Raw genomic sequence first — 288,358 nt, 5'->3', positions numbered from 1 at the left:
AGCTAGTTTGGTTTGGTTTACGCGATAACGGCAAAGGCCGAAGGGCTATCTGCCTAAGGAGAGGGTTGTCTTCGTGGAGGACTTTCTAAGGAAAACTGTCTCGTATACACGTTACATATCTCGAGGAAGATAGATAATTTATCATGTTTTCCGTAAGCCATTTAGTAGCCTGACTCTCACTTTCTTGTCCTAATCATCCTTTAAGTATGTGCTTATGTACAAATTTAAGGAATATTTCCCATGTGTCCTTGTGGTGCAGTGGTTTGTACATATAGCCTTTTCAGGCAGAATGTTCGTGGCTCGATTACCACATAGTCTATTTTTCAAATTTTTGGATTCGAAAACCTAATTGTGTCTTTAAATTTACGGGTTTCACAGGCCATATATTTCTAAGTGCAGTTTATATATATATGGACAATTAACAAGAAATTATCGCTTGAAGATTGTTTTAAAAGCGAAACTAAAAGTAAGATAAATAAGTTTTTTAAGACTTGAAATTAGGAACAACAGAGCTGACGCACGCAGACATTTCTGAGTGTTCATTTCCACGAAGCTTCACAAAATTTGTACCATGAATAATTTTATTCTACTAAAAATTGTCAGAAACTAAATCATTGTTGTTGGTAGAATAGTAAAAGTGACTGGCTAGTTACAAAACTTGCAAGTGAAACTGATTGATGGAGGATTTATTAAAAAGGGAAGCTGACTGATAAATAAACAAAATCAAGTTTTACTTCAATAAAGTACTGAATCTCAAAATATTTAAACATTTGCCAGTCAGAATTTCATTTTTTGAAGCCTGTAAAGATTTAATTAAGATTTTAGAAACATTCTGCGTATGGTACTGATTCAACAAATACAAATTTAAGGGATCTGAAACTTTCCTAAACAGTTAATTTACCCGACATATCGTTGATCCAATGAATGCGGAATGTATGTAATTTTAAACTTCACGCCCTTTCTAGATGAAATGCGCAAACAGAAAAATGCTTATTCACGAGTGGGCTCTGAGCAGGTTATATAATTTATCATTTAGTCATTGGAAAGTTGTGTATACGTTGAGAAAAGGAATCTTCCCTTTCTCTTGCAAAATGGAATGAAAATCATTCAAAATATTGCGTATAAATCATTCAAAATATTGCTTTAAGTTAAACAATTTTGATTTGAAATCAATACAATTATTTTCCTTAGATTGCTTAATGAGACTATTATTTTCTGAAATTTTTTAGGACGTTGATACTCGATGCCGTACAATACACATAGAAATCCCTATGGATAATGATTTCTTCCGAATATTCTGGAATTTTTTTATTTCAATTTGCTAGTGAAAATTTGCTATTTCATAGCATCTTCTCTATTTTAGTAATTTCTCACGTATGCAATCCAACTAGTTTCAGGTATCAGTTGGACGCTACCTCAAAGTTAATAAAAGGAAATAAATATGTATTTCCTAAACTTCTTTGTATATATAATCCTACAAGAAATACTTTAGACTTAAATTATGCTACATCTTATTTAGTTGCGACAGTATATTTTTTTTGTTTAAGAAATTTGTTTACGCCATTTTCACTTTGCCATAATTTAGTAAAATCAAATCCAAATACTTCACGTTTTCCTATTTATATTTCTCGCTCGTATGCTAAGTCATTTTGGAATTTCCTTGTTTATCGTGCGATATCAAATATCAGTACGTGTTCAAAATAAATACGTGTGGTATCGTATCGAGTTTTTCCTTCTTGCCCTGGCCAAAACTGAGATTCTCTTTTTCGGTTAATTCGTTTTTCTATTTTTTAATTAATAAACATTTTGCAAGTGAATAATCCCTTATAGATATTTATCAAACATATGTAAATCCCGATAATAATATACTCAAAAAATTAGAAATTATGCTTATTTTCTATCTGAAATACAAATTTTGATACCTATAAGAAACTTCTCTTGGCTACACTTCCCAGTTCACACATACTGACAGCTAAAGGTTAAATTTTCAAACTGATATCCATTTCCATATTTTTTAAACAATTTTAATATATTTAATTAACACTTAAATAATGCACTTAAACTAGAACCTAAACAAAGTTTTATGAAACTTTTCCAAATTTCTAGAGAAAACTTTGGAATGGAAACTTGGGGAAAACTTGAGAATAAATAATCATAAACCTCTTATTTTATGCATTAAGTTTTTATTCGATACATGCAGAGAAAAATACACATCGTTTTAGTTAAATAACGTCTCCGTACTCACTTTTAATTATAAACTTCTTTATTTCTTACTACAGCTTGACGTTTGATGATATTTCGATTTGGTTAACGTTTGTAGTCTTGGAGAAAAATTACTTGAAATTTTTTTCATCAAGCATTGTAGATGTTCATCGGTTATTGGAAATCTTTTACTCAGATTTATTGATTTTCTACTGTGAAAAAAACTGCTTATTTATAAATGTGCTCTCAAGCAAAGCAATTATTACAATTGCAGAAATTTGGAGCTGAGTTTAGGTCCACCAGCGGCCGAATATCGGTAGTTCGACCTGGTTTGATTCCAGACGAACGGGACAGCTGCATGGGCATTTTCGTCGCTTTTTACGTGTATAAAAATAAATGTGGATACCAGCCAATTTCCGCTATAAAGTCCTTTATGAATGCGGACTTCCACTAAAGCAGATAGCTCTCGAGTGCTCTACCATAATCAAATAAACCAAACTCGGACTAAAACGTAACTGATGGTAAATATCTTTTGACAAGTGCGAATAAAAGTTAATCAAATATATAGCTTCAAATCCTTGATTAAGATTTGTATCATACTGGTAAGAAAATTAGCTTTGTTTGTATACTTTCTAATGCGTTACTCAGTTTTTTTAATTTTAAAGAAAATTATGTGAAATTCGACTGCAAATCATCAAAATCAATAAATCTTTCTTTAAATTCTTGTCGTAATAATGCAATAATTCTTCCATCAGATTTTTCATCTGAAACAACACGGAGAAATTTAAGAGGAAGGGAATGTACGATTCAATTTGTTTGCCGAAATTGAAGTTTAATTCTAAAAAGTTTATTACAAGCATACGTGTCAATGATGAGTTCAATCTTTGCTTGCAGCTCTTTATTGAGAATATTTAAATGTCCGGTTACGTCAACAAGAAATGCTAAATCTGTTATCCATGTATCATTATGTAGTTCGTCGATAGTTTTATTCATTTTCTATTATGAAAATTTTGATTTCATTTATTGAATCGAATATTGTTTTAATAGAGCTCCTCAACATAACTATTTCAGCTCGTTATAATGCATAATTTCTCTGTACTCACTTTTTATTTCTTTAAGCAATGCAACAAACTTGATGATTCAGAGCTCGTCCGTGGATAAAGTTTACTGTTTTAGTTATTTTTTCAATAACTTTATCAATTTAAAAGCTTTTGACATCATATTTGCAGCAAACGCATAACTAAACTGTATTCGCTGGCAGCCAGTTTGAGACCAATGCTTAAAATTAAAGCAAGATTCATCATGAAGGCGTTATAGGCGTCGTAGCAGTGTACATACAAGTGCCTGATATTATGCAGCACAACAAGTTTCCTAATTCAGGATACGTGAAGTGGTTGTACGATAATTAACAACGGTACAGACAAGTTATCTATTGTCTGGAGACACTGATGAGGTTGTTGAGATTCTGCATCGCCTTCTACATCTTTCTGGACCAATAGATGACAAATTATAAAAACGGTTATTGGATCTCAACTAACTTTACCAAAGTTGCGCGACACGATAACCGCAGTCCCGGTAGGGTGTAATTCTCTCGTGATCGAAGTCCGGCACGAGGTGTAATGAGTTCATTTTTCTTACACGAAGCATAGTAAAAGTTTCAACACAAAAATAGACATGTAAGCGGGATTCCCGAGCAAAAATTGGCATTTCAGTTTGCTTTTTTCATACTGCTTCGAAGTGTCATTAGTCTTGAGTATAATGTGCTCATATGGATAACAAATGTATAAAAGCAACTAAAAAATTTATTATATTTTAGTTTAAAATTAGGATTAGGCGATTAAAAATACTTAAAATTCTGCTATTATTCCAGACGAATATTAGAATCTTTATCTTAGTTCAAAATAAAAGATGGTAGAAGACAAATTGTCTTGATGAAAATTAGGGCTAGTTTGCATAGTTTGGGTCCTGCGTCTAAGATATTTTCTCCGAAGATTGCTTGATATTTCAAATTTTAGTTTAAAATTAATAAATTTTTACTCCCCATAAAATAAATGTCTCTATTACAATTCTACTTAAAAAATAAGCAACAAAAGCAAAACATGGAATAAAAGAAAACTATCTAATGGAAATGCTTGAAATTGATCCAAGAAGTTGGCGTGTCATTACTAGATCACATAGCAAACAATAAAGCAAAGACATACGGAAATGCATATATTAGGATCATCACATTTCGAAAGACTAAATGGGTCGGAAGAATTTGCAATGGAAACATCACGCTAATAATGGGTATTATACTCTCTAGCTGAAATGCATGCTTGACAACGGCGAAGTAAGCTGGCAATAGTGTCGTTGATCGCTTGTTATAGCAGACTGATCATTTCTGTAGTAACGCATGTCGGAGTCCAAGCAGGGTGCCTGGCGGCACACTAAGACCTGCTTTCCGTCGCCCCAACATGTCTCACACATGCTCTATGGGATTCATGTTCGGTGATCTGATAAGCCACCGCAGATGTGGACCGGTTTCATTCTTCAGATGACTCCACACCACTCGAGCTCTACGCGGGCTGGCGTTATCGTCCATAAGAAACGTGATGGCATCCAATGCAGCGACAAGAGGATGTAGAATTTCGTAGCGATATCGGATGGCTGTGACGGAGGGAATCACCGGGAATCATGTAGAGGTCGATACGGCCGTTTGTTGCTATCCCATACCATACAAGCAAGCCTCCTCCTCTTAATGGTCTTTTTCGACGGTGTTTGGCGCTCGATAGCGTGTGCCTGGCTGTCGCCTTATCATTGCCCTCCAGGAATCGTTCTGGATGTTAAATCGAGACTCATCTGTAAAGTGCACGGGGCCCCATAGCTCTGGTGTCCAACTGCGATGTTCACGAGTCCACTTCAACCGCGTTCTGACATGCGATGGGACAAAGAAACACAAATCTCAGATCGTCGGGCGTGCAGTCCACCTTCATACAGTGGACGCGACACAGTTTTGCGGAATATGGGCAATCCTGCAACGACAGAGAAATGAAGTCAGCTGTCTTGCTGTTAGTGATCTACGACTTCCTGTACATAGCAATTGGAAGCGATCGTCTGCTGTTGTGGTATTTCCTCTGGCGTTCAGACTCACGTCTTCTGCAGGGATTTTGATCCGTTTGGTAGCGATTAAACAGCCTATTGATGACACTACGATACACATTCAGCTCTTTTGCAACAGCAGATTATCTTGCCCCTGCTTGCAATATCATGGTCTAAATGGTGTCTTCGGCTCATGCTTTCCGCTGGCTATCTCGGATTAGAAGCAACTATCGCAGCTTGCGAACTGAGGCATAAAACTGGCGGTGTGGTGAGACTGCGGGATACCGTTTTATGCTAATTTTGTTTTGGCGATGCAACCTCTACCTTATATGCAGATTATATGCTTTAATTCACCTTTTTACGTTCATACCTTTTCTTTTAGCGTTTGGTGCTTATTTTTTGAAAATGAGTGTATATCACAAAAGCGTCATTAGAGGGATTTTCCCCCCCAGAAGCGTTGAGTATGCTAGCACTGAAAACCAGACAGTTGCTGAAAGATGCAAGTTAAACATCCTTTCCTTAATATTACATCCACTGGTTCACTTCAGTTTTCATAAATGCAGTTTCAAATGATCATGTTGTCCGTTTATGAGCCAAAGCTTTCTTTGGGCTTGAAACTGATTAGCAACTGATCATATTCTACTAACGAAAGTAGTTTAACTAGAAAACTTCTCATTATTCTGAATTTTTAATTTTTTCTTCTTTTATAATTTGTTATTCATTAGTTTTAAATCTTATGATTTCAAAACGTAATATTTTCCATGATATTTATTATTTACTTTTTATCTTTAAATGGTTAATTATTTATTTTATTCAAATATAATCACTGAAGTTCACAATTGAATGGTAATTTGGAAAATTCAGCATACCTTTTAGTGTATGAAAAAAAAGGTTCTACATTTTTTGCATAAACTTTATATAAGTTTGCATTTCATACTAGAAGTTGTTAAAGATACGTAATACATTATTTACATATATATTTGCACATTAAAAATTTGTCGAATAAGTATATATAATTAAAGTATTAACCTGGCTACAAACACCTATTAATGTATGTGATTACCATAAATTAATATGCAGGCAATGCAACACCTTTCTGGAATATGGCGGATTAATATTTATTGTTCTAGATCAGGAAATCGGAATTCTGAAGGCTCAGGTCTAATGTGCCCACACTCGACTTTCAAAGGCAATCCAGGCGTGTTCGGCAGAACCTATCAGCGGTCGAATGAGTAAAATTGCTGAACATTAGCAGTTCACCACTGGAGTTCAGATACCGACGAATGAGCTGCTATATACGCTTTTTTGTGTTTTTCCTTATATGTACGTGGATATGAACCTGCTTCTTTAAAAGATCCTTCTTGAGGATATATCCGATGTCAGGCCAGACTTTTTTTGCGGCCTTTGGATAATCGGTTAACAAACAAACATTTTCAGCAGCTTAAGTTGATCAATCCAATTGAAGGTTATGCTCACTTCCTTAGATATTCAAAAGCCAGATAATCTCGATTAGGTCTGTCATTATCATACACCAAGTAAAATTCTAGCAGTTTTACAGGAAGATGTGGGACCTGGTCTATGAACCTCCGACCATTAGATTCGACAAGCAAGATTATCCAGATAAATGTTACTTTTAATAATCAGTATTTAAAATAAATCATCGTTCTTTATGGAAAACAGCTAGAATCCAATCATGTGGGGCTTTCTAACAATATACCTTACATAACTTTATGCACTCCTCCTGAGAAAGAAATAGATACAGACGCAATGCATTTGCCGCCTTACAAAAGACCCACTTCAATTCGTCTTATATAAGCAAAATAATCTTATTCCTGTATATGTACTCGCTTCGAGGTCAAAAGAGAATCGTCTTACACTGAAATGATGGTTTCATTCGTTAAATAGAGACAGATCATGGTTTTTGTATGCTTTATAAAACTTCGGACAATTACGGTCTTTCCTTCTGCTAACCTTTCCAGGGCTAGCAAATCTATTCATGTACCTGAAATAAAGTTTCGTGTAATATACAAATCTTTGGAGACATTTTTTTGCAGTCAAACAGTTTGAAGTGTACAAACCACTTACCTGCACTGAAATTATTATCGGAAATTTCGTTATTTAGCACTTTGAATTTTATTGAAATTACATTCCATGAAAAAAAAAAAAAAAAAAAAAAAAAAAAAAAAAAAAAACACCTATCAATGTCCACTGAAATTAAAAGAAATCTTTTAAGCCATGAAAAAAATATTAACTGTGTGTTTTTTTTTAAATATTTAATGAATAATATTACCGGCTGCATAAATGCATTTAAAACAACTAAACAAGGTACTGTAAATGAATTACCCACCTACGTTCAATGTGCAAAATATCTGAAAAAATGTAGTCTAGGAATCTTGTTAAAGAAACTCGTTCTCTTTGTTCTGCTATCTATAAAATGATCTGAAGCGAAATTGATCTTTATGGGAAAAGAAATGAGCGCTTGTTGCCTTGTTACCACTATCCTCAAACCACCGTTACCTACTCACCATAGAATTCAGTCTAAAAAAAATAAGAAAAAGTCTTTCCTGTACCACGACAATCATCGAATTCGATAGACATCAACAATCTCGAAGAACAATATAATAATTGCATTTTCTAGACCAACTCCTCAATAACTACTCACCAACCTTGAAATATAACCTTGGATATTGGATAATTCTTGGCTTATGAACTCTGAATGGTCAGCGCTATGCATTCAAGCGTTTACGTCCGAAGAGCTTAGGTACTTCTTTTTCCTTCTCGACTCAACCCCGATTGCTCTTCGTAATAGCTTATTACGAAAGAGAAATCTGAAGTTCTAAGTGGGATGAGATTTTGCAACCTTCTAGATGCGCTCAAGTATTGAACATTTAGAGTAAAGACAAGCGTCAAAGCTAAATTTTCGTTGTTTTTAAACTGTTTTTTTTAATATTTGATGTAAAATTAATTCGGATGCTTATTAGAAAATTTATTTCGGTATATGAGTGGTACTAGTGAATATCAATGGATCTCAACCCTTTCCGCCCCATGAACCTCTTTCACCACTGGTGGATCACTCTGTCTCTCCTTTCTAAAACTCGAAAAAAAAAAATACATACATTTATAAATTAAACCAGAATTAAGCATAGAAAATGTTGTTACATACCAAAGTAGTTTTTTTTATATTTATAAGCTAAAATTAGATATTTAAAATCTAAATAAAAGGCTGTCCGCATTCCTCCTTGAAACTATGAATTCCCCTTTCCCCCAAGGGGCAATTCATTCCTTTTTTCGAATCCCTGTATTATACTTCAAAACATTAAGTAACTCAACGAATTAACTCGAATTACCAATTAAACAAATCTCGTGGTGTCAGTCACGGTAAGATGCAAATCGAACTCATGGGAAATAGGTAAATTATAATCTTAAACAGTTAAACATTTTATAAAGAACAGTATAGTACAGATTTAAAACTTTATGCTTTTTACCTGTGAGGTATTTAAATCCAGCTGGCTGCTGTCTCGTACATTTTTCATTCGGTGATAAATCTCGGATGATTTGATCGTGATTTAAGGAAGTGGGCATTAAGAAGTTTTCTACCACTTGCTGAGGGGTCTTTTAATTATTTATAAGGTATTTCTCCCGCCTTCTCAGCGTGCCTTCGTGGTGTAGTAGTCTGCATGCTGGACATGTATTCCAGAGGTCCGTGGTTCGATTCCCGGAGAAGGTGTTGCTCATTTTTCAAGACTCCTGACTTAAAAATAATAGCGAATGTTTCTACAGTGGCGCCCGAACTAATAAAAGTGATGGATGACGATTCTCCACGCCCAGGATTTGGCGATTGGGTCTCCTACTCTAGTCGCCCTTTAAAAGGGGGAGTATATAAGGTATTTCTCCCGCCTTCTTTGCGTACCTTCGTGGTGTAGTTGCACGCTGGAAGCGTATTGCAGAAGTCCGTGGTTCGATTCCCGGCGAAGGCGTTGCTCATTTTTCATCTCTCCTGCTTTGAAATAACTTAATGCCTACATACTTAATAGCGATATTATCTGTTGAACAAGGTTTTAATAAAAATACGTTTCATTGAACAGAAGGTTTCCAAGCACGTAATCTGGAATATAAGAAATGAGAATAGGAACAACTGTGTAGTGATGTTCAAAATCAGGAAATTTCAAACAGAAACATAGTTCCATTTAAAAATTTAAAAACTTATGCTGAGGATTTATTGTACATTTTAACTAAACAATTCAGTTATTAACTATGTCCTTTTTAAATTTTTTTTATGTCATAGATCACGTTCGGTACTTCCTTCTACAAATGTCTATCTAATTTTCTTTGTATTTAATTCTGGTAAGAGAGACATAGCTTCTCTTGAGAAAACACTGGCTGTGAGAGCAAAATGTCCACATTACTGAAGAGCCATATACATTAATTGCAAGACAAATAAAAAAGGCGGACAAAGATGAGTAGTTAATAATAAGTTTTCATTACGTAGAAGAACTGATTGGATTGGACTGGATATCTGATTATGGCAAAGCACACTTAGACTATCTGCAAAAAAAGGGAGGGGTGCCTTTATCGAGGATGTTTTAAGAAAACTTAAGTCCTTATTCTCGTTACATAAGAGGAAAACCGCGGAAACTCATGCAGGCACCCCATTCACCGAGATAGAAATCCGTGTCAAATTAGCAATGTTCGGCTACTTATTGCTGGACTGCCAGCGAACAAAAAGAAGAAGTATAAACTGCTAATAAGGAATCTAATATACGAACGGGAAGCAAAAATATTAAGGTTTTGGTTTGGCTTGTGTGATTATAGCAGAGCTTTGAGGGCTATCTGCCTAAGGGGAGGGATGCCTTCGTGGAGGATCTTTCTAAGGAAAACCAAAAATATTAAGGTAAGAGAGAAATCAAATTTAAGAAATTGGTCCATTTTCCCGTAATCAGCAGAGAATAATAAAAAGTAAAGAAATAAGAAATAATAAAAAATGTTATTCCGGTTAAAAATGGTAACAAATTTCAAATTCTGGGCATCGTATAATGAACGAAAGCATATCGAGAGTAAAGTAGGAGAGAAAGAGCAATTTTAATTGCCTACCACTACTGTACCCATGGACTTTCTCTGTCTACCCATGGACTTTCTTTTCGCTATCGACAGAACAGCTGGCCCACTGGGTTAGGTGCTCTTCAGCCTGTTGGATCTCCCGTCGATGGACTAGTAATATAAAAATAAAAACATAAAGTAAACATTTAAAAAAAAAACTATAACTTAGTATGTTGTCCTCTGGGAACTAACTACGTAAAGTGAGGGACACTGAAAGAAGGACCAGAATATGGGTGGGGATTAAGGGGAAAGTGCATGGTGGGGAATGTTGAGACTAAAAGGAAAATGCTAATGACCGCTTATCTTGAGCACTGCAAAATTGCTGCTACTTGCTAGGAGATACTAATATTTTCGAGTACAATGTCTTCATAGTTGTAATTCGTACTCACAGTTATACAATTAAATTTTAAAAAATTGATGTTGTAGATGCTACACTACTAAGAGCTTTGCAAATCTGTAATATGTTACGTACTTTTGCTAATTCAGTACATATTTTAGTTACTTCTCACCATTATGATATATGTTAGGCATACAAATATAACAAGGTCACGGCATACATACAGGTACAAATGAAAAGTTGAAATCTATGCGAATATTTATACATTACAAATCATGAAGCAAAAGAAATTACAGATTAGGTTAATAAAAATGAGCATGAATACATGTAGCATTTACATTATGTAAACACTAATGGCAAGTTATACTGGCAAATTGCAGATTTGATATATCAATATTATGTACTAACAGTAATTACAAATGCATTAAATGAACACTGTATGATCAGCATTTGTAGCTTTACCATCTGTAGATCCGGATTTATTTATCTAGTCAGTTGGACTCACCTGCATTCGAGCGTTAAAGTGGCTGTATAGTAACAGTTCGGTCTAAGGTTCGAAACCCGGCCAACGGGATAGTTGCAGGGGCGTTTTCGTGGTTTTCCCTATGTGTAACGTGTATACGAGTCAGTTTTCCATAGAAAGGCCTTCGCAAAACATCCCTCCGCTTAGGCAGATAGCTCCCGAGTGCTTTGTCATAATCAAAATAAACCAAATCTCCTCTCCAGACCGTTATAAAGTTATTTGCGAATAGAAATTGCTTTTCAAAAGGCAACTTGTTTGTTTAGCAGTGGCCAGTGAACGTATTAGGCACCTTTCGTAGTTGTATCTGCCTCAATCAAAACAGGAAAGTATGTAGGTAGTAGTGGAGAAAAAAAAAAAAAAAAAAAAAAAAAATTCTGCGATAGGCAAATATTTTCTTGATAATTTACTAACCACCTTCATGGGATTAGAATATGCTACACTATTTTTATATCAAGAATCATTTCCTTAAGTTCATATCAAAGCATTCTCAAATCATGTTTCGCAAAGACAATGTACGGTTAATATGCAGCATGTACCTCGCAAAAAAGTTTTCGTAAAGCGGATACATTCTTCTAATTAGATGATGAATCATCCGATCTCTTCCGATCGAGAATGTTTCAGCCCATGATGGGGTGAGAAATACTCAATGAAGACAAAGTGGAAGTACAACATACGGCTTCTTTGGAACTTTGGAACTTTGCGGTTATACTGGCTTTCAGCAGGAAATTAAAGTCCTGCTCTTGCCAGTTCCTGATGTGATCCCATGTGGGGCCTGACAGAGTAGAAACCTGAAAGAAAATTTTCTCTCGTGGAGGTAGAAGTGTGCTGGAGAGAGGAAAAGAGAAAAAGAAGCACTTTGCTCCTGTACTGCTACATCTTGGATGGAATCCGCCAAGCAGGGGCCGAAGAAAGAAACTTCGGATGACCTGTGTAGGATAGCCCGAATACTAACTGTTCATTCGTCGGAGCCAGTCACGTGGGAGGTCACCCTCCCAGAAACTGACCCCGATCGATGCTGCTTGAAAACCAGAAAACTGGAACTTAGAATTCTGAACTCAAGAATACGGCTTCTATATTTTACATTCGAATATATAACCCCCCCCCCAGTGCCCGAGAGGTCAAAGACTGTTGATTACTGGTAGTCGCCTTAGGCTCAAGCTCAGGATCACTGGCTGGCTGCACGGTTGGTTTTCGAGGCTTTTCCCATATGTAACGTGAACACAGCCAGTTTTACTTAGAAAGCCATCCACGAAAAATCTCTCCTCTTACGTAGACAGCCCTTATGTACCTTGCCATGTTCAAATAATCAACCAATCCAAATATATTTCAAGCTATCTTATTATCATAACAATTTCTTTAGTTATTCATTATCCGTTTGCATATTTCCTTCCTAGAAGGCTTCATATTTTTGATTTTCTATTTACTTTATTTTGTCTTTATTACTTAATTTTGTCAAAGAATATGTGCATATTGATGTATATACAGTGTGGAGCGCGCACGGAATGCCATACCGCTCAATCATCTCATAAAATTTTGAATACTGCGCATTGAAAGTTAAAAACGCGTATGCGGGAGCTTTCCGTCATGGGAAATATTTAGTTGTCGGTAGAAGTTAGTGTTGGATTTTAATGTGCTGAGAAAGAACAGTTTGCAAGTTAGCGGAAAATGGCCAGTTGAGTGTTGAGCAAAAGTTGTAATGTTTTTTGAAGAAAGAGTTTGATGGAGTCACAAAGACGTTTTCATGTGGACTTTGGTAGTCTATTAACTGATAACAGTGCTTTAGCGTGGGGTCAATAGGTGCTGCCCTACGATTGCAACTTTCTCTAAGTTAGATGTTTTTTTAAGATTTGGTACGTCTCCCAACTATATTGGGAATTTTTGTTTGATTTTTAACTGTATTTTTGTTTTAATTTGTGTTGGGTGTGCTGCTTTAACCATAAGACTAATTATTACCGACCAAGAGGGTTGCAGCACCACTCGTATATTACATTACTTCTCCATCATTGATGCTTGAGCACATTTGTTTAAACAAATTCCTATTAGTATATGTCTGGCTCTTGCTGTTATAACGATGAAATGTTTGGTATGATATGTGCTTGTCTGGAATGTAGCTTCTATGAGATCTTGTAAAATGAAAGCTAACGAATTAATTCATTGGGTATTTGTGCAAATACCCGAAGAGAAAATAAAGAATGGCAAATAAAACTTGACGTAATGGTGCTTTTCAGATGTAAAAATTCTTCATCAGGGATGACATAAATCTGCACCTATGTTTGCTGCCATATTCATTATTTTGATGCTGTTTCTTCTGTTTCGTTCCCTTTTCATAAGAAAAACTATATATTTTGAAGTTATTTGTGATGAAGGAAGAATGTAGAAATCTTCTGTTATTGGGTATTTGAATAGATAATGCACCCTTTCCTAGAAGATCAGCTCCATGCAAACCGACTATTCACAGATTGACAGCAACTGGAAGCCACTGGATTTGTGTTGAAGAAGAATCGACGGTGCTCATCAAGTATCCGAATATCTGAAAAATGGCAACAGCTCACCCTTTATACACAAAAAAAAATGATTTAATGTTTCATGCAGGACAGGGCCTCACAGCCACACCTACTGCAAATATTAGTTTTTCTATGTCATTGTAATGTCATTTTTATTTCTTGAACGTTACGAAAGTGAGAGACAGTGGCTCCCGCATTGGCCGAATATTAATCCATATGATTCCTTTTTACGGGCTTTTTTTTAAAAGGTAAGCTATTCACTTGGAAACCTGCAAATATAGCGCTACTAAAGCTTCAACTGTGCATGCAATTTCAAAAGACGTATTTCCATGCTTAGACAGTTACCTATGCATTCCTTTGGTAATATTTCTGTGATAGATAAATAAGTAGTAAACAAACCAAATGGTGTGTAATTTCATGTTCCACCATGCACCATATCTACATACTACCTACACCACCATACTACCTTTCTCGATTGAGAGCAAACTTACCAACCCAATTTCATTTCTAGATGACAAAGTGGAAAGTTATGTAAAATGCTCCATGGATTACGTTCGAATATTTTGTAGCAAATGTTTTCTTGTTTTAATTATGAAGACAGTTTAACGTAAAGGTCTGAAAAACGTAGTATAAATTTAGTTTTTTACCAAACTCAGTTTATCATTTCCTAACGCTGAATAAAATAATATTAGATTAAGTTCAAACAGAGGCCGGATTTCATTCTTCATGGTGAAGATGACAACCTCGGGAGTCTTTTATGACATCTTCTGCAACTGAAAGCTTTGTTTTTTTTCTCAGATGAGTAGTATAGTATAGTGGCAGTTGAAATTCAATGCTATTGAACAAGGAAAAACTTCTAGGAATGTCGAGGATGCCATTGTCTTTACCCGTCTTCTTTTCGATAATTGGTGATCTTTGTCGAACAAGTAGTCACGGGAAGAGAACATATGTTCGTTTATGTCGATGTGGCATTTTGGACACTCTCTTTCGGACGGTGTTATAAATTACAGAGGGCAGCGGTAAATGTTAGCAGTTAGTTGGCCGCGCAGTCCGCATTTCCGATCATCCATCACGATACCTTCCTTTTGTTTGCGGGCGAAAAAGGAGATGAAAATATCGCTTCCTGCGTAACGTTCAAATCAAATAAACAATTCAAGATACGGTATTGTTCTAGTAATCGCCGAAATTAGTCGAAGTAGTGAATTTAAGCGCGTGTCGACCTTGAACCGATCCCGTGGTCTCTGAGGGCACCTTGCGACGTATCACGCGATGTCGTAAAGGGATATTTTCCGGCTTGACCACGGTTTTACAAACATACGAAAATTATATATATGTACATACTAATACTTTTTTTTCATAAACCTGGGGTATACCTTTTTATTCCTTTTGCTATTGAAGGAAAACAATCAAAGAATAAAGGCATTCTTAGGAGCTCTTTACGCTTGATAAAATAAATCAAATCAGATATGTTCATACCACAAAATAGCCTCTTTATTATATTTCGGTTGTTTCAAATACTAGGAAAAACACATTTAATGAAAAGAAGGAGGTTGAAGTAGTTATTTAAGATGTTAAGCAATGTGTATAATAAAAGAGGGGCAGAGAAGCATGTCTAATATAAATTTTTTGGAATTTAGAATAATTTCAAGTTTATGCGCGAAGTTGAAGGCAAATGAGAGAAAAAGATTTCCTGAAAATACAACCTTCATTTAAATGGTTTCCATACATTGATGGTTATCAAAAGATTTCGATTTTGACATTTCTGTGGAAAAAAAAAGTCTTTTCAGTTCCGCTTTTTTTTAACTATTTATTTTTAATGAGAGTCACATAATGGTCATCTTTTTTAAACCAATACTACTTCTAAGGAGTTCAGCGCCTTAAATAATAAATATGGCGCAGACGTTCTGCCTGTTTTGGAAAGCTTAAAGGAAAAACGTCGTAATTAATAACGGTTTTTTAAGAGTTAAAATTTTCTGTGTGTAAGTATGTAAGGCTAATATCCTGCTACTTAGTAACCAAAAATGCGATTGCAGTTGATAATAAAATAGCCGTAGAAACAAGTATGCACTTTCAATCTGCTGCTGATAATTTAATTATTTATATATTTCATTATGTGGAAATCATAATTAATTCAGATATTCAGCGTTCGTTGTAGTATTACTCATCTTACATAATTTTTAGTATCTGAAGAATTCTACATTATGCTTGTGCACAACGTAGAAGGATTTAGATGTTAAGCATTTATTGAAACCTTTACAATGGAAACTCTTATCTATCGCTGTCTTATACATAAGCTTTATAATCCATCCGTTACAAAGACCACTCGATAAATGAAAGGAATCCCTCCCCCCTTATAAAAGAAAGAAACAAAGAATAAATACAAAAATTGTAATTTAAAACAAACGATATTGTTCAATAAAATATAATCTTTTTGTTACCAAATTTGGAATAAAAAGTTAAGTTACTGTTTCAAAGTATACAACACTAACTGCATATGTTTCATTTTTCATTACTGTTATGAGTTAGACTCCCACAACCATTCTCCTTAGCATTGTCTCTCCTGCTCACGAGTGACCTCTTAAGTGATAAGTTTCTCCGTCCTGTTGTGAAATAAAATTACATATAAAATACATATTAAAAATGCTGTGTAAGTTTGGTATTGAGAGGCATTATTTTCATTAAGACTAATAAGTCGAGATACTATAACCCAAGGGTATGTAACCAAGAAAGTTCGCGCGATTTTTTTAAAACAATTTACTTAGTGTGGTCAAATTGATTTTGATGACGTCATATGTTTACATTCCTTTCAAATCTTATTCAACAGAGAGCTGTTAAGTGCATCGCACGTTTCGCTATCGTTTTGTAGGAAGCGCAGTCTTCGAAAAAACGTGTAGTTGGAAAAGGAGACTTTGAGGCCCGTTTTCGCTTTACAAGTGCAAATTAGGACACAAAGCTGCAGAAGCCGGGAGAAGAATAAGAATATGCTCTGCATTCTGAGAAACGTCGGTGAGTGAATGGACTGTTCAAAGGTGGTTCAGCCGATTTTCATCCGGAGACGAGAGCCTTGAAGACAAACTTTGTGTTGGTCGTCTAGCAACCCTCAATAAATTCCACCTGTAGGACGAAATCAAGCAGAATCCTCATCAAACCTGGCAGGAGGTTGCACACACATCTGGCGTATCTGATGAAACCATTCGATAAGATCTTCATAACTTGGAATAACAAGGGAACTAAATAAGTGGGTTCTTGATATCCTATCCGAGCAAAAAAAATCTCTAATGGTCGAACATCTGCTTCTCGTTTTTGTCGTGCTATAATAAAACTTCGTGCCTGTACAAATATTTATATGTGACAGAAAATAGATATGTATGATAACCAGAAGATGAAACATCATTGGTAGATGTCTGGTTCGGTCTCATTGGCAGCTAAACCGGACATTCATCAAAAGAAGTAATGCTGTGTGTTTGGTGGAACAGTGCTGGCATAGTCCACTATGAATATCTAGAAAGCGGAAAAACCATAACAGTCGAGGTCTACTCTTCACAACTGCAAAGAGATTCAGCTGCACTGCATCAGAAACTGACAGCACGGGTCAACAGAAACGGAGTTCTCCTCCACGATAATGCCAGAATTTATACAGCAAAAGCGACCAAAGAGGCCATCAAAACACTGGACTAAGAAGTCCTGTCTCAGCTATCCTATTACCGCCCCATCAAACCATTACCTATTTTTGACCCTGGATAACCAGTGGGAACAGCAGTTCCGAAAACGCGACGATGTCACAAGGCCTGCATCACGATTTTTGGAGTCCCGAAAAAAGGAGTTTTGCAAAAATGGTATTTATAAGCTTGTGCCTCGTTGGAAACATGTAATTGAAGCCAATTGTGATTGTTTCGAAGAGTAAAATGGCTGTTTAAGATTTTTTGATGAGTACCGAAAACCGCACGAACTTTCATGGTTACCTGGTAGTACGTGAAACTTTTGCTGCTTCTGTGACAGGTATAAAAAGCAGTGTTTACATTTTATTTTGAATTAAGTCAAAGCGTGCTAAGGAACTAGAAACATTTGTTATATAGCTTATTGTAGGTAGAAAATATTTTGGATTTCTTTTAAATATTATATTTTTACTGTATATAATAGTAAACTCGTTAAAGAGTCATAAGGTGACAAATTTTCAATTCTTATCTCGATTTTTAATAGTACTGTACAATGTGCTACATTAAAATTGTATCTTCGTCATCGACTGCCCGTATGTGGTAACTAATTGCAGAGGAATACGCTAATCACGATCTAAGCTATAACCGCAAAGCATTAATGAATTATTAATCAAATCATGTATGGCAAATACGCAAAGAAACTTGTATTATTAATTTGTTAATTATAACACTTTACTATATGAAACGTTTTCATCATCATAGAAAGATACAGGAAATACCATAGGAAGACAGAGCTGTTGTAAATTCAGATATTAATGACTTAGAAAATCAGCATCTCAAACAAGATTATGCCTTTTTATTGTGCAATATCTTGATCCGAACCTGCGTTGTTACTGCAGGGTATTTGGTTGGGTATAGAAACAAATAAGCTGAACAGTATATTTTAATTTGGCTTTCTCTTGATTAATTTCGCTTTTGGGAACAGCATAAGTCTGCAGATGGTCATCTGAAGTACAGGATTGAAAATATCATCTCAGACGGATATTCACGTCTGTGCAGCAGAGCGGGGAAGTTTCTCATGTTATACTACTAGAATTTTAACAGCAATTATTTTGCACTAATCACATTAAATGCAAATATGAAGTATAAGCTGAAACTTGAAGTGAATCATTCGAGTTCCTAATCTATATGTGCATGTTTAGAGAGCCAACTGCAATTGTTAATTCTAGAACCTATTTTGGTTCGTAAATTATCTGTAAATTTGATAAAAATTCAGGTGTTTGTCAGTATAGGCAGACTTTGAACGTGAACTTTAATTGAACATGTTAATATATTTAATGGGGCAAATAAGCAAATTTGACATACATATTGCATGAAACTGAAATGATAAAATAAGCTGTGTGTGGAATGAAATAGGTATGACTAATGTTTCATGGAGCCCGATTATGAGAAAAAAATGTTCATACGTTGGTTTATGTATATGCTGTATTGTGTTATTATATCATATTGTTAATTTATATTGATTGCTTTGTATAACTTTTTAAGTATAAGTTGTTTGCATGTCAAGTTGTACGCTTTGTTCATTAATTAATAACATTTTGGCAGCCCCAGGGGATTTTCCGGTCTTTCAAAGAGAGTTTGAGGTACGGTGGTAGTACTTTAATTCAATTTACTAGAATTGTTCCAAACCAGTCTTACCGTTTAATATGTTTTTAGGAATGAAAGCTTGTAGAAATGAAACGTTTACAATTAGGGAGAATAATATCGGCAAACAGATTTACTGGTAAGTCTCAAAAGATAGCCTAAAGATTTTAAGGATAAATCGATGGGTTTTATGGGCACTACGGTAGATAACATGTGTCAATCTGATAAACATGTAGATGCCTTTTTTCCGGTGCCGATGCTCACCATATGTGGATTTTATGACCTTAAGTTAAATATTCACAAAAATTGGAATGATGATCACAATAATGTAATGATCTTTATAAAAAAAATTAAAAAAAATCTGAATTGAATCAAATTATCGTCTCAGAAAGTGGAAACATGAATATTATGGAGTTTTTTAATACAATTTCTTTATAATTGTAGTAAATCTGCTCTTTTAAAATGTTTCTTTTTTGATGATGTTGAGCGTATTTGCATAGTATGAAACGTGGTTGCCTTACCAGAGGAGCATTTCTTGAGCTTTACGAAAAAAGATGAACAGGGTAAGTCAATCTATGACATGTGAAATTAGGTGAGACTCAGTACTAGGGACACTCGTGGAGGGCTCTTGAACCACCTTTTTTAACCTCTGCCCTTTTTGTGAATGTAGTATATTTATTTCTAAGATGCATATTCAATGTCGTGTCGTTCTTTTATTTCTGGTGCTTTATGTATGCATACATATGCCATTTCTGACCCCACACAGCTATCTGATTCCGTGTCGGGTGGGTCTCCCACAAGTTTGTAATCCTAGTTGTGAGATACCCTATAAATAGACTACAAATACGAAGTCATCTTGTGACATTCATGATTACGTTTCACTAACAGTTAGCTTTATGGCAATTTTTATCCCATGTTCCTTTTCTCGTCACGATATTCATTCAGGTCAAAGTTTTATACAAATTGTACGGCAAGGACTGGGGCAGGCAACAGGGACAGAGCACCAGAACGTCACCGATGAATTCCCAGGTATTGCTCCGCCGCACTGTGTACGTTCTGGACGAGCAATAATCCCGTACCAGAAGCCGGAATATCAAGAGATTCGCTACACAATGCGCAGCGCCCTCCACATTCCCCCATTGGGCCATTTTTCAACATTGGCTCGATTGTCCTTGTGGTTTGGGGTCATTGGAACTTTAAAATCTGAGCATATAGTACATATACAATTGTTCTACATTTAGTTTACATTATGACATCTGCCATTCGCTATTGTATTTGACAACGCTACATCTTGCACTGTTAAATACTTACACATCGGAATACATCATTGCAGATGTTGCTTAATTATTATAAAAAATATAATATTTAGCCATGCAGCTTTATTTTGCGCTATGCATTGCTAATTTACATTAGTTTTCCATATAGTCCTGTTTTTCGTTGATATTGTATTAATTTTGTTCATGAGTTGAAGAGTTCTTTTGGCTACTTTTCGCAGCGTGCTTTACAAATTTCATATGCAATTACAGAGTTCTGGAAAATTCTTTCAAGTTAACATTTTTCTGTTGTCGCAGATCTGCAGTCTATTTAAGTTAATCTATTCACATTTGTACTTTTCTGTATTATATACCATCATTATATTTGACATTTTACAATTAAATAATACGGCATTTATACAGATATGTACACAGTAATACCGACACGAAATCTATCCATAATTGGCTTACTATTGCAATGGCTTACACACATAAAGGCATAAGCATAATGGCTAACAGCATATCATAAATAGATAGCATATCATATAAGATAGGCCGTAAGCTGCTTAAGGTTAATACTAGAACGTAATCTTAAGCTTGAGATGTTTGGAACACATTTCATTGCTGAGAAAGGTGCTGGCAGAGCAATAATAGAGCTACCCAAGTTTTGACAGAGCTCGTTAAGTATTAAGAAATCAACTAGTTTTCCATTATGAGCTCTATTATTTGTAGATGTACGTAGGATTTATTACTGCAACCAGTCTTAGCATCTCGGCAAGTAGCTATTGTTGTAAGTTGACGAGAAGTCTTGAGTGTTTATTTTCATTTTAGTTGTAACTTCCACAAATCCTGGCTAATAAGTTTCGCTTAAATTATTTTAGTATAGCTAAGAGTACTATGACTATTTGTCCAAGGGTAGGTATGCCTTCGTGGAGAACTATCTATGAACAAAATGACTCGTATTCCTATTACATGTGGAGAAAACTATGAAAACCAACCATTACAGCCAGCCTGTTTGCTTGAGTTCGAACCCTGGTCAGACTACCAGTATTCAGGCTTCTCAGCCACTCCGTCACTGGGGAGGGCCGTGGCCGATAAAGTTTATGTTAGATTTCACTTATGAGTTTTATCTTGTGTGACAGCAGTTAACGGCATCAGAGGCGATTATTCGCCAATCAATGTAAGTAACATCTGTGGATAGGCATTAGTATTGGTATCTTTAATTATGGGAGAGTACGCGAAGGCTAACTGTTTTAGGGGAGGGTTTTCTAAGGGTGGTAGTCTTCACATTGGAAGGTAATTTGTCTCAGCTAAACACCTAGAGAGCATCGTTCTCTCCTCTGAACTGTGAGACCAGAAATACATGAGGTCAATTGATTCGGTGAAGCGTTTTGGTCATTCGTAGTGCTTGTCTCGATATAATGAGCCACAATGCTATCGTATCGAAATTCAACCGACTGTTGTTGCATCGTATCAACGGAAATCCAGTGGGTTGTTGAATGACATATCGAGGATATTTTCACTCCTCATTTTTTATTATGATATGGTAGGACGTAAAAGTTATTCTTGGCAAAGTTGGAAAAGTTACCTTAACACATTAGCACTTTCTTATCACATTTCAGAATGATGATGAAGTAAAACTGCGTAATATGAGTTTCTAAAGTTAGCCTGAAATTCGCGTAATGCCACAGCTAAAGTTTCAAATTTTCTGTGCTTAGTAACGCTAAAGATAAAAAGGAATAGGTTATGATAGCATGTTTAAAGACGAAAGTCCAGCTAACGCGAAAATGTTTTAATAATATCCAAGATATACAAATCACTGTGGGAATGATTGACAAAATATCCATAGAGTAGAGGTGAACAAATTACAAAATATTCCTTACATGAAAATTAACATAGAATTCAACATATCTTTAATTTGCTGAAATTGGATTATAGGACGAAAAATGGAATTGCTTCTTTATATTATATTTTAATTGCTATTATTGGATGTCATGTACTATATGCGATCAAAATAATGCTATAAATCATGCTATATTATGAAAGAGAGTCATTCTTTAATCCTATAAGGCTGCTAACTGAAGATCCATCAAAATGTAATAACGTGTATGTTTCATAAATTTTCCTGTCATTCCAATGTAAAAATCTTTATTAAAATCTACTTTTCGACAAGTCTTATTTTTATTTTCAAGTTAGGAGAAGACGACAATGCGAGTCGAAAATCCTGGCGAAATAACTGCTTCCGTTGACAGCTAACTACTCCATATAGAAAATTAATGACATCGAAAGCCGAGAAAAATGCATTTGTCCTGCTGAGCGTATGTCCCTGATTTTGCAACCTTGTGCTATATCATGACCGGAAAGTGTAATTCCATTGTAGATTTTCTCGTAATTCCTATCTTCTGTTTCTGAGAAACAAACGCATTGTTTGAAAGGCTTTTAAATGATAAGAAACCTCCAGTTTCAGTATTTCAATGTTAAAACTTTTAAGTCTTCTTTCCTTTCTTTGGAAATACTTGCATCTAAGAGGGATAGTTCTGTATTTTAAGTTGTAGTGAAATCAATGCCATTGGTGAACAATCAATTCAGATGCTAGCTGAACTCTTTGCTTTGATTCTAGTTAATACATTTTGAAAATATTAATAAATCCATTCACAACCGTTTTCTGCAGAAGGAAAGGCGCTCATGTTGTTTTAATGAAAATCTTTAATATTTATTTATTTAATTAGTTCTGACAAAGCACACGATGGCTATCTGCCTGAGGTAAGGTCATTCTAGAGGACATTTTAAGCGACACTGGTTCGTAACAGGAAAAACTGCCAAAGATTAATGAAGATCAATCTTTTTTTCTGGGATTTGAATAGAGATGAGTTACCAGTGTTCAGAGATCTTATCCATTCGGCTTTTGAAAGCCCACCATCGGCCAAATAGTAAACTTCATAGAAACTTGTAATTCGGTCTAGGGTTTGAATCGTGGCCAACAGGTTGGCTGCATGGGCGTTTTCGCGCTTTTTCCTATATGTAACGTGCATACAGACCACTTTCCCTTACAAACTCCTCCACGGAGGCAAACTTCTTCTTAGGCAGATAGTTCTTTGTTATTGTTAAATTAACCAAGCCAAACCATTCGGCCTTTTCTGAGCTCAATTAAAACGGCCCCTTGTGGCTGAGAAGTGACTATAGAATTGATTCAGAGTAAGATTTTAAGCATTTGTGCAGTGAAATTAAAAAAAAATGAAGAACTTTCACATCACAGAAGTCACAAAGGTCTATACAAGCGCGAGCTAGACAAGTTTTCTTACTAAATCTTAAGATAAAATTATAAACTTATGATTATACTTATATTTGTCTAATAAATAACATGTCGGTCGTTAACAGAACTCTACCCAAACGCTTCACTTGTACTGTCCTATTTGAAATAGTCACATATGACAACTAGAAAAGCGTAACCACATACTCTTTTCATCTAAAGTATTTAATAATTTAATTTTTGAGTAAAGTTTCTGTAATATCTGCAGAAAAATACCGAAGTTTTGGCCATTTCCAAAACTAGAACTTTTAAAAGTGTTGTTTAAAATATTTTTTGGTCAAATTTGGTTTTTAATCCGTTTATTTTAAGTAAATATTTTCATTTATATATATAGTGAACTAAAGTTTCGATAAAGGTAAAATAATCAACGAATAAGTGAAAAAAAACACATTGAATAAATAAATAAAAAATCGGAATTGTAATCAAAATAATTCAGGAACTAAAAACAATGATGAAAGTTGAAAACTTTGTGAAGGCTGAAAATATACGTTTATTTTGGTACAAACGTTAATTAATAATTGGGTTGATTAAGGCAAAGTACAGAACGGTTGTCTGTGTAAGTGAGATTTGCTCTGGCTTTCTATGAGAAAACTGGCTCGTATTTGGTGAAAAGTAAAAGGAAGTGATAAATTTGTAATGACGTTGTAGGGTTTCTGTTGTAAATGGAAGCTAAAGGCGCTGCAGACCTTGCTAGACTAATAGCGAATTATCGCTACATTTTAAACAACTCACAAAATACTGAAGAAGGTTAAAATAACCTTTGTATTTAGTCTTAATGTACAAATAAAACAGACACAACTTGTGCTACTATTGAAAAAAATAAAGAACTTTCACATTACTACTTGTGGTTACTTGTGGTTAAGTAAATTAATATAACAAAGTTAAATTGAAACTTAGAAACGTAGGCTAAGAGTACACATAAAATAGATTAATATAAGCTATTAATTAGCTATTAATACAAGATAAATTAATCAGATATTTCATCGGCGGCTATTTTAAAACATTGGTTAGCGATATGCTAAAGCCAGAATGTAACTTTCAAGCGGAGCTGGCAAGATACTAACTGCAAGACGCGGTTGCTAGAAGTATTCAAAACCATCAGCTTAAATATACACAAACTTAATTTCGTTCTGGTGAGATTACGGAAAGAAGTTATAGTAAATACTTGATTTATAATAACTGGTTAATTAACATAAGATACCTTACAAAGTAATTAATAAACATTAGTTGAGCATATGGATATTTAACAAAAAGTTAACATTGAAAAATAAATAAATGCAATTTATTAACCTTAACGAAAGGGCATGACTGTTTCGTTCAATAAAACATTAGAAACAACACCTGTTCTCGGGTTTAAATGCTTCTATACAAAATTAACCCATTTACAACATTTAATAGGTCATACGTATAATAATATATTTGAGTGTAATATTTTTGTCTGTGAAAGATATGTAGTGGAAAATCACATATGATTAATGCCCAATGTAAGCGTGAGAAATAAAATTTTCATAATAATAATTTTTAATAATAAATTCTAAGGCTTTCGTTTTTAATTTGGAAGAAAATAAAATTAGTTTCAAAAATAAGAGAGTCGCATAAATTTATCGAAGCTCTAATTTTAAGTACATTCATACAAAATCATAATAACTTATTATTTTTGCTTGTTCAGTTACGTTGTTTTATTTTCTTTGAAATAGTAGTGTAGTTATAAGAACAAAAGACACTCTTACTTTCTCTTATAGAAACAGAATCTCTCTTCAAATACAAGAATTCATCCGATAATAAGAGTGAATTTTATTTTTTGTAACAAAAAACTTAAGCTTTGTGCTTGTCATATTTTACAATAGATTTCTATATAAAAAAATTCAGTTTCTAGGTACCATAGTAAATTTCATGAAGATTAATTAAACAGTACTAAGTAAAATGTTGTAGTTATACCTGAATCGGTATTTAATCAACATTTAGTTCAGTGACATGTATTAATTTATATTTCCAACAGTACTTCTCTGGAAACATGTATATACTACAGTTGAGGTACTATCAGTGAGAGATCTGTTCAAGACTGCTGAATGTTGGCAGCTCGTTTCAGATTCAATTTTAATTTATTTAATTATGGCCAAGGACGTGAGGACTATCTCTCTAAGAGCAGGACTTTCTAAGCTTTTGTGGAGGACTTACTAAGAAAAATTGGCTCCTATCCACATTACTCATGGAGAAACGGTGAAAACGCCCATGCAGCCAGCCCGTTCGACTGGAATCGAACCTAAGTCAAATTACCAGTGTTCCGAGACTTTGTGGCTCTACCACGTCCCGGGTTCGGATTCAGACGAACGGGATGGCTACATGGTTGGTTTTCCCCATGCGTATTCAAGCATCGATCCCTTCATGTGTTCCTAAGCGCTTCGATATAACGAAATAATCTAAATTTAACCTATATTACAATTGTTGATGAAGATAAGTGAAAATCGCATTTGTACACTTGCCTTAAAAATAAGTTACAAAGGCATCTCACTCTCTTTTTTACCGATTGGTCTTGTACAGTTTTTTCTATACAGTACAGTTTATGTTATTGTATTTTTGCTTTCCATCAATTACGAAGTAAGTATTCTAAACGCACAGATGAAGAAACATATGATGGTTGAACCATGAAAAGGAAGTTTACATCATGCGCTTCTATTTTACTTATATCTTAGACTTTAGAAAGTTCATTTAATTTTAACTGTTTCGTGAAAAAAAGGTCCACCTTGTTGTAAGCTGTTAATACATAGATTATTCTTAAACAGAAATTCTCAACTTTATTTTAAAGCTATAGGATATAAAAGTCAGGGATTTCATGTAAAGTTATTTCCCCTCTTAATTAACTGCATAATTATTTGAGCATTTCCGACGCATTATATAAGTATTATATAAATGTACATATATAATATAAAATAATTATTATATAAAGCATATATTTCTGACTAAGATATAAATCAAGTGATCTATTAAAAGATATTCATTTAAGACTGACTATTTTCAAAGTTCTCTTATTTATAAAAAGCCTACCAGCGGGCGAGCGCTAAAGTCGCTGGTAGCTCGGTCGGGCTGGCTGCATGGGCGTTTTCGTGGTTTTTCCCCATGTGAACGTGCAACGAGTTTCCCTTAGAAAGTCCTCCACGAAGGCATCCATCCCCTTAGGCAGATAGCCCTAGTGTGTTTTGCCATAATTAAATAAACCAAACCAAACCTTATGTATAAAAGAGAGAAGGGAAACCCTAAGCTAGACAAAATGTAAAAGGCAAAACAGAGTAGTTAAAGATGTTACGTATTATTTTTAAGGAAATTCGTAAATATGGGGTTGATGACTTTAACGAAGTATGTTAATCTTACAGCACAAACGTTAAACTTCTCAGGGAAATCTTTCTACCGCATTTTAAGTTATTTACGTTAGAAACAAATTTAATTAATATTGAGGCGGCAATTTATTAAGCTAGCATGGAATTATTTTGTCGTAAGTCTTTCGCCTCATATTATCCATATTTAGATCAATCCGTTCCTTTTAAATTCTTATTTTTATTCTTAGCAGTTCACTCATTGTCTCCATGATATTTCACCTTGTCTGATAATTCAGAGCAACAACAACTTAATGTCGTTTATTTTTTTACACAATTATGGTGATGCTTATTTCTACTTGGATAATGCATTATTCCTCCTTAAATATTCATTAAAACAAACAACGCGCATTTTTCTGCATTACATGCTTTTGCCTAAAATGCTGCGTGCAAGGAATTCAAAATAATTTTACATTACACAAACCGATATAACTTTTAGAATTGCTTCTTTATTAGATTAAATCAAAAAGAGCGAGTTTAAATCCAGAAGAAAAAGGAAAAGTACCAATAATAAAACAGGTGACAGCAGGACAGGGCACCCGGACGGCTTTCTATGACTACTCGGGTATTACCCTGGCCCTGCAACCATCTAGAGACTTCACAGTTGTAAGACGCTTTTATGCCAATTGTGTTTTATGACTTTTATGCCGCTTTTATGTCTTTTATGCATGTGCCCTATTCCGGCCTGCAGAGGTCTATGCCCATTTTTTCTAGTTTGTCCATTATGCTTTTAAGCTTTTGCCGCGTGCCTCGATGTTTTACGAGAAGGCGTTTGAAAGGAAGAACATTGGTAGTTGGGAATTTGATGTGCCATTCTGCTGTTAAGGGGCACTCCGTGACATAATGGTCTGGTGAGCCCACGTTGTCACAAACACACATATCAGTTGTTGCTAGACCCCTTTCTGCAAAGTACGTCGGAAAGGGGCCGTGGCCTGTTATATATCGCGTGAGGTAGGGCGCTGAGATGAGCCGGTCCACCTCTACCTTGGGCAGGAACTCATATGCTCTGCGGCCTTGCGGGATTTGGTCCCATTCATTCTGCCAGTTTCCAATGGCGGACTCCTCTATTTGCCTCTTTAGGCATGACCGGGCAGGGGCACCTGAATCTGCTCCGTTTCCTCATTTTGGGCTGCTTCTTGGCAAGAGCGTCTGCTGCTTCATTTCCCTGGATTCCGGCGTGCGCCTTCACCCAGGAAATTTGGATTCTCATTGACTTTTCTTGTAGACGGAGGACTTCTTGCAGGTGCGAGATTAGTGCGGAGCGCTGGAGAGGGTTGTTGATAGCATAAATGCTTGACAGACTGTCAGTAAATATCGTAGCTCGACTCTGCCGTGTGTCAATTGCCCATTTCACTGCCTTTGTGAGGGCAACTACTTCCGCTTGGAACACTGAGTTCTGTGCGCCCAGACGGCCCTTCCATTCCTTTGCTATGTTTCCATTTATATAGGCTATATAGGCACTGCCTACAGCGTTATCAATTTTTGACCCGTCTGTATAAAGCACGGCCCCTGGTCCGTCTAAGCGCGGGGTTAACGCTGGTGAGTGGAAAGTCCTTATGCCCAGTCCGTATTCCGACGGATGTGTGCTTAGTTTGGACCTGCGTGTTTCGTAGACTACTGGAAGATAGCATGTATCCCCATATGTGCATGTCTTTTGGAGTTGCGTCACATTTGCAATTGAGGCTTCTTGCTGCGCTTTGATTGGGAGCGGCATAAGCCCTGCTAATACCGAAGCGGCCGCAGTCGACGTTGTCCTGTAGGTCTTCGTTATGGCAAGGACAAATGGTCGCTGTGCACTACTTAGCAATTTTGCCTTTCTGAATATCATCGGGGCTGCCCAGATGGCTGCTCCATAGGTTAAGACCCTCTCCAGACAGTGGAGTAAAGTATCTTGTAGATATTGGGCCGAAGGCCCCAGTGCGGGCCTTGCATTTTTTGCAGATTGTTTGCGATTCGGCGAGCCTTTTCTCTTTGGGCTTTAAGGTGAGGCAGCCAGGTGAACTTTTCATCCAATATAATACCCAGGAGTTTTAGTTCTCAATAATAATTTTTTCAATAATAAAACAGAGATTAGATATTTTTTCTCAGTCTAGACCAGGCATGGGCAAACATTTTCGGTCGTGGGCCAAAAATCGAAAACAAAACGTTTGGCGGGCCAAGATATTTTTCTAAAATTTTAAGAACAATATACAAGTATTACAATTTAATTATGTTAATGAGATAACTGAAATTGCGATTTCATTTTTAAAAGTTACTTATATTGAGGTTCGAGGCGTGATGTACTGATTCTAAGGAACGAAGCTAAATGCGCATGTGTCAATCTACTTCTGAAATACTTCTTTCTAAGGTTTATGGTTGAAAACACTTGTTCACATATCTAAGATGAAGCAAACATAGCACTGATTTTCTGGGCGTGAGATATTAAATTCGGGAAACTTACTTTCGATAATGATTTGTAAAACTCTAACTTTGGCATATTTAGAAACAGCTGCTTGAGATGATTGTCAGATTGCAACTCGATTCAAACTGCAAATCTGACCTCACTGCTCCCCAGTTTACGTTGAAAGGCATGGTAAAAAATCCAATTCTGTTTGAATGGTATTGAAATCTTGACATCTTCGTTCGAACTCAAAATGCAGTTTTTTCAAGCCATCTTCATAATTCTTAAGCTTCTCTTCAATTACTGAGGGTATTGAATTTAACCTCAAACGAGACTAGCTAGCTGCCCAGCAAACATATTAAGATTTACTAAGTTAAGATTAAGTTCTTTCTAAGAGGTCTAATTCACCTATAATTGGATTCCTATATGTCTGCTCCCCGAGAAAGAGATAACGCTTGTTGACGTCAATCTATAGCTATAACTAACAAAGAACTTCCGCTGCTCACACTTTACGGATTAAAGGCTGTCTGTGCTTGCTATTTCTGTCATTTTATGTTTTGTAGATCAAAAATAGAGAGAGTAAAAAGATCATCAGTCCTTTGAAAAAAGGAAGAAATAAATAATATTTAAACAAAATAGAAAAGGAGATGGATATATAATACATATCTCTTTTAATTTGCCTCGGACGGAAAAATTTAAATTCTCTCCTTGGGCCGGATAGAACCTTCCGGCGGGCCGTAGTTTGCCCATCCCTGGTCTAGACGATGCGACAATTGCTGAAACTTAAAATTATATGAAAGGTTTTGATTGGAAGGAAGAAATTAAGTACACTGTAAAAAAAAAAAAAAAAAAAAAAAAAAAAAAAAAAAAAAAAAACCTCGAAGTTTACAGACAAAAGTCTTGTATAGTTACAGAAATGCGAACAATTACGAAGGAAATACCTGTAACGAACACAGAAGCAAACGAAACTGTAAACTCTACAGGAATGTTTCAAGAAGTTTTGCTTTGATTTTGTCCGTAGCGTGTGATCACGTGGCTTAAAACGGCTGAGAGAGAAGAACCAATCAGGAAGAAGGTGGAAAAAGCGTTTTAGCGGGAGAGTTCAACGATAGTCGCCATGTTAGCCATTATTTTTGCTATGGTCGAGGTAAGTTCGAAATCAGTGTTTGACGTGTATTTTATTAATTTTATGTAATGTATTTGTTATGTTCTTTACACTATCTATAATTAAATTCTTTTAATGTTTAGCTTATAATTCTAATGCTCCTAAATAAACCTGTGTTGAATTATTGTTAAAGTTCAAATCACAGAGCTTGTGTTCCATTTAGTAAAATAACAACTTTTATTCGTTACATCTGCAGATGTCTGCAGTTAAACTGCTCATATTTATAAACAGAAACAAATTTGTTAATATGTTAGTTTAAAAGCAAATAAGCTTAATATTAATGTTCTATCTATAGTCTAATAATTTCTCATGTTAAATATTTATGTATCTTTTAAAACATATTACGTTAGAATATTCATATTTTTCATTTTGTGGACAGATGTAACATTATTATTCCATACATGTTATCATTAATCCCAGCGTGAACTGCTTTAGAATATTTTTCAGAGCATTATTACACTATGTATGTTATTATTAATCTCAACGAAAAAAAATAAATGTAATATATTTAAAAAATTCGACAAAATAACTTAACATACATTAAAAATGGAATATTATTTCATTAATACATGCGATAAGTTCGCCTTGAAAGATTATATAGTCGGATAGCAATATTTTTTGTGTTAAGATAGTTTTAATCCAGGACAGTCTTTACCAACTTATAAAGCATCTATTAAGTTACATTATAACCAACATTTACAAAAGGCAATAATCGAAATGCCACGACTTTGACATATTTTTAACTATGATGTAACATACTAGGAATATTAAAGAAAAAAATTCTATTTTTCTTCTTTATGCTTGTTGAAAAGTAAAATATTAATAAAATGGTACAACATTCATTCTAGTATTTACAATGTAAATTTACATATAAATTTACTATAAGTTTACTATAAATTTTGGTGCAAAGTTCATTATAAAATGCATTTGCTAATATTTAATAGTTATAGCATTCAATATCAGATCATGGAAATTTAAGTAATGATACGTTAGTTGCATATATTAATTTCAATACTCAGCTCAATGCCAAATTTCTTCTATATCTGAGATAACATGTATTTGAGAATAATTCTTTTGTGTCATCTTTTCATTTAAAAATCTCTTTCAGATATATTTTAATGTGAATTATTTTCAAAATTATCCTCATTAGAATGAATGTTGTTCTCTTTATTATGTTTGAAACTGCCGTTACGCTAAAAAATATATTCAGAAAACTATTTATTGCTGAATGTTTAAAATAAGTTCTACTGCTCCTTTTTGACAAAGAGTATCCATTTGAATTGCAGTTGGTTTTAATTAATCGTTGGTTGTATTTTTAAGAACTACTTGATAAAATTCAACAAATTAGTTCAATCTATGAGTTCATCTGAAAAACCTAAAATTTTTATTCCAATTCTGTCATGTGTATATATTTCAAGAATGAAAAAGAATTACAAATTCACTATCCAACAATACTGAGTAATATGTTGTTGATATAGCCAAACTTAAAATGACCCATTTTAAAACCAGATTAAATAAATAATCGCGTATTTTCGGTCATCGAATTTCTTTGGCGTTAAAAGTGTCATAGATTTAGTAAATCCAAGGGTCAAGGTAAGCTCAAATATTTTTTTTCATAGTTCATATTTGCTAAGTTATAAATTTTGCTGATGCAAAAGTTATGTAACTTATGCAAACATATGCTTAGAGTATTTGAACTAGTGTTGAAAAATCACTGGAATTTAAAATGTAATTGACAGTATGCCTTAAAGCTTGTTTTGGTAAAAGCATATTTATGGGTGCCCCTTGGCAAAATTTGGCGATTTTTGGCAGTACATGGATACCGAGTTTGTGCAATTATTTGACCATGTTATTTTGGCTTGTGTAGCGACGATTTGTGTGCCAAAAACCGCCGCTACACGAAGACAGATTGCACATACTCGGTATCCATGTACACATCGACCTATTTTCACTTAAAAAAAAATCTGTGAATTGTACAAACTAGCATCGCACACTCCCTTAACTTTATCCATGTGCACATCGACCTATTTTCACTTAAGAAAACATCAGAGAATTGCACAAACTTACGCTCCTTTGATAATACAGGGGACACCCTTCAATATACTCTAACTGCTGTTTTTCATAAATTAAAACATTTTTGGCATTTAAGATATCTTCCTGTAAGTTACAACTAAATGAATGACTCTTAAGCATAAAAATATAAAATTTTTATGCTTAAGAGTAGAAGGAGTTATACACTTTTTAAATAATAGTGCCAGAAAAATATACTTTTTAAAATATGTAAACCATTGTTTGAAGTACAGAAAAACCTTCCTTAGCAACTATACCTCTTTAAGTGACTATGTCAAGTATTCTGGTGATACAAACATTGATATTAATTATCACTAAGAATCATGCTTTGTGAAGTAACCACCTCCATTAAATTGTACAAAATTATGGAAGGTTATAGAGAGGTTTTACTGTATACTTAAAGTATATCATATCACTGTTAGATATTGATGATGTAAAAGATATTATCTAATCATAAATATTTCAAGCATTAAATAGCTTAGTGTAAGTCAATAAGTTTTCAGATTCTGACTTTGTACCCTGTCTTTCACTATGTAATATTTTTCTAGCAACTGTGTTAAGTACCAGTAAGTAAGTTTCTGTCTTAAATACCAGTTAATCTAATCAGGTATCATTTGTTCTGTCTGTAAAACTTAATCGTAATAAGTAAAAAAAAAAAAAAAAAAAAAAAAAAAAAAAAGACTTTAAACGTATGCGAAAGAATGTAATAAATTTTCTTGAAATATACAAAAGAAGGAAATACATTTACAATTGTCGTACACGTGCCTGAAAATGCAAATCAATTCCACGGTGCAAAATCCATTAATGCCTGGATTCTTATTCCTTCTTTCTGCAATTATGCATTTGTTTCGGTGACACTTCATGATGATTATGTGACAAAGAAAGTGAATGGATGAGTTTCGAAAGCAATCTCTAAACTAGTAGAGGGTCAAACCTATACCGAGGTGTTCAGAATTTCAAGTGTTTTTTAAAGGCTTGGAAATACTTTTAATAAAAAAAGCTCTTTTGCGAAACATTTTAAAGCCACAATTTCTAGATTGGCTGGTGTTGTATGTCTCCTACTATAAGCCCTATATCTCATGACACTAAACCATTCTTTCCTGAGCTTGCAAGATATACAAGAATGAATTGGATTCAAGAATTTATTGCACATTTTGTTCTAATAGAAACGATATGAGAGTTCAGTGTTTTCACAATTTCCTCATTAAGCAAGGTTATTTAACAAAGATTAGCTAGTAATATAGATAATCCTTTTTAAATAGCCTTGCTAAAGCAAATCTAAGAGGAATAAAGCAGCGTACTCCTACCTGTTTAAAAAGATAATTTGCGATTCTGTGAAAAGTTAGATCAAAAGGTATTCCGAATGCTATAAAGAGCAAGATACCCTTTTTCAATGGGCTCTTTGATTGCCTTGCTGTTGCAGGCAGATTGCTTTATCGCGCAATCAAATAAAACCAAACCAAACCTTTTCTATTGCAAATAAAAGAGATTATATGACAATGTCTTTTTCTCAGAAGTGGAAACAGATATAGTAATTTGACTCAATCACTGACTGAGCTTATTATGAAACAGAATTTCGTTATTTAAAGACTTCTTCATCTTTTAATGGCCCACCAGCGGCCGAGTGGTAAAGTCGCTGAACACTAGTAGTTTGGTCCGAGGTTCGAATCCCGCGAAAGGGATGGCTGCATGGGTGGTTTCGTGCTTTTCCCCATGTGTAACGTGTATACGAGCCAGTTTCGCTTAGAAAGTCCTCCACGAAGGCATCTTTCTCCTTAGGCAGATAGCCCTCGAGGCTTTGCCGTAATTAAAATAACTTAACCTAATCATCTTTTAATGTTCTCAAAAGCTCGTCTCGAGACTGATGTAACAAGGTTATATAAAATTACTGTAGCACTTTTGTACTGTCATTTACGTCATAAATCTTTCTTAAGTTCGCCAAGGTTTTTCATTTATGGTAACCTGAGCAGTTGAATGTTCCGTAAATATACTTTTACCTAGAAATGGGTGCTTCTTTGACTTTTTAAGTGAAAATATATCGATGTGTACAAGGGAATCAAGGGAGTGCACAATGCCAAGTTTGTGGAGCTCTCTGATGTTTTTTTAAGTGAAATTTGGTCGACGTGTACATGATAAAGGCAAAGGAGTGCGCAATGCCTAGTCAAAGAATTGCACAAACTCGGTATCCATGTACCGTCAAAAATCGCCAGTTTTCGCCAAGAGGTTATCCGTAAATATACTTTTACCTGTTTCTTATTTATATTCTACATATTTTGCTCTTAATTGTTGTAAGTTTCCATACAGAATAAACTCTTAACAGAATTTGCTTAAATTCAAATTTGGCGAACAGCTATAAAATCTGATATTAATTAATCACAAACAATCCTTTATCACACTCCTGGATTTTGCATTACATCGAGATATAGGCTGAAATTGGCAGAAGTGAAAAACGCGTAGTTGATAACGTTTTGTAGAGAATCAGCCAGTGCCGATCGGATAAAACTGTTGAACATTAGAAGTTCAACTCAGGTTCGAATTCAGGCAAAAGGGTTGGTTGTTATGATCCTTTCGCGGATTATTCCAGGTTAACAGAAATAAACACCGGTCTGTTCTAGAAATTGCTTCACCAAAGCATCTCCTCTCTCATGCAGAAAGCCGTCGTTTATTGTGCCATAAATGAGCAAACAAACAAAATTTTCAGAATATTCGACTTTTGTTTCATAAAGGAAATATGAAGAAGAAGAAGAGCATTTTGGGATTCATTGCAATGCGGATTGTCGTTCAAGTTGATGACGGTGCCCTAAAAGTCAATAAAAACTTATTGCGTCATGCTCAAATTATAGAAATGGGCTACGCGGAAGGGCCTGTATTCAGGGCAGAAACTGAAGAGATCGGCAAAGAAACGAAGAAGACAATTATGGCTTGGACATCACTTTGTAGAAATTTAGTAAAAAAAGAAAATAAAAAAACAGAAGCCAAAAAGAAAAAGAAGGAGGAAAAAACTTTCATATTCTGGAAGCAGAAATTGTGTTCTGGTCGAGTTCAAAGGGCGAAGGTTGTTGTCTGAGGAAACCTGCTACTGAGAAATGTTCCAGAAATCATTTCTTTATGGCGAAAATAATAGGTTACGTATAAAAAGACAATCTTGTTATTGTCGTCTCTGCATTTAGTGGACATGGGGTTCATATCAGCAACGGAGGTTTTGACTCTGTTTCAGAATTCAAGCCAAGCTTTCCTAACAGTCGTTTTCCCGATTCACTTTAAATAGAAAGAATGTATGAAAAATCCTTCTTTCAAACATGCTGGTGACTCAGGCAACATTTTACTTTCTCGAATGCAAAATATAAACAAAATACAATAACACACTGTCGGACTGAAAACTGTATTTCGGATTTAATTTCAAGTAAGAAGTCAGCTTATAGGAATCCCGTGAAATCAAGGAGAAAAACGTCTTTTGAAATGTAAATAATTTAAACACAAAACTTTAAATGATTTAAACGTTAAATAATATAAAATTATGATAAATTATGACAAAAATATTACCTTCTGAAAATAATTAAGAACATCCCGGTAAATTTTAAAGATCCGTGCATTGTTTTCTAGAGAGGGTTCAATTGATTGTTTACGTTTCTCGCTCCGGAAGTTTCAAGTCGAACAATATAATCTCTGTTATAAAGAATGAATGATCACTAACTACTTTAATTATTCAGTTATAAAATCAGATCATAATTACTAGTTGGCTGATTCCTGATTTCTGCTAGCCTTTATTGAAAACAGTTTGCTTCGCATCGCATTTCTTCCGTTCTCTGTATTTCTACATTATGTTCTGCTAACTTTTTACTTTCTCCAAACCAAACCTGTATATGGCGAAGAAGGGTAAAATTTTATGCTAATAGATACTTTGTGGAATTTAATTAATTGGATGCGTTTTTTTTTTCATTGAAAAACCTTCCCTTATTGCATTTAGCCTTAGACTCTTGTAATGGTATTATTTTCTCGTCGAATCCATTTTATGAATGTTTGCTGAATATTTACAGAATGAAATTTGTGAATTTTGTATAGAATGCAATTTGTGATTATGTAAAAATTTTAGGATAGACAAATAACTAAATGTAATTTCATTGTAGAGTCATTAGGTTAATTTGTAGCAGGGGACTTGAAAAATGAGCAGTGCCCTCGCCGGAACTCGAACCCTGGAACTCAGATATACTCGCAGAGTGTGCTACCGTTATACCACGAATACATGTTGGAATGAGATAGAAAATGCCTTATATATTTCCTCTTTTTTAAAGGGCGACTTGGGATGAAGGGTGCCAATCGTTAAATCTTAGTGGTAACGACTTATCGTCCACCACCTTTTAGTTCGGGCGCCATCGTAGAATCATTTTAGGTTATTCTGAAGCAGGAGACGTGAAAAATGAGCAATGCCCTATCCGGGAATCGGACCCTGAACATCTCGAGTACGCGCCGAGTGTGCTATCATTACACCACGATGGCATGCTGGGAAGAAGCTGAAAATACCTTACAAGCATTTAATCTACGATTTTTATTAAATGATTAAATCTCTTTTTATGTATTATAAAATCGACATATTTAAGATTGAAAATAGTGCCTCTTACTGGTTGATTAGTAAATATTGTTCATTCTCAAAGCAGGACTACTAGTTTCTCAACTGATGACACTGGGTTTGAACGTAAAGAGTGGCTCTGGCTCTAGGAGGAATGCAGGATAAGTCTTTAGTTTACAGTTTCAGCGCATCGTTACAAGTCAATGTAAAACCATTTCATTGATCATGCCATTGGTAACTTTTCTCCAGCCTGTGTATCTCTGTCTCTCCAGTGTATTTCTATACTTTCTGCAATTTATCTTTTCTATACTTTCTCCAGTGTAGTACCTTAGTCTCTTATAAGTGAATTATTTCGAAAATAAACGATGATATAAATTTGCATTTTAATGTTTGGGTAATTTTGTAAAACATTAAATTCTTGCCATGTACAGCTGGAGAATAGTCAGCATTTTAGTGAAGTGTTAAAGCCCGCAGCTTGATATCTGGAGAAGGCACAACTTATTTTTATGAATTCTTCACTCTAAAAGTTCTGTTGTTTATGTAGTGGTGTCCGAACTAAAACGTTGTGAGTAATAACTTGTTAGATTCGACGACTTGGTGTCGTTATTCCCAACCAATCGTAGGGGGGCTTAATTAAATAAAAATATTTCTTCCGGAGGCCCTTGTGATGTATTTTCAGTATTTCAGTGGATTATATTTAAAACACGACTTCGATTTCAAGAAATCTTGCTTTTCCAAATACTAATGTCTGTTAATCTTCTAAAACCTATTCAGTAAAAATCCAATATTAGTCAGACAGGGCACTGAGGTAGAACAGATTATTTTGCAATGCAATAATAACATCTAAGGAAACTATAATACAGATATTTAAATTCATTAAAGGTGAAGCCCTTTCACAGGTTTTGACTGTCTTGCTTTCTTCGGCTGCAATAAAATAAAAGACAAGCCCCCCCCCCCAAATACTTCTGCTTACTTCCTTGTTTTTATGGTTATATTCCCGCTCATTATATATTTAGCACAAGCCCGAAAGTGCTTCTGCTTTAATTAGTCCATATGCTTACTTCCTTGTTTTATAATTGTATTAATTTTACTTCTCGTGTCATTCTCTATCAAATGGATTAAATAATTTCATTACGATTGTTACGTCGTAAGCAAAATATTCTTACTTTTCACACCTGACTGCAACTGGCTCCGACATGGCAACGAATACTCAACATCTACAAATTTAAATACCATTCCAGTTTTTTTTAAATGTATTTAATAGAATTCTAATCATATTTATATTTGCAAACTATATATAACCACACTATTATAAAATCTCACTTATCTGAACAACGAGAATAAGCCCAGCGTAACTTTTCTAAACTTGAGACAACTTTTGTAATTTGAATATCGCAAAACTTAAACATAGGGGTCCTCATCTTCTCAAACTTAGCCAATTTGATAAATATCACTAATAGCCACAACAGATTCCATTTCGTTCACAACCCAAAACTCAGTTTTGTAACGCAATCGTCTCGCCAGAAGAATTGGCCGAAATCCAAAAACAAAATGTGTAAAATGTTATGCGCTGTTTCCATTCAAACGATGCACAAATTTTCTACTACAGTTGTTGTCAGACTTATTCTGGATGTATGTGAGAGGCAAAGCAACGATAAAGCATTCCATGCGAAGAAATGTCTTCGTGGATAAGTTTATAGAGGAAAATGGCCTTCATTTACACTTAACAGCAGGAAAAGCAAGAAAATCTCTTGCAGCCAAAGAATTCAAATGCTTTCACTTCTACTTTCTCAGTTTCCACCAGAATTCAAATTAGTTAATGTATTCTGGCCGTAGTGCTCCTTTTTCTTCAACGTTTGAATTATTTGAATTGGCTTTAGCTCCACTATCTGTAATTCCTCGCGAAAGTTCAGGGCCTGAGCCAAGATTTGCAGGCGAGCTTTGCCTTGCAAATTTAATACTGAATTTTACTTTGACATTTTTCTGTTTTCCCGCAAACTGCGAAGACTGTTCTTGTTACTTTACAGATTATGTAACTGTTAGGCTCATTAACTAATAAAGAGGTTTATTTTAAATCTTATTTGTGTTGCAGTTATTTTATTTAGCGATTAAGACGGGGCGACAAGTCACTGACTGTCTGCATGGATCCAGGGATTAGCATTTAAAGTAGTTAGGATCCGTACATGACTAGTTCTTAACAATTCGGCCACTGGTCGGCTTATAGTTTACATAAAATTTTCATCTGGAAAGAAAGGCTGGAAGATAAGAAATTTAGCTGCACAGTTCAGTTCGATTTAAGCATAGAACAAACTTCATATACAGTTTGTTCGATATAAATACGGAAATTTTACGCCAATGAGTACTTAGCATTTCAGAGGGAAAAATGATATAATACATAAACGGCCAATGGCCCATTTTGCTGGTGGTTCCCCCTCCCCCAAGCGCATCAGCATCAATTGAATCTAGTTCTTTTGAAACCTTTAGGAAATTCCGGGCGATAAGAATATTTTTACAAGCAATGGAACAAATTACACTATTGACTCGATTTTATAACTAGTGTCAGGAAATTTCGACATAATTTAGAACAAATTACTTGCATAGTGTACCGTAGTGAACAAGTACCATCATAAACAGTTATCATGGAAGAAATAAGTTTCTAACTAAATGAATATGGTTCCTTAAATTTGTAAAGATTTGCTTATTGTCTAAACAAGTAAACCTTTTAATTTATTTTGTTCCTGTTGAGTCTCTACGTTTTAGATACCTGCCCTCTCCAAAGGTCTGCATCACCATTCATAATGAAATCTGATTCAGTGTGAAGTTGATTTAGTGTTGAAACTGGCCATTATTATTAGGTATAGTTAAGCTCTGGAGAATACTTTATTTTAGATGATATATCTGATTTTGGAGAAGTACTAGCTCTAGCTTTGCAAATATATGATCGTCTTGGAATAAACGTGTACAATGTTTACAGCTAAATTTAAGTTAGTAAATATTGCAATGTTATGTGTACCCAAGAACACAATTAACAGAATTTTAGTTTGTAATTTTTTATTTCCGCGTGAAGTTATGTTCAAATTAGGTTCTAATAATAATATTGTCCCGGCTTCTGTCAATCCGGATTCACTGTAGCCCGTTTTGAACATTTCAAAACATTTGGGTAAAATGAAAATTCCCAAAAAATTAGTTCGCACACAAAATTAGTTTTAGTACTTAAATGATGGGTTTATTCTCTTCATATAGTAAAAGTATCTTTCTGCAAGCTTTTATTTTTATGTGGTTTTAAAATTATGCGATGGGATATATATTTCATTTTTTCCCGAGGTTCCCCGTTGTATGTGTATGTCAGTATGCTTGGACCGTTCGTTCTCGAGCTGCACAAGAATTAATAGCTGAGTGTGTGTGCGATTATGGCAAAGCCTCGAGGGCTATCTGCTTAAGGGAAGGGATGCCTTCGTGGAGCACTTTCTAAGGGAACTGGCTCGTATACACGTTACACATAGGGAAAACCACGAAAACGCCCATGCAGCCAGCCCTTTCGCGGAATTCGAACCTCGGACCGAACAACCAGTGTTCAGCGACTTTACCGTTCGGCCGCTGGTGGGACATTAAAAGATGAAAAACCATAAAAATTAACTATAAAGGTTGAAATTTTGTCAGAGTATATTATATAAAATGATCGCAAAACTGAATGCAAAGGAACACGCCAAAGAAGAAAGGTATGCAAACATCTACATTGCAATTTTTAAATAAATAAGTTATGTTATTCATTTTAAAAATTATTTCAAATAAAAGCATTTGAATCTATCAGTTGCTTTTTATTTATTGAAAAATAGCAAAAAAACTATTTTTTAACCAGTTGTTATTTTTTGTATGTATTTATTCCTCAATTAATACATTTTCAAACAGTCCGGGAACTTAGTGTAACCGATAACCTGGACTATGTGAGGAATTTGCTGTATTTCGATCAGTGTCAAGGGCGATAATTTGCCGAAGACATGGATAAAGAGATAAGTTATTTCGCAAGTAAGATTATCAAATTTAGATGTTATGAATGAACGTCTTTCGAAAATTATTTAGTTAACAATACTTGATTTAGTAAATATTTAATAGAATGAATTATTTAATGTTCTCTGTGATATTTCTTAAGGTTACATTATTATTCAAGACAGAGAATGGAAACACAGTTTGAAATGATGTAATAACTGTCGTTCAAGTGCTTAATTTAAGTAAGCATTGTGTCATATTTAAAACAGGAATTACGTCGTAAGACAATGAGAAGTCATCCTAGAATCACGGAAAGTAGAAGGAAAATATCTCAGTACCCTGTTCGCGTAGCACTATTGTAGCGCTCCGGAAACAGAAATGTGCGTAAAACGGCTGTCGAAAGAGAAAACTGAGCAAATGAAATCCATTGTTAAAGTATCAAGGACTTTCTAGTTGTCCGTTGCAACACATTCGATTTCATAGCTATAGAGGCACCAGTAAAAGAATACTTGAACTACCAGGCATTTGAACTCGAAACGAAAGTCGTAACTGGACATTTAAGAATTATGGCGGAACTAAGTGACATTAAGAGAATGGATTCTAATGCGCCAGCTAATAAAAGATTCAGGGTAAATCAGACTCTCTTGATGTGTTCATATAAAACGCAATGTAAATCACAGTAGTCTGAATTAAGTTTGAAGGGGACCATGAAATTCAGTATAATGGAAAGTGTTAGTCAAGGCTTATACAATGCCGGGAAAGTGTTAAACTGTCCTGCTTACAGGAGTTTTGATTTTTAAGCCGACCGATCATATATAATCGGATACTTTAATAAATGTCAATAAGATTTTGTGTTCTCGAATACATTAAGAGCTTGTATCTCCTTCAGAATTTTTTCCATATAATTGAAACGATAGATTACTCATACAGATTTCCTTCTTTTCAGATGAGAAAGATACCTTTATTTATTTGAGAAAGACATTACAGTGTTTTATTGTAACAAACACTGACTAAAATATTAGTCAAGGTTACTAAATTAACTTCTCACTTGAGGAGTGTTTGCACTATAAAATTTTAAAAATGTAATCTTAAATTTTGCAGGTATTTGCAGAACTCGCCATTCATCCCATCTGAGCATACGCCTTTTTCTTTTTACCCCTGAAGGATATTCTGTTACTCCATCAGATTTGTTCCACTGTGAAACCTGATACAAGTTTGATTTTTAAATTCCTTTTATCTACTCGTTTCATGTTTGCAGTGTTGTTCGACAAATGGTTTCACTCTTCCAAATTATTAGGAACCGTCAAAAATGGCAGCGCTTTTATTTTTAGTAAAGCTAGCTGATATACTTTTAGCAGAACTCCTTTTATCAGAAATTTGTGTGTAGCAAAAATTATCATACTGAACCTTTTAGTAGCTTTGGTTAGCTTATGATTAATATTTTGAAGTTCCTTTGTAGCGAAGTCAGGGTACATGCATAGATGTATCAGTATACATTTTACTTTTATGGTATCTTCTGAAAAGGACTATTTTGTTTTGGACAACACAGAGATATGCATCAAGATATATTTTATGATGTAAATCCAATCACTGAATATAACTTCTTTTAGCATGAATAATTTTATATAAGAAGATTGTAGTTATGGTATTACTGTAAAAACGAAATCTCTGAAATAGGGTTGCAAGGGAGTTTTTTTTTTTTTTTTTTTTTTTTTTCACTATTTACCGAATAATACAAGCCACTAGTTCACACCGTATAATTTTGTACGATTTCTCTCTGCTTTCAACGTTAACTCTAAAACAGTGAAAAGCGTTCTTGGTAAATTCTAAAATACTATGAAGCAAATTCAGTTTAAGCATTTTTATTAACTCATCAACATGCAAGCTATTTAATACGCCCCCCGCTAAAGTCAAGTCTTTGATACTTGCGAGGAATTCGGAACAAATGCTCAAGTAAAACTGAAGTATTCAATTAAGTAAAACACCCTTACTAAGCTTTAGAACAGACCTAAATCATTCGCGAAGCAACTACGGCTAACAAAGCTACTTAAGTAATTCACAGTCAGGAAGAAGAATTATTGTGAAGGTCAGCGAAGGCTGCCAAAGGCTGTCAATCGAACTTTGGCACTTTGTTTTATACCTGTGTCAGTGAGATTTTATATTGTCATTACCGGCAATAACCACGATTATGGGGTAATTAGTAATTTTTAACTTCTTCATATTTGCTGATTTTTGCTCAAAATGCTCTAAAGGAAGGTATATATGAGTTCACCTACGCAGAAATACATCAAACCTGAGCAGCAAATAATAGAAACGAAGTACAGTGACTATTTGCAAAGTTTGAAACTTAGAAATCGTTTCAGTGACAGAAATGTGCAGCGATTATCTTACTGGCATACACAAACGTGAGCGCATCAAGGCGAGACCTACATAAGAATGTCAAGCATCAAGTTTAATTACTATTTCCGGTTATATTTAAACAGAGGTACAAATTTTGTCCCATTAGAGAATGAAATTGGTATACGCTGCGGCACCGTTGAACAAAACTTCCACAAATGAGGCGAAGACTTCTTCCAGGAGATATCGGAATAATTCACGGTTCATAATACTAAAGCAAACAAGGAATTCATTATTGAACAAACTAAAGATAATTGTGAAATGACTAGAAACTGACATAAAAAGTGTTGAGCAAAAATTAAACGCAAATCAAGGTACAGTTACTTGTTTCTGGATGCAAATTTTACTATCTGTATAAGGGAAGATTGGAGAAAGGTTATATACTTGTTTTCTAAAAACAATGAAGAAGTTCAGAAAATGTGTTTTACAAGACCTCCTGAAACATACTTCATCAAATATAGTACCTGGATGCGGTTCCAGAAAGAAACTATCTGGTAGGTCGTAGTTTCATGGATAAGCAATGGACCATCATGCCTTCATATCTGCTACTTAATTGGAGATATGGAAAAGCAAACATTCTTTCATACGTAGTCGGTTACCGTCATTAAAATATCACACAGTGATGGGCTAAGCCTGGTTATTTCTCCAATGATGCTGTTATTACGTTTTAAAACGTATTCAACATTAATTTTGCAGCATGTATAGATTGTAATGAAATAGATGTGACTACAGATTTCTTCAGTTGTCTCTAATGTGAGTAACTAATGTGCTAAGTATTGTGTTCATTGATTACGTTACCGAGATTGATTGAGAATGATTGTGGTTCTTGTGGTTGCTGTTCATAATATCATGATAACAATGGGCAATGTTTAGCTTGAAAAATTACTATAACATATGTTACCGTGAAAGACCGAAATTGGAGAATGTCGACTTTCACCGGAGAATGTCAACATTCACCAAATACGTCGGTGAAAGATCGAATATTGCATTACATTCTTGTGCATTCGGACCCTCACCGATATTTGAATACAGATATGCTCTGGTGTCGGTCGAAAAGAGAGGAGTAGACAAAGAGGCGACTGGCTGTTTCCCGCCAAATCCCCTTTGTTCTGGTGGGAGTCAGTCAGCTTTGTCAATCTTATGCAAGGTTTGATGGTGTAAGTAACGTTTTCTTAATTTTTTTTCCCGATACCCTAATTTATACTGAACGGATACTGCAGTGAATCGTGATCTTTTTCTTGAAAAGTTAAATGCATTAATTGCAATTCAAAGTGTCATAATAGTTTAAGTTATTGCAATAAATGCGATTTGAATCACATAATTTAGTAAGTTTTTTATTACTATTATTTTTCTCATTTAGAACGTACATTTAGAACGTAGTTAAGTAAGTTCTTAACTTCTATTATTTTCCTTTCTCATTTTGAATGTATTTTGTGTTTTAAGTTCTTAAGTTCTTATTTTAAGTCTCAAGTGAGTTTTTTCACGACTGAATTAAGGAGAAGAAAATATAATATTCTTATATATTCAACATTCACCATTAGTACATGGTGAATGTCGACATTTACGGGTGTAAGTCAGAAATAAGAGTATTTGGAAAATATTTCGGACATACACCAAGCGACTATGTGAATGTTGACATTCACCGGTGAAAGTCGACATTCTCTGGTGTTTCACCGCAACATATATACAGGGTGTTCGGGATAAATTTGACAGTTTCGTAAGGAAAAAGAAAATCCACTTGTATGAATAGTAGCGAAGGTCTTCATTGAGTGCAAGCTTCATAGTAGAGGCTGCAACATTCATTTCACGGGACAAAGCCCGAGTTCCAATGCCAGGGTTCTTCAACACCTGTTCAACACCTGTTATGCTGTACGAACGCAATCAGATCGTCTGTTAGGGATCTTTCTTCTTGCTACATCCTCGTGGTCACCATTGCAAGTCTCTAGTTCATGCCTGATTGTTTTTACTGTGTTCAGGGGGCATTGGGCAGCAGTCATAATACCCTTATTTTGATGGCCGGCACGAATCATCATGATGCAAGTTATTCTCTTCCATGATTCAGGTGGGTTCCAGTCATCTATCCTTTCTGACATCTTGTATGTGAATGAAGAAGGGTCCAAACTTTTAAATGACGATTAGTGTGTGTCAATACCTCCAACATTCCTCTTTTCATCATGATGCTTTTACTGGGAACTAGACGTGTCCAACATCAACATGTTTGCTGCTTTTTCGGATGGCACAGACTATTGCTTCACCATCGATAGACAGACGTGTATCATTGATGAACAAGTGGGCGTTGTTTATCGACTACGAAGTTTTCAATAAATGAAATTCAACAATTCTTTTCCTCATGTGCGCTACTATATGTAATATTATTTTAAATCGTACATATACAGTCACTAAATTTTAATATCTATTTTATAATCATGCATTATTTCTGCTTAGACACAAATGCAGACATATATTAATTTTCATTATTTTTTAGACTCATTAGATGCACAACTGCTGTTTTTTTTATTAACAAGAGAACTAAACTAAGCATATAAATACTTTTGATCATTGTATCAGCAATATGAGCCAGTTTCTGCTAAGACTTTTATAAAGATCTTACGATGAATTAATTAGAATAATGGAAACGATTGACTGTATTATACAGATTTATTTTTATTGCGTCCAGTCTCTTATATAACAAGAAAAAAATTAAATATGAAGGTAAGCCCTTTTTTTCTCTGCAAGATTTTCTATATACAACCTTACCACAATTCCGCATAAAACAAACGAATCATCGAGACTTCGTAATCTATTGCAAAGAGCTAAGTATATCAGGTATTCCCCATCGATGGTGAAAGGAAAGTCTGTGCTATCCGAAAAGGCGACGGCCGTTGAACGTATGCGAGCTTTCATAACTTTTAGGGGCTATCCAATGGCCTCCAAATGGCTATCTTGAATCATTTCTTGTCCATAACTTGCATCACAAATGTTGAACTGTTTTAGCCATTCGGCTAATGGTAAGCACGACTCCTATTCGCAACAAACATCTGGAGCAATAGTGGGTTACGATTTCTTTTAGAAACGTTTTAATCCAGAAAGGGTTAAATGAGTTCATGGAAGGGGTTTATATAATATCTTTGCACCCACGTGACTTGATAAAAGTTTACCTTTCTAGATCTATTTTATAAGCCAATGTTTCCTCAGTTCCCATAAGCATGTGTATCTAAACTGATTCCTTATTTATTAATAAATGAAATGTGTCAGAGACTTTGTGTATACTTTGTGTTTTCGAATGGTCATTATTAGTAAAATTTCTTTTTACAACGAAAGATACTATTTATTAAATTAAAAAGAAGTTTACTATTAGGGAATATTATTACCATCTATAATTTTATTCTTTATAGACTGATTTTATAAATGGTATTCTATTTGGGCTTAAAGTTAGCTCTCAACTTATCGACTCACTGCAGGTTAAACCTACGCATTTTGGCGATTAAATTTAAGTATCAGGGTAAGATTATGTCAAATTTTAATTGCCTTTGTAGGTCATTTCTGCTGAAAAATTGCTGAAAAATAATTTCATTTGAAATATTTCGTACTTCTTAAATTTGTTTCTTTTTTACTTAAGAAGTACTTTAGTTAGTTCCTTCTTAAGTACACTTAAGAAAGAATAAGGACAGTCGTAGCAAAAGTACATAGATATTGTTACGAATTTGGTATTTAAAAAGCTAATGTTAGTTCAATTATAAATTAATTGGTTTTATTTCCCGCGTAGTACAGCGCGTGACGAATAATAAAAGAAGAAAGCTAAGCCGGAAAATTAAAAATACAAGAGCGCGTGCATTAAATAAATAAATAGTATCTCTTTTTGATTTCGAGAAAGTACTGGAAAATTCTAGCGCGTGATTTTAAAATCTTATAAAAGGAGGAAAACACCTCAGTTTGTAGTAGTTGCTTAGTTTGTTGTTTAGAAAACTGCTCTTGTTGATTGTAGCGAATTCGCGGATTAGCTTTCTTTAGCTGTTTTAAATTACGTTCTATTGGACATTTGAGTAGTTAAAAGATTACTACTGTGAGATATTGTAATACTGCATGATAATTTGAGAAAATTTAAGCATTTTTGTTGTGATAATAATAAATTTTTGTTCATTTTTCATCGGACTTGTGCATTCATTTCGTAACGAACCCGTACGCACGCAACAATATAAAGAACTCAATATACCAAAAACTGAAAACCTAAAAAGGTATTTCCTTGTCCTGCTTATCTGTAATATTTTGGAAATGAAATTTTAAAGTCTCATAGAACTATGTTTTCTTTAAAATTGGAAGACAGTCTTACCCAAAAGAACACAAAACGTTATGCTTAGGGGTATGAGCAGTAAGTTTTGATATTCTTAGTAATTTTCTCTTTCCTTACCCCGTGCCTACGGGGTGTAATTAGAACCATGTTCTGCTAGCAGGACACGATTCTAATTACCGGAAGGTAGTAGTTTGAATCTGGCTAAGGCATTGTTGATTTTTTATGTTTTCTGCTCCGAAATAAAGCTAAAGACTTACGCTGTTACAAATGAAATTGGGCTCGATGATCGGTTTCACTCAATAACATCGAAAGGACACTTAGGACACTGACAATTCTTTGCAATAGAGGAAAGCAAAAATCACCTCATAGTAAGCCATTTCATTTGAATAACTTAACGCTGTGTCGCCATAATGCAGCATTGCAAGAAGAAGGGATTGCGAAAACGATATTTGTATTAACACCACATCAGTACTTTCGAGTGATATTTGGATTAGAAATTTTTCTTAATCGTAAAATTTCTTTCAAGCATCAATCTTTTTTTTTAGAAACGGTAAATTTTGCGAACTTTATAATTATGGTAAACTAACTTTCGGCAGCTAACAATGTATTCATTATATTTTCGTTTACGTTGAGTTTAAAAGGGAAAAATTATTTTTTAATGAAAGGTATAAGTAATCAATATCTTCTTATCAGTCTGTTACTCATATTTATTGTTCCAGTGAAGGAGGTATTTTTTCTCAAGTGTAACGTGTATCAGATATCAAGCCATTAAAATGGTATAGCTGAGTGACTAAACACATTTTTAGTAGCATTTCCTTGCGTTTAATGATGCCAAATAGTAGTTGATATCTATCTGATTTAAAATACGTTTCATACATCAAAAGATAATTGTTTCGGAAAGCATATTATTGAGAAACCTAACGCATAGAGGTCATCGTTTATTATACCAATTACATACTGCATCAGGTTTCGTATTACACAAAATGGCATAAGATACTTTATGGAAAGCATGCTCAATTTTTGATTAATTATAAATAAATGACTGTAATTATATTCTGAAATTGCTATTATATAGATTATAACACGTATGATGTTTTATTTGATATCATAATGCACTTTTTCATTTAAAAGCTTTCCTAAAATTGAACAACTGACATTAAAATATTTTTTTTAAAATTAAGAAAGTGAGATATTTCACACTGTTTTTATTTAATATTTTTGAGAGAAAATTTCAAGATAACTGTAGCTTATTTTCGAGGCGTAATTATAAGAATTTAGAAATCGTTAATTTTGTGCCAAATTTCGGGAAAAACGTATTTATTTAAAGGATTATTCATATTCTTTTGTTGAGCCTATTTTATGTGGGAATTAGAAAATACAATCACTTAGTATAGCTGGTTCTAATTGTGATATATGGCAAACTACGAGCAAAAATGTACTTTTATACGATTTATCTTTATAAGTTCCAAAATATGTCGCATGTAGATCTGATAAACTATAAGTAATAATGGTGTATAATGAGCAAAGTCAAAATGTGCTGTATGAAGAAGAAGATATTTTTTTGGAGTGGCTTAAAAACATATTTTCATAAACTTGCTTCAGAGTACAAGCTTTGCAGTGGCAATGAGATGTAGTAGGAAATAATAGACGTATCATTAACTATTCATGGAAGTAAAAATTTGTTAAATTGTAGTTTACAATAAGTACTGCTAATGTATATATAAACTCTTTGTGTACAAATAAATCTAAAAGTTAACTTAGTCATGATAAACGATGCATGAGAAATGAGAATAAAAAATAAAATGATTAAAACTAAATAACAGTCTTTTGTTTAGCGAAAATAAGGCTCAGAACCGTTGCATTTTATTGTTATGCACAAATGTTTCGGGATGAAATGCCTGAAAATATCCGATGTGGAAGCGATGCATACAAAACAAAAAAGTTGCCTTCCACAACTTCCTGAGAGGTATACTTTGCATTCGTATGTTCCCTCACGTTTCCAGATATTGTGTTTCACACGAGTTCAGTTTCAATAAGATCTTCAGATCTGGTAAGCTGATGGAACTATGATAGTGCTCAAGCAATTTCTGGAGATGTTTGTCGTGTACAACGAGCCATTACCTTCTTGAAAAAGGGTGACTGACAAATGCGATAGAGCTGGCAGTGGATAAACTTTAGTGATAAAATGTCAGCTATGCATCGTAAGCTATTAAAATGGTACATAGAATCATTAAAGATGACCGTTTGTTATAAAACATGACTTTCCAAACAGTTATGATAGGTTTGATATATATGAGCCTAACTCACCAGTAACTCGAAGAACTTCTTCACACATAAATTTTCTGTCATGTGAGCTGGCTGTACAAGTTACGGGTCCAGCGTGATACTCTACCCACTTTTTGGATAAAACTGCAGTGTAGGCGATGTCGTCGACCCCGAGAAGTTATTATTAATATCGCAAAAAAGAACGACATTGGACTCTTCAACTTGATTCCAATGGCATGTCTTTGCGCAGATGATAAACGATGCAATTTTTAATACTGTGCGATACGCCTCATTAAAATTACTTGAGTAGGCCTGCCACTGCCCTGATATTTTCAGTAGGGCTAAGTGAGGAAGCCAACAATAATGCTATTTGACTACGTCCTCCGTCTACGTGTCTGGCGATTTATCGATATTAACAACCCACTTTTTTTTTGGTCTATGATGGAGTTCTCGTTATGTGTCTTTTAGATGTCTTCTCAGTTGCTGATGCAAGCAACAAAATAACAAAAGCAGTTCCAACTAGCACAGCGCTTAAAGACTACTACAGTAGAACTCCAATTACCCGAAGCAACTGAGACTGGACCCTAATCCGGATAATTGGATTTTTCCCTAAGAAAGGGTGTACGTTCAATTTAATTAATTACTGTATGTACAGTATGTTGAGAATGGGAGAAAAAAACTATTTTTAAGGAAAAAGAGGTTTTAACTAATTAAAATGAAAAGGCAACACTTTTACGTGCATGTTATATAGCGGTTTATTACGTACTTTCAACACTAACAAGATTTGAAAGTCATTGCTTGCTGAAGATCTCAGTCAAAATAAGCTGTTTGACTGTCTTCATCCGCTTTTGGGCAGTCAAGTTGCGCAGCCAAGGCACTTTCTTCTCTCATACTTTCAATAAGTTCATCATCATCTAGAATTTGAAACCCAGGGTCTTACGAATCACACATTATTCATTCTGCTGTATCCTCAGCACTAACTTATGAACATCCAGGAATTTTGAAAAGAATGTTTCTTAATTCCGCAAGTGACACATCATTCTCATCTTCACCTATCTTTTCCCTTCATTTTCTTAAGCTTCTTTTTCCTTTTTCTTCTCTTCTTCAGTTGATTCTAAAAATTTCTGAAAGCGATTCGGATAATCGGAGTTGGGATAATTGGAGTTGTATTGTATATATGTGCTGCTCGGGAAAAGGTTATACCGTGCGCTATAGACTCATTATGAATTTAATGTCTATTAATTTTATATTATTTGCACATCTGGCTAAACAGAGATTTTTTGTTATGTTTTGAGTCCAACTTTTCTGGTTGCGCATTTCCTTTCTTCACCATGCAGATTACAATTTTGTTTTTTGGGCAATTTTGTAGATGGGCGGATATTTTTTCTTTTGCCCTATTAACTTAAAAAAATGCCTAACACTTAAAAACACACAGAGATAATTTATGCATTACCATTTATTATTTTAAATGAAGTATATTTACTTAGTTCTACAACACAGTATTATATTTAGATAATTTAATTAAACTTTCTTCATGAAGATTTCAGCATACCAATGCTCAATATGTATATATATATTGTTTCATTATGCACACACACACACATATATATATATATGTGTAATGAAACTGTGATTGGATGACACGACATGAAAGATTTGATTATGGATGCGGCACAAACTTGCATCAAAATTTTCGGTGAAACAGGACTTTTCCCATGATTCACTGTGAACATAGCTTAACAAACCCGTGTAGATTTCTTCATAATTAGAACGGGCCGAAGAATGTAATGACAGAACACTTTTGGAGGCATTGAAATGCGAACGCTGAGACGTAGATGCGTAGAAATACTAATTGCGTAGATACTTGATGCTTAGAGAGTTAGCTTTTTGAAGAAGAAGCAGTCGAGCCGGATTAAATTCCTTTCATTTATTTAAATTCCCATTTTGTGGCCACAATTTTATTTACACAGATTACTTTGTTACCATAGATGAAAATTTACTAAGCGGTTAATTACATCCTTTTGAAGCAACAATAGACGAGAAAGAGATGGGTATTAAGCAGCAGGACCTATCCACAAACTCGCAAAATTTTGTTTGAATTTTAAATGATGATTGGGCAAAGAGGTTTTGCATTGCTGTTACTGCAAGGTAAGAAGGACGCGGCATATATACTTTAGGGGTCTTATAATTTGTTCCAATTAAGTCAGTAATTTGTTAATAATTTTCCTCCTGATTTTTATATCTTACACACACACACACCACATATATGTGATGTGGTATGGTTTGGCATGGACACCACCTGACTGTACGGCCTATTAAATCATAGACCCTTTTTGTTGCACTTCCTTTAAACTTATTTACTCGAAATATTCTAACTTAATTAACCGATGTCTTAAAACAAGATTAAAATGACATCATTACTGCAAATTTTGAAATTAAATGTCCCAGTCTATTTTTGTTTTAAGAGAATCAAACTTCTAATTTTATTTTTTCATATATATTTCCCAAATATAAGCACAGGAATCGGGAGACCGCATTAAAAGTTAGATTTCGTGAATTGTCGAAAATAAGATTAAAAAACATTGGAATTTCCAGAACATAAATATGTTGCCCATTTAAAACAATTCTGTAAAATAGGAAGTATGTGACTACGACCAACGACTGCGAAAATAAAGGCCGTTTAAGGGAGTGGGTGTGTGTATATATATTTTTGATTTTGGCCATTGCAATGAAAAAGTAACGCGCATAATTATATATTATAATATATTATAGCAGTCTTATATAAAAAAATTCAACGTTTTACGGTTGATTCTTTTTGAGTGATGCGAAATATATACATACGTATTTACGAAAAGATGGGGGGGGGTGTAATAAAAAAAACCTTTTGAATCCGCTTTAAATCCATTTTATAATTCGTTTTGGGTAAAACATGCTTTTATTCTGTCCGTACATACAAGAAAGAAATCATCCAAATGGATTTGGGAAGCATCAAAATGGATATTGCCGTTGAAACATGATGCCCGGAATTTTTTTAGATTAAAATACTTCCTTTACTTCAACGAAGTAAAAATGAAGACTAATTAATTAATAAATATTATTAATGTCCTAAAAATTTTGCGAAATTAATTGAGAAAGAGATAAAATGTATAGACTAAATACTATCCAAGAATGATAAATTAGTTAACAGGAAGGCACAAAAAAAGCTCTCCTGATAATTCTTTCGTTGCTCCTTGAAAAAGAAGCAATAATTATTCAACTACTATTTAACATTTATTTAGTAGTTTTGTTAATAATTTACTTTCATTTCAGTTTTGTTTTCTTCAAATTGTTATTAATATTTACCTTCCTGTTAGATAGTTAAAATATCCAAAATAATGCTACAGATCCCTGTAAGTTGAATATCACCCGTTCTTATTGTTCCCTCTTTACTCCTTATGCTTCAAATCGTCAATAAATATTTAGAAAAGGTGAATGTGCAGCCAACTCGGCGAAATTGCAGACTGATTATCAGTTCGTGTTTGCGTTTGTGTGATGGGTTGGTTATTGTATTAGGTTGGTATAAATTCAACAGTTGGAAGAGAAAGGTTCGGGGTAACCTCCGCAGGTCGTTTTGGAGAGCTTGGCTTTGTTCGTAAGGCGAAACTAATCACTACGTGAACGAAACCATTTTGAAATTTAGGGGAGCTAATTCTCTGAATGCACTGATGAAAGGGAAAATTGCGGGAATATTTTTTAAATTTTCAGTGCCTGGTGCTAAAATGCTAGCGGAAAAACGCGCGAGGAAATACAGTATTAAAATGTTATCAAATAACAAAAAAATCTGGATGTATGTATGTTTGTTCCACAAATTATGGACAAATCTAGAATTTCCAAATTTTGATGACGCATAGTCCTTCACCCAAGAATGTGCATCTCGAAGACCGAATTTTGATTTTCGAATCTATTTTTTAATCATTTCATATTTTGGGTGAACTTAAAATGAATTTTGGATTAACAAAATAATCGAATCAAAAGCAGTAATTTCAGTTCTTAATAAGACTTTTTAAACTTTTTAATCTTACCGATTTAAATATAAATGCACTTACTTGTCTTACCTAGCTAGTGCTAATAATTCGTAAGGAAATTCTTCAGTATCCATTATGTTTAGCCGATTCAGTCTATCCTATATCTTATGATAATATCTCTTTAAGCTTCTTTCACGATCTGTTTTGTGGCTGTTTGAGAAATATTCGCCAGGCTTTGTGGCATACGAAGAAAAAAAAATGAATTTTCGCACAGAAATAATATAGTGTGGGATGACTGCTGCAGTGCGATTACTCCCTTCCCTATTATTACATTCTCCAATGATTGGTTTGGTTTATTTAATTACGGCAAAGCACAAAAGAGTTACCTGCCTAAAGGGAGGGATGCTTTCGTGGAGTACTTTCTAAGGGAAGCTGTCTCGTATATAAGTTACACATGGGAAAAATACGAAAACGCCCATGCAGGCAGCCCGTTCGTGGAGATTCGACTCCGGACCAAACTACCAGTGTTCAGCGACTTTTAACGTAAAGGGAATTCTTCAGTATCCATTATGTTTAGCCGATTCAGTCTATCCTATATCTTATGATAATATCTCTTTAAGCTTCTTTCACGATCTGTTTTGTGGCTGTTTGAGAAATATTCGCCAGGCTTTGTGGCATACAAAGAAAAAAAATGAATTTTCGCACAGAAATAATATAGTGTGGGATGACTGCTGCAGTGCGATTACTCCCTTCCCTATTATTACATTCTCCAATGATTGGTTTGGTTTATTTAATTACGGCAAAGCACAAAAGAGTTACCTGCCTAAAGGGAGGGATGCTTTCGTGGAGTACTTTCTAAGGGAAGCTGTCTCGTATATAAGTTACACATGGGAAAAATACGAAAACGCCCATGCAGGCAGCCCGTTCGTGGAGATTCGACTCCGGACCGACCTACCAGTGTTCAGCGACTTTTAACACACGGCCGCTGGTGGGCCTTTTTCAATGAAAACGAAAGTAAAATAAAATTAAGCAGTTGGTATTCGAGCTAATACAAATACTGCCAGTATATACTACAAAATAGAATAGAATTTTGCAAATGATGTAAATGCAGTTGAGATGGTCTGAAGGAAAGTGGTGGTGGTGGTGTGGTGTGGTGTGTGTGATTATGGCAAAGCCTCGAGGGCTATCTGCCTAAGGGGAGGGATGCCTTCGTGGAGGACTTTCTAAGGGAAACTGGCTCGTATACACGTTACACACTGAAGGAAAGAAACAAGATGATCTGCAGTTCATAGTCCTTATTTACTTATGAAACGATAAGATCCTTTCGTGCTGTGAAAAATAAAATTCTCTTAAACAGTTTCCATTATTCCAGGCCATTTTGAAGCATAGTTAAAAGTAGTTGTCACAACTAAAGAATTTGTAAAATGAGATGCAATATTCGTTGCAGCTCAGTGTCTAATTTCTATTGCATACAAAGTCTAGAGTCGTTTGGACCGGAACCATTGGTTAAATTAGCGTAATCAGAAAAGCAATACTTTTAGTTTATTAGTAAAATCATTAAATAGTTTTATGAAATTAAGCAAGTTAGACCCAATGAAATTGCACTAACTGAAATCGTTAAAATTATACATTTTTTTATTTTTTATAATAACGTCTGGCTAGTTTTTTTCACTAATATAGCTGCATTTTTAAATCTATATTAATACATACGTATTCAATAATATTGTATGCGATTTTTTCTTTTTTTAACTGCAGATAGCAACTCAGAGAGTCAGTAGATAGCAACTCGGAATACATTTTCTCGTGTTTACAATAATTTTGGTATCATGCTCTAACATGCAAAGATCTCCGATCGAGTTAAGAAAAGTGACTAAATGTATGAAGATAACTGCTCAGTAAAATTCCTTGTCATAAAATTTTACTGGACACCTTGTACCTACTATCCTTAACCTGTTTTATTAGAAAATTGATGTAGCATAATTACGTGGGTGGCACAAAAACACGTAATATTTTCCTCTAAAACAAATAAAATCATTGTCCGGTTTGTCTTTGGAGGCTAAAATATGATGCCATTCGAGGAATGTTCTTTTATGTACTGTAATTTCCTGGGCCACTCTCCTTAGAACACAGTTTCTTTCTGCTTGATGGGATATAAGGCCCAAGGTTGAATCCAGACCATTCTGTTTCTCGCGTGGTTGGTACTTAATCCTAATAAAACAGAGAAGTGGAATATGCGGGGACGAAAGTGATCTACGCAAGGACGGTCCGCAAACCTGTGATATCGGAAGCTTTGTTTTGTACGGATGAGTGAGAACAATATGACTTGGATCTGGCACACCGCGGGTTGCAAATACAGCCCACCCGTTGCAGTTATGGACTAATAATTCAGCCGACGGGTGACACTGAAAGCAATACTGAAGGGAACTACCATCGAGGAGAAATCTTATTAGGACAAAACGAATTTTCGGAGAAAGGGGATTGATAAGCTTCGGATTGTGAAACCATTATGCAGATTTCTATGCTGAACCATAAAAAATTCATTAATAATCTAAACATGAAAATAAAATTATGTGAAAGGAAAAAACAGGGGTTTTCAACCAGAGGGCAATTTCATAGTTTCAGAGGAAAATGAGGTCAGCCTTTTATTTGCTGGTGCTAAGTATTTAGTTTAGTTTAAGAATACTAAAAACTACTTTTGTTCAAGTTTTGACATTTTTCAACATTGTCTTTATTTTTCTCGTTTAATTTATAAAACACATTAAAAATACCTAAATTTAAATAAATGCAATTTTCGAGTTTTGGAAAGTAAGGCGAGCATGATCGTCTAGCAAAAGCGAAAGATAATATGGCAAGCTCCCGAATTTTATCGCTGAGAAGAAGGGAAATCATTCGCAAAGCGGATCCCATATTTTGCACATACGGCACAAAATGATCTACTCTATTATTCCTTTTATTTTTCCAATCACAAACAAAGGAAAGTGAAATTGATCGAAGGCACCCAGATGAGTTGTCTCCAAAAATGCATTTGTTAACAGAAGAGCAGGCAGAAGTTATTTTGTCTTAAGGGACGGATACCTTCCTGGAAGACTTTCTAACGAAAACTGGCTTTTTTCTTATATTACAAACACGAAAAACCATGCATGCATTCAGCTCGTTCACACACCTCTGGTCGAATTTTTAGTCTCGTACCCATTTGCTATTGGCGAACTTAATTAGTAAGCAGGAATAAAATGAATTACTTATCTCATCAACAGAAAATTATTTAGCATAATAATGCAGTTTTATGATCTTCAGGGAATGTTAACTAAGCTTAGCTAATTGTACATTACTGGTTAAATTAAAGCAGCATTTATTTATTTGGAAAAGCATGTAAAGTTTTGTTATATAAAATATAACCTATCTGTTCTACTGAGGCTTCTCCGGGTCACCAGCGGCCGAGCGGTAAAGTCGCTGAACACTGGTAGCTCGGTCTGACGTTCGAATCCCGCGAACGGGCTGGCTGCATGGGCGTTTTCGTGGTTTTCCCATGTGTAACTTGTATACGAGCCTGCTTCCCTTAGAAAGTGCTTCACGAAATCATCCCCTCCCCCTTTGGCAGATAGCTCTCGAGGCTTTGCCGTAATCACATAAACCAAACTACTGAGGCTACAAATTCGAACAATTCAGTTTTATGATCTATATTATCAGTATCATACTTTATATTTACTTTTCTACAATTTCGCTGTCATAGTTAGGCTAAGCTCTGTTTGTTTAGGGCAAGTTTTCACTTTAACAGAGCTTAGAAAAAAGGCTGCTGGTGGTAAAGACCGCTGAACACTGGTAGTTCGATCCGGTAAACGAGCCAGCTTGCATGGGCATTTAGTATTTTTCGTCCATGTGCAATGTAGACGGAATCAGGTTGCCTTAGAAAGGCTCTACACGAATGCATCTCTCCCTCTAAGCAGATAGATCTTGTGTGTTTTGTAACTAGACAAACTTCAACAAACAGAAGAAAAGGAAATTTAACCTAAAAGTTTTCCTAGAAACTGGAACTTGGTGTTCCACAGAGTAAAAGTAGGTAGGTGGGCATTAAAATTTACGACAATCTGCAGGATGACATGGCTGCACTAATAAGCAATCCGTATTTACAGATCTTAATAATGCTATAAATGTTTCTGTATGGCGAAATTTCTAATCAAGCTTTAACATTTCTCATTTTCTAACGAAATAGCAAGCTAAACTAAGTCCATTAAATTGCACATTACCGGCAAATTTCAGGTATACTATTCTGCTTCACTAAATGTTACACGAAAGTGACAAATGCAGGACATTGCTAAAGTCTAAACATGGACGTTGCGCTAAAGACAAAACTAATCAATGAGTCAGCTACAATATCCAACGACGCTACTTCTTTAAGTAAATTCCCATTTTCTCCAAACGATGTGGCTTAGAAATGGAACGTGGATGCCTTTGTAACGGTGTCTCATCTTAGAGGTGACAGCTCTGTTTTGCAAAATTGTAACTATTCATTAATATAGAAATCGTTACGAAGGTAACCCACTCACCTTTTTGAAGATTGAATCGTACTTTAAAAAAGCAACCTTCATAATTGTACTCGCAAAGTTTAGACCGTGAAACTTCTATGCAAATCTGATTGGTTACTTTACTGATTTATTAATTTGTAGAGCTATTAGTGTTTTCTGGGGACGATTAGGGAACATGAAAGATCAATTGCATCATAGCTGTGATTCAAAAAGCACATATTCTAACTGCTAATCGGACGTGCTACATATTACGCCACTGCAGCATGAACGAGAGAAGACGATAATTCTTCCCCACTTTCAAGGCTTGACTGGGAACAAAAAATGAAACGCTGTTGGTCATATTAAGGTGGTCACGAATTATCACATATGTCAATTTAGTCGGGCCCCACTGTAGAAAGTTTCAGAATTTTTTGGAACGAGAAACGTGAAAAATCAGCAATCCTTTCAGCGGGAGTTAAGCCCCGTATCTTTCGATTCTTAGCCGAATGTGCTATCAGTTACACCAGGACAGCAGGCACAGGGTATAGTGATAATTCATTAAGGGTTATGCAATGATGTTTAACACTCCTGCATAATAACATTTCCTCATTTAAGATCAGAGTGCAGTAATATATAGCATAGTATATTCGTGTATTGTATTAATATGCTGTTTCCGAGGGCCTGCGATAATATAAATGTGAAGATTATAAAACAAGCTGTTCATTACATGGCCTTTAGCTGGCGGCGAACCATCCCGTTTTACTTCCTTGTACGCAGTAAAAAGAAAGTATTGTAATCGCAAAAATTTCGGGTATGATATTTCATCGAAAATATCCATTTTGACCGCTATCAAATGCAATTTAACGATGTTTTTGAGTGACATCTGTACGTACGGATTGAATAGAAGACTCTTCTTCCCCCAAAATTGATAAAATTGATTTTAATAACATTTCCGAAAATGAATTCCGAAGAGAATGTTTTGTGGCGTCTGCGCGTACGTATGTATGTATGCATTTCGCATAACTCAAAAACGAGTAGCCTCAGAACATTGAAATTTTGTATATAGGACTGCTATAACATGTAGATGTGCACCTCCTATTTTGGTTGCAATCGGCCGCAGCAAAAGTATGTAAATATACGTATATATATATCCACTCTGTTACTCGGCTCAGCGATCTCAGGTTATTAACACACATGCCCTTTTCTTTAACGTGTTAAACAACAGATAAACAAACCAATTATTCCAATGTAGTGCGAATGACTTGAAAAAAAATTCACCCTAGTTTGGAGTAGATATCGAGAACAATCTACGCCAAACTGAGTTGAAATGTTTTGTCTAATTTTAAATATTAAATATTTCTTAGATTTATATGAAAGGCTTCTAGTTTTAGTTGAAGAATTACATTTTTGCTCTCCAGAAAATACCTGAATAACCAAAGACTTAATATATGGAGAACGTATTTTCAAGGACACGTTTCCAGGAACATTGTACTGTATTTTTTCAAAGCCTGATGGCAAATCTTTTTTATGATAAACATTTAAACTGTTATTTTCATGAACATGAACCAGCCCATGAGCGGCCGAGCAGTAAAGTCGCTGAACACTGGTAGTTCGGTCCGAGGTTCGAATCCCGCGAACGGGCTGGCTGCATGGGCGTTTACGTGGTTTTCCCCATGTGTAACGTGTATACGAGCCAGTTTCCCTTAGAAAGTCCTCCACGAAGGCTTCCCTCTCCTTAGGCAGAAAGTCCTAGTGTGCTTTGCCATAATTAAATAAACCAAACCAAACCATAAACATGAACCTAACTGAGAAATGTCTATGCGTGGACAAAATTTACGCTGTTTTTGAGCCATTTTAAAATAGTACCTCTAGAGTTAAAGAAAAATGAGGAACATCATTTCATAAATAATGAAGCAGCAGCAAAACAACGGTATATTATGCAGTTTTTGGCGCAGCAAGGAACAACTAGTAAGTCAGACTGGTCGTGTCATCGCAGATTTGATTCCACCTCGAGGTTTTGAAGTTTCATTACTGATGCGTTTGCTCATTTGCATGATCCTCATCCTATTATCTATGAAAACTGCAGAAGTAATAAAAATAAGCGGTTTTTCATTTAAGTCTTTGGATTTATGTTAAACCCAAAAAAATGCGTTGTATTTATCAGCTACATTTTCAGGATAATTTTTACTTTTATTAATTTCTTTTCATTATCTTAGAGGCAAATATACGAGTGACAGAAAACATGTCAGATTCTCTTTTATATTTTTGAAGTAATAAATTTAGTTTGCAACGCACGATTCGTCGAAACACAAGTTTATTACCATCTTTTTTCCATTATCTTAAAGCTAGAAGATTTATTTTGCTTGTCTGTTCGTTTTTCGTGTTCATTTTTCTTTCATTTAACGTGTTTGTAAAGGAAACTACAGTGAGTGTAGAAATTATTCGTACAATTGTGGTTTCGCGAAAGAAATTATTGTTTTGGCGTGCTAATTACATCGAAACTTCTTCAGATGGGAATAACTGATGAAAGCGTTTACCAAATACGAATGCAAAATACAATACGGAAAAGATATTGAATTAACATTTAAATACACGTGAAAGTAAAAATTAGTGATTTATTGGCGCGCAAAACTTATTCGTACATTCAAACAAATACAAAATTTTGGCAGCATTTTCTAATTGGTGTCTTCAGTTTTTCGTTAAGAACTGACATCATTCATCTTGCGGGTTACGTAAAATGACAGATGCAACTTTAAATGTGATAAGAAACGTAAAATTTTAATAGGTGTCGTAAAGATAAAGAAACGAGTGTTTCCAAAAATAAATTAATCATAAAGCTTCGTAAAGGAATTAAATCGTGCAATGAAATTTCAGTTTTAGTCGACAGACCAAGTTCAACTGTGTAGTCGATTATTCAAAAGTATATTACCTCTAGAATCGTGCAAAATAATGCTCGTTCAGGATGACTATATCTACTTGCATCCGTTGAGAGACGATTTCTGGCAAGTTCGTTGAAGAAAGTTCCGAAAGTAAGTTCTCCTAAGCTTACAGCATAACTGAGAAACATGGGAAGAGCAATATCTGTAAGATTCGAAATGCATGCAAAAAACAAGGTTTCCGTGGCCGTATTGCGAGACTAAAAATCTTTGTGAGTGAGAGCAATCGGAACTTAAGGTTATCCTTCGCCAAAAAATACGTGAATAAAAACCCAGAGTTCTGGAAGAACATTATTTTTTCAGATGAAATTAAATTGAATGTTTTTGGATTGGACGGAAGCGAACAGAAGGAAACGAAATACAGAAATGCATTCAAGTTACAAAAGTGAAACATGGAGGCGTATTGGTTTGGGGTTATGAGTGCTTCCGTGGTCGGTAATTTAGTTATTATTAATGGCATTATGAACTATCTCCCAGCATACAGCTCTAAATACACTGCTCTGGATATTATGCAATACCCCTGGATATTATGCAAAATAATAAAGTTTATGAAATTTACTCCTCAGTCACGCGACCTTAATCCCATTGAGAATTTATGAGAAAGTCTTGACAAAAATGTTATATCCAGGCACATTTCTAATAAAAATAACTTAATAACTGCTTTTAAAAAAGAATAGGAGTCCATATCTAGATAAGAAACAACAAATTTTATTCCATCAATGCTAAGGAGACTAGAAGCCATTATCACAGGATATCCTGCAATGTATTGATTTAAATATATTTATGAAAATATTGAATACTAGCCGCTATGCGGCCAGCTTTAGTCTGGCTTTAAATGAACCGAAAAATTGCCTAAAGGGAACACCAAACATTAAATTTAAAAACTGCACAGAATTTTACTCTGCAGAACAACTTTAAAATTAATAAAAATTAATAAAAATAAATTAATAAAAATATCTTACATATAAAAAATGACAAGGAAATAAGCAATATCTCTTAATAAAAAATTTTATTATCCTAATAAATAAATTAACCAATATCCCGTTGCCTTCTCTCGACAAACGTCCAGTATCCAAGAGAACCGTTAAATTTAAAAACTGCACAGAATTATCTCCCTAATTTTTCCGAGTGGCAACAGTGCAGATATCAGCAGCAGTGGCAACAATGATATATCAGCAACAATGGCTGCGTGCAACTGTTGCTGATATAATAAGAAGAATTATCGATTTGATGCGATTTCATCAAAAAACATAAAATAAAAGAAACTCATTCTAATTTTAAAAAAATCGTTTCGAGGTGCACTGGCTTTTCTCTAGATGCACCTATGTACGAAATGCCATACCTCCGGGTCGATTAGGCTTACGTGCAGCACGAACGATAGGCACACACACACACACAGACAGACTCTTACGTATATAGATTATGTATAGTGTACGAATACTTCATACCCCACAAGATAATGGATTGTTTTTGTTTCGTAAAGGTCTTATTTATGCATGCATTTATTTTCATGTAAACTTCATATGGAGATATTAAAGAATATTTCATTACATATATTTATTATACTTAAGTACTTATTGTGGAATTTAAGTTTATGGTTTTTATCAGCGAGGCATTTTTAGATCATAACACTTACTGTGCGAATAACTTTCTACACTCATTATATAAAAACGTCTCATAAAATATTTTCATATTTAAGTCGTATTGTATTTTTATACCTTAATCAAACAGCATTTAATGCCTAAAACAGATTTAATCACTGTTTAAAAATGATTGAGAATTTGAAGCGAAATTAGAGAAACGACTTAACAATTGAAACAACGTTCAATATATTCAAAATTACTGCACATACGAATCTGCCTATGCAGTGTAAAACTCCGCTCAAAGAATGGGTAAACTAAGGTGCAGTTTTTCAGTCGAGGCAATATTTATAACATGTTTTGCTTCAATATTCACAATGCGTTCAATATACATAATACGTAAAATTCAGTCAAAATATTTTAAAGCTAGAAAAAATTTTGAAATTTTTCTAGTGACGACATTTCACACGATATACATTCTAACTCTTCCGTATCTAACCCAAAGATTTTTATCATTATCTACATTTAAAAAGCGAACTTTGTTTCATGAGAGTATTGTGAGTCGCTTCAATTACAGAATCTTAAACAAAAGAAGTGGATTTCACTTTTTCGGCACACTAGCCCACTTCTCCGTTCAGAGGGAAAGCACATGCATTCGCCATTTTCTTAACAGTTCGAACTTGAAAACCACTTTCATTGTCCAAGGCCGCCTCGTTTGAATATAAAATTGAGAAGATTATCGGCCGTCTGAGCTTTGAAGTTGATGAAAGCAGTTCTGGTTACTCAATGCTTGTGTGGAAACATGACAAAGTCATTTTTTGCTCGAGAACAATTGTGCCATTGTCCATACAACGTCCCTTCAATTACTGAGTCCGCATTGTTTTTCGAACACTAATCTTCATTTGGTTTGTATCTCTACTGGGTGCTGAATGACAACCGCTGTTTTAGATGCGAACGAAATCAGATTCCTTTCATTAAAGGATTTTAAAATTCACGAAATAGCAAGAAGTAATATGCATCGCCCCTGCCTGTGAATTTTAAAGAAAATGATATCTGAAGAAGGAATTGTTACATATTTTATCTAAAGATGTACAAAGAATTTCATCGTGAATAGCTCACTTTCAAGACTTGAAAGGGAAAAATAGTTGTAGTTTAGCATAGAAAGAAACTATGTTTAAGAGGTAAAACATGAGATATTACTAAAAGTTTCTTTGCACGTTTGGCTATTTAATTTTATTCGGATTAAAGAAAAAAAACGTAATGACTCAACATCAGTTTTAGGCTTTGGTTTATTTGATTATGATAAACGGCTCGAAGTTTGTATGCCTAAAGGATAGCGTAGTGAAAGGCTTTCTAAGGGAAATTGGCTGGTATACGCGTTACACATGAAGAAAACCACGAAAGCAACCATGCAGCCATCCCATTCACCCGGATTCGAACTCCGAACCAACTATCAGTGGCCAGCGACTTTACCGCTCGACCACTGGTGGGCATTTATTTTCGGGCAAAATATGTGTGATCAGAAGTTGTGATTCTATAGCTTTCAAATCAGTAGAAACTGATTGACATGTTAAGATTTTAACTAATTAAACGTATTTCGCACTGGCTTTCAAAACTAAAGAATAATCTGAAAAAAGTTTCTACCAGTGTCTAATGGTGTAGTTATTTATCTTAAGTGTATGCAATTGAAGGCGAAATTTGACATCTGTACATAGCGTAGGACTCGAACTAAACAAACTAGGCGACTGACAACGAGCTGCAGGTTACAGGTTACGGAGGACGGGAACGCCTGGTGCCTAACATAGATAAACAGCCGTATGTCCCATGCCTTCCCCTATCTAGCGGCTACAACTCCCTGGAGCCCAAAGAGGCTGAGTCGGGAGTTTGAGATATGAAAAAGGTTGTACATGGCCAAACAAGGGCGCTCGTGTTTTGTTTTACAGATTTGGAGAGACTTTGACTGAACAGAAATGGCAAGGAAACAAAAATGTCACAAAATTAAAAATAAATAAATAAATAAAAATAAAGGCAAGAGCAAGAATTAAAACATGCAAAGAAATATAATTAAGGCATGTGTTGAGCTAAGCTGCTAGGATAATGACCTCAACTGGCATGTGGTGTACAATAAGTTAAGTTCTGTCTTAGGAGTTCGTAGGGCATAGATTACACAAGCGTTTGCACATAAGGTTGTCCACGGTTGCGTAGTTCACATAGGTAAACAGTTTGCACATGTGTATAGTCGCAAATAGTTCGCTGTTTGCGCGTGTTGTTTATAATTTACTCATAGTTTACAGTTACTTGAGGTCTCTATTTGCGAACGTACACTTATAAGCTCGCAATACACAGATCGTTGGGAGAATTTTGACAGAGGAAACAGGAGGGTGCAACTGGCTGCGGTTGTAGTGATGCAAATAGCGACAATTGTAGCGCAGGAGGATGCATATTGACACACTCTGCAGTTTCGCAGTTTGCGAATGTTGCACAGTTCGTGGTTTCGGTAAACACAGATCGTAGTTTGCGCAGTAGCACAGTTCACATAGTTGTAGTTTACATAAATTGTAGAAGTTGTGACAGTGGAATGAAGGCATTGCATCCTGTGACAACTGCATGGAGTTTCATGGAACCAAAATGTTTGAAGTCGATGCTCTTTGGTTGCTCATGTAGATCGTGTGGTGGGCTGTTACTGGTAAGCTGGCGAGGGTTTAGTATGGCTGGCACACATCTTGGCCCATGGAGGTTAATGGATCAATGCTTTTGCAGATTTGCGTTATTGTTGGCTTAGTGCTGATAATGTAGTACTAGAAGGCCTCAGTTATTGTTGTAGAATGCTTAATATGAGTTAGATTGTCAGTGGGCAGTGGAAGATGTAATAATCGGGTGCTCCTTCTCGGCCGCAGATGCAGGTGTTCGTGTTACAGATATGGTGTCTGAAGTAATATGAAGGGAAGGGCCCGTGTCCAGTGATATATCTTGTGAGTTGTGGGGTTGCAATGAGACCGGCCTTTGACACTTTTGGAAGGAAGATATAGGTACGGCGACCTGTTTCATTTGTGTATATTCATGTTGCCACTCTCTGAGGACTGCTTGATGCAATATCGATTTGAAATGAGAAGGTGGAGCTAGGATGTTCTCTGGGTGAGCATCGGTTCCGTTGGCAGCTTCCTTTGCCAGGACGTCTGCAGCCTCGTTACCCTCTGTGCCCTCGTGAGCCTTGACCCAGGATCTGCTGTGGTAAAGTTGACTTTGTATGCCCATAATTACTGGTGATGTTGCACAAGGGACGCATGTTAGAATTCTGGTGTGCAGTGTTATTTAATGTAAATATGGTTTTTGAGAGGGATAAGTATTAATTAGTTAGGGCCGAAAAGACATCATTTAAGTGAAATTCAAAAATGGCGGTTAATTGGTGGACTCAAGAGGGTAAGCAAACACAAATGGAGATGGACCAAGAACTGAATATACCTCAAAGTGTCGTATAAAAACTTGGAACCCCTTTTTAAACAGTGGATCAGTTAGCAGACAGCCTAGTCAAGGGCAGCCACCAGTAACAACTGCAGTCGAATGCCATTTTCTTTCATTATGAGCTCAAAGAAACGAAAAAGCTATTACAAAAAAAAATGGTTTTAGGCCAAGAGATTTCCAAAGAAATTCGAATTTATCGCTCTACTGTTGCACGAAGGTTTCACGAAGTTGGACCTGTATGCGAAAAAACAAATAGTTTGTGTCCCAGTAACTTCATCAGGTGCCCACTTAATATGATGTCGTCGTCATGTTCAGTGGAGCCAAGATGAATGGGACCAAGTTCTGTTTACAGACGAGTCTAGATATAACCAGGACTGTTTTTCTATACGTGGTTTGATCTGAAGGGGGTGAGGAATACACGATTTGGTTTCTTTTGTTTTCGAAAGAATCCTTTTCCATCAAAATGGTTTCAAGGTTTGGGGTGGAGTCATCAAATATGACCGCAACATAGCTACATACCTTTGATTGAAGTACCATATGCAGTCGCAGATATATAGATGATATTTTCAAATCTCAGGTAAGACTGTTTAAGGATGCTGCAGGCAAAAACATTTTACTAACGGATAGTAATACTTGTTCATGTTATGAGTAATAATGCTCCAGAAGTACTGGGAAGAGAGCCTCTGGTGCCAGAATGCTAGGAGGTGGAAGATTTACTTGAACGGATTGGCCAGTTTACTCATCAGACATGAATCTAATCGAGCATATGTGAGAAGCCTCCGGCCGCTGAATCGCAGCGTACCTAAGTATTCCCGGATCTTCCGGGGTATGATAGGTGCGCATGTAAAAAAAAAGATTGGATTATTCAATTATGGCAAAGAACACGAAAGCGATCTGCCTAAAGTGAGGGATGCCTTCGTGGAGGACTTTCTAAGGGAACTGGCTCGTATACGCATTATACACGGGGAAAACCACGAAAACTCGAACGGGCCACGAAAAGCCAGCCCGTTCGCGGGATTCGATCCTCGGACTGAACTACCAGTGTTCAGTGTCTTTAGCCCTTGGCCGCTGGTGGCCCCGCGCATGTAGAAAAGTGGTATGAAATCCCAACTTTGGTAAATTATGTAAAAGCAATACATGAAATTTGTGTTTCTTCCAGAGGTGACTAACTACACATTGCATTAAAGGAAAATTTGTTGCAAAACCGAGTCATTTTTCCATGGTTTGTAAATTTGAATAAATTTATTTTATATTTAATATTTTGAGATTAATCAACTAACAAGCATACCAAGTTGTGTTAGGCAATGCTTTCGAGCAAATTGATTTTAATTATACCCCCCCCAAAGAAAAAGACTTAAATTGTATTTTTAACAATATATTTTAATTTTGAGTGCTGCAAAGTAGAGCATGAAATGTTTTTCGTCTATTTAAAGAGCGCAACCAACCTGTTACTTGCATTACACAAACATTAAATATTACCTTTATATAAGTTTTACAAACTCCAATCTGGTAGTTCTTGCTACGTTAAGATTTCAGAACTAACTGTTACCTTGCGGAATTATATTTGAATTCCCCTAAGAAATTAAAATTTAATTTGTATCTTCCTTGTATGCCTCATGCCGCCCATTCTAGAGAAGTATGCAGATTTATGTGGCAAGCAGTTTAGTATAAAGTTAAGAAAATAGTATATAACTGTTAGGAATGATTAGATCAAAGTGTGTGCTTGCCTAGTAGTGAAAGTCGCTGCTAGGTAAGTTGGCGATCCTTAATTTGTAGACTCGCTCAGAACAACGATTGTTAAAATACATTTTGTTTTGATGCTATGTCAAGGTAACTGCAATATTTTACCTTAACCCTTGCGAATGATGAGATAGAATAATCTTAAGTTAAAATTCATATTCACGGGATTGCGTGATTTTACCATTTGGTTAAGTTATCGGAGATAATTCTCCTATTAGCTTTTAAATAACAGTTGAGAAGTGAATGTTGGAACATGAAGTAGTTGATAATAGTAATATGATTACCTGTTTCGGATTATTTGATAGGGCCACTACACGGTGAAACAGCTCGTTTCTGGCTGGAGTCGAGAGCTCGCAAAGCTCAGAGGTTATTAAGCTTCATTTGTACACCACATAGCCCGGGCCCCAACCCAGGGCGGTATATTAAAAGTACCCCTAGCACACAACAAAGAATGTGGAGCTTGTTAAGCTATAGAAAGACTGATCGTCAAATTTACTACTTGCCAGATAGGGCTTTCGACACCGATTTCAAAGTGGGCTTTTTGTGCTTTTTGTCCAAAAATTCTATGATGAGTTTCCATTGAATAAGCACGAATTAGGGCCCCCACAACACGTTTTTACTATTTTTGCAATGAGATCCGTGTGTCTACATGTGTTTGACTACTTTTTCATTCACAATAACTCTTACACGAAACTTCCAAAAATCTTCATTTTCCGTATTTAAGTTTTCTACATCCGTATAAAGAGTTAGTTAGATTTTGAATGAAACTGCTTTGACTCAACAAATCTCAAACTCTCACTTATATACATGCGAGCTAATTTGCATTCTGTCGGGAAAGCTGAAAGAGCCAAGTGACAGTAAAGATTTCAAACATAAAATAGCTATTGCGTAAATTAAATAAACCTCAAAATATCATTAGCATAAACAACAAATACATTTTACTTGCATTAGTTGTCAATAATGCCAAATTCTTTAGATAAGCAGAACGATTCCTTTGTAATTCTTCGTAGCGAGTTTTGAGTGAAGTGCAAATATTGGGTAATTTGGTTAAAAATATTTCATATTATGATTCTATTGGTCATTTACTGATGATAATGTGGAGAACATCATTGGAGCATCACTGGCTGCTTTCGTGTTCACAGTGTAACTTATAAGGTTAGAGCAAATTCCATCTCATTAGAAATGGTGTGGGTGTGTGTGTGATTATGGCAAAGCCTCTAGGTCTATCTGCCTAAAGGGAGGGATGCCTTTCGTGGAGGACTTTCTAAGGGAAACTGGTTCGTATACACGTTACACATGGGGAAAACCACGAAAACGCCCATGCAGCCAGCCCGTTCGCGGGATTCGAACCTCGGACCGAACTACCAGTGTTCAGCGACTTGACCGCTCGGCCGCTGGTGGGCCATTAGAAATGGAACTGCCTTTAAGTATATTTTGAATAAGTTTTCCGATTTACAAGACTGCTAAAGCCCTTAATCATTTATCATCATGATAACAATACTTCCGATCCCAGTTAGCAATTTTTCACCTCGATCAGTATGGATCTTGTGTATTTTATAGTGCTTGTACATTTAATTTTAATAACGCATTTATAATTGATCTATAATAAAATCTCTGCTTTTTGTACTTAAAAAAATCATAAATAAAAGACAATTTAATGGAAATTGGCACATTATATTTCAACGTTCTAGAGCAAATAGTCTCTAAATTGTATACAGAAAACCTTTCAATTTGACAGGAAGGATTTTTCTTCAGAACACCTGTATATTCACTGATTTTAATAACGAACATATAATATTTCACTCCTGAGATTTAAAATGAGTGAAGTGAATACTGGTGTAATGTTAGTATATTAAGATTAATGTTCACCATAAGGTGAGAAAATTAACTGATTGGAATAAGCTTGATGCTTATACAAGGTTATTAATATGAAAGAGTTATAATGCTGATGTTCTCTCATTTAAACCCACAACTCTACTTGGGTTTTCAGAAGAAAAAAAACATTACTGAGGACATTAGATTAAAAGCATTTGGAGTAAAAAGCATGTGAGCAAATAGAGGAATTAAAAGAGAGATCAGGCGAGTGATAAGCATGAATTGGTGAAACACAGATTCAGGTTTACTTCAACTTTAAACGCATTCATTGAATGTCAATCCATTGCCTGAATAGTCACGAATTTCATTCTTTCAGCAGGACCCTGAAATCCAACAACATTCAATGAAAAGATAGGCTGTTTTTCTTTCAGTGTTTCTCTGATCGGATAAATAGTAAGCAATTATACTGGCAAATCCCCTAATAACTTTAAACTTTACTTTCCTCAATAAATAATTTTTAGACTTCAATCTACTTAGGTAGAGCTGTAGGTATCTTAACCAAGGCCCAAATGTTTGTAGATGTTATAAACTAAGTACTTCCTGTATTGCTTGTTTCATAGAATAAAATGCATTTATTTTATTGATTTTTAAAAGGAGGCCAGTTGTTTTTAATGAACTGAAAGTAAAGTTTGTTATAAAGAATTATCTCATTTTTCAAATAGGCTGACATGGTGAAACAGCTACCCCATCCAGCTGGCATCAAAAGATTCATGGATCAAACCCTGTAGAGGGAAACAGTTGCTATCCCCCTTTTATTGCTAAAAAAATCCTAAAGTCTACACAGAGTGCCTTGAACTGAAATGTGGTGGATGATAATTCGTCACCAACAACATTTACTGGTTATCGTGCCTCTTCCCATTCGCCTTTTAATGGAGGAAAATACAAGGAATTATCGCATTTTCTCCGTGCGTGCTTTCGTGATGTAAGTGGTAGTATACTCAGCTAGTTCGAAGATAACGTGATTCGAAACTTGCTGAGGACAATAGTTGCTTTATCACGTTTTGCGCTCCAACAAATCTAATGTATCAGCCTAATTACCATAAAAATAAATCCCAGTACAATTAATTCTTAACTTTTTTAATCACCTTTTGTAATCTCTTTCCAAAGTCTTCACTAAACACATTTCCTTAGATGAATCGGTTAAAGTATGTTTTTTCAAACAAAGGTATATCCCATTGCTTTAAACCAAACGAATTTTCATTGAATTTTACAGTGGTGTGCTGTTGTAAGTACATGCTTCGATGAAAGTAAAAACAGTTATCACTTCGAAGCCTTTTCAGTGGAAGGTTAAGCGAAAGACAACAAACGTTTTTTTATTTTCCACACTCCTCTTTTCAAACCTTCCATTGTAAAATGCTGTGATAATAAATCTGATATATTTCTTTATGCATTGTTTTCCAAAGTCAATGCTCAGAGTAAAAAATCAAAAACTGTGAACAATAAGAGTGTATAAAACCTATCTTTTCCATGAAACTGAGAATTCCATCACTTTATTAAGACAAAAGCATTAGCTGACACTTCGTTGCAGTTCCCTTTTCAAAATAGATCTCGTTGAAGTCTCTGCGTTCCATAGGGTTTACTAGAGCAGTATCAAAATAATTTAAAGATAATCATGTACAGCAGTCTACGTATGACATTATCAAAAGCACATTTTTCTCATTTTTTCCTGCTCATAAGATTTCAATAAGGAATAAAATATCTGCTAATATGTCTTCTGGAATTATATTTTATTTATTAGCGTTTTTTTTTTATTTGTTGTATTTCAACTACAAGTTCGTTTTATTGTATGTGTTATAATTTAATGACTTATTTTAAATTATTTTGCTATGTTATGTAACATTCTGCAAGCTTTTTCAAATTTTTGCGGCAATGTTTACGTATAAAAAGATTGCAAAAATGATAGGTAATGTTTAATCCAGTTTGATGTGCTCTGAAGTCCCATGTGCATTGAAAATCTGCATGCTATTAATTAATGCACAATTGTGAGCCAAAAGCGGAAAAAAATAGATAATTTAATAGCGTCATTTTACATTTCATAAAATTTGATTTATTCAGCGTTTCTAAATTAGCGATGTACAGCCTACCAGTTAAAATTGGGTTTAACTAAACTGATAACATTAAATTTTACTCGTACATGAAGCAAATCTTCATATTTGACAATTTAAAGCAGGTGCTTCTTGATGAACATAAATATAGCACTTCAATAAATATTTCACTAATATGTAATAATTCAATAATTTCAAAGTGGAGCAAAATTAGCATTCAATCTCCTTGCTGTTTCATATGAAAAGTTACGTTGAATGAGTCTTCTTAAGAGGTTTCAGTCATTACAAATAAAAGAAAGATGAACGAAATATTCAGTTACGTCACTTTTGTCTCTTGATTTATGTAGAGATCAACTGTGATCAATTATTTAAATTTTCATTCATTTTTAAATGCTCATCACGGAGTTTTCAGACAAACATAGGTCTCTAAATGTTCTTTTTATTTTACTTTTATCAAAAACGTTTTGATGAATTCATGACCTGAATGGAACTTTATAATTATTTCGTGAAAAAATAGATGACCATGAAAAAAAAAGTAAGTTATTATTCTTTGTTTTCAAAGCAGTTTAATGTTCTTTTATTGAAATATTGTCCTGAGTTTAAATATATAACTTTTTTTTCATTTCTCTGTAATATGAGAAGAGAAATAAAAATTATTTATGAGGCACTGATACATAAGATGTGTCTTTTTCGACTGAAGTATAACTTCTAATCTGCTTCTCTATAATTGTTGAGATTACAGTGAAATAACAAGCATCGAAAGTGCACTGATTCAATGGTGTTGCTCTGTATGTTGTACACGTAGAAACAGCTGTAGCAAGTTATAGAAATAACAGTCTTATAGGTTTAATTTTGAACTTATAAACTGATCAAGTTTCCTATAATTCTCACATATAGCTGATGCTAGGAAAAGTATAACATTTATATTGAGTCAGGGAAGTACATTTTAATGGCATTGAGCAGTTTCGTCAACAAGTCATAAAAACGTGCAGTATACGAGGGAACTACTATTGACAAAAGCAATTATTAAATTTTCTTCGACAGATAAATTTATAGTTTTTGTGAATTATATTTATATAATTTATAGTTTGTGTAGTTTGAATCTAACAAAGAAAATTATTATAACTTTGTAACAAGGAATCTAAGAAGAAAGTTATGTTATTATATTTTTTCCCGTTAGATCTGTTCTTTTCTAACAAAATGTGCATGTAAATTTGCGGGTTTAGTTTTAGCTTATAATTAAATAAGTAATTTTAGCAGATAATTAATAAAATATTATTTGTTTGTTATAATTATACGAAGTGAAGAAGGCAGTAATGTCATATATCCCGTTATTTGGTTCTAATATACATGCACATAATTTTGTTTTCATTACCAGTTAGTGACTCATTAAACAAGATCTTAAGCCAAGTCTAATTAACTAGTAAGCTCCCTATTCTTTAGCGAATCGAATAAGCAAGCACATAAAAGTCGTTACGGTATGAATGCATGGTAGTGAGAATGGAAAAATCAAAATGTAGAGAAGAAATACAACTTTAAATTGCATATTAGACATGGCGATTAAACAAAAGACCTGGCGAATTATATATTAGACCTGGCGACTAATTATTATATTAGACCTGGCGATTAAACAAACTTAAAGGATAAATAAATGATATTAAATAAAGATTAAACGAAGGTAGATCAATTTTAGGACATAACTCAAACTTTGGGCAACAGTGCCGTCCAGATGGTGTAGTGGTTAGGAGAGCCGACTGCGATACCGAAGAGCCCGGGTTCGTATCCTGGAGTAGGCATGGTTGTAATTATCCGTACCGTGAATTACCTATTAGGTGCCTTCACAATAAACGGCCACACCCACTTCTAGTCTTATGAGTGGCCATTGTCGAGCAGGCAAGTTCCCGCCGTTGGATAAAAGAAATTTCGCTCCCAAATCTGAGATGGTGAGTTCATTCATATGCGCCAAGATTCAGTTAGCGTTTTTCTCGTTTTGTATTATTTTTCTCGTTTTTATTATTTAACTATATAGATACGACAAATTAATTTTAGCAACAAATAAATTCAGATGAGTATACTCGTAGCTGGCATACGATATAATATTTTTGCTTCCTGTGCCAACTATGAGATAACACGGAGCTAGATAAACAATACCCATCCGTTCGGCTCACTCACGTAAAACTCTTGAACGCGCGATACAATATTTCTCATTTGTTTTACAGAAGTCACTGAACAAGAATTTGAGCTGACCATTTATAAGATTTCCCAAGTAAAAAACGACCCATATTTAGTTATTATATCTGCGTTTTGAGATATAAAATATCCATTTCAGTTCGCCAAGTGTATTATTTAGACCCTTCCTGTAAGTCAAACACATAACCATTGCAAGCATTTGCTAAAGCAGTACTCGCACTCTGTGATTTTAGAAAGACAATTACTAACGAGTTACCTCGTAGTTGGCAAGTAAATTTATATTTAGTTTGCTATCTATGAGTATTCTTGTAGATCGTAGCGAACATGTCAAACATTAATAATATTGCCTAAAACGTAATAACAAATTGTGTCAAATTTAATGCTAAAGAAAGAATGCACTTCCATGTGATGGGATAAGAAGTATGCAGATAGAGAACATTTGATCGTTCTTTCACATTGCTGGATGAGAAGACGGAAAAGGTACACGGCGGGGGGAGAGAAGAGGGGGGCAGTTCCATATCTCCCGTTCTATTGGGCCGATTGACGAAATTCGACTTGTGTTTTTCATGTCTCGAAAGCGCGACTTAGGATATGTATTAGATATATATATATATATAAAGCACTGTTCTAATACAGGTATTTTGACACAAAATCGGACTTTATCTGAAATAACATATCATTTTTTTCCATATTTTAATTCAACGACTCAAATTACGACAAACTACCAAGTTTTGTAAAAATCGCACAAGTGATTTTTAAAAAATTAGCTCTTAAAATTTTAGCTCCTCAATGTTAATTGAGTTTGGTATATATTTATTAATCTCTCCTTTTTTATTAAACTTATTTGATTCTTCCTTTGACACTTCGAAATTCAGGTTCATTCCAAATAAAATTCACCCATTTTTTATGATTTATTTTTAAAATTTGTATTTTAAAATAATTTTTATAAATTTTTCAAAAAAACATTTTGAATTATAATCTATAAAAGTTTTACCATCATCTTAAAGTAGGCATATTTCTAAGTGTATCTGCAAAAAATTATAGTTTTTTATTCAAAATTTCCGAAGATATACGTGAATTTATATATTGGCGCGTTTTGAAATTTGGCATATTTGTTGAAAGCGATAAAACATCAAATGTGATTTAGACAGTTTGCTAAAATTATTTGAAAGTAGGAACGAAGTGACTTTTTTTTCCGCTCATGCACAATGTGAAAAGGTAGGAAAGAGATTTCCTTTTTTTCCGCTCCATCATAATAGAATGGAAAGGAAAATTGGTTGCCATGTATCAAAATGTTCGCCAAGTGAATTATTCTTAGAGCAAACTGAACAAAAAATTGTGCCAAAATACATTGCTGCTCCGTAACTTTCGCACCGAGTTTTACAAAATTTAACATCTAGGCTTTATTTGAGTCGTAGAATCGAAATATGGAAAAAAATTGGTATGTTATTTCAGAAAAAGTCCGATTTTGTGTCAAACTACCTATGTTAGAACAATGTTATATATAAATCTAATATATATCTTAAGTCTCGCTTTCGAGACATGAAAAACGCAATTTCAATTTTATCAACCGGCCCAGTAGAGCGGGAGATATAGAACTGTCCCATTTTTTCTTCGCAGTGTACCTTGTTAGATCAGCTGAGTGGGTCCACACACATTTTTTTTCTCTCTACCTTTTCTAACATAAGATCATATAAGGAATAGTTGATTTGTACCCCTAGATTGCTCCAAAACAAGAGAGAATTTCATTAATGCTTTGTAGATATAGATATCTTATATTATTTTCGCATACCTAAGAAGGATCCTTTTTCTTCATTGCGCATAACCTTTTGAAATATTATGTTTGGAGCATTAATTTCATCACTTGAACTGTAAAAAAAAAAGATTAGTTTTAAATAAAAATCTGTCATCTAGTTTTACTGGTACAAACTATAATTTTAATACTTATCGACTTCTTAACATCCCAAATTATGCTACCTGCTTAGTAAAGTTATATACACTGAAATTAAAAATACGTAAACAGATCAAGCACTGAAGATCACAAGAAATCTAATCTAAACAGCTTCGCACTACTCCTGTTTACTAATTTCCACATACTAAGCACACTCCATGTTTTTGATAGTAACTAAATTTGCATACCTCTGGAGTGGGCTGAGTTGCAGATGAGGCGTTTTACCAAAGAGGATATTTAAAATTAAAACAAAATTTAAAATCATACGTACATAAATATGATTTTTAACAGCTTTAAAAATAGGAACAGTCTAAGGAACGACAGAGCTACAGCCTGTATGAAACATTAATTAAAAGCCGTGAATACTTACGCTGAAGCAGCTTTTACGCCATTAACAATTTTTCGGATGACTGCGGTTTTTTCCCTTACGAAATACTTTTCTTGGTATAACTGGCAAAACATTAAAACAAAAAGACAAAAATATGTGAAATACTGGTGCTAACTGGAAATAGTTACATAACTACTGTTACTGAACTGTTATATTCTATTACTATACTATTGTTAAAATTCCTCCACTTGCAAAATATGAATTAACGTTTATTTTGATTTTCATTTGATTCAAGGTTAACTGCATATTTTGTTTCCTCATTATTGTAAGAAAGATGAATTTACTGCAATTTAAACTTGGATTATTTTCGAATCAATGCTTTGTTTCATTGAAAAATGAAATACTAACTTTCAAGTTAATTTTATTTTCAACTGTTTCTCTTCGGTGTTAATTAAACACATCCGTAAAATATAGATTGAAGAATTTCAGAATCAAAATATAATCAGTTTGTAAGATACTGTGTAAAAAATCTCAGTTAATCTAATTCAAGGGGATAGCTATAAAAAAGAAGTGAGTGGAAAAACGCTTCCTGTGCCATAATTGAGACAGCCAAGCAAGGCCATTCATGCTGGAGAGGGAGCAAATCGAAATGCGTGTCATATTAGGCAATTCACCAGGAAACAGGACATCTTACGTGAAACAACAGCTCTTCGTACCCTTGAAGATATGTAACTACAACAAAGAAATAGAGACCAGAGCCAATGTATTGTCTGCCTGAGACCTTGCTTGGGAATCACGATGAATCTTTTATCTGCGCAGAATCGAGATAATGAGGATCGGTAAAAGAGCACGGAAAAAAAGCAAATAAATGAAACAAGAAACTTGGAAAAGGATTAAAGTGAAATGTAGTGCTTATTTTTCACAAAAGAAAGAAGTTTATTAAAAAAGGGTTGGTTTCTTTAAGTCTGAATGGATCTTCTCCTGGTTTGTGGGTGTGCAATTTCGAGAAATAATTATTTTAAATGATTCGGACGTGATATATTTTTTATGAATTTTAGAAAGAAAAGCATTTTATTGTTTTAAATGTAGGCTCCTCTGGCCCTGATATAGTGCCACTTTTGTATGAATAATGATAAGCTAGTTTTTTAAAATATATTCAGATATCATCGAGATGTATAAAAAGTTAGCTGTTCCGAGAGACATAGTTTTTGTGAGATTCCAAGCAAAAGTGAAATATGAGTTTTAGATTTGGTGTATAAGGAAATCTTTTGATGTATTATAGAACTAATTTCTGAATGCGAATGAGAATTTTTTAAGAATATTTTACGCTGCTCATCTGAGCATAAACGTCAGAAATCCAGCTGTATCGGTAAAAGACAGAACTGGATTTCAAATGTTTCATACTTCTGTTTCCTTTCCTTCTTGAATGTCTCTTTAAGTAGTTATAATTATGCTAGTAAGTGATTCTTATGAAGCGGAAAACCCATGAAGAAAGAAAACAAAAAATTCCGCAAACTTTTTTAGCTAAACAGTTACCTAAGAATCATTTATTATTTATACGGAATACTAAAAATCTCCGTTCATCATTGAGCAAGTTTGTTATACATGTGACAATGACATTTATAATAACATTATAGAATTTAAGCGTTTTTATCGATATTTCCTTCTTATAACCTCACTTTAAGACGAAAAAGTAATTGAAGATAAAAAGAACTCTATTTTGAAGTGCCCTTTTTAAATATGTTAAAACTATAACAGAATTAATTTAATAAAATACAGTTTTACTGTATTTGCAGTGTCAGAAAAGAGACAGCAATTGCGGAGATACGAGTTACATGAAAAACGGAGTACTGTAAATAGATGGATGGAAATTCTGCTGTTAAGTCTTGAAATGCTTTTAATATTGTAAACTATTTTCAAACATAACGTCAAGTATTATATTTCCGATGGGAAATTCAGGAATCCTTCGTAAAGGAAGTATAAGCTACATAGTGAAATTACACTTGATTTTGAGGTAGTGTAAAAAGGAGCCATGATATATCAGTTAATTTTTTTTTCAAATCGAAGAACTAAAGCATTATTGAAAGAAAGATAAAACAATATTAGTGCACATTTGACAGTCTTCCATGAAATGTTTTACTTTTAACAACTACCTTGAAGAATAAATTACTTTATATTTCCAGTCTTCTTTTCTGAAATTAAAATATGTTTGCATATTTTGTTAAAAATAAATATTTAACTCGAAATAATTGCAAATATACCCGTTTTTGTGTTAAAATGTAGCTTGTCAGCACATCTGTCAATTAATTAAATTATTTAATTTCATGTAACAGCATTTATTCCTGCAGTGAATGAATTACTAATAAATAACATATAATAACATTAATAACAAAAGTAAGGCAGTGAAACTGGTGATAGGTTGAAAAATGAAATGATCTAACAAATGAAATTTGCTGACACGCGAACGAAGGGCATTTGCAAGTTCTGAATGAAGAATACTACATAAGATCTCTTCAAATGTTTAAATGTGCTTTTGAAAATTTTTATTTCAGGTTGAAAATGTATTTATGCAACCAAGTACTAAGAGTTATTTTAATATTTTAAATAATCAGATGGTACTGATCCTCTCACTTTTAAAAATATTTTATTTCTTGATATTTTTTCGGTAATAAATTTGAACATTAAATAATAAATTTGTGAAAGAAACCTATAAGGTATTTTCTCCCTGCTTTCAGCATACCTTCATGAAGCAACGGTAGCACACGCGGCGCGTGTTTGAGAGGTCCAGGTTCGTTCATCTGAACAAATGAGAAATTTTTTTCTTTCTGTTCCTTTTTTTATTTTCTTTTGCTTTTAGCTTTCCAGATCTAAATTTGAATTTACCTACCAATAAATCTAGATACATAAACCAACATCCTTATTCTGAAGGAGCAAATGTATTAAAAAATTAATAAATACGTATATTAATTACAGTCTATAAATTCTTCATTTTATAATTTTTGAATTAATGGCAATTTTTATATCCGGCTTGAAATAAGGTCCTATATAAATCGGTTGAATGGATATACGTGTATTTATATTCCTCAAAAGAAAACACTTTGGATTTTTTATGCAGAGGCTAAAATAACGTTAACATGCTCAAATGAATTATTTGAGCAATTAAACAATTTTAAAAGTAAGTGTTAATTTTTGAATGGTTAACATGAATATAATAATTTTATTATGTATTAGAACATAATTTTAAAGTATCAGAAAATCAGAAAAAATATTAAGTGGTAATGTAACTAAAAATACAAATGGTGCAGATTTAGTTATGTTTAATATGTTAGTTATGTTAAATTATGTTTAAATTCGTACTTACTTTTGAATTTAAATTCTATTAATTTAAAAATCTACAATAAATTAAAACGTTTTACTTGAAAAATAAATTTTTCTCGATTTATCATAAACGTTAAAAATATTGAGCAATATTTCTCTAAATTTTGTCAGCGCTAAGAGTTATTTTCGTGATTAACAAAATATTATTTAACGATCAACAGCGTAGTAAACGCAATTAGTTAATTTAATAATAGTGTGAATAAAAAGTGATACATGCGACAAATTACATATCCTCAAGCATCAAAACGCAGAAATTTGAAACAAAATACAGTTAAAGATGTTAATTTTAGAACGTTATATTTATCTTAGCAGGTTGAGTTTTTTCGGGGAACGAAAAAATAGCCTCTTTTTTTTATTTTGTGTGCGTGTGTGTGCATAGAGACGGATAGAAGCATCATATACCCTAGTTCTGGCTCCGCCTATTTAGGAAAGAAATAAATGGAGTGAAATTTTAATTAATTCAAAATACCTTCGTTCCCCTTCTGACTTCTTAAAAGGGATTTTTTAAATTTATAAATATTGATGGCTAACATGGGGAGATATCAAATATAATCGATGCACTTCAAGACCGTCATAAAACACGTATTCAACAAAAATTTGAAATCTTAACTTTTATATTGGAGTATTTTTACACAACCCTTCAAAATTCAATGTTAATCAGGAAAGTGGTGTGGTGGTGTGGTGGTGGTGTATTTAATTATGGCAAAGCACATTAGGGCTATCTGCCTAAAGGGAGGGATGCCTTCGTGGAGGACTTTCTAAGGGAAACTTAATCAGGAAAGTCAAGACGTATTTGAGGCGTGTGATGAATACATAGATTGCATCTACAATGTGTAAAAATTGAATTTTTAATGCCCCTGAGGACCGGTCAAATAATAATTTGTGATAGTGATTGCTACTACATTTCTTTCTATCTTTCTTTTTTTTTTATTATCCTTCTTTTACAGAGAAGAGTTTACATGAAACTTCTTGTTTAAATTTATGTTACCAATATCTGCTGTTCGAAATCACATTTCTAGAAATGACTTGCTGTTCTGAGCCTCAGCAGGTCGTAATGGTATACTATAACACAGGAGTTCCCAATCGGGGGGGGATGCGGTCAGTCTTATCTACTTGTTAAGAATTTAGTTTTAGTTATCAATATAGAAACTACTTCTTTTCAGAATTTAGTATTTATCCACATTTATTTTACACATTTCCACATTTCTTGTTTAATTTACGAGAAACACATTAAAAATAATCTAAATTTAGGTACAGTAAGACCCCGCTTAACGCTGTTTCGTTTAGCGCTGTTTCGGTTTAGCGCTCTTTTATTTCAACCCGGGGATTCCACGAAATCGCTCGCAGCATACGGGGATTCCCCGAAATATGCAGCGATAGGTTTCAAATACATATCCGAAAGAGTGTACTTGTATTTCTTGTTTGGTGCGGTATTGTACAGACATATTTTGAAAGGGTAAATGTGGAAGATGTCGAAGAAATAATTCAAGAAGCAGCGGCTAGTCTTTCTAATGATGAGCTCAAGGAATTAACTGAACAAGAAGAAAACAAAAATGTTGACAGCAGTGATTCAGAAGAAGAGCAAAAAGAACTTTCGATGGCGTTTGTAAAAAGCAGTTTGTCTACCATAACTGAAATAATGGATCAATTCATTGAAAATGATCCGAATTTTGACAGGAGCTCAAAAGTAAGGCGTGGTGTTAGAGATGCTCTATCCGTTTATGAAGAACTTTTAAGAGAACAACGCAAAAGAAAAAGGTAAACAACATTAGATGCTTTTGTCACAAAAAGGCAGAACACTGAAAACGCGGAAGGCTAACTAAATATGACTGACTGAGAATTTTATTTGTTTTTTTTAAGAATATTCGTTTTATTTATATTTTGTTTTTATTTTGCAAGAAATAATAATGTGGTATTAATTTGGGCTTTAAGAAATAAATGTTTGGTTTTATTTTTATTAAAAAAACATACTTTTTAAATTTAATACCTAACCAATTTCCTAGCCATCTTCCCCTAACCCCAATATTTAAATGTAAAGATAGCCTCGTTTAGCGCTGTTTCGCATTACTCTCTACTTTGATGGAACGTATCTCCCGCGTTAAGCGGGGTCTTACTGTATGTACATTTTTCGAGGTTTAGAAAGGGGCATAGAGAATGAGCATCTATAAATGGTGAAAGCGGTAAATGGGCAAAAAAGTTGAGAACCACGGTTATAACATAAGTTAAAGAAGATCATTTAGCTGTTTCAGCCAAATCTGCTAGTATTGCGATTGAGTTCTTTAGCACCATATGAACGGTTCCATTATTATGTGTCTTCTCGGCGATATGCGTTTCTGTGTTATTACCGACTCCAGGAGAGGGATTAGAATATAAAATCACAAAGCGCATATTTCAGAAGCAAAGTTTATATTATAATCGATGTGGGTGCCTTGAGAATACTTCAAAAGAAAAAAAAATAAGGGTATTTAAGAATAAATAAAGCCTTTTTTATAAGCCTAATAAGGCCTTTTTTATTTAAGTAAGACTAAAATGTGCTGCATTAAATGTTAAATAGGTTTCTATTAAATGTTAAATAGGTCTCAAATTCAGATTGCATGCGGGCTGAATGTACGATCTGAAAGCGGGCTGAATTGTGGAAATTGTTTTAATCAAAATGAAAACAATTTTTTAACAAAGCAGAACGTTTTAACTAAATTACAAATTTTATTTACTAAATATTTATTATAACATGCATAAACAATAGCAATAATGATGGGAAGGAAAAATTCCAGTTTATATTTACTTCCTATCTGGAATCTAAAGGTTGGTAACTACAAGAAAATTCTATTGGTATGTTTATAATTTAAACATATTAACAGCTAAATATTATAAAGTTTCAGAGCGACATATATTTCAGAAAATTCTAATATGTTAAATAAACCTCTAAGTAACTTACTTAAACCAAAATAAACAAAACACGAAAAAGATCCAAGTTGCGCAAAATTTCAGAATAAATAATGACAGCTTATTATCATTGTTTTACTTAATAACATTTTATTTGATGCCTGCAAAAAAGGCATATGTTTGTATGTAAATAATTATAAACTTCTTTACTTCTTGCTAGAACTTTCAGCTACAGCATCTCATGGTGTTCGGAATTTCACACAGTGCGTAACCTTGGAGAAAAATTAGCAGAAATTTCATGCTCATCGATCGATCTGGTTCTTTTTTTAAACTTGTTAATTTTCAACTAGGGAACAAACTATTCACATAAAAATTTACTCACAAACACAGAAATTATTATTATTTCAAAAGTTTGTGACTGAGTGTATTTATCTTTTGAAGAATGGAAAAAAAAAGTGTTAATCCAATCTATATTTTCAAATCTTTGAATAGGCTTTACATCACAGTATAAATGAATTAGCTATACCTGTAGATTTTATGGGTCATTAATTACGTTCGTTTTAATGGTAATAAAAATAAGGCAAAATAGAATATCAAATCCTTAAAATTGTAAATTGTGTCTTCAACTTCTTGTCATAAATATGCTATTTAATGCACGGAAATGTATCCTGAAATATGCAGAATTGCCGCTTTATAAACAGCCGGTCGCAGTTTGAGATCATATTAAGTTACTCAAATAAGATTAAAAATTGAAAATTGAATTACATATGAAAATTGAATTACATATGAAATCACACACTGACTTTGCACGCATCAAAAGATGCATGAAAATGTCCTGTGAAATTTTCCGAATTAATTTCCTTTTGGTTTGGGCTTATTGGGATTTCGGCAAAGTACACTAGGGCTATTTGTCTAACGTTGGGAATGCCTTCGTGGAGGACTTTCTAAAGCGAAACTGGTTTTTATACACGTTACACATGGTAAAAACCACAAAAGTGCCTATTCAGCCAGTTTGTTTGCCTGGAATCGAACGCAGGTGGGAACTACCAATGTTCAGTGACTTAACCTCTCGGCTGCTGGTGGGCACTAATTTGCTTTGAATTTTCAATCTTCAAACTACTTCAAACTTTCAGCAAGCTAAGAACTAGTTCTGAAGCAAACTGAGAACTGTGGTTTCTCGACTTAATATTTTACTGCTGATGAGGGGGGCTATAATGATTTGATAATCAATTAATTATTTTAGACCTTTAATTGTTTCATTATCATTAATCTCATATAGGTAATCTGATGTATTTCAGAATTTAAAACTAGTTTTAATTTTGAACGCTAGCTTACTGGAAAATGTTATTAAATAAATTTCCTAAAATATTACTGCAGCTTTTAAATTAACATTATCCTGAAATATCACAATTGCCTCTCCTAATAATAATCCTTGCCGTGTCCTTAGAAAGTGCACTTTATTGACGAGAAGCCTAGAGCCACAAGTACTAATAACTCATTTTCTATTAGTGTAAAATGAAATTTCCTAGTCCTTAAGGCTATTTTTTTATTGTACTGAATCTCTTAAGACCTCTAAAGGTTACAATCAAAGTCTAATTAAATTAAAGATATAATTCACATAATTTACTTATATAAGCTCTTGATATCGTCATTAATAGCATAATTTAAAGTTATTGTATTGATAAAAATTCTTTTATTTGAGGAGAAAAATGAAGTAGCTCTGCTGTTGTGAATTTTTTCCTTTATACCGATTAGTATAACAACAGGAAGCATAACTGTGATTGAAATATTCTCGAGTCAAGCCATTATAATAGCTTTGATGCGAAAACATGTAACTACAAACATTATATGGATAACTTGAATTGAACCCTCAAATGCATATCGTGATCTCCATTTTGAGGTCGAGCAGTGCTTCTCAATTTGATAAGTCGCATAATTTTCATCACATTAGAAAGCATTGCTCCAACATATGACATTTGCTCTCGCATAAATGATTTCAAAATTTTGATTCGTAACAAGTGGGTGTCAGTTAAATCTTGGAAGTATTTGACCTCTACTAGACTCATCAATCCAGTCCTAAATATGAAAAGGAATGTGGAGTGCCAATCAAATGTCTTCAATCAAATTCGAAATGATTACACCCAGTGCAGTCGGCAAAACTCAGATGATGAGATTAAACTTTGATGAGGTCATTATGAAGTTTTTGCCATGTGTCAGTAATCGTGAAGCTTAACTTGTCGATAACTTTTAAGCGCCTACGCGTTCTTGTTGTCATCGAATGACGATGTTTGCGACAAATGTTGCTCAATCAAGAGATGAATAAAACGGCAGAAAAGATTTCTTATGTTTTTGTTTTCTACTGAAAGACCGGCCAAAATTATTAAGTGCTGACTTTATCTTAAGAATTTAATATTTCTTTTACAGATTTTAATGTTACGCTTGCGGAAGCGAACGCACTGTCATGATTTCCCTTAAAACTTTTGCTTCATTTCCTTAGCAAGAGTCTATTTGAGGATTTTTAATGGGATTTAGGCTTTTGCGTTTGCTACTTTACGCAGAGATGAATTCTATATTTAAAAAAGTGCATTTAATATTTTATTTCTCTGTTTCACTGCTTGTCTTCTTTTTCATTACTACAAACGTCAAGTTAGCGTTATCTTAAGTAAATCCATTGCTAGTTTTAGCAAATGCTCGTACTTACAAGAACTTTAGTTAAATAATTAGTGAAAAGAAACATATAAACAACTTAACAAGTTACACGGACGATTTAAAGTGCCAAGTCCGCAATAAACTGTAAACGCTGTCAGACGACTTTGTCCCGTTTGCATTATGACTAAATACATCTCTTTGAAAATAAAAGCTTTCTTTAAAACTGTGTATTAACACGTCGACTGGGTGGTTACACACAAAAAAGTTTAACAGAAATAAAATCATTTAAATAAAATTTGCAAGTAATCAAAACACATGTTCAGATTAAATCTAATACAGAATGCAAAATTAAAATCTGTCTCTCTGAAAAATCTTAGAAACTAGTAGACGATTTATACTTAACTAATTTATATTCTGGTGGAAGTTGACGAAAGTAGAAGTAAAGCAAAATAATAATATAAGTTGGCTAATTAAAATGAACTCTTTGAAGCTTATTAAAATAAAATCTTTGAAGATTGTTAAGTCATTTGTAGCAGTCAGAGTTTCTGTTATTGTATAAAATGAGTCTTTCGCGATTTGCATATGAGAGACTACCTACTAAAAGTTCAGGGAATTTCTTTATGAAAGCTTTCTAATCTACTTTACATCTCATTCCTCTAAATCACTATTGACATAATCGTCATTGGTTTGTAAAATATTGAATTCAGTGTTTTCTCATGAATGCAAAAACTTGAAGAGTAACAGCATTCAACGATTTTTCCTGGACCTTACTTACGGAGCTAAATATTCTTATTTTAACTTCTTTTATATGCCGCTCATAGTGCCTAGAGAAGCCGACTGAGATACCAAAGGGCCCGTGCTCGAATCCCGGAGAAGGCATGGTTGTAACTGTCGGCCCTTTTCATAGGCGGCAAAAGGTGGCCCAATTATTAGGTGCCTCCATAATAAAGTGACCACCATTTCTGGTCTTAGTATTGGTTAAGTCGAAGTCGGCTGAGGGCTCGCCATTGGTTAAAAATACTTCATTTATATTTTAGAAAAGATAAATATATCGCGGAAAGATAAATCCGACAAAGTGATAAGAGAGAGAATTACCGTGTTTCTGGATGCTGTAAATTGATGTCCGGCAAACAAAGTTTAAACAGGCGTAGCGCATTTTCATATTGCAGGGTCTATTTCTTTTGACACAATGTTTTAACAGGGTAAACCATTTCTAGTTTGCCGTCTGACGAAAATTACTTCCGCCGAAAACTTGTTTAAGCATTTCGTGTATTTCTGAAGCCCTTTTCGATGAGCTGCAGAAAGCTGAAAGCCCACGCTGTTCTTTCAGATCATTCATTTTTATTATCGATCGCGGCAGTCTGTTTTCATGAAGTGAGTATGCAACTTCATCTGCAAGCCTTAAAAATTGTCAAAGCATTTTTCTCTTTGCGAACTTTTTAAGCAACTACTTCTATCATAGCTTTCTTCACGCAGAAATGAATTCAAAGAAAATAATTTTCTACAACGAAAAAAAATCCGCACACATAAAGTGCATAGCATTCGTACCTTCTTACTTAGTACCATTCATACCTAGTAAAATGCTCCGAATGCGTAAAGTTTTATGTTAATTAACCCATTATCTTATTATATCATCTGTACTGTCACTTCTGTTTCCGTCAGCTGCAACCAGGATGAAAATGAGTTAAGATCGAAGTTCTTGAAGTTGCAGAGAGAGAGCTGCTAGCAGTTGCGCTGATCTAAGTGATACTTCTCGCCAACTAATTAGAATTACTTAATTTGGCTTTAGCCTTTTGCTAGCTGTGTTACTAGAGCATTTACAAAGCCTGAGCCGAAGCATAATAAAACATGTTTTGTTAATTCCAGCGTTAATCATTATAAATTTCACCTTACATTTCCTGTTAGCTGAAATTCTGCAAGCAGTAGACATTGTTTTGTGAGTACGAGTTGTACGCTTGTTAAGTTTGAAGCTCGATAAAAAGATTGTTTAAAACTCTCTTCTGTGTACAGCTACTTTTACAAAGATGGAACGATAAGTTCCTTAAAATGTAGCAGGCCCACCAGCGGCCAAGCGGTAAAGTCGCTGAACACTGGTAGTTCGGTCCGAAGTTTGAATCCCGCTAACGGGCTGGCTGCATGGGTGTTTTCGTGGTTTTCCCCATGTGTAACGGGTATACGATCAAGTTTCTCTTAGAATGTCCTCCACGAAGGCATCCCTCCTCTTAAGCAGATAGCTCTCGTGTGCTTTGCCATAATTAAATACACCACACCTTAAAATGTAGCACAGGACCAAGTTTATAAAGGGTGATTTCCTACAGTGTAGCGTAGACTGCGCAGCATAATACTATGAATTATCATAAAAATATGTAGGATAATTACATACTTATTACATAGTTACAAGATATAATGATGTAAAACAAGCCTATACGCGAAGATTTTTTACATCTGAAAGTAGAAAAATGCCGCGAATTTTACCGTAATTTAAATAATGTAATTTACAACTTTATTAACTGTCTCTAAAAATATAAAATCCAAAGAAAAGGATTAAATAAAATAAAATAGAGAGGGAAAAAAGAAACGTCGCACCACAGAATTCATTAAGGCTTTTTATGCTTTCTCGTTGAGCTTGCAGTTTAACCTATCTGCTCTTAGACTCAGTCTTGTTGACATATTTTTTTTCGTCATTTTAACTTTATTATTAAACATTACTTTTTTCGCACTTTCGCAGTGTAAAATGCAACCTCAAAATCACTAAACTTTTAAAAACAGTATATCTTCAGAAGTCTCGATACAGTGTGAAGGGTTGCCATAGATGTTTTAGCCCAGAAGGGTTATTTTTCTCGAATCTCACTTTTGCGTCGAAGCACTTTTGCCGTTCGTTCTACTTTTCAAATAATTAACCACTGGCGCAGCTAGCCACTTTAAATTGTATAAAAAAGAAATATACATGCAATGTTTCAAATAAATCCTCGTAGTGTCATTTCACGGGTCCAGCTGGTAATTCACAAAGAGATAAGGAATTAATTACGTTAATTGCTTATTTTGTTAATCGGTAACACGCAGATTAAATTTAAAGCAAAAATTTAATATCTTACACTTTGCAAAATGAATGGTAACAAACTGTCGAGAGGAAGATAACAATATTTTATATCGGTTATTTTTAGAGTTCCAGATAACGTGTTTAAATGCTGTTATACTTTCTTTATATTCGCTATTTTATTTTTTTTTAAATCAATACATAGCGATACGATTTGACGGCAACATTCGATAAATGGTACGGGAAAAAAGTGAAGCTTGAAGCTAATAGAATCCCTAGTGCTAAAGATGAAGTGAAATATAATCAGAAAACCAAAAACAACATTTTAAATATAAAAAAAAAAAAAAAAAAAAAAAAAAAAAAAAACTGTGAAAGCTTTCAGATTTTCATTACGCCCAAAGGGGCGATTTTTAACGTTTTGTGAGCTACCTTTATTTATTAAATATCATGTGCTTAGCACTCAAACTATAGAATTCAATTCAACAGCAATATCGCAAAATAATTTTAAAATGGGCATATCTTTGGAATTTCCGATAAACAGGCTCGTGCGCAAGAGATTAAAAAAAAGATTTTTCCCCCCATACAGTGTTGCTATTGCTCGCTTTGAAATCGTTGAGTTTGTTAATCAAAAATTCGTTAAAGTGTTACAAAATATGAAATCGATAATAAAAAAAAATTAAAATTTGGGCTTCCAGATTCCCATATTCCGGTCTAGACGTACGTATTCAAAATTTGATGGCTGTAGGTAACGTTGTTTCATCATAAAGCGAGAAACATACATACATTTATGCAAATTCTTCATTATTTATTTCCTTTAAATATAATACAGGACTCTAATATTTGGTAGCAACAATTTGAAAAGTGAATCGACCATTTATAGTGAAAAACGCAAAATGCCAAAACGAAATGAATAGCCCTTTTGGGCTAACGCCCTTTGGGCTATCGAGTTTTAAATTAAAGAATCAACAAAAAGTTAAAACATCAAGCTGAGATTTCCTCTTTCATTAAATTCAGTTTTCAGAATTTCAGCCTTTGCTGAATTATAATGTACATTCTTCATTTGATTATGATGCATTAAGTATATAATTCAGTTTAACTAGAATATGGCTGGTACTTTCTTCGAATCGCAAAATTCGTTCTGACGTAAGAATACCTTAAACACAGGGGCCCACCAGCGGCCGAGCGGTACAGACGCTGAACACTGGTAGTTTGGTCCGAGGTTCGAATCTCGCGAACGGGCTGGCTGCATGGGCGTTTTTGTGGTTTCCCCCCATGTGTAACGTGTATACGAGCCAGTTTCCCTTAGAAAGTCCTCCACGAAGGCATCCCTCCCTTTAGGCAGATAGCCCTCGTGTGCTTTGCCATAACTGAATAATCCAATCCAATCCAATCCTTAAACACAGGTATCATTCATGACTTCATTCCACATCATTTCGTTCTCTTTTCCTGTCTGTCTATTAAATGTTTCACTGAATAGTTATTTCATTCCAAGCCTTATCCTCAATTGGAAAGAAGACGACTATAAAATTTAACGACTGACACAAAGGAAAATATGCATGAACCGTGCATAATTATCTAGAATGAGTAGTAAAAAATGTTGAGATTGAACATAAAAATTTGAAAGTTAGTTAAGAAATGAATGTTTAAAAATTGTTAAACAAACTTCTAACATTAAAGAGCAAGAAATACCGTTGACCAAACTGTTGATCTTCTAGTAACCAGCTAGATGTACCACTTCTAATTTGAGAGGATGCATGAGGAAATGAAATAATTCCTTAAAAAACAGAATGATGAAAAGTAAAATATGCTATTCATGCTTTGGTCTATGTGTTATGTACGATTAATCAGTAATGCACATGAATATTAATATGTGATTGGTTTCATTTCGGTAGAAAAAATGTTTTCCAGCACTTTAATCATAGTAACTGACTCGTGCAGAAAAAAAAACTCGGTTTTACGAAAGTTGCAGTAAAATAATATTCATGGTCGTAAATAAATTCCTTCTTGTAAATAACTGTGGGTGATGTACTTATGCTCTTTATTTTAATACTTTTATAAATATAGTTATTAATATTTTGGCTAAATACTGCATATGGGAAACTTCCTATATCGTAACAAAGATTTCTTTTTTGCTTCTAATAATATGCATATTTTACTCTTTAATTAGCCCATTATATATCCTAATTACCACGAATATTTTAAAAACGACAAGAAATATTTAAAAACAACAAGAAATTTTTTATTGTCGCTTACATTAAGTTGCCGAAAAATTTAAGCAAAATGTTTATAGAAACACATAGATTTTGATTAAGGATCAGGATTATAAAATAATTCCTTATCAAGCAAAACATATTTTACCTGATCTTCAATACATACATTAAATTTCATTGTAATAATATTTAAGATAATTTTCTTTGCCTGCGTATGGGTAGGACCGTTTCCTTTGATTGTGCATTTAAAAGAAAGGTAGTTATTGAGAATTTCACAGTAAACTGAAATCAAGGATAACTTCTAGATTCCTCTTTGTCAATAAAGTTATCTGTCGTTGTTCAACCTTGTTGGTGCCTGCTACCAGTTAATACTTATTATTTCGCTTTTCATTGTCTTTGCAACTGCCGACTTTGAATAATGTATGTCTAACCTTATCTTTATTACTGTGAATTATACTCAATTAAATCAGAAATAAAAAGCCATACAACGCATTTCATAAAAATTCATGGAAATTCTTAGGGTAAAAGATACTTAGAAATATCAATGCATTTTCGATTCTGCAATGAATAAAATTCAAATATCGAAATTTGACGATGAATTGATATAAAACCTGCATGGAGATGTACTGGTTAAAACTGCATTACTAAAGTACTACCGACATACAGTTCATGTCGGCGAACTCGAATCGGCCTAATATACTTCTAAAATATAAATTATCCGAGGCTTCTTCGTAATCGAAGGAAACCTTACATCAGAAGGTAAAAACAGGCCGATCAACGGCAAATAATAAGTTGTGTCGTTACTAAATCCAAACCGATTTTGTTACATGGGATTTTTATGTAAACTAAGTATGAAAAATAAAAAAGAACAGTGGGCTCTTGAATTAAAAAGTAAACCAATCATTTCTAATGCCCATTTTTTAAAAATATTGTAGAACTCGTTAATGAATGATAAATAGCACTAATGAGATGTTTTCTTGCTCCATTATTTTGAACCCAGTGAAATTCTCTCTTGTGCCTCTTCCGTTCGTTCGATTCCTAACATAAATCTTTATTCAGTTGCCCTAGAATATTTAGTGATGCGTTCCTCTTCCCGCCCAGACACACGAAAAGGAGGTCGATTCAGGGTCACAAGCGGAAACGGTTGAAGATGACATTTTCATTAGGTGTTCTGCTCCTAGGAATAAATAATAGAGGTAACTGGGTGTTTGATACTTGAGGTGCTGATGACTCATCTTAAATGCTAATATCGTATCCTCTTGCCCTATCTTTTCTTTTTGAAACCCCTCCGCACTTTGAGATCAGAGATCTTTTCGTGAAATCGTATGACGCCCGGTTTAGGTAGTTGTTGAATGTTCTATTCAGAGCAAGTGTTATTTTTTACTTCACTTAAGTCTTTCTTCCTCGTTTGGTCCTTTGTTCTTTAAATGGTAGGTGATGCCCAATATCCCAACGGAAATTCTGCGTTAAAACTGCTACTTTGTACAGTGAAGAGAATTTGATAATGGGTTCTTTCAGTCGAAAAGTAAAACTGATTGCTTAGAAGAATAATGCAACTTTTGGAGAGATTTTTAATTTGTGTTCAAGTTCTGTATTTGCTATTTTTCTGCAGGGTAGGGGGAAAATTAAAACTATTCGCGTTTATTCTTGAAGGTGTTATTGACAACTGAGATGAAATGTAAGTGATTCTGTACACGGTATTTCAATACAATTAATTAACTGGGTATTCATGCGATAAGATATTACATTCATAGCTATGTATATGCCAGGAAAGGCTGAATTATATAAACTTTATGAAGACCAAAATAATAACATTTTTCACACTTTTGACGTACAGAATAGTGAGGTAATAAACATGGAGCGAAACGAAACATTCGTACTGAAAATGTTTTCAGAAACTTATTTGAATGAAAAGCTTCAGCTCTAAAACGATGCTGCAGCTTTAAAATAATTTTGCGAAAGGGAAAGGACATATTACGCAGCACACATGCAGAAGAGATTAATCTGGTAAGGAAGTTTTGGGAGTATAATTAAATGGTGTATGTACTACACTACATGGCGAACTAAGCAAACATTTTCTTTTAACGTAAAAACTAAGAGATAAATTATCTTTACTAATTTTAAACTCGAATTAGCATCCTCGTTTTCTGTTGCTTCCAGTTCATATCTAGTACTCGAATTCAAACCAGTAGATGGATCCTCTAATGGCGTGTCGATTCTTACTTCCGTTTTGTCAATAACAGCTCAGAGAAATTTAAATACCATTTACAATGGATTCTCTTTCGGCTTTTACTCAGGAGTGGTTTTATATATATCAAAAGTAAAAATTAAGATAACATATTTTCATGTAAGTTATGTTTTTAACCCAAGACTAAAGAAAAAGGAAGAAATAATAAAAAATCTTCAAAATATATGCGGAAAAAAACAACAGTATACGTCTAAAATCGCTCTTCAAAGAAATTCCAAACTCATCTCTTGAGAGAAATCTCGAAAGAACTTCCGTAGAGTTCCAGTCACTCTTCTTTGCACCCTTTCGAATGTTCTCTCACTTCTAGCGACTGAAGTGGAAAGGAACATTAATCGTGAGTGAGTAGAATCCTGTTATGTAGCCTAGTACCTATAGTAAATCTCGTTATTTGCGTCTTTGTAACTGCAGCAAGCTCACGAGTTAATTGCTGAGCTATCAGCTTCCTGTTTCTCTTCGCTGTCCGTATTACGCTATATAACGTGTCTGTGGAATGCAACCATATTGGGAGCATTTTTAGAGCTAGACCAGGGATTTCTAACCTTTTCCAATATTATTATAAGCAAATATTCAATATATCAATTTAAATGTCAATTCTATATAGCTATCTGTAAGACTAAGTGAACGATATTTTCTACAAATTTGAATCGTGGCTGAAAATGGTGAATGGCTTACGATAAAGATCCTTTTCTTTCGTTATTCTTGACACTGTATGTTCTTCGAACCACAAACGCTGGTATTTATTCTGTAGTCTGAACTTGATATTCACATGTTTTTTGCTGCAGCATTTTCTATTTCAGCGAGCCGGTATCTTTCTTTGCAGTTAGGTTCCAGTAGGTCATGCTATTAAAGCAAACGTGTTACTGTTAATGTGGTAGAGAAAAGGAATTCTTTGAAAAATTCGCTTTAATCCTATTTAAGGATTTATTCATTTTGGTACCGAATTCGTTAATATCGAGTGCACCAGCAGTCAAGTGGTAAAATTGGTAAGCATTGCATACAGTACTCGCAATAATAATAATAATACTCACAATAAGTCAAGACACTTGCATAGATGTAAGCTACTACTTACCGCTATGTTTACTTTATCACACAGAAACGGACTAAGGGTATAAGATATTTTCATTCAGCATTCAAATAACTGAACAGAAGGTATCTGTTGTGCTTACAAAAACTAGCCAGCACTTATGGCGTAACTCAGAATTAAGGAATTCAGATTTAAACTAAATTCGTTAAATGAACCAAAGGTTAAGTAGTAATAGTTAAGGAGCAAATTGGCTCAAACCTACACCGGCGTCACAAGACTACAGCAACGCCGAAGACGAATTGCTAATGTAGAATATCAAATAACAGACGTAACACGCTCTGTCTAAAAGATTTAAAACCTTCCTTTAACTATTATCTCTCTCTCTACCTCATTTAAATACGCGTGAACTAAAATTTGCATTTTGGAAGGAAAACGGAAAGGGGCAAATGACAGAAAAGCTGCTTAACATAAAATAACTTGTTAATTAAAATAAATAAATGCCTTACAACAGTTATTCTGACCAGGGCTCAAATCTCAGTGAACGGGTTGGTTGCATAGGAGCTTTTATTGTTTCCTATTGTGTAACATAAATACGAGCCAATTTCTCTTAGAAAATCCTCCAAAATGCATCTCGTCCCTTACGCAGATAGCCGTTGTATGCTTTGCCATAATCTAAAACAGAGATTCCCAAACCTTTTCTCGCATCGACCCCTTTTTAAAGAACGGTTGTTTTTATTGATTCCGTTATATATTTCTCAGTATAGTATATAGCATACGATATAATCATAATATAAAAAACTACAAATATAATCATAATAATCAAAATGAAATCATAATACCAATAACTGCAAATAAATAAGTAACTATAAGTAAGTATAAGTAATAAATAAGATCATAATTAAGCTTAATGTGATCAGAAGTTTCGGAAATATGGTTTACTAGATTTATTACTTTTTTATTATTTTTAATTTTACAAATGTAAACAGGACTTCAGGAAAAAAAATCACAGATTCTGATTCCCTGAATTCCATTTTAATGTAAAGTCTACGTTTGATGTATTGATGAAATTTATTTAATATTTGCTTAGCGGGATTAATATTTGCTTAGCGGGATTAATATTTGCTTAGCGGGATTACCCAATTAATAAAATCTGTTCAAGCTATTTGTTGTTTTCCGCAGTAAATTATTGACATGACTTTAACTAGTTAAGAAGAGGAAAATATGCGTAATGTTGGTTTGGAAACAACGTTTATACTGGGATATTTTTCTAGGATGACTTTTAAATTCCCAAACTTAGCGTGTGCATACACATGTTTTGCTTTAAAAAAAAACTTGCGCCTGAACTTCCTCCTTCAATGAGAAAAGCTCTTCTTGCATATAATAACAAAATCAAATATTTGTCAACGGTTTCATTGCATTTCAACGGCTCTGTGAAACACGTTGGCACATTGAAATTTGCAGTGTCTTGGCAGTGAACAATAAAATCTTCTTTTAAATTTTACAAGCGGTTTTTACACAAGAATAGAATATTCTGAAAATGGTTTGCTTCATGGTATTTTTTTCCCTTGTGTTCGTGTTTTTGACTTCTTTATATTGCGCTTACTGTATAAAAATTTTTAATTTTTATATTATAAAGAAGTATTATTTATTTTTAAAATATGCTAAATAATTTTTCCGTATATTTTCCGTTATGTTTATTTTAAATGCTTTTATCCTTACCATACAATAAAGCTTTTTATAAATAAACAATTAGTTATCAGTTTTATTAATAATTTATTTTGTTATCAATGAACTGTTAATTATTCCGAGCAGTTGCCTGTGCATATTCGCCATCTACCCCCTGTAGACCCCTTGATCATTGCGGACCGCCTTTAAAATTTCATCGATCCCCTGGGAGTTAGTACAGACCCCACTGAGAAACTCTAGGCTAGACGGTTTCATTGATGTAGTTATGATCCATCGGTAGTTCTGTCTTAGGCGAGGATCTTGTTTCCTTCGTGTTTGTAACTGTTCTAGAAAAAGAGTACAAGGTACTCTTTGGATATATCTTATTGATTCTGTCTTCCAAGTTTTCAGTAATCCGGAATTTTTTACGACAGTCTAAATTGCTTATTAAATACACCAAAGGCAAAATTTATTCTTATTACCTGACAACAGTTTTTTAATGTATTTATCTGTTACACGCTGGGTTAATTCTTCCCTAATTTGCATCACCTTTTGAACGCAGGGAATTCTAAACTCATTATATAAAAAATTTTAATGAAATATTTTAATCATTTGTGGAAAATCATGTCACCTCCTGGTGGGAAGAAGGTAATTTTTACGTTTTTAGGAATTTAGCAATTATTTAGATGATACTTACACAAGCAGCACTTACGTAAATTGTAAGGTTAAATGTCTCTTAGCTAGAAAAATCATACCGAGTCATTAAAACACTCGCTGATTTTTTTCCTTAAAGTTTCTTTAACTGGATAGATAGACGTCTGAGGTGGATGTTTTAAGAAAAACTGACTTATACTTACCTTAAGGTTAAAAAAAATAAGAAAAATTCCACGAGTCTTTTTTTTTTTTTTTTCTTGGTGTCACTAGGAATCCAACCTAAAATACCGGATTTTCGTCTTTAGCCCCAGAGCTACTGTCAAACAGTGAAGTAAAGTAACAGAGGGCCCTTAAATAATGAAGTAATAAGGATAATAGTACCATTGTCAGATCAGACTTTTTTAAACTGATATAAAAAGCAGCGAAAGCGTAAGACGAAAGCGTAAAACAAGGACGTATATTAGATATCATTATGCACCAAATGAAAGTTTTCATTTTCTATTCTGAAATTTTCCGTTTTGCGATTCTTTGCGATTTTCAGATATGGAGAATAGTCTCATTCATACATACTTAAGTTATACAAAAGTAATATAAGTGAGTAAAAATCATCTTTACATGACTAAAGGTGAGACGTTTCATCATTATCCGTAAATTAAATACTGATTTGTCTCATATTCCAAGGATTTCGTCATCAATGTTTTCAATTTTTTCTTTTCCAAAGGACTTTGGAAAGTATTTTCTCTTAGTTCGTTAATCTTTAATGCAATGCGATTATAGAATAATGAACCTTCTTTTAGTCGTATGCTATTATAAATCGCACTTTATTTATCTGAATACTGGGTAGATGTTTTAGTTTATGAACTTTTAATGACGCTGTCAGCATTTACCGGTTAAAGTAATCTCTATGACATCAGAAGCTAACACCCTCTACTTTCAAAGTATCAGTTCCAGGCCTTGAAGTGCCTTACTATTACAAAAATGTTACGGCTATTCAAAAATCCAGGCACGACGAATTCTTTTATGGGAGACGGTTAATTGTTCTCGAGAACTTCTTCTCATTAAGTAACAAAACTAAATTCATTATTTGACATCAACTTTTGGATCCACCTACTAGAGAATTAGTCAAGGACTTGAAGTCCTACATAACATAACCATAAACTTCCTGTGAAGATAATCTTCTGTTCTAGTCCTTGGGTCTTCGTAATAAGCAAAGGGACGCTAAGAGCAACGAAGAATGTAGCGATGAACAAGGCTGAATGGGAGAGGTTAAGCTTCGACGGCATTGTAATGTGGGCACAAGTTGAAGGTAGGGAATCGCCAAGGTTGTTGAACAAGGTCGATTCTTATAACTACAGAGGAAGCGAATTGATAAAGTTATTTAATGAGCACTGAATTAAGTTGATTTTATGCAAAGTCTTAGCTGACGAAATAGAAATGTTGTGCAGTTCTATAAAAAATAAAAGTTTTACTGAATAAAATCCAAACTTTAAGATGAACGTATAACTTGATTGAAATTTTAAAATTTAGAAGTGCTGTAAGTATATTTTATACGTAAATTGCTTGAAGATGTACATCATGAAATTCAGTTTATACACTTTGCTCAACGGGTTTATTATTAAGGAAATATGACTAAAATTTATAAATTGTTTTGCCGTTTAATCCACTGTAAAAAGGGAAAAAATGAATGCGTAATTTGACTCGAAAATTCCACATGTTCATAGTATTAGGGTTTGGATCTAGATTTTTTTTTTATACTTTTATCTGTAAAAACATTAAATCTGCCAAAAATCTAAGATTTTTACAACATATAAATGACCTATTTCAGCAAAAAAAGTTTAACTGCATAATTCACTTTTACTGTTACAAATATTGACCTCGTAAATATCTAACATTTGTTTAGATTCAGGGGGGCTAAAATTTGCAATAAATACAGCGAGCCTTATTCTAATAGCATACATAATCTGGTATCAATGCACATAAAAAGTATAGATATATGACACGCACACATATAATTATATATATATATGTATGTACATTATATATATATGTGTATGTGTATACAAGATTTTAGAAATCTGAAAATAAGGATTATAAATTATTAATATCGTCCAGTATGCTTCAAAAGTAAATAACCAAGATATAATAATGAAATAATTAAATCAAATTTTGGTAGTTAGCACTCTAATAGGAAGAAAAATCATAAGATTAGAACAAAGCTAAATTTAATTTTACTTTTAGCCCCTTTTTTCCTATTTACATTAATAGTACGAAATCAGAGGATATTTTATCCATGCATTTTGGCAGATTTGATGTCATGGGAATTATTGCCGACGACACTTCACATGGGGTTTAATTTTTTTTTAATTAAAAATTTACTTTGCTTAATTCATTCAAAGCAATATATGGACTTCTCATAATAAAGTGCATTTTTATTTGACCTTTTAAATTTATATAAGTGATAATTTATAATAGATATAAATCATATGATTTATAATATATACTCTTATTCATAATTTTTAAAATTTGTATCACTATTGTAATCAATAAATCGCCATATAAATATCTTAGGTTGATTGCATTTTCAGAAGATAAAAACGGAACATTTGCAAGGCATAAACCAAACAAAGGATAATCATGACAAAGAATATGGATATGTGTTTCTAAAATAGCTTGATTAGATCATATTTGTTTCCCAACATTACCACCTAGCCATACAAAGCCAGACAATTTATTCCTAAATTTCGGGGAATTCCAAAATCATCCTCTCAATTTTTCATAACACTGTTTTCTATTACAAGAACAAGGAAACGGGGCTTTCGAGGCAATGAAAAACGGTTGGTCCCTGGAACTCCAGAGTGTCTTAATCAAGCCATGGCAGTGGTAATTTCAAATAGAATTTATCTGACGCTTATCGACTACACAAGCCTAGGATAGAATTTGTATATGTGTGTACAGAGCTATGATTCCCCTGCAGGAATCACAGCTTGAGTTCCAGTGCGGAAATCTCATTGCAAAACTCTCAAGAATGTCTCACCGCCTTTCTAAAAATGCATAAAAATGAAAACACTCGTATTCACGAATACCTGAACATTTCAGTACTTAGTACAAAGCATTTAATTTCTTCGGCAACCTTTGAATCATTTACTACACAAAACTTTGAAACGCTGGGATTGAAATATGATTTACACCTGAAGGTATTCATGAAAGGAATGTTTAGGTTATAACATATGCTATTATACAATATTTCCTCTTAAAAACACTTTTACAAAGTTAGTAGCAAGAGTGAACGAAAGCCCCAAATAAGTAAGTTTAATATAATGCAGTTTGAACTATTGCATTACATAAATTCTAGTCTGGACAATAGCTATGCTTCACAGTGCTTAAAATATGACATTTAATAAAAAACGGCATCTAGTTATTTCAAATTCGAAAGGTAATTTCATCAATATGTTGCTAAAATAGCTTTATGAATACGCCAGGAATGCTGCGTAATAGCGAAAAATAGTGGATCTAGTGATATAGCACATCAACTAATTGAAAACTGAAGAAATGTAGCAAGTTAAAAAAATTAAACTGAAAAGAATATTTTTAATGGAAGTTTTTGCTCTTGAGGGTCATCTCGTTTACCATAAAACAACTTTTAGTTAAGAAAGAAATCTCGACCCTCACTGGAGGGGGGGTAAAGTAACAATAATAAATCTGGAGCTTTAAACTGCTTTAAAAATATGGGGGTAGTAAGAATATTGAGCTCAGGTTTAAGAAATTTTGCATAAAACATTGTAGCCGGAATTAAAAATGCCCACATTGTCACTAGTAAAATCCAGCCTATCGCAAAGTTAAACCTAAAAAAAAAACTCAATTTGATAAATAAGGAAATTAAAAATTTTTGGTATGCTAGGTAAAAGAAATCATTGTATAATACCTTTCTTGTAATTTTATACTGAGGAGTTAATGAATAACGCAACATATAAAAAATGCATGAATCCATTAGACAGTAGGTTGCTTCAATTGTGAGCTGATGAATTAATACGTTTTGTAGATTTTTTAACGTTTTAGACATACGAAATATATACATTAGGAGTGTTTTGTAGCTATGTTTTTTAACAATTACTTTTTACTGCGTTTTAAAATTTCAAAATTTTATGGAATATTTTACTATTACAGTGATATTCAACGTAGTTTAACATTTAAATCTTTCCTCACTTACACTGGTGCGCAAAAATTAAGAAGAGGGTTAAAAATTAGCTTATCAGTGGAAGAAGAGGCAGAGCGGACTGAAAGATTAATCAGGGGATCGACTAGGTGAGGTACTTTAGCACATGCTCAATGTATACAGCTAGACGTATTGGGGAAGTGTCGGAGGAATATAAAGATCGCTGGAGGAGTGCGCTCAGCATTTGGGAGAAGCTATTGCACGGCATATATCAGTTTGAACGATGTCGAGTTGCTGCATCAGTATGAAATGTCGAACACTAAATCTGTTAGACGACATCTGGATGCTTTTACCCGAGGTCGAATCATTGGAAAGACTGAGGAAGGTCGAAGCGTGACAAGTGTGTCTGTGGAGTTTGGGATTGCTTACAGCATTGTTTCACGAATTTGAAGAGCATTTCAGACTACAGGAACAGCCTTCTGACGGTTCAGCAGTGTTCGTTCATGAGTTACCACAATAGCGGACGACCGGTATATTGTCCTATAGGAAAGAAGGGACAGTCACTAAACAGCGGGAGAAATCTCAAGACACATGGAACAGGCGATTGGATGAACGATATTGCGTTTTACTATGGCCAGGAGGCTGCCGAATGGTGGTCTGTTTGCATGACGACCTGTACGGTGTATGCTATTAACACCTGCTCATCGAAGGAGTTTTCTGTGGTGCAGGGAACATCAGAATTGGACAGATAATTAATGGGGTAGAGTACCCTTTACGGATGAGAATAGATTTAGTCTGAGCTGCGATTCTAGACGCATACACATCTGGAGAGAGCGGGAAATACGTAAAACCCCTTCAACATCATCAAAAGGGACCGGTTTGGAGGTTACGAAGTTCTTGTTTGGGGAGACATAATGTTTGGTAGCCGTACCGTCCTTCACATCTTGCAAGGAAGTTCAGTCACTGGGGACTGCTACTGTAACGAGGTTCTCCTTTCTTACATGAGTCTTTTCGCAGGTGCTTTGTGTTCCCAGTTCCTCTTCATGGAATACAACACTCCACCTCATCGTAAGTTACTGTCGAAGAGCTGTTAGAAAGTGGGATATTGAGCACATGGATTGGCCGGCAAGATCTCTGATCGCTATTAACGATTCCAGAACTGCGATTGGGGCTAAACAGAAATGGGCAAACAGTGTCTCAACAACTCATTGACAACCTCATATTCAACATGGACAAATGATGTGAAACGTGCACAGCAGTCAGCGGAGATCATATCCCCTACTAAAGGCTGGATATTTCTTGCTGGTCACCTGTCGCATGGATATTTCGGCCTTCTGTTGCATTGTGCTCCATGAAAGTTCCTTTCTTTCATTTTGATTGCTTTTTTCGAAAGTTTTGCTTACATTACCCATGGTCTTACACCTTAGGGATCTTACGGTATTATTTTTGTTGATTTGGAAAGCTTTTGCACAACGTTATATTAAAAAAACTGTCTCATCCTTAACTTTTGCACATCAGTGTACTTCTGGTAATATTTTGGATAGCGCAGCTTTTTCTCATATTTTTTTGTAATGTGAAAGAAATGACTAAAACAACATTTAGAAACGACACAGAATAAACCGCGCTTATTTTATCTTTCAGAGAAGAACAGAAGGAAAAAAACTACTGTTTCTTCAGGTTCCAATTTGCCCAGTTAACTCTCAGTTCTTAGAGCTGTCTCAACGGATTCGTTCGTATATTTATGTAAACTAAACAGGCAATTCTTTGTTCGTATTCCAGCGTTCTAAGAACTAAATTTTGTTGAATCGAAAGCGATAGGTTTGGTTTGGTTTGGTTTATTTGATTATCGCAAAGCACTTGAGGGCTATCTGCCTAAGAGAAGGGGATGCCTTTGTGGAGGACTTTGAGGGAAACTGGCTTGCATACGTTACACATGCAGAAAACCACGAAAACGGCTATGCAGCCAGCCTGTTCGCGGGGTTCGAAACTTGGAGCGAACTATCAGTGTTCAGCGACTTTACCGCTCGGCCACTGGTGGCCTTCAAAAATGATAAAATGATAGAGTTCATGCTTCAAAAATGCTCATTTTGCTTCGCTTTGTAAATAGTAAAAAACACTAATCGTTGCTCACAAGTAGAATTAAATTTTTGGCATTAAAGAAAGAGAATGATACTGTAATTTGCACATTAATACAGAATTTTACTTATATAGACGATAATGCATGCATAAGGAACTAGAAACACTACAGCAGAGGTTCTTAATGTATCGCGTAAGCTTTAATTAGTTTAGTGACATATAATTAATTATTTAATTAATTAGAATGAGCATGTAAGTGTTAATAAAACCTGCTAGCATCGAAAAGTATTCAAATACTACTAAGGATTACGCAATGTTTAGCAATGTCTCATTAAGCAAGAATACTTTATCATAATGTGAAAGACTTTGTGCTGCGTGTGTTGACAACAATTTTCTCTTTTCTCTGAACCGTAATTTTCTTTGCCAAGTCTAAATAATAGTACCTCTTTCAAGTGTTAATAATGAAAGCACATCTATGAAGTCACTACTCTTATTCTGTTATTTAAAACTCGGAAATGAATCTCCGGAGTCATCAATGAAGGTGACACATTTATAACGTTACAATGGAAAAGCAGTTTAAACGATGTTTCGCAACACAATCCTACACTTCAGCTCAACGTTTCATCAAGTCGATCAGAAGGCAAGACACACTTTGTTCGGCTTAAAACCTACTTCAGCGAGCTCAAAGAAAACAGTAACGGGTGGTCTTCCATCTGCAAGGGCACCAAAACACCTCTCTCACTTATCTTTCTTAGCTGAAAAGTTAATCCCGCCCTCAATTCAATCTTATCGTCTTCTAAAAACACAGACGCGAAGCTTACGTGGATCCATTCTTTCCAATCAATCCGATCTAAAAGCCAATGAAGGGCGCTGCAATTCTCCGACATTCTATACTGATGGTCAAAGAGGAAGTTACGAGAGGAAAGTTTCTTTTCAGGTTCTTAAATGCAAATTGCAGCATATTTTGCTCATGTACTGTTAAAGGAAACTTATAATGTATATAATTATAAAGCATTTTGATTGCATTCAACGGAAATGAAAATTTGTGCGCTTTCTTTTGAAGAAATTAAATAGTTAATACTAAGCAGCATAACACCTTTCCATTTCTCTGGAAGTTTCTTAATGTGTATAATAAATATTTTAAATACTTGGAATATATATTGGAAAGCTTAAGGATTTAATTTATATAAAATAGTTACTGAGGCTAATCCATTTACTGCAGTTTTTTTAATATTCGGCACTAGTTGTGTCCATACTGAAGACACAGGGATTTTACATGGCAGTTCTTTTGATGTCACCATGAGGGCATAAGAAAGCATCTCACATTCTGCCTCCCCAGTAATTGATTTTGGAAAATAAAATTACAAGTATTCAGGGATTTATTCATTGGGACCTAAAAATACCTCTGGAGCTGGAAAATCATACTGTGAAAATGTCCCAGAATTATTAATCTTTTATAGGTAAAGCACAAGAGAGTCCAATAGAAGAACTGTAGAAAATGTACCTTCGTGTAGTGTTTAGCCGGTTTTCTTTAAAAAGAGTTGAACCAGTTTTCATTAAAAAGGCCTACTTTCGTGTGGGTCTTTTTAACAGAAACTGACTCGTATTTACTTAACATGTGGGAAATGCCACAAAAATTTTTATGCAGTCAACCTGCTTGCGAGGACTGCACCCCCCGGTCAAACTATGAGTGTTCAGAGATATTACCGCTTCGCCGTTAGTTACTCAACTCAAAATAAGAGAAATCCTTCTAGACAATGGTCAAAACTATTGAGCAACAATAATTTCTAAAGTAATTTATTTTTTAAAAGTTAGAGTTTGCTCTACAGTATTATTTTATTTATTTATTTAATCATACATTGAAAATGAGAGGTTTTTCCGAACGCGTACAACATCCTATGTGATTTATTGCAAATTAAATAATAACCTATAAAAATTATAATTCATTACAACATAAAATATGCTGTTACGATATAAAGAGCAACAATAAGTAATTTAACACATTTTGTTTTCATATATTCAGTATCTATCTAGAATTAGTTTCAGCTATTCCTAGTAATTTCTTTTGACACGTTTGTTCGCTTAATTCAATAACTATACAAGATGGATTTCTTATTAAGTTAGTATATTAAGAAATAATAGGCTTAAAATATTTTACTTTAAAGCAAATAAAGATTATTTCAAACACCTGTCAATGCATTAAGTTAGTTCACAGTTTTGTGTGAATGTAATTCTTTTTCCTCCGTTAGAACTGTATACCAAATATCAGTTAAAAAAAGCAGGACTGCGACGAGTTCTTAGAGTTTCTAAGTGGAAATAAAAGATTCAGATTTGAGTGTGGAGGGAAGGCAAGACTTAAGTACTTTTTAGACTTCTTAAGAATTGAAGAAGAGAGTGTCTAACAATAATACAAACTGAATGTGTTCTAGTTTTGATGCTATAGCTTATAAGAAATTAAAAACAGAGTAAATTAAAATGCAAAATATCAGCTGCGAAACTAACAAGCAACGATGTGTATTATCATACAGGTGAGAGCAGATCCGGACACCCGGATCACTTGCATAAACTAATCAGGTATCGTCCGGATCCCGCAACTATCTGACGCTACACTCCGAAAACAATACAAGGCCAAAGTACATGGCCATACAAGGGCAAAATATAGATTTTTCTGCATACGGAGTTAAACATTTTCCTGGCTACATCGCATGTTAACACATTGCTACACATACTCGCTACACTACACATTTCATAATATTAAGTACATATAAGGTACATTTCATAATATGCATTGCTTGATCATTGCACTGTACTTAAGGCACATTCACAACTCAATGCCACACTTAATACACTATATATTCTTTGAAATATATTACGTTGAACATTATTCTTGACAATTCAACATAGATTCTGAACAATGTAATTGATTAAATAAGACTTGATTATATAGTACATAACTTAGTTAGACAGACATAAATAAATAACTTGATACAACAGATAAATAAATTAAGAGCTCTTAAATAAAGAGCCAAATTGCACATTACAAACACATTTGCACACATAAATACACGCTGTTTACTTTGTGCTGTACTTATAACATACAAACTACAGATTTAAGGATACAGCACAGCCCATATTACTTTTGATTAGATAACATGTTAAAAGTTAGCTGTGGCATAAATTTCACTGCATTTTTAAAACATACCAAAAATAACGTTGTAATTAAACATTCTACTGGTTACATTGCACGTTAACATACTGCTATATATAAAATACTCAATACACTAAAATTTTTATAATACATATTACATTGAACACCGCACTATATTTAGGACACATTTACAAAACTCATTTCTACACTTAATGCACCGTGTGTATTGGCTACATATTACACTGTACATTACTCGATTAAATGACATAGGCAGTGGTAGTAACTCTTTGTTATATACAACATAATTCTTAATACAAAAAGCTTTAAAAAACTGTTAGAAATACACATTGAGGGAAAAAAATTTTACAGATTAAATTAATTACAGTTAAAAAATTACATGTGTTATGTATTATCATATATTATCATATATATATCACGTGCTATGTATTATCATACAGCATAAAAAGAACATTTTTTAATGAATTGAAAAAGATTTAGCTGTCGTAATATTTACAAAACACGTATTCGATCTCGAAATGGTGCGCACCAGCGGCTGAGCGGTGAAGTCGCTGAATGCTGATAGTTCGGTCCGGCGTTCGAATCCCCGAGAACGGGCTTGTTGCACGGGCGTTTTCGCTGCTTTCCCAAGTGAAATGTGTATACGAGCCAAATTTCCTTAAGAGGTTATCCACGAAGGCATTTCCCCTTTGGCAGATAGCCTTCGAGTGCTTTCCCATAAGTAAATAAACCAAACCAAACCTTTTGCACGCTCTTCGATTATATAATTTTCATGTGTCACAGCCGTGATGGTAAGTCACTGCTTCCTCGCCAAAAGGTAAGCAAATTAAGTTGGAATAAAAGAAGTATGACGCAGTTTACGTTAAGATTTTACGATTGTGCTACGTTACGTTTTTGCTATCGATTACCTCACAAGCTTGATTGATAACATAGATTTGGCGAAGAATAGCCGACTTTGGAATGTTAACTGAATTCAGTTAAATTTATATACATTCCGCCCACCATCGGCCGAGCGGTAAAGTCGCTGAACACTGGTAGTTCGGTCCGAGGTTCGAATCCCGCGAACGGGCTGGCTGCATGGGTGTTTTCGTGGTTTTCCCCACGTGTAACGTGTATACGAGCCAGTTTCCCTTAGAAAGTCCGCCACGAAGGCATCCCTCCCCTTAGGCAGATAGCCCTCGAAGCTTTGCCATAATCACATATATGCATTCCATCATATAATTTAAATCTTTTATTCAAGCATTTTGAAGCTTCAATTATTTCTTAGTAAATTAACATTCAGTTTTACAGCAAATTTATTATTATTTTTTATTTTAATAATATTTTAATCAATAAAAACATCTCTCCTGTTTTTGTCAAAACAGGATTTTCCTTAATTACTGCACAAAAAGGCTATCTGCCAAAGAAAAAACGCATGCTATTTTGAAGTATTTTTTGATACTTTGATACTTTGTTGGTTATTCTGGCATGCAGCTGGAGATTCACTAGTCCTGCTCTTTCCAGATTCCTAAATGCGTCCCCTTAGGGTTTTGGCGTATGTAAAAGTCCCAAAATGAAGCTTCTCCAGTTGAGATAGCCTTGTAAAAGAAAAAGATAAGTGAAGCCCCGAGCTTCGGTGATAAGCAAGCCATGTCTGGGGCAGCTGCAGGAGGACAGTAAGGAGTTTTAGGAGGATTAACGGTATTTATAAATACTTTCAAGAAAACCTTAAAAATTCCCTACAGCCAGCTCGTTCAGTCGTCGAAAACAGAGCCTGAGATACGGGTTTAGCTGCTCGATCCTTGATGCGCGTTGTTATCTTTCATGATCCGTAGCGAGATATTTCGAGATCTGCGAAAATGTCTTAAGCTCCGACTTGCGACAATATGTTTTTTTTCATATTTTGGAATTTCCGGTTCTCGAAAAAAATTTCTAGATAATTTCGGGATTTAAAAGTATATCGAATGTTAGGCGCTTATGTCGGAACATGTTTTCATTTTACCATGAGTTCCATTTCTGGTGTCTTAGAAGTGTCGGACAAATTTACTTCGGATTGGGAAATGCTGACAGACGCACTGCAATGATTTACATAAAATCGATGTCAGTGTTATCCGATTACAGAATTTTTGTATCTAAACGCAGAATTTGTTTAGCATAAATTAAGAGACTATTTATGTGTATTAAAAAGCCGTTTAAATAAAGACTGAATGCTATTCTAAAACAACTAATGCTGTTTTTCTAAGATTAAAGGTTAAATAAAAAGTAAATATAAAAAATAAGCCATGTTTCAAACTTTTATTTGGTATGAATTTTACTGCTTTAATTTTCTCCTATTAAAAACATTTCTCTTTTTATAACGAATTTTGATAACCTTCAGATTCTTCAAAATTTCCGTCAGGTAACATCGAATTGCGAGGAAAAAAATTGATTACTCATGATATTAAAATTGATTTCTGAATCTCGAGAGAGTAGGATGTTTGGGAAAACCCAACCCTAATTGTGTTAATTTGACTTGTCTGAATGTTGCTATTCTTTTAAGGGACTTGCAGGACTTTTGAGGAAAAGGAGAAGAAGTGGGATGTAAGTTATAACCGTCATAACTGTTTTACCCCTTGTTTTTATACATCGCGAAGTATTTATCTTGACTCATCCTTCAGAATCCCGCGAACGGGCTGGCTGCATGGGCGTTTTCGTAGTTTTCCCCATGTGTAACGTGTATACGAGCCAGTTTCCCTTAGAAAGCCCTCCACGAAGGCATCCCTCCCTCTTAGGCAGATAGCTCTAGTGTGCTTTGCCGTATTCTCAATACACAATACACACCTTCAGACATCGCAAAGGATTTCATGCTTTCTGGGCTTCCGAAGTCGCCAGTAATTGGTCAAGTTATTTTATGACCGCCTTAATAAAACGGTTATAAATGGGATAGCATAACTTGAACTTTCAGTATATTCGAATATTTCATGAAAAAAAAAATAAACTATATTGCTTGAGGTTTCCCAAATTTATATCAAAAGAAGTAATTTTGTGACTACAATTTAGTTTGTCCTAAAACGTTGAAGGAAAGGAAAGTTAATTGGTAATACATCATTGATGTGCCGAAAGCAAAAACTATTTTACCATCCTAAAGCTTTATAAGTCTTTCATCGCAAACACAAAACTACAAAAACATGAAGATAACTGTTGAACTGACGAAGATAACTGACACATTTAAAGAAAAAGGATTTATGCTTTCTAAAGCGCATCTGCATGGCATCTGTTCGATAACTTTAGGTTTGATGAGTTAAAAAACTGAATTCCAATGTTACTTGGGGCCCACCAGCGGCCGAGCGGTAAAATCGCTGAACACTGGTAGTTCGGTCCGAGGTTCGAATCTTGCGAACGGGCTGGCTGTATGGGCGTTTTCGTGGTTTTCCCCATGTGTAAAGTGTATACGAGCCAGTTTCCCTTAAAAATCCTCCCCGAAGGCATCCCTCCCTTTAGGCAGATAGCCCTCAAGGCTTTGCCATAATTACACAAACCAAACCAGCTAATGTTACTTGAAACAGTAATTTATCCCAATCGCTTGAAATGATTCTTTCTAGCTGATGCTGGTCATATTGATCGAAAGCCTTGTTTTGGGTCACGATATCGTCGTAAGTTCAAGCTCTTGCTGAAATCACGTTACATTTTTAAATGGACATATATGAAGGTCGGAACATTGCCTGGTACTTTTCCGTTTTTCCGGCGCAGACGATAGTCTCCAATAATGGTACAACCGATGTTAAACGGAGTATCCTCGCTGGTAAACTTTTACTCCTCATTTTCAAAACAAGCCTCAGCCATTTCTTATCAGATTGAATGTTTCTTTCAATACTGGCATACAATTACATGGAATTTTTACCAGATAGTTCAATTTTATGCCATAAGGCCATTCGCGGATGGTAATGAAGTCAATTAGGATGCAATCACACCGCTCACCCGATGGCGAAAATATAGAAAAGGCAAATACAAGGGTTAAGTTCATCAATTCTAATAAAAATGCACTAGCGAAGTAAAGCACTGCGGTTTTACATAATGTCTGAGTAAGCTATTCGTACGAATTGAAATAATTCTTCCATTTAAACTTGCATTCTAAATTAATATTTAACTTGAAATTAATGTAGATAATTAGATTTTTGTAGCGTAGTTTACGTGAGATGAGATCACTGTGGGTCACGTGATATGAACCGGCGAATCAGGATGTTGTTCCATGAAAGCATTAAGTAAATTCTTAATGTCTTTTTACAAATTTATTGCCTTTATTTATTGGCTTTTTTACAAAATTTGAAACAACATTAAAATGTTTATACCTTCAAAATAAAAAATCCTTAAAACTAACATTTGTTAACATTTTTTTACGTGTATACTGTGTGTTGTCGGCAATAAAGTCTGCTTGGCGAGATTTGCGCCGGTGAAACGGAAAAGTACCCATTGCCTTTAATTCTTCTATAACCTGAATTCCAGTTACTAGACCATATTAGAAATCACTTAAATCATAAACGCGTACCATCCTCAAGGCAGAGATATGTCTAGAAGATTCTACAGGTGTTCATCACCTTATATATACATTGGAGGGTTATATATACATTCGAAGAGGCAACCAATGGTGAGCGAACGAACTGTTCTAAGCAGAATACTAATATGTATTCTGCTTAGACCAGTTTGTTTGATATAATACTGAAAATTTCATTCAACCAAGAATTCAATAATTTATAAATTTTCTGTTTTTAAGTTGAAAGTAGTACTTACATGATTTTTTACCTCACCTATAAAACAAAATGGAGGTGCTCTGTTTCACGACTGCCATGTTTACTTAACCGCACTTGGATACTGCATTCTAATAAAAATATCATTCGGTATTGAGAAGTGATAAAGATAATGCCTGCTTCAGGTATTTCTTAGACAATTTCAGCCTAACAAACATTATGCCTAGAAACATTAGACAGTCTAGTAACATTAGACATGTTTTCCAAAACATGCAGGTTGGTCGCTATAAGGCCATTTTTAATAGAATGCTAATTAGACAAATAATGAGGTCTTACGTTTTTGCTTACAAAATTGGACAGGAACTTACTACACGTAGCACACGTTAATAGTTAACAGAGACTCAAAATCACCCAAATTAGCTACTACATGCTAGAATTTATTAAATTAATTGTTGAAAATGAAAGTAGATTCAGAACAACTCGCAAAGGGTCAGTGCAACAGATATATAAGTAAAATATTCTAGTGGCTCAAGATTTTACTAGTGAGCTCGCTATTTCAAATTATCCCAGCTTAGAATTCTATTTAGAATTCATCTCTTTTTATAGGTCAAGTATTACCAGAAGAATTCATCACAATCGTGGGCTTTTTATATACTTTGAGCCTAAAAACGGTCTTAAAATTAGTGTTACTCTTTTATACTTGTTTTCTTTTCTGCCATATCTCTGTGTGTGTATGTATGCATACACATTCTTAAAAGTTACTATTAACATTCCTGTTTTCGTCTCTCAGAGCGTTTTACTTTCTACACTAGTATTGCGGTCAATGGTTTGAATCCCGCGAACGGGCTGACTGCATGGACGTTTTCATGGTCTTGCCATGTGTAATGTGTATGCAAGCCAGTTTTTCTTAGAAAGTCCTTCACGAAGGCATTCCTCCCCTTAGGCGAAAGGCCTCGAGCGATTTACCGTAATCACATAAACCAAAACGAATTCCACATATCTGCCTATGCATATTTAGGGTTATGAATAACAATTTTAGCTTAAAATATGAAGACTTTAAAAATAAATTAGAAAAAACATTGATCAATTTGCCTTTTAACGTAATATCGAAGTTCAAAGAACAAACTATGTATGTTTTTGTGCTAGCGGGATACAGATTAAGCAAATTATATCCATATTTTTCTTGTCGAAAACTTGAAAAGACTACATCGCTTTTGGTTTTTATAGTTTGTACAAATAATATGTTGTGACGCGTATCGCAGCTTTGGTATCCTCTGAAGTAAGGAGTTCGTTTTCCGTGTGTTTCGTTTCTTCAATATTTTCATTAACGTCCGAAGAAGAGTCTTTGACATCAGCGTTTTTCATTCAGTTTCTGTCAGAACGTTATCGCTTGGATGTATACATGTAACAACTTTGCCATCATATGTTTAGAAAACTTTCCTGTCGCATTCTAAAAAGACATTTTTTTTTCCAGCCACTTAGCGAGAGGCAAATTTCTCTTTCACACCCTTTGCTACACTAGCGTGCCGAAAACAATATCAGATGGATGAGACTGTAACAGATCGCTAAAAATTGTTTCATTTCATCAAGAAATGAAAGGACATAATTTGCATATTTTTAGTATTTCTTCCCAATTGCTTAAAAGAGCAGTTATCTTTTAATAACACTTCCCGATCATGCTTTGGTGCATAGGTTGCAAGATCGAAGTTGCATTTAAGGGAAAAAAATATTAACCCATTCTAAGCTTTAGACGTCTGTGTGTGTCATAGATTTGTCAAATCTTTCGCTGTTTGGGAGAAAATTCTTCATTCCACTTTCATAACTTTTCCTTCAAACAATTCTGACGGTATTATTGGTTTTAATCAATAACTTCATAAGAAAAAGGAAGAATTTTCGTATTTTTTACTTATTTTAACTTTTGATATTTTCCAATCACCAGTACCCTATCAGGCTAAAAGCCGTTCATATTGACACACAAAATCTGTGATTCGCATTTTTGGCAACTTTTCACCAATGCACTATTGGTCCTTAAATTTTAACGTTTGGTTTGCCATTGTCTTGTAGAGCAGCTAAACTTTCTCGAAGCTGAAAAATGTCTTTCTGTTTGCTATGGAGACAGACATAATCCCAAGCTCAAAGTTTTGCCATTTCTTGAAATGCAATTTTGAAAGAGCCCGATTCTTCTACAATGTTTTCTAATATTATTCCATTTCTTAAATATATTCAACCAGATAGTTTAGCAAAAAAAAAAAAAAAAATGTAATGTCTCCAAAGTAATTGTCAAATTCATTGGCCTTTGGATGAAACATATGTTTGGATATAATATTCTTAATAATAGGCTTTTCTCAATTTTAATTCGTATGCATTTTTTTCCATGAGCAAATATTATCGAATTTCGATTTTTCCACATGGTACCAACTGTAGAATTAAATCAACTATATTACCGCCAAATATCGACTTAGCTACATCCAGATTGTATTTTTTGACTAATACTTAGGTTATTTTAAAAGCGGAACACTACGTTTAAATCTCACTGTGATGCGCATGGAAGGGTACTAAGAAATGGATTGAAAGATAAACGCAAAAAAGTGATAAGTAGGTAGTTTCCCCATTTCAGTTAAGCTTTTCAACTTACATGAATAGCCATTTTTAGCTGTAAATATAAACAAGAAATTATAGTATCGAAAAAAAGGTAGCTGGATATCCTTGAATGTTAACATCACATGAAGATACAAAAGTGTATTTTCGAAAATTCGAACTCTGTAAACTAGTTATCTTTAATTTCACAGCCTGTTTGCCTAATTCTTTTTGTCTCTAATGAACTTTAAAATGAATTTTCTTTGTAATTCTTCTGTTTCTGCTTATCTGGAAGGTAATGATTCAAATATTTTAGGATTTTTTCAGCATTTATGTATTATTTCGTCATACTATGAAATACAATCGCACCATGAAATAGCGGAGATGCCGTCAAAGTTATGCCAGTCGTTCCTCTGGTGTTCTGAAGGAACTGACTTAAAAATAACTTACATCAGATCGCCTTCAAAATCAATAGAATTTTATTTAAAATCTACGTCAATCTGAGATTGCTTCCCTCCCTAATTTTAAAATCTTACGTTAATATTTCTCTCTCTACTTACATATTATTCCGTCGTCGAAAGCTTTTGAAGATACCTCAAAAGGTGAGCCAATCTATCCTGTGGAATTCTGAGAGAAATGGAGCTTCTTTATTTAATAAACAATCAGCATTCGACTCGCTTCATTTTTAAAAATGCTTTCCTGGATTGCTACTAATTTATTACTCTCTCCGATTTTATCAGAAGCCTTATTTCAGAAGAGTACAAACTTCCAACGGTTAATTGTTTCAATCTATTACTGTTTGTCAGCCATATTCAGCTGACCATATTAAGTTCATTAATACACAATGTTTTAATGGTAGGATCCTATCACTTTGAAAGTAATCCACTGCTCCCTGTTTTGTATAAGGCGAGTACCCAAATTTTAATAAGCGTTTCCAAAATGCAAAATAAATCAATCAATCAAGCAACAACGGTTAATTTACGTCATTGTTCATAAAATAAAACATGGCTTATGGAGAATCAATTGGGGGTTTACCAAATGTAAGTACAGACGTTACGAATATACTGCTACGTCACACATTTCCATAAACTGGTGTTAAATCGCGTTACTTGGCGACAATTTCATGGTCTACGCAGTATAATACATAAGTCAATTGGCGTCATTTATTTTCGACTGTTGACGGCTAGCTAAATGTTTTCATAAGTATATAATTTGATCCTGCATTAGTAAGAAATTGAAAAATAATTAGAAAATGGGTTGTGAAATATTTTTGAATTTTAACTATACATTTATGATTGCTTGGTATAAGATTTCATAAAAAATGCTTATTTCATTTTAAAGTTAATATTCAGTAAATCTCTGATTTTTATCATTGCTTAAAATTATTTCCTTCCATATTTGTGTAATCTGAACTAAATCATTTTGCTTGCATGTGTAATTCGGTCCTGTAATTTAAATTTAAGCAAAATTTTATCCAAACACAATAATGTTCTCTGTACAAGAGAAACAAGAAATGTATATTTTTACTTAGTGTTACTAACGTACCTTTGTATTAAATTGATGAATATCTTATTACTATGAAATACTTTCGAGATAATACTATGCTGTGAAACATCGATATTATGCTGCTGAGTCTTTTTCACTGAATTTGTAATGAGTTTTCATTCAAACATGGATCCGGAAAAATTAACATTAAATAAATTTTCGGATAGTATATAACTTCACAAATTCAGGGAATGTAAACATAATAAAAACAATACATCAGTTCTTAATTTTTACTTTAAGCTTTTTAAACAGTAATATTCAAGGAAGAACACAAGTTAACGTATTGAATCTTACAACGTTTACTTTTGGGAAAAATTTAATTTATGTAAATCAGTACACGCATAAAAATTATAATGCTGAAGTAATTGAATCCCTTTGTTTAATTGATGTTTTTTTCTTGTAGGAAGATGCCTTTAAAATGAACTGGCGCAATATTAAAGTAAGTAAATCCATTTTTTTTTCAAACAACTGTATCAAGAAGGAGGTATAATGATATGGGAAGCGTTTGTACGAAGAGCTACTTCATTCACATGATGAGATAAATAAAGTTATCAAAACATGTTGAGGGGAACAACTTTGCTGATGATCCACTCAGTAAATCAGAAGAATGGACACTTCAAGGAGATAACGCGAAGAAAAATGTTTCTCGGTCCACCAAATACGTAGTTTCAAGCCAAAAAGCCATAAACGTTTTCTGATTTGCTTCTCATATTCCCCCGAAAGCTGAAGTAATTGAATCCCTTCAGCTGAATTGAATCCCTCTTTCGCTGTCTCGGCGCCTTGTGCTTAGAAGGATCGCGGGATGCTTCGAAAGAAAACAGAAATAATCAATGCAATCAAGAATACTTGGAGAATTCTTCATTGATGACAAATCGATTGATAATAACGATGAGAAAAATAAGAGCTTTTGATGGAATACTGGGCTTAAATTTCCCCTAAAACTATTCGAGATTAGTATTATATGCTAGACAAATGCATAGTAAAATATATTACTCGTGCTTTATTACAGTATCTCATGCTATGTAATTTCTTAAATTATGAATTTATACCAATTTTGTAACAAATAAAGATATATTTGACTACAGTGTTCTCATATATAACAAAATATTTTAGTGCATTTTACTTCCAGAACTTTAATATTTTTCAAGGGTTTAATCTGTTCATGAAACGAATTCCTACCTCTTTGGTGACAGTATTTATTTCAAAATATCCTTCTGAGATTGTTTAAAAATTTAATGCCGCGAGAGGAAATATAGCATTTTATTACAAGTCTTTAAATTGCATATTTTCATTAACTGGGTGTCAAAGAGTATGTGGCTTTCGTAATCCGTTATATAATTTTTAGGTAATTTTACATAGAGATCTTTAATGTTTTTAATCGGCCTTATCTGTTTACCAAACATATCTTTAATCTAATTTTTCTAATATTCATAACAACACACCCTTCTGAGAATATTTAAAAATGTAATATAATGGGGAAAAGATATTACTAGAAAAGCTGAATTCTTATAAACATTAAGAATGGGATTTTTTTGGGGGGAGGGTTTGCATATATTCTTGTGATTTTACCTACTCAGTGTCGAATCACTACAGAAGCCATATGCCACAGGTCTCCCGCTTGTATTTCTGGCAGTTGAAGGGACTAATTTCATGGGTTCTTTATGATTTTTTTCGACTGTAATGTAAAATTTCGCTTCGCTACATTCAAGTTTTCCTTAAGTCATTTTTCCATTAAGCAGATAGCCCTTTTGTGCTTTGCTGCGCTTAAATAGTGCATACTTTTATTTATTTATGAGAAAATTTAATTTCCTTCCCGATACCGAATATAAGAGTTCCATAATGATATTATTTGAAGATATGTCTTCTAAACGGCATTTGATAGAAATTCTTACATATTAGCTTTATCACACTGGCACTGAAGTAAAAAAGGTTGCCTTGTTTTGATGCCTATAACAATCGTTAATATTTGACGGAAATACACATTAGTCTTAACAAACTGGTGCTAAAGTCGGAAAGAGGTAGCATTTTTTTAATGTGTTTCGTAAACGTAAAATTTGCGGCAAAGCAATAAAATGCATGTTTAAGAAAAAGCCAACAAAGATACTAAAAGAAAACTGACAACTCGAATATCTTGTGTAAAATATTTATTAACTGTCCATTCCCAATCATACAAACTTCTCTGAACAATAGCAACAACAGCTTATGTTTACATAATGAAACAAGTTACATATATTGGATATTTAACAACAAAATGGAATGCATAAACTTTAACACATATCTGTGGCATAATTTCCTCATATAAAAACGTCTTTGTTATAATTCGATCCAAAATTCACACAGTTGAATGTCATATAGACACATGTTTAGCTATTATAATATACAAAATTGTGACATAATAGAAAAAAGTTCTTCAAGCTCTAGTATAGTTGACGATGACATTTGCGACGGTTTTATGCTAACTGATAAAATCATCGTAATATTCAGAACTGTTTCTTTTATTAAAATTGGTAAAAAACTTATAAATCTTTTTTTCATATTCTAATCTATATCACAAAAATATATATATCAAACTGGTTTAAATTAATAATAAAAAATAATTGCCTAATTTTGTCACAGCCGTCAGTTCGTTTTCAATTAGGAATTACATTTCCATTTACTAGTAAAATTTATAACTGTTTTATATTTGTAAGTAGAAATGCCGCATCAAATGCAATCAGAAAAATTTTAGATTATGCTCATGGTGTGTACAAATAAATACCATTCAATAACAACTTAAGTAGATCACCCGCAGATATAGTAATATAATACAAAATATAATGTAAAGTACTTCTTAAGTACTGATGTAAGTATTAGCCTTTTTCAATCACAGTTAATATACAGTAAATAACTCAAAGAGCATGCTTAACAGTTCAAACATTTTTTTAAAATTTTCAGTCATGAAGCAAGGGTCAAAGCAGAGACTCATAAGGTCTTCATGTCACGTTATGAAATATTTTTAAAAAACAATATTTTTCCAAATTTAATTAATAATTTTCTGTTAAAATTATTTCTAAGCTACAGTTAATGTTATTCTAATTATCTTACAATTATTGTTTATTGTTCATTAAGTACAAAGATAGACTGAAGTAGTTAGCATACTACTCAAATTTAGAATGACAAAAAGAATTTAAACTTGTGTCCGTATCATGGTCTAAGTAAACCAGACCGAAAAATAAGATTAATAAATGAAAGGTACATTTTTGGAAGTTACTTTCTCAACGTTTGCCTTTATCATCAAAGGTAAGATAATTTTGCAAGTGCCATTTGATTATTTGCATTCATAATACATAAGAATTGATATGGGAATACTTTACAGTATTAAAATTGTTTATTTCGCAAATCTATGATAATTTATACTAAAATGGTAGGTTTCTTAAAACTAAATATAGCATTTTACATTAAAGAAAACTGTTAATTAATAAGCTGTAAGTGTAAAGTAATGATAGGCAGCAATGATTTTAATGATGCTGCTTTATAAATCTTAATGACATATGTTTGAAAATCTGACGCTCAAGAATGGCTCAGTGCTTAACATTGCCAGTTCCACCCGAGTTCGAAGCTGGGCAAACGACTTGGCTTCATGGATATTTGCTCACGTTGCCAGTTTCTGCTAGAAATTTTTCCACAGAGTTATGCTTTCTTTGCGAGTTTTCTCGCATTTAATTAAATAAAAAAGCAACTCAGCAATTTAGAAAAATCTACCATATTTTAAGTTCATAAATTAATTTCAAAACCCCCTCAAATAATAGTTATTATTGAGGTATTTTTACGAGCGAAAAAAATGATTGAAAATGTGATTTTTTGTGAATGCTAGAAAAAGCATTTGAATCAGCAATTAAATGATAACACAAAGAAAAGCGATTAGAACTGATAATGACTGTTTTATTATTATTGTTTTAACATTTGTCTTTTGTAGTTAGTTTCCTATTTTTAGTTGCAGCTATCAGTATATAATTATATACGTATATGTATTCATTAAGAGATATTATGTAATGACATGGGACGGAGACTGCTAAAAGATGAATGTATAAATGTTATGAATGTTAAATACATAAATGAAAATTTTATGCTTAAGTATGACTTTATCATTGAACAACGTTTTGATTTTTCTGTATATTTGTTCTTGTAATGCAACATACATCAAAGATAATTTGGACATGCAATAAGTAACAAACACATAAACAACATTACTTCAAAAGGCTGCAAACACTTGCTTGCCAAATTGAACCGCAAATCATTTGAATAATTCGCAGTGTAAAATTATGCCTTATCGTGAAATGGTATATACAAAATTATTTATGTTTACGAGGCAATATTAGATGAAAATATCATAGCTCTTCTTAATATGAAACTCCTCCACCAATAATGAAATATTTAAATATCTGTTTTTACACTGGCCATTACTGGAATGTTTACAATACTTCCAGAAATCTATAAAAATACTTGGCAATAATTTGTGCCCTTATCATTTTCACAATCTCTTCATGTATTTGCTTAAAGAAAGAAAGACTAGGCATAAGACACTGCGTACAATTTGTACTTTGTGTGCAGTTCACAAGGAAATCTGTAAAGTGAAGCATACAATGCTGTAAACTGCACCTGGAGTACACCCTGTACTTTAAGTGCAATTAACTCGAAGTGTGAAAAAAAGTGTACATTAAGCTGCATACAATTTGTTTTTTGATTGATTATATCACATGGTTCAATTGCTTCTTTAGAGAAATGCGAAACATTTTAAAATACGAAGCACTTTCTTAAAGCTGTGCTGAACTGAACAGTTTCTTTTTACTACAGTTTCTATTTAATGGAGATTAACGAAAATAATCATATTTATCATAGTAAAAACTTGCTACTTTAATAATATATACTTTAATTACATGCAGTGAACTTAGAAAACATGGTTGAGGCATTAGCACCATCTGACCAGGAAAGGAACTAAAGGAATAAACAATAACATTAGCACCATCTTAGTGATATATCATATCACATAAAGCAACACGACATAATTATATTAACTTAAGATTTTCAATCAGTTTTTAAAATATTTTGATTTTTTTACTTATGATGAATATTAGGATTGCTTCCTTTCCCTCTTTGGAATTCTGCTTTTAAATCAGCACATCATATTGTAAATACAACCCGCATTTTATTGCATCATTGAAGTACAGCATAAGAAATTGCTTTTAAAAGACAAAGTAAATTTTAAAGGAAGAACTCATAAAGCATAAACAAAAATCAAAATATTCAGTATACTTTTCGAAGAGTTTCGCAATTCCGTATTTTAATTCTGCGCTTGAAACCCAAGAACAGTAAACTCTTTAATATAAAATACAAAATGGAAAGCATTTCAGAGTTTAATGACACATTCACTTACTGTAATTTTCATTTTGTACTTGCTATAATGTACAATGGATTTCACTTGCTGTAATATTCATTTCGGTATTTAAAACTGACTGCTAATTTCAAACTAATGGCAACATAAACAATTTTTCTAAGAGAGAATCAATGCGACATTTAAAAATACCTGAGATGCTCGCGGAAGTTCAAAAATAGCGTTTTCATATCAACGTTACGTTATATTATGTAAACTTGAGACGATAACCACAGAGATGAACACTAAAATTTGTCATGGACTTTGTTTCGAAACTATTTTGAAATAAACTCGGGTTCGGTTCAGAGGGCCAGGGTTAACAAATCAGCTCCTTATGTCTCCTGGTCTCTGGACTGTATGAGGTCACGAGTTATGTGATGTAAGGCCGATAAAATATGCAATACACTGGGCTATCTAAATCCTGGTGGAAACAATGAAGATTGTTCCCACTGAAGAAAACCGTGTCAGAACTTTCACTTGTAGAAAAAGTGGACTTTTAGAATGATGAGTCTTAGATGCATTCAGACCGTAGCGACTAACCTATTGACATACATAGGTGGGAGAGAGAGTTATTGGCCAATCTTTCGCGCGACTAGAGGAAGATTTAGAGTTTTTTTCTGTTTTTCACTTTCACTGATCGCAAAACAATGGATGGTCACGCTTATAAATTTTTATCGACCTCAAATGAGACTTAACATTGCAATTTTTTTCAACAAGCAGTAAATAGTTCATATTATTCCACAAACATCTCCCTTTTAAGTATTTCAAATAGAATTGTCTCCCTCTAAGAATTGCCTCTCACCACTCGGTATCTAAAACTGCTTTCTATTGCAAAAGCAAGTCTTTGTCTTTGATCTTAAGCAATTGAGAACGTATGGATATCGGAAAGAACGGGAAAATATTTTATACTTGCAACTATCCGTACATTATATCATATCTGCGGTTATCGTATAATTTCAGATAAATATTTTAAAAGCAAATTAAAGCAATATTAAATTTATGGCTTATAAATGATCAGTAATCAATAAGCATAAAAATAAGGCTTTCATACTTTCGGAAACTATTTATTTAGTTTACTAATGACTTATAGTAGTTAATATAATATATATACAGTTTTCGAACAAGGAATAATATCTGATTTTCATTTGTCATTAGTTATGGTAAAATAATTTCAATTTATTGTATTGCTTGTTCTTGAGTAATAAGCTGCAGAATAAATATATCGTACAAAACTTTATGACAGTATATATAATGCGCATTTGTAAGAGGTACTTGAAATCATGTCAGAAGAAACAACAAAACCTACATATACAAACCTGGAAGACATTTATTTCATTAACTCCGCATTATGAGGTGAAGATAAACGCAACTATAACAATAACTACAAACAGATATACAATTAAAAAGATATGGCAAAATTAAAACAATACAAAATTATGGTACATGAAAAAATTTAACAATGTTGGCTTTAAAAAAATATTATTCATTTAGAACTTTCTATCTATCGACCTATATCATATATATATATAATATATATATATATATATATATATATATATATGTAATGTGTGTGTATGTGCTCCCACTAGAACATAGATAATAATAAGAATTCTGATTTCGTTAAGTATTTACTTCATTGTACATAATTTATTTTTCTACACTTCGACTTGTATATGACGAATGGCTTATTTTATGTGAAGAGATTAAATATGATTCTATTTAGGGCTGGCTTTGTATGAATCTTAAGTTAAATTCTGCATTTTACGGATATTAAATTTTGCAAAATTCTGAAATAAGATTTTTTTCATCTCAGTTTATTTTTTTAAAGAATTGATTTCACAACAGTTATTTTAAACTCAAGCTAACATTGTGGGTAATTATGCAATACCTTTCAATCGCATTCCTACTTCACCGAGAGAAAAATGCTTTATGAGAATATTTAGTGAGCAAAGGAACAATTTATATCATTAGCAAAGATCATTTTTACACTTATTGCTTCTTTTACAAACTCTCATTTCTCAAAATTGCTAAAAGTATTTTCCGGCTATTATGAGCTTTTGAATATTGTATAAAATTTCATTAGATTCTAATTTTTATTCAGTATTACCTATGTTCTTTTCTTGCAATTTCTTGGTTTTACCTTTTACTATATAAAAGTTCAATAAAATGCTATTATTCTCTCTTTTTAGAGTTTGAGTGTGGGTGTGTGATTATACATATAAATGTATACACATATATGTATAAATATACATGCACATGTAAATGCGCACTCATACATTTATATGTATAAGTACATACACACACGCATAATATATAAAAATAGTAAATATGTATGTAGGCATGCGCATATATACATATATATATGCATATGTTTGAAGATGTGCATATATATATATATATATATATATATATATATGCATATGTTTGAAGATGTGCATATATATATATATATATATAAGGAGATATATCTATATACACACACATATATACATAAAATACTTATTCATACACACTTACATACAAGTAATAGACGAAGGCCACTTAATGAAAATGTCATGAAATAACAAGCAGAAAGTTCTTCATAACTGCTACTGCAGAAGGTGGGTTTCGTGTACAAAAACGCAGTTTTTGTTCTCGTCTCGAAAGTATGATACATGTATACAGATTGTTCGCTTCGTTTCTAATCACAAGCATTTTATGACTTAGTTAGGCACTTACATCACCATCGTGTGGTGGTTAGATACATAAGTTAAGTAGAGTCAAATCACATCTGAACTGGCCGCATGCGTAGATGATAAACAAAATTTTAGACATTTAATACTGTATCAAAATGACGAGTCACTTCGTCAAATTTCAAGTTCATGATTGCCTATCGTTAACCAGTAGCACCTATTAATTTATACCTTCGACAACTGTTTTCTTCTAGGAATAGTACTTTGAAACATAACAACAAAGTTTTCGAAAACACAACAATAATCATTAAGCAACAAATATTTAGCATGAAACAGCTCTTTTCGATGTTAAATCTAAAGGCGTTTCTGCTCTCACTGGCATCTGGTCAGTGTCTTCATTGTCGTCCATATTGATATACTCATCATCATCATTACCATTCACACGATCGGCACTAGCATCAGAATTAGGTGTTTCTGGCTTTTTAACAGACAAATCGATAGGAGTATCCTGTTCTGGAACGTCTCTGAAGCTCTCTGTATTAACCAGAGGTCCATCACGCGGAAGACTGAGTACAGGGCTACTCAAAACTCCACTCGGGGGTACTCCTAGTAACCGATGAGGAGGTGAATAATTCATCTCTGGGCTAAAAACCTTGGGTAGGGAACTGAAATTCTTAGCAAAGAAGCTGCTGTTAGCTGGATGGAAGAAAAATTTACTAGGATGAAGAGGTGACACTGGGGACAGTGGAAGATGGTGATGATGTTGAAATGCCACATTTTCTTTCCTTTCCCCGTATGTCGGGCTGCTAGTATCATACCCTGAAAACCCGTTAGAATAGCCATTGGTTGCACTTTTGGACGGATAAAAGTTGTAAGACACTGGACTTGTAGTTGTCTCCATTGTACCTGGGTCAGAAGAAGGGGAGCCTCTATTTGAGTGTCCGTTCGTGGGCAAAGTTACGTCACTGAACTCAGAGCGAAAATGATGTACCATATCTTTCGAATCGTAATGGTTGTTGGCTAAGACTCCTTGATCAGCTAGTCTACTAGTCATTTCAGCTTGATCTTGAATAAGGCAATGGATTTTGAACCAATTTGATCGACGGCCATAACGAGAGCCTGAAATGAAACGGGAAACCTAGTTTGAATACATATTTTATATGCTTTTAGGTAAATTTTCACCAGAATTTAAATACAATTTCTAGCTTTTGCATGCATTCTTTTTATATATTATTCCCTGCAGATTAATTCATATTTGCATCTCCATTCGCAAAAATCACACGTTTGTGCAAATGTCTGAAAATAAAAAGCAAGTACTACTAATCATAGTATATATTAAAGCAAAAGGTCTTTTTTTATAAATGTTATCGAAAGAAGGAAACTGAAACAATTATTTCTAGATGGGATATGTTTCAAAATCTTTCTGTAATTTATAAAATTCTTTTGAATTTACATGCTCATAAATATCCAAAGAAATACTATGAACTGCATTTTAAAACACATTCAAAATATTTAGATAACAGCATTAAGTGTATAAGAATATTAAAATAATTGTACTAACATAATTAAGTGTTAAGAAGTTTTTTTTTTTTTTACTATATGCTGAATGAAAAAAAAGAGCTGTTAAATATAGCTTGTAGGAAGAATAAGAACAAATATCAGAATTTTTATGTTAAAATGCATAAATGAAAGCTACAACTCATTTTGTAAACCAATCAGACAATTTTAGTGTAAAACAGATTACTCCTTAAGTTGCACCATCCTATACGCTGCATTAATTTAATCAGATATTGCTGATATTCAGACTGCATTTTAAAGATATTTACGTCACAGAGAAAACATTTATTCTGTTCATAATACGGAAAGATATTGAGTAAATAAACAAAATAGTTTGACAGAGGCAGAGAAAACTAAACTGCTAAATATTAAACACAGAATCTATTTATAGTTCTAAAGCAAAGGCCAGTGAGGAACAGGGCAGAAATAAGCATACGGGACACCAAAACTTTATCATATGGTGATATAGGTAATGTGCCGCGATACTACTGATCCAGGATAACATCCTATCTGTGATACCTTTCCATAAAATTCCGTACAGATACTATTTTGATGGGTATGTGCACCAAAATGAAATTCCAGGTTTAAAATGGTTTAGTCCAGGTATGAACTGATTTAAGTGGAGATTAGAGAGACACCCTTTCCTGTTTATTACTTAAATTAATTCATGTATTTTTCAGCTTTTAGGGGGAGGAAATTGCATTCGGCCAGCCAAATTTGATTTATGATTTTAGTGCTTTTCTTTTCTAGATATTACTTTGGCCATTCTGTGTTCATAACTTCAGAAACTTGAGCAGCAGCTGCGTCTTTAGCAAGGGAGTCAGCGTCTTCTGTTCCCGGTAACCCTGCATGCACTTTCACCCAGCCACGCGAAATGTAAATTAATGTTAACTTGAAATTTATTTTCTTGAAATATTTCTTGTGTTATGGAGAAAAGATTTTTGAAGTTCGCTGTTGTAGGCAGCGAAGGGAGAAAGAGAGAGAGAAAGAGTCTAATTTTTGTCTGAACAGGAAAGAGGAAAAATCAGATATGCTCTCCCCGATTCAATCCAAGAATTTTTCTAGCCTGTTACACTTTTGTTTCAGTGTTAGCCTAAAGAGTACACAAAAGGCAAGACTATATTTTCTTATATCCTCCCCCTTAAAGGGCGACTTGAGAGAGAAGAACGCTATCTAGTCAGCCAAGTCCAGAAAGTGACGAATTATCGTCCTCCACATTTTAGTCGAGCCCCCCTGGAGAGACATTTGTTTTCCACGTTTTAAGAACCAAGAAGTTTTCTTGCATTTTCGGCATGAAGACACACTACTACTGCTTCATGGTAGTTAGTGGCAGTAAACTGCTGAGTTGACTCCCGACTCAGGTATACTTAAAATATGCATGTGGAATTGGTTACCAACCCAGCGGGAGTTAACCACTGCTGCCAGGCGGCAGCACTTTGCCGCCCCGGTAGAACAGATTGCATTTATTTAACAGAGAAAGGAATATATGCATCTGCAAGCAAGGTACTAGAAGAAATGTACAATCATAGAGTGCAACAGATTATACTGACATATTTAGGTTGAATACTGTACGGAATCCTAGAGAAGTAAGAGTATAGCGTGTGTGTGACAATGGGGCACTCAAAATACACTTCGAGCTGAAAGTCCTCCGGAGAGGTTGTGGTAGGGGAAAAGGGTTGGGAGAACCTCGAACCGCCTCCTTCCGGCGTGTCACTTCTCAAAACTGCAACGTAATTGCACAGTTAGTGAGGTGGGAATATACTTGTACAACTAATGCTGAACTTCTGGTGTTCCGCCCACTTCTACCTGCTATCTATGTTCAGATGTTGTACTTCTGCTTCATCATTGTTGTCAGTTAGCTGATCGTCTTGTAATGACTCATCCGCTGGATCATTTTTAACAACTGGGAGAATACATTACTATCAGTGTTCTTTATGCAAGATGATTTGTTGTCAACAGTAGAGGTTCCGGTTTGCGTAATGGCAAACCGCACATTGAGTTGATCAATGTTAACGAATTTCGCTTACTGCATATGCTCAGTGGTGTACCGTTGGCGTGGCAGGAAATACTGGCGACCATGTATAAACAACACTACACAAGCCTGTTCATCATGTAGGTCTTATGGACTATTTACAATTACAATACTACCGAAATTTATTTGTGCTTAATGCATTTGCTTCTGTTTAATTTCATTTTGGTTTATTTTGTTCATAAACGTTATATTTAATATCAGTTATCATAATTTCCTTGACTTTAATTCAGTAATTTAAACTGGATTTATTCTTATTATTTTCTTTAACTGGATTTATTATTAAAGTATATACAAATGGAACATATAGTTATTTACCATACGCAATTGCTTTAATTCCTCACGAGTATATTCAATAAAGATTCAGCTAATATATCCTATAATGTTTCCTGTTTTGTAATCATTCTTAAACGAAACTTTTGAGTAGTTTACAATCAATAGTTACCCTCTAAGTAATAAAGCAACTTACAACCTAAAACGTTTTAAAACCCCGAACTGTTGCCGCCTAGATAACAGAATATCAACGACACACCGTATTTATCTTCTTTTAAAAAATGTACCAAAGTCGTAATTACGCCAAATTCTCTTCTGGGCATGCGCAGTTTGCGAAACTCATTTAACATTGATCAACTGAATGTGCAGTTTGCAATTACGCTCCCGGTTTATTACTGCTCTTAAATTGAGTTTATGCTCTCCTTTATTTGATATTGCTCCTTTAATTTTGAGCTTTCAGATCGTGATGCAATGCGATTTACATTGCATCACGATCTGAAAGCTCAAAAGCCAGGAGCAGCCAAACTAACATATTTAGATGAAGGAAAATGTAAAGCTATAATTTGGTTAGATATCACATAGGGGGAAATACTGAATTTCACTTATAAACTTAGAAATTATATTAGAGTATACTTAGAAAATTCTAAACATTTAAAGTTTAGGTACAAAACATTTCATCATTAAATTAGTCATTATCGTGACGCAATTAATTTTTCATTAGTGTAAGTGGATTACAATGAATAACCTCCCCAAGTCATTCTAATTTCTGTTTCTCGGAAATCAAGATAAAGAATTGACCAATAAAAACATTTTGAGAACTAGATTCATTTGAAGAACTTACTGATCATTTATAGAGCCATTTAGGAAGAAAAATTAATTTTCTATCAATTCCCAAATTTCTTTAAATGAAAGAGGACAAAGTTTGAGTGAAGTTATCAAAAATTCCTAAAAACCTGACTGACAATATAAATCGGAAATGTCAAAATGTTTTCAGTCGCGAACAGAAATAATAAAATATTCATTATTAAAATCAATTTGATATTCTGCAATTACTCTTCAGAAAGTCTTCTTACTGTCCTTACTTTTTCTTTCTTACTGTCCGGAGCTTCAGAATTTTGCTGTTATCATTGAGAAAAACAATGCAAAATATGATAAACGTTTTTATAATTGCAAATGCGCCAAAGTTCATATCTGAATTTTCTTTATTTACTCTGTATTTCTGAACCATCTAATTAAGAATTTTTTAATTTTTGGGAGCAGCACAAATTTGAAACCTACTGTGAAAAAAACCTAACAACTCTTTTCTATTTCATATTTCTAATTCGCGAAAAATACAGAAGTCTTCTCAAAATCCAAATGTGAGCTTGATTTGGCTTATAGACACAAACAACCGCACCTACGGCCAGTGGCAAAACATGAAGAGTGCTTCCGATGAAGGCAGCGAGCAACCAGGTCGAGCTTTTCACAGAGCTCTTTTCACAACAATTTCCTGAACATATTTTCTTTTTTGTAACCATTACCGAAACGAAGCGTTCCCTTTTTCTTAACAAAAGCCGGTTCAGAAATTTAAGCGAAGAGAAAAATACATTCTAAAAGAATAAGCAGACGGATCATGACTCCTTGACCTTAAGGTCCACGATAATGGATTAAATTTCTTTATGCTATGCAACTGAACTTAAATATAGCTCAGCATATTCCATCAAACAATTATTCGCGGTCATTCTTACAGGATCTGGGGACAAGCAGATTACCTGTTTTCATATTCACAGTTTGGGTTCATACTAATTTCTTACATTAAGTATGTACAACCATCTGCGTTAATCCTTGCTGCGCTGTTTAGCTCTGAAGCAGAAACAAATTTGGAAAAAGTGGACCTCATTTTACCTTGTGTAATGTGATATTTTATTTGGCCTTTGTGTTGTCATATTTTAAACATAAAATACATACACGCTTTCAGAACCACATAAAATCGTATCAATATTTATCACATGGTAGGATTTTTCTTTATTTTTAATGGAACAATTTTTTGCCTAAATGTTCACGAAATAGTATATTTCTTGTAAAGTGTTTGTTAACTATATATTAACAGGTTCAATTATGAAATCACATTTATACTCAACTTTACAAGAAATTATGTTCCACTTAGTTCTTGTTTTAAAGTAAAGGCAGAAAGACTTTCTTTAACTTCCATATTAAAGTAAACTAATTTTTAGGATAAATTAGATTTTTGTATTACACGCTAGTTAAAAGTTTAGCATACTTAATAATATAAAACTATCAGAAGGAGTTTTTCTGTCTCGAAGTTGTACGTCTTAAGTTTAGCTGATGAAAAAATAAATTTTAAAGTTCCATATTGATCAAGCATGCAGTAACTTCCATGCAGCCAAACTTATTCTTAAGAAGAACTTCGAAGAAATTTTCTAAATATTCTTGAAAACATTAAAAACGAAACACTTTCATATCAAGCTATAATTAAGGTACTTATAACTGCTCTGTTCGACATGGCGTAGGAGAAAAAGTTGCTGTAGCTTTGGGCTCGGATTGAAATCCAACAGAAGGCATGGATATTTGTAAATATGTAGTGACTTTGCGGCAAAGGGGCATTTAAAGCTCACTTGAGAGATTATTGACAAAGGAAGAGGGGGGTGTTCTCCTTCAAAGCTGGGATGGAGCTAGGGAAATTCGTACTGTTATGTATTAGGTAGGCCCCGAGGCCTTTGCCAGTGACAGGTTCAATCTTTCCCTCTTGGCCACGATGAATTTCTGTACCTGATATAGATTCCTATAGCTGCAGTTTCGCTAATTTGTATCCCACCTTTCCCCGCGATAAACGTTGGCCATAATTAAAGAGAAACGCTACTGAAAGCATCGAAAGACAACGCCATAGCCCTACTGTAACAGCGTTGACCACTATTCTGCTTAGCTGTCTAGCCACTCAACTCGTTAGAGAGGCTGACTGTAGTATGGAAGAGCTTGGGCTCGAATATTTATAATCTCTATAAATACATCTAATAAATGGAATGGGGAAATAATAAGGCTTTGTTTGTGGACTTAGTAAAAAGCATTTTAAAAAATGGGGTACCTTTAATACATTACTTTACGTACACTAACATCGTACCCTTTATTTTTATAGGCTTTTGTTGCAAAAATATCATTAACTGAATAATATGAGGAGATATAAGATTAATAAGTTGCAATCTTTATTTATACATTTATTGATAATATTTATAGTGTAAGATAATATATTAAATTTTACATCCTACCTCCTATTTTTAACTATAATTTTTCTACGTTTTAATTCTACTGATTTTATACAACCAAGTAAAAATTTTACTGTCCGAAAAGTTTCCAAGATTGCATTGCTGGACAATTAGATATTTTTTTTAAGAAATTTCAATATTAACTTCCGTTTTTAGCCTAGGCGATGTATTTTTTTACTTTAAATAATTTAGATATTTAAAGTTTAGTTTAAGATTAATTAAATAAAATAAAAATAAAATTTAAAAAAATTTAAAAAATCCTGTCTGAAGAAATGAATCTGATTTGTTTAGTAGTTGGCCCCATGTACCTAAAGAATTTTAAACTACATATTTGTATAATACTTTCCTATTGCCAATAAAACAATACATCAGTATAATGACTTGTTATATATTGTTCCGATTACTTTGTAATTTGAGCAAATACAAAAATATTTCTACTGTAATTCAATAAAAATGGCCATTCAAATTTTACTTCTGGCTAGCTTTCATGTAGAAGAGCACAGACTTTTTTTCATTATTATTTGGCCTGACTGATATAATTTCACATACCCATTTTTTCGTTTACTGTTTCATGAGTACTTTATATTAATATACGAGAGAAAATTTGTGTGAAAATATATGTGTGAATATGCGAAAAAATAAGATTTATGTCCTTATTTTTCCACTTAACCTTTCTTATCGTATACAACTGAGAAATATATATGAATATTTTTATTACAAAATTACAATGACATGTGCTAAAGCACTCTCACACTAGGAAATAGATCGCATAGACATCTGTGGCCAAATGGCTATCAAGAGTAGACAAAACGTGTTCTAGTGAAAATAAGGCATGAAACGATTTTCAGGATGATTACACCTATTTCATTGCGTATATAAAGGAAGAGTGAAAATGAATAATCTGATTTATCCAATCAATTGAAAAAAAGAAGTTAACTCAGATCAACAAGACGAATGCGTAGAGTGCGCTTAAAACGTGACCCTAAAAACGGCTCGGATCGCGAAACACTTTCATTAGCTCATCTACGAAGAATCTGCAGTGTGTTACTTCCGTGATCACTAAGATCATGGCTTTCATCTCACATCAGCCGACCTTGAGACGTTTGAAAGACCATTTTATTCCACTGAGTCCTAAACACCGCGTGTCAAGTCTTACTTAGAAGTGCAACGCTACATTACAAAAATGAAACAACTGAGATTCATTTGATCGATTAAATGGAGAGGCTCGATATCGATGAGATGCGAGCACGATAATCATAACGTGGTTAAAATGAACATGAGGAAGGAGCTTGTGGTCTCACGGCTCCATTACCTTTTAAAGTCACCCACGCTGTAATTTAACAGATCACGATTTAAAAGTAGGGAATTCACTCTTTCGACGTTACGCGTCCCACCTTTGCAGCATTTGGGAAGGGAGCGTTCTGATGATACACTCATGTTAATTACAGAGCCGTTCCCCTGTATTGCAAAGGTGCTCTAGTTTTGACTAAAAGTCCAAATTGCAGCGCGATGAATGACAAGACAAGGATCAATGAAATAACATATAAAACTGATCTACAGATAAGGTCGCCCATTTTTTTTAAGAGAAAATTCTCCTATCAAATACCTTTAAGTTTGCCAATAAACGAATTTAGGGCAGACTAGATTTACATGCTTAGGGAACTGATTCTCTGTTAGATACGAAATAAAAAGTTACGACAGTATGAAAAATAAAATGCAGAAATAAAAAAGAAAATTTCGTAGCATACTGAGCTAAAACTACTACGAATAATAATTTTAATGTATTCTTTAATGCTTCTGGGAACGTCTCCAAATTAAAACTGAATACTTTTCAAATCGGAAATATTGTTTAGCATCGAAATATCATACAGCAGCAAAGATAAATTACTTCAGTAAATGACGATATCAATCATATTATTTTCATCATCTAGCTTGTAGTTAACTCAGAATGTAAAAATCCTCAAAATCATTTCCATCTTGTTATTTTATTTAATTTTAGTTATTTCATTTTTATGGATACATTTTGTATTGTTTCATCTCTTTTCAAATTCAATAATCCTCAAGTCAATTGTGCCAGCCATAAATTTCGAATCCGTGTACACTAAAGGTAATTTAAACATCTAAATAAACAATTTATATAATTAACATTGATCCACAAACAGGCCCTTTACTTGATGGAGAATGAAACGCTGAGTTTTCAGGAATAGATATCAACATTGTTAGTTGAAAGATAAATCATTACATGAATGCGTTTCATTTTTCAATAAATCCCAATGAGAAGAGATGGTTATTCTTTTACTAGACTAGTAATATAAAATTACTAAATTTTTGCATTTCCCCTTTATAAACCGCATCACCGTGGTTCAAAAATTCATCACCGTCTACTGCTATAATATATTTTTTTTCTTCCGGGCGCCTTATGATTATTATTTTAGGCCCTGACCCTATCACAAGGAAAAAGACGACGGATCACTATGAACGAGCTTAACACAATTAACCTCTCGCCTGACCCTTAATGGTAAGGCTCGTGACAAGACTTACCCGCGCGCTGACCTCTGCGCAGTCCCATAGCAGGGGTTGGGTCATTTCTGAATGTCCTCACGTATCGCGAAAACAAGAATTGCAGAATCCCGTCATGAAGCGAAATAGAGATGGTTCATTTTCCACGCCATTTCTACGCCAGTTTTTTGAGACTATTGCACATTATTGCGGACAACTTTTAATGCCCTTCTCGTTAATGGTCTCATCTTCGGCCTCGAGAGAAGCACCGAAGTCTACAAACCTCTTTAAGGTCAATTCAAGATTTTAAAATATGCATAATGACCTGCTTATTCAAGATTCCGCTATTTTGCCGATTAGGTTAATCGAAAGTTACATAAAGTGACAAAAGCAAAATTAGATTGCTCGTCATGAAGCTATATAAAGAAATATGCCTGTTCAAAAGGTCAGTGTAAACCAGTGATCGTCAAGGTATCCCTGATTTTTATATTCACTAAAAGAAAGTGGGTAATGATATTTCTTATAATTTATTTTAAATACTTTGGATAAAATTCTGAAATGAATTTTTCGTATTTTCAGCATACGCGCCTCATATTGTTGAGGCTTCGAAGCTGAAAAGACAATAGTATTATTTTCACAGAGAAGAAGTGGAACTCACCACTCTTGGACATTCCCACCAGTAGGCACTTCTTTAGCCGGCAACTTTTGCATGCCGTTCTGTTTTTCTTGTTGATGACACACTGTCCGCTGTTCTTGCATTCTCCTAGCGCTGCCAAATTGTTGTATGTGCGCCCAAAGAAAGACTGAAACATTAAACAAAATCATCTTAATGCAAAATATAAAACAATATACACTGGTGTGCAAAAATTAAGGACGAAGTCGAAAAATTAGCATATCAGCTGAACGAAGAGGCAGAGCGGACAGAAAGACCAATCAGGAGATTAAGTAAGGTGATGTACGGTAGCACATGCGCAGATATGCAGGTAGACGTAATGGGGGAGTGTCTAAGCAGTATAAAGCATGTTGTCGGTGTAAGATCAGTATTTCTGGCAAAGAGATTGCACGCCGTATAGCAGTTAAAATCACACCGAGTTGCTGCCTCAGCGAGAAATGGCGAATAATCAATCTGTTAGACGACATCTGGATGCTTTTACCCGAGGTCGAATCATTGGGAAGTTGGAGGAAGGTCGCAGTGTGACAGGTGTGGCTGCAGAGTTCGGAATTGCTCACAGCATCGTTTCACGACTTTGGAGACAATTTCAAACTACAGGAACAGCTATCCGGGGGTTTAGTAGTGGTCGTCCACGAGGAACCACACCCGCTGATGACCGGTATATTGCCTTACAGGCCAGAAGAAACAGGCGGCAGGCAGCGGGAGAAATCGCTAGACACAGGCGACTGGACGACCGATATCAGGTTTTACCGTGGACAGAAGACTGCACGGTGGTGGTCTGTTTGCACGGCGCCCTGTACGGTGTGTGCCTCTAACGCCTGCCCATCGGAGAAGGCGTTCTCTGTGGTGCCGGGAACACCGGAATTGGAGAGACAATGAATGGGGACGAGTACTCTTTACAGATGAGAGCAGATTCAGTGTGAGTAGCGATTCTCATCGCATACTCGGAGAGAGCGGGGAAGCCGCAATCATCCCTCGAACATCATTGAAAGGGACAGATATGGAGGTGGCGGTGTTCTCGTTTGGGGAGGCATCATGCTTGGTAGTCGTACAAACCTTCACATCTTCGACGCAGGTTCAGTCAACGGGACTCGTTATTGTAACGAGATTCTTCTTCCATATGTGCGTCTTTTTAGAGGCGCTATGGGTCCGCAGTTCCTTTTCGTGGACGACAATGCACCATGTCATCGCACAGTAGCTGCCGAACAGCTCTTAGAGAGTGAGGATATTGAACGTATGAATTGGCCGGCATGATATCTGGATGTCAATCCCATCGAGCATGTATGGGATTTTCTAGGCAGACGCTTGGCAGCTCGTACCTTACCACCAGTAACGATTCCGGAGCTTCGATTGGCGCTGCAAGACGAATGGGCAGCAATGCCTCAACAACTCATTGACACCCTCATTCTCAGCATGGGCAGACGCTGTGAAACCTGCCTAGCAGTCAGGGGAGATCATATTCCCTATTAAAGACCGGATGTTTCTTGCTGGACATCCATCACAGGGATGTTTCGGCCTTCAGTCGCATTGCGCTCCATGCTACTTTTTCAATAAAGCTTCTTTTTATCCCTCTGATTTCTCTTTTAGTAAGTGTTGTTTACATTACTCATGTCTTTACGTATTAGGGATCTTACGGTATTAAATGTGTTGATTTGGAAAGCTTTTGTACAAAGTTATATTGAAAAAATCGTCTCGTCCTTAATTTTTGCACACCAGTGTAAAGTAAAAATACGCGATCATCTTACTTTGATAACAGGTCAAAATTAGACTATGGTTTAACTATAATTAATATATTGAACACAGTGCAGTCGCTTTACAGTTAATAGATAAATGTTTGATATATGGATTTTTTTAATTTGTTATATTTTTATTCATTATTTTATTCACTATTTTTATTTACTGCGTCTATCAGGCATTGAAATGACATGACAAAAAACTTAAATGGTAAGTCTTTCACCTATTTTCATTTCTGCATTGTTTATGAGCATTAAAAATCTAGAATTTAATTAAGGCTTATTAAAAGTCTCTTATTTAGCATACTTAGTTGAGACTGTCTATTTTGTGCTATTGGAGGTTTTGATATTAGTACCATTGCATCCTGGGTTATTACTGGGCGTCCTTCATTCATGCGCGAATTTCGCATGCCGTTCGTAAAACACATGTAAGTAGCACTTTACATGAGAAAATGGAAAAGTCTATTTTGTGTTGCCTTGCATACAGCATGCGGTAAGGTATAATAAAAGGTAAATTCATGAATATTTATGAGCGCAGTAAATCAAAAAGCAACTAGATGGAGGACAGAATAATAAAAACCGAGAAACAGAGGGGTGGTTTTTGTGTGGATGATCTTGTAAATATTTCAGTCTCGCCCTTCTGCTTTCTGTTTCGTGTTAGTAAATGTAATCGAGCCAGAAAAATTACAGCAATAGAAGAACGTGACTTAAGCACTGACTACATTTTTTTCAAAATTTTTGAATGAAGAGTGACGAGACTGAAAGCTTTCAATAAATGTTTTGCTTAAATATTTCAACCATCCCTTTTATTGGCACATCTGTTCTGAATTTTCTTTAAGGAAGAACATTATTTGAACGGATTGAAGAGACAAGAAAATCTTCAGCATGAATCTTCGAATGAATGAACAGCGATTATGTTGCATGGTATTTTCTTTTAGGTACTGTCATCTAAAATAGAAACAAGATGTATTTTGCTTTTCTGTAGAACGTTACATTTTTAGAAAACACATAGCTTTGCACATATACTGATTTAAAATGCATGCGTAGATATTAGTTTTATCGAAACTCAACTATGCACCAGTCTGTATAACAATGATAAATTCTGAAGATTCATACTCTTGAGTTTTAGAAAAGTTAAAAAACTTGCAAATTTAAAACGTAACGTATTTAAACGTAAACGAAAGTTATCATTGCTTTTAAGCAGAAAGCCTCGATGCATTAGGACGTTTTACTTGAAATTAAAGACAAGGCTAAATTTTATCATTGCTTAAAATACAAGTGACAGTATTATATTGATATATGATTAACGTCAATAAAATAATGAATATTGCAAAACAAAATATTCGAACCTGGAATTTTGGTATTTTAGAAGTGAGTATCAAACGAAACATTTTTAATCAGCATCAACTGATTTGACAGCTCTTTTTCGCAGCCAGTATTCGGCTATTTGAAGGTGAGGTTTAAGAAAACGAGGTTTAGAAAAGTTAGGATCTTTTAAAAGCAATGTTTAATTGTATACTGGCATTATGCTATCCAGATGAATTAAAAAAGCTTTAAAATTCTGGATGTATCATTCAAAAGTTACTGCAGCAGTTCATGAAAAGTGAGCTTCAGGGAAACTGAAATTTTTCTGCAGTAAATTTTACTGATGAATATTATATTTTTACGTTGTAAAAAGTTGCGTAATGGTTCTTTTATTCGGTGAAGTTTAGGCATTTTTTAATAAGGTTAAGTCTGACGGTCTAAAAATAGTCAAAATTCATTGGCTACTCTGCATAACAGAATGTTTCTTGGCTTTGCCTTTTGTATATGATTTTCCGAAGTATGCAATATTACACGCGAACAGACAAATCTTAATTATGAGAATTTAAGTTACATCTAAAATTTTACAGATATGTAAAGTTTCTTGTTAGTATGGCATTTTATATAATTAAGGAATCAGATTTTAAGAAATGTCTTTGGGTACAGGGTTTAGAGTACTGATTTAAACGAATACAATCAGTTATTAAACTTCGGCATCATGTTCGGATAACTTCAAAAGATGAATGCCTAAACAAAACATTTTCTCAATTCTTTTATACTTGAGATCTCTGCAATTTATGCACGAAATAATTATAAGATTTAAATAAGCAATGTATTTCGTTTCATTTATAATCCAATATTATATGACATTTAAAACATCCAAATTTGTATTGGAAATGTTACAAACGTTAAGTTTTATTTTGTTAATGAAGCATAAAGTCTTCATTTTTTTCCTGTCTTGAACGCGAAGTAGTGAAAACGCTATAAATGAAACGTTTAACTTACAGCAATAAAAATGTTATTTAGAATCTGAAAACTAATATAAATCTTAATTTATATGAAAAATAAATAGTTAGTTTAATAGTTATAAATCTTAATTTATATTAATTTGAAGTATTATTACTATGTAAAATGAACTTAGATTGATTATAAATGTTATTCAAAGATTATAATATTTTGTGTGGAGCAACATAGATAACAAACAAAAGGGTGTAGGACATTTTGATAGAAAGGCCATTGGCTAGGAAGTTTAGCAATAACAACTTTTACGTATTATACATGAAGGAGAATTCAATTCACGCTGCCTAAAGAATATATGAAATTTCCCTGCTATTCATGCCTATTACCTTTATAAGTACAGAAATTTAGTTTAGCAGCGGAAAAGATCTTTTTCCATGCGTGTTTGACAATTTCATTCTTTGACATATAAAAGGCAGATCATACAAGGAAGCACCCTTTGAGGTTATATACTGAGAGATTGACTAGAATTGAATCATATGTTTACGAATAGAGATTTTATTCAATAGTCTACCTTTTCGCCATTTATTCCTATTCTTGCTCCTCGCAGATGTCGTACATTCAAATTGTTTAATTGCTAGTTATTAATCTTTCAAGGAAAGAAACATCAATGAAAAATGAAGTACTTGAATATAAATACGGAAAAAATTGCTCTGGTTAATTCCTGAGTTTCGTTAACACAAAAGGGCCTTTTGTTGATGTTTTCAATAGTTGATAGATTTTATTCAGTAGATTTTTAAGCTGAATTCAATGTCAGTTAAAAGAAATGTAAGAAACTGAAGGAAATGAAATACATTATGCTTTGTAAGATATTACGCAGCCTGAAGAGTAATAGATCGATTGCGTCAGTCATTAGACTCTCAAAGTTTGCAGTAAATTTGTAAATATCATATTATCAGATTGCAGCTTAAAAATTTCTTTTAATACACAACTATCTTGATGAATGTTATTTACTTGGTTTGCATCACAGTGTAAAATCTATTCCACCCCGCATGTTTCTAAAATGGTTTGATTAAATTTATTTAAGTACGGCAAGGGTTATCTGCTCAAGGGGAGGGACGCCTTCGTGGAGAGCTTTCTAAAGGTTAGGTTAGGTTATTTAATTACGGAAAAGCCTCGAGGGCTATCTGCCTAAGAGGAGGGATGCCTTCGTGGAGGACTTTCTAATGGAAACTGGCTCGTATACACGTTACACATGAGGAAAACCACGAAAACACTCATGCAGCCAGCCCGTTCGCGGGATTCGAACCTCTGACCGAACTGCCAGTGTTCAGCGACTTTACCGCTCGGCCGCTGGTGGGCCCGGCTTTCTAAAGGAAAATGGCTCGTATACACTTTACAGATAGGGAAAACCATGAAAACGCCCATGCAGCCAATCCGTTCGCCTGGAATCGATCGTCGTAGCTACCAGTGTTAAGCGACTTTACCGATCTGCCGCTGGTGGACTTTTGTTTCTAAAATGGTTTTTTTACTGATTTAATTGCGTACAAGAAATATATTCTTATTAATAACCATCAATAATTTTCTTTCGCACAAATTAAAATAGCGCTAACTTAAAAGGGCACCTTTATTGATGCTAAATATTGCTTTTAGGTCTCCTAGAGTCTCAAGTCAAGTGCGGTCGGCAGATAGCCCTAGTGCGCTTTGTCATAATCAGCGGGTTTTAAGCGGTAGTTTACTTTGGTAAAGATTTTCAAAATTTTATATAGTTAAACATTCTTAAAAGAAACAAAAACAGTTCTTTTTTTTCTTTCAAGATTCGAAAGATTAAAGATAATATGAACGAATTAAAAAACTAATTCAGCTTTCATGACTGAATTAATTTGCAAAGTGAAACGGTGAAAATATTTCATTACTTCGTTTCTATTTAAAAAAGCAATAATGTCATCATAGAGCTTAAAAAGAATTCTAACCATATGGCAAGGCGTGCTATCATAAAAGAAAACACTTCCAGATATAGCACTGGTCATTAGAGGAATAACGGGCAAAATGTTTCTATTTTGCAGTGATGTTAAGACATTTTGATTGATCGCTACGATCTGTGTTGTGATACGTCAATTCCTTTACCAGTTGACTTGTGGCAGAATATCCCTTGTATTGGCATTTACAATATTCTGCAGTCTACCATATTTCTAGTATTAATCAAATCTCATTTGCGCCATTTGAAGGGAATAACTAGTATTCCCCCGTGTAAGCGTGCCCAAAGTCTGACCATCAACATCTCTGAAGTAATCAGATACTGTCAGATGTCTTTAATGTTCTGGTCCGAGATAAGCTCGCTGAATGATCTGACCCTGTATCTCTTTTATACTGATTTTCCAGATTAATGAAACGATATGAATGAAACTTAACGTTGCTAAGTTTCATTCATATCGTTTCATTAATCTGAAAATGCGCAGCTGTTTGACTATATTTGCAATATGGCAATGTATTCATAATGTTTTGGCTTATTTAAAACGCAGCTTCACGCTTCCATCCTCATAACTGACTTATTATGAGATTAAACTTATCCTGCTGATAGCAAAATCAGATAGCTTAAGAATAACGGATAAACATACGGTCTTAAGAAACAAAATATTAAACTACATTTCTTATAATTCAAAAATAATCCTTAAATAACAGAGCAGCGCCACATTAAACCAAATACTATATACTTATAACATCAACTGATGCATAACTTTATAGTCCATTTAATCATCTGGACATCGATAACACAGGTCTCTCAAGGCCAAACTAATTTCGTAATTTTCCGATTCACAAAACCGGCAAATCCGAAGCTGCTTAATAAACTTCGATAACTCACCCTTTCGTATTTTCAAACAAGAGAGCTAGCTGACAAACTTCGCAACAGGTTTAGTCTTCATTTTAAACTAGAACATTTATTAAGAGAAACCGAAGCCCAAGGGACCTTTAACACTGTAGCCAAACAGTATGGTGACACTGCAATATGGTTTGTGCTGCCAATTCTAGTTATATCGGATCATAAGAAAATTTTGATTTATCTTGACCATCTGTTGTAAAGATTTCTTCTTTAAATAATTTTTGGCGAAAAATATTACATATCCATTAATTAACAGTACTTCATCGTGACTTCCTGTAATAATTTATAAAAGATAATTATTTGCTTAATTGTAATGTTTTGCAAATTTCTTTTTTTGGAAGTAAAGTTTATAGCTGACATTTTTACATGGAAATTTTTAATTTGCTGGCAGCATGCATTGTTCATTTTAAATTTAAAATCGGAAACGATCAGAATCAAACTTTTATCATTGAAATTAGATTTCCTTTTTGACATGAGAGAATTTTCATGACTGGATCAAATTATTGTTAGCTGTAGTGAGAAAGATGTAGATTCTGCCATGACTGTAAATTAAAAAAAAAAGAAAACACTTCGTGTAATGGTACTAGCGGAAGTATGCTGATTAAGTTAAGTTAGTCCGATGCCAGTTAAGTTAGATTTAGAATAATATGTCTAACAATAGAGAGAACGAAACCGCTGCAATCCTTCTATATAATAACGATGCAAAAAAGTATGATTTATAATCATGCATTTTTCATTCTGATGAGATATGGAACTCACATAAAAAATTTCTTTAGAAAAATAAACTAATTCTTTCTCATCATACCAGCAACAATGGCACGCAGTTTTTAATGATTTTCGTCTTTCTAATCAAATGGTCAGAAAAGCTCAAGTTTCATCCAATATTTCACCTATAGTCAATTTTAGTCGGTTAAATGCGGCAAAAAATTGATCATAATTGATCAGAAATCAATAACGCGAACAAACAAACACACAAACAGATATTCTTCTTTATACATATAGATTTTGTAAAACTTACAAATTTTTGATTAACAAACTCTACGATTTGAAAGCGAGTAGTAGCAACACTTTTCGAAATAAAGCATCTTTATCTCCAACGCGCGAGACTGTTGCCACTTGGAAAATGAGTGCGAAAATTAGTGTTTTCAGAGTTTTTAATTAATATTTCGGCTGATTAAAGTTGCACGAAGATGGGAATAGTCTAAATGGCTTTCCGAGAATTTTTGGAATCGGGAAAAATGTATTTAATGTTTGGTAGTGCTATTTTTATTTTATTATAAAACTTAGGGAATTTTTATTAACAAACTCTACGATTTGAAATCATGCAGTGCAACACTTCTCAAAATAAAGCAAATTTTTATCTCCAGCGTGTGATACTGTTGCCACCCGTAAAAATGAGGTCGAAAATTAGCGTTTTCAGAGATTTTAATTAATATCTCTGATTTTAGCTTTTTTTGGGGGTGTGGACGTCGAACTTTTCCAGGACCCTGAAAAGAATTGTAGAAAGTTTGGTGATGATAGCTATAGTAGTGACTGAGTTAATCGCGAACAAACACACACACATTCTTCTTTATGTATATATATATATATAGGGTAGTAAATGCAGGTAGCTTTGTTTCCGTTATAATTTCTCAACTTACGGGTTTTCCGGGAAATGGCACATGCATGAGTTGAGAAACTTAAAACTATTGATTAGAGATGTAATGAAAGATGTAAAAGTAACACTAATAAAAGGATGTAAAAAAACAAACTTTACAGTACAGTTTCAGAAATTCTTAACTCTAGAGCAATTTAGTTGGGGAACTTTGCGATGTAAAACTAAAATCAAAATATGATGGTTGCATTGTTGTATCTAAGAGTTTTCGAGTTTTCAAATGTTCACAAATTTAAAGATTTTCAGAACTCTGCAAAAATACAATATTATATTTCTGTGAAGATAACCAGAAAATTAAACTTTTTTTTACCTCTCCGTACTTGATATTTTTTATTTCTTGATTTACATTTTAACACTCCAAACATTTCCTCATAGGATTTTAAATAGTTTCGTATTTTTACGTTTGCGTAGATTGCCATGTGGAGTTCTTAGTGAAAGCTATTAACGAAGTTTCTCAAATCTAAAATGTTGGCAATTTCAAGCGAATTTACTCGAAAACAGACGTTTTCCTTTAAAACTTCCTCACTAAAACTCGAAAAAGGAATCAAGACCTAATTAAGGATAGTGAGACGGTATAAAGCAAAGCGCAATACTCAGATAATAATGAACTAATAATTATTAGGGTTAATAACTTTCGAAGTTATAAGAGTGAGATTTCCATTAAGTAATACAGAATAATAATGCATTCAAAGCATTAAGAGTACGAGTTACTTTGTTCTAACTGCCCAATAATTTGTTTAAAAATCAGTTTGCAGGAAAATATTTTCACATTTAGCCTTGTTACAGGATAAGCAGGTACCCGATCCAAACAAAACATTTGTAAAAAAAAAGTTGCTAAAAAAGGGGCGTCAAATAAGCATGAGCAAAATCATTTTCGTCTTCAGCACACGGCGCATAAAGACGATTGGCGTTTTACCACTTTATGGGTGTTCTCGAAATTAGCAGCCACTTCTTTAGACAAACAGTCTGCTAATGAAGTAAAGGACTCGCCCATTTTTTAAAAGACCAAATGCAACGTAGGCCTATGAGAATTGAAGTGAAACAGCCCAAATGCGTAAACCTACTAATTAAAAGTAAATCTGAGTCACAGTACTTCAGCTCTTTGTTTAGAAACTTGGTATTTCAAGCATTAGAGATTTTCGAGTTAGCATGTTGCTTTAGTGAAATGTAATATTTTTTTGTTCGAATTCTTGTTATTTATTTATATGGTTGCATTAAAGGGGAAAATAATAACTTTTAGCTTTATTAGCTTGTATCTTTTTATTATACATATGGAGCAATTAAGAAATATCAGTTTAGATAATTAGCTAGCTGAATTAGCAGACTGACAGGTTACGGTTACATGCTTATTCGAGTTTTGTTTATTTTATTTTGGCAAAACACACGAAGGCTATCTGCCTGAGGGATGCCTTCGTGGATGATTTTAAGGGAAATTCCTTCGCATCCATATTACGCTCGAAAACGACCATGCAGGCAGCCCGTTCGCCAGAAATCGAACCCATTCAAACTACCAGCGTTCAGCGAGTTTACCATTTGACCGCTGGAGGGGGGAGGTTCCCTATGCACTTTATTGCGGTTTGAATTGAAACAGAAAGCTTAAAATTTGTGCAATTGTATACATGTGAAAAAATTCTGAAAATTTTCGTGTGGTGAAAATACAGTGCCTAATTTTAAAATATGATGATCAGCATATTTCCTATTGCAAACATGAAGAAGTTGAAGAAAGATTATATTGTAATTCTGTGGTAGATTACGCGTATGCAAAATTCCGTTCGACAAGAGGGATAAGAAACTCCCGACTGTAGTCGTTGAGTAGATTTTTACATTATGTCACAGCAGTTAATAAAGCGTGTTGCGTGATCATTATACGCTTATAAGATCTGATCTTCTTGGCTATCATACAATGCGACTAGCTCTACTTGGATGGCAATCCTTTGCGAATTCACACGTGCGTACAACAGCACCGATTACTTGTGGTGGGAACTTAAAGGTAATTTAACAATAAATTTAAAGATAAGACTAGTGTTAGACTACACAATTCAAGTTAAACCTTACAGGCTGATTCAGAAACCTACACCGATATTCTAACTAGACGGCCAACAAACGTGCGCTTCACTAGCGAAATCACACTCTATCTAACCTCTTCGTTTCAACCGTTTAAATACTCTTGGTCACCAACTTAATTTGTATCCTGCCGAGGAAATGCGAGGGAAAATAACAGAATGCAGATAAGATAAATAAGGTTAAAAATTTAAAATAACTATTAGTAGAACTAAATAGACCCCTATACACTATTGAGAAATTACCTATATATTTTATTTCCTTGAAATATAAATGTGATAAATAAAAATCTTCCAAAGGAATTAACAAAACAAAAATTAGAGGATTATATTAAATAAATGATTCTATAATAAGGAGTATTGCACACTATAAAATTTTACAAAATTTTGTGCAATTGGAAATTTATTCCAGAAATTAAGAGTAATCGTTTCAGAAAGCGAATATTTTTTAGAATATGACAAAAATAAAATCTTTTGTTTTATAGTAATGAGCTCGTATATGGGAGGTATACAAATTTCCAGCAAAGTTGTAGTTTTCATTGCTAAACACGTAGCCTGAACACAGATAATTTCGTAATAAACGTAACTATTTGTTTCCACCGAAAATTTCTAAACAGGAAAATGAAAGAGTACTTTTGATCAAATATTTCTTACCCATTTATAAGCAGCGACTTGTGAAATGAGATTGCATGGAAGAAAAATCATGCGGACAGGTTTTAAGATAAAAAAGCTTTGTAGATATGAGGCACTTACCCAAGATTAATTTGACTACAAGCAGTACTGCTATAAATTTCAGAAATATGCATAAAGATAAAAGATAGCGTTGAGTTTTTTCCCCTCCTTTGTTTCTGAACAAGATGAATCAGAGTCAGATCATCCTCGAACTGGATAGAATTTTGTTTAAATTTCCATGCCTATTTAAGCTTGCTTTTTTGTAAACTGGCTTAATAAACTGTCTGATGGAACTTATAACACAACCTATTATATTGCGAAGTAAATAAAAGTTTGTAACTTAACTGTAATAACACTGAACAATGTAAAAAATGCGTTTTGAAATTTTAAGTTAAGATAAGATTTTAAGTTAAGGTTAAAGTTTGCAAGGTCGACCAAATTACTTTTCACAAATATGAGACTTTAAAATCTTTGAAAGGCAAAATATTTATTATACGTGTACTTCTTCAGTTTCAAAGTCACATAATATAAATTTGCTATTTTAGCATTCTAAACTGTATGCTGGAACATTTGGGGAAAATTTTCAGTTTAGCATAATTAGTGCATAAATTAACATAATTAGATAATTTTATATACTCATTTATTTTTTATTCAGGACAGTATAAACACTGAAAACAAGCGATTAAATTAGAGAAAATTTGACGCACGCCTGCATGTGGCTGCTTAAAAAATTTTAAGCTTCCTCTTTATTCAGAATTTATGTAAAATATTTGATAAGCGTGTTTCGATTTTTCTTTTATCCCCAAACTATAAAATTTACCCGTCGGCATGCTTACTAAAAACTGCACATCTTACTTAGGAAAAGTTTCATCAACTTGCATTTAAATAAATATTTTTTTAGTAAGCGCTGAAACATTGGCCTCTAACAATCACGTTTCTTTCAAACAGTCCTGTGAGCTACATTTACGATTTTTATTCTCTGCAAAGTAATTTCGATTAGATTGAAAAGAAAGCTGTAACTGCAGGGAAAAAGATAGATGAATTGCAGCTAATGTTATCAGGAATGCCCTAAGGCAGGGTTACTCTTGATCACGAAGTAAGAGAAAGCGGTTCCCAATGGGCAAGTTTAGGAGCTCAAAGGAAGAGTCGATTGAGGCCACGAGGACACAAAAGGCCATAAGCTACGAAAAGATATTCTTTTTTTTTTCACACTGCTCATTGAAGGCATTCAAAGGCCATTCCTCATTTAATTACCGAAAAATTGGCCATCTTCTGATTATTTCTTCCTTAACTAAATTAACTGATTTAAGTTAGAAAACTGCGAGTTATTTTTCTACTGTTTAGAGACTTAATGCACAGTTTCTCATTTGCGGAACTATGCAGTTCCATTATATTATATTTTCCAGCAGTTTGAAAGCTTAAAATTATACACGGTAAAGATAAAAATTATAGCAGCCCCGACAGTGAACTGTCTTTCAAATTAAGGATGGTAAAGCTAACATTGAAATAAAGAACTGAACAGTAAAAGGAAACGTCTAGAAAATATACGTGAATAAAAAATCTCGAGGTTTTTGAGTAATCGTTTTCTTTATATAATTATTATACTTCCTTACTTTATTTATTTGGAATACCTTTTACTCAGATAATTAAAATCTTCTGGACCTGACAACATTAAATCAAAATTAAAGTAGACCATTGTTTTATGTTCATTAATGAGTTTTGAAAATTATGCTTGTATCATACGGATAATTTCCCAACAGACTCTAATTTAGTTCCAAAGCGGAGGTAATATTTCATTAGGAAAAATTGTGCACTGAAGCCTTAATTCAGTTAAAAAATGAAAGAACACGCATTTAGTATTTATGTACCTTGAAAGTAACACAATACTGAAGGAAAAGATACTTTCGCTTGTAGAACTTACGAAGATAAAACTGAAAGTACGTTAGTACATTATATGGAAGGAGGATTCAGGTGATGAACAGCTCGACCTCCTTCTGTACTTACGAATGAATTCCCAAGGTCCCCCATAAGGATAATTTGAATTTCGCTCGTGTAAACAAACTCGCATGCAATAAGTGGTTTCTTGGCGCAGCATCTTTATATTAACGGCTAGTCTCATAATTCAGAAGGTCGCTTATACCCAACAGCTTCTTCTCGACATTTCTATTCGTTTTTGTGATTTTCTGTTCACTCTTACAAGCATGGCCGTAAAACCTGTCAAATTCTCTTCTCCCACTCTCTTCTCTCAATCACTCTGGTCATCGTCTGCCATCTTCTGATTAATGCAAAGGCTTTCGTTATTTATTACATATTGGTACAGTATAGGAATATGATTACTGCAACTAAATTCATTATATCCCATTATTATTACCCCGTATGAATAGTCCACAGCAGTATAATTATTTACCGTATATGTGTTGTTCATGAAAGGATCAGTAATACGTTACACATCCTATTTAAAGATGTCCTCAGAAACGTTATCTCGTGGGTAACCCAGAAACCACTTGTATATGCATTGCTATGATATTTTAAGAGGAATCGCCATTTGATTTGTCAAATTAGCATACCAGGGTGAATTTTAAACTAAACGTAAACGTTAAATATTTAACTAGGAAAGCAGTTTTGTTTAGTTTAAAACATGTACTGTACTTTGCTGCCTTTGTATCAGCCAATAATACCATTCAAGACATATTGAGGTTGAATCAAAGTTCAGATTACATGGTATAGAAGACATAACGTGTATATGAGTACAAAATACGTAAAATGAAGTTACGCACTCTAAGGTATTGGCAACCTTAAACAAAGCAATAATAGCTTGACTTTTAAGCTGACATTTGCATAACAGTGTGTTTACGGTTCACCTAGTCGATTACATTAAAGTAGAGGAGAGCTAAATTGCTTATAAAGAGGGATAGAGGGATACCTTAGTGGAAAACGTTCTAGGGAAAATCGGATCGTATAAGGAGTAAGCTCGTTCACTAGGATTCAGCGGTCTTATTCGCTCGGTCACTAGTTGTTTCAAAAATGTGCTCTCCCTGGTGTGTATCGGAATAAATAATGATTCTTAACCTAAATTTCAATAATACAATAAAAAATAATAATAGAATAGAAAAGATACAATAAATAGTTTACGTTATAATAATGTAATATTATTAAAACGTAAACTATGCTGCTTCAAAAGATGGTAGAGTAATAAAAATAATGATTTACAAAATATATATTAAGCAAATTATTCATAACAATTTACAACATATATATTAAGTAAGATATTCAGAAAATAAATCTAATGAAAAACGATAAAACATTACTTTTACTTCATAAATAATTTTTTTAATTTGAGTTCTTTAATGCCACTTCTGTAGTCGTTTAGCATAGCACTAAAGCAAAGCAAAATTTTAGAAAAACGTTATATTCTATACTTTTTATTGGATTTTTCATTCACAAGTTTTATGAATTACTAATATTCGAGTTTTGTATCTATATCTGAACCACAAATTCCAATTTACCACTCCTATTTTTTTTTTTTTTTTACTTATTACGTGCTCCGTCCTTAGGCACTACACGGAAAGGGAGGGATGCCCCGTGGAGGTCTTTTTAAGGGAAACTGGCACGTATCCACGTTACACATGAGGAAAACCACGAAAAACGCCCATGCAGCCAGCCCGTTCGCCGGGATTCGAACCGTGGACGGAACTACCAGTGTTCAGCGGCTTTTACCGCTCGGCCGCTGGTGGGCCTTACCACTCCCTATTGGGTGCACGTTTTTAATCTTCTTTATAGTACCGTTCACTGCTACAACGTATTAGTTTTAGAGTATTTTCATATGCAATTTAAAATTTCTTCACAAAATGACACAGTGTGAAAAAAGTAAGAACAGGAATGGTTAAAAATAAAATATAATGATATTTGACTAAAATATAAAGCACAGAATTAGATTACTACAGTATGTAAAGGAATTTGATATATTTCGAGTTAACACAAACTAACAACAAAATGTTTTTGAAACCTACGAGAAAAAAGTGCAAGAGGAAAGTTTAACGTAAACTTCTCAACTGAAATAGTAAATATCGTCAGAAATTTCAGACTGTCAAGGAATATAAACCTATATTTTGCATGGTTGAAGTTAGTAATCATCTCTTCATTTTTTTTATGAAAATATACGAATATGTATGAGAAATTTAAAAGTAAAAGTCGAAAACTTTTAATCAATCTACTTCAACTTAACTTTCGAATTTTCCGTTTTTTTTAAAACTTTCTCTGTCATGTTTTCTTAATAGACACCGTAATACCTTATCTTTTAAACGGGTCCTTGGATGAAGACGACACACCCAGTTTGATTTGACCTCGTTGTCCCAATTTGTTTTGCGTGATAAAATAAAACTGGAAAAGGGAAGTATTTGATGGAAGAGTTGCGTCCTTGAAAATTCTGTAGGTTAAGAATATAAAGATTAATTCTAGTGTTTGATATGGACACGTCATATTAGCCAAGCGAATCGTGCAGACAAGAAAGATTGGATGGCAGAGTTAACTGTTTACTATTTATGCTTATGTAGAGGAACACTCCACAGCAACGATTTCGCTCAGTCTAGGCATATAAATACTCTGACCCCCCATATATATATACTGAAAGATATATTTAAAATATAAAATGTTGCTATAATATTTTGTTATTAGATTAGAAAGTTATTGAATTCACAAAGCAACAGTTGCAACTAATTACGAGTAAAGATAAAAAAAAGTAGACAAAAGAAGATACACACATACCAAAAAAATTAAGTTGATAACAAATTTAAAAAAATTATTTATAGAATAAAATGTTTACTACGAAGTATTTTTTTTACATTGCTATACATTGACATTTGTGTGTGTGTGCGATTTATCTCACTTGTCTGACAGTAAAATCTGATCAACCCCACTAAATTCATGGTGGCAAAGAGCGCAAGATTGCGCCTGTCGTTGGCAAGAGCCTTGAACACCATACAAATGACAGTACTACTTTACTCATTTTTGCCCCCAATTTTGATGGAGAGCTTCCAGGGGGAAGGGACGGGTCCGAAGGTATCTCACTCCTCTTCCCCTACCACCAACCTTTTGAGAAGACTTTCGTCTCACCGCATATTTAGGCTATCCCCATGTCGCACAGGCACTATACATTTACAAACCTTTTGTGGGAATCGAACCCGGGCCCTTCGGTTTGGCAGTCATCGTCGCTATACTTTGATATTTTAAATATTAAAATAAAGAATACCATCATTGTATTTCATAGATTTAATTTTTTTCCAATTATTCTAAAAGTGCTCACTCATTATTAATGCAAAAACTTTAGCCTTTTGTCTCTTGAAAATAGTCTTTTGAAAGTAATTTTCATGAGTCGGTTACAGAGGTAAGAAACACAGCTAGTGGAATTTTACATATACTACACCAGACATATGTATAATTCTATTGTTGATTGTTAATGTTTTTCAAATCACTTCTGCCTGAAGGATTTTAAATTTGGAGGGAATTTATGGACTTATTTTGGTTTATTGCGCACTTTTGATTTCATCTTTCACGGACTCGCAGTGGCCGAAAAAACTTGATTTTCCACGCCCTTTTGTGTGGAAATTTCCATTTTAATGATTTCGACTCAATTGCTCAAATCCACTATGTTCCCATTTCAAACTAGAAGCTAAGATAATCAGCGTACACAAAGGAAGGTGATACCTTCTAACGAAGTTTTATTTGCTTATACTTCTAATCTTTTTTATCCTTTTAACAAGATTGTAGAGTTCTCTCTCTAATTCGAGAATTGAAGATATTTTTCTTGAACACTGAGATGTATCAACTCAGTATACTCAGTAAATACGGTTATTTGACGAGAAATGAGGCAATCGAAAGAAGTAGCCATATCCATTTACCACAAACTGGACTTTTAATCAATTTTTTTCAACCGGAAATTAGGTCAGTTGAACAACAGATAACGATCATCAGAACTAGCATGTAACGTTACTGCAAAGCATCTTCATTCACAGCCACCGATGTATTTTCTGTATTACGAGTTTCTTGAGGGAATGATTTATCATAAATTATCCGTCTACATGTTTCCAACAGAATTAGTAACCTAGAAATCGTATTATGGCTCTTTACTGATCAAATTTATATAGTTTAAAAAGATATATATTCTGGTATAATTTTTAAAAATTTATGATAATTTAAGATCTGTTATAATTTTCAAAAAACTATTTAAATTAATAGCTGAAATACTTCAAAAGTATTAAATTAAGCAGTCTGTCATATGTGACTTGCAATGATAACCAAAACATACTAATTCGAAACATAAGGCGTTATCAGTAATGAAATAAATGAGAATTAAACAGTTTACTCTAACTATCCCAAAGGCATTCCGCAGTTCATTAGCTAAATACTAAACCAAATCTTGACCTTTAGTAATTAAATTTTTGGAGATTTTAAAAATAATAACGACTGGTCGAAGGGTGAAAAATTTATGTTTTTTCCAAAACATTTCACGAATTTTGAGAGGCTTCCTTGCTCACAATAAATAATTTTTAAGACTGTCTAATTAAAATTAGTAAGCGATTAATTAATATTGAATAAATCACAGGAAAAGCTGTATAGGTATATTAAATTTTTCATGTGTATTTTATGCACCATTAATGTTAAAAATTAAAACGATAAAAAAACTGAAATTGTAGCACACAAAATTATTTAAAATGAATAAAATTTCATTGAATGAGAACATGGTTTGAAGAAATACTTTAAAAATTGAGTTGCAATTCTCTCGGGAATTTTCTTCAGCCTCTTTCCTTAATTAAGAGAGTCCACCGGAAAATTAAGTTCTGAAAAATAAACTTGTAAATAGAATGAGAGTCGCTTTCTAGTAATGAAACTGGACGCTGTTCATTTGACGAATTTCAATTTACCTCGATGCTTTAAGTAGGGTACAGTTAATAAAACAAGAATGTTTGCCAATATCTTCCTATAATAGCTAAACATATTTAAGAATGATTTATGTCAGCTCTTTGCTCTAATAATAAAAAAGAAGATAATAGCTTTTGTCATGTATCTTCTAACACCTATTCAACTGAGAAGAATGGTGTGAGCCATAAAACTAGAATATTGCCTTCCCATAAACGTCTCATGAAAAATAGGATTAACTATTTTTAATTAGAATTAATTAATTATTTGTTCATTCACTGCGAAATCACTGGACGCAGCCTAAGCTTGTTATGTTCACGAAAAAGATTAACCATTAAAATGAAAGTGGTGTAAGCAACTACAGATGTATGCGTCCTCTGTTACAGTGGAAGATAATAACTATAATCTTCTTCAAAACAGTCAACCAGTAAGGTTCATATCATTTGTATTTTGCAGCTTTATTACTTTTTATGTTCAAACTGTCCTATTTTCCTCACCTTCTTGAACTCTGCCTTATTTGCCGCTAGGAATAAATTCGGAAAGTTTCCTCTTAACCCGGTATGGTGAAAGTTATGGGAAGAAAACAATGATTTGAAGAAGCTTTCACTTAGACCTTTTAATACCTTGTTAAGCTCGCAAAGTTACATGCTTCGGATCATAGAAAAGAGTACAGAGCATCCATTCGTAACAGGATAATTTGAAGTACACAGCTCGTTGCAGGAGATTTCTTGAGCACATTCCGTCACAGGAAAACTCATCGCATTTCAGTTTGTCAAGGCTCCTGTTCGTCTTTAACACAACTCTTCGTAACAATAATTTCGGTGCAGCACACTTTGAAATGCACTTGTTGAGACATAACCAAATTTTGGTGGATAATGTTACAGCCAAAGCCAAAAGTTTTGCGAAATACCCGGCTGGCTCTAAGTTTCGCCTACAGAAGCTGGCCAGAATTAGAAGCTATCACTAATACTATTTTAATGATTTTTTACGAAGCTTATTTTCTGCGAGGTGAAGGGTATATTTTCTGCTGTGGTATAGTTGTTCAAAGTTACGTGTTATCATCAGTGCCACCATTTACTACATACTTATAGCATATCCATGATTTGCATGCACTGCAAAGAATAAAAAAAAGTATAAATGAAAAAATAAAACATGAGAATAAGGCAACTTTTCGAAGTAAGAAGCCGTATAAAACATAAATAAATGCCGATGTCGTCCAGACGGAAAAGTTGTTAGCAACGCTGACTGCCGTACCGAAGGGCACGGATTGGAATCCCGGAGAAGGCATGGATATTTGTAAATGTATAGAGTCTGTGCGGCATGGGGCCACTCAAATATATGGTGAACCAAAAGTTCTTTCTAGAGGCTGATGGTAGGAAAAAGGGGTGGAAGACCCTCAAATCATTCTCTTTTGATGCTCTGTTTCAAAATAGAGGCAGAACGTAGCAAAAGTCGAGTTGTCACTTGTATGTGCTCAAGGCTCTTGCCAACGACAGAAACAGTCTTGTACTCCTTGTCACGGTAAACTTTGTGGGCGGGCTTCTTCTGGTTAGGTGAGACAAGTGAGATTAGTCACAACAACAATAACACAGCACAACAAATGCCGATTAGTATAATATTCTGTCTTTACTTTTTCGACTGAAGAAATAAAAGATTTGTCATTTTATGATATAATTTGACCTTAGTACATAGGTAGACGTCTGTGAAGATTTCATAGTCCTCCAATAATAAATATAAATAACGGATTAAAAAATAAAAATAAATAATACAAAATAAGCAAAAACAAATTATCTTAAAACATCACATTTTGTTTTTCACTTTTATGTTTGACAGCAAAATGGCCCACATTTTAGGCCATGTAATTATGTCAGGTGAACAAATTTGACAACAATGATGAATTTTTTCTAGTAATAAATTTTGTTCTGTCTTATTTTTCAGCGTAGGGAAAAAAATCTTTGTTGATATTTCTAATTATGCACTATTGATGATATTATAATAAAATGTAGCTTTCAATCGTTTTATCTTTAAATTTTCTGATATGGGGTTAGATATTTGCTACTCATTTTCACCAAAGGAAATTCTGTTTACTTGCAAAAATTATTGCATTTATTACAATGATGCCTAATGGGTGTGTATTGTTAATACGGCAAAGCACACTAGAGCTATCTGCCTAAGGGGAGGGATGCCTTCGTGGAGGGCTTTCTAAGGGAAACTGGCTCGCATACACGTTACACATGGGAAAACCACGAAAACGCCCATGCAGCCAGCCCGTTCGCGGGATTCGAACCTCGGACCGAACTACCAGTGTTCAGCGATATTACCGCTTGGCCGCTGGTGGGTCCAATGATGCTTGATGGAAATTACGACATAAAGAATTGTCATTGCTCTGGATTTTGCTGGAGTTGATATGTTCAGCTAGGAACTCGTGGCGTGAGGAGTTCTGCAATGTGTAATAAAGCGATATCTGTAATAACTACTTAAATTTTCTAAGGCTGAATTACGTACAAAGGAGTTGATACAGTCACATCAGGTCTATATTCAAAATGTCATATGTAATCGATTGATGAAGAATGTGAAAAGTTAATATAAAGTATAAAATATTAAAAATTTAAGCCTTTCTAAGATAGAAATGTCGATTTGAGCGAGTAATTATACAATTATTCTTCTTCCCAGAATTTCGGAACAAAATTCAATATGCTGAAAATAATTGTTTTCTTTATGTATTATACTTTCAGACTTGATATCTTTAAACTACTTGGCATGATACGCAGGGAAAAGTTTTGGATTATTGACATTCTGAATTATTCATTATCGAGTTAATTATTTCAACGGTTGCTAGCATAATTAATGGATAGTTGTAAGATCAGTACTTATAAAATTAAACATAAATTGTATATTCACTTCACTAAATTATAATCGCTTTACATAGATTATAAGTAAAAAGTCTGCTCAGTTTTGGTGACTGAAGTAAGCGGGGAGAAATTTGCAAATTATAAACGTTAAATCATTTTACTCTTAGGAAATTTAATGGACAAAACTTTGTATATTCATTTTAAATGGCGTATAGCTATACGTTTTGCTAATTGAATTTTTATTGCAAAAGAGGACAACAAAACTATAATTATTCATTCCCCCATGTGTAACGTGTATACGAGCCAGTTTCGCTTAGAAAGTCCTCCACGAAGGCATCCCACCCCTTAGGCAGATAACCCTCGTGTGCTTTGCCATAATTAAATACACCAACACCATTCTTTCATACCACATTATTTCCAGTATATATGAGTCTTTACAAAAGAGAATGAAGATATAGTTTCAATTTATTTGCATTTCAGATACTTTGAGTTTTGATTTAAAAGAAGTTTTACCTAGATTGAGAGAGTTTAACATTTCTTGAAATGGGTTACAACTGTCATAGTGGAAGAAATTTCTGTCATGAACTTCAGAAGCTTTCTCTCTAAGGCAGTAAGATGAAGAAGCTGAATCAAAAGCACAGCGACGTCCCATATAAGGCAAGATTTCAATTGGAGGAAAATGTGCTTATTTCGGCATTTAGTACATTCATTTCTTTATAAAATTTTTCTCATATGGTTTCTCGAGTTTTCTTTAAGTACTTAAAAACGTATTTTATTTTGACTTCAAAATATACTAGCTTCAAGTGTTGACTTGTATATTTGGAGGTAAAATGTTTTTTTCCAGTAGTGTTTTGTTGCTTCAAAATTCTGAATCATCAGATATTACAGTCTTCAATCCAATCTTACAAATGTATCTCAATATCATCCCCAGGTGTGGAACATTATGATTATCATTTTAATGTTGTTCAGATAATTTTAGATATTTACTTCGTCTGGGACTCTTCAATCTTAATATGAAGATCTTTCATGTGAGACAGTACTCATTCAGCTTTCTGACTAACTGAATTTCCAACAAATAGACTTGTTTAAATGAGCTTGTTGTTGACTTGTTGGAAGTCTTGGTGAAATTCTCCGTTATAGTTGAAAGAACATCTTCAGCGCTCAAATTTTGTTTCAGTACTTCAACCTCCAAAGAAGTGTATATTCCAGTAATTTAAAGAAGTCCTATATAATTCTAAAATAAATGCACACATCATTTTCTTCTTATGAATGGTACAAGCAGCTCTTATTAGAAATGTGCAACAGAATATTTCCATGCGTTGATGATAATACTTTGAAAGCTGAAAGAGAAATAGATGTAATATTAGCGCATTAGTAAATTAAGCAAAATAAAACAATAAAAAGCTTATGATAATTGAATAATGAACATAAATTTAAGCTTAGCAGCTTTCTAATGATTCGTAAAGACGAGCATTCTAGCTAAAATAATTTATTCCTTTGAATGTTTTAAATGTAAAACTAACTGTTAATTCTAGAAAGACAAAGTAAAGAATATATGAATGAAGTTAAAATGCTTATGCGTTACATGTTAAAAAAGATTAATTGATAAAAATATTTTCAAATTAAAAATGAAAATCCGAGCAAAAATATCTAAATTTTAATTTTGGAATACGTAATGCCTGTTAAAAAAGTCTTGAAGAAAAGCAAGGAAACGCGTTTTGCAAATACAAAAAAGGGAAAGGAAAACATTGTAAAAGGGTTTGTAAAGTTCTACTATTTAAATGCGCAGATAAGAAACTTTATATTGTCCTAGCTGTGCTGCATCACCTTGCATGTGAGTAAGGGAACAATTTTCTGCAGTATCTAATATATGGGCTAATTACTACATTTGCTTACTTTTACGTTCCTCGAACAACAGAAATCTTACTAAAAATTAAAAAAGATGAGAAAAGGACTTACCTTTATTTTAGATTCCTCCTGTAATGATGACTTCGTTTCTTGCTTAGATGAGCTAATCTGAAAATCGTATGCATTTTATGCGATAATATACTCGAAAATTCATAGCTTCTCAATAATAGGTTGGCATTTCAATTGTATCATACCCCCGTAATGCAGTTTAAGAAGTGTTATTGTGTATGCTTATGAAATGCGTTGAACGGATTGCTGCCATTTTCCCCCACGGCTTCGATTAGTAAATGCTTTACCAACTGTCAAATGAAATGATTTTCAAAATTCCAAGAACTGTCCTTTTAGGAATGAGTAAAATCAAATTTTAGAAACAGTACAACACATATCAATTTTTTTTTCAGTGTGGGAGTATACATTGGACTTTTTTGTATTGTTAATATTTTTTTAATTGAATATGATGTATTCACACCTAACGTTTTAACGTCAGTAATTTTGAAAAATAAGTCTAGTGTGCGTAACGCGTAAATAGAAAATTTACAGTTTTCAAGAGTATAAACATTCACCTAACAGTTTAATTAGATGTTCAACAGTCATTTTGTTGATGTAAAAATTCGAGGAATATCGGAGTGAAAGACTTGAGCTGTACCTTAAGCTTAAGCTGTTACTTAAGCTTTTTTAAATAATTAGGCAGACAATGGAAATATTGGAGAGTAACTGTCCTGAACAGCATTTGGAACCAACTGTATAAATTCAGAACTTGCGAAACAGAAAAGTAAAATTTGAAAGAGGAGGTGATTTTACGGACAATTCGCATGCAATCGTCCAGTAAATAATCGGGTAGAGATTAGGAACTGACAGGTGAAAGATAAGAAGCAGAAGCATACCTAACCTTTTTCTGGATCAAGCAGTAATATTAAAATATCTAAAAGTAAATAAAATATCCAAAATTACCATATGTTCCATCCAATCCAAATCAAGCCAGTGACGTTAATATAAGTTTTATGAAATAAATGATAGCGTGTAATAAAAACATTAATGTAATTTTTACGAATAGAAATATGAAAGTAACAAAATTGTTTCTATGTAAGGTGGGTGATATTGTGCCTGCTGAGTCCTACTTATAGTTATTTCAGTGTCATAAAGGTTGTCTGAATTCTGAGGTAGTTCGTGATTCAATGATAGCCATTTAGACTTTTAATTAAACTCTTCGGTACTGCAGTTTGACGCTTCCAAGGTGTCAGTATTTCCTTATATTTCACAATAAAAGCCAACCTAGTCGTGATGCGAATAACGATTACCGGACAATGGAACTATCATCATCATATTTAAAACTATGGCAAAAAAATGTCAACTAGATCAAAATATGTTAACTTTCAGAATGCGTGAGACGAATATTTAATTTACATTTTACATAAAAATAAAATTTGTATTCGAGCTACAAACTTTAAGCTGGTAGTATTTTACATAAACTGCATTCATGTTGTACATGTATGAACAAGTTTAATATGCTTGTCTTTTGCTATGCCCTTAGTGAAAGTATTTGAAGTTCAAGTTCTGTGGCTGAGAATTAAGCAGAGGAAATTTAGATTTGGGTATTACTAAGCCGTTAATTGTTTGCTGTAGAATGGAAACACATGCATTTGGTCTTCTTGTGGTTTACGGTAGTAATGTAAAAGATAGCATCTCTTCATAATTCAGTTCACGGAGTTACCTTTACAGCTTTTAATCATTCAGAGAAGGAAAGTAACATTTTTTATTTAACATGAATAATGCATTTAACATTCTAGAGGTTCGGTTGAACATGAACTTTAAGTTCAGTTAGTTCACTAATTGAAAAAAGTACATTGGATAAAGTGTATTTTTTATTATTATCATTTGTTTTATTTAAAGACGCTGCCTTCTTACTTAAGCGTGATAATTTTTAGTGGGAAAAAATCAACAAAATTTGATTCTTTTATGAGATTAATAAGAATATTTTCAATATACGATTATAACGTTATCCGAATAAAATATCTTGTCGTAGTAAAATTATGAATAAGAAAAACTTGGTGTTTCTCACAGACTGATGAAAGGAAAGTTGCTATGCCAGTGCACAAATTGTGATGAATTACTTCATAATTACTGTATCACCAAATTTTGAGGGAAAATACAAGTTGAACAGAACCACTGCATTATAACTGTAATTAATTTTTCTTTCATGTTAGCATTCATTATTGAGATTTCTGTCACTGTTTAACGAGATGTCTTTAGAAATCAGTGTAATTTTCTAAATTATTTTCGATAGTTTTGGTGAGATTAAGCAAAACGAAACCTCACTCTGATTTCCATAGAAAACTGGAGCAGCAGAGTAAGCTATTTTGCTTTCATTGTCATTCACAAGCCCTAAAATAGCCGATCTTTTATTATTGAGCGTATAAATTTCATATCCAGGATGTGGTGGAGATTTTTCCTTAATACCCTAAATTCCATGGAATATTTCTATACTAATTTTTTGTGATTGAAAGCCTAAACGATGAGGTTGAAAGAGAAAATCCTGAACCTGTTTATCTAAAACTACGATTTAATGAACTAACTGACTAGATTTAGTTAAAATTAACTAACTGCCTAGATTTAATTTAAACTAACAAACTGACAACTAAAACTAATTCATTCAATTTATCCGATTTTCTCCTGTTGAAAACTCTTAAGCATTTAGATCTGTTTCACAGTCATCCACAAACTTCACCAGAAAGGTTTCGGAAAACAAAATTACTTACTAAGATTAAAAAATGTGCTTTTTCTTGTAATTCACACGTTAAATAAAGGAAAGGAAACTCAAGTAAAATACAAAAGCGTTAATAAATTGACCTAATATTATTGACCTAATTTGATTTGCAATGCAAATAGGAAAAAATTCAATTAGTTCAGCTTAGGAACAAGATAAACCATCAACAGAATTTCTAATACTGAATTAGAAAAAAGGTTCTATCTGTTTCTTTCCTTTTTGTAGCATTCCCTAAAAGATACTTTTCTTATTTTCAAATTCTTAAATAATTTAGCTACGTTTTAGAAGATATTATCAATGTTTCCTCACAGCTTCAGTTATTGATTTGGCTTAACAATACGGTGAGATCATTCTTGACCACAATTGGCTATTAAATGTTTAGGCTCACATTATTGCGCTGAGCAGTTTTATTATCACTCGAGCATTAAACATGTACTGCGCTCATCTGATTTTCCGTCACTCAGATACTGAAGATTACCGTGAGGAATGATGTGAGGAATGATGTGGAAGGTCACGCAAAGAAATGTCGAAAGATGATGCGCCCTCTGTCCGCTTTGTTAATCGTGAAATTGGGCTTGTTGGAATACAGATGTGCCGTGAGTACTAACGTCCTTTCAGGTAAGAGAAACCGCAGGTACTCCTCGTAAGTTCTTCGATTGCGAAACTATTTGCAAGAAGATGAATGTATTCTAAATCTGCCTTGAATAAGTAGATAGAGTTTCTTAATATAATACTAGAGCAATGATTTTAAACAATCTAACCATTTTGAAATTGCTGCCATTTTCGCACTTCATTAGAACTGTTGAACAAAACAATACTCTGGATACATTATTCGTAAAAACAAATTGCAAAAACCTTATAAACACTGTCCTACAATACTCTTGAATAAATACGTGTAAATCTAACGCGGCATTCATGTGTTTTACTGCTACTTTACACACATTTTAATAGACTTTATTAATTTTTCTGTTTGCTCGTAATGTGCTCACTAGATGCATGAAACATAATGAAACGTAAATAATTTTTCTTTAAGCTAAATTTTACATAGTATAGGATTTGAGTTATTGTATGGTTCCAAAGTAATTAAAAACAGTTTTCCCTTAACAAAAAAGTTCTCATCTAAGTTACATCAGAATTATACTGAACGTAATTTTCATGTAACATGGTATTAATTAACTGGCGTTTAATAAGTTTGCCTGCATCGAATTAAGAGTTTTAGAACAAATTTCAGGAGTAAAAAGTAGAATCTTAACTTTATTATGCATCTGATATTTTGTACCTGATATTTATCATATAATATGTGATATTTTATGATTTAAAATTTGTTGCACAAGTGAGGAAAAAAAGATGTTTAGGTCTTACCTCATGCATGAGAAATAAAATGAAAGTATTGAACCATGAATACTCTTCTTGGATACTCTTTTAAGACTAAGCGTCCAAAACTGAACGTTCATTAAAAGATGTACACAAAAAGTTTTACTCACCTTTTTTTCTCCAATATCCAAAGCTGCCTAATATAAGATTTTGTTTCAAATATATTTTCAGTATCAAAGTGTAAGTGTAATTTTTAGGGTACAAATAAAAAAGTGACTTTTTTGGTACTTAAGTATTATCCCGTCGACCGGCCAACTAGCACGATTTAGCGCCAGTTATGAATAGCTTTTTATCGCTCTAAGGGTTGGCGACCGTTGCGAAATTTCCGCCAACAGGCGATGGGATAATACGTAAGTACCTCTTTTGGAGGGCGGGTTCTGTTATTACACCGCAAGCATTTACTTCTTGAGAACACGAGTAATTTAACATAATATGCGATGAAAAGTAATGACTAACACTAAAATAAGATAATGTAATAAAATATAATGCAAAGATTATAACTTTGCATGATGTTTCGAACCATGGTTTAAGAAAATATAACAAAGGCCATTATTAAATATTTGTAATAATTTTAAAATGCGTGGATTCATATTCCAATTTGAAAAATTATGTGTTTATGGAAGATTCCGTTAAGTGCACATTCCGCTAATGCGGATTGTAAGAACGTTTGAACGGTATAATCAGCCAAAACTCGGTAGTGGGATCCAATAATGCTGTCATCATGTTCGAATTTTGTAACTTGATAATATGGAGAAATCTATAAAACTAGAATAAAGTTTAGAAATAACTATTCACAAATGTGAGCGAAAGTTTTAAACTTTTTCTTGATTTAAAAAAAAAAAAAAAAAAAAATATTTAGAAACTACTTTTATGACCAAGTACTGAAATATCAGTATAAACTCTTTACAAAATATTTAATCAAATAATTAAGAGTGATATTAAAATTTTAAATCATGTGTTTCCATTTTTAAATATTTGAATGTTAAATATATTCTGCAGTGAATAATCTCGTTCGGAAAAAGAATTTCTATGAAATACTTGGCAAAATTTAGTGTCATTTTTCCGAGAAAGACACATAACGAATTCATGGAAATTTTTATGGGATGCTATACTTAGTTTTCTATTCAAATGTGAATCTTACTAGACAGAATTTAGACATAATGTTGCTAATTGATTGCACTCAATTTCTAATGTTTTGAATAATAAATCACCAAGATTTAAAAAAGCATTTGGAATACTTTTTTAAAATCTGATTTAATAGTTAATTAGCAAAGCCGTAAGGAAACAAGTCAATCTTCCCATTGTCCTGCAATTATGTAAAGATTAATTAATCAAGCCGATTACTGGAAGAATCCATTTTTGAATCCGAATAACGGCATTGTTTATTTTCAACTGCTTCTCCCCGTCAGATTCCTTACTTCTGAGTTTTAACAAAGTGAAGTTTTAACAAAGATATCCAAAGTGTCCTTTATTTACACATCTTTGTTTCATGATCTTGAATAAAAATAGCTGATAAATTAGTAAAATTTAACTTGATAACATTGTTGTTAATCATCCTATAATAAATAGCCGCATTGTAAACTGAAAACATGAAAAAATTGATTGCTACCATTTAAAATGAATGTTGATTACGTAAGTGCCACATGTATAAGAAATTGTAATGCCATAAAACAAAATTACCCAGCATTAGGATACATTTTTATAAAAGACCGTCGGTGAGACTCATCGGAGCCAGCCCGATGAAATTCGGGCTGGCATTAGTAAACGTTGCTTAATGCATTCGTCTCAAAATCAAAGTGACTAGAATTTCATTAATACTGAATAAAATCTTGAAACGTTTTTATCGCTCAAAGAGATGACGTTAAAAAAATCGAGTCAAAAACGCGGTAATGTAAAGATTATAAACGTTGCTGATATACATTGGCTGTTATCACCGGATCTCAATCAAGGTAAACTTAAATGTGAAGTAAGCGATTTATTTATAATGTAATTTAAAGACTTCACGTGCCAAAAACACTGGTGGCTAATTTTATTCCCCCAGTTTGCGCAAGATTATTAGTCGAACGGGTGAAGCGCAATTGCTAATATAATCATCAAATGAGGAGTCGCGAAACTTGCGTAATAAGTTGTAACTCAGCCCTATTCTTATAAATCGGTCTCCTTACCGCACATTAGAGGAGGAAATTCAAGTGCCTTAATTTTTCCCTTTACAATCTTTTATAAAAATAAAACTCCCAAAGAAATCCGTTTAGGTGTTATGGCAGGCTGACTTTACCATCATAGGAAAGTCCACTTAGTAATGTGAAAATACTTCCTTCTCTTCAAGGCCACGTGCATTGAATCCTGACCCTTTGATGCCATCTCATCAACCCGTTTATTTTTTATTCTTTCCGTAAGGTCTTCTTTCTCCATTTTTACCTTTAACCCTGCAACTGCGTGCCTGCGGAGAAACAGTTTTCTCGGACTCGAAGAGATGACGTCACCAAACGTTTTTTAACTGTTTGTTCTTCGTTGCGGGAAAGAGTGAAAAAATGCATGCAATCTTTTTCTAGGGAAAGTTAGGAATTCTTCCGCTACCTGAACGCATGAGAGAATTCGTCACACTACGGCTTCTTAAACACTTCAATGATTTCCACGTGGACCTCTTTTCCTTTTCCTCTTACCTCCCATTCGACGAGACAATTGATGTGTTTACTACAGGTGTCCAGGAGTATCAGGTATTAGATGTAGAGCATATATATTATTGCGTGAAAAAGGGTAATAATTTAGTCTATCAGAAACTGGATTACGCTCTTTTCTGATATAGCTTACGTATTAATGTTTCTACACAACAAGGAGATTAGCACAAAATTCTAAACGCTGACATTAATTTAATTGTACGTAACAGACAATTTATAAACTAGGCAGCATAGTCTACGAAGGCGTATATTTTTAGGCCTCTAAATCTTTTAGGCGAGTTAACCTGATTTCATTAATGAAACTAACTTACAATTCAAGAGATTAGTAGCTAAATCTAATCTCTTCGATCTTCCTTTCAGCATATTTATGGAGGGCAACATATTGATAATGTGCCTTAGCATTTAGTTTATAAAATTTTAAGTGATTTTGCAATTCGGAAAGATTAAACTCATTATTATGCGATCATTTCTATCACCTGCTTTCTAATAACTTTTTAATTTCATTATTTATAGCCCGTTTGGTAGTATTCGGCAGCTACGATTTAATTTTGGTGCAACAGATCGTGACTTCGAAAACTCTAGAAAAGACGGAAATATGATTTTCCATCGATCCATTTAATACAAATACCTCAACATCTCATCTAGGTATATGTAAGATAACTGCGTGCCTTTGGCAACCCGTAAACTCAGAAGTAATTATACTCAAAAGTAATTCAACCCATATCCTGTCTCAGCTTTCGTTAACAGATAGCTGCAATATTTAATGTTAAAACGATTATATAAGCCTATGATTGATGTTATCATTAATACAAATTAGTAAATATATAATAAATAAATTTAAATCCTGCATTAATAAATCTAGAAAACAACTCCGTATGTCTGAACAAGATAGCAAATACTTGGGGGATGGTAGGAGTTTCTGCATGCTCTTATCTCTTGACTGGTTTTAGTTTTATTTGATCATAGCAAAACACCAACGGCTATTTGCCTATGGAGCGGCACGCCTTCATGGAGGACTTTCTAAGGAAAACTGACTCATATACACGTTACACATGGGAAAAACCGCGAAAACGCTCATGCAGCCAGCCCATTCGCCAGACTTCGAACTCCAGACAGAACTACCGATGTTCAGCTATTTTACCGCTCGCCTTTTGGCTGTATTGTTCAGAGACTTTACCGCTCGGCCGTTAATCTCTTGGAAAAAAATCTAGAAATTAAAATCTTATAAAATATTACTTTGAAATATATTTTAAACCTAAGTAAGACATACGTAACTTCATCAGAATCATTCGTGCTCAGGTTACTGCATTTATATGAAAAAAAATATATACGTTTATATTATATGCAACTTTGTTTATCAAAACCATGTTGGAAACCGTTCTGTTTAGTTTGTAGTTTCTCGCACTGTAATCTAATGCCATATATTTTAGCAACGTAGTGTTTATAAGAGAACTCCAGTCTTAGCGATATTTTACTTCCATCAGTGGCAGAGTGTTTAGGACAGCTGGAATGCTGGTAATTCTATCAGGTTCGAAACCAAGCGAACGAAATGGCTGCATTGATGTTTTTCGTGGTTTCGTCCATGTGTAACGAAGAAACGAGCCAGTTTACCTTAGAGAGTCCTCCATAAAGGCATCTCTCTCTTAAAGCAGATAGCTCTCGTGAACTTTGCCACATTTAAATAACCCAGTCGTGCGATATTTAGTGACTTGCCAGACTACACTCAGTTTTTTATAACTTATTTACTGTTCCAAATGTTTGATCTTTATTTATTCTTTGTTTTGCATGGTAAATGCTAGAGGATGCTAAGATTAGAAAAATTAAACCTATTTTACCACACGGAGCTGAAGTATGAAGTACAGAATCTTCCATTTTAAAAATCACATGAACTGTATTTATTTTGCAGTGCTCCTCCTATATAGAATAAAGGAAGTACTTAAGAGCCAAACATCTAAGATGCAATCCAGCTAGTTTTATTGCAGGAATTCGTGCACTTTTATTTTACCCCTCATTTTCCTAAAATACAGAGCTTTCTGTACTAGGAGGAACACGACTGCCTTAAAATTAACAGAAAACGCTCGCCTAGAAATCCAAGAAATGCCGAATGAGTGATCATGATTTCGTCATAGCTTCATGTGATTGAAGATCAAGAAATAGAAATTTTTTTACGAAAGTGAACTTCAGACGTGAAAAAACCGTTACATAACTCTGAAGTAGGAACAGTTAAGTAGAAACCTGGGTGAATATGCTTATTGAAACGTGAATATCACGGTCAGCGGTAAAAATGTTCTGCTTCCTTTGGCAAAAACATATCAAGGTTAGCCTTCTTTTTCTTTCGTATGCATTTCCCAGAAGAAATAGCGCGTGTACCGATTGCTGTGAAAGTGTATAGTATTGGCAATGCGCTGTATAGCTTGTAATTTAGCTGAGATTGAGTTAAGTGGCGCAGTTCGAGAGTGAAAGTTGTTCATCCATGCAGCAGTGTAAGAGGATATAGTGGGATTTTGCTGGATTTGCCAATCAGCGTTTTGTTGAAATCATCTTCAGAAACTGATGCAAATTTCATATTCATTTGGCAATAGGTATTACAAAGTTACAAAGTAAAGTGCCGATGGTTAATCACCATTTAGAATAAAGTGAAACAGAATCTAATAAATCTACCTAAAATGAACAAAACAAAAATCAAACATCACAAAGCACAGACTTAAAAATCAATCCTGAAACAGAACGTAAATTAAAAAAATAAAACAATTAAATAAAAAAGTTGATAAATAATTTTTAATTAAATATTTTTCAGCTAATGATCTCTCGCTCTGTCTGCATGTATATGCACATACGAGCTTAAATACGTAAGCATGATTTACGTGATATAAGTACCATGTTTTAGCGCTTAATGTATTTAATCAAATGAAATCAATAATGGCGTTGCTGAAAAGCAGTTGTTTTGATAGCGTAATATTCTTAATAATATATTATTTCTGGTCACTTGACAGGGTTAGGATGCTTATGATCAACAGTCTTACGTCTATCTTATGAACCCATAATAAACAAGGATTATTTTTTAGCTCTTATGCTATTACATTTATTCTCCTTATTCTATTCCCTAAATTTCTAAATCCTGTTTCATGATAATTTGAGACAAAGCAATAATGTGTCAAGACGCTCATTTCATGAGCGCTATTCGAATTTTCTTTTCTACTTCTTTTGGATTATGATAAATAACAAGTTTAGTAACCCGTTGTGGTCGTTTTAAGTTTCTACATAGGTATCATGCTGCTCGGAATTAATTTTCATTAAACGAACAGTAATATATAATATGCAAGATTATGAAGTTCATCGACTAATTATAATAAAAATCAGCATAGCTGTTTGCTGTGGTGGCTGATGGCAGACATACGAATGGAACGTTATAAAAGGTATTAAGTTGAGAGTGGACATACGACCTTAAAGAGACTTAAAACGAATATTCAAGCATAACAAAACTGGAAATAAAATCTAGCTTTCCAAATGTAGGATATATATAATAACTGTTGGTGATTTAAAATGTCTTTGATAAACTCAAGAATCAGGTCAGGAAAACAAACCATTTTTACATAAGAGTTTCAAACACAACCTGCGTGTGGTAGAAGACACTGTTTGCCATAAAATGACATTGAGCAAGGCGAGTCATTATTCGAAGCGTTGGCTGTAAGATGCACTGTTTCAGAAGTACTGAAAACACTGATGCTCGTTTTGCTTATGGTATTGGAGGTACCATAGTTTGCAAGCAGCGAATAGAAATGCACAGTCAGCCAAATGAATAATAAATCTTGAATGGTATGCACCCTGACACGTTATCAAACTTTTATACAGTTTCACCATAAAGTCCGTAAAACTAGAATAAACTATGCGCACTTCCTCTAAAATTCTTAACATATGTGAATCTAATAAAAATGTGAATCACCATATCTGCATTTCTTTATTTTTTATTATTTTTGCTCTGTTAAACACACCAAACTGATATTTGGTTTCTAAGAGAATATTGATATAGTCTCTTGCTAAGCTTCTGAGGTTGATTAATCCTGCAGCCCACCATCTGGCCCTAGGTCGTATATATACGGCCTGGCCGTTTAGAGGGTTACGTATAAGCCTGTTTAAAAATATTTTTAAAATTTTAAGCGTTGATACCTGTCGAATGGTATAAGTGAAACCGTATGAAAATTCGCGGAAACTATCAAAATCATATTGGACAAGAGATTGGGCAATAAAACGGCGATATGTAAAATAATGAACAAAATTAATTCCAGACATTATTAATCAGGAAAGCTAATAAAACGAAAATACAAAGGTTGGGCTTTTGAAAAGAAACAGGAGGGAAATATAATATGCTATATATAATCTTGTTTCGCATTTTCAAAAATATAAAAAATTTTAATTTCTCCTGAAAATCTAAAGGCAAGTACATCACTTGCAATGCGTCTTCATATTAAACTAAGCATGAGAGAAAATATAGACAGCATAAATAAAAATATGGATAATACTTTAACAGTTAAAGTTTGAGTAGGCACATTCAGGAAATAAAATCCAATTTCTTTGATAAAAAACTCTTTTTTCCATTTATTACTTTTTAATTTAAAAACAGTTGAAAACATTACAGTGAGATAATCGCTATCTACATTCAATATTTTTAGTTCAGTCACATACGAATGAAAAAATAAATTGTTGGATTCTTCTTATTATTTAGATCCTTACTGTAACTTCATCTTTCCATTTCCACGCCAGAATGCAAATTAGTTCGCGAGTATCTAAATTGAGGTTTTTAGATTGTAAGACGGAGAGTGTTTCTGCCTGTGTGCCCGCACATTATTTGTCTTCCATCTCCAAAAATCTGAAGTCACTCGGCTTCACATATTTGGCGGTCACATACTCGGTCACTCACATATTTGGCGCCGATATATTTGAATATCTAGGCCAGTTAAGTTGTGAGCCAACTTCGCATTAAACTGAATTGTGTAGTCTTTGATTACTTATTTTAAATTGAATTTACTGTTATTTTAAGTTATCTCGCCATACGTTCTGGCTGATTTGTAAGCACCAGGTATGCCTTTAAGTTTTAATAAAAAGGATCTTTTACACCCTCCTTAGGTCTCAGTTGTTATTTTAGATTTAGCGATAATTTGCCATCGGTCTATCTGAAGTTTGGTTACAATTTATGTTAGCTGAAAAGACTAAACTTTATGAAATAAAAATGTTAAAAATAAATTAACATTTTATTTTATTATTTATTTTGTTTATTTATTTATAGCTCTGCAGATATCTATTATTTAAAACGAACTTTTTTTTTTTACTTAGAAATTACATAAAACGTAGAACACTGATACTTAAGGTTTTAGTTTTTATTGGAATAAAAGCTGCAGAGAAAAAATTAGCTGTTTTTGATAAACCTGGTAACTTATACATAGAAGTGCCTCAAAGATTTTTAAAAAATTGGCTAAACTTCACCTTCAAATACTCTCGTATGCGACTAAGATGTTTTTAATACTATAATATTATCCTCTTTTGTTAGTTCCATCCACTCTTAAAAACAAATTTTGATATAGTATTTTCAACAAGCTAGAAGTTTCAGTGACTCTAATTCAGTGCATTCAGAGAACAAAATTTAGTTACTGAAAATCAGTCATTAAATGCACTAAATGTTGAGGTAGAAAAACGCTTAATAAAAGTGCTCTTACCTTGCACCCTTCACATGTGAAAGCGCCAAAGTGGTAGCCCGCGGCTGGTTCACCGCAAACTTTGCACAACTGGTTCATCTGATAAAGACAACAGAAATCATTTCATTCATACAACAGATCAACAACAATAATCATCATAATAAGACCTACTACTAGAAAGCAAATTATATTTTTATAAAGTAAAAGAAATAGATGTGTTACACGATATGCTTATTTAAAAATAGTTCTAATAAATCAAAACTTGCTTTGTTGTACGATTCTGCTATTTTATGTATAACTCTCTGTGAAGGCCGTCAGTAAACATGAGCTGAATGTTATAAAAATGAATTAAAAAAGGTTTTTGGCCATTTTTCGTCAGGAAATTTTATTTTGCTTCAATAAAGTATGAGAATTTGCACATTAAATGAAAGAAATTCATTTGAACGTAAATAGCATACTAAAATTTGTTTAAAACGTTACACAATTCAGTTAAAAAATTAAAAAGTAGACGTGTTAATCATCTTAATATAGGAGAAGTGTTAAGTTGAATACTTACTGCAGCAAATTAACCCTTACTAAATCTATCAGTATTCTAGTCAAACAACTTTAGTTAGATGACCAAAACATTGATGTTCTTTAATATTTATTCTTGTAGTTGGTCTTTCTTATAACTAAAACTTACTAACGTCTAAATCGCTTATGTCTAAATGTTCATGTCTAAATCGCTTAATAAGTATATATTTTGAATAATTAAAAATTAAGTAAAAAATCTTTACAAGTAAAAAACGTTTCATGCAATCAGTATAATTTTACGCTTGAAAACAAAAATGTATATCCTAAGAAGCATGTTAATGTATTAGAAGTTATTAATTTCGATTTATTTACGTACTTCTGTTGCAGTTTCCAATATTTAGTTTCGTTGAGAAACTGTAAACGTTTCGGAATACCAGATATACTCACAAACGAGATTCAGTTTGTCATATAGCCTACGACAATATTTTAAAGCAGTTATCTAAAATGGTTTAAATGCTATGAAATTAATTTGTAAGCAAAGTATTTCTACTCTTCTAATTGCAATAATACATAACTGATCGGATAGCCCTTTGAATAAAATCTTTTAGTTATTTTCGTAATAATTTTATAAATTTTGGTTTGGTTTATTTAATTATGGCAAAGCACACTATAGGACTATAAGCCTAAGGGAAGGAATGCCTTCGTGGAGAACTTTCTAAGGGAAACTGGCTCGTATACACGTTACAGATGGGGGAAAACCATGAAAACGCCCATGCAGCCAGCCCGTTTGCGGGATTCGAACCTCGGACCGAACTACCAATGTTCAGCGACTTTACCGCTCGGCCGCTGGTGGGCCAATTTTATAAATTTAATCCATTCATTCACTACAGAAACAACGAAAACAATGAAGGGATGATTATGGGATTTCTTGTGTAAGATTTTAAGACTATTATTACACTTTCAACCGAAAGATATTAGTCGAATTATTGGGGTTTGATAAATACTTTTAATGCGAAGCATTAACTGAGAAAATGGATATTACAATCTTAACTTGTCTGGCATCGAAAAGCGATTTGCAATACGGGTAGGCTGATCTTCACCTTAAAAGCTCTTTTCAAAATAATGATTATATGTTTAAGATTTGTATAAAATATAAATTTCAAGGCCAAGTATGGTATTGCGAAAATGATTTAACTTTAATAATTGAAATTAGTACTACACGAAACATAAATAATATATTACCTGCATCCAAATAAATCAGTTTCAAAATTCTGTGTTACGGAGAAATGAAGGATTTATTTTCAAGAAGATAAAGTTAACAGGTGGAATTTACGATAATAACTTGTAGGATTATAGAAAAAAAAAATGATGAATAGAACTAAAATTCTTACATTGCTTGAATTTTCAAAAAAAAAAAAAAAAAAAAAAAAAAAAAATTCAAAATATAGGTATTTACCATTTCTAAGCGTCTTACACAAAACCATTTCTAGTTCTTATGGATGCTGAAACAGCTTCGAAAAAAAAAATTAAGCAGCTGTTACCACGTTACACATGGGAAAACCCATGCTAACGACCATGCAGTCAGCCCGTTCGCCGCGTTTCGAACCGAACTACCAGTATTCAGCAACTTTACCACTGGTGAGCCCAAAGAGGGTTGAATTCATTTTTTTTGTTTAAATTTATCTTAAAAATGTAAAACAATTGAAAGTTTCCAAAGACTTTTGTTTTGGAGACTGTTTTGGAGGACTTATCCTTTTGTTTCTAAGCCTCGAGTAGCAAGTTAGTTATTTTTTAAAGCATGTTAATAAAATTTTACACATACAATATTAACTTTCTAATGCTGAAAGAGTATACAGTTGTAATACGTAAGTTGTAGGATTCTATGTTAACTAACTAGTTATTATGATTTAAACTTCTTCCAGAATGCAAATTAGTTGTCGAATATTTAAGCCGAGGGTTTGAATGTTTTAGAGTTAGAACTTCTGACAGCTACCCATTGCATTTACGTACTATAGCCAGCTCTGCCAAACTTTTAATTCGACTTTAGCCACTTTGCTAACCGACGCTTAAAGCAGTCTAGTTTGAGTAATCTCCGACTACGTTACTTGAAATTAATTTCTACTTAGGTTATTTTAAGTACTCGCAAGTAACGAAGTTATATTCTGTAGCCCAACTGGTGCTTTCTGTTAATTTAAAAACCCAATGAAAAGATTATTTTAACATTTCTAAAACCTTGTATTTAACTCGTTTGTCAATCTAATAGAACCTCAAAGGCACTGATATAAGCTCCTATACAAGAAAAAACCCTACGACGTATCGAATGGAATATGATAGATCTTCCCGGATCGTAAATCTTAGTGTAACACATGTAATCAGTTTTTTGTTTAGTTCCATGGTGTATTTAACATGGTGTATTTAATTATGGCAAAGCACACTAGGGCTATCTGCCTAAGGGGAGGGATGCCTTCGTGGAGGACTTTCTAAGGGAAACTGGCTCGTATACACGTTACACATGGGGAAAACCACGAAAACGCCCATGCAGCCAGCCCGTTCGCGGGATTCGAACCTCAGACCGAACTACCAGGGTTCAGCGACTTTACAGCTCGGCCGCTGGTGGGCCCTCGTTTAGTTCCACAACTGGAAATTGTAAAAGATTTAGTAACTCTAATGTTAATTTTTATGGTCATTTTTCTTCACTAAACTTTAATAACCGAAAATTACCATTTAAATCTGGAAAAGAAACTGACCACCTCAGATGCATCACAAATGCAGGATTTTATGCGTTGCAGTGTATAAATCTACAATTAATTGAACAAAAAGCAAATGTCTTCATTCTAAACTAAAAGCATATTTTGCTTGACGATGAGGTTAGTTGATGGTCATTGACTCATTTTACAAAACTTTTAACCATGTTCTTGGTTATAACCCTTAGTTATGGGCCCAGTAACATAATTAAAAATTTTAATACCTTGGGCCTATCAGTTTATCAATGGAAATCATAATCCCTTCAGCTTTCCTTGCCCAGAGAATACAATATTAATATTATCATCAATGAAAATGGCCCAACAGATCATTTGCTAGTTTTTTCGAATCTGTGACATACGTACCCATCAGCATCGAAATTAAGAAAAGAACGAAATATACGGCAATGCTGATGCTTCATGGTTAAAGTCGTAAAAATTGTTATCATTTTTATTCTATTATTATTTTTAAATTGCTATTATTATACTCAGATTAATCCTAAGTTAGTACAGAAAAGTCTCATACTGCTAACTTTGCATAACTGTCACTGTAACTGTCACTGAATGATATTTGTAATTGAGTAAGACACACAAATGGAGAAATAGGGAAAGGGGGTTTTCTTTTAAAAAGTAGCCCCGGCTTTCAAGCGTGAAAGGACTCAATCAAAGAGGTTGTCAAAGCTTTAGTGCAAAGACTTACTATATACCTAATATATCAGTTCTTTCGTAAAAAAATTTAATTTGCTAAACAATTTTTCAGTAAAATTAGGCAATATTTATTAAGCCTCAAACTTTACTGTTCTATGGATTTATATTTGAAATTCCGGCTGTCGCCTTCGAGTAGAATATTGTATACCTGCTAGTTGAAATAAATATTCTCTATAAGTTTAAAAATCTGTACATATATTAAAGTGTGCTGCTGATATTTATAAAAATTGAAATTATAATTTATATTTGGGATTAAGATACTATCCAAATACTTTTAGCAAAAAATTTAGAATCAAGTAGTTATCAGACATCTCATAAGAGATGTCAAGTTGTGTTAGGTTACAGGTTATTCGAACATGGCAAAGCATGCAAGGGTTATTGTAGGACGGACGCCTTCGTAGGAGAATTTCTGATAGAAACTTGCTCGTATTCACGTAATACATTGGGAAACCACGAAACCCAACCACCAATCAGCCCATTCGCCTGGGTTTCAACCAAAGTACCAACGTTCAGATCTTTTAAACATTAAACTACTGATAGGTCTGACAGATGTAATGAGGTATGGGTATATTTTTTAGACATACTTTTATGTCCTTTTTTCGTTGCTATATCCTTTTAGAATACAAGATGTAGCAATGTTTTTCATATATTTCTACAAATATTTTTACAAAAGCAAACTTCTTCGTCTTAACTGGCTTTAGTAAACTTAAAAATCTTTTTCCATCTATTTCTTTCTTAATTATCGAAAAATTCCTAAACCTTTAAGCATTTAGTAAAATCTAATTTAATCCAAGCGTCCTCGAAACACTGCAGTGTACAAAAATTTCATTAAAGATACCAATAATATGTACGGATGATGCTTTTGACGCTTTATAATAATCCATAGAGGACTTACTAACATTTAAGGATGTTTTCGGATGAGGAATCGTTGCTTTTATTATCGAGACTCAAAAAACATATATATATTATGTTAGTAAATATAACTAAAGTGATGAAGTGCAACCCAGCAACTGAGCATACTTAAAACGCTCAAGATTAAAAATGTCTTCTAGGATTCCAATATTTTTAATGGAGCAGAAGGGTTTTGTGAAATCTTTCTGGATGCTTAAAGTGAATACAAATCAGTGCTCATTAGTTGATATGAAGGTCGGTTTTCGTCTCCAAGTAGGTAACCCTCACATTTAGCATAATGAATCACTTTGCGAGTGCAGTAAAACATGCTATGCCTATCTGTTCATGACAAAATAAGTTTATGAAAATGGGCTGTATAGCCTTTTTAATTACAGCTATCAGCATGAATAATTTAGCCGTATCTGAGATAATTATTCATAAAGATCGCTGTAATTAAAAGCGTGATCCTCTGTAGCGTAATCTTCTGTAATTAATCCTTCGTAATCCTCACCCTCATTGTGCTTGAGAGACGCTGTGGACGAATAAGCATATATTTTTTTACTAAACGGCATTTATAAAACCGCTTTACTAGAGACTCCACATTCTCGGTAATAAAACCATGAGATCAGATTTGTTTTTAAAGCCTATCGAAAGGATTGCTGTTGCTCTTGTCACGAACTACTTCGCAAAAGAAGGTTTTATAGTTGTGAAGAGAGATAAAAATAAATTGAAACGAAAATAATCGAAGTCTGTTAATTAAATATAATGTGTGTTATATGTATATATAAATTATTTACCTTCTTTCTTTCACGGGACTAATGATACATCATTATCTCATTACAGCTTTTTCCTTCTCCTTTAAATCTAATTTTAGCATTTCCCTTACAAATTAATAATGGGCCTCTGTAGAATGTATGTTGAAGCACAGTGTACAAAGCAACGGCATACGACAACCATACTAATCGAAATTATAAAAGGAATTCGGTGAAAAAAGTAAAATAGTTTTAAGAATCGTATACTGATGTTAATTTTCACGCTGTTAGTGCTGTTTCTTAAACACAACAAAAAGGAAATAAATATTTTCCAAACTTAATCTGAAGTCTTCTTAGGACTGTGTTTTAAGTAATTTTATGAGGAGTTTTCAGTTTTCCTAATCCGTGCTCTTGCATTTTATGTGCGGCGAACAACTGAAAGCTCGAATCTCGGAAAGAGCATGGCTGCTATTTTACGTTTCTTGTTCTAAAATAAGTTTAACAGTTCTAAATTTTAAAATGTAATTAATCTACGTAAGGACTTTTTGCAATAAAATTTAAGTATTAGCTTCTCATTTGCTTTCAAACCGAATTTTACTTTCTTTGATAAAAATTTCGGAGAAAAGGGGGAGAAAGCATACTTCTTTTATTAATAAAGCACAGAAGAGTCTTAGAAATATATTTATCTGCTAAAATATGAAACTCTGGTTTTATAGCCTTTGCGTAAACAGATCACAGAAACATCAAGATGCACCTCATTTCGATAAGCATGCAAACGAAGCGAAGAACTTTTTTTTCCCCCTTCCTTCCCGTTTACGCTTTAGATTTTGCCTCATCATGATCTACTTCATTACAGCCACAGCCCTATGTGGCACATTTTCACGGTGCTGAATATTTTTATGTTGATCTAAAAAATTATGTTTCAAGTGGCACAAAGTAAACTGAATTTCTGCCAGTCATCCGACTGAAAATCTAGCTGGATAGAAGTTTGAGAATGAAGATTGAAATCGTTAATGTGTTATCTGTAGGTAGTTTTCCCGGTACTCTGAAGGTACTTATAGAAAGGAAACTAATTTTTTATTCAGTTCTTAGCTTAGTAATTATTACCTGTAATTGAAATAATGAAATGGAGGTAAAAATTAAATTGCACAGCAGGCATATAATTTCACAATTATATGTTCGACTTTAATTCGTAGTATTAATCTGTTTTACTGTAAACTTACATTGAAAAAACGGGCAATAACGCGAGATGTTAATATTTACATCCTGAACTTAAATTACCACCTTAAGATACCTTTTACTTCCTTAAAACCGTAACTCAGTCAAATGCTTCAAAAATAATTGTTCATTCGTTCTATTAACATCGATATACCTGGTTCAAATGCAAAAGAAATTTTTAGTTTTTCAGTTCTTAATTAGAATTATACTGTCGTGTTGTCATTGACGTTAATTGCATAAATCGAACAGATCTATAAGCAGTATTCCTTGACGGAGAGTTTTTTTTTTTCTTAACAAAAACTTGATGAACAAGTGTCTTAGTCACTTCATGCGGCTATAAAATGTTTAACTACGGAGTCATAAAAATGGTTAAATCAGTTGGATTCCCGTAATTCGAGTATATCCTTTTTACGATTCTTTAATGTTACTACTCAAAATTTAAGTCATTTTACATTCAGCTATTTGATAGTAAGTCGAGATTATTTTGAAAGCAAGCAATTAAGAACGATTCGAAAGCTTATTTAATTTTTTAAAATCTAAATTCTGTCTAAGATCTGCATTCAGTCTAAGATTTTTTCCAGTGCGGTTTCTTATTAATGCATATTGCTTCAATTTCAGTAATGACAAAATGAGGTATAAAATGCATTAGAAAACAGATATAATGATGACATATCTATGCATCGTTCCTTAGCCAGACGAAAATCAAACTATGTGTAATTATTATAGAAGTTCGTATCACCTCACCAGTGACCGAGTATTAAAACTGTTTAATACTGGTAATTGGTCAGGGTTCGATCCCAGGTGAAAGCGTCGGCTGCATGGTTGGTTTTTCCCAATTTTAACGTGAATGAGTTAGTTTCCCTTAGAAAGTCCTCCTAGAAGGTATCCCACCTTTTAGACAGATAGTCCTGGTGTACTTTGCCATATTTAATTAACCTATGAAGTTCATATTTGTTAATTAATCAATTACAAAAACTATTAAATATGTAATAAATTAAAGAATATTTACTGATGGGTTACATTTCGAAACTAAAATTAGAGATTTCTTTCTCTCAATCGAAGTTTATACCCAACTTAATTAAAGTCTACAAAAATTTCATAGAAAGTGTTCAGCCAAAGTACTTATTAAATATTCAATGCTGTATTATTTAGCATATTATTATTGTTAAAATATTATCAGATTCTTCACGTCTGTATGAAATATTCAACAAAAAATTGCATTTGCTCATTTCGACAAACATCAAAATTGCGTTCTCTGCGCATTCTTATCATTTTCGCGTTATTATTTCATTTACAAACATTTAAGTATTGAGAATCCTCTCAAACTTTAATTAAGCATGTGCATTTGCGTGAATATTTAAAATAAATTCCTTTTTCCTTCTGTTCTAGTTATACGTACCTATTTTTGCTCTATTTAACGAGTCGCTAAAAACGGGAAGCGTTTTAGAATCGATGTCCTCTTAGAACAGCCGGAACAACTGGCCGTTCTAAGAGGTTATGTTAATTAATCCGAAATAATAACTTTTTTCGAATTACCAATTTGAATGGTAATGCTGTTGTCGTTAATAAATCCAAGTCGATTATTAAAAAGACATCTCTTAATATATTTTAGCATTTTATTTCACCCATTTAAGTTTATTAGAATAAAAGTTTTATTTTTCTCTGGCGGTAGTGAAATTAAAGAATATATCTTTCGACCAGTGGTGTCTAAGAAAGGAAGAACAATGTGTTATCGATCTGATTGATAATGATGTTAATCGAGCTATTTTGTACCTTCTCTTAGTATCTACAAAAACTGAGCGTTATTTGTAGGATGGTAACGCTCAGTTTATTTGTGTTGCAGTTTCATGTTACTTTAGTAGGTCGCGTCTTCTTAAACAGGAATAAAATTGTTTCATTGTGCTGCGTCATTACTTCTTGACATTCTTTCAGAAACTAGGATCTTATTCATTTATCTAGAATTAGAACCATATTTCACCGACTGTGACTTCCATTTGCATTTTTCTTGCGACTGAAACTCGATATGGAAGGTAATACATCACCGAAACTAATGCTTTTAAAACTGTAGAGTCATTAGTATTTTTTTTGAAGCAGAAGACGTGAAGAATATAAAATGCCCTGGCCGGGACTCCAACCTAGACCTCTCGAATACGACCCGAATGTGCTACCTTTAAACCACGAAGGCCTGCTAGAAGGAGGGAGAAAATACTTTATAAAATCAAGCAAAATATTCCAATATTATATAACTTAGGAGAAAAGGTTCAAGAAAATTTTTAATTCAGTTGTCAGAATGTTTGTTATTTCCACTGAAGTTTGTTTCAAAGTTTGTTTCGAACAAGCAACTAAACACTTTGTAAATTGAACTCTCCCGGAATTCGTTTCATTACTAAACATATTGCTCTTAATTCCTGCAGATGGGTCACATAATACTCGATATAGAAATGTCTGAAGATTAACTTTAGACATTAATCTGGGTAAAGGAAGGAACTAAACAAATTTTAAAAAATTAAACTTCTAATCTGAAAATTTTGGATTCGTGCAATACATCAAAGCAGCGTTTATCGTTAAGTTTTTTAACTGAAAAATTTTTAAAAAATCTATACAGAGCTTTCGCTTTTGTTTTTAAATGAAAATAATATATACTGTTGCCAATTCATGAGATAGAAACTTTATTGTTCATTAAAGCCCTACTTATAAAAACTGGTAACTTTAAAAGTTCGGACATTCGTTTCTGCCTTCCATTTTTTAATGTAAAATGATATAAATAAAATAATTGCTAAAACCAATACTAGTTAGGTTTTATATGATTATGGCAAAACACTCGAGAGCTATCTGCTTAAGCGATGACTTCGTGGAGAACTTTCTAAGGGAAACTGGCTCTCTTCGCGTTACACATGGAGAAACCATGAAAATGACCATGCAGCCAGCCCTTCCGCCTGGATTTGAATCCAGGTAGGAACCAGTGTTTAGTGATTTACCGCTCGGCCGCTGGTGGGTTCAAGCTGAAGAATATAGTTATTTTAAAAGCTGGAATGGAACGCAAACGCTAACAGCCACGATTGTTGTTGCTTTGGAATTTATTTCTCTACAAACATTGGTTTAATCCCATTTTTAGAACATATTAAGGTATAGGTGGTGTGGTGTGGTGGTGTATTTAATAATGGCAAAGCACACTAGGGCTATCTGCCTAAGGGGAGGGATGCCTTCGTGGAGGACTTTCTAAGGGAAACTGGCTCGTATACACGTTACACATGGGGAAAACCACGAAAACACCCACGCAGCCAGCCCGTTCGCGGGATTCGAACCTCGGACTGAACTACCAGTGTTCAGCGACTTTACCGCTCGGCCGCTGGTGGGCTATTAAGGTATAGGTATTATAATGGTAATTCTGTAGTGTGACACACCTCATTTTGCATTACATTAAGGGTTAAATTTAATAAAAGAGTTCATGGTCTCATCAGCAGCTTTCATATTACTGCAACTGCTAGTTTCTAATGATTGCCGATAACATTGGTTTCGGCTAAATCAGAGAACTAAACACCTGGAAAATGAATATTATCAGACTATCAAATAGCCTTTTAATCATTATTTATTTCAAATCAGATCGATTATTATGATGGAGGTTATTTGGCCTGCATCTTCCAGGAAATCTCCAGAAATTCTTATTTCTGAAATGTATTTCCTGGTTACCAGTGTAAATTTATATGAATTTGCGTTTGCTGGTCACTTTTCATAGCTTAGTTTAAAACTACTAATAATACAATAATAATAATTATGAATAATAAACATTCTTTTATTAGTGCTCTTGTAAAGAAAGGGGTAAGTTATGCAACTTTTGCGTCATAACAGTGAATGCAATTCAGAACAGGCTAAGAGGAAAGAGATCTTTAAAATCACATCTTACGCAGAATACGTAGTGTCTGTGATAGTTGTTTGTACAGCATTGTAGAAAATTTTTAAATACTCTCAAGGAAGTTTTGACGTTTTTTCTGACACTCAAATAAAAAAAGCTTCTCTGAAAATATTTTAGTTTTATATTTTAGGAAATTTATAAAACCCTCTCCTTCTAAACTGTAATTAACAGTAAAAATTCTAAAAATGTACATTACTGGAACTACGCTGACTTTTCCGCGCTAGGATGCTCAAATTGTGTAGCATCACCTGAATATGCTTCACGAGTCAACAAAATTACTTATCTTAGTATCAGTATAATATTACTAATTTTTGAATCTTAGGAAAACTTGCTGTTCGCGAATCCAAAAGGGTTTTTACTCTATGTAATAAAATTATCTTGTCGTTTTGTTTTAAACTTTTCTTCGTATTAACCTTCCAGACACATCTATTTGTTCAATCTGATTTCCTATATCGTATTTCGAATGTATTAATTCCACTGACATAAGATACTGATCTGGAATTACGGAATTATGGTACTTTCTGTGTGATACTAACTATATTGCTTTTTTTTTTCCTTTTAGGGAAAGTACTGTGTGCATTACTTCCTAAATGGGTATGAAAAACTAACTTCTGAAAATATTATAAAGAAAATATGATACATGCCAAGAAGTATTTATGCAAGCAAAGGAAAATTTAAAGAACACCAATGTTTCTTTCGAGGTTTACTTGATGATCGAGTCAAAATTTGAGAAACACTGGTATTTGCTTGTGAAGAAAACATAAAAATATATTATGAAAACTCATTCATATATATCGTAATCATAATCATTTCTTTTAATTACTCTTAACAGAAGCCATACAATGAAAAAATGTCTAACACATTAGTATTTAATTCATTTACTTAAAAATAACAGTCTACGAAGCTATAATGCGCATTTCAGGCGCATTAGATTTTTAACCGTTCAAAATAACTCTTATTAAAATATGAATTATAACTGATATAAACATTTACTATCTAAGTAGATATTTAAGTTTTCCAAGGGCTGCAGATTCTGTCACCTCTTAATAAAGTATTTAACCCTTAACTTAGTGAATGTATGTATACAACGCAAATTCCATCATCTTATAATAATTTCTTTAATCTTTAATTATATTTCATCCCAAACATACATATATAGTTTTAGAAATGGAAATCTTACACGCTTTACATCCTTAAATTTGTTCAGTAATTTTTTAGGGGGGAGTGGAGCAGCCCAATTAAAATTTATGCATTAACTTTCTCCATCTTTAGGTATTTTCTAAGTTTGCTCTATTTAAAGTAAAAGATAAATAAGCGCTTTATTTAATAATGACTTTAAATAAATATTTTGCACGGAATTTTCTGTTCTTTCATATAATAATCATAATGCCTTTCAATGAAGAAAAACAAAGTATAGTTTCTAGTGACTTCTTAGCCTGAAAGGAAATTCACCTAGTAACTAGTTATGGCAAACTAATGATTGATTTCCTGATATAAGGTTTATTTTATCTATAATGATACAATAAGATTACATAAAACGTTTGGTTTAATTAATTTAGAAACTCTTGAACTTTAGCTTAGTACGATTAGAAATCATACATGAACGCTGTGCTCAACTTTAAAAAAAATGATTTTTCTTTGTAGAAATAATGTATGTCAAAACATGCTTCCCTTCATTAAAATGAATTCTCGATTCTGCATTCTCGATTGAATCTCCTTTAGATGATACTTAGACAAACATATTTTATTTTAATAAACAAGCTGTTGTTTGCCCACTTATTCTTTCCAAAGTTATTAATGTATAAAATTCAGTTTGCTATAAATTGTGACTAGATTTAGCATTATATTTTACGCAGCATGAAATGAATAAGATATATTACTTTATCAGAAAATTATGATCATGTACCAAATAAAGTGTTTCACAAAATATATTATTGGCGGAGAATCTAATAAAAGATATTCCGAATCTTTTTGACAAATTTTTGATCGAAATTCAAAAGAACTAAATGTATAAAAAAATTTTGCTCGTATGATGGATATAAGAGGGTAAGGAAAATTTATCTTAATTTTAAATCATAAAAAATAATTCTAATAAAGTAAAATCTTTTTTTAAAAAAGTTACTCAATTAAACTGAATTATAAGCCATTCATTTAATTTCAGAATTACAGCATGAAACGTAAACAGTTTGTGAACGCATAAAATCATTCTCAATTAAAGGAGGGGGAAAAAGTTATAATTCTCACCATATCTAAAGGAGCCATACAAATCGCACTCCGAATAATCCACGAAATTTTCCTTTCCTTTTAATGCAGTTTCTTCCTACGCATGAAAAACTTCACGAAAATCCAAAATTCACACCCAGTACATCACCACAGTCTTACTATATAATCCATTTCTCCCCTTAATCTCTCCATCCACGAACGTGAAGCGAGGGATGGAATGAGAACTGTTCGAACCAAGACCCAATCTGCGTTTGCTGCCTCAGAGACTTACCTGACACTAAAAAGCGGTCTTCAAGGTTCCGTGACGTCACGCAATCGCTCAACGGAACTCAATCCCTTTTTGTTCTTTTTTCTTATTATTATTGGATGTATTGTGTGGTGGTTCCTCGAGTGATGGCAGGTCGCGCTAGCTTCACTTTCACCTGTTGGCTTCTGGAGAGCTCGGACGACTGTTAGCGCACAGCTCGGCAGGTGGTTTTTGGGAATATGCGTGTTCAAAGCCTGCGAGGATGCGGCCGCTTTGCTAAAAGTGCTCTCCAAACGCACACACGTGGTACCTGGGAGAAGGATCATGACTGCATGTTAATATCGCTATTATATTAGGCTCGCTCCAATTCATATATCGAGGGGCTTGTTTATCCAACAAAAGCACTTTTTGCTTTTAAAGAGATTTATAACTCTCCCTGCATTCTCGATTGAATCTCCTTATTTTTTCCGAATACTAAATATTAATAGGATTCTAAGCGAGCAGATTTCTTTTCCGAAAGAGAAAGTACATTATTTATTTTGTCGAAGATGAATTTGATGTGATAAATAATATAAATCTTTCACATTTCTTGTGAGCTAAAGACGCAGCTGAAAAGTAAATAATGACCAAAGTAATTAACGACCGGAGAAATAAAACCTGGGTCTTTTCTAATTTGTAAACATATGTAAGTAATTTTTCAACTAATTCTTTGTCTTGGAAATCATAATTGCTTTTGGAGTCATGCTACCTCAGAGACCGAATTTCTCATCACTGTTATTACCTAAGTTGGTTGGAAGGCTTAAAATTCGAATACGAATAACATAAAATAGGTGAAAAAGTTCAAAAGGGGAAATTAACAAGCGTTTAAAGAGAAAAATAATCAATAATGACAGAGAGTGCTTTGATTGTAGCATGTAATACAAAACATACACATTAAGAAAATAGGTATTCAGTTTCCCAATATTAGGCAAATAAATATTTCTAACTTATTTCTAACTTTAAAATCATTATAAATGCTAAGATGGCGTAAGAAATTCTTTAACAATGGGTAACGTTTTTATCATTCAAAAATATGTAGATTGATAAACCAAATTGCAAAGAGAAGGGAGAAATAAAAGCAAAAGAAAAGGCGAAAAGTAATAATCCAGTGCCACTAATTTTACGTTAGAAATGATCAAACTGACTTGGTTTTATTTTCTTCAGGACTAGCCCCAACAGTGACAGAGTGGTTAAAGACTGCCGAGTGCTGGTTGTTTGTACGAGGTTCGAACCCAGGCAAACCCCGATGGGTGCATGGCCGATTCCTTCTTACGTGTAACGTAAATATGAACGAGTTTCTCTTAAAAATTCCTCCATCGAGGCATCTCTATTCTTAGGCAGATAGCCCTGGAGTGCTTTACCATTTTCAATAACCAGACTCCTTTAATCCTAAAAACGGAAAGGGAGGCGAGTTAATGCTTTGGAATGCAGTCAATTCTCGATTAACTGGGGTTAATATAGCGGATGACGTCTACGGTGAACTCAAAATCACGGTTAATCAGAGGGCAGTTTAAAACACGCAGGAAACGGGAGTAGCATACATGGGCAGAAAAAAACAACACGGGAAAATGCTGTTTTTTTTAGTATCTGTATTTTTGAGATTTGGAGACTAAGTTCATTTATTTGTGTAAATTATATCAGAATTAAGAATAATAGAAAAAATTAAAATAATCGTAAATAACAGAAAAATAATAATTAAAATATAGAAACTAAAAGGCATTAAAGAAGTAATGTTTTAAAAGTGCCACTAAGTTCAAACTTGAGTTAAAAAAATCAGTTACAAGAAACGTGCTTATAGGTTATCGTAAAATATGTTAAAATCGTGTAATCTGTAAGAATATCAGTCAAATCGGTTTCAAATTGATAAACTATGCTTGTAAAAGTCGGTTAAACCCGTTAAAAAAATTGCTGACTTAACTCACGCAAAAAATTCGGTTGCAATTACTCATGGACCTTTTGTTTTTTTCTTATGCAGTGTTTATATGTTCTGGTTTACGTACAATTAAATTAGATACTTTAGTGGAAAAATATAACTGTGAAATATTATGACATAATCTGATATCACTCATATTTCATATCAAGCATTTTTAAACCAAAGGGGCTTTGTTTCCGTTTTGCGATTTTGCGTGGAATCACTGTAAGCGGAGTATCGCTTTTCAAATTTTTGCCACCAAATGTTAGAGTCCTGCATTATACTTGAAGAAATTAAATAATGAAGAATCTGCCTAAATGTATGTATGTTTCTCCCATTGTGATAAAACAACGGTACCTAGAGCCATCCAATTTTGAATGACGTAATCCTACTGCGAATATGGGCATCTGAAAGCCCGAATTTCGAATTTGTTTTATTATAAATTTCATATTTTGTAAAACTTTATCGAATTTTCGTTTAACATACTCAACGATTTAAAAGCGAGCAATGGCATCACTCTACCAGAAAAAAAAAAACTTTATCTCCAGCGCGCGGAACTGTGTATCAGAAATTCTAAAGATAGGCTTATTTTAAAATTATTTTGCGACATTGCTGTTGAACTGAATTTTATGGTTTATAGTGCAAAGAACATGATATTTAATAAATAAAAGTAACACACAAAACGTTAAAATAAAACGCCTCTTTGGACGTAATTTAAAATTTAAACCTTTCAGGTTTATATATATACATTTTGAATCTTCTGTACACAGTTTTGTTTCCCGTTGATAGTAAGAGAAACTTTTCCATCGTTCCACAATAAAAGAAAATAACAGCCTTATTAAGACAAAATTCGGTAATTCGTAACTCGGTTAGCTAGCAGGCGGGATACCAGAATTTCACCATTGGTCGTGCAGGTATAACCCATCGCACTAACTGTGCAGCTAGACTGTGCAGCTTTTCATGGAAATCACCACGGGTGATGGATCCCGAAGATTTCTCTCCCCTCTTTCCCTACCATTAAAAACCTCGAGGGGCCGTGGATATTAAGTGTCCCGCATGCTGCACCAACACTATACACTTACAAACAACCACGCCTTCTCCGGGATTCGAACTCGGATCGGACGATGCGGCAGCCATTATTGCTAACCATTATACCGATAAGGCTGCTTAGACGAAAAGAGCCAAGGGAATTGTCGAAATACTTCTCAAAATGAATTTTAGGAAATCGTATGATGCGTGAATTCGTGTACGATAATTACTCATAATCTGTAGCGTATTACCATTATTATTCATGCTTTCAAAATTTTTATGTTCCTTCGTATTTACTCTTTATAAGACTTCGTAATATTTTTAATGGTATGAGATAAATATTGTAATAAAGAAACAAACTAAATGAAAAATATAGGTTCGAAACATTCCACATAAAAGTGACAGGAAAAAATGGTATCACGCCCAGCGACTAGATTATTGAAAATATATAGTGTCATCAGATGCTTTAAAATAAATGCAGCGTGTAACATAGATGCAGACGCGATTAAAAGAATTCTTATCTCGTCATTGGAATATTCTTGCTTAAGTGCTTTTCAATAGCACAAATCTTTTCTGTTGTGATTTGAAACCTGATTTCATTTATAAATAAATAGCAATACGTTTACAACAGTTACTTTTTACATAATGAAAACGGGATTCTACGGGATTCAAACACAGGCCTATCAATACGGAGCTTGTAACGATTAAGACAACGAAGAGACATCTAAATTTTTGGTTTAAATAACTAATTTTCATTTCCACCTTAGTATTTTAGTCGCCATTACCACCATTATAATAACTTGACCATGAATTATGTCAGAGTTAGGATCACAAGCAGTTGCAAATTTTTGTATGCTTCTTGCCCTTCTCTGAAATTTAATTATGATTAATCTGTTGTTGATTAGCTGCATTAAGAGATATCAAAAGCAACTGATTAACGCGAATTTTTATGTTACATGTATTATATGCTCTACTTTTATGAAAAGAAAATTTTAAACATATATTCACAACTGACATAATTTTCCGATATACTTATTGAAAGAAATCCGTATAAAATGAGTTCGCGCACAGCATATTTCAAGAGTAATTCCGTTTTGCTTTCCCTCTATATAAAATAGATAACTTACCAGCAGTTTATCCCAAACAATAATGGATTTACTTCTCCAAGAACATTCTTTATGAATTCAGTTGCTCCATAAGTGACATAAACTAGAACGATGCACCAATAAAACGTGACTGCTGATTTGACATTTTACTTTAAGCTAAATTAGTTTAAGTGCCTTTTGTGTTTAAAGTAATCCTCCAGAATTTTAAATATGGAATTTTAATTAACATTTTAATGCATGCAAAACTAAGCTGTCCAGCCGATAAAGCGGTTAGTGAAGCTGACTGCCGTACCGATAGCCGCAGGTTCGAATCCCTGAGAAAGCATGAATGCTTGTAAGCGTATACTGTCTAGAGGCAAAAACACTCAAAATAAAGGGTGATCCGAAAGTCATCTCTAGAGGTTGATGGTAGAAAAAGAGGGGTGGGAGATCCTCGAACTGCCCCTCCCGGGGTGATCTCCCTCAAAATTGTATTGGAGCAGTACATCTAGTGGGGCAGAACTATACCTATACTTCTGCTATATCGTCCCTCAAGCTTCTACTCAGACTCATGCTGCTTCGCAACCACCATCTCTACGTCAACGTCTAAAATTTACTACTATGAACTTTTGATTCCCAATTCTCAACACTCATTTTTGTGCTATTAAGAAATGCTACGTTAAACACCCAACATATTCTACCCAGAAAATGGCTAATAAGCCTAGAAGCCTGCTTCAGTGGCCCACAGCTCCCCTGATTCTATTACCTGTATGCAACAATGCTGAAATTTTGGTATCCTGCCTACTTCTACCTGTACCTGTCTCTAAAATTAGGAGCAAATAATTATATATGAAAGGAATTAGTTTTCTCTTTGTTCTAAATGTAAGAACTTTTAATCGATGCTTTGTCCTTCTCGAGTCTCTAATAAAACAAGTAAAGCCTAGGAATTCTTTTAAGAAAGTCTTTTTACTTTCTAGATTTTAAATCCATTATCAGCCCTCTAATATTAAATAAACGTTCAGAACTAAGTTGAAAATATTGCAGTCTGCATATTAAAGATTCAACCAATCTTTCTCAATTTACAACCCCCGCCATCAAAAATAACTTTTAATAATTTGTTGAAATACTCTCGGTTAACAAGCTGATCAAATAAGGTAGTAAAACAATCTTATTGGCAATACCTTCCTGCAACTAAAAGATGATTTTTAAGTATGTAATGTAAGGCAGTGCTGTAACGCCCGTCTAGCAGGAAGGGGTGGAGTTATTCTATTCTTCTGGGTGGGATATTGTGTAAGATCACAACAAGCGTTAGAACGAAAAATTACATCAGTTCGGTTACCATATATAACTGCATTATATTTGAAACTCGTAATGTTTGAAACTCGTAATGAAACTCGTAATCTATCTCTTGAACTCTTTTGCTTTTCGTGCTATTCTAGAAAATTCTGAATATAACCTTAGAGGGCACTACAGATTAAGAGCTATTTTGTAACTTTTACTGATGAGAAAACAACCACGGCGATTTTGATAAACTTAATCGAATAATAACATTAAGAGATAAGAAAAATATGCCATTAAAATAGCACTGGAATTTAACTTTTTTAATATAAATATAACCAGAAACATTAAATTGATGCATTCACAGAATTTCAATTAGAAAAAGTCAAAAATTTGTTTAGGAACTGTTTTACAATGTCCATAACGTAAAAGTTCATTTATGAACTGCTCAGAAAATTTCTGCGAAATATCTGACCGATGCTGAACCCCTGATCTTAACACTTGGAGTAGTATTCTTATCTTAATACTAAACCCCTAATCATAATACTTCATTGAAAGAAATCATGCCAATGTAAAATTAAAAATTAGGCAGAGAAAGCAATTTTAAGATTTGCTTTGATGTATATCTTTTTCAGGACTTAGGCAAAGGAAAAAACAGTTTTGCAGCATCTTTCTCCTTCGTGTGAAAAGGAAAGACCCGTGTCTGATCGCCTTAAAAAATCGACAGCTATTCAAAAAATTCGTCAAACTAAGACTGCTTTTTTTATTCTTTTTCAAGGTTATTTTCCCCTTTCTTCTTTTTCTTTCTTTCTCTCTCTCTCTCTTTTTTCATTTTTTTTTTTTTTTGTTTACTTTTAAATGGTTGATGAAAACCGAAACCAAGATGTTTGGTGACTTAATCTCTTACTTGGAGACATTTTTCTGTCATTTGCTAATATTTGTAATCTATTTCAATCTCATCTGGCGAGTTTACTTCAGTTAAAAAAGTTATTGCATATTATTTTGATCATATTAACTGAACTGTTGATCACAATAAGCGAAGTATTTTCTATATTTCGGTATACAAATGAGCGGGGCTTCGGCAACTCTCTAATAATATCCGATTAATAACATTAACCACAGAAACATTAAATGAAGTCTACTGTAGAAGTAAAAAAGTAACTTTACAAAATTTGCAATTTGAAAACTTCTGATTAAAACCTAACATCTCAAAATAGGTTTTGCCATTAAATTTTTTTTAATATAAAAATTAAAAACAGGAAAAACCATACAAATAAATCTTTTATATTTTTAGATAAAAAAACTATATTCTTAGACTTGAAAAAAAATTTCTGAGATTAAAATCTAAAAAAATGTTGCCAGTTCATAAAACAAAATCTTTACTTTTATACAAAATTAAAACTTGATTGATTCGGAACGAATTTTGAAAACTATGGGCTTTTTTTATTCCACATTTCATTTTTGAACATAAAATAGAGTAAAATAACAGAAAAACGTATTATTGTTAAAAAACTTGAAAAAAAGAAACATATAGAGGGGATTGCAATTTCAATTTTTACATAAAATCTCATCATTGCCATTCGATTTCATTTTGGATGTAATTAATTTTATTTTGGTGCACAGAAAAAGAAAATTTAGAAATTTTGTTGTCAATATTATTTATCGCACAAATGGTAAAATCTTTTGTTATAGAATTATCAAGAAATATATATAAAATTGCCTTTGAATGATACTAGTAAGATATTATTAAGGAAGTGCGATTAAAATAGCTTTTTAAAGGATTCGCCATCTTGTGATTATGAGCACAATTTATTGTGATTATTGTGATCGAATTCTTGTGATTCCTGTGATTATAAGCTCTTTTCTAATATGAAAGATAAGTAGATAAAGCTCTTAAGCGTTTTTAATTGGCAACTAATGTTATCTCAAGTTCGAAAACTTAATTTGTAACTGGCAGTATTAAATGGCTAATTGGAAATAAAAGCACTCCGCCGAAGTGTTGGAATAGAAATCAAACGAAGCGCTGGGAAGTAAGAAACGCGCAATCGGCAATTTTTAATTATAAAAACTGAAGTTGAATTCTCAGGGGTTGTACTATGTTATTTGCATACTGTCTTTTACCGGTTTAATTAATTATGATGCTAGCTAAATTAGTACTGACCTTAACTTGTCATTATATTGCCTTATTAAAAATGTTAAGCTTTATTATTCTTACACTTAATAAAGCGAAACTGGCTTTATTAAGCCAGTTCCGCATTATTAAAGTATCACGTGTTAACGTTATATACTGTGTATGCTTTAAGAGAAGTGATTTAAAATAAGGAGTGTTTTTCAATAAACATAATTAATAGTCGTTTTCAGATTACGTATGAAATGCTAACAGAGTTCGTACATCCTTTGTTTGGAATATCACACTTTTTCGTTTCCAATATTTACACAAATAACACATCCGCAGTTAAAGTATAGGCAAGCGTATAAAAACCATGGTCATACTAGCGTAACAAAGGAGGAACCGCAAGAAGAATTTAAGAACTGATCCATCAAAGCCTGCGCCTGAATATAGCGAATCGGAAACGTTTTGAAAAACGGTGTAAGTAACTGTAGTTGAAGATTTCCTTCCGAAAGACTCTCATGTGTTAAAGGACATCAAGCGTGAGAGGATCTCAGAGATAAGATGATGATGACGAAAAACCTCAACTGTCTTCCATAAACTCATACTCATACACAGGGTTGCAATTCTCATTGTCAATGATTAGAGACCTCGCCAAATTTGCCAGATTATTTAAATCCTTGCTTCGGGAAGTCCCTGCGGCGAACGGCAGATACAACCGTGGCAAACCAACCTATTGAACTTCTCATGTTAGGTTCATGAGAAAACATTTATCAGTGTTTATATATTTATTAGAGGTATCTAAAGATATGAAATTCACCAGTCGCCAGGTGGGTAAGACACTGATCACTGCCACGTGCACGGGTTTTTCATGATTTTTTTCCATAGCGTAATAACGTAAAATTTTCCTTGGAAGTTCTCCTCTGAAGCATCCCTTAGGCAGCTAGCTCTTGCTTGCATTGCCTTAATCAATTCCGATAACCAGAAAAAGGAGGGCCCACTAGAAGCGAAGCGGTTAAGACCGTTGAATTCTGGAAGTTCGACACAAGTTCGATCATGGACGAAAGAACTGGCTGCATGTTTGTGTCGTGGTTTTCCCTATGTAAATACGAACGAGTCGCCCACCAGCGGCCGAGCTGTATAGTCACTGAATACTGGTAGTTTGATTTAGGATCAATTCCCAGCGTATTGGTTGGATGCATGGATATTTTCGTAGTTTTTCCCCCATGTTGTAACAAGGATACCGATTGTTTCTCTTAGAGAGTCCTCCACGAAGGTTTCCCTTTTCCTAAGGAGATAGCTGTCGTGTGCTCTGCCAGCGCTAAGGGTCTTTAAAACTCAGCCACTGGTAAGTGACTTAAATTAAGTGTTACGTAGTAGTAGTAGTTCTGATAAATTATACGTTTGCATAGGTTACTATAGAACCTAATCTGGAATATAGTACAGCAGGATAAGACAGGGGGGAAAACAGAAATTTGCTGTATGGGTGCGAGTTGTTCTACCTCACTTCTTTTTCGTGGTTTGTCTTTCCTACTTTGCTTAATTCAATAAGTCGAATGCAATTACATTCAGTCACATTATTTTAATATCCCCATCGATAATTGTGAATTACATGGACATTCACAAGAAAACGGTTGCGCAAAAATTTAAAATATGTTTTTAAAATGTCCACCAGCAGCCGAGCTATAAAGTCGCTGAACACTGGCAGTTCGACGTGGGCTCGATTCAAGGTGAACGGGTTAGTTTCATGGGTATTTTCGAGGTTTTTCTTATGTGTAAAATGAATACGAGCCAGTTTTCCTTTGAAAACCCTTCATGCTGAGTCAAATGTCGGTAAATATAACGTATTCGAATCTGTGTAAACCTGTATATTATACATTTAATTTTAGCATCAAGTAATAATTAAATTTGATGAAAATATTCGAGAGAAAATGCAACAAGGAAAAGCAAATGTTTGAATAAAATTTAGTAAACCTGGTTAAATTCTTAAAGAGTTTATAACAAGTAGTTACTTGAAGTTTAATGTGTCATTGCCACTATATTTGATGCACAATGAACGCGCTTTAGGATCCTTTGTATTTAACTATTCCTCATTGAAAAAGCTTAACAACTTACATTTCTCTAAATAAATTTTAGAAACATTTCGCAATTATAAAACTCTTAAGATGGAAAGATAAGACACCAAGTGAAGTGACGGTGAAACTGAAAAGCAGGTTTAATTACAAAATTAAGAAAGACAAATTCGATCGCATTTTTTTTCTTCTCTGAACTTCGTTTTGGCAACGTATTTCTAATGCGTGTGTGTCTGTGTTAGTTCAATGTATAGCATATAATAAGATAGAAATATTAATATCGTACAAGGTGATACATAATGAACGACAATACTTACCATAAGAGGCAGATTAAATATTTATTTTTATTTCAATTGCCATTTGCTGCCACAATTCACTTTTCACTTTAATCATGCCTGATTCAAAATATTTACATTTTTGCGCTAAGAAGAAAAGCAGCAATCTTAACTACGCCAAGAGGTGCAGAAAGCAAGTATGTAATTGTATCCTATGTGGAAGCTTAAAAGTTCCGGTTGTGGAAATTTTAAGTTCCAAATTAGCTACGTTATCAACGTTATTAAAAGTCATATTATGTAGATTAATCTAGAAATAACGTAGTCCAGAAAAAGTCATTAAGCAGTTGGTATTTTTAGGACAGGAAGGGGGAATATTCAAACTAAAATGAAGAATTAAGGGGCTATTACAAATTTAAATTACAATTTTGATTTATATATTTTTTATCTTACATGTACATATATTCTTACAGAAATTCGATAAAATGGCTGTGAATGGCAATAATTAATACGTGAGTAACACAATATGTAATCTGTATCTACATAATTTTAGGACTGGATAATTTTTCATCAATCCACGTGCCCTTCCAGATAATAATAACTAGTTGAAATGATTATTAATGAGTCTTAACTTACTTTTATTAACATGTTGTTTCTTCACTAAAAACGATAAATAATTAGGTTTTAATTGAAATGACAGGTAAGAAATACCAAATTTTTAAAAGAAATAGCTGTTAATGCCTAAAATTTCTGTTTTATTTGTAATTTGAAGATAACCGGACAACTAACTGCAGGATTGAAAGGAAACATGCCTTAGTCAGAAAATTTAACTTTTACAAGCTAGTAAAGACAACACTGTTCAAGGTTTTATTGACCGGTTAGCTTTGCTTGAAGATTTTCTTTTGTTTTAATTAGTTATGGTGAAGCGCACGAGGGCTTCCTGCCTAAGAGGAGAGATATCTTCGAGGAGGACTTTCTAAGGAAAACTTGATTCGCATCCACGTTACATATCTGTAAGAGAACGCAATGGACGCTATGTTCAACAAATAACCAAGAAAACCGACTTCTCCCCCGGCGAACGGGCTGGCTGCATGGGCGTATCCGTGGTTTTCCCCATGCGTAACGTGTATATGAGGAAATTTCCCTTAGAAAGCCCACCCCTTAGGCAGATAGCACTCGAGTGCTTCGCCGTAATTAAGTAAAACAAACCTACTTTCGTCAGCTCTCACTCAGCTCTTAGATTTGCATGGATCGGCTTTAGTTATCTATGTTTCCTTGTGTGATTTCAAGACTTAAACCAAAACTTAAAATAGGACTTTATTGTAGGAATTGCTTATTTTAAAATTACTTAGTTGTATGTTAGCTTAAATTCCGAAAGCAATGGTGACTTATTTTATGATACAGGGGCTGTATAATTTGCTAAGTTAAAGTTCTAATAAAAATGTTTTTTTGAAACTTTTTTTTAGTTCGCAGTTATTTCTCTGGAAGACAAAGAGCTTGACTGTCTTCACAGGAACAGAAGTTATTTGCGAAATATGCCAGCTCCGTTTAATCTTATCAACTAGATTGTCGATGGACTGTGAAATTCGCGGCAAATGGAGACGAAAAAAGCTTATTTATTAGTAAGAGATTGCAGTTATTTGCGAAACAAAACAGCGAGTCCTTTTCTCTTCCTGTTATATAATAAAAGAAATTTGAATAGCATTTTTAGCTGAATAGTACCACTTTTAATGTTTTTTATGGGGGATCAGAGTGTGTTTACAGCAAATGCTCTAGTGTAACCAAGAGTTTCAAAAGAAAAAAAAAGTGTCGGTATAGAAGAAAAGAATCACGTGCTACTTGCTGATATTTTTTCCTGCCCCGAGAAGACTTTTAACGTATTATGGCAAATATTTCTGTCTTCAAATTATGAAGTCCCCTCAAAAAGAATGAAATAAATACTAACACGAATAAATACTTTCTATTTCTGTTTATAAAATCTTGTAGCACCCTCGATTAATCGTACAATAATTTAGTAAAGTTAATAAGTTGAAATCATTTTACCCGTATTGGGCGTTTCACTGCCAGTATGTGGTAACCCTCCGAAACTTCTTTCAAGGTCCAGTTGCGGGCTCTACGTACTTAGGCAACGAAGTGAAGAGACCGAACGGCACAGGGCTGATGACTCCCTTTTTCTTTTTATTATTTCACTTATTTTTTTTTCCCCTGAATGGCAGAGTGGACCGTTTAATAACGGGAGAAGTCAGTTGGTCACGTACTACTTTTTTATTATTAAATTCATTCTCGGAAGTTTGCTTTGTGTGGTTGGTTGGCAGCTTTTTTTTTCCGCCGTTCATTCCGTTGTTTTGGTTTCCCGCGATTTATAAAGCTCTTTTGTTTTGTGACATCCTATTCCGCGTTTTCGCTTAAGGAATACTAAAAGATAGGTTAACTTCCAACAGTTAAAGAATTAGAAATCTGAGCTAGTTATATACTGCAGCAGGATTATGTTTATTTGGAGTGGACGACACTCAAAATTAAAAAATACTGTTATTATGTACGGGAAGTTAGGTATAAAAATATTATGCCAAAAATCACATTCTGTAACTATTATTGCAGATTTAATTCATTTTCTAGATTCAGAGTGAGGCTATGTTTCCGATCCAAAGACAACAATCCAGGCAACAATAACGATAACACAGCTTCAGTCAGTAAGCCAGTTACAGTGAAGTCAGTAAGCCAGTCTGTAAGGGGATCAGTAAGTCAGTAAGCTTTTAAAAAATTGCCTTTCAGGTATTTTTACAACGTTTAATTAAACTTAGATTACGATTATTTTAAGAAATTTTATTACGCAAATTACAATTATGTCCATCAGATGGTCCTTAGAATCCTGATTATATGGCTCAGTTTTTGAACTATTGAACTACTGATGTCAAAAGTTAGGATTTTGATGACATGTTACAAAACATTCCTAAGCTGGGAAAAGAATAAACATTGAATTTTGGAATATTAAATGCTGGATGGACAATTACTGTATTCTGTTTTTCTGTCAATATTTCGCTAGCCATCTTTGTCACTATGCCCTCTTCCCTAGATTGCTGAATACTTGCAATTCGGCCCAGCCGAACCAACTGGCTGCGTTGTTGTTTTCTCCCATGTACGCGAATTCGAGCCAGTTTCCTTTAGAATGTCCTCTTAAGTAGATGCCATTTTGTGCCGTGTTCAAATCACCATAACCTATCACAATAATGGTCTCGCAGATCCATCTCCAGAGTTAAAATCTTGTAGTTTCTACTATAGAACTACTTCACTTTGCGAATGCACAGAAGTTGTCCAGCAGCGGCAATGTATCTGTGATTCAACGTAGAAATGCTGTCTTCGCTCTGTTCGTAATCAAACAATGCTCAGTCACAAGCTGCTATACACTGAGCTTTGAGAACTAGGATAGCATATTTGGTGTTGAAAATTAAGAATTAAAATTTTTTTAAAAATCAAAAGAACTCAAGTTATGAAAAATTTTAGGAGCAATTTTAGACACATTGTTTCTGCACTAAAGATTTAATATACTTGATTAGTCGCAAGCAAAATAAAGAATTTTGAAAATATATTCGGATTTACCCCAATGCGTACTTTCTAAAATATCAGAGCAGAAAATTATTTCAATAATAATAGTTATAAATAATGACAGTAGATAAAAGTATTATTTAACCAAATGGCTGCTAAAGGATCAGAAAGTTTCATGCTTTACATTTATTACTTCAGAGCCATACAAAAATGTGAATCATGCTTCCTATCGGTTGGTTCCTATTGCTTCCTATCGGTAGTTTTATTTGAAATATTCTATTTTGTCGAAAATTTATGTTCATCGTATGTTAATACATATATATTAAAATTCTGCCAATTGGTAGTAGAACAAAGGTAATGCAAATCGCATTCTTGTTTGGAAAAGACAAATCTTAAACACGGTCTTTTTTATGAAAGCACGTGCAACAAGATAACGTTGCTTTCGGACGAGTGCTAGTAAGTTTATTATTTATACATGATCAGTTTCATTCAGTACATTGTAAAATGAAACTAAAACACAATGCAGCCGTGGAATTCCTTGCGTAAGTGTTTTTCTAATGCGATTTCTAACGAAGCATAATATATATATTTAATTAGCTTGGGTTTGGCACCTAGGTTTCTTTTATCTGTGATGCTAAGAAAACAAGTCGCTATATAATTTAGGCAAGTATTATTTATGGAGCGTTTCGGGAGTACCTAAACTTGGCCTCTAGGGCATTTTGTTTTTATTCTTGATAGATATCGTAATTCCTGTTGGGTATGTGCTCAAATACCATTTCGTTTCCATAAAACTGAACAGAATAAAAGAAAAACAATATTCACGTAAGATAATATTGATTATTTTAATAAAAATTTCACCAGGAATATTTAAGTTGCTAAGTCGAGTATATTTTTCAAGCTATAGCCAAAAGCTGTGTTATCGTTACTCAAGCGTTATACTATTATATGCTGCAACTTTTAGCTAACTATATCACTGTACTAAAAGTGAGATTAAAAATGTGATTCATAAAATGTAAAAAACTTTATTTTAAAACTTCCTGATAAAATCGTATGCTGCGATTACACTGTTATCCATTAAAAGCATGTTCGCTTTTACGGGTGTGTACGGGTTTTTGGTTTTTTTGGGTTATTCAATAATGGCAAAGCACACGAGGGCTATCTGCCTAAAGGGAGGGATGCCTTCGTGGAGGACTTTCTAAGGGAAACTGGCTCTACGGGTCTCTAGGATGAACAATGTATTAAACAGATCCTAAAAGAATATATTTTGCTTTCTTTTCAACATCCTAACTTGTTGGTTGTAGTTTTTTTATATGGCAGAATGATGGATAATGGCTACATAAATTTTATCCAATTATGTGTATGATGGCTTAGTTTTAAGCTAGGTGTCAAAGTAACTCTAGCTACGCTCAAAATTCATGAAAATGAAATGAAGTGAAATTAATAGAGTACGAAGTTGTTTTGATTTAATAACGGGTATTAATGTAAATTTTTACTTGATCCCTGCTCTGCAAGAGATCTCACATTTAGCTCTCATCTAGTTGACTTAGCGAGACACGAAGATTATTCGTTGCACCTAGCAGGTGATTCTGGACCCTTCGTCACACTACACTTGATATAAAACAGGAAGCCGTTAAAAAACTTTTGGAGAAGAAAGGAACCGGATGTTAACTAGCTGCACAGAGAGCGTGATCTTGGTTCATTTAAGCTGAAAACTCTAAACATTTTCAACCGTTATCTTTAATTACGTGATCTCAATAACTTCCCCCCCTGAAAAATGTCTTCCGCAGTTACATCAAATCTCATACTCCTAGTTTATAGCAGAGTTCATTGCTTTAATCTATTATAAAACGGGATATTTGAATGTAAATTGATTAAGCTAATTATAAGAGATTTTTCTAGTCGGAAAAACAGAATGAAGCAGTGATAGCTAACTATAAAAGACATTGTGGCGAGAAAAAGAAATCTCTCCGATTACTATATTTCTATCTTACATTCGATAACAAAATGATACTAGTGGTAATTAAATATTAAATGAAATAATAAGTATGTCTTTAATTAACTAACTGACATTCTCAGATTTCAAATGGTATATGAAACATAAAAATGTAAGAGAAATTTCAGTAGAAAATGAAAATCAATTTAAAGCAAAATGAGAAAAAGCTATTAAAAATCACAAATTTTCCTGAAAAATATGGTGTGAAGAGAGTTAGAATTTCGAATTAGTCAAAATTCTAATTTTGTCTAATTTAAAATTGCGTTCTCTTCTGATTAGAAGTGAAAATATTTATAAATTTCAGTGTGGTGGCCTTTAGTTACTATTTTATGATATTCATATTGAAAGAATTTGGAATTTAAAAAATATTTCGCATTTTAAATATTTTTTTAATTTCCATCTTCTGTTTATTTTGTACCTAAGGCAATTGCAGCAAACCCCGAGAAAGGAGAGTTCGATAAACAGGACAATTAATTAACACAGCTGAGAGAAATTATCTTGTTTTTCCATTTAAGCGACTGATGAATTAAAACAGAAGCGAAACACGCCAAAGTGAAACATAAAATTAGCAAAGCAATAGCGTGTGTTTGTCGTAGTGAAGATCTCAATCGATTTCGAGGGCAAACAGGTACAGGTCTCTTTTCATCAGGAGCAAAGAAATCTGCAAGACTTGAAAGCAGAGGGCGCAATGGTCGTATTGATACCCTACGGCAGTAAAGCGAACGAGAAGACAGGATAATTTTTCGGCAAAAATAGAAACGAAATTAAAAAAGTTAAGTTAATAGAATTTGAAAAGCGATAAGAAACACTGAATTAGATTTACTATCATTAACTAAACAAGATAAATCTGAATGTGAAAAATATTTTTTAGTTTAATCTAGTTTAATTTTCTCTTCTTTAGTTTAATAGTGTTATTTTGTTTAGTCAATGACTTTAAGTCCAGTCCAGTAATTTCCTAATGCTATAAGATATTTCTCCCGCCTTCTCAGCATATCTTCGTCGTGTAGTGGTCAGCCCGCTCGGCACGTATTCGAGAGGTCCCTGGTTTGAGTTCCGGCCAGGGCATTGAACGTTTTGCACGTCTCTAGCGTAAAAAAATAACCTAATGATTCTACAATGCTTTTAAAATTCTATTAACGTAATTTTTCAATTTCCTTGCCATTTTTGCCGACAGATGGCGTTACCTTTTCATTCGCTTTACTGCCGTAGGGTATAAATACGACCGTTGTGCCCGCTGCTTTCCAGGCTTGCAGATTTCTTTTCTTCTCATGAAGAGGGACCTGCACCTGCTTGCCCTCGAAATCGATTGAGACTTTGACTGAATCTGAACAGGCACAAAATTATTGCTTTGCTAATTTTGTGATTGATTATTTATTTATTGTAATTTTTTTTCAACATATCGCTAATTTTTTTCGTGTCTCCATGTAGCCGTCTGTTTGTTTTATATTTGGAAGAATTATCAGAATAGTTTTAAAATGTTCCTGAAAAATATTAGGCAGGCGTTCCCATTCATGATATATATTCTGTAATTTTTCGATAAATATTACATTACTTCCAATTTTTAACAAAAATTTTAAGGATTAATATAATTTTATTAATTAGATCTTATTAAATGTAAAATTTGTAGCTTATATTAATGGAAACGATGTTTTAATGTGGTCAAGATATATTTTACCCCTGTTTCTTTGTGATATAGAGGTCAGCACTATCATTAATAGCAAATACGTTATGTGATCTCGCTTTTCTTTTAGATGTTTTTTTCCAATGTATATCGTGTATACAAGCCAGTTTCCCTTAGAAAGTCCTCCACGAAGGCATCCCTTCCCTGAGGTAGATATGTGCTTCGCCATAGTAAAGTAAACCTAAACCTTAAAGAACAATAGGCCCCCACCAGTGTTTCTGCGGTTAAGATCGCTGAATGCTGAGAGTACGATGCAGCACGGGCTGCTTTGTGGATTTTTCCATGTGTAACGTAAATACGAGCCAGTTTTCCTTAGAACTTTTTCCACGAAGCCATCTCTCGCCTTTGGCAGACAGCCTTCGTGAACTCCTATATTCAAATATCCTCTACCTTAGAAAAACATTACATTCTCATTTAGATTCTCTGATTTTGTTTTAAACCTGAAAGATCCTTTACGACTTTAAATTGCACAGTAGGTGGATTAATTAAACTCAGTTAATAAAGGATATTTCGTGGATATTTTTTATTTAAAATTAAATGTAAGACTGAGGAAAATAATGGCACACTTTTAGAATGCGTTACATTATTCTATATCTAACAGTTCGCATTTTCCATAATGATAAATTTTATCAGTTTCCAAACAACTGTATTTCTTTTTAGCAGCGTTATTAATATTGCAGTAACAGTAAACAAAATTGAAAGTTACGACGCGATATACTTAGAAAATAATGATGAGTTTGTATGTGACTCAAAATTCTCGTTTATATCTAAATGTGCCAGGAAGGATTTCCGTTTCCCCAAATCGAGGATGTGAAAAATCATAGCCTCTCACCAGAGTAAAACACTACCACAATTTTAAGCAGTTTTTCAAGGTGTGTAAAGTTATTTGTATTCCAGTACGGTAGGCTGTTCCTCCATCTTCACGAGATACGGATATCTTCAGTTAGATCAAACATCACCGCACGTTTTAGTAACTGCACACGATATGTGATACATTTATTTTCTAAGGTGGTGGATTGCTTAAAAGCGTCATATTCATTAGCTTCCATGAAATTTAAATCTAATCTGTTGCCAGAATGAAATATCAGCACATTTTCAGCAAATGCACAAAATGCGTAAATATGGCCTTAAACAGATAGGTTTCTTCTTTTAATAAAGTAAATTTACCTTGAAAGGATTTATAATTTTCCACAGATGACAGGAATGACTTTGTAGCAACTAACAATCATGAAGTCCAGATTCGTTTTGTTTAAACATGGTTAGAGATTGAATATCATTTTAAGTGCGATATTCTTGAATGGTAAACACAAAAATATAGTAATGCCTTAGAAAACTTAACGTAGTCAATAACTACAATAATAGTATATCTAATATACTGCTTGAAGTTTATCAAGTAAACTAACACCAAATCTTGATATAAATCACATACCCTATATATCTGCATGGAAGTATACAGGATAAAATTTCATAAACAGGATAAGTTTCATAAAGAATAAATGATAAAACACGAGGATTTAGTTCCATAAAGAATAAATGATAAAACAGGAGGATTTAGTTCCAAAAATTTTCCGAAATGATAGACATGTTTATTTATAGGTACTAGACCTAAGTGAACACATACAATATGCATTTCAACACGTGTTTTTAATGCACTCGTTTGTTTTTCCTCAAACATGTTTTTTTTTGAAAACAAAATTTTATTACGCTAAACATTATACACAAGTTACGAATAACAGAACTGTGTTTTCCTTTGTCACCTGAAGGTAATTCTGATTTACTCAGTTAAAGTTCTTTTATTAATCAGGAATTTAAAAATTGTTTATACAGTTATTACTTTGTGAAGAAGTGAAATTAAGTGATTCGAATTTCATGTTTTAAACAAGTCCTAGATATTTTGAAAAACCTCTAGAGCTGAAATTTAAAAGAAAAATGGCGAGGGTAAAGAAAAAATAGAGATGAAGATCGTTTTGAAATTTTCTTAGCATGTATACCAAATCATGAACTTCACAGCGCTTTTAAGAAGTCAGATACATACAAACGTTTGTACTAGCCCCCATTCTTTAGTTATTTCTACACTGTTCAATCATGCGGGCCGTCAGAAAAAGGTAAAACATTGATAAGTGAAGCCAAAAAACAAAGGGCCTGCCCTAATGCTTCTAATCTGAATAAATCGAGTAAATTATTCATGAAGGTGGAAGGAGCTTAGTCACATGTTCTAGATATTATGCCAATGCAACAGCTACTGAAATTGCATGACTGGGACTAAACCGTTTTTTGGAAATTCAGTTTTAATTAGAGTTTTGCAAGTTTTCAAGCATTTTTAACTAATTATAAAGATCCCATCATTATTACGAAGAATAATTATATACAGTTTTTTTACCTGCTCTAAGTATACTGTTATCGTCCACATCTAATTCATACATGCTTTTATTAATGAATTAGTTCACATTATGAATTAAAAATCAGATCTTGAATATTTCATTAAAATTACTAAATAATTACTTTTATTTTTAGTTTATTTATATTAAAGTTCTGTGGTTTCTATATAAAAAAACTGGCAAATTTCCATGATATAACAATACTGTCAGTATTCATTTCCGGCATATCTCTATTTATATTAAACCACGTTTTTCTTATTGTTCGGATATTCGTCTGAGTTATCTTGCGAAATCTTTACTATAGTAATTTTAGAGCAAAAACATATGCACGTTTTATTTAATGAGTCACAAGTACTTTTTTATATCGCCCCTCATCTACAATCTTTATTTTGACCGTTAGGCAACAACAGCTGCCGTATCTGATTGCGGTCCTTTGATTTTTAGAGTAACTCCACCTGCCCCATCGCTCTGCCCTCTTTCCTTGGATCTTCGACTTCTGCTTTCACTTGACTTCTCTTGCGTTGACATTTTCGACTTCATCACCTGCGTCTGCCGCCAGTATTCAAACGTTTGCTCGCGATTCAACATAAGCAATCTAAACTATATCCTTCGTTATATTTTATCACTGTGGACTATTTTTACAGTATTTTCCACCGGGAAGAAAAACAATCTTTCGGAAGTATATAAAATTGAGTGAACCTATGTTATATTTCCTTAGGCACACTATTTATGAAATATTTTTTATTGGGAAGATTAGATTTGCAAATTTTTTTCGAAAATAAAACAAGTGGATACATTAAGAACTGTTATATTTCATCTCCTTAGATTATTTTTTAAACATTTTCTATTGGACAGATACATTTTTTTAAAATTAGATAGTTGCACTTTTCTTAAAACGAGCGGGATATTCGGTGTTCAAAGAAACCTATTGCAGTAAGAGGTACGATTTTCACTAAAAAGTACGATTAGATTTCACATATTAATTATATAATTTTTTTTATTTTACTTAATTCTATTTGAGTTTCGAAGATAATTAATCATCAATAAAATGTGCGATTGGATTTCACATATTAAATTACATAAAATTTTTATTTTACTTTGCTCTATTTCACTTTTTCAATCAGAGAAAAGCATTTTTTGCTAAGCTAAAATGAAATTTTTTGCAAAGTCAGTGCGGGATAAGACAATTTCGGTTACTTGAAAGTAAAAATTCTTTGAATCATTGTCTTATTTCAAACAGTTAATATTCTGAGCTGTTTTTGTGGTGAAATCCCCAGAAGAAACCTGATTTTGCATCTAATGGTTCCGTGTGTCTAAAGGTGAATCAAAGAAGTTTTCAAAAACAACATTTATTTACAAGAAAGATATAAAAATTTCAAATACTTGAAGATATATTATTAGGCATCTCTGCCTTCCACGTTCAACACCTTTAGAATCCTGCCTGCCACTGGCTACTGGAGTGTGCACAGCGCTCTCTAGCTGAATGGTGCGGGAAATATATAACACCTAAAAGCTCCAAACGATTTGGGTCTTCCCTGAAGGTGATGTTTTTAGAGAATATGACTGTTTGGTGATACGAGTGTTCATAGTACTTCCTCTTTTAGAGGTGGTCGCTATGAGAAATTTCATTACATATGTAATCTATGTATGCGTTACAGTGCTGTAACTGTAATCAGATTTCAGTCTCTAATACTACAGATTTCAAAGAACCATGTTCGTGCCGCTTTGAATGGAATCTCTTTGAAGTTCGCTTAGTTTCAGTATTATATTTGCTTTATTTTTTAATTTATTATTTACCATAGAATCTCGTATGCCTGGTCACCTTATGTTTAGCACAGTTCTAAGAGTTAAGAGCTGTAATGGGCTTTGGTTATCTGAATATGGCAAAGCATACAAGGGCTACTTGCCTAAGGGCAGGGTGCCTTTGTTGAGGACTTTCTATGGGAAATTGGCTCGTATACACATTTCACATAGGTAAAACCACGGAAACAAAAGATGCTGTCAACCCATTCGAACTACCAATATTCAGAGGTAAGCACACATTTAAGCACTCGGCCAGTGGTGGGACTAGCAGAGGTGAAGTGATCTGAGGTACAAGAAATTGATTTGATTACAGTTATATACTAAGCACAGACGAAATGCTATAGGAAATAGAGTAACCGCTCGAATAACATTCTAATTTTCTCTGATATCATATTCACATTCAGAAAAAGAAAAAAACATTCATTGACAGGAAATACTACAAAATGGTATCATTAACTTCGGCAAAGAATGAAATGAACTATTATAATGTATCGCATAATAAACAGACTGCACGTTTTGGAGGCGGAACAATTCCTGCATTGACTATACCGCATATAGTACCTCTATTAAATGCTTTCATCTGTACAAATTCATTAAACGTTTCCAATTTTCTGATGATTGAAAGGCTTCTTATAATCTCACGGCTAGTAGTTAAAATAACATTACTTATTTTTTAATATTATACCATTATTAAACGCATAAAGGAATCTTTTTATTTAATGTAGTTAACGTTGTTTTTTAATAAGAACACGATTAGTGTCTTAAAAAGAAATTAATTTGTAAAATTTTTGTTTTTAAAAGTTTGAAAAAAATTGCTAACCTTATCAAAGTATAATTTATGCATACCTTACTAAATTTACCATTTATATATAATTATCTATGTATAATTCCAAAACTATTAAAATTACTAGCAAATTATAACACAAACCCAAACCAAGAACTAACTATAATACAAACCAAAAACTAACTTGTAATCTAAAACCTCTGCATTAGTTTAATGCCTTAAAAGGAATTTATCGTTAAAATATAATAATAGTAATACAAAATATTCTGGTTTTCGTCTTAAATAAAGTTTCGTTTATTGTCGTTACCTCATAAAACTAAACATCGACTGTGGAAGGAAGTTAAAGCTCAGCTTCGAAAAACGTTTAAATTTTAAAATAAGATATCTCTCTCTTCCTTGGCCTGAAGGAAGACATTAAGTCCCATTGCTTATCCATGAAATTACGAACTAAGCAGTTAGTTTACTTCTGAAACTGCATTTAACTACTATATTTGATGGAATAAGTTTCAGAAGATCTTCTAAAACTCGTTGTGCGAATTCTTGCGTCGTTTTTAGGAAACATTTATATACACCCTTCTGCCAAGTTTCCCTTACTTTGATAACAAAGATCTTCTAAAATGTGAATGCATACAGAAGCAAGTAACTGTACCTCAATGTATGCTGATTTCCTTTCTCCCGACTTTGCAATTTCAGTTTATATTCTTTTTATATTTAAATTTAGCGTGGTCAGTAATGAATACCCTGTTCGCTTCAATGTCAGGGAGAGGGAATTATCCCATATCTCCTGGACGAAGTAAGTACTCGCCTCATTCGTGGAGAACCTGTTTAACGATGTCGCAGCATATACCTATTTCGTTCTCGAACAGGACAAAATTTGTAGTTTAGTTTAAATACAACCGTAAATAAAGGCAAATTTTTTATGTTTGACATTCCTATACGTCTCACACAACAGTGCTTTCGTGTTTGTTTTTGCCAGTAAAATAATTACTGTTTATTTAATGTCATCGGAAAGATTTCTAAATTTCAAACTTTGCAAATCGTCATTGTACTTCATTTGTATCATTTGCTCAGGTGTCATGCATTCGTGCTTTCATGTACCTTCCTTTTTGAGTATTTTGAGTTAAATTCTGCAAATATGAAGTATTTAAAGATTACTGCACACGTACATGTGTATCTATGTATGAATATACAGGGTGGTTATAATGTTATAAAACTTGGTAATGGTGCAAAGAAGGTCATGGGAATTTATTTTCCGCGCGAAAAAAAGTTCAAAAACTCATCACCAGGACGAAAAGGGCGCTGTATACAATATTGTTAAATGAAATAGGACATGAAGACATCGGTTTAAAATATATTGAATCGTTTCTGAAACGTGTTACAAAACATGTACAAAGTGGCGTCCAGCATTTTACGAAAGCAAGTTAAATCGTATTCCTGCATTCTCAACAGCAGCTGTTAGCATATCAGAAAGAATGTTATGGACATGTAGGTGTAGCGCATCTTTCAGTTATGCCAACTTGTTTAGATTATCACCATAAACAGTGCTTTTGACATAGCTCAAAGTCACAGGGGTTGAGGTCTGAGGACCGAGGTGGCCAAGAAGTGGGGAAGTGTCAGCCTATAATGCTTTCATTCGTGAAATGTTGCCTAAGTAACTGGGGCTCCGTCCTGCATAAAAATTGAGGTGTCTAAAATGCCCCGTTGTTGCAGTTCAGGTATTACGAAACATCTTAACATTGACGCTAAGAGAGCTGCAGTCACAGTGCATGTAACAGGTCCAATTGTCAACTGCTCTTCAAAGAAAAATGGTTCAATTATGAAACTAGCTGTCATACCACACCAAACGGTGACTTTAAGAGAATGCAATGGGAGCTGGGTAGATAACATGAGGAATCTGTTTGGCCCAAATCCTGCAGTTATGGGTGTTGACATCACCATTTGGATACAAATGAGCCTCATTTGTCCACAAAATGTTCCATGACCAATGATCGCCCACTCCCATCCGTGCAAGGAATTCCAAAGCGATTCTCTTGCAGCAGGATTGTTAAGTTGGAGTTCTTGAAAATGGTTTATTTTGTATGAGTAGAACTGCAAAACTTTACAGACAATTTTAAATGATTGAAACGATTTTGTACGATTAATAACGTTTTAAATCGGTATCTTCATGTTTTAGGCCGAATTCAGGCTTCAAAATCACAAATAAGCTATCTGTAAGAAAACGATTTCAGGAATGTGCACACTTTTGCGAGTGATTTGCGATCTCGCATTTTCTAATCGCTAATTTGTGGTTTTCACGGACGAATCTCTCCGTTGCACAGATGACGCACTCGACTTTTATCGCCTTTTAGGCCATTAAGTGGTAATTTTGTTTAGGTCAATGTTTTTTAAGGGTATACAACGCGTTAAACCCATGTAACAAGAGGTTAAGTTAGATTCCGACCCTTATTTCGTTTAATAATGTTGCATACAGCGCCATTTCCCCCCTGGTGGTGAGTTTTTGAACTTTTGTTTTCCGCAGAAAATAAATGCCCATAATCTCCTTTACACGATTACCAAGTTTGATAACATTTCATCCAGTAGTTTTCCTTTTATAAGCATTTCAAAGTGGAACTTTAATTATAACCACCCTGTATATATACCATGTACACGAAAATTTTTATTTGGGCTTTATTTTCTCAGACTTTTGTCGTAGACATATACTTTAAGTCACAAAAATATTTTAAATGGAGTAAAGCTTCATATTTAAGGTTTTTTTAAATTTAAAGATAATTTAGTAACTATTACGAAATGTAACTTTTTATCAGTTCCTTCTGTTCTTATACGCACATTTGAGAACCTTTTGTACTCGTTATAAAAAAAACCCAACTGACCAAGGTATTTAACTTTATCTAAAATTTTCGATATTTGGCGTTTTGAATTTACATTGAACAGACGGTTAATGAATGAATTGGAATAATTCGAAATAGATTTTTTTTACCCTTAAATGGTATTCAAAAATACTTTTTTGTGATTGTTATATTAGTTTACTAGTGGTTGCTATATTTGACATGTCGAAAGTACTTTTACTCAAGTAACTTATTATTCTAATGAAATGCTAATACTTTAGAATCATGTACTGGTAAGTGTAAAAATTTGTGAAAGTAATTTTCATTTTTTATCAATGCAAATAATATTTCAAGTTGACTATATTCCTTTACCGAAACATGGCAGTGTTTCCTGGAACACGAATTCCGTAAGATTCTGTGAATATGAGCTCCATTTTGGAAAAAAGAAACACGTATCTATCATAATTTTCTACACTATTCTGCACAGAAATGATCGTCATGTAAAGTCTTAACATCAGAAACTTTTTTCTAAACAATATTTTAGTTTTAGTTATGTACAAATACTAATATTTCGATTTTAATATCAAATACCTCGATCAGTTTTTGTCTTACTGGAGTCAAACCTTTTGCATTTTATTTTTTTAACAAGTAATGTATATAAAGGGACCGGAGGCACGTATAAAATTTTAGATTTTGTATTTTAAGCAAAATAATATTTTTTAACTAAAAGACACGAAAACGTAAATCTTTGCATTATTTAAAACATTTTTGTAACTGGAAGTACATATCTGCAACCAAGTTTTGAGAAAATAAAGGCAGGTAAATAATTTTGTGGACACGGTGGATATAATTATATATACAGAGAGAAGATTTCAATTAATTTTTAGAGTAACTCCACCTGCCCCACCGATTTACCCTTTTCCCTTCCATCTTATGCTTTGTCTTGATTTCTCTTGCGTTGACATTTTCGACTTCCTCACCTGCGTCTTCTACTGCCACTATTGAAACGTTTGCTCGAAATTCAGCATAAGTAATCTAAGCTAATCACCGTTATGTTTTACTTACGTTTTACCTCCGTGGACTATTTTTACAGTATTTTCCACCGAAAAGAAAAAATCTTTTATATAGCACATTAAATCGACATTTAACTATCTTTTATATTTTTTCTTGTTAGGTAGACTATTTTTGAAGCATTTGTTTTACAGGGAAAATTCTATTTACAGAATTTTCGAAAATAGAACAAATCGGTACTTTAACGTTGAATACTGTAGTTAAATACTTATCATAATCAGCATTTTTAAAATCTGGATGCAAATGATGGTGTACAGAAGACGTGAAGTACGAAATTTTGTAAATGACTTATTATAATGTATCAGAGATGTATTTTATTTATCACAGCTTGTGGAATAAATTAACACTTTATGCAAACTGGTATTAAGGAGTACAGATGAAATAAATTTTGAAATGATACACTTTCTTTCTCTGATGAGCAACGCACTTTCGTGATACTGAAGACAAATAAAAGATTTTATGTATCATCGAGTGACAATAACGTGATTTCGTATTGTTTAATGTAAGTTTTCTTTTAATTTCCTAACCCGTTATTTTAAGTTAAATTACTTTTTTTTATCAAGCCTTGTTTTATTTCACTGACAGAATGTAAATTTCCAGAGCGCGTAATATTCAAATTAGGTAAAATGAAAGAAAGTACTTAAAGGGAGGTTTTGCAAAGTGAAATCAGAACGTGTTCTTCTGCTTGAAGGCCACGTTATTAACGTTTATCCTCTAGCAATTAGAATTCTGAAGCGTTGAGTTATTCTTACCATTAGGTTTGCTTACTCTGACTTCTGTCACAGCCAGCTTGCGTGCTAGTTAAACTGCGAAGTCGTTCGGCTATATTTAAGCTTTATTAATTTTAAGTTTATCCATAATCTTTGATTTTAAGCCACAAGTGTTGGCTTCTGTAAGCACTAGTTGAGGCATTATTAGGATTAATAAAAGCGTCCTTTACACCCTTTTCCTGTCTCTGTGTTACTTACAAAGCATACGGATAGTTGCCTAATTGCCTTTTTATGGGTCTGATCTAAGAAGACCCGCTCCTATATAATCTTTATTTCTATCAAACAGATTTTATTATTGACCGAAAGCACATTTTTCCCAAGAGATTCAAGCAGAATTTAGTAGTCTTGTAGAAAACGAATTACACAGAATAGTCAAGGCCCTAGTCCATAACAAGGCACCGGGACCAGACAGCCTTGACAACATCTTAATCAAGGTTGTGCATCAAGCTGTTGGTTAAATTATGCGACACATGTTGGAGATTGGGTCATTTCTCAACAACTATGAAAATAGCCGAGATAGTTCTCTTTCGGCCAGATGATCCAAGATCCTGCAGGCCTGTCAGTCTGCTACCAGCCATTAGTAAAGTAGTTGAACGAGTAGTACTGAGCAGACTCAATCATTTCTTAAGCAAAAGAAATATAATATACAAAGCTCAGTTTGATTTTAAACAGGGTACTTCAACAGCGCATGCTCTGAGCACTCTGTTGAACACAATTAAGGAAAACCGAAATAACGATCTGCACACAGCAGTCGTGTTGGTCGACATCCAAAGGGCATTTGATTCACTCTGGTGGCCAGATGTGATCGAATGTCTAGACCGAATTCAGTGCCCGATTGAAATCCTCAGGATTCTTCGCAGCTCTTTGTCTGATCGGCAAATACAGATAACAATGACAAATGGTCAACTTCAACGACGACTGGTGCGTGGCTGTCCCCAGGGCTCACGCCTGGGCCCAGTCTTATGGAACCTGGTTGCCAACACGGTATTTGATCGTTACAATGGTGATGAGACTGTCAAAGTCCAGGCATTTGCTGACGACTTTCTGCTTTTGGTCACTGGAAGACACAGACTGCAGGAGAATGTACAGAAGGCACTGAACCTCTTTGCACAATGGGCAGCCGATCACAAATTGGAAATTTCAGCTTCCAAAACTAACATATTACTCATAGGGCGTAAAGGTCCACTGAGGCGGAATCCAACTATCAGATTATTAGGTCATCCAGTCAGAACTGTTTCCCGGTTGAAATATCTAGGTGTCATCATAGACAACCGCCTCAAATGGCTTTCACATTTGCATAATATACACCAAAAAAGTAGTATCTCTCACCACTAACATGAGACGAACTACTGGCATGTATTGGGGCATTAGACCAGACATGTTGAAGATCTGGTATCGCACAATTACAGAGAGGGTGATTTTGTACGGGTATTCATCTCAATGGACACCTGAGGAGGAAACTCAATTCTATTCAGCGTCTCCAACTCCTGATGATTACTAAAGCTTATAGGACCGCCTCGACAGATTCACTGCAGGTGCTCGCTGGGTTACCACCATTGGATTTTGTCATGGAGAGGAAGGCTGTACAAGCACGGTTCCTACGCATAAAAGAAGATTTTATCTTGTGGGGCACCCATTACCGCGCTCTTGATTACGAGGATCATTCCCCTCGTTCCCTAGGACATCCGGCGGACATAAATTATGATGACAAAGTCCCCACAGAGCCCTTAATTACGGCTAGGCACCAAATTTGTCTTTATACGGATGGTTCCAAAACGGAGCTTGGCATAGGTAGCGGCTTCTGCGTCATGCGAGGCAATACTATCAGCTACACCTGGTCACAGAGGCTGTCAGATTACAATAATGCATTTCAGGCGGAACTTGTAGCAATTAAGGCAGCATTAGATTATATTAAGCAAAATCTAACAGGATCAGTCAGAACACTGAGTGATTCAGCATCGAGCCTACTGGCCATTAAAGAACTCAGCAGCGAAGCGGATTCTGTCCACATTATTAGGGATACTCTACTTCAGATCCCCGAGTCCCAGCGACCGTACCTGAGCTGGGTTCTAGCGCATGTAGGCATTGCTGGAAACGAAGAGGCCGATAGGCTTGCTAAGTTAGCAGCTAACGACATGAATATGCCTGAAACACCACTAAAAGCACCAGTTTCCTACACTGTAAAAAAAAACCTCGAAGTTTACAGACAAAAGTCTTGTATAGTTACAGAAATGCGAACAATTACGAAGGAAATACCTGTAACGAACACAGAACCAAACGAAACTGTAAACTCTACAGGAGTTTTTCAAGAAGTTTTGCTTGGATTTTGTCCGTAGCGTGTGATCACGTGGCTTAAAACGGCTGAGAGAGAAGAACCAATCAGGAAGAAGGTGGAAAAACAGCGTCTTAGCGGGAGAGTTCAACGATAGTCGCCATGTTAGCCATTATTTTTGCTATGGTCGAGGTAAGTTCGAAATAGTGTTTGACGTGTATTTTACTAATTTTATGTAATGTATTTGTTATGTTCTTTACACTATCTATAATTAAATTCTTTTAATGTTTAGCTTATAATTCTAATGCTCCTAAATAAACCTGTGTTGAATTATTATTAGAGTTCAAATCACAGAACTTGTGTCCATTTAGTAAAATAACAACTTTTATTCGTTACATCTGCAGGTGTCTGCAGTTAAATTGCTCATATTTATAAACAGAAACAAATTTGTTAATATGTTAGTTTAAAAACAAATAAGCTTAATATTAATGTTCTATCTATAGTCTAATAATTTCTCATGTTAAATATTTATGTATCTTTTAAAACATATCGCGTTAGAATATTCATATTTTTCATTTTGTTGACAGATGTAACATTATTATTCCATACATGTTATCATTAATCCCAGCGTGAACTGCTTTAGAATATGTTTCAGAGCATTATTACACTATGTATGTTATTATTAATCTCAACGAAAAAGAAAAAATAAATGTAATATATTTAAAAAATTCGACAAAATAACTTAACATACATTAAAAATGGAATATCATTTCATTAATACATGCGATAAGTTCGCCTTAAAAGATTATATAGTCGGATAGCAATTACATATTTGTAAAAGTATTCAATGTATATTATTTTTTGTGTTAAAGATAGTTTTAATCCAGGACAGTTTTTACCAACTTATAAAGCATCTATTAAGTTACATTATAACCAACATTTACAAAAGGCAATCGAAATGCCGTGACTTTGACATATTTTTAACTATGATGTAACATACTAGGAACATTAAAGAAAAAAAATTCTATTTTTTCCTTTATGCTTGTTGAAAAGTAAAATATTAATAAAATGGTACAACATTCATTCTAGTACTTACAATGTAAATTTACATATAAATTTACTATAAATTTTGGTGCAAAGTTCATTATAAAATGCATTTGCTAATATTTAATAGTTATAGCATTCAATATCAAATCATGGAAATATTAGTAATGATACGTCAGTTGCATATATTAATTTCAATACTCAGCTCAATGCCAAATTTCTTCTATATCTGAGATAACATGTATTTTTTGAAAATAATTATTTTGTGTCATCTTTTCATTTAAAAATCTCTTTCAGATATATTTTAATGTGAATTATTTTCAAAATTATCCTCATTAGAATGAATGTTGTTCTCTTTATTATGTTTGAAACTGCCGTTACGCTAAAAAATATATTCAGAAAACTATTTATTGCTGAATGTTTAAAATAAGTTCTACTGCTCCTTTTTGACAAAGAGTATCCATTTGAATTGCAGTTGGTTTTAATTAATCGTTGGTTGTATTTTTAAGAACTACTTGATAAAATTCAACAAATTAGTTCAATCTATGAGTTCATCTGAAAAACCTAAAATTTTTATTCCAATTCTGTCATGTGTATATATTTCAAGAATGAAAAAGAATTACAAATTCACTATCCAACAATACTGAGTAATATGTTGTTGATATAGCCAAACTTAAATGACCCATTTTAAAACCAGATTAAATAAATAATCGCGTATTTTCGGTCATCGAATTTCTTTGGCGTTAAAAGTGTCATAGATTTAGTAAATCCAAGGGTCAAGGTAAGCTCAAATATTTTTTTTCATAGTTCATATTTGCTAAGTTATAAATTTTGCTGATGCAAAAGTTATGTAACTTATGCAAACATATGCTTAGAGTATTTGAACTAGTGTTGAAAAATCACTGGAATTTAATATGTAATTGACAGTATGCCTTAAAGCTTGTTTTGGTAAAAGCATATTTATGGGTGCCCCTTGGCAAAATTTGGCGATTTTTGGCAGTACATGGATACCGAGTTTGTGCAATTATTTGACCATGTTATTTTGGCTTGTGTAGCGACGATTTGTGTGCCAAAAACCGCCGCTACACGAAGACAGATTGCACATACTCGGTATCCATGTACACATCGACCTATTTTCACTTAAAAAAAAATCTGTGAATTGTACAAACTTCGCATCGCGCACTCCCTTGACTTTATCCATGTACACAGCGACCTATTTTCACTTAAGTAAACATCAGAGAATTGCACAAACTTGCGCTCCCTTGATAATACAGGGAGCACCCTTCAATATACTCTAACTGCTGTTTTTCATAAATTAAAACATTTTAGGCATTTAAGATATCTTCCTGTAAGTTACAACTAAATGAATGACTCTTAAGCATAAAAATTTCAAATTTTTATGCTTAAGAGTAGAAGGAGTTATACACTTTTTAAATAACAGTGTCAGAAAAATATACTTTTTAAAATATGTAAACCATTGTTTAAAGTATAGAAAAACCTTCCTTAGCAACTATACCTCTTTAAGTGATTATGTCAAGTATTCTGGTGATACAAACATTGATATTAATTATCACTGAGAATCATGCTTTGTGAAGTAACCACCTCCATTAAATATCAAAATTGTACAAAATTATGGAAAAGTTATAGAGTGGTTTTACTGTATACTTAAAGTATATCATATCACTGTTAGATATTGATGATGTAAAAGATATTATCTAATCATAAATATTTCAAGCATTAAATAGCTTAGTGTAAGTCAATAAGTTTTCAGATTCTGACTTTGTACCCTGTCTTTCACTATGTAATAATTTTCTAGCAACTGTGTTAAGTACCAGTAAGTAAGTTTGTCTTAAATACCACTTAATGTAATCAGGTATCATCTGTTCTGTCTGTAAAACTTAATCGTAATAAGTGAACAAATGAATATCTGTAAAACTAAAGATGACACTTTATGTAAAAAATACAAGTATTAAAATGTCTATGAGAGGAACATTTAAAATATTAAATCCACGAAAAATTTTTGCGACATCTAAGATAGAAAATACCCAAACTGACTAGTTAATTCAGAGGATGAATGCATGTAACATCATTGTTCATGTGTTTGTTAATTTTGTAAGTATTGAAGTTCATGCATTAATTGTTGATAACTATATTATTGGCCTTATATATATATATACTTGCATTTCAAAATTTTGTATATTTTGCCAGTGAGCTAAGTATTAAATGCTGTTACGTATAAGTTCATATTATGTGGAAAAGTAGTTTTTGATCTAACACTTTCTGAGAATTTTTTAATGTTGATCATCAAGCTTAAAGCATATGGCTGAAATTACCAGTATTAACCATAATTTAATTATTCTCCTGTTTCAGCGTTTCTCAAACTTTTTTCGAATAGAGATTATGTGAATTATCATAATTTGTGAATCACCTTGCTGCTGTTCCCTTCGAAAGCAATTTTTTAGCATATATTACTACTAGTACACTTATATTTTAATATATAATTAAAATCCGTTATATTTCATAATTAAGTCCATTGAAGAAAAGTTATATTTCTAATATTTCAAGATTATTAATGAGAAGGATGATTTGTAATTCTTGCATGGCTCTTCTATATTTGGATATATGATGGTAAGACCACAGTCTTAGTGGATATATGATAGTATATTTGGATATATGGTGGTAAGTACCACAGTTATAGTGCTTTAAATCCATCTTTTACTGCTAAGACTGAGTGGGAAGTCTGTAAGTAGGGTAACCAATAATAAATTTCATAAAATGTCTATCTTACGAGAAAAGGTGATAGATGATTGTCATATGTAACTTTTTAAACTCTGAGATTTTTCAACTAAATTTTTTTGTCTCCTTTGGAAACTTCGGAGGACCATGAGGGCAAGCTGTATGATCCACAGATTGAGAAGTGCTACCTTAATACATTTCAATTTCTAGAGAAATTAATCTTAAAAAAAATCTGATCATTATTAAAACTACTTTACAGATTTATTTTATATTACAAATAAATATAGTAAATATCTAATAAACCTCAAATTATTTTCTGCAATATTTCTGAATTATTTAAATTTGTACTGTTTTTGCTTCAAAAATGGATGATACATGCAATTTATGATTTCATTAAAGGACCAAAAGGAATCTTGTTTGCAATTTAATTATTTAATTTAAAAAAAGATTTAAATCATTTGGAATATGTGCAAGTGCATGCAATTATTATGAAGAGATTCTAAATTAAAATGTCACATAACAAATTTAGAATATGTTATGTACTTCTAACGAATGTGATTTTTTCTTTATTTAGGAGCCATGCTTTGAATCCTAAGAAGAAGAGGACTGCACCTTCACAACTAGTTAATTAAAAATAACAATAATATAAATTTTACCTATTTTTTATTTTATTTTCCTTTTGGATAGTTTTCAAATAAAAATAAACCTATTTTTGTTTCTATATTCTGTGTATTGGAATAAAGAGTCGAAATCCATTGCAATATCCAATATTTTCAAAATATGATATTTTTTGAAATAAAATATATGATTATGGAATATTACGTTAAAATGAAATGGTTCCTTATGTAACCTGTATGTTACACTAAAAGGCTTCATCGAATACTTGTAAAGTAATGAGCAAATACTAAGTTAATATCTTGTGTGAATGAATATTATCTTACAGAATTTTTGATTCCATAAAAATCTATCTAAAAATATAATTTTGTTGAATGAAGATTTAAACATTTTTCCCGAAGATTTAAAAAGTCGTTTGAAATAATGATAACAAAAACATTAATCTGAAGCATTTAATAAATGAATAGAAAATTTTGAGAACAATTAAATCATCCACAGGAATTTTGAAATAATCATCGTATTTTTGACATCAGTTAAAGAAAGAAAATCTGAGTCATTTTGATTATAGTGATAAATTAGTTCCATTAATAGTAGGATAGAAAATTAAAATTTTAAGGAGCCATTATGCATTATCAATTTTTCATTAAAAATTTTTTAGTTTATTACTACTATCATATCAATTATTAATGCTGAATTCTTTATCTTCAGTTTTTACATTCGTTTCTTAATTTTCTAGGCATGGCAGAGAAAAATATAATTATAGGATCAAGGCATTTCCAAATACATTATATTTTCTTCCTTAAATTTTTATGATCATTCTATATTCATCATGTATTATAGACACAGTATCAGGGGATTCTGTTCAATTTTTCAGTTAGAATTTGGGACGAAGTTGTGAAGTCATACCTACATTAAATGCTTGAATTGATTATTTGAAATATGACAAAGCAAGAGAGGGCCATCTGTCCAAGGAAAGGAATATTTTAAGGAAAACTTCATGTTACACAAACATTTACACAGGCAGCCCATTCTCTAGGATTTAAATCTAGAGCCAAATGCTAGTGTTCAGCTTACTGTCTGGCTGCCTGTAGGCAATAAATGTTTTAGTAGAAGGAATACTTGAAAAATTAAATTTAGGACTAACTAATTCTTCAATTTTGTATTCAATGAGAAGAATGTAATTTATTAATAAAGTTTTAAATCTGGGAAAATACCTGTACAACTGTCCGATTAATTAATCTATTATTTCAATTAATGGTCAGTAGCAGAAGAGATTAAAAAGCATTTATGCCTAAAAGAATTATATGTTGTAATTAAAATGAATAATGCAATTAAGCATGAAAATAATTTTGGATAACTTGTGATAACTGAATTTAAGTTCATTGTTGAGTTACATAAGTAATTTTTTTTAGAATTTGAAAAAATATTTAGAATTGTTTATTGAAACAATTTCATTAAAATATTTTTTTTACTGTAATCATATCCAATTGCAGTCTCTTTAGATTACACTGTTGGGTATAAGGAGAATGATTTGGTTTAGTTTACTTAAGTATGGCAAAGCACACTAGGACTATCTGCCTAAGTGGAGAAATGCCTTTGTGGAGGACTTTCGAAGGGAAACTGACTTATATACATGTTACACATGGAGAAAACCATGAAAATACCCATACAACCAGCCCATTCGCGGGATTTGAACCTCGGACCGAACTACCAGTGTTCAGCGGGGGAATTCTAGAACATTACTAATTTATTGCCAAAAAAACCATTAAGTCTAATACACAAGTTTTTTTTCCAGCTATTTCGTGATGCATATGTAACTTTGAGATGTCTTAAAATTCAATAAAGGAAAGTAATGCAGATGTAAGAAAAACATAAAATTTGAGCTTATTTTTAACATTGGAAATATTTTGAAAGAAAATGTTGTATATCTTTTAGAAAATCTAAGGTATTTTTCCTTAAAAAAAAAAAAAAAAAAAAAAAAAAAAAAAAAAAAACTTAATATTTAAAGTTACATAACTTCCCTTTCCCCACAAATAAATAAATGCAGCATATTTTGTTACAAGCAGTAGCTGTAGACATTTCACATAAAACATATGTTCTACATGTGTAATTATTTATAGTAATATTACAATCAAAATATTTAATATTTAGGAATACATAATTTTTGTATTTTGTATAAGACAAATATGTTCTATATGCATAATTATTTGGAAGAACTTTTAAGTAAATTATCTGCAACTTTTACATATATATCCTTTAAAATTTCACATGAAAATACATATTCTTACATAATCACTTGCAATAACCTTACAAGCAGAACACTAGTAATCTACAAATATTCCCTTTAGTAATTCACATTCAAAAATTACGATCTACTTACACTATTATTTCCTGTAATCTTTACAGATGTTTACATTGGTAAATCACATATGAAAAACATGTTATACTTACACGATAATTTCCTGTAACATTACAGATCAAAGATCTGTAACCTTTACAGGCATATGCTTCGGTAATCAACATACAAAAACTTTGTTATGCCTACAGAATAACTTCCTGTAACATTACATGTCAAACATCTGTAACCATTACAGGTATAATCTCTGTAAAGTTACTAAGAAAATTCCTGTTTTGATTACTCAAATAATGCATGGCATCCCAGTTTCCACGACTTTTCTTAGTAACTTTACAGATTTTTTTTACAGTGTATTTAAAAAAAGATTACCGAACTCAAAACGTTAGAAATTTGGCAACAGAGATGGAGCAATTCCACCACAGGCCGCAGAACCTTTCTTTTCTTCCCCAAAGTTGGTCTAAATCTGGTGACCAGTAGTGCTCATCTTACGCACTCCTTTACTTGAGTCCGACCATTTCCAAGCTACTTACGGCGCTTCAGATTAGCTACTTCAGACAGTTGTAGATGTGGAACACTAGGTGATCCGGATCACTTTGCTTTCGAATGCCCTCTCACGTCACCATTTCATTTAGAAAATCCAACTGAAGCACACTGTTCCGGGTGGTTAGCCACCCTCAAGAGAAGTAAGCTCGCATTTAATCAGATTCATCGAGTGATGGACATTTGTGCTCGTGAATTCTGTTGAACAAAAGTGGTGTCAACAGCAGGTACAGCAGGCAATTCTAAACTCAAAACTACAGAAGATCAGTAGCTTCCATAATTCTTACTTTACAAATTTGGTATCTTACTATATACGATAATGTTCAGCTACTCAAATTAGGACAATTTCAGACACTCTGATGGCAGGTCATTGTATCCATGTTACGTATACGCATGACAGCCATGTTTAGTGCAGTACAAGAATAACTTTGCTAGAACATGTTATCTCCTAGATGCAGAATACCACAATCAATGTCTGTCTATTTGTGTTTCAGTGTCGCTTCTATTCATTATTAATCTTTAAATTTTATTGTGTTTATTTAATTTGTGTATTGTATTCTGTGTATTTCAATTTACATATTTTCTTAGTGTATTGACCTGTTAAGTAGTAAGTGCGTTGTGTTATGTTTTCAAATAAGTTTGCGGTATAATATTAAATACTACATATATAGAGCTCTCGGCTAGTACCATGAAATATTGTGTGAAAATGCTTTGTTACGGTTTCTAGTATTGTGCAAAATGTAACAGTTTCTAACAAATATTGGTAGCCGCAGAGCCAACTTTCTGATGAGCACGTTGTATATTGATTGTTATTTTGTAGTATTCGCCATTTCATTTCAGTGTATGTACAGTATTCCATTAAGTGTGTTGTATAATTTATTTTCTATTAATGGGGAGTATAATAGTTTAGTGTTGTATAATGGTAAGTAAGTGTGATGTACTCGTATAATAGTAGTATTGAACCAGACTTTCTTGGTTGTAGAACTTTGTAAATATGTATTGAAATGTATTGTTGGATTTCATGTTTTGAATTCACTCAGCATTCTAGCTCTGCTAAAATATATTATCTTCCTAATTTTCACTGTGACTGCTTCCAAAGGTTATTGTCTAGTGTTCTTTTGATTAGTTTTAGCGTTACAGTACAGCGTCATGTGCAGAATTGTCTACTTTTCTGATACGAGCAGTGTATATGGTGTGTTTTACTTGTAGTATCAGCTTTACTATGTCAGTGTGTTGTTCAGTATTCTAGTAATATATTGCATAATATGTTTTTTTAGTAATGTGCGGAATAATAGTAAGTGTATAGTTGTATAATAGTAAGTCAATGTGATGTATAACTACAGGCTTGAAATTCCATTGTTAGTCTTCAGTTTTACTGCTTTTGTTTTACCCTAACCGGTTTTGTATCAATGCCGCTCTGTACTTCTAAGTATTTTTTCAAGTTTTGCAATCAAGAATGTCATATGTATTCACAGTAGTCCTTTGTATGCCCTATCTAGATGTGACTCTGTAATCTTTTTTTTTTTTTTTTTTTTTTTTTAAATTTAGACTAAATAATCCCGTTACGGCTTCTGCATTCTGCAGGGCTCAATAACCTTTAGACTCAATAGCCCCGTTATAATTAGATGCCGTTACGGCTTCTGCAGGGCGGACGTCATACTGCAAGGGCTTGTTACCGGTCAGTAATCCTCCTTAGCAGTGTAAAAAAACAGTAGTCTTGTAGAATTAGGATAAAGGTTTCATATACACAAAAACCAACATATTGCTTTTGAAGCATTTCTATATTTGTTTCATACATAAAGAAAAATTAAGACACAAGGAACTAAAAGCCGTTGATTCGAATTAGAGATGCGTGTTTCGCAGGCGAAGTTAAGCATTTTACATTTTTTATTAGCCGTTTCTTTGTGAAATGAAAACCTAAAATGTTAGTCAGAAGATATTTTGAAAGTTTCTCCATTCGAATCAATAACAAGCTTTTTATTTCGCATTGAAGGAATTCTTATTTGCAGAACAAATACTATGCTTATAAAGCGGTATGTTTTGTAATCATCAAATAACGTCCAAACTCTTGGTAGACTCTTCGATAAACAAATTATCGAAAAGTCTAAAATAATAGCTAAAAATTGAGAAGGGTGTAAAAGATCCTTTTACCTTAAAGTTAAGAAGAGCAGAAGGCACATCGGGTGCTTACAGCCCAGCCAGCACTGGTAACAATCAAAGTAACACTCAAAGTAAATTAACAGTCAAATGCTAAATTTAAATACAAATAAACTAGTAGCCGAAGGATACACAAATCAGTTTAACGCGAAGTTGGCTTACACCTAAACGGCATAGAGATTCAGTATCGGCAGTTATAATGCAATGCAGAAGACTGCAAATCTTATCTAAGTTAGCGACTTAGTAACGTGGCCTAGTGAAGCAGAACACGCTTTGTATTACAGCCTAAAACCTCATCTTAAATAAACGCGAGCTAATTTTCATTCTGGCATAGAAACGGAAGGAAGAAGTGACAGTAAGGATCTAAACTATAGAATAATCGTTTAATTAACGTAAAAGACATGAGTAGATGCTCAGATCAGCTGGTAGCCCAATTACTTTAATATTTCTTGATAAAATTTATATGCAAAGAGGAGCATAATTTTTACAAGTGGCAGTCAAGTTGTTTTTAAACTGCTTGGAGTCTGTACGTAAGAAACGTTATATATCGGTGATATTACAATTTACACAACATTGCCGAGTGATAATCTAATTGATTGCCTGGTTATTTCAATATGGCAAATCACTCCAGGGCTATCTGCTTAAGGAAATGGATGCCTTCACGGAGGACGTTTTATGCAAACTTCGCTCGTATTAACTTTATACACGGGGAAAAACACGAAAACCAAACATGCAGCCAGCCCGTTCCCCTGGGATCGAACTCGGAACGAATTACTAGCAGATAACTTAATTAAATGCAATTGAATCTTCCCTCAGGAAATTCGAACAAACTGATTTCATCACAAATGTGAAATAAGTTGGATGGCCAAGCTTTCAGCTAAGCGAAGGAAATATGCAAACTATTCACCACGTATCAGCAGGTATTTAGAACACTATTTGTTTTTATGAAAGCAAATTCCAGGATATATTTAATTTGCTAGTTGAAAGCTCGATAAGATAACTTTATCGTGATTTTTTTTTTTTTTTCTTTGATTTACAAAAACGCAAAAATTTATGGTCCTTTCTGTCTCTAAGGATAAATTCTAACGTATTCTAGTTACTGTAACATCCGTAGTCCCTTGTTCATCGAACAGTATAATATACACGGTCAGAAATTATCTCATCAAATTCTAATCTCAGTGTAATTCAAGTAATCAAATACTTAAACTACCCGTTAAATTGAAACGTGCTAATAAAAACAGCTCCCGTAAGAGTGAATTTTTATTATTAAAAGTAAACAGCCCCAAACGCCTATCCTGCACAAAAATAGGTTAGTAAAAATCAAACACTAATATTAAATAAACAAACAAAATTTTAACCCCGAACCTACATACTCATTCCTTCTTTTTCCTTAAGATCACATGCGATTCAAATGGAGAGGATGGATAATTTTATGCACCTCTTTTCCTCTTCAATTTGAATTAAATGAGTGAACGAAGAGTGTTTGGAGAAGACAACATCAATTAAATCTGACTTTCATTTGGACGTTATTTTCAAAACCGGCGTGATTGTTTCCCAGTTATTAGCAGTAGCAGCCGCGGGGTTAAATGGGGATGCGTAACATTTATGCCCTGGTGTGTTTGCGTGCAGCTAACTCAACGAGCCAAAAAAGAAAATTTCTGAAACAGCCGATTTCCGTCCACAAATATCCTTGGCACTGTTTAAACTCGTAAGAGTGAAAAAATGAAACTAATAAATGCATTTCCTCATTTTTCCTAAGTGAGTCACCTTTCTAAGTGTTAATATATTTTCCCCCAGCCTTACCTCCTATTGTTTATCTACATTAAGATATTATTTCCTGTTCAGACATTTTAGCGTTTAAATACTACTTAACACGAAGGGTTAAGAAGGGTCTGCTTGTGCGAAATTCAAAGCTTTTATTTTCTTACATGAACATTTAATTGCCGATTTCGTGAGTTTTTCAAATAACGGAAATGGATGCGTAGCTGAAGTTTTCGAATTATACAATACTGTAATAAATAAAAAGAAATCACCAAATCCTTTCTGCTTGGAATTAAGCAATTATTAAATTTAATTTAAGATTTTGACAAATAACTGCAATCAAAACGACCACTGAAATGCAAATACAATAAAATTAAGAATTGAATAAATAACTGCACTCAAAACAAACAAATGAAAGGCAAGTAAAGTCTTAATCAAAATTACATTCTTTCTTCCGAACTAAAGAGAAAAGGATAATTTGTGAAGATGCTTGAAAAATAAGGAAGTTTCTGAAGTACTGAATTTGGTCTTCAGTGCATAGCCACATCGTTATTATAAACTGTTGAATGACAAATGACTGTAGCGTGATACAGGAAGTTAAAGCTATGTTCTGTCAGTTATTAACCATAAATATATTATTCTGCAATAAAGCGAAATTTGAAGAATTTGAAGAATTTTTAAAAGGATCAGATTAGAAGCCAAAAGGGAAAGGAAAGTGCATGTAAAGTGAAACTGCAAAAGGCGAAACTCGGTTTGGTTTACTGCAAATACTAGTCAATATTCTAGACAGCCTGACGTTTGTTTGTCCGTGATCTAGAAAATACCAGAAACTTGCAATTCCAGAAAGTACCTTTCAGCACCAGAACACTAAGTAAATGCAAAAATGTAAAACAAGTAAAAGGATTTACTTGAAATCCAGCTGGAACTTTCAAAAATAAAAGAATTAACTTTTGCTACTTGCGCATAGTCAGACACACAGATTCAAAGTATTTACAAAGTTTAATTTTGATGCTTAACAACTTAGCTTCTCTATTTTACGCTTTCCAGCTAAATTTTGAAGCAAACTCACTGGCTCGTAGCAACAGCGCTAAAGGCAGGCAATAACACAGGATTTTTTCCCACAGCGGTCTGAGGTTGCCATTCATTTTTCTCATATTAAAGATCCTCTCGCTTATTTAAAACCCACTTTGTCGAGTCATTAGGTTTTATTTCAGAGCAGGAAATGTGAAAAATGTGCAGTGCCGAATTCGAACTCCGCACTTCCCGATTTCTAACCGGACGTGGTTCCAATTACATGACGTGGGCATGAGATAAGGAAGGAAAAAAAATTCTTGAACTTTATTTACATATTACCGTTGTATAGAAAAAGTAGCAGTAGTGGAAGAAAGATATTAATTTAAGAATAACGAATTGTTAACTAACTAAACAATCAAATCTTTTCAGGGATACTATCGAGTTAAACAGTTCCCTGTAGCTTAATTTACATCGCAAATGTGAGCAATTTCAATTTAAAAAAAACTATTAATTTCAAGAAAATAGTTAAATTTGTAAAAAAATATTCTTTATTTAACAAAGAAAGTATAAAAAACGGTTAAATAGGAGAAATAATTGAGTTAAATCAGGAAATGAAAAATGAAGAAGAAACCTTTTTGAAAAGGGTTTTAAAATATTTATTAGAGCATTAAGAGGAAAACTATCTATTATTTAACTTCGAAAGCTAAAGTTAATGATTCTTTAAATAGTATTTATCTCTTACTGCATTCATCTTTTACAAATATACAAGCTTCATCCATTATGCTTACGAAGTAAAATCGTATTAACCGTCTCAGATTAAACAAGGAATCTTACCTTATCCAGAGAATGAAAGTGTGAATCACTTGTGTCAGCAAGCATAATTCAGTCTGAGCTCTGATACTGAAAATAAAAAAGAACTAAGTAAATTGCAATGAATATAATATTGTAGCCGATAATGCATATTAAAGCTCTTTCCGTTTTTGTTTTGTACGTTCTTTGAAGTAGTATCAAACAGTACTAGTATAGTAGAAGTAATATTTCTACTAGTATAGTAGAAGTAGTATTTTCTTGGAGACATTACACACACTGGCCAATGAATTAGAAACCTTTGCGAGTTTCATTTGAATGCGGGCTAGGGATGAAGTATGCAATTTTTTATGACGTGGGTTACACGTGGTTAGAATGCTAGTATACGTAAGATGTAAGAGTGCTTTTCACGATGAATAAAGTAAAATGACTGAAATTTCACCATTTGAAAAAGGGCTATTTCTTGATGCCTGTTTAGTAGGGGCCTCAATTTCGAAGACAGCGAATCTCACTGGGTTCTCAAACGCTATCATATCAAAGGTATTCAAAAGTTGGAATAACCCACAGTCCTTCTCTAGAAGACGTAACTGCGGTTCGAGGACTTTTTTCCAAGATAGTCATCGGTGTTGTCTTCAACGAATTGTCGGAAAAACAGGGGCTCAACTGTTTTTCAACTAACACAGGTTGTCAACCAAGGCCTTTCTCAACTGATTTTATGTCAATCTATGCGTAGAGAATTGTAGAGGATAAGAAAGCATAGTCGAGCGCCTGTGAGAAAACCACTTATTTCTGCCCGACATGCAAGAATTCGTTTGCAGTGGTGTCGGGAAAGAAGACACTGGACATCTGAGGATTGGAAACGGGTAATGTGGTCAGATGAATCACACTACACCTTATTTTGCACTGATGAAAGACGTCGAATTTGGAGAGTACCCATGAAGCCATGAATCCATTTGCCTTACTCACACTGTGCAAGGATATAGTGGGAGTATCATGATATTGGGCATGTTCTGCTGGCATGGAAGCGGTTCCCTGGTGTTCCTTGAGGGTAAACAGCCATGATAGATACCTAGATTTATACTGGCAGATCAAGTGCAAGCTGCAATGCTGCATTTTTAGCCTGATGGCGATGGATACTTCAAGGACGATAATGGAACTATACATTGTGCCAGAATGGTTCAAGATTGGTTCGCTGAACATTAGTCTGACTTCCAACACCTTCTTGGCCACCGCATAGTACGGATCTTAACCCCATACAAAATGTATGGGATATGCTGAAAAGACGTATCCGACAGCACTCTCCTTTTCCATCTAATTTACAAGATGTTAAAAGCTGCATAGCCAAGGCATGGTATTCTTCGGACGTAAATGCACTCCAGAAGCATGTAGATTGGATGCCCAAACGAATCAGATCAGTTGTTTGTGCAAAACACAGTCCAGTAAAATATTTATCTTGGGTTTCTAATTCATTGGCCAGAGTGTGGAGGTTTGTAATTTGACGCCAGTAGCCTAATTTTCAATTGTCTCGACACTGCATATACCTTTATCTATTAAGGATATGCATATTTAGCACGTATTTTGAAATAAGAGATCTAGAACAGCTGCGTAATTATTAATAGTCTTAAATTCAATAAACTATTTGTGATGAAGTTTGAAACATGTGAGAATAAGCAATGCATGTATTACACAGATAAAATTTGTAGAATAATATTTTAAAAAAATATGAATTCGTAATTTGAAAATTTTAACAATGAACAAAATTAAGCGTTCGCTATTTGAAGACTTAATAAATGTAATTTTAAAACGAGGAGTCCATCGGACGATTGTTAGGTCTAATTTTAATAATAAAATTAATAAAATATGAGAAATACTGTTAGTATTAATTTGACAGTGACACGGAGACAGGAAGCAAGCTAACGCCATTACTAAATTAATATCTTTCAACAAGCTGGATGCAGGATTCCCATAAATCGTGAATTTGCAGAAAAATGACAACATCTGCAAAACGTAATAATGTGAAGCACGTCTTTCCCTAAATTAGTAGGGCTGATTTAAATACATAATCAAACTTTTTTTAAACCCCCAGTGCTTTGAAACATAATTTTTCAGTTTATTATTTTATATAAAGAAAAGAAGTGACTGCAAATGACCTGTTAAAAATAGGCTCTAAAAGCCATTAATTGATTAATTAAAGATGATGGCCATTCTTATAATATAGAATTTATTTTTCAATAGGTCATTTTTGCTTCAGTTACAGCTCAAAAGCATGTGAATGATTACGATAAAAATTAAGTTAAAAATTTGTTTCCTAAGTCTGAACCCTGGTAGCTCAACCCGGGTTTGAAATAATGTTGATGGACTGGCTGTATGATTGTTTTGCCAATTTTTCTTATATAAAAGTGAACTTTACCCAGTTTTTATTAGCAAATTTTCCACGAAAGCATCCTTTAGGTAGATATCCCTAGAGTGTTTCGTCCTAATTAAAGAAATAAACCTAAGTTTGCATTAACAGTCTAAGAGTTATTTTTATTTCATAGTCATTTACACTCTCCTTTCTGATTCAGCTCACTTTAACAGAGTGTAAATTTTAAACAGAAAAACTCATAAATATCTGAAACATCTAAAACCACAGCTCAACCATATATTCGGAAAATCTTGATAATTTTTTCCTGTAGAAAAATAAGCATTTTTATAAAGCAGAACCTTACCATACTTTGTTTCAACCAGACTTTTGTTCTCTTTCCTCTTCCTGTGAACACACAAGTTTTTCTATCTCATAAAAATAGCCTTATATATTTAGTTTTAATAAATAGTAAAAATAAATTTTGCTACTTTATTTAGTTGTAAAATTCGCATTTGCCTGAGTAGATATTAAAACTAAACATATAAATCTGCTTCTTACGGTACTAAAATTAAAAAAAGAAGTTGTCATATTTGATTAACCGTTACATATTGTAAGACCAAAAAGTACCTTGCCTGGAGAAGGAAAAAGAATTAGCGAAAATACTCATGAAATCCTGCTGCGAAATCTTGATCAATTTGCGAGTCTCAACAGTCTTGGCTTTTAATTTTTTAATCCCTAGAAAATTTAATATTATTTATAAATAACTTATTTCCACTTATGTGGTAAATTAGGATTTTCCCCGCCAATCTGCGCAAAAGAAATACAGCGTCTTGATATGGGAATTTAATTGGTCTCATCTGAAGGAAAACATGCCAATGTAAATTTTAAAATTATGCCTAATTTTAAAAGTTCGGTTGATGCTGTATGGTCACAAAATGAAATATCAAAAGAGTATTTAAGAATTTGTAAATAAAATCTTGAATTTATTTTTTGTTCATGCATGTGTTTTGATTAAAATTTACAGAATATACTAACATTAAACAAGATCAATAATTACTTTGAAAAAGAAAGAACTTTATTACAAAGTGTAACCGAGTGATGATACCTAGTCTAGATGCTACCTTAGCATTTAGTGTTCACATTAGTAATTTCATTTGGCTTCAATATGTCATACATTGCATTTTTATTCTCTTTTACAGGAGCAAACTAAATTAGAGAAATTTTGGTCAATTATAAGTTTACAAGTGAGTTCAGATTCAAAAACGGTGACATGTCAAGTAAAGACTGCTAAACTTTACGCATCAGGTTGACAAGCAGAAATGATGTAAATGTTGAGAAAACGCGAGAGACTACTAACGTAGGTTGTCGGAAGACCTTTTTGTAAACTTTTGAAGAGATTCTTTCCATTCGACAATTCTTGTGTAAAAACAAGTCTCATTCACGCTAGTCAGTGTTCTCGTTGCTTAATGCAATTTTTAATGAAGTATAGTTTTTTTAATGAGTCACTGATAAAGATAAGATGTAAAAAATATGTTACAGCTTTGAAACCATTCCATGTTGCACAACTGTTTCCATGTTTCCAGCAATGATCAAAGCTTTCAGAAAAGGGTATCAATGTTGATGAAGAACATTTTGAAAAGGAATAAAATATGTAAGTGTTATTCCAGCTATTTTTGTGTGCCTCTCATATGTAAATAGCTAGAGTACGGGCTAGCATGTTACTGATTCAAGTTTGTTGCGATTGTATATGATTGTACACTTTGATGCGGCAACCTTGTAAATCGCTGTGTAACAGTATGAATGTAGAATGTATCAGCCACCTCAAGAATACGAAGTGAGAAAGTTGTCGATTAGATGCAAGAATGTTGATTTAAGCAGCTCACTGTCTTCGAGAAAGGCTTTATCATTGACCTGAAAACAGAATAGTGTTTGGCATACTGTACAGCTCGCATATGGATCTTTCTGATTATATTGTCCGATGTGCCGGAAGCAGTAGATATGCAAAGGAACTCTATACGGCGAACCTGCTCCGAACAGAGCAGGAAGACGATTAGCATGAAGAATTTAGCGAACGTGCCAGATACGTAGGGGTGATACGGAACCTAGTCCATTACAGAAGCACATGCAGCGATTTATGTGTGCCAATGAACTATTACCAGGCATCTGGGGCCTGCAATTGTCAGCATGCAAAGTTTGCATGCGCTATACTTCGACATCAGCGGGTACTTTCGCATTGGTGCCAGATCAGAGTTATCAGGAAAGCCACAAAATCACTGTTCGGTATGATGCTTTGACGTGAATGCCTGACGTTTCAGTGACAGATGATAATCGTATCCATTTGCGAAGGTAATTCAGTTGGAGGCATAAATTTTGACTCAGCGCGAGAGACACACTTTTTTCCATTGCAGAAATTAGGATCTGAAGAACCATAGATTACGGTAATTGATCTCGTCTAGTAATCATAACATCTAACTTTGATAGCCGAACGATATGGACGAGGTTCGAAAGTTTCATTTAATTCCATTCCTGGGCGTTATTTCGGGTGTGACTGTTTAGCGGGAAAATGCTTGTTTTGCTTGGAACTGACATATCTTCTATCCAGGTATTTCCATGGCCTGATAGCTCTTCAAATGGGTCTCTTATAAAGCAAGTGTAGGATCAGTTGAAAACTTCAGCTGACACTTTACCTCAGTAACGAAATTTTGGAGCACAAATTAGCACATATGTTACCCGTCTGTCACAGGACATGGACATCATCGGGAGTCTGACTCTATGCTGGAACCGAAATGGAACTTGTACGAAGTTACATGAGACGCGTATTAAGAAAATGACCGGAATGAGTACCGTAGATTTCTATGCAATTGTCCAGCTGCTTTTTTTTTAATGTATGTAGCATATTCATTTCTATAATTACATCAATGAAGTGTCATTACAATTGCAACCCAACCAGGATAGTAGTTAGCAACGCTGACTGCCGTACCGAAGGGACCGGGTTCGAAAGCCGGAGGAGTCATGGATGTGTGTAGATGTATAGTGTCTGTGTGACATGGGGCACTCTAAATATGCAGCGAGCTGAAAGTCTTCTCTAGAATTTGGGGTAGACGAAGAGGGTTGGGAGACCGTCGGAATCTCCCTGGGGTGCTCGTCATCAAAATTGGGGGCGGTACTGAGCCTGTATGGGGCTCAGGGGTCTTACCAAAGACGGGAGCAATCTTTCTTGCCACGATGAATTTCGTGGGCTTGTTCCGACGTTACTGTCGAATAAGTGAAATAAGTTACAACTACAACAATAACATCATTACAGTTAGATGCTTCCTTATTTAGGCACTAATTTCAAAGTTCATGAGTATATTACGGAACAAATAATAAGTATTGATTCTTTCATCTGATACCTAAAGAAGACGGTGAAGAGAGTTTGCTTTAAATATCAAAGTACACTGTCCTCCAAAAGTTAAGGAACAGCAGGAATTTTGTGTCTAATTTGAGAATGAAGCAACATAGAAACAAGAAATCTACAAGACATGTTCACTAAACAGTTCTTTAATGACTGCGACATAGAATGTTCTAACACAAACATGAATTTCAACACAAACATGAATTTCAACACAAACATGAATTGCAACCAAACATTGCACTCTTGGCAGAGAAATCCAGTCATGGAGAAACAGTATATGACATATATCACAGTTTTTTGAGGAATATGGGGTGGTAACATTACATAAATGGGTTTTGATAAGGAATGTGTCCAGCCCTAGCTGCAGTACATTGGCGGCAGTGACCTCCCATGCTGTCAACTAATTTGTCGATCAGTGAAATGGGAAGCAACGACCAGACACGGAGTAATCCTTGTTCAAGCTCATCTAACGACCTTTGAGGAGAACTTAGGACAGCAACCTTTCCCCAAAGGAAATCCCAAAGATGCTGTATCGGATTCAGGTCTGGAGATTGAGCTGGCCTTTCCATCCGCTCCATACCGTGACCTTCAAGATATTCTTCAGCAATATGAGCTCGGTGCGGTCGCGCATTGTCGTCCATCAGAAGAAATCCAGGACCAATAGCAGCGGCATATAGACGGATATATTGCTCAAAGATCTCGTCTCGATATCTCACACCTATCAAAGTCTTCCTCGGAACGCATGCAGGTCAGTGTGACCACCGAGAGAAATCTCAGCCCAAACTATTGTTCCACCACCTCTGTAACCGTGTCTTTCCAAAGTGTGAGATTGTCTGTATCTGGTACGTTGTTCCCTCCAGATCAGCTGACGACCTGAATCACTCTCCAATGTGAAGCTGGACTCTTCTGTGAAGAGAACAGAAGCCCATTGTTGAGTGGTCCAGGAGACGTGTTCTCCTGCGCAGCATAAACGGGCGGCTCTGTGTCCTCGGCGCAAGAGAAAATAAGCAACTGGCCGTCTAACATACAGTCCTGTATTGTGCAGGCATCTACGCACTGTAGTAGCTGAGATTCTTTTCCTGTGACCACTAAATGATCTGCCATGAGTTCAGGAACTGTAATGTCTCTCCTCCTTCTGGTCGAAAGAGCTAAATTACGGTCTCCTGCAGGTGTTTTAACTCTAGATCAGCCTGGAGCACGTCTTCTAAACACAGAATTCTCGGATTAAAACTGATTCCATAGTCGGTGGACCCCACTACGAGAGACATTGAGACGTCTAGCAGCATCAGCTTGTGACATCCCCATTTCCATCCACCCGATCGCTCGGTCACCTCAACGAATCAGGCAAACACCTTCTTCTGGACACTAATAGACTCTCCTGGATATTGTCAACGAAACTGCTAATAGCAATTGAAGATCAACACTAGCGAACAAAACTTACAGTTTTTGAATTTTTCTCCGACTCCTATACAAGTATTCATTTCTATAAAATAAATGTGGTAGCATTGTTTTTGCATACATTTTCTTAAACTTCGTTACTGTCATGCATATAAATTGTGAATTTAAACGTTGCTGACATTTTTGTAATGTTCCTTAACTTTTGGAGGACAGTGTATTTAAATGTAGGATCGTCATTTTTCTTTTCCCCTTTTTTTAAATAAAAATTTCTTTAAGAACAGGTTGTAAAAACACGTGAATAAAAATATCTCGGTTTCTCAAAAGTAATAAGAAACTTTATTAGCATATTACGGAAAAGATTTTTGGAAGTGCTTTTTTATTTTGTAGAATTAATAGCTGCAATAAAAATTTCTTTCTGGGAATGAAAATCATTCGCAAAGCATAATATAATAAAATTTTCTCTTTATATCTGTAGACCAGACTACTGTTAAAGTTGTTTTATGTCACGTAAAAAGAACTATAGTATCTTTCTCATTCTCGAGAAATGAAAGATTATTACCAAGTGTAGTTTTATTTCTGAATAAAGAAAAACTAGAATAATATAAGAACCTTTCTATCTACCCCAAACAGGAAACTAGAAAGAAATAATTTTTGATATCTCAAAAATTGAAAATTACTCTGAGATAATTCCTGAAAAATGTAAACTTTAAAAAATTATTATATTTCAGATTTATTTGTATAACAGACAGTATATTTGCGCAACAGTTCGGAATCTGTGTAACACACACTCTCTGTGAAATAGCAGGAAACTACAATGATATACTACTACTAAGGCAAATATTCTCTTTTTTTAACACTAAAACTTTTTTTTTTATTTACAAAATGTTTTATTAACAATCAAGATAAAATTTAAATAATATACTCTTCTACGAAGAAAAACTCTTGTTTCTGATGTATAAGAAACTAAAGCAATAATATCTTTCTTTAAAATAACTTTATTTCGTAATCTTTCTGATCAAATTATAACAACAGGTCCTTTTTATGCATAATCGATAGTAAATTACTATACTGAAGTCTACATTTACTACAGAGGTTTTTGATTTCCGATAAAAGAGTATGAAACTAAACATTTACAGCAGATTGAATTTTATTACTGACCAGTAACAGACTGCAATATCCTTCTATTTCAATTATAAATTTTCCTATTTCGGATACAAACAAAATTTAAAAATATACTCCAATAAAGAAAAATTCTTATTTACAATTTAAAGAAACTGCAATAAAACTTTTAGTTACAGAGATTCTTATTCTTGATCAACAAGAACTAAACTATTAGATTCTTTCAATTACATAGATTCTTATATTAATGTGGAGGGCAATAAATATTCTGATTTTTTATCAAAAAGGGACTGTGGTAATAGCTTTTATTTTAAAATGAATCTTATCACTGAGTTGCAAACACTGCAATAATTCGATCTTTCTATAAGAAAGATTCATATTATTCAGGATACAACATTTTAGCTAGTGTTATCTAGAGTAATTCTGGTCGCAGGAATGTCCGTTTTTAGATTGATTCATTTACAGAAAGTGATTCTCACATGGACACTCTTCCTTAAGTTTCACAAATGTTTACTTAAATGTATCCCCCAATCTAAACAAGTACGTTATTTGATTTATTTCTCTAACTAGAAGCGTAGGTCTACGACTAAACTTTCAAAATATGTCTTTTTTTGTACTCTTTTTAAAATATCCTGTATAAAACGAATCACGCAAACGCAGAACAAGCACTGAAGACTGCATCAATTAACAGAACTCTTTATTAGTCTTCATAGAATTCAGATCATATACTAGATGACCTTCCCCCTTAAATGTACCAATAGGGGCCTATCCGTTCAACCAATCGAAATAAAATTTTAGATATTCTTATTTGAAGGTACGAGTCCAAGATTGTGATGATTTAAAACAATAGAGCTCTCAAGGTTACAGTGAAATGATTTCAAAATCTTCGAATGGCAACATTCAGTTTTCTGCACAAACTGAACAACACATTGAAAATCCATAAACAGCGTTGAAGGGACAGATGTGTGACGAAAATTGATGATGTAAAACACTTGCAGAGAAAAGCATTTTGAAGGACCAATGACAAGACAGAGAGAAGGTGCACTGACGCGCTTGGCATAATTCACAGAGATAGTAGGAGCACCAGTCACAAACACCATACGCAAAGCATTGTTTGTGGAAATCTTCAATAAGGAGTGTGTGAAGATTGTTTCTTCAACCAAGGTTTCGAACGTAGTAATAACACTTGCAGAGAAAACACGAGGTGAATTGATAAAGCTATTAGCATCTGAACGGATGAAATGCTGCCGAAGCTTTGCAAAGTTTATCGACTAAATCATCAGCAAAGGTGAGGCTCATGTTTCGTAAAAATTTCACTAGTTTGGTAAAAAAAATTGAAGAAACTGGATGCACATATGATAGATCGCGATCCGGACGAGCCACGTGCTCGTATTTAAGGGATTGCGGAAGTGCAAAATACGATTATTGCATGTCTATTGCATATTCCAAAAAGTGTTGCCTGCAGTTTGGATGTACTGAGAACCTCAGTACTCAAGCTTCTATACTCTGTTCTGCGGATGTTTCTATATCGATACCAGCGCGTCCAGATGTTGCAACTTGGAGACTAGCAATAGCTTGTTGACTTTGCGAATTTTTTCCTCATCAGATATAATAAGATAGCAAGTGGTCTCTTCAGATGTTATGGACGAATGAGGCGCAATTTTTTTTAACTGGGAACGTAGACTTCAAGAATTGAATTCACTGGGCTGATGAAACTCCTCACGATGTGACACTTTTACACAAAGCTAAAATGACTGTGAGGTGCGGCATCCAAAGAACGTTCGTTCTCGGTCCGTAGTTCTTCGAAGAGATCACATCCACTCATATGAATGCGTACTTCATCACAAGTGCTCAGTATGCAAGAATGTTGCAGAATTACGTAACTCCAGAATTGCAGCAGAGAAATGTTAATGACATTGCATGGATGCACGATGGTATTCCTTCCACATGTCGCCACATGTGTTCGTCAAGTGCTGCAACAGCACTTTGGAAATAGAGTCAAATCTCATAACTTTGCAGTTTCGTGGCCACCTCGATCTCCCTTATTACTCTGGTGATTTCTGGTTCTGGCATATCTGAAATCTAAGGTGTACACATCAAATCCACCAGATTTGTCAGAAATGAAAAATGCCATAAAGCATAAAGATTTCTCCTACTGTGTTACGTTCGTCTGCAAAGGTGGGCACGTCGAAAACTTGTTAATTCCAATAAAAGTTTTTTCCCTCTCTTCTCTTGTGTTGCCATTGGTATTTACAATGCTCTTCTTTATAAATGTTTTACTTCGGCAATTTTCGTCATACGTACATCATTCCAACGCCATTTATAGATTTTCAGTACGCTGATCCCTTTGCGTAAGAAAAGGTGGATGTTGCCTTTCGCAAATTTTGAAATGTTTTCATTGTAACTGTACCCAAGAGAGCTGTATTATTTTAAATAATCACAATCTCGACCACGATTCTTCAAATAACATCATCTGAAGTTTGATTTCGTTTGGCTGAACGGATAGGTCGCTAAGGGCTCGTATATCAAAGAAGCTTTTTATGACCATCCTGTATATGCTCCAATGTTTAGATGCTCCAATGAAAGAAATGAATTATGTCCGTGAAACACTGAAGTGTTAAATTTTATATGCTTTGCATTTTCATTTGACTTATACCGAAATGATATTACAAACACAGTAGATGCTTCTTTTATGAATAAGTTAAACTTTGATTATTAATAGGAGCTTGATAGAGCATGTCTTCCTTATTAAGTATTTGTTTGCCTTAGAAACGTAATCATACAGGCAAAAAATGAAATTCACTGCATGTGCGATGTGGTTTCCATGCTGCAAGTTAAATTATATCTCTCATTTTTACTTCCTTGTACGGAGTAAAAAGGAAGTATTGTAATCGCGAAAAGTTTCAATCATCATATTTCAATGAAAATATCCATTTTCACCGCTATCGAATGCAATTTAACGATGTTTATGCGTGACATGTGTACGTAAGGACAGAATGAAGGACTCTTTCCCCCCAAAAAATTATAAACTGATTTAAAATGAATTCTGAAGAGAATTTTTCGTGGCATCTGTGCGTACGTACGTATGTAGGTACGTATCATACATAACTCAAAAACGAGTAATAGGACTGCTATAACATGTAGATGTGCACCTTGTATTTTGTTGCAATCGGCCGCACCAAAAGTATATAAATATATGTATATTTCACTCTGTTACTCAGATCAGTTACTTTATTCTTATATATTTGTAAATTGTGCATTTTTTGGCTTTAAAAAGGATTAAATTATGTTGTTCTTATCTTCCGGCTAAGTTTTCATACCTTTAATTAACCTACATGCAATAATTGTGGAATTATCAACAATTTAAAAGTTTTTTAAGTGCGGCTAAGCCTAATTTCTGATTAGTACACCGTCCATGTTTGGTTACATTTAAAACTTACCAGAATAGTGGATTTGTTGCCAATCTAGAGAAACAAAGCTTCGCAACAACAAAGTAACGTCTTCTTTTATTATTGCGAATTAAATTATGCTTAATTCATTATGGAATTAACATTTAAGTTATTAGCTTATTTTTGTATAGAGACTGTTGTAAAAACTGTTTTTTTAATTGTTTTAACTGTATTTGGTGTTTTATGTTTTTCTATAGCTGTAAAAGTTTAATCAAAATATTTTGAATTTTATGTATTTTTGCCTTGCCGCGAAGTCAGAACTGAATTAATTAGTAACGCATACGCATTATGTAGGCGGCGCTGAATCGTCCGCGAAAAGTTTTTTTTATTTAATTTCTTTTATTTATAATTTTAGACTTATTACAGTATTTGAATGGAACTTATGGTAATTCTTCAGATGATATAATTTTTGTTCCCTCTGAGTTTTAAAAATGAATGTTAATGCTGTTAAGTGAACGTAGCGTCGAAGTATCGCTATGGTAAATATAGTGAACTTTAAAAGAGTGCATTTATTCTATTGTGGTCTAATCGCTATCGACGAAGTAGATTTAATTCAAAATTCGTTAACTATTTATTCAATATGTTTAAATAAAATGTGGGAAAACTGCGTATAATTTGATATTCCATACAAGGAAGTCATGTGGTGTACGCATCAGATTTTTTTATTGAAGAAACCCTAGCTTTCTGGTTTTGATAATCGGATTCAGTCCGAGGTGAGTGTTCATTTTCATGAGTCATGTATTCAAAGCATCTTATACATGCAATAAAAAGAATCAAGTATTCCGATTTACGAGTATTTAACAAGTATTCGTGAATTAAAAGTTAAGCAAAAAGAGAAAATGAATATAAAATTTGATATAGTTATTTGGTTTACTTTCGTAAAGTTTAATGGGATATACTAGATTTGCTTCTGCATTTCGTACTTTGAAAACAGAAAATAAAATTTTCCCTCTCAAATAAAATTTTTATTTGGCTGTGGAAAAGAATACTAGGACTATCTGCCTACAAGGAAAGCTTCTTGCAGGAATTTCCTTGACTCATATTCACATTACACGAAGAGAAAACAACTAAAATCTCATAAAAGAGCCTATTCATTCACCAAAAATAAAAGCTGGAGCAAATTATCAGTGTTTTGTTGCTTTACTCTTTCAGTCACTGATCGGAAGGAAAGTATTTGTTAAAGAGTGCAATTAAATTACGTTTAACTAACTATTTGTAGAATGCAGATGTCCTTTCAAAATTAAAACATCTTGCTTCACTGCTAAATAAATGGAATTTTTTACTTGATAAGCGTATTAAGTCACATTGGGGCCTTTAGTTTCGCAACAGGTGGTCGTAGACATATACTTAATAAATATTTTAAATGACGCATATATTAATGTTCTGGCATTTTAAAATTTAAAAATGAGTTTTTTTACAATATTCATATTCCTTAAAAGGCCCACCAGCGGCCGAGCGGTAAAATCGCTGAACACTGGTAGTTCGGTCCGAGGTTCGAATCCCGCGAACGGGCTGGCTGCATGGGCGTTTTCGTGGTTTTCCCCATGTGTAACGTATATACGAGCCAGTTTCCCTTAGAAAGTCCTCCACGAAGGCATCCCTCCTCTTAGGCAGATAGCCCTCGAGGCTTTGCCATAATCACACACACACATATTCCTTAAAACATTCAAACACACTCCTTATAAAAACATTGACCGATATATTTAATTTCAAAACTTAGGATTTTGCGTCATAATCGGCTTGCCTCGAAGGGTCAGTTAAAAGTAAAATACAGTTGAATTTTTTCCCTTTAATTTCATTCCGTCATATTCTTTTGTGATGTATTAGTGTATAACATTTAACCCTGTTGTATATGGTAGTGTTTACATAAAGAAAGTAGTTTTCAAAGTTATTAGTACCTTCATACAGTTAGATTACTTTCATGGAGGCAGGAAGTAAGAGGAGACAACCTAACTGGTTTTCCGCATACACTTGCTTTGTACGGGAGCGATCTATTCGTGGAGGCCGAAACATTCAGTGACTTACCATTAAGATCAATGAGTTTTGACACGATCGGACGTTAACATTTTGTAATTACGTTGTAAATATACATATAAATGTATACATTTTCTTTTTCTATAATATTTCGGTGTCTTTAAACAACATTTCATTCTGAACTGAATTAAATGCTTTAATTTTCAAAGAACAGTTTGCTCAGAACAGCTTAATTTGAATGAAATATTTTCACAAGTTTTCGTTAATTACATTAGAAAAAATTAAGGTAACTCGATTTAATTTGGTTAAGGATTATAAAAACTAAGATCAAAGTTTATTGTATTATTAACATTAAAATTACACATTATTTCTTTTCTATTTACAGAGGTTCTTCTTAAAATACTTTCTCAAATATGAGATAATTTTTTAGCTTCTGAGGCATCTTTTAAATCGAAAATCTGAGTCAGTTTACAAATCTGAGTCAGTTTAATTTTCTATTTGGTCCATTTCAGATCTTTTATTTTAATAGTGAAATACGTTAAATATTGGTACTGATTTCCATATACTTAACTTTCTCTGAATATTTCTGAAAGGGAATAAAAAAGGATTTTTCTGAAACATTGTTTAAAACTTGTAACTGACAGCATAATAGTTTTGCTAAAATCTATATTCTTGTATTCCAACAGCTTAAAATTTTATTTAAAAAAGATCATAATCAAAATCGCCCTTGTTAGTTATCGAAAAATAAACCAAGATGTGATTTTTGCCTAAATGTCACTAAACTATACAAATTGCTATTTCTTTTATGCGGAAGTGTCCCGCTTTTCGATTTGTATGGAACTGTAGTGTGTTAAAATACTATCAAAGCCTTGTCAAGTGAGCTTCTGGATGTAAACAAAAAACATCCCATCTGCAGACCAAAGCCTGAGAGCAATGTTTCACTCGTATTGCAGGGTTGGCTCCTCCGTTCATTCTTAACTTCATGATTACTTTAGAATTATAATTTAATAAACACCTAGAAAATAATTAAAGTAGAAATAATTTAAATTTTTGCTGTATGCAAGTAATCTTACGGGATGGCTATGTTACTCTTTTCTAGAATATGATTTCTCTAAAACTCTTTGAACAAGATTTTTTTAAAAGAAAATATTGATTAATACTTTCCATGACAATCAGAATAGCGCTGCTCATCCCTTACTCTATTTACATCTAAAAACGTTTTCTAAGCTGATATTTCATTTTTAGCCTCTATATTTGCAATCATTTCGTGGTTCCATTTGTATACGATCCCTAAATACGATATGAAACTTTAAATATCTCGGCCAGTATTTATCATACCGTAATCAAACATTTTGCGTTTTACCTTTTATAATGAGTATAAACTTCTATTACATACAAAAATAGGAATTTGAGGACCATATCAGAAGTTAGATTTCGTAATTTTCAGGGGTCTGATTTTTTTAAAATTTATAAATGCGAAAACGTAAATAATTATACACATCATTTAAAACATTTTTGTAACAACCAGAAGTATATGACCACGACCAACGGATGTAAAAATAAAGGCCGTATAAAGACTTCTGTAGACATTATATATATATATATATATATATATATAAGTACAGTACTGGAAACTGGTTCTTGAATGTCGAATGCCTGCAGCAGTTGAGCTATATGGACCACATTTCAATAAAGTACTAGTTTTATTTCTATATCTTCAAACATAAATCGGGAATTATTCCAACCAAGGTCCTGTGATATTTCAAAAATTTTAGAACTTAACTTCAAATATATATTTAATACATTAATATATATATATATTTAATACATTAATAATATATATATATATATATAGATAGATAGATAGATAAATAGATAGATAGATACATATATATGTATTAAATAATTATAAATTATATACTAATAATATGTATATTTTTAAACTTCTGTACATTTTGTCATTCGTTTTTATTTTACTACAAAAGATAACTAGGAACATTTGAAACATCTTTTATAAAAGCATTTGTTACATTTCTTTGGTAACATCGAATATAAAGCAATGCTTGTTTGCAATACAAAGTTAAATAGAAAAATAAGTAATACGGGAACATATTTTTCAAATGCAAATTTTTATCAGTCTCAAGCACAGGAAAACTTTCATCAATGTATATAAATAACATTTCAAAGGAAATAGTTATGATATAAATATAACAAACTAATTTGTAATAATGTGGAAAAGAATAAAATAATTGATGCTGTAGAATGTACATATAACAGAACAAATGGTGTGACTAGCGTAATTCAAATTATTTTTGTTCAAACGACTTAAATTCTTAACAAACTTCAATTTTAAATTATTGAAAAAAAAAACTCGAAATGGAAAATATTTCTCAAACTTTGCATTCGGTTAAATGCTAAAATAACTACTATATTAAACAAACGCACAGTAAACGCCCGGTTATTCAAACAGACTGACTGCAACTCATCCGGATAATCGAAAATTCCGCTTGATAGGGCTATCCCTTAAACATTTCGAAGGAAATCTTTAAAAATAAACATTGTTCTCAACTTTTAATAAATCAAGTACACAAATTACGCTGTTTTCAAGTGACGTTAAGAAAATTTCATTATTCATAAAACACTTCATTTGTTCTCAGTTTAACATAAATGCATTACTAAGTACAGCATTAATCATTTAAAAATTCATTGTATCTGGAATTTTAAAGATATTTCCCAGGTGATATTTTATCCATAACTATCACAAATTGGTAGATTGGTAATATCTAACTGCACGTTTTATGCAGGCTATCGTCTGCATCCTGAATAAAATTTAATGACTTATGAGATTTTCCATCAGCATAAAGAGCTGCAAAATTCTGTATATTTCTACTTCTAATTTTATTCGCACGTCAACAAACTTTTTAATATTTTAATATTTTTCTTTTTGTAGTGTTTTAGATTCAAAGAACTGCAGGAAAAAACTGAGTTTTTAGAACTGAAATTCATTTTGAGTTTACTCAAGATTAAAATTTTACTCAAGATTAAAAATTTAGTTTCATGAGCTGGCAGTAGTAGATATTAAATTTATTTAAAAAGCGATGTGAATTAATTTTTATGATTTTTTCCCTTTTTGTAATCTTTTATATACATTAAAATTTTTTGATCTTTTAAAAGGCGTGCTCTTCTTTGAGGTTTTATACTTTAGTCTTAAGTTTCCAGACTGCAAGTTATTTTTTATCTTTTTGTTAGCCGTATATATATTTACTGCAATACAAGTTATTAACGTAAAGATAATTGCATTGATTACTTGCATTGCAATAAATATGTGTAAGCATTATTACAGTAATGCTATGACAATGCATTTTATAAGCAAAAAAGACAAGGCTTTGTCCTTAATAAAAATTCATCCCCCTAAAAAAAAGAACTATGCGATGTACACCAAAAGATAAGTTTTGCTAAATTACTTTTATGGTCGAAGGAAACTTTTCCCCCTAAGCAGTGACTCACAGAGTAAACAAAGAAAAACAAGCCTATACGCCACAAATTTACCAAACTTTAGAGACCAATCTTCTTCACCAGCAGCCAAGCGGTAAGGTCACTTAAACACTAGTAGTTATACGTGTGTATTTAATTATGGCAAAGCACACTAGGGCTATCTGCCTAAGGGGAGAGATGCCTTCGTGGAGGACTTTCTAAGGGAACTGGCTCGTATACACGTTACACATGGGGAAAACCACGAAAACACCCATGCAGCCAGCCCGTTCGCGGGATACGAACTTCGGACCGAACTACCAGTGTTCAGCGACTTTACCGCTCGGCCGCTGTTGAGCCCTAGTAGTAATACGAAATTTTACGTCCCTGTCAACGGACTGGCCGCATATGGGCATTTTTGTACTTTTCTACACGTGTGACAAGAATATGAACTGGTTTCCTTCAGACAGCTCTCCACGAAAGCAACCCTTTCCTTAGGCAGATAACCTTCATGTACTTTGCCATAATGAAATAAGCCAAACTTAAATCGAAGCCCCGTGAACGGTTTAGCTGCATTGATTGGTTTGACTGATTCAACTATAGCAAGCACACAAGGTCTATCTGCCTGAGAGGGAGATACCTTCGTGGAAAACTCTATGGAAAACTGGCTCGTATACATTTTAGACATGAGTAAAATTATGGAAACCAACTATGCAATGTGCCCGTTCATCTGGGTTCGAACCAGGTTCAAACTCCCAGAAGTCAACACTCTAAACGACTCGGGTACTGTGGAGGTCGCTGCATGTGAGTTATTATATGGCTTTCCCCTCATGTAAGGACAAAGCAAAAAAATTCCCTTTAGAAGTCCTGCACGAAGTCATCCTGGTTGTGCACAAGAGATCCGTTGTGTTCACTGCTATGTTCAAAACAAACCAAGGCCTTCGGCGTAGCTAATTTTCACATTTCCCGCTTTATCTTCATCTTCGGCACCACTGCAAATTTCATTGCACTCCAGATCCACTTTCCAACTGATTTCTTCGCCACCCAAAACTCGAAAATTTGATTGGCAGTTTTTTGCATTCCCAAATGTCATTTGATTATGATTTTTAGTATGTAAACCAATTAATTGCCTGTTAGTGTTGGTTTCATTACTTATACATGTAAACCACATTTTATACCCTAATGCACGATATAAAGCTGTTAAATAACCTATCACTAGTAAACAGCGACAAAATCACTAACGAAATTCGAAATGTGATTGATTTTTACTGTACTGTTCCTAATGTTACTACATTTTACGAATTATTTTATTCAATTCATCACCGGCTTTGCTGAGACCTCGGTTGATAGATGCCCGATTAATAGAGATTCTATTGTATGTCTTTTAATTTACTTAAATCAACGATAAAAACTTAAAAATATGCTTAATTTTATCTGGCCTAGAAAGAAGAAGAAGCAAACTGGAATTAGAAAAACTGGAGTTCGAGTAAATGGAATTCTACTGTACTTCTATTCTCTAGCAATAGCGTTGATATATGAAATTAGTATGCAACTCAGCAAGAAAAAATTCAAGGCAGAAGTTGAAATGTTATGGTAATTCTAAAAAGAATATTGTCGTCTGGTGAAATTAAAGCTCTGAATAAGGAAAATCTTCTTAAAATAGAAATAAAAATGTAAAAGGAATTGCTGCAACAATTTTAATCAGATGGGCCTTTAAAAAATGATTATTCTTCATAAAGTACTCATGAATCATAATGAAATACAGTATTCCTGAAAGAGTTGTCTGCTACTGATAGGGATCTTGGAAAAGGATAGAGATTATTTAAAATTTCTTTGGTTCGGAGACAGTGAGGAAGAACATGAAGTTTTAAGGTTTAAACGTCTTTCATTTGGACTTTGCTGTAGTCCAGTAATTTTAGCGACGATAATAAAATTCCACATTAAAAAATATGACAACACAAATCTGGACAGCTATGAAACTTTAGATTCTGCGTTGTATGCAGATGATTTGTACTACCGTGCAGACAATACTGAAGATACATGTCAATTATCCTCACACGTGGTTACGATTTTTAAAGATGCTGAGATTAATCTTAGAAGATTAAGGTCAAATTCAGTAGAACTTATTTCCTGGTGGATTGAAAGGGGTTATAATTATTAGCTAAAGAGTCATAAGGTTTTAGCATGATCTGAAACCTCGAAGATCAAGATGAATTGTGAGTTTTTCGGAAAATTCTCAGATCTTGATTTCGAAGAAACATCTATGTCTGTTACCTTATAAAGATAGCTGTAGTGAGTTAGTGATCTTAGAGCTCTGATACTAAACTGCTTTATGCTGGAGTTGAAGCTACCTTAGCCGAAATTAGAGCAAAGTTTTGGATAATAAAAAGACTCAAATTAGTTATATCCATGTTGAATAAGTGCTTTTTGAGTAAACGGTACAAGGTGAGTGTGGGTACATAAGAAATCAGTCCTCTACCACCTGGCCGTGTTCTGCAATCTCCTCCATTTTCTGTAACTGTTTAAGGTATTTCTCCCGCCTTCTTAGCATGCCTTCGTGGCGTAGTGATCAGCACGCTCGACGTGTATTCGAGAGCTCCGTGGTTCCATTCCCGGCGAGGGCATTGCTCATTTTTCATCTCTCTTGTTTAGAAATAACCTAATGTCTCTACAGCTGGACTTGATTACGATGGCTCTTCTGCACAAAGTTCAGCAAGAATTTAAACATTATCTGGTCTTGTTAACTTGTGCCTTATATTTAGAACTTGTCCCTTCAATGAACGTAGTGAATTTTATGTTTGCTTTTCGCTGGTTTATTTCTCGTCGTGGATTGTGCTCAACGATATTCTTGGACAATGCCAAGAAATTCAAGAGTGCTCATCTCGAGCTAAGAAATGCTCACGGGAAATAACTAAATTATCGTGTTTTATGCTGCACAAGGAAATAATAAAACACAAAGAAACTATAAGTTGTAGAATTGTTTAAGATGAGAACTCTTCTAGGGCTAAAGATGCAAAATTCTTAAATGATTTTCTATACATTGGACCTAGTTCGTTTCCAATGATTTTGGATTTAATTTTAAAGTTTCGTTAATATGAAAATACGTTCAGCGGAGGCACAGCTAAGGCCTGAACACTTTAAGGTTGAGAGAGCCAGTTTGATCCCTGTAATTAAACGGAATTTTCACAAGGCTAAATGCACTTTCTTCACGCGATAATAAGTCAGCAGTGGTTTTTTCCCACTGCAATGAAATCACCGTTCAGGATCCGTGAATGACTAAATCTCAGAAAAGTCTGTTTGATACGTCCCTTTATCCAGTAGACAGCTATTTGGCTATCACTGAAAAGAAACGTCTGATGGCATAGTTCAAAATACAAATTTGGCAATTACTCTAATGGAAGAGTATCATCACAATTCACAACTAATGTAAAAGTGGTTTGTAATACGATTTTCATTAGCATCAAAAAAGGTTGAAACACACCTATGGGATCTTAAAATTTAACCACCCTATGGAGAATATTTTTTTTGTAGCCTCAGCGTTGGTGGTTTAGTGGCAGAATACTCGCCTGCTCCGCAGGCGGCCGGGTTCGTTTCTCGGCCAATGCATCATATAAAAACACCATTAAAATAAAGGCTACGCAAACAGCGACACAAAGCATCAAAAGATGCTTTATAATTTATTAGACATTATTTAATATATATATTTATTATATTGCTATTAAAGGATGTCTTTAAATTACTAACATTAGTGCAGCAAAAGATCTTAACTCTTAGGCAGTTAAAGAATTAAATTTATGGCTTGTAATATTGAGTAGTTGTACTGTTAATTGCGGATATTGAGCATTATGGTAAATTTAATATACATATTCAGTTGTGTAAAACGTATAAAGTAAAATCTATAGATAAGTTCAAAATTCACAGATGTATTCAACTTTTCTAATGGGAAGGTTTAACCTTGAAATCTCTGTTACATAAAGTGGAAGGTATTACGATAATAACCGTTCTCAGCTGAATAAATTTTGGAAAACCGTCTAAAATTATCCACTTTTTTAGCTATAGAATGTGAAAGAAAATTACATTTCTTGACTAATTATGCGCGAAAAAAATCATTCATGTGTCAAAAATAAAATACACGTAGATAGAAAAAAATGTATCCCTGTGATGTTGGTTCTTTTGCACACACGGGAGTTTGAGTAGTAAGCTTATTTTACATAGTACTGTAATGTTGGCTTTTTCAATAGTTGCAGGTATTAATAAACATTTTACATGGCTTCACATTTCGTATTTATTACAAATATGGAAATTTTAGTTTTAGCTATTTCATTTCGTTATGACTTATTTCTAAACAAGAAACAGCTCAGGAAGAATATTTTAATGGTACATTTTAAAACAAGCAGGGAACGAAAATTAGAACGGGCAAATCACATACAATAATTCCCTAACGAGAAGAACCAATGTATTTATTAAAATATATTTTTAGAAATCAACCCTCATCCCCCAAGAAAGAATCCTGAACTCTTAAAATCAGAATCCCTATAAATTATCCTCATAAAATAGACTTTAAAAAATTGCTTTCCATAAAATCAAGAGCGCATATTTTAATGTGGAACCATATCATTCTGATTTACCTGAAATCCACAGGCGGAAACTTAACATAAAAACTTAAAGAAGGTGTAATGAAATATCTTCTTATCTATAATATTTTCTTGTGAAATATTTATTAGCCAAACTATTTTAAACCATTGATTTGCCTCAGTTTCTCTTTCATTAATTAACCTTGCTTGCCACTGTTAGATGAACAAAGAAAAACATTATCAGTGTATATGCTATAATGAAATGCAGCCAACTGTTGAAACTTTGGCTTCAAATGGTTAACTATATTAACTATATTAACAAATGGTTAACTATATATAATGGTTAACTACATTTCTTTTATATAATATCTCATAGATATTTATAAAATGCAGAAAATTATCAGCGTTTATTTACTATAATCCACAGACGTCATCAAAGACTGAAACGTTTAATGTGAAGTTAGACTCAAGAAAGTTAGAATGGAATTCTATGTTATGGAATTCTAACAGGAATGTTATAACATAAAATAAAGATCTTTATGAGATTGACTCAACTTATAGTCAACAGATTAGATCAGCAGGATTCAGAGTTCGTAGTAAGTCAATGATTCTAAAACTGTAATTAAATTTCTGATAAATAACTAGTTTTTCTGGTAGTAACACATTTTTTAAAGTAAGATGTATGCTAATAAAGAATAAGCCCAAAAGTAAATTTCTGGATGTTTTATATGCAAATCAAAACTTTGTAAAGAACTGTGATGCCGTTCAGCCCCATTTAACCAACGAAGGATTTTCAACTTTCAGTTTTGTTTACGAACTCATCAGTTTACAGTTGCTATCCCAAGGCAATTAGGCTCTTCTGGGTAGTTCGGTGGCACGCTGCTAACCGCAGCTCCGAGTTCAGGAATGAACTCTATTTTATCTTTCCAGCGTGATTTTAAATAGCATTTTATTCTCTATATTTAACAGATGGCGAGGATGAATGAGTAATTCTTCCAATCTTGAACTCCAGTTGTCCTGAAAAATGTACTCATCTCGAAATACATAATAGTAAAAAAGGTGCTAATAATCTTATAGATAGGCAGTTAAACATTGTAAAATATAACAAGATTTGGTGACATAGCGACCTTCAAAATTTTCAAAATGCGGTTTGAAAAATTTGAGAAGTTGCCAAAGCGATCGATTCGAGGAGCTAAAATATAAAATAATTACTTGATAAATTTCTAACGATACATATTTTGACTTTGGCATAAAGTAATTTTTAAAGGGTTAAATATAGCTTATGCAAATTTAATCATTAAAAAATTAATTAAAAATGCAAAAACTCTGGAATTCATTTTACTGTGGAAAAAAAATGTCTCGTATTGCAGTTATTTTTAGTGCGATACAAACAGTCTATACATGATAACACATACGATGACTACGCATTGAATGTATCATATGAGGTGCAATACACTATTTTACACCAGTTGCAATTGGGAAATTGAATAAAATTCAACAAATTTCAGAGATGCAGAGTAACAGGTGGCCGAGCTGTAAAAACCCCTGAACCCAAATAGTTCGATAGAAATTCAAACGACGGTCAGCGAAATGGCTACATGGGAGCTTTCATGGTTTCACCTATGGGCAATATGTATACCAGCCAAGTTCCTTAAAAATTCCTTTGTTTCTTTTGAATTGTTTTCAGTTGCTTACATTTTTTTTTTTGGTCACGCTGCTAGCTGTACTTCGATTTTCTTTCCTTCTTATACTTCACCAGAGTTTGACCTAATAGTTCTCTGACATATAAACAAAATTTTGTCTTTTTTCAGATCTATAATTTGACAAAACATCTGTAAATTAATTTTCAAATGTGTTCTTATTTCATTTTTGGAGCCAGACTCTTCAATTCATGAGGCAACAATTCTTCCTCAATCGTAATTTCTCTTAATCTCTTAAATTTTAAGAAATCGCATTTTTCAGTTTAATAGCCTCATGCTTTAAAGTATGTTAATCCTAATAGCTTGTAAATCTTAAAACAACATCTAGACTATATTATGTCTATTTATACCTTTTATTAAAGGCATAGTTTAGAATTAAAAGTCTAATCCAATGTCTGTTTAATGTTTAGACTTTAACTTGCAGTCAAGTTGATTATTAAAGTTGTTTGCAGCAGGCAAAAGGAAAAATATTTGCAAAATAATGATAGTAATTAGCATTTAAGCGTGAAGAAGGTTGTTTGCAATTAAATTTAAAGGACAGATTGCAGTGTTTTTCAAGATGAAACTTTGTGAGAACGTTTTTATGACCTAAAACTTTTGGATGAAAAGAAGTTAAAGCGCAAAAAATCCTGAGAGAAAGTTTGCCTTTGCATACTAAAAATTTTATTTCTTTTTTATTCGCCTTTTTTTTGTTTCATTTATTGGAATTAGCTGTTAATTTTGACATAATATCTTTCCTTTTGAGGGTGTAGAATGAACAGTAATCCAGTCACTTCTAATCTATTTAAAGTAAGTGCAGATTGCAGTTTTATTGAAAAACTGGGGCAGCGATTGAGTTAAAACATTGAAATTATTAGAAATAGAACAATGAAAAAAGAACTGCAAGTGTTTATGCTTGTTTAGAAAAGCATAATATTATAAAAATAAATTAGAATCGTTGCGAATTGTGAATTGAAAACATACCATCTAGGCATACTTGGCGATGAGGCGCAGTTTGGGAAATATCACGACATTCATAAATTCCGTCAGAAAATTTGCAATTCGCCATAAAGTTCGCCGCTGGCAATAAAAAACGACAGACTTAACTTTTCTTTTCATTATCTGTATAATATTAGCAGCTATTTTAGTCACTATTATGTGTTTCTAGATGATTAGATCCATTATATTTTTGGAGAAAAATCAGGAGTTCAAAGTTGGAGGACAGTCCTTGCAGCAGCAGTCAAATTAATCGGTTAATTAAAGTACTATCGTTAAGCCTTATATATTATGTTGAAATTTATATAAAACTGGAAAGATTAGTAATTATCAAATTACATCATTGAGTGACTTCTCTTGAAACAAAATCAGATAAATAAACCGTGGAATACGTGACAAATTTTAAAACTTATCCGGTACGATAAACCTACTAGTTTAACATCAATCCTCGCAAACTCAAAATATTGCATATTCAAAACGAGATGTTCAAAACAACAATGTCGAAGGAAAGGGAAAGAATGCTCTTTAACAAACTATCCCATTATAAATTAACTCATGTGGATATATTTGTATTTATTAAATATAAAAGAAACTTAATTATTCGAGACTTAAATGTGCATTATTTTCTGCAACAAGTTTTGCCAGGAAGTGAAGTAGCCATGATCTCTAGTTTGCCATTATACGAAATTTGCTCAGTGAACCACTTACACCAAACAATGATAATGCTTTCTTCGAAGTGTTAAAATATTGCTACACTCGTATATTAGAAAAGTAACTATGCTGATACAAATATTGAGACAATCTTTTATGCATTAGTTCTTCTCCGGCATATAATTTTTTATTGCTTATCTCCGTCCATGTGAATAAGTTTAAGCTGGTTGTTAATAAAGCTTTTTCCTAATAGTATAATGAAAGCAGATTTATCTTTCAGTAATCTAGTTGGCATGCGAGATTACTATTGTTGTTATTATTATTATTATTTAACAGTTATTGTTTTAGTATGAGTATCCTTTCGTTTTTTTTCCGAGCTGTACTCTCTCTAAATAAAATAAAAAGATTGGTGCCCCATGTAGTTAAGGTAAGTGGATTATGAAGACGACTTTATATAATAAAAGTAGTTTATTAAAGGCACAACTCCTAGACTCCTTTTCTCTTGCTTGACGGCTGAATGACTGGGCAACGCCTTCTAAAAGCATTTAGTCTGAAGATATTCTAATTTAGGGTAATCCTCATGTTGAATTAAACATATAATCATAGATTGCTGATAAGCGAATAATTTGAATAACAGAAGAGGTAGCTCTTAGCTATTCGGTTCGTTTCAGCTCAATTTGAAGGATTGTGCAACTATGTTACACGAGGACTGCCAATAATTGCACAGCTTTTAATTCGTCTCGTATCGCTTTATATTTATTATAATTCTTCAATTACTTCTGCAGCAACTGCTGAAGAATTCGCATTTAAGAAACCATGAGAAATCTCTCACTATTACGGCTTTTAATTTGCAGCTTCAAACTGAAGCATTATGCCTCTGACTCATTAAAGATAAATATATTAGTGCTGCAGTCATGGCTATACCCAAAGTCCAGGGTGTCTCTAAAGTCTCTGAGCATCTTTTAGCTTTGCTATGTGGAATATTCCTTTGGTACTAGTTACACTTTCACAAGCAAGGTTCTAAGATTTTGTGACAAATTACTCAAGTTACACAACCTCGACATGCGACTGAACAACCACTGGTTGACGGTCCTCAGAGTGTTGGCAAATGTATCGATCAATATATCGAAGCAAACTTAGACTGATTTCGTTTGTTCATGAAAGAAATATTTTCCTAAAATGCATGTCATACGAGATTCCGCACTAAACATTCATTTTCAGGTGGCCCGCTTCACCACCCTTCTGACATGACGATTTTCGAATGCCCAAATCCTCATATTATATGTATATTAAATAAAAACAAATTGTTGGGAAAAAATACTTATATATATAACAACACCTAAAACATTTACAGCGCTGCTTCTACAAAGTGCTCACAAGAATACGGTAAAATTGTTCCAAGAACGTTGGGCAACCTGTAGTATTGCTCATATTCTTTCTAAAAAAACTTGTGTTAAATTGATATTGTGTAATGTTATATAATATCCTTTTTTATGCAATGTTATTGTAATATTTATGTAAAATAATAAATTAGATTTTTATTTACTCACTTATTTTACTAACGTGTTGTAATCAAAAGCTGTTAATTTCTCTTTAATATTTTCCAGAATTAGTATATATTTATAAACATAAATTTTTCCATCTAATGTATTTTTTCAAAGTTGCAGAATAAAATGTGAATCCTACCGAATATAAGAACCTCGAGCCATATTTGGTATCATTTTATCAAATTAGATAAAAAAAAAAAGAAAAATACCGGTATTGTAAGTAAACAGTTTCCTGATCTTTGAAATCTGCCTCCAAATCTAAAAATTTATTTTTACACTGTGTTCTGTAGTAGCAAAACAATATCAGTTATAGTAATAAAATAATGGAATCTTTAACAAAAGTGAGTTTAGTTTTCGTTATTTTTCAACTTCTAGCATTTTTTTTAATTCCAGAATTTTGTTGTTGCTCTATGTAGAAAGGTTTTTTAGGGAATCTCAGAAGTACAGTTGAAAGAAATCAGTCATGGAGTGAGCGGTTTGCTTGAGTCGATTCCAGCGATCCCACTCCTCATTCAATTCTTCCCCCCGTCCCCATGTTTGCACACCGTTTTTGATTAATGTCTGTTCCGAACGCATTCATCAAGGTTAGTGAGATTTTTTAGTGAGTTTCAGGGTTTGTTAGTGAGCGATGAATCGTTAAATAGAACTGATTCACTTCAGTGAGCGAACGGTTCCGATCTGATCCCTTAAAGGAGCGGTTTTGCCCATCTCTAATTGGGATACGTTGCTGTTACCCCGTTTGCGTAGCAAAGCTACTTGAAGGAAAGAGGGAAAGAGAATGTTTGTGATTTCAGTCTGTTTACTGAAGTGCTTTTGGGTGCACAATATTTTTTTTTTCCATCTGGTGCAGGCAATTCCATTTTTCCACCCGCGCAGCACATTCCTGATGCTTCATTCTTAAACATGAGGGCTGTGCAATACATGCATGATATATGCATCTTTAAAATGATTACACTTGGATGAAGACTGTAATAATAATTAGCATCGTAATGGAATGTGCCAAGATTTAAATTGGAGAGCAGTGTTCGTCTGGATCGAGCTTTGCGTGCTCGAAAGTTTTCCAGTCTTGCTTTCCGATTGCTAGTTTGTTTCTGAAACTCGTGATGCATTTCCCTTTCGTCCTTGTGGTGTAGTTCGATTAATCGATGTTCATTTTAGTTTCATAACTGATTTCGTAGCGAAAGTATTGTTTGTGATGACTACTACAAATTCATATTCAAAAAGCAAAGAAAATGCGCGTGATGCAATAACACTTATGTAAATGCATGAAAAATCATATTTTACGCTTTGCTGGATGATAACATACTTTAAAATATTTTAATTTGGTCAGTGGCAGCACATTTCTCTTAAATAACCGAGTTTGTTTTATAGCGTCTCGTATTCTCAGCTAGCCTAAACTAACGAGCTCACGAAAGACTGTGTGAGGAATTGTCCTCAGGTCTTAGGACCTTAGCTTAACGGCTCATACGATAATTTAAACTCACAAGAAGGCTCTGACTAGTAGAGGCCAGCGGAAACAAGCCTAATGGCTAGAAGCACTCAACGCCCCAGTATCAAATCGCTAAGTAACAACATGGCCTTCAAGCAGGCATAACACGCTCTAAAAACACTTTCCGAAACCTTCGATTAAAAAGCTAACTTTTTCTCCCTTAACTTGAATATACGCGTGCTAACTGAATAGCATTCTGGCAGGAAAACGTATGGGAAAAGTAGAATAAAAGGAAAGTTGCTTTAGCTAAAATGATCTCCACAGTTTAAAATTAGAGACAAATTTTCATATAATTGCGCTATTCCGAGTGGCAACATGATTTTTTATAGTGCCATGTTTTTTGATTAAATTTGAACCATATATATCTTGCGCTTTTCAGAATGGCAAGGCCGAGCTTTCGAATCGCTGCGTTTTTAATCAAAACTTGTTTTTATTGTGACTTGTCTCACTTGTCTGTCAGTAGCATCAGAACAAGCCCACGAAATTCATCGTGGCAAGGAGTGCAAGATTCCGCCTGTCGCTCGTAAAAGCCTAGAGCATCATACAGTTGACAGAAGGATTTTGCTCAGTTCCGCCCCAAACTTTAACAGAGAGTGCCCCGAGGGGACGATTCTGAAGGTTTCCCACCCCTCTTCCCCCTAGCAGCAACCTCTCAAGTGGACTTCTCCGGGATTCGAACCTGGGCCCTTTGGTACTGTAACAAGTGGCGCTAACCACTATCCTGGTTGAACGGCTTTAATCAAAAGTACATTACGTTAGCGTAAAATGTATGTATATGTTACGGTGAAATACCGAAATCTGGAGAATGTCGACTTTCACCGGTGAATGTCAACATTCCCATAGTCTCTTGGTGTATGTCCGAAATATTTTCCAAATACTCTTATTTCTGACTTACACCGGTCAATGTCGACATTCACTATGTACTAATGGTGAATGTTGAACATATAACAATATTATATTTTCTTCTCCGTAATTCAGTCGCGAATAAAAGCACTTGAGACTTGAAATAAGAACTTAAGAACATGAGAACTTAAAACACACAATACATTCAAAATGAGAAAGGAAAATAATAGAAGTTAAAAACTTACTTAATTATACAGTACGTTCTAAATGAGAAAATAAATAACAGTAATAAAAAACTTACTAAATTATGTGATTCAAATCTTATTTATTGACACAAACTATTATGGCACTTTATGATCTCTCTTTTCAACTTTCACCAGAGCATATCTGTGATTGTCGACATACACCGGTGAGGGTGCGAATATACAAGAATGTAGTGAAACATTCGGTCTTTCACCGACGTATTTGGTGAATGTTGATATTCTCCGGTGAAAGTCGACATTCTCCAATTTCGGTCTTTCACGGTAACATATGTTAAGAGTGCCGACCTCAAGGGATGGGCTTTCAGAAATTTCATGTGTACAACATGTACATCTTATGTATACAACTTGCTCTTGTTTTGAAGGTAGAGTGTGGCAAGTTTCATAAACATCGGAACAACAAACAAACATTCATTTATATATCTGTATATACATTAACATTTTAAAAAATACTAAGATGCCATTTTTATTTGTGTTTAATCCCAACTCTAAAATTTGAATGTAAGGAAAGTATTAAAATTAGAGTGAAAATCTTCATGTTCTATACTAGTAGCTTGTGCATTTATAATTTCATAATATATCTCAGATCCTTAATTTCAGTAACAACCGGAGAAACGGCATGACATCTTCCCTTTATAAAGCTTTCTATGCTGTCTACAAGTTTTTTATTGAACAATATTTCAGCGATGGAGAGTAAATAAAATTTGAAATGATGCAGAAAACCTACAGCTGTAATGACGGCAAGTTTTATGTGAAGCAAGTATTTAAAAGTTTAGCTTAAAGCGTATAACCGGCAAAAAAATCATTCAAAACCTTTCTTACCCGGATAAATATTAATTCAAAGGAAGCTATCTAAGGCCAACAGCTTGCACACGAAGAAGCCTCAAGAACAGCTGCGAAGCCATGTGATTCCGCAATCGGGATTCAAATCTGGAAGGTAATTACTGATAACAAGAAGTTGTTTGATCCATTTAGAGACAAGTGAAACTAGCTTAGAATTAAAATATATTAATAGGAATGAAAGAAATTTGTAGAAATGGAAGCGGTCTGAAATTTTAAAAATGTCATGATGACACTGAAGACCAAATATTTAATATTTTTTAGTCATTTCCCATAAAACTTCAGTTTTGGAATTTTTTATTGCAGGTAATATTTTAGTACTGCTTCTGAGAAAGTAAGTGAGTCAGTCTGAGGAGAAATCAACTATACAACAACATTTTAGAAACCAACTATAAAAATTTCATCTTTATTTTCTCTGGATGTTTTATTCATATACCTCAGTCTCGTTCTTTTAGCGTGTAAAAGATAATTACTCATTAAAAACAAATCCGTGAAGAGTTCGTAACGTTTAAATTGAACTCTGAACCTCTGCTAACATCTCAGAACCCATATATTAAAGTCAAAACAAAACGGAACTCTCAGTTATACGTAGAATGCTTGTTGCTTCTCGTGTATGATTAAAACCTTATGTGATAAAAAAAAATTGAACTTATTTTCTTCTTTTTAATTTTCTTCTTAAAAATTTAAAACTTCATGCTAATAGCTATTACGTTAAACACGTATATTAAAATACTAATAATTAGCTTAATTAACTTTACAATAACAATTTTATTTCACTTTTTTATATTCGCAAAATCAAGAAAATAATGCATTTAGGATTAACAAAATTCATAATTTTGTGCTAATTTCAGTACTTAGCTTCTGGATTTACCCGAAAAGGAAATGCTGCAAATTTCATGCAACTGTTCAAATTTCACGCGTATCAAACATTCTAGATTTATTAAATTTGCACGAAAATTCGACTTTGGTGCTTTTATGTCTCATATATTCCTGAAAATTTACACCCAGTTCAGTTATAAGATTGTTAACTAACTGCATTTACTCATACAAAAAAAAAATCAGTTATTGAAAGATGGTCTGTAACAGCGTCTAACTTTTCCAAATATAAGAATTATTTATAACCTTTTCCCGTAGCTTAGAACCAATTTTGTGTGCATTAGGGCCATTTAGTCCGTTATTTTTTACAGGAAAAAACAGAAAAACAAATCAACAGAAAATCATACATTTTCTATTCCATATTAAAAAGTCAATTTTAAATCTCATAATTTACTGTAATTTCTTAAGACTCATTTAAAGTAGTGACCCTGTGTCCCGTTCCCCTGTAAAGGTAGACATAAATGTGTTAGTGCAATTTATAATGAGCACTTTAAATAAATTATTATCATTTGACGTCTACATTTAACGTAACTGCAGTCTATAATGAAATCATTAAATGAAATTTTATTAGTTAATCATAAAAGATTATTGCATTTTTAATATATTCATACATATTTAAACGCAACACACGAAATATGAAAACAAATTATTTAAATTGATGCATGAGTGAAACAGTATACAAATTCAATTTGTAGAGCACCAATATTACGACTACATTCAGAAAAGAAACTGAATATGTTAAGTTTAGGCCTTAAGAAAAGGAAACACCTTTCTGACTAAGAAGGAATGAATATCACACGCCTCAGGCAGTTCGCTGTGATATCCTTTAGTTGTTCTTAAATAAATGGTACCACCTTTGCATACTACACAGATAAGATGATTCAACTAGCTTTGTGTTGATCCGCCCACAGGAAAGAAAAAGGTTATAAAGTTCGCTTAGTATAGCAACGGCCGAGTGATGCTGCGCCAAGCTCTTTTTGAATACGATTCAAACGTACTCAATGGGATTAAGGTGGGATTCTTCAGCTTTTGGTTTCATAAGTTAGCTAGGTGAAGTCGTGAATTAACGGTTAAGAAGATATGACCAAGCACACGATGGTGTAATGTCAGAATATTTTGGATATTAATGTGAAATGAAAGAATACGTAAATATCAGAGGGAAATCTGCTTTTAATTTTAAGAGCGGCAGTAGACGGATGATAGATCACAAGAGACTTAACCGCTTTAAGTAGGTTCCATATCACCGGAAACTAGATGAATAGGTGGCTAGAGACCAGAAAAAAAATTGTTGCGTACGTATGTCACCATTTATTTATTATTCAGGAATCATTTAACTATTTATGGGCGCACATTTAAGTATGACAATTCAGTGTGTATCAAATTGCATATTAAGAAATTGACGACATATCCATTATTACATATGTGCAAAAGTAGAAATTAAAAATATACTTTCTTATATACATAATAATGAATATGTGTCGTTATGAACATGAAGAAAATGCAAACAGAAGAAAGTATCTGAAATCTATCCTAACATTCTATGGACAAATGAAATTTAATTAACTTTGTACATAAGAGAACTATTCAATAAGACTTTACATTTAATGAAGCAATAATAAAAGAAACTTAAAATTCATTTTATCCTTGAGCTGAAAAAGGAGCAATAAGAAAATTCGTGTTAAATAAAAAAAAGGCGAAAGAATTATTAAACTGCGAATTTTAAAATGATAAAAGCTGGAGTTATGGATAATGGACACTAGTGCACACACCCCGGGGGGCTGACTCCTGAGAATTCCTGGGAATTACTGGCTAGGATCTGTACTTAGGCAGTCTCAACCACGGGGGGGGGGGTAATTAATCAGTCTTCACAGTGACTAGAAGCACCGTTTATTCGGTGGTAAGTTCAGGCTCGGCAGGGACCGTACTGGTACTGTCTTGTCCGCTTCTTCGGCTTTGGTGGAGCTATATAGATGATATTATTGGCCAATCGTTGGCAATTTGGTTGTATTCGGTCCTCATGGAGAGGACTGACATAAACGGTCAGAACACCCATTATGAACTGGTGAGCACAGAAGAAAGCATCGTACTGAATGGAAATTTTACTGACGTAAAGATAAATAATGTATATGATCACATAAACGTAATTGCAGAGGATTTACAAAGGAATCAGTGGTATGCAGTCTTGTCACCATTCAGTGCACCGAACCACCTTATACTCTTATGCAGGCTGCAAAGCAGTCCGGCATAACGTACGAATACAACAGACGCCTAATGTTGTCCTGTAGCAGACAGGTCCACACTTGTTGTACTGTGTATTACCAAATCCCGGATTCTGAGTTACCGCAAATGATGGCCTTTTAGCTGGTCTCACACATGATTGATAGAGGACATGTAGAAAGAGAGGTTATGGAAGTCTTAAGTTAGCAGTCTTGATCACTAAGGATCATTATGCGGCCGGCGTTGTCCTACTGGAATATCTCATCTGCAATATCTGCTAGGAATGAGAGCACATGGTACTGCAGGGTCTCAGGCATGTCCGCTGGGCTGTCTATGTCCCACGTGGTCCGAAGTTCGAATCCCGCGAACGGAGTGGCTGCATGAGCGTTTTCGTGGTTTTTCCGGTATGTAAAGTGTATACGATCCAGTTTCTCGTAGAAACTCCTCCCGAAGGCATTCCTTCCCTTAGGCTGATAGCCCTAGAGTCCTTTACCATAACAAATAAACCAAACTAATGTTCCACGTACCACTCCCAAAAAAGACCGCCCATTGTAGTTTATGCCTTCCCGGATCATAATTCCTGCTTTCATTGATTTTTACCTTCAGGAGGATTATTTCATGCTTAAAACTCTTTCTGCAGTTTAAGAATAATAATAAAAGCACTCAAGTTTAGATCTAATTCTGTATCAAATAGTTATGCCTCAGACTGTCTGGAAATCTATCGCCCTTATATTATTATATATTGTATATATGTCTTTCTTACAAAATGGTTATTTCGAATTTATTTATTTACATTTAAAACGTGAAATAAACATCTACTCCCGAACACCTGTTGTCCGTCCATTAAACTATATAAACTGACGTAATCTAAACTAATTTTCACACAATACACTGATTCGATATTCATTTCCCGACTACAATCCCGAAACCTAATGGGGAAAGTCGTACTATTTTAAACTAGTCGTCTCGCATTTTATGATTACTCTTTAGTTAATAAAAACTACTGTAGATATAATATATCCAGACAATTTTTTTTTTAAATTTCGCACATCATACTCCTTTACTCGATTCAACATTTACTATTCAGTAAGATCTGCTGCAGAATTTGTTTTTTAACTACCATTTTCCCTAAATTAAGCGAATTGTACTCGAATATTGATCAAATAGAATTCGAAAATTCAAAGCAACATGAAGAGAATATTTATGGCTACACTGTGACCATGTGTACTAAAATGACAGCAAGATCTAATGTACATTTTAAATACTTAAATTATTTTTCTCATAATACGCATTAGTAGCAAAACATAGCTAACATTCAATAATTCGTTTGTTCATCTTAACCGCATCTTAATGAACCCCAGTGACTTATTATGAAACTCATATTTTGAAGAATGCAGGTATAAAAATTATCGTATTATTCATTCAGATTTGACATATTAAGGATATAAGCAATTCTAGACAGAAGAAAAACACGAAGTAAAAAATAAAATTAGGCAAATCAACAACTTTGTGTCTGCTGTAGATTTTAGTCAACAAACTCTCTATCGATTTCGAGGAGAAACAGGTACAGGTTATCAGGATCAAAGAAATCTGCAACAAGGGACTTAGACAGTTCTATATTACCGAGCTATTGCAGGTGCAACGTTGCCGGTTCCTTAAATTAAGCCCAAGGTCACATTACATAATAAATTCAGGAAATGGAAAACATCTCGGATGAGAAAATGGAGAAAGGAAAAGTGAGATGGGTACCAAAAGGAAAAAGACCAAAGGCATCTAGCAGGTGAACGGAACTTGACAAGATGAAGAAAATCCGAACGGATCCTTCACAATTCAGAGAAACGACAAATGCAAAACATGGTTCAAAATGTTATACAACAATAACAAAAGTTCAATAATACTATAAAACTACACAAATCCAACCCATACAACAGAAAATCAATACACAACGACTATTACAACATCACACTAGCAATCCAAACAACTTAGAGTACAGCATTGTCTTTATCAGATAAAATAAAAAAAATTACCGCCTCCAATTGAGGAGCAAGAGAAGAAGCAGAAGTCTCATCCCATGAAGGTGTGAGCAGCAAGTGGTCTTATGTTGTGGTCTTCATTGAGTATTTCGTAGTTGAAGACTTGGGAATAGTTCACATAGTCGCATTGGATAGCTTTAGAGAAGAATTTCTCATTTGTTCTTTTAATAAATTCTGTGATGGTTTCAAGCTTAAGATCTCTATGAAGAAGTTCATTTCGGATGAGAAAGTCAGCAGTGATAATACGAAGAAATTTATTTTGCACTATTTGAAGTTGATGTAATCGATTAGGAGAGGCAGTATTCCAAGCTGGAGATGCATAACAAAGAATAGGTCGGATACAAGTAGTATAAATATGTCTCTTGGTTCTTAGTCTAAGGTTAGAAAATTTTCCAATTACTGGAAGAAATCTGCACATAATTCCGATTGCTTTATTTTTAACATTCTTAATATGGTTGGTCCAAGTGAGATTATGGTTAAGAATCACACCTAGGTATTTGGCTTTTGTAACTAAGGGAACAGGCTCTTGAAAAAGGAAAAGTTCTTTAAACTTAATGCGTTTTTTGTTTTTGCGAAGGATTAAAAGATGAGACTTACTGGCGATAATTTTAACTCTCCAACTGGTGCACCAGTCCTCTACAGTGTAAAGAAAATCTTGCATTTTATCAATTGCATAATTAACTTTGATAGACTTGATGGCTATCCCCGTATCATCGGCGTAGCATGCAAGAAGAGAGTAGTTGTTAAGTCCAGGAAGAGGAAAGTCTGAGATATAAAACAGATAAAGAACCGGTCCGAGGATGCTTCGTTGTGGGACACTAGATCTTATAGGTTCAGAGTAGAGGTTTCATTGCCTAGCGAGACGAAGAACTTGCGATGTTGCAAAAAGGAATAAATCAGGAAAATTAATTCTCTATGCAATCCAAGGTTGATGAGCTTGAAAACAAGCCCCTCATGCCAGACGCTGTCAAAGGCTGCAACAAAGGGAAAGTCACGGTTGTATTTATACCAAAAGGAGTAAAGCAAACAAGAATGTAGCGCCATCTGTTGGCAGATATAGAAACTAAAATTGAAAAATTAAGTTAATAGAATTTTAAAAACTTCAGTCTGGACGGGAATTAAAGTCATTAAATAAAGAAGATAAATCTTTGTGAATGAGAAAAGTAAATGTTTCGATAAAATTCGGTACACCAATGGAAAAAGCTTTTTGTATAATTTTGGCAGACCCAAAGTCAAAATTTAAACATTGATAAAGAAACTGTCCGTACAATAATTGGTGAGGATTTAGGACAAAGGAAATCTTCTTGACATGCGAAATCGCGATCCAGACTTTCATCACAGAAGATGAATCGTGGTGCTTCGCCTACAATCCAGAAACAAAGAGACAGAGTGCAGAGTCGGCTGGCCAAAACTCGCCAAAGAAAGTGAGTTCCCAAAAATCAAGGTGCAGACAATGTTAGTGGATTTTTTGACTGCAGAGCAATAATTCACAAGGTATTCGCTCCTGAATGAAAATTTGGATATATTGGATTGGTTATTGAAACGCTTCGCACGTGTGCGTCCGGACTTTCATACAAACAAAATTAGTTCTTGCTGCCCGATAACACGCCGTCCTACGATGAAACTGTTTTTCATGCGTTTTTAACAAAAAGAAAAAAGTAACCGTGCTAAACCCCTCCTATTCGCCGGAATTACTACCACCAAATTACTTTTTGTTTCCAAAACCAAAATTAAAACTGAAATGCCATCGATTATACGATATCAAGACAACCGAACAGAACGTTACGAAAGAGCTAAGTGACATTCCAGCAAAGGACTTATGCTATGGAAAGGCTTGCAGATCGCGCCAACAGATATATAACTTCAAAAGGGTAATATGTAGAACAATTTGTAATAAAAATACTGTGCTGAAATTTTTTTAGAGGTCAGTTCTAACCTTTTAGCTAGACTGAGTAGACCAGATGTTTAATGTTATTTCTATTATAGCCTTGTCTTTTTAGCGGAAAACACGTGTTTTGCGATAATCTAAATAATAAATACATAGATATAAAATATATTTACTTATTTATTAATAAATAAATAGGGAAATCACTCGTCGCAGAAAACATGATTATTATTGCAGACTTATACTGTTCGTACTGTTTTTGCTACTCACCGTGCTTAAAATTAAAAGCTTTAAGTCAGTTATATAGTAACAATGTTACATGAGAATTTATTTTCTTTCCGTGAAATACTCAGTATTTTATCAGTGAAGTAGTTGATTATAAAATTATTAATATTTGCAACATATATAACGCTAATAATTTCTTTTAAAATTATTTTGTATACTATGTGAATGTAAGTTTCATAGGTTCTTGAATCATGCTCCCTCAACTGTTTGCGACATACTCGTATTTGCTTACTGCGCACTCATAAAGTGTTTATATTCCCGATTGTGGATTAGTATTACCACCCTTGTATGATAAATAAACAGATGAAAATTTAGAACGAATGCTTTTATACAGGACTTTCTAACACTTACCATCTCGCATTTACATTATTCATGTATAAAAACACAAGCCCCATCAAAGCAACCATTTCGTTTAGGAGTGTAGATTAGTTAATTAAAAAAACTTTTATATTTATTTATTTTCTGAATAACGCATAACGATATCAAATTTTATCATGCCATTGAATATATTAAGGAAAAATCTAACGGCGGTTCTTACATGATATTTTGCAACAGTGTTTTGAGTGTATTTTTAGTTTTTAACGCTTCGGTGTTTTACAAAAAAGATTAAATGCGTGTTACAACGTAACTTTCTCGAATTCATTCATTTCAAATAGAAATTTACTCTAAGTAGTAAAGTAAAATTACTAAAAGTAATGAAGTAAAGTATTGAAATTTCTTGTGCTGTCAACATATAAAAATATCTGTATGAAAGAAAAATCAAAACAATTGCAATAAAATCTATCGTATCATCTATAAAATGCCTTGGACGACAATCAGGTGTTTTTATGACGATGACTTGTAGTGTGCAAGCTTAGCTTGTTGATAAAGTACCAAACAAATACGAGCATTTTGATATCACTCCTATATTTCAAAGCCAGTGCCATGAAGTAATGCGGCCTTGCCTTTGGCAATGCCTTGTCTTGGCTTTGCATTTGAGCAGACAGAGGATGGCTTCGTTAGATAAGCTGATAAATGCAGTTAATATTCACGAAATGCTTTTCAATAGTGTGTATTGAATCATAATTTTTATTCCCTTCCTGATTACAAGGAGTTCCAAACTAACTTTTCCCTTGTGAAATAAGCTAGCACTTACTGGTTTAAATAATAGCATACGCTATGGATACATAGCAGATGCCTGTAATGCAACTTTACTGAAGCCAAGTCTTAGTTCCTATGATGACTGTACAATACCGATGCAAATGTTAAGTATGCTAAGCAGTGCTAAAGATGGGAATCACATTTTTGATACCGCTGGTCGGGCTCCCAAACTGCTTATCAGTTTAGTAGCAAAAGAAAGCACTAATTACACATATAACTGTTAGTTATGCGTTTCTGTATTATAAACATGAGCATTAACTATACTGGTCACACATACATTTACATGCAGCACATTACAGAAAACCATGTCTTACCAATACTACTCTTTTATACTGATACTACCGGAAAATCCTGTTTGTATGTAAACAATTCCAAGCCTTAGCGTCATGTGTCATACTGTGCTGAACTGTTGTTAAAATTCAGAAGCAGTATTTATACATAATCACTTACGCGATGCGTATATTTATTCTATCACAAATAAATGCTTGCCTATACACTTAATAGTGCAAAAACACTTCTTATAAATATATCGCACCATTATATAAGCATCGTACTAAACAGTTACAGTATTCATGATATTGCCCAATCAAGCGAGGTTTTCGGCAGAGAAAACTAGTTTACAGTAGTTTCGAGCATGTTCACTTCTACTGCAAAGAACGGACATGTAAATACTCCTTTTCCGATATGTTAGATTGTAGAAGCATTAGATATTTTTTAAAGCAGGCAAGATGAAAAATTAGCAACGCCTTCGCCGGGAATCGAACCTCGAACCTCTGGAATACGCGCCCAATGTGCAGACCACAACACCACGAAGACACGCCAGGAAGGCGGGAGAAATACCTTATAAGATAATATATAATATGATATGTTAGATGTTTTCGCTGACTGACATTTTGTTGAGTTTAATTTACTTTTGGGGCCAGAACAAATTTTACTCGGACATACAACATGTATGTGTAATCCCGTCGTATTGTCCGCTTAGCGACAATATCATTATAAGAAAAATAAATTTTAATTACCTTTTAACTTTCTTATATCGAGAATCATGCTGTAATAATTTAAAACATAAATGATGGATATTACACTGTACGACTTGTAAATTTATTCGAATGTTCTCTTTTCAAGTACTTGCTTTAAACAATAATTGCTTCGTATGAAACTTAGCTTCTTAAATTTGCTCATGCGTGCAATTTCGACATTCAAAACACATACATTTTACAAAAGGAAAGCAATGAAAAAGATTAGGTCATGAAGAAATTTCGAAACTTTACAGTTTTTATATTCAGGGTACGATTTTCTACAAACTATTATTCGCGTTTCATAAAAATAACATGAATACAATAGATAGCACAGTTTAAGAAAGGTTCCAAGAATAATTGGACACTTAACTATTTCATCAAATAAAGATACAAAACACGCTATTACAATAATTGTAATAATACTTTTTGAAGTACAATTATTCTCAAAACGCGATTTCATACATTCATTTCTGTATTTTTGATACTGATTCAACTGACATTTTACGACACTTTTTACCATTTACGAATTAAAGTTACATAGTAACTACTCTAACTACTGTTCTAAAACACTTCTTGCCAAATGGCTGGACAGAGAATAAACTTAGATAGTGAGAATACATTTCGATTATTTCAGGAAAAACTAACAGCAGTTAAATTTTCTCATTCATGACAATTATTCTCTTGATATAATTGTGAATTATTTTACAAATTAAATTTTTGTGCCGTTGATTTCAAAATTTACTTCAAAATCTCAATATACTATTTGCTTAGAATTGCTTCATTACGCAAGCAGTAAACTTCAGATTGGAGTTTAAAAGAACAACATGCGTTCCAATAATCGAAACTTCTCAAACTTGATCTACTAGAGTCAGAGCCAAGTTCTGTTTGAAATTTTCTATATATTATAAACAGATAATTCTAAACAGAAGTGTAAAATTGTTATCGTCAGCAAAGGTATTTTGATTTCTTATTACTAGCATATTTTGAGAAAGAAGGCTTAAATTTTTCTATTTTTCACTCTCATGGAAATTTTTTCCATACTTTTCAATTACCTCTTGCAGATCGGGTTACTATCTCAACTTCTTTCATAATACTACTACTTCCGTGGACCTTGAAAATTGGCTAACACCGAACCATGAAAGTCAGGGGAGATTCAGCCAAAATTGCTCCAGCCATTCCTGCGAAATTCTAAAGAAACTGATATCTCTTTATTTGATAAACAATCAGTATGCGACTTACTTCGTTTTTCCGCTTCGTAAAAAGACTTTCGTTAGTTTCTACTATTGCATTATTCGCTTTGATTTTACAAGAAGCTTTGTTTAGAATGCTATGTATACAAGCTTCACACAGATACATCTTCTAATCTATTACTGTTTTGTTGGCTATATTCAGCTAACCATATCGTGTCCATTAATACACACGTTTTTATGGTAGGATCCCATAACTTTGAAAATAATCCACTGCTTTCTGTTTTGTAGAAAGCAGGTCCATTTGAATTTTAAACACTTTTATTTTCAAAACGTAGCATGGGTACAGGTGAAAATATGGAGGATACCAGCTATGGATACTATAGGTCAATTTCTCATACTACCTAACACAAAAAAAGGTTTTTGCAAACTTTAGAAAAGTTTGAAAAGAAAAGTTGGGGAAATGAGCATCTGAAGCTTTACAAAGGATCTAGATTTTACTTATTACCATACATCGTGCAATCCCACTGTACAGCCCGTATCCAGTATTTATTAAAAATAATGATTTAGGACATAAATAAATTACACTATAGTTTCCATACAATTTGAAATTGACAAAATAAATTAAACTTCTGTTGTGATGTAACAAAAATAACAGATAAACAAGATGAGCAAAATGAAATAAATGTAATAGTACTGGAAACACAATGTTATAATGAACTGCAATAATAATACTAAAGGCTACTTGTAATAAAAGCTATATGGTTTGCAAAAGAGACAGTTTTTCAGCGGTTTGGCCATGGATAGGCAATGATGTTATTGAAACTGATATTCTAGAGATCTGGACTCATGCAACACCCCTGGTGACACCCTCTGAATTCATTATGCACAATTTGAGTGTTGTAGCAAAGAATCATATTTTTCTTGTTTCTGAAATAATCTTGAATAACTAGGAATAAATTTTGAGGGCACGCACTTAAAGGAATGCAGAGCTTGTAAAACTGTTAGTCACCATAAAGAATCGAAAGCTGATTTTAAGTCAAGCTATATTATTGCAGAGTGAAGCTGGTTGATTTTATTGTTTTTCATTTGTTGAAGAGTTGAATTAACTGCATCGCTTGTTAAAAGTACGCTTTGAAATAAACTGGTTATTACTTATTAAGTTTTTTCTGTAAACATGAAACTGTAGGCGACCAATGAGGCATCTCTCCAAAACTTTTCTCAAGGCTAAATCTTATCGGACGATAAAATTTAGGTTTATCGAATCTTTTATTCTTCTCATTGAAGAGTATCACATTGCGAAATTTCAGGCAATCAGGAAAAGTCGAGTTCTATGCAACGATTGAAAAAACTACAGATTATGTCAGGATGAAATTGGTTGATTATTTTTATAGTGATTATCGATGTCATCTGGACCTGGTGGCTTTTTTAAAATTAGGTTTTTAATTATTAAATTTTGAGAATGGTATATCCTTGTTTGTTTGCGGAATGTCATTGCAATTACGGATTATAGTTTGAGTTGGATATATGTCTTCTGGCTGGATTATATTTCTTATTAATGTCTTATTAATTATATAATTATATGTTTGGATTAAAGACATATAATTTCATTTAAGGTTGAGAGAGTGGTATCCTGAATATCAACAGAACTTTAAAGCAAATTTGAGAGAAGCTGGGTTTGTAACGGTTTAAATGTTTTGCTACCGGCGATCTTAGGTAAGGCGCTGTAAATTTATTTATTATTTGAACAATAATTATGCTGATTTTTTAATTTAGCTTCGATAATCTTTTTGTAGTTTGCATTTTCTTTTATGAAACTTAAAGGACTTAAAGGCTCTGCGTCTTAATTTATATTCAGTAACCAATTTCATTTTCCATTTGAATGCTCTCGTCTTATGCTTCTGATTGCACAACTCTTTAGTCTATCAATTTATTTGAAAATGGGTTCTGCAGATCTTGTTGGGAATGTATTTTCACAGATTTCTTGGACCTTCTGTTACAAATTTTTCTGTTGCTTTATTTAGATCTTCTTTTGTTGAACTAAGTTGGAAGGAGGAAGTCATGGGAAGTGCAGATTTTTAAATCTGCTTAATGACGTTTTTTCCTTTCTTTTTAGTAATTTTGAAACTTTTCATTAAGCCCGATGCTGAATTTTCTGTAATTTCAAGCGTAACAAACTTATTATCTGAGTGAGAGTTGTCTTTTTCAATTCTGGGATATAAAATCGAATTAATCAGGTGATGGGAAGAAACTAAGAGATATGGTCACCTTCTCCCATACATCGTTTCGAAAGAATGTAAATCCGAAGTTTGATTATGAATGACAAGATTGTGTGAGCTGAAGACTTCCTCAAGTGACCTTCCTCTTGCACATCTGGAGGTTCAGGCCTAAAGCTGGTTTTGGGAACTGAAGTCTCCACAAATAATGTTTGGACCTTGAAAGGAAGACAAGATGGTTTCTAAATTCTGAAGCAATGCAGAAATGCCTTCAGATAGGGATGCATAAACACTTGGAATAAGTAGTTGAGAGCTGGAAATATTAAGACAGATTGCAACTAGGTCTATTTTGGCTCTAATTAGGATTGGGTGTCAATTATGATTGAAATTGATGATTAGCTGCTCTGCAATGTTGCTTAGGGGATGAGGTGAATACTGAAAGACATTCCAAGACGTTAAAATGCTGTGGACGTTCACTTCAATGCAACAGGGTTCTTGAATTAAAACAGTCTTTAATGTTTTGGAATAAGATATCTGAAAGATGGTCAGATGCCAAAAAGATGCCGTTTCCTGGCCATTATAAGTTGATTTGGAGAAACTGAAATAAAACAAAATGGTATCGAAGTTTTAGCACGGTTGGAGGTAGTTTATTTTGTACATTATTGTCCATGCTAAAATCTTGAGTAGGACCGTTGTTCTTTAAATAATGTTGTTGCTTGTTAATCCAACTGAAGAATTTTCAGTTGTGGGTTATGCAGGGTTGTAGCTTTGTCCGGATATAATAATTTGCTGACTTGATTCCTATAAGTCTGGCATATTCTTTCATGAGCAGTAGGTGAAGAAGAACCAGTTTCTTGGTTACTGCGAATACAATTTACACAGAGTTTTACGTTTGAGGAACGCAGAGTTTTACGTTTTGTTGTTTTGCGCAAACGGACCAGCAGAGAGGATTTTGACAATTACGACTATTGGGTCCAAGATCTCGACAATGAAAACAATGGGAAAATGAATGTAATGACGAAAAGAACATAAGTTGAATCCAATGAAGACTCTTGATGAGCAAAGTCACAAAATCGAAGTTACATTAGACGAGTTATGAGTGCGTTGCTATGTCACATTTATCCATAACTGGTACTAAATCACGTCACTTGGTCAGAGTTTCGCAGTTGGAGGGACAATAAGTAAGTATCAAAAAGGGAAACAACACGGGATTAATAATGCTGCGCTGCGAGTGTGAGAAAACTAATGTTTTTATTATTTTAGCATATATGTCAGTACTGCACTATACTTCCCACGTCAGCTTAATGGCCTTCTTTCGTTTTGAATTCATTGATGCTTTGAGTACCGTTTTATTGCATCGCAAAGTCTTAAATACTTTAAATTAATCATATCAGCAATTTCTAATATAGTTACCATTTCTTCATTGTGAATCAAAAATTAATTTATAAAATCCTAATCGTATAAACTTTCCTGCATCAACTATGATAAAAAAGAAAAATATAAATTCTAAGAAAGCTTTATTGAATGATTAAAGAAGAAGATTAGCTTAAATGTTACTGTTATATCGAAACGAACTTATGCAACAAACTTAAGTGTCGTGTTTACTGATGATGATTTACTAGTATTATTACAAAGGACCGATTAGCTTTGTGGCTAAAAGTCAAGGTTAAAAGGGAGCGTACTTATTTTAAAGCTAAACAGTTTATTTTTGAAAAAAATGCTTAATGTAACAAGATTAAAGAAAAGTGTTGTTCAGAGTTAATCAAGTTTTACAGTTTCAATTTAATGTGCCTAATAATATGATTTTATTTCCGGAAAGAGAAAGTGTATGATCCCTTTTCTGAGACATTGTAAAGATATCAACTGAATTATACTTCAGTACTTATAACACGGCCAAAAAAAACAGGATAAATTCACTTTTTAAACATTTTTTATAAAACTTTTGCGAAGGAGTTACTTCAATATTTCAAATTAAACAAATCATAAACCTGTTTCACTTGAAGCTTTCACTTTCATAGTTGTCATCTGCCGCTTTTCTCAAATGAATATGTTTGCATATTTGTCTCCAATCGAGACAAGTTATGATAAATTAGTAAAAGAAAAATATTATCAATGCAAGTAGCTGACAAATAATTCCTCTTTGCCGAGAAAAATATCTTTATATCCTTAGTATAATGTTCAAGAAGTAAACGAAACATAATTAAATATTGTGAATCTTTTGCTATGTGGGGATGGGGAGGAGGAGGAATCATATCGTGACACGGAATTGAAATGCTACAGAAAGCCTGAACATACAGTAAATTAAGATGATGATGCATGAATTAATTCATGTGACTACATGTCGGGCAAGTCTGCTATCTCGAATTTTCCGTCTGCCATGATTCCATCTGCATGAAGCATGGGAGGAGTTGTTGGTAAATAAATCGCATTCGCAGTCTTCGTGCATGCTAATGAGCATGAAGAGAGCAGTTTTACACTCAAGCAAATTCCAATCACAATTTTCCGGGTCAATTTTACTGCCACTGGAATAAAAATATCGATTACTTCTTTGGTGTTTGATGTTATTTCGCAGTTTGATGTCTTAATCTAAGTAACTCTCTTCCTCCGTTATTGCTAAGTTTTACCTTATAGGATATTTCTTTAATTAATCAGTTTCGAGTATCTTTTATTCGAGACCTGAATAAAAGGTCTAAAATTTCGCATTATTTTTAAACGAACGGTTTTTACAACTTTATGAATGAGGCAATTAGAATGCTAGTTAAGAAATTTAATCTTTATTATTATTATTATTATTATTTTAAAAAAAGCTCGGTCCAGTTGTCTCAAACAAATTCATAGCCAAATAACTATGATTTTTTAATTATTTTAACAGAATCAAATTAAAGAAAGTTCTATCAGAACTTAAAGATTCCCAAATGGAAAAATTAATTTCATTTTATGTCTTATCTAGATCGTTTTCCAGTAGAAATTATATTAAAAAATTTATTCATATAACTTAAAATCGCTTCTTTCTTTCCCGGAAAGCTTTTACGACAGTGTATTGTTTATGACATTCTGAAATATTTTATGAATAATTTACAATATTTTCATTATAATTTTATACTAGTTAAAACATTTTACAATAATTTCAATCTATAAGATTTTCATAAAAATAAAAATTAACAACAGTCTTCCACATTTACGCATCTAAATTGTTCATCGCTGCAGTGATTTTTATAACGAAAATCCACTTACTGCTTCCATTATTATTCAAAGCACGCTGAAGAAAAAGAAAAAAAGTAATTGTCCTCGAGTTTTACTTTCAGTTGCTGTCAAAAAGCATCACTTCTTCTACATAATGATAATTTCGGAATTTATATTAAATTTATTCCCTTTTTTATATATTTATAGCAAGATTTTTTAATGTGAATGTCATGATATAAATTTGATAACCAAGGCTTCGAATTTCTTAGTCTGGAAATGATGAACAAATTTTCCATAATTTCTGAATCATCCTATAAAATGGAGAGCGATGCCTGATGGTGAATGCATTGGGCAGAGAGGGGAAACTTAAGTGAGAAGCTCGCATCTTACTAAACCAAAGTAGTAGGAGGTCGCATACGTAGAGTTTTATTTCATAAAACGGTAAAAGAAGTGGGAAAATGAAAACAAACTAAAGATTTCTTATAAGACTGTCTACAATTTTAGTTCTAGCTTACTATTGTTAGAAGAAGTTGAATAAGAAACATCGAAAGCATTTTCCTATGCTTAGCCTTCTCATACTCAATCCACTTTGGAAAAGTTCCCTCTTGACTCAGTCTATCAGTGGCCGAGTCGGTCAGACCGCTAAAATGCGGTAGTGCAATCAAATCATAGCGCATGGACTACCTACATGGAGTTACTTTGTATTGTCCATACGAATGTAAATGCGAACGAGCTTCTCTTGGTAAATCCTCCAAGTAGGCATCCTTTTCTCTAAATTCCTTTCGTACTCCATCTTAATCAATTAATTTTCACCAACGATATCATATTTTCAAAGTTTAATCTAATGAGAAGTGATTCGTTATGAATCGAAATAATATACCGTTGAAAATATAGTTTTAATGTGAAATCTTTTATTCAAAGTAGACGAGTCTTTCTCCGTATTAATTTATGATAACGCAAAATGCTGTATTTTGCTGTATTCGCGAAATTCTAGCATTTTGCAAATTGAATGAGAAGAATGAAGCCATATAAAAAGTCGGAATATTTGAAACGTATTTTAAAATGATATCAGTATTCTTAATTGAGCAAGATTTACATTTTGACTTTTCCAAACTTCCTAAAATAAACTTCGTATCTGAGCAACGTTGTATTTTTATACGAGCTGCATATCTAAAATATTGTATTTCAGAGCAATAAACAAAACTTCGCAACAAGAACTAAAACGCTGTACCAGTTTTCTCAACCTTTTTTTGCCCCATGCACCTCTTTCACTGTTGCTAGAAGATCATCCCTCCTCCCTTTCTAAAACTAATATATATATATATTTATTTATTTAGATTTAGATAATTTTTAAAGGTACAGCCGAAAGCAGATGGAGTAAGGCTGACTGCATTCCTCTCTGAAACTATGAAATTCTCCATTAGAAGGACGCCCCCCCCCCAACTGACTGCCTCTGGGCTATACGGTCAGAAACTACACTCATGTCCATAAATTAAGGATAATACAAAATCAGGCAAACGAAGAGTTACAAGCAAAACAATTTGACTTATTTGTAAAACTTATTTATTAAACAAAAGGTAAAGAGCAAAAAAGATGCTATATGTTTGATATTATTAAAAACAATTAACGATTTTTTCTCCCTGGAGCAAATTACAAAAATAACCTATTTACAAAAACACAATATTACATGGTTGGTATGATTGTTAATACATTGTATGTTTTCCAGACGATGCAATACAATCCGTACAACGCCTAGGCATGCTGAGCATCAAATTATCGATCTGATCTTGGGGGATATTACACCACTCAAAAAGCAATGCTCTCTGAAGTTCCGGTAGACATGTAGGAGAAGGTTGACGGGCTGCAATTCGTCGGAAAAGCATGTCCCACACGTGCTCTACTGGATTCACGAAGTCCGGTGAGAATGCTGGCCAGTCCATACGGGTGATATCCTCCGATTGAAGGCATTTGCTTACGATGTTTGCACGGTGAGGACGGGCGTTGTCATCCAAAAATACAAATTGTGCGCCCATGGCGCCCCGAAACAAACGTACATGTTGTTCTAGAATGACGTCCCGATAGATTTGGCTTCTCATGGTTCCAATTTGAACATGCATGTCAGTTCTGGAACCCAGAATAATTCCACCCCAAACGAGCACTCCTGCACCACCGTAACGGTGTCGTTCATTGATGTTTTCTTGGTGGTAACGGGTGCCTGGAGCTCTCCATATGAAAGTCCGGCGAGAATCAGACTGCAAGCAAAACCTGGACTCGTCGGAAAACATCACACAAGCCCACTGTTGCGGTGTCCATAATGCATGCTCTCTACTCCAGGCAAACAGTGAGTTGCAGTAAGTGGAACGCATCTGACAGATCTACGAGCATATAGACCAATCTGCCCTAAGCGTCTATACACGGTCTGCCTTGAAATTGTCGTACCAGTGGCTGAGAAGAGCTGGCGAGACAGGTCTGAGGCTGTGTTCCGCCTGTTTCTTTTGGCAGTAACTGCCAAATACCGGTCCTCATTCGGCGTCACTCTGGGGCGACCTGTGCTGTAACGTCTACTCACATTACCATTATCTTGGAATCGTTGCCAAAGCCTGGAGATGACACTCTGGGCAATTCCAAGTTCGTCTGATACTTCCAGTTGGGTACGCCCACAGTCCAGACAGCCGATAATTCTAAAAATGTAAAAAATCATTAATTCACGTAAAAAATCATCCAAATTCGTCCTTTGTGTCATAAATATTCGGTTATTGCACTGAAATGCTTATAAAGCGCCTGCGAACAATTTTACTTCTTTGCCTGTATTCCTTATATATCACTCTCTTACACTCTCGTCAATGTGACGTACCATCGGTGTTATCTGGTTACTTCCTGAAATTTGCATGTGATTCTTGAAGATGTGCGTAGTGATTTTACAGGTGATATATTTATTTTAGAGTTCGATTTCCGCGTGACTCCGAATTATCCTTAATTTATGGACATGATTGTATTACGAAGAATGTAATTTAAATGCCCACATATTTGGAAAGGATCCATATCTTCATATTCATAACACACATAAGTACAAATGTCACGCATATAAGTAAAGCGCTTCTTGACACTGTCTAGAAGTCATTCTTTTGTTCAGAATAAGAGAGCAAGCACTTCATGTAGAGAAGCTGCAAATTTAAATGTCTTTTCTCGCCTAAAATGTACTAAGTTAAATACTACTAAGTATTATTAAGTACATTAGTGTGTAAAATCCTAGACAAGAAATACAATGTAAAACGATTTGCAGAATCCAGTATTTCTTAAACTAGGTAATACCGTTAACGTGGAGCATCTAAATTACGAACATAGGCATTCCAGAAACAATGACGTAGCAAGGGTTTTTTTTACGTTTAGGAGATAGGAGGTGCAACAACTAAAAGTATTGGAAATAATTTTATAATTATGTAACTTAATTTCGAAAAGACGGTAATATTAATTTCGAATTCTATACTTTCATATTCAGCTTGACTTATCAACAATTTCGATTCAAAACATTTTCAGGATTTTCTGGTTGTTTTCAAGACGAAATGATAATTCCGTCCAAGTCAGTTAGGAGTTTGATACTGGTTTATGCTAAAAAAAAATAAATAACTCTATAAATTGTACAATATTAATCAAATAATTTACGTATCTTTATACACGCATACGCATGTATTCACACGCCCATACGAAAAGGGCAGGAAGCGTTAGAAATAAATAATTGTGAAGAGAGAGCCTAGAAACAAAATGTTTTTATAAAGACTTTTGTAAACTTTAAACTTGGTTTCAAACGCGACATTCCACTATGCTCATTTACTCCTGTCAATCATTGTACGTAATGCAGTAATAAAAAATTTTACTACCATCATTCAGCACTTTAAAATGTTTAGCTGCCCTGTGAATTTCGAATATTTTGCTCCTACCATGTGAATGCACGTATACTAGAAATTTTTAAAATCAGTTTGAAGCGAAACATTTATGACCTTTCCTATGTAGGCTTTTCTCAATTTTTCTTAGTATATGATTGGTTAGGTAATTAATTACGGCACAGCGAATAAAAGCTATCTGCCTGAGGAGGGCCCACCAGCGACCGAGTGGTAAAGTCGCTGAACACTGGTAGTTCGGTCCGAGATTCGAATTCCGCGAAAGGACTCGCTGCGTGGGGGGTTTTGTGGTTTTCCTCACGCGTAACGTGTATGTGATCCAGTTTCCCTCAGAAAGTCCTTCATGAAGGTATCCTTCCCCTTATGTAGATAGCCCTCGGGATTTGCCGTAATCAGATAAAACCAAACTCTGTCTAAGGAAAGAGATGCCTTTGTGAAAGAATTATACTTGGAACTTGCTTATATATTGGCGTTGCATATGGGAAAAATCACATCGAGCAAGCTTCATTCGTCGGGAACCGAGAAAAATAATGAATACTTAGAGGTCTTATTCGTTCGGCCACAGGTTAGATAAATTATTAGAATTAAAACTGTGGAATTCTTTGTGTTTGATTGGGATATGATCCCACGCGATGACTGCGGTTAGAAACATGCCAATATGGCTGCTCCAGCAACTTATAAGCACTGCATAAATATTATTAATCGAAATCTTTTATTCATCGTATATATAAAGGGAGTAATAGAATATTTTATGTGAAATTCCAAATAAAATGTTAAAATCTATTTTATAAATAATATTTTTAAATTCTCATGAGACAAACACGAAATAAAAGCAAAAGAAAAATATAAATTAAACTACGAAATAGTTGCAATTATAATAGCTGAAATATTGTTTTAAGCACTTCTTCCCTGACGAGAGCGTTTATATATATATTTAAGATAATTTAAGCGGTATAAATATAGCTTCTTCAAGCTCTTTAATTCTTTTCAGTAATTGATAGCTAAAAGAAAAATTAATGTTACCTTTTGAGAGTTCATTTTTCATAAGTCATGTACTATAATAGTGTCGTTATTTTGAGCAAGCTTAAAAAAATGAAAAATTAACGAGATAGAGTCTTTTTGAAGAGTAAAAAAACTTAACAGTTTAAAGAAGTAAGTCTGATTTCTGTTTATTTGTACTCAAGAAACATTTCTTTACAGCTACACTTTGAGTCCAGTGTTTAAAATTTTGAATTTTAGCAGCGAATATACTAACCATTTATACAGGCAAGTATTAAAAGCTGAAAAAGATTTCTACCAGGACTGCCATCTAAAATTTCATTACGCAAACATGGAGCATACATCAATATGACATACAGTAGTTTAAAATTTTACATATCAGAGAAATTTATATCTGCAGTTATAACAGAAAATTTATGATTCATAAGACTGATGAAAGTTTTAAATGGCTTCGCAAAACTTCTGATGAAGCATGAAATGAAATCCATGATTTGAGTAATAATGATCAAATTACATATAAGAAAGTAGATTAACCATGTAAAAAATGTATATAAAGACACCGAATGTATATAAAGACACCTATTGTGTTTTTTTACATTTGAGTAACATAAGTAGTATTTTAGATTTCGAAATGCGATATGAATTCTCAAACTTATCAGAATTTTTTAAATTATAACCAATTACAAATCGATCAAACTGCTCGGCTTTAGGTACTGGATGATTGTAGCAGAATTCTGCTTACTTGATTGAGTAAACAAAAAAACATTGAACAAGCACAGTAGAATACGGCATTTAGAAGCAATTTTAAAGTTTACATAAATATTTCTTAATTCTTTTTTTAAGTCACGGTTTTCTTATTATAACTATTTCTAATTGCAACTGTCTTCTTCCTATATATGTATGAATGCATGTATATGCATACAGACACATACGTGCATTATATTATCAATATTATATAACAATTATTAATTCATATTTTTTTAATTTATAATTTAAATGTAACATAATTATTATTCTTAAATTTAACTAAATTATGAATCATTTTAGAAAAGGTCGATTTATTTACAATTTTATAATTATTTTCTCAGTACCAGTAAAAAGTCAAAAGTACCAGTACAAATTAAAAATGTGGATGAATAAAACATGTTATCATCAGAATCATCAGAATATTAAAATCTGAAAGCTTTTAAAGTAGGGTTTTAAATCAGAATGTTGGTTCAAGCATGATGTTCAGTTCTCAGAATTTTGAAGATTTCATAACGGATTCTCTGAAATTCCGTCACTTAGCAGGGTCGAGAATCTATTCACAGCACATTTGCGAAGCGATAAGAGGATTGGATTGGATTATTCAGTTATGGCAAAGCACACGAGGGCTATCTGCCTAAAGGGAGGGATGCCTTTCGTGGAGGACTTTCTAAGGGAAACTGGCTCGTATACACGTTACACATGGGGAAAACCACGAAAACGCCCATGCAGCCAGCCCGTTCGCGGGATTCGAACCTCAGACCGAACTACCAGTGTTCAGCGTCTTTACCGCTCGGCCGCTGGTGGGCCCGAAGCGATAAGAGGAAAAAATTTGCAAAATTAGAAAGTATTTTTTTAAGAAATATTTGCCAGAATGCGGTGTGGCATTATAAGCATTTTTCATTAAATGCTTGTTTCTTTAAGACAGAATTGCAATTAGAATAATTTCATTCTAAATTAAAACTGTTTTCTTCTTTACTTACTTCTTTGCACAAGAAATTAGTAGTTTGCTCATTCTGATTCAGAATAAAAGATTTTTTCCTACATTAGTCTTACAGATTAAGATATAATCGCGTACAAAACTTACATCGGAAAAGCTAAAGCTAATATCATCATTGTTCGAATTTACTGTAACTTTTAAATACTGGATATTCATATTCTTTTCTATTCTAATGTGGCTGTAAAGTCAAATCAGCGCTAAAATTTCATAATACATACAAAGGTATAAATCCTCAAAATTATTCTTTCAATTTACATCCCAATAATACAATTAACTTCCATCATTGTTTTGACTTTAATAGAATTGACTCACTAGATAAATATTTTAACTTTGCGTTTACTCCCCTGAAAAAATATTGTAAAACTAGAACTATTTCAACTTTCAATTGCAATCAAGTAAACGAGTACTCTATCTTAGAGTGTTCCATTCGACTGATGTTCGAATTCTTGATATACAATCCTAGATGAAATTTTCATCTCTTTAAGCATTTAGAAGAGTACTGTAGTTCGAAAACAAAAGTTAAATGTTTTTAAAATTCTTAATAGCTCATAATTAGATAATGAAGGAAACAAAAAGCACTGTTTTATTCCTTTTGAAACCTGAAATTATTACTACTCGAGAAACTTTACAGTTAAAAAAACAATTCAGTCCTTCTTCAGTTAAATAAAGCATGCTATTTGAGAGTCTCTTAGACATTCATTCCTGATTCTTATTTTCCAGTAATCTAATGCCACATTTTGACTAATATCAAAGTATTGTCCGGTATACTTCAACCGCAATTTGCTTAGTTTCTTTTTTGTTACTTTATTTTTCAATGTTAATCATAAGAATAAAAACAATAAAACTTTCGAAGTTCATTTTACATTTCGCGCACAAAAATACATTTGCATTAGAAACTGATCCTGTTTTCTGCTTCATCAGTTCACGAAGTAATTTAAGAATTCATGGAACCCATTAATAATAATTTGCCAACATACAATAAATTTTATGTTTCGACATGGTATTATCAATACAGCAGTTTTAAACTATTAATTTAAACACATACATTTATTTAAGTTCAAAATGAGTTTTTATGAGGCATAAAATAGTCATATTAAGTAAGCAGTACAATGTCATCTCTCAATAATAATTACATTAATAATACAACTATAAAAAACTTTTACAGTTAATTAAGAAAATCAACTTTGTATAAACCAAATGCATATTTTAACATTAATAGAAAATAATTAAGTAATAATAAATTCTGCATAGTAGTTAAAATAAGCGTAGATCTAACTGAAGAATTTGACATGATGAAGAAACACCATTTTATTTAAACTAGAGAAATTTGATAATTTTCTGTACCCGTTTACTTCATTCTTTTTCATAAGGAAGTAGATCCCGTATAATCCAGAAATAAACAAATCTTTGAGTCACGGATAAAAAGAATTCAACAGAGTACACACTCTAATCACGTGATACTATAATCCATTAACTTAAATTCCTACCTCTTATAGGGGGTCCTTGGGAGTATTCCAGTCTCTGTTCGTCACGAAATACACACATCGGCAACAAGATAGTCGGAAAGAGCGATACACCTTTCATCAAAAAATAGTTCGCATAGAAAGACGATGAACAGGTAAAGAAAGTCTCTAAGAGAGAACTACTACTGTCAAAGTTGGACGTCTAGAAACGAGTGACTAAAGGTAAGAGATGTAGCTGCTTCGAGAATTGAGGTCAAAACTCCGAGGGCACAAGTAAAGTTTCTGACCTGTGCCGTATCATCTTCTCTCTTTCGTTGTTGACCTATGGCTGCTATAGAACGTTGTTGTTGCTAGAAATTGAAATAAATCTGCCGAACTCTATGAGCAAATTGAAGAGTTCTTAACCATATTTAGTTTATGAGATATGAATGATCATTACCAGTGAATAACCGAAAGACCAAATTTCAGAGGAGAAATTCTTATTACGTGACAAATATTAACAATTCTTTTCAACTTTTCTATATGTGGTGCATTTTCAGTTACGTTCACTTTCAAACCTTTCGAAGAGTTAACAGACTTTGTTTTTAAAAAGATGTTTTTGCAGAAAATAGATGCAAAATATTATCACTTAAATATATTTATGCATTTATTGTCAACTGATGTTGTACATCTAATAAATACACGTCACAATATTTAATTTTTCAAGATTTTATAGAACTCTATTGTTGTTTAATCGATCAAAGAAAAACATGCGAGGTATATCTCCCCAAGGAGAAGGTTACATTCGTAGAGCATTTTATAAAGAAAGCTAGATCATATTAATTAATAGATGGAAAAATCATAAAATTGCCAAGAAAACCAGACTGTTCAAGGTATGAATGTGTGTCGAACTGCTAATTTTCAGTGGTGTTATTCAGTCTGTTACGTAGGATATAGATAGCTCCAAGTATTACAAGTTAACGTTGTTTTGGTTACAAAAAGGTGAATGATTATGCATACTTAATTCTTATATCCTTAGACAACTACTGGAGATTGATGATTAACTTGTATATTAATTTTTTCCAATTTATTCGCTTTAATACTAGCCGATTAGATTTATTGTTACAGCGCTCTGCATAGTAAAACGTTTATAGCGACAAAAGCAATAATGGTAATAATAACAATAACAGACAGCTGTTATTATTCTTGTTAGGGAACAAAAATCAAAACAAACTAAAATAGGATGTATAACTGCTGGAGTTGGCTAAGGTTCCTAATATGAAAAGCATTTTTCTTTTAATTTCAGAACAGATGCTTGCCTCTGACTGTTTTGAGTAAACTATTTTGACTTCATCATAATGCAAAGTATAAATAAATGTATTCAAGTAACCCCACATTGCATGACTTTCCTAGAACCGACTCAGTAACTTTAATACACGCCTAAGGCAGATAGACTTATAGCGGAGGCTCTCCTAACTAATGTTAATTTGGAGGATGCCTAATTTCATTCCAAAATTTTGCTTTTGACTAAGAGCTTACAATACAGCTTTTGGATTTCTTTCAATTTTTTTTAATCCTAATAAATGCTGCTTTGGCATCATAATGATTACAGATTGCATATCCCATTCTTCATATCATTTTTGGTGATTCTTTTCGAATGCAGCTGCAATATTAAAGACTGCTTTTAAATTCTTCAATAATAATGCTATAAACAATTAATAAAATTATTCGCTGGTTATACTCTAACTCCAGGCAACAGCTATAGCAGTTAGGCTAACTTATGCAGATATGATGGATATCTTAACAAAATATTTTATTGAAAATACTATAATTTAATAATAGCTACGAAGAATGAATGCTATTTCATTTCGTTCAAAATAACATTAAATGATTTGTTATGGAGAGTTTGATTTATATATTCGTAACACTTACTTACCTGAGGGAAAAAATCTGGTGGCTTAAACACCGATTACATAACATATTTCACAAAAAAAAAAAAAAAAAAAAAAAAAAAAAAAAAAGAATCATGGGCCACGAAACATATTTCACCGATGAAACTAAAAGTTACTTTATTGCTGAAATGAAGACTACTGGAGAATTAGAGGGGGAAAAAGGCTACAAAGAGTAGTTACAGTTTTCACTTATATAGTTTATAGCTCAAGATTTTATCATAAACTAATCCTCATGACTCTAAAATAGTCAAAACTGATGATCATTTAATTAAATTAGAATATTCTGAAATGAAATATTAAAGATATTCAAGAACCAGATAATCTTTTCATGCGTTTTGTACAGGTAATGTAAACAGTCAGAGATTATTCCACTCAGCTGAGTAAATTTTGATTCATTTTAATACTGCACTGTTTGTTGTGTCAATAAGAATAACAACTGTATCAAATCAGTTCGACATTAAGGTTTACCATCATAATGTAAAAGTCTATAATACCTTTTCAGCGCTTCATACATAAGACTTTTATTTCATTAATATTTTACCTTTACGATACCTTTAAACAAAAGTTAATTGTTTTCGTTATTTCGGGATTAATGCAGCAGTATTTTTCGTTCGTAACTAAGCCCTCCAATATTCCAATGAGAGAATGGACACATCGTATGTTATATATCGTATTAAGTGAGGTGGTGCATAGAAATTAATACTAATACTATAATTGGTTTGTAATACCATAAAAGGAAGTAATTAAATATAAAAAATATAGCTGGCATTTAGAATCGTCGTCTTGTAACATAAAATGCTACCAGCTAGACAGTAATTTCATATATTGTCGAATATAAGTGGAAATGACTCTGAAAATAAAAGAAAGGCCAAAATCCTTATCATCCGGAGAACATAAGGATAGATGCGGTTTAGCTTGAATTACAGTTATTTTTGGATACCTATTGTTATGTGTGACCTTGACTTTCACGGTATCTGCTTTGATGCCTTTTACAATATATAGTGAAGGCACTTTCATCGCTTCGTACTCTCACGTGCGTTACGACGGGCTTAAACCACAAACGTTTTGTTTCCTTCAGAAAGATGCCCTGGATCAAGTGATTTATTTCAGGCCTCATAAACTACACTGAGGTGTATTAAATAAATGTAAAAATGCCATTCCTGAAATTAATTACATTTCAAATAAAATAAAGCATTAACATATGATTTTCGGAATGTTATTGATCAAAAAGGAACGGCAGGAGCAACCTGGATTATATATTGTTACATAATTAGATAAAAACTAGATCTAGTCATAAACATTGTTATTTTCATGTACAAAAACCTACAATTTTGATAGCAACTTTTAGAGTTATTGCTTGGTAATTTTCTTCCCCTCTGAGGGACTTTTACGCAATGTACTGCAGTTGAGAGATGCGAATCATTTTACAAAATAATTCCAAGCTAAAATCAAAATAATTTTTTAATTTGTGGACAAGTGTTAGCAGTTACGTAGTCTTAAAAAATTGATTGTTGCCCAAGATTTTAAGAAGACCATAAAAAGGCAACAGTTTAGATGGCGATTAGTTCAAAATGTGCATTTTAAATAAATGGCATCAATGTGTCTATATAAAACTACGAACTTAAGGGTTTTCTAACTAATAATATATTTATGAAAGCAATGTCATTTTTAAAACTTAAACATTCAACAATTAGCAGAACTAGGTTAAAAAAATTTTAAAAATTTAGGTAATATTTCACTAAACTAGCTTTCGTGGTCCACCAGCTGCCAAGCGGTAAAAAGGACTCTGAACACTGGTAGTTCGGTCCGGGGTTTGAGTCCTTTCGAACGGGCTGGCTGCATGGGACTTTTCGGGGTTTTCCCCATGTGTAACGGGGATACGAGACAGTTTCCCTTAAAAAAGGGCCTCCGAGGGGTGCCCCTTTCTTTCCGTGTAGTGCCTAAGGGCGGAGCACGTAATAAGAAAAAACTAGCTTTCGAATTTACAATACAGCTTTAAAAAATAAGCGCTAAAAACATAAAGACATATTTTTAAATTTCAGGAACTAATAGAAGAACTCTTTATACGTATGTGTGAAACACATCTTTCTTTGTTTATGAAATACGAAATATTTTAAATAAACTTTTCTTTAAACAAGCATATAATCTGATATTCCCACTATTTAGTTGTGCTGGGTAATCTGAACTTTACAGTACTTTAGTTAATATTTCGATTATACAGATTAAAATATACAGATTAGGTGATAAATAAGTAGATTTTCGTATGCGTAAGATAAGCCGGAGCAAACCAACCTAGGAAAAACTTTCGCGTAAAGGGTTGTATTATATATATGTGTGTGTTACAAGGTATTTCTCCCGCCTTCGTAGTCTAGTGATCAGCACGCTGGGCACGTATTCGAGAGGCCCATGATTCGAGTCCTGGCGAGGGCATTGCTCATTTCTCACTTCTCCTGCTTCCAAAAAAATCCTAATGTTTCTACAGTGGCGCCCGAACTAAAAGGGTGGTGGATGGTGATTCTCCACTCCCAGAATTTGGTGACTAGGTCCCCTAAAAACCCTAGTCGCCCTTTAAAAGGGGAAGCATATAAGGTATTTCTTCCGCCTTCTTAGCATGCCTTCATAGTGTAGTGGTCTGCACGCAGGGCGCGTATTCCAGAGGTCCGTGGATGGATTTCCGGCGAGGGCGTTGCTCATTTTTTCCGTCTCTTGCTTCCAAAAAATACCTAATGTCTATACTATGTAATAAAACTGTGCCATTATTGTAATATAAGACTGCGTTATTACTGTAATAAGATGACTTGGTAGAAGTGAATTGCAACGGATTGCTGGTGGTTCTCTTCATCATAACTTGAAGACAACTTGATTGCGTATCTAGAAGGATGAATGCATAAACCAAAAAACTTGCAGACATGGTAAATTCCATGTCATAAATCGATCCATCTGATCAATTGATCCTTGTCGGTTCGTTTTCCATCCACTTATGAATGTTATTAGTCAACTCTATTTGCAGGAAATAAACTGGGACACTTATGCAGGTTTAAGAATAACATGAGGTATATTTTTAATTTTGTAAATACACATTAACTTTTCACAAAGTATTGCTTTTATTCACATTTACATCAAACGCACAAGTAATACATTGCATCTCTCAGTTCTTAACAAAAAAAGAGGACTCTACTCTCGGAATACAGCCAAAACTAATTTTTAAATTTTTTCCCACGAGCATGCCGTCCTTCTCGCATCAAGCACGTTTCTTCTTCCCGTTGACAGATACTTTTCCCTCTCCTTTTTCCCTACTGTTTTTTTCACACGAGCATGCCGTTCTTCTCGCATCAAGCACGCTTCTTCTCGTTGCCAGATTTTCTCCTCTCTCCTTTCAGCTATAAGTCGTTGGCTTAACTGTTCTTCCGCTAAGCTTGGTCGGTAGCATCCCCTTACAGAGTATGTGCATGACATTCCACATATAATTTTATTTCTTGGATAATGTACATTATCACTGTGGGTGCGCTATACACCCCCCTCCCCAATTTTGTACAGGTTACATCTTCTTAAAGGACGAAAATTAGAAAAGTAAATTCTGCGTACAAAGCGGCAAGGCGAAACAAGCGTCTAGAAGTAGAAAGGAAGGGCGAAGAGCGTTGCGACGCAATTAAGCTTTTATACCGCATTCCATTTCAGATCACATGGTAGGTTAATGTACAGGTGATGGGTTCAGACTTCACCAATAAGTGTACAATGCAGATTAAATGACGGATCTTTTTCGTTTAGTTAGAAAATTTATTGCTCTGTTATTTTTTGAATGAAGACAGTAGTTAAAGGGCTATTAATTTATTATTTGAAAGCTAGATGCTATATTTTAGCATATGATGTTGAATATCCATATGATGTTGACCTGACTCCAATGGACTTCGTCCTGTCGGGATACTTCAAACAGCTGATGTATGCTATACCTCCACAAACATTGCAAGACCTTCAACGATGTATTACAGATGCTTGTACGAACCATTCACCCGCTATGATGCAATGTGAAGTTCTAACAAGAGAACAGATGTGCACTTCAGCTGACGGAGAGATGTCTGAACATCGAAAATAAAAGTATCTTGTGATAATTAGTCGTTTTCGTTTCTTTCTAAGTTCGTTTCATCCTATCACATCACAATCCATATCATGTTGAATATGAATATGCTATATTTTACATGACTATTTTACATGAAGATTACAAATAGCGTATGAAATGTCTCTTTTATACCTGTGATCATGTGGGGTTGTATGTTGAGGGTCATGGAGCGATTTTCAAAAAATTATTATTGTGACATAGTTCTACCTTATGACAAATGTAGGCACATAAGGTACGATAGGCAGAGCGTTTGTATCGGCAATTTTCTCCTTCAGACGTGCATTCTTAACACGAAATCATCTTACAAATTGCGAAACGTTTAAGAGATATAGGCTGTATGACTAATTGACAGACCAGGCAAGGCGGAACACACAACTCGAAGAACTATTATCATACACCCTCATATATCTGAACAGCAATACAAGAGAGATAAGTGAAAAGAGAGATGTGCACTTCAGCTGACGGAGAGATGTCTGAACATCGAAAATAAAGGTATCTTGTGATAATTAGTTGTTTTCTTTTCTTTCTAAGTTCGCTTCGTCACATCAGAATGTAGGAAATCAGAAACAAACTAATGTGTCTAACTTCTCCAATAATCCTTATTCGGTGTGTTATTTTAACCTAAACAAATACGATTTTTAAATGTTCTGTTCTTGATATTCATGTCCACAAGGTATCTGACAAGTCAACTGATGCATTTATTTGCGTGGCTGAAATTCAATTGCGTGGCCATCCTAAACGCTAATTTCCGTGTTAAAACGTCGAGAAAAGCCAAAGAAATGGTCGCCTTGCTGATAATTCGTGGCGGTGCAGATATCGTTGAATTGTTCATACGGCTACTTAGTATTGAGCAACACACCTTTTATTTTTCTAATCAAGGGTGATGTGCCTCAATTACTCCCAAAAACGGTGATGTCAGTACATGGCTTCTCAAGAACTTATGAGTGGCAGCGGTTGAGACACTACGAGTCATTTTGAGTACTCCTCCTGGTTCATCGACTGCATATTCTCAAAGCTATTATTGGAATTCTGCCAATGTGAGCAGAAAATGCGAGATATGATAATCTTCAGTTCCGGTAGGCTTCGATTCCCCGATCGAATTCTGAGACGCGCTGATATGAGTTGTAATTGACAGGACGCCTAAAATGACTTGACAAGAGGCATAACATCATAAGTCATTCTTTTGCTTGTGATGTACACATGTCACGAAATGCTTATCATCTTCTTATCCCAGCATGTGCAAACCTTTCATGCAAATTTCAAGTCTGTTGTAAACTTTCAGTGGGAGCTCGTAAGAGCTCAAGCGAGCATTTGTTAACATGCTTCTAATTTCCTTATCCTTTTTTCTTTCTTCCTATTTTTTGTCTATTTATTTGCTTTAAAGAAAAAAATGTCTTCCGCGTCTTTGACAAGCAATAAATTTTATATGAAAACATGACATACAAATTAACTATTTTTCAAAATTTCAGTAATGCATCAGGAAAACTGCACAATAGAATCCCTGATACTGTAAATTAGGGGTTCTTAACCAGGAGGATGTAGACGAGCCGGTTTTCCTTAGAAAGTCATCCACGAAGGCATCCCTCCCCTTAGTCAGATAGCCCACGAGACTTTGCCGTAAATAAATAACCTAACCTAACCTAACCTAACCAGGAGGAAAATTTTATAGTATCATGGGGGGCATTATGTTTTAGTATTTATTAACATTTTCTACAAGTTTTATTGCTTAATTTACAAATCACGTTAAAAATAATCTAAATAAACATATACCTACATTTTTCGAGTTTTGCAAAGGAGGAAGAAGGGTTAATGATCTGAGGCGATCAAAGCATTAATGCCTGGGGCAAAATAGGCTCAGAGCCACTCGTGCGAAGAAAGAGTAAGTCAATACGAAGATTATCGCTGTTAGTCATTATCATGTTGAAGAGTTTGTTGAAAGTTTTGGCTAGGAGCTTCTTAAGAGTGTAGAATTTGTTGTATTAGCAGCACTAAAGATGAATGAGCTTTCAGCTCGATTAATAATATTTCTACAGCAAGATACTCTTTGACTGTACAACATATTTCAGATTTAATAACAACACTTTTAAATGGGAAATCTGTATAAGAATTTAATTCTAAGCTTAACAGTTGAAGCGTATTGGATATTTTAGTCACTTTAAAGCACGCGAGAGTTATCTGCCTAAGAGGAGACGTGCCTTCGTGGATGACTTTTTAAGTGAAACTGGTTCATATTTATGTAATACATGAGGAAAACTACGAAAACGTTCATGCATGCAGACCGTTCGTCGATATTTGGATCCGGGTCGAACTACCAGTGTTCAGCGATTTTATTTCTCGACCGCTAGTAAGCTTTAAACCTTTTTGAAAATCATAGCTTGGTCTTAAAACCTCTAAAAGAATCAACTGAAGTGGAAAAAAGCGTTCAGCAGCTTCTGGAATAAATTGTGTCACATAATTAAATTGCTTTTTATTTCATGTAATTTCTGTGATATTTTGAAAAAAAAAAAAAAAAAAAAAGAATAATTAATACAAGTAATTTTATTAAAGTTGAGATTTTTTAAAGGTTTAAAGATTTTTAAAATGTTTTTTTTTCATGCACAATATCTTGCATTTTCTGTTTTTGTAAAGAAGTATATATGTTATTTTTTTTTTTTTTGGTCCAATGGCAGATTGTAAACAATTACAAATGTAACCTAGTCCATTAATCTATACAAGGCCGGATGTGGTGGTCTCTTTATTACGGAGGCACCTAATAGGTGGGCCACCATCGCCTTTCCTATGAAGGGTCAGACATTTATAGCCATGTCTTCTTCGGGATTCGAACCCAGGCCCTTCGGCGTCGCAGTCAGCTTCCCTGACCACCATACCGACTGGGCGGCGTATATATGTTATTTCCTCTCTCTTTTCGGCATGCCTTCGTCGTATGACTGAAAGCACATTCGACGCGTATTCAAAGGGTCCGGAATTCGAATCCCGGCTAGGTCACTGCGCATTTTTCACGTTCTTGCATCGATATAAACTTAATGTCTTCAAAAGTAAAATATTTAAGTAGAATTTGATATTTTGTTTTGCTATGATAAAATATGAGTCTTTTGTTAAAATTTCCACTGCTGACCATTATGAAATTCCTTCAAGGTATAGAAATTCATTAGTTAACTGCACATGTATGTATATATAATATGCTATTGGAATGGGATAATATCCGTTATGTAAAATTCGAGAAATGTATGGAAATAATTTTAAATCCAACAGTTTAATCATTTAATACAAGAGTATACTTAAGTAAATTTAATCTAAGATTAATTTTGGTTTTACAAGTCGATTTTATGATTGGCTTTTATCGATATGTCTCGTTTTAAAGATGAAAAAATATTTGTTTAAAAATTTTGCATGATTGCATTAGTAACGCTGTTCTGTGCTATAAATTTAAGCAAAATTTGAAGATGGCTCAAAAGTGTGAGACATTTTAAACACAATTTATAAAAACGGTTAGCTTCTAACATCAGTGTAATCATATGGTTCGCGGCAGGTAATTAATCAATCCAATCCCGTATGTGACACTGGAAAAAGAAGACTGATAGAATACAGTAAAAAATTAAAAAGAAAAGATCCCAAATAGAAACGAAATAGTTAAAATATCAAAAGTTCAAGAAGCAGAACATCAGAAAGTACCAACGAAAGGAAAATTCTTCAAGAATAAAACAGTAAACTTTCTAATGTTGCTGGTTAATTGCACACTCAAAAGTGTTGTAAAATGAGATAGCTAAATGTATTCGTTTATAGCAGATTAAGAAAACAGTTTAGAAAAGCGAAGATTGAAAACAGGAAGCTTTAAAAAATCAAAGAATTAAAGAATCATTAAAAAGCGACGAAAGTATAGTGCAAGAGAGTAAATAAAAAATTTAAAAAACCAACAGTTGGGCAAATACTGCAAACGAGGGTTTTCTAACTTGATACTTCCGGCGAGAAAATATTGTTTGATACTTTTCGTGTGAATTTATATGTAGACTCTAGAATAAAGACAAAAACCCATTTAAACAGATATTAACCGACATTGTTGCCTACTGGCCTCCTTTAAATTATATATGTTGTTTTTATTTCTTAAAATCGTGTTCTTGTTTTTAAAATAAGTATTCCCAATAGAAAGTTTTTACTGTGTCATTCTATTTTAGTTCTGTGTTTATTGAAACAAGTAACCTAAGAGACATATACTCTTATGCTTAGAAATAATTTTATCATCATGCTGTCCTGGATCGGAAAAGAAGCTACAGATGAGTCAGATTTATTATAGACGAAATAAAAGTCAGACTTATTTTAGACGGAAAAGTGCGCTAGTTTACGATTTAAAATTTGGAAAACTTCAACCTTAGATTGAAATAAGTCTTCCAAATAATGAACTCAAAGCAAAATTCCCAAAACTGAAAGCGAATCATAATAATTACGGAACGATTTATTTAATCGATTATGGCAACAAATAAAAAGGGGCCAAGCT

At 33.6% G+C, this 288,358-nt stretch overlaps 1 protein-coding gene across 2 annotated transcripts; it reads right to left on the bottom strand.

Annotated features, from left to right (window-relative positions):
* Nucleotides 1-116,805: 116,805 nt before the first annotated feature.
* LOC118198612 (uncharacterized) lies at nucleotides 116,806-278,010 on the bottom strand. 2 transcript variants are annotated; one of them, XM_085809779.1, is made up of 5 exons: nucleotides 277,843-278,010; nucleotides 223,672-223,737; nucleotides 168,513-168,590; nucleotides 133,037-133,181; nucleotides 116,806-123,879 (listed from the first exon to the last, which is right to left on the bottom strand). In XM_085809779.1, exons 2-5 carry the CDS (start codon nucleotides 223,714-223,716, stop codon nucleotides 123,083-123,085), a joined length of 1,065 nt encoding a protein of 354 aa, XP_085665905.1. In that variant the 5' UTR covers nucleotides 223,717-223,737; nucleotides 277,843-278,010; the 3' UTR covers nucleotides 116,806-123,082. The 2 variants fall into 2 exon arrangements, with proteins under 2 accessions (XP_085665905.1, XP_035226231.1); XM_035370340.2 differs by lacking the exons at nucleotides 223,672-223,737; nucleotides 277,843-278,010 and adding an exon at nucleotides 181,472-181,711.
* Nucleotides 278,011-288,358: the final 10,348 nt, after the last annotated feature.

The sequence above is a fragment of the Stegodyphus dumicola genome, chromosome X2 (genome assembly GCF_044657685.1).
Source record: "Stegodyphus dumicola isolate Sdum_Otavi_A_Nest chromosome X2, ASM4465768v1".
Classification (NCBI taxonomy): domain Eukaryota; kingdom Metazoa; phylum Arthropoda; class Arachnida; order Araneae; family Eresidae; genus Stegodyphus; species Stegodyphus dumicola.
The sequence above is the reverse complement of the archived record's forward strand: the minus strand, read 5'-3'. Positions and strand labels throughout refer to the sequence as shown.

What these genes read in the sequence shown, in the direction of transcription:
- LOC118198612 (XM_085809779.1), bottom strand. Translation starts at nt 223,716, where the DNA reads ATGCTTGCTGACACAAGTGATTCACACTTTCATTCTCTGGATAAG. An exon ending in ACTTTCATTCTCTGGATAAG is followed by an intron (nt 168,591 to 223,671) that starts GTAAGATTCCTT and finishes TGTCTTTATCAG; the next exon opens with ATGAACCAGTTGTGCAAAGT. An exon ending in GGTGGGAATGTCCAAGAGTG is followed by an intron (nt 123,880 to 133,036) that starts GTGAGTTCCACT and finishes GTTTCATTTCAG; the next exon opens with GCTCTCGTTATGGCCGTCGA.